The following is a 288,358-nucleotide window of genomic DNA, read 5'->3' as shown; positions in this document are numbered from 1 at the left end:
TCAACAGAAGCCTAAATTAGGCCTCATCTGTACCAGCTTCTATACCAACGGGACAGTGGAACGATTACAAGCTGATAAGGTAACAAGTCCGCTTCTGGAATGTCTACACTAGCAATTTCTTATTCAAGTTTCCATACTGTTGCAAACCCCAGAGGGAAATTTTAGTAACGTTAGTATAGACAAAGCCATATGGTCAACTATTAGAGGGATGCAACATTACCCTGCACAGGAAAAGGTGAGCTGAGAAGAAATGTGCACCTGATGATCTCTTCCTCTTTACTAAGCCCTGGTCTCCCTTCTCACAGACTTCCTTAGGTCCTCTGAACTGCAGTGGGGCAACCAACACCAGAGAACTTCCTGTGGCTTGGACAAAGCATGGAGACACCAGTAGAAAGAAGAGTTACCTACGCTTCCATTACTTCCCTCTCCAACAGCTTTTCTAAGGCTATTCTTACGCAAATGGCAAAAGACACAACCCCAGAATTCCATGCAGCTGCAGCAGTGGTGGAGTTGCTAGCTCAGAGAGCCCTCGGGCATTTTTACCACTTCTCTAGGGACGCTTCACTTGTAGTCCTACCGTAATGTAATTGGTTCGTGTAGACACCCAAGCACAGTGCTGTAGACCTGCCAACCTCAAATTGGACATAGTTCCTACAGTTTGGTTTAGCCACTGTCTGATGTATGCACTCGCACATAAGAAAGATGAGGAGTTGTTGGGGAGCCTCAAGCTCTGAGGACAGTAGTTTTAGAAGAGCCTCTCACAGCCCCTTAGCCAGCTGCCTGTCAGGAGACAGCATGGAAGGGAAGGAAATCATCCCTACTAGAACCTGAACAGAGCTCTGCACACTTCATAGGAAAGAGCAGGTTCTAAGCTCAAAGGAGGCTTTTTCTGGACTAGATTGTTGTGGGTCAGGGCTGCTCTGGGGCATAGGTTGGACACTAGGAGCTAGGCCCAGATAGGGGCTTAAGTGTTGCAATTCTCAATGTTGCAGCACTGAAAGTTTAGGTCTCCTGCCACCAAGTGGTATCCCTAAGTCCTGGAGCAGGTACCCAGGCTCCCTGTACAATGGATAGGGATTCCTTAGGAGCCTCTCTCTATTGTAAGGATCCACAAAAGCAGCAGGGCTGAGCAGGGCACCATTTAAGCTAGCCAATGGGAAATGCTGAGGAGAGGGGTGTGGCCTAAACCTCACCCTTCTCAGGGAGTAAGGCACCCAGCCTGGGCCTGGGAGGGAAGCACCTTTCTCTGCTAGGGATCCTCAGATGTGGGGTCAGGTGCCAAAGATGCTTTTTGGAAGAAACTGGGCAGGGGCGGAGGGACGTTTGTGGCAGCTGCCCCCTTATAAGCTTTAGCCCAGTGGTTAGAGCACTCACCCAGGATGTGGGGAAGACAGGTTCAAGTCCCCCCTCTGCCTGAAGAGGTGTTCAAACTGGGGTCTCCCACCTCTCAGGTGAGTGCTCTAACCACTGAGCTGTGGGATATTCTGATGTCCGGGCTCCCTCAGTCTCTCCTGTTGAAGCTGTTCCACTGGGTGTGAAATAAGTATTAGACCGGAGAGGGAGTGCCCTAACCACTTGCCCTGAAAGGTGGGAAACCCTCGTTCAATTCCCTGCTCCACCTTAGGCAGAGGGGGGAATTAAACATGGGTCTCCCATATTGCCGGTGAGTGCTCTAACCACTGGGCTAACAGTTATAAGAGAAGCTACTTCCTCTCCACCAGCCACGGTGAGTTTAAGGGTGCTCTGAGCACAGCCACTGGGTCAGGTCTGCAGGGGAATGCCTAGTTTGAGGATCTTGGCGTGTCTGAGATAGGCACCTAGACTGAGGTGGCTGGATGCACACTCTCTAGCAGAAACATAGGCAACTTGGAGACTTTAAAGCTGAAAATTCAGGCTCTTGGGTTCCTAAAGGCCCAATAGGGTTAGGCAGCAGCTGAGCAAGGGGGTTGAGGATTTCAGTGGTGTCTAAATGTGGGTGTAAAGTGCTTAAGTCCTCATGTGGAACTAGCCCCAGGTTATTGCAGACCAGCCAGTTATTTGAGGAATCTTACTTAGGATGTGTCCTCCCAGCCACACCCTCATTCTCCCCCCCTCCCTGTGAGCTAAATTCCTTCTGCAAACTTTGGATATGCTGCATGTTCTCAGAGCCTCCTCTGTTGGCCAGATCCTGCCTACCCCAAGCCTGCTACTACTGTGTGCCCACATGCCCAAGAGAGAAGGTCCAGGACTTCTACAGAAAGGAAGGGTCAGCTTTCCAAATACCTGCTTTTGGGAGGAGGGATTGGCCAGGTGGATATAGTCATCTAATACATCACCATCCATGTGCCAGTTGCCTAATGACAGATTCCTAGTAACATGGTAGAGCCACCAGCTCTTTACTAGGGAACATGAAATTACAAGGAGAGTAAAGGCTGAATAGAATGAAGTAAATGCAGAGACAAAGAAGGGAGAGAACCTTTACAAGAAGGTCTTATGATAACAGTAACATGGGGCAGAATTATGCAGTGCATAGAGCACCAGTAGGAGTCAGAAAGCCCTGAGTTCTATGCCCAAGTCCACCACCATCTCCTTGTGTGACACCAAGAAAGTTACTTCCTCAGTTTCCCCATGTTAAAGATGGGAAATAGTACTCCCCTACCTTTGAAGAATGCCTAGTGGAGACTGAAAACCATGCCAGGTGCCATGACAATGGCTGGATCTACTGGGCAACCAAAGAACCTCTCCTCCCAAACAGATGAGCTATGAATGTCCTGGGACTTCACACGTCTCAAATCAGCCCATTCTAAACACCTCAGAGCAGGGATGTGTTACAAATGAGAGCAACTAGCACAGCACTTGCTACATTAATGCATCTGCAGAGGCAGGAGAAGAAATCTTACATGTTAGCCTTGGTTGAATTGCACATGTATAAGTGTAGGGAACACCTCAAATCTACATGATCTAGAATAGTAGGAGGACCTTCTCCTCCCATACCTGACAAAGAGATGGGTGCCAGCAACTCCTGTCTGTCTTTAGTCCAGGCTGTCCAGAGGAGGGGTTAAGTCTTTCATATAAAGCTAGTTTTTGTATTGGTTTCCAACCCAATGCAACTGACCTTCAGTCCAATTGAAAACAGGGGAAAGATAAGGTTTCACATAGGACCAAGTGCTTCATATATTAGGTCTATATGAAACAGAAGGAAAGCCAGGGGTTGGGTTTCCTCCCTCTCAGGGGAAATCTAGACCCTCAGCTTGAATGGAATCATTGTTGTCAGTTAAGTCAAATGATAAACTCTTGCTAGATTTCAGAGTAACCACATCAAGAGTATTACAGTTTAGGTATAACTGTTCAGTAGATACCACTTGCAACCCCTTTACTATCCCCCTTTCCACTCCCCCCCCCCTTCCCTTACACCTTGAGTTTTTTCTCAGCTGTCCCACCAGCCATCTCCAAAATCTGGGCATGACCCAGTTCCTCTCTCTCACTAGAGCATGTGGGACTAGGTAAGTTAGTCAGATTTCAAGTGTTGCAGCATCACTGCTCTTCAGCAAACTATGGGCAGGTCTGCACGCCATAAGCTGACCTAGGCATGGGCTTGGCCTATTCTCCCTCCCCCTACACACAACAGGCTGTGATAGACCCATAAGGCCGGTGGGGGAAGTGGAAAGGATGCACTGAGAACTAAGCCCATTAGTGTTTTGGGTGCCCAAACCAAGCCAGATTTTCAGAGGAACCAAGCAGCCACATCTCTCATCCAGCAGCAGCTCCAGCAAGTCCAGCTCACGACAGTTTTTAGGCCTTCATTATACTTAACACCTGTGTTGGAAGTTGACAACCTGATCTATTCCCCATAAACTTGGCAGTGACATGGATATGGGCACATGTGCTCAGCACTCTGGGCAACTCTAGCTGAACACCAATACTGACTACTACAGAAGAAACTGGCCATAGAGCCTTGCCTTCAGCAAGAGAAAAGTCTTTCATTCTGCAGGTGCTGCCACTTAAGTGGGTGTGTAAAGGGGTGCGTGTCACATCTTTTCTTCTTGCCCCACTCCCAGCTTGGCCATCACATTAGTGCTCCCCTCAGAAGAGCCACTAGGCTAATGTACTACCAGTTCTCTCCTCAGACACACCCCCTCCCAGTTTCCTGGAGCTGTTCATGCATCACATTCTTCAGGAGTGTAGTAAGAGGCTAGAGACAAGGGACCCAGTCGTTTTATTGACGCAATCTCATGCGGGGTTTAACCATCATTTAATCCAAGGTGTCCATTCCAAAAGTGTCAGCAGTGACATTCATTTGAATGACTCTGAATGACATTCAGAGTCATTCATGCACAACCAAACAAACCAAGCCTTTGCAGTAGCAGAAAGGTTCTGTTCACTCACCAGCACAAACCTGCCTTTAATCGGATTAATTTGAGAGGTGCAAGGACCACACACAAAGCCCAGATTACAGAGTATTTCCCTTCCAGTTTTAGAAAAATGTTTTTACTCATGTGAGGATAATGAGAGACTTCAGCCAAATACCAAGGTGTGTCTCTTAAAGCCATATCTTAGCCTAACCAGGGAGGGTTACTGCATTCTGCCTCCTTCATACATTCAAAATAAGAGCTCCACCTTGTCTCTCTAATATCCTGGGACCCACACAGCTACAACACCACTGCATACAAGACTGGGTGAGGCAATATCTTTCATTGGGCCAATTTTTGTTGGTGAGAGAGACAAGCTTACACAGAGCTCTTCTTTCAGGTCAAGAAGAGCTCTATGTAAGCTCAAAGCTTGTCCCACTCACCCACAGAAGCTGTAACGTTTTTATTAGACCCTCACTCCCCTGGTCTCTCTAAATTCCCATTCTGAACAGCTGCTAAAGGGTAATTGAGGGCTGACAGGAGTTGAGACAGGTTTTCATTAGACAAAATGACATTTAGTGGAAAAAGCCTCGAGCAACTTGACCAGTGATCTCCAAAATTTAAGATACTAACTAAAGATGAGGGGAGAGAGATATGATCTTATGGATAAGTTTAGCAACCATATAGAATACTTTAAATGTTGTGGATGAAAAACTCTAGAGGAGCAGAGCATTTTACAAGTGTTGGTTTGCCCATAGTAACCTTGCTGTCTTTGAATGACTGTACATACAACAAGCTCCTCCAATAATTTCACCCACTACTGAAACTCTATCACCTCTGAAATGGAATAGCAGCTTGTTTAACAGCACTCAGACAGAGGTTTAGGAAAGGAAGAGTACCCAGCCAGTTATTTCAGACCACAGTAATAATACAGCCTCACCAAACAAGCCTCAACCAAACTTACTAATTAAGTCTTCTTTAGAGAGAAATTGTTTGCTATGAAAGGATGCTTGTCAGAACACTAGAGTGCCTGTTAAATTATCAGGAGTAATCACCTAGGAAATAAAGTTGGGATGAACAATTGTTTTCTTCCCTCCCTTATTAGCTTTATGGAGCCAAGACAGAAGAGGGGTTTCCCCTGCCTGCTTTCTTCTTTCAGAAGAAGAGTAAATGTAGAGCTCACACTTTAGCTGTGAGCCTTACTTTCTGCCCCCCAGATATGTTGGCAACACATAACTCTCCTTTTTTCTAAATGTTAATATCCCTTCAAGAAGCAAATTAAAGGGATAATACAGAGTAGGCAGCCTGCAGGAAGAAAAGATACTTAATAAGCTCTTGCAGTTAATCACACCCAATTACTAAACACCCACTCACATCTAGTGTTAGAGTACTAAAATAAACCATTAACTATGAAAGCCTCTTTATTTATTGTGTCACACAGCAATAGCTTGAATACCTCATTAAAAGGAATACAGCAATTTACTCACCTTCTTTGTTGTACTGCTATCCCACAGAAACTCAACCACACCTGTAAAGCTAAGCAAGCCCCCTCTCTAGCTCAGCCTGTCTTTAAAGGGCCCTGAGTGCTTGGGAAAAGTGGTTTTGATTGGTGGGGTGTCCCACACATGAGAGGAGCCTGTTTCTAGCCAAACCTGTTCCTGGGTTGGGAAGGGAGCAGAAGGTGTCTCTTTGATTCTCTGATTGTACTGGAATGTGGTTGTACTGAAAATACACACACTAAAGTGTTTCCATTATTATAGTCTATTGGGGTGGACAAGTGACTCACTCCTATGAGATCTCTGAACTTTAGAAAGGATGGGTGAATAAGTACATAAATATGAATATTACTGACTGATGAACTGTTGTTTTAATGACTATTCGGTATGTCCAAAGAAAATGCTCGGACTGGAAAGGAGAGAAGGGTTTTTTAACAAATGTCTTCACATAATCCTGTCCTGAAAAAAGGGCGGCGGGGGAAGAAAGAAAAATCCCATCAAATTTGGCTTGCACCCTGCTCTCTTTCTTTATGGTCCATAAAGAAGGCATGAAAGATAGGTGTGTTTGTTCGATCTTTTTTTACATTAGAAATTCAGGTTTAACCTACCCTAGAAGATTCTAAATGCCAGAAGCTGGGAATGAGCGACAGGGAATGGATCACTTGAGGATTACCTGTTCTGTTCATTCCCTCTGGGGTACCTGGCACTGGCCACTGTCGGAAGACAGGATACTGGGCTAGATGGACCTTTGGTCTGACCCAGTAGGGCCGTTCTTACGTTCTTATGACTCTGTGGATGACTAGAGAACTAGTAGGATTATGACATCACACTTGGGCATTGATTCTGCACTTGCTTAACTTTGCCCATGATGAGTAGTACATAAAGTGCATAAAGTTAAGTATGTGTGGACATAGGTGCAGACTCCATGGGTGCTCTGGGGCTGGAGCACCCATGGGGAAAAATTAGTGGGTGCTCTGCACCCACCGGCAGCCAAGCTCCCCGCCCTACCTCCTCCTCCTCCCCTGAGCATGCTGCGTCCCCACTCCTCCCAGCGCTTGCCGCCGCCAAACAGCTGTAGCAAGCTCCAGGAGGGAGGGGGAGGAGCGGGAAAGTGGCACGCTCAGGGGAGGAGGCAGTGAAAAGGCAGGGCTGGAGTGGGGATTTGGGGAAGGAGTCAGAATAGGGGCAGGGAGAGGGCAGAGATGGGGAGGGACTTTGGGGAAGGGGTTGGAATGGGGGCGGGGCAGGGGTAGAGTCGGGGTGGGGCCAGGGGCAGAGGGGGGTCAAGCATCCACTGGTGCCAGTAGAAGCCGGCGCCTATGTGTGTGGAAGTGTTTGTAGGATCACTGAGGGAGCAAAAGCTGGTTCACTGAGAGGGTCAAGAAGAATTTGAGACAAAGGCTGTCTTTGTTTAAGATTCATAAGCCCCTTCCATTCCACTCCACTCAGTTAGGCTCTGTGAAAGCTCACGATCTACATTTCTGAGATCGCCAGCTACTGGGATGACGGGTCGTACTTGACCTTCTTTATATTTTAATGTTAAAAAACAAACGGGGAAAAAAACCTTGGGGATGGGGGTGCATGGAGTCCCAATCTTTCAGGACCCCTTTATGCATCAAAAAGAGCATCAATGGGCACAAACTAAATTTTTGAAAAAATCCTCAGTAAGTCACCTTTAAAGTGCCTTAAGGAATAAGCAAAAAGAAAAGGAGTACTTGTGGCACCTTAGAGACTAACCAATTTATTTGAGCATAAGCTTTCGTGAGCTACAGCTCACTTCATCGGATGCTTATGCTCAAATAAATTGGTTAGTCTCTGAGGTGCCACAAGTACTCCTTTTCTTTTTGCAAATACAGACTAACACGGCTGCTACTCTGAAACCTGTCATTAAGGAATAAGACTTGTGAAAGGTCTGAAAATTCTGGGGGCCTCCCCTCCAGATATCTAACCAGGGTCTCTAAAGAACCAAAGAAAAGCCCAGCTCCTCAAGAATGTAGGCCAGGTTTTTCACACAGTCCCTTGCATGCTGGACAGGACTTTGATAGTTTAACCTAGGCTCTGTGGATACCCACCTATTGCTGTGAGGAGAGCCACATGAGATTGTCGCAAGGCCAAGTGAAGAAGTAACGAGCTCTTGTGACAAGGGGGAACTGGGGAAAAGAAAGCGTTAGGGAGAAGTGTCTGTCACTTGCCTTGTTAGGGCGGTGAACTTGTGAGGAGATGGGAGTGTTTGGTTGGGATAACGGTCCCCTAGAGGAATGAGGCAAAGTCTGCACTTCGTCAGAGAAAGTTTCCCTGATTAGAGGACACTTTAAGTGTGGCACTGGGGTTTATGCTGTTACCAAAGAATTCATCGCAAGATTTAAAATATTTACGCTCCCTAGAAGCACAGATTCTAAGCCCAGCTGAGTTGATTCATCCACCTGGTTCTTCTGTAGTACTGGAGAGAAAAAGAGTGGCATGCAGTTTTTTGGTCTGCTCTGCTCTACATGAAAGATCCCTGGGTTACGGGCATGCATCTTGGCTTCACAGACCTGCCAGGCTGTATGTGCAGCAGCCGCTCAATGCGGGGGTCCGTCTTTTGGATGCAGCGGTGATAGTTTGCTACAGACCGGGGGGAATGCAGGAGGGACAATAGTGAAGATAGAAGGGAAACGGAAGCCCCGTCTCTTGCCAGAATGAGGCGGAAAGTCTGGCTTGGGAGAGCAGGTGCGGAAAAGGAAAAAGGAGGAGAGGTCAGCATGGTGAAGGGCTGGGGCCAGCCAGTCAGAAGCATGAAGAGAAGCTCTCAAGAAAGTGCTGGTGAGTGTTTGTTGCTTGACATAATCCCCAGTCAAGGGCTCGCAGACAGGCTTTAACGTTAATCCCATCTTGAGTTAGAAATGGGGGGAGAGATGGAATTCAGTCCATTGCTGTCACTGTTGTTTGTCTAGTGACAACTTTCTGCCAAACTGGCTTAGCAGGCTGACAGGGGGATGGTTGGGGCAGATCAAGAAAGAATTTTGGTGTCCAAAGGGGGAGCAACAGAACCCTGCTTTTAAAAGCAAAGCTCAGGTTTGTGCGTGCACACGAGCACAGACACAGGCATGTACATACAAACACATACACCCAGGTGGGTACACACAGAAATACATGCGCCTGCCTACACACATGCAGCCCCCCCCCCCGTGCACACAGCCGCTCAGATCCAGCCATCCACACGTGTGCGTGTTCACACACACACCCAGAGCCACACACACGCATGGCACATGGACAGAGACACACCCCCATAGGTAGGTGCACACACAGGCATGCGCAGCTGCATGGACTAGTACATGTGCGGGGTAAAAGTGTGTTGCAGGTTCCCTGCGGTGCCTGGTGCACAGAGGATATGGGTCTGTCCCAGTGCCAGCTAGGTCACGATGGCTCTTTAGCTCAAGCTGCAGCTGCTTGTGTTCTTTAGCATGGGAGGTCCCTAATTCAGCCCCTGGCGTGCGGACCAAAAAGGCAGCAGTCACATGTGCAATGCACACACTGCAGTATTCATAGGCACATAAACACACTGACCTTCCAGCTGGGAAATCTGCAGTTGACTGAGCCCCAGATTGCTCAATGTCCCAGCTCAGTCCTTTGGAGCCACTTTAACCACCTTGTAGCCAATGATTTGAGTTGATTGTTCATTTATTGTGTGATGTGATTTAAATGATAGGGTTATAGAAGTGTAAGACTGGTGAGTAGTTAGAAGGGATAATTATTTATGTATTAGGTATGTAAGTAAACTGGGCTGAGCTGCAAGGCCTGCAGGCTGAGGCCTGTAAGATTTCAGCTTAGCCCAGGGTTGAAAATGAGCCGGTTTGGGCCGGCACGGCGTACCATTAAGAACCCAGTATCAGCCCGTACGCAGCCCATGTTAAAGCGCTGCCCCAGCAAAGGACCCTCCCCTTCCCTTACTGCCCCTTCCCCCCACCCCCCCGACCCCTGCCCCCAGCCCCGACGGGGGAGGCAAAAGGGGCAATGACATTGAAGGGCTGCTGCAGTGCTTTAACATCGTTGCCTCCCCTGGGCCGCCGACCGGGCGGAGCAAAAGGGCAGCTGCCCCGGGGCTGGTGATTTAAAAGGGCCCGGGGCTCCCGGCTACCGCGGCTGGAGCCCCGGGCCCTTTTAAATCGCTGCCACGGCCCCGGGCAGCCGTGACCAGGCAGCACGGATGGGCTAGCTGGGGGAGGGTGACCCTCCCCCCAGCCCCGCCCCTTCCACCCGAGGCCCCACCCCGTCCGGGGGACGGAGCCGCCCCCATACCGGTAAGAATTTATTATTACTTTCACCCCTGGCTTAGCCATACTAGGCCATAGGCTTAAGAAACGCTTGACATAAGTAAGGACCAAAGAATGACCCTATGCCACAAGATTATGGGAAAAGATGTACCGATCGGTGATATTACAAAAAATTAACACCAGGAGTAATTGCTTGCTTACAAGCATGGGCAGCAGGTATAAGAGGCTTGGGGAGGCTAAGTTTCCCGAAATGGGGCAAGAAATGCTGGCTGCAGCGCACTTCCCTTTGGAGGCATGCCAGCCCGCCACCTTGGGAGCGCTGCTGGCGGAAGATCCCGAGCAGTGGGAGGCCCACTAGTGCCCGGACTGTGGCCCCGACACTCCTGCTCCACTCTGAGGCCCTGCCCCCACGCACCCTCTTCCCACCCCCACTCCGCCTCTCCCCTCGAGGCCCCCCCCCACCTGCCGCCACCCCCTCCTTTCCACTGCCTCCCCCGAGACCCTCCTCCCCCACTGACTCCAGCAACACGTGAACATTTTCAAGGCGGGCGGACGCGCAGCGGTTCGGTGCAGGGTGTGGAGGCGTGAGGTTGGGCTGAGCAATGCTTGCTGAAAAAGGAAGAAAAATTGCGAAACATTTTGAAATTGTTTTCTTTTTGCAGGGTTTGAAATGGACCGATTTTTCTTTTCTTTTCTTCTTTTTTCCAGTATTTCCCCCCATTTTTGAAAATTTTCCATTTTCGAAAAAAGACAGGAAAAGAAAATAGGAGGTCAGTCATTTCTGAAAGGAAAAAGTCAAAGGAAAAAATGCAAAAAATAAAAGAACGGAAAAGGAAAAACAGGAGAAGAAGAAAAAAGGATAAGATGAGGGGGGGAATGAAAATCTAAAATCTCCAAAAAAAAGGAAAAAAATTACTAACAGTCTAGATATTTTAATTTCTGATTTGCATCTAAAAAAATTAAAAGGTTACAAAATATCAAACATTTCTCACAAAAAAGTCATTAGAAAAAAGCCATTTATCAAACAATAACAACAAAACCAAACAGAGAAGCACCCCAAACCTTTTTGTAGGAAAAATTTCAACCAGCTCTATTACCTAAGGGTTTGTGCCCGGGACATGCTTCTTTATTGGGTGGAAGCAGAAGGAAGTGCCTTGTGAAAGTGAAGTCTGTCACCGAGAGAGGAAACGTACTGTGTGGGCAACAGGATACTGTTAAGAGATACCCCATAACTCGGCCTGCTTTTTAAAATTTGCTTGGGGAAGGGGGGATATCAGAAGATGTCATAAACTGAATATCCAGCCAGACTGTCACCTTGCTACAGATCAACCCAGGCGGGACTCGATCTGCAAGGAGGCTGTGTCCCTTTGGGATGTGTCATGATGCTGATGCTGATGACTTATAATACTTAGTCCTGCCTTGAGTGTAGGGGACTGCACGAGATGACCTCTCGAGGTCCCTTCCAGTTCTATGATTCTATGACATAGGCGCCAACTCCATGGGTGCTTCAGGGCTGGAGTACTCATGGGAAAAAAATTAGTGGGTGCTTAGCACCCACCAGCAGCCAAGATCCCCTTCCTCCCTTCTCCCTCAGTGCCTCCCACCCACCAGTGACCCTGCTGATCAGCTCCTCGCCCTCCCTTTGAGTCCCTCCCACCTGCCGTGGATCAGCTGTTCTGTGGTGAGAAGGAGGCACTGGGAGGGAGCAAGAGGAGCGGGGACGGGGCATGCTATGGGGAGGGGGCGGAACTGGATGGGAAGAGGTGGGGAATAGGCGGAGTGGGGGCAGGAAGAGGTGGGGTAGGGGAAGAGGCAGAATGGGGGCAAGGCCTGGGCAGAGCAGGGACAGAAAGCAGCGGGGCAGGGGTTTGGGGGAAGGAGTGGAGTGGGGGTGGGACCTTGGGCAGAGTGGGGGTTGAGCACCCCCTGGGCAAACTTGGAAGCTGGCGCCTGTGGATGATGATCTGCAGCAGAATGAAGATTACAAACAAATCCCATTAGACCGCATGGGTAGTATCAACGAGTCTGCCTTGCTATTGAGCTATGGAGAGATGGACCCTTCCTTATCCTCCTGCTGCCTTTGCTTCCATGCCATGCAGTGGCTTAACATCCAGAGAGTGTGACCTCACAGCAGGATAATGGAAGCCACTGGCCCAATGAACAAGACCTCATGAGTCTGCCTCAATTCCATGTTAAGAAGAGATGATGAACCACCACCTCTCCTCCATGGTATGGGTTACATTTGCAGCTCTGCATGGGAAGATAATAAGGATGATCAGTTCTCATGCTTTAGAGCATCAGCTGGTCACATGTGGAATCAGGAAGGACCTCCTTAGCCCAAACCCCTCACACAATGGGCCAGGTACATTATCGGTTTTTCTTCAACTGCTGAAGCCTTAGGTATTGGGTAACTCAGAGGCAGAATAGGAGACTTGATGGACAAATGGTCTGATAGGGTACAGGAAATCCTATGTTCCTAGGTGTGTAACTGTAGTGATTACTGACCACTTACACAGGTTAAACTGGGCATCATGGCTGAGTTTTCCTGGGGCTGGGGGGAGGTGCTTTTTTGCTTTCCTCTGGGGCACTGAACAGAAGTCACCGGTTAGGGTCACCTGATGCTCCAACTAATATCCACTAGGGAAGATTATGAATTGAGCTGTATTCTCTCTATAGAGCCTTCTCATCCTCTGAGACTAAGGCTTCCCTACAATGCTCTAGCAGGGTAAAGGACTTTAGCACATCCAGGGAATAAGGCCAACTGTCTGGATCATCATGTCACCTAATCGTGTTCTGAAAGATCTGAGAGCTGCAGACTTTGCCAGCAGAGTTAACATTTTATTAAGTATTTCAGTCACCTTCTCCAAAAGGTGGCATTACAAGAGATCCCCAAATTCAAATTCCTTCTCCTCAAATGGCTCCGGCTCCCTGCTCACATTCCTAGGAGCACTGAAGCTGCGTTCAGCCCAGTGCTCACCCTTCCTCCTCTAACCCAATTTCACTTTGAGGCTGCATCTCATGCCTGTCCTGCTTACTCCATCCAAGTGTCATGGCCGTGTGCCAGTTCTTTCCAGAGAAGAGGGGAATTTGTCACAGCTGCCTCTGCCTCTCTCATTGCATATGTGTGTCGAAGGTGAGGATGTGGGTTTTTCTGAGACAGATGCTTACGGAACCACCTCGAATTCAAACTCTCCCTGACCTGGCTCCAGATCATCCTCTAAGCTCATATCCACTCATTCCACTTGTCCTATCCTGGTTTTCTCTCTGGCCTCCTCCCCAAGGCTCTCCGTAGTGGGCAGGGTCTTACTTTCACTTGAGCTGCCCCTTCTTTTGGAAAGATCACCACTTCTGTACCTTCTAGCACTGGAGGCATAGAACTAACTGTAGTGCATGGATGATATATGAATGAACACCGCCCACGGAGATCAGGGGAACACGACTCTGTCCCTAAAATGTTTACCAAACACTACTGAGTGCAGAGAGACAAATAGCATGCTATTAGCAGTAACTATGAAGCTAATTATACTGAACTGGAATAACCCACTGGATGTATTTCAGTTTGCAAAAATACATTCTGAAAAGCAGAATTGTATGCAAATATTTAGAATAATATGGAATGCAGTTAATTAGTTCCAAGATCTCAGATACCCTCGTGAGGAGGGCTGTATGAAGCTTAGATAAATACGCCTTGGTGATTCCACATATACTGGTATTTTGGACTTGGAGACAGAAAATCCCTCCTGGATGTGGCATTACATCTTCATTCCTCAGCAGAGCTGAATAATGGAGACTGTCAAGGTTTTGTTTTCTCTCAAAAAAATTAAAAACTTATTTTATGAACTTGTATCGGGATGGTTTCACAGATGGACAATACAGTTGTGCTCATAAATATGATGGGTTTTCAGGGTTGCCAATGCTCACAATATTTGGTGTTCTTCTGAAAGCCTCAGCTCCTGGAGTCATGTTATTAAACAAGAATCTCAGGTGTTGTTCAAAAACTGGAAAATAAACATTTTCCGAAAAATAGTTCAGTTTCTAACCCTGAGGGTTGCAGAGGAACATTTGAAAAAAGGAATCCTAAAGCCTCCAAAAACAAAAATAAAAAGAGCCCAAAATGTATTCTGATTATTTTAAACCAATCTCATAATTTTGGGGGGCTTGGCTCATAATTGTTGAGTGCTTGGGATTGGCAATACTCAATTTTACTTTTATTCATTATTTTAAATTTTTTCCTTTGCCTGCCTCATATTTCCATAAATAATTGTGGCAGTGTGTGTTACTTTTGTTAATATGAAATTTCCTGCATTCTAGATATCATTTTTTTAAAATTCAGAGCCCAAAAAGCCATAGATAGGGATACCTCAGCAGCAGACCTGAAAATTAAGGGTTTGATCCTGCTCCATTAAAATAAATGGGGTATTTTCCTTTGACTTGAATGGGAGCAGGATCAAGCCTTAAGTCCTGTATTATTATTAACTTAGCAACCAAATCTGCACTATAAGGCATAAAAATAAAGAGGAGAAATAAATGGAATACATCTTCCTCTAATTAAATCTCACCTTCAGCCATCTTTTGTTTAGCTAATGAACACTGCTTTGGATGAAGGAGACTGTAGGAAACTAGAAATGTATTTTATTAGTTGAATGGACTACACAGTCGTGTCAGTTTCCAAGGACCTCCTTTTACTGGGAGTTGAGCAGCGTCAGTTACCAGTAAAAGGTAACTGGTATGTTTGATTACAAAGTGCTTTGAGATGAACTGCACTAATATTAATCAGTGCTCAGAACTCACCCTGTCAGACTTAAACTGGTGCATATTAACAGAAATTAGCTGCAAGGACTGTGGCTCAAAGGTGTTGGGAGATCCATAGTGCACAGCAAGTGGATGCAACCAGAGTAAGTGCTTCCCTTCTATTGAACAGGGCAGACAGGATCTGTTTGTGCAGTTTCCCCTTAGCTCCATTATAATGCAGCTAGACAGTCAAGAGGTATTGGGGTAGGCACTGTGGCTGGTGTCCCTCTCTATGTGATGTCATGGAATGATCTGGAGGGACAAGCTGAGATGCTCTGTGTTGTAAATTGGAAGCAGAATAAAGGTGAGTTTGAAGTATGTTCACAGGGTTCTGGCATTCCTAAGAAATAAGGCAGTCAGGAGCGCACTGGGGAACCTGGATGATACTGGCTCTAAAAGACATTAAAGAGGAAAGGATTGATCCTTGATAAACATGGACCAAAGTGGAGACCCCAGAGGGTCTCAGACAAAGTCTAAGTCCAAGGAACCCCTTAAGGAAGCCTTGACAAGCAGCCATTCCCTGAAGCATCCAAGAGAACATGCTTGTCCGAAGACTGGCTAGGAGCAGATCTCCTGGAAAACAGGTTAGTTTCCTGTGAATGGGAACCAGACCAAAGGGAAAAGTTAATGGATGATTAGACGGTGGCTAAGTGTGTCTCAGTGATACACAGCATGATTGCAACAACTCACCCATGCCATCCTGTTTCTTTTCCTGTAAAGATAACTAACACCCCTTTGATTAAGAATTTCTCCTTTCCAAACATACATTGGGATGCAGCAAAGCATTACCAGATATGATGAAACCACAGAGCAAGGAAAGTGGGTGTCCAGGAGACAGAGCTCTTGTGCCCATGCCTTAGACAGTCCATTTCAAAGGGTGGCCTTGGATCCAGTAGAGCTGCTGAAAGGTATCTCAGATAGTCTGTACTACAAATTATTGTGAAACTCTGGCCTTGTGGCCTGCAGGGTCTGAAAGGATTGCAGGTGCCTTGGTGGGCCAGCCAGTCAGGGTGTGGTTCCAGCGCTCAAATGGCCCTGGAGCTGGAGAGTGTTCCAGCTCTGATATTCCAGATTAGGTCCAAGGACTGTGGATATTTGGATCTAGCAATGGCCCTGCTATAGCACACATACACACAAAAATCTGTTCACAAAAACGACCAATGTGTTGCCCATGCAGCACTGTCCAGAACCATCATGTTGAAAACTGGACTTCTGTTGTGTCACCTCTGGCTCTGGCTCTGGCTCTGGCAGGAACAAAGGGATTTCTTATTCATGTGAATGGTTACAACCAATTCTCTTGATGTTACATGGGGGAAAAGACCACTGTAACGGGTGTGACTAGCTCCTAGTGCATGTTAGCTATTGCACGTTAACGCCCCGTGTGGACACTCTTCCTGTGCACTAAGAATGACTTTGTGCGCATTAGCTTAATGCACTTTGGAAGTGTATTAAGCTAAACCACCTGAGGGCCTGCTTAGTGCACAGTAAGAATGGCCATAGGGGGAAAGAGTGCAGAGTAGCCAATGTGCTTTAAATTCACACCCTCGCTTACTGTGCATTGACGTGACAAGCTCTGTGCAACTACACATTTGAAGGTTATTTGGGGATACCTAGTTCCCTCAGACCCTTCCGGTTTGCCTCCCTTAGCATTGGGTGCTTCTCTTCCAGAAAGATGGGCCAGAATGGAAGGGGCCCCTTGCCAGCTACATATGGTTGCCTGTCCTCATCCAATTTCAGATGCACTTACAGGAAGCCAAATGTAACAGGTATCTCTCTAATCTATCTTGGTGCCTATACCATGCTCTTCCCCACAAGATCTGAGCAGTGCCAGTAATACTGAGCATAACCAGACGGTTGCAGAATGAGAGGCCTGAGGAAATGAATGGGACCTGTGTCGGCTTGAGCAGAAAGTGGAGCTCTGAGCATTGTGACAATCTGTAAGATGAAAAATGGGTCTGATTGGGACAAATGCCTCTATGACCCCTTCCACATTGGCGAGGGGGTGGTTGGAATCCCATCTCCACACTGTCATTAGCCAGAGGTTGGGGGGCTGTCCAAAATACTTTTCATGACACTCCAGAGCAGGTGAAACAGCCTCATTTTAGGAGTTTGATAACCAATCTGAAACTCAGCCCAAGTTCCCTGAGAAATTAATGAGGTTCGTAAACCTTGGAGTAAGCCTGAAGCCAGGTTTTGGGCAAGCTGAATGTATTGTTCTGGTTCCAGGTGGATGACATATGGAACTGCAGTTTGGCCTGCAAGGCCCGGAACATATTCATTGCATTCCTATTCATAGCCATGCTGCGGTGCAACTGGATTCAGAGCCAAGCTCACTGCTTGCTTTCACAATCTGAAGAAATCGCTGTAAATATGTACTGCCCCCTAGTGGACCCATATGGAAATAGCAGAAGTTCCACCTGTTAGCCTTTGTGGACGGTTTTTAAAAACACCTGACATACACTGTGTCCCTCTGTAAAGACACAGTTGAGCTTTCACCATCACAACCTTCTCATGTATGGTGCCAAATTCACACCAGCAATATGTTATCCGTGCAGGGGTTCCCAAACTTCATTGCACTGCGATCCCCTTCTAACAACAAAAATTACAACACGACCCCAGGAGGGGGGACTGAAGTCTGATCCCACCTCCCTGGGTGGGTGGGGGGCAAAGCTGAAGCCCAAGGGCTTTAGTCCCAGGCAGGGGGCCTGTTACTTGAGCCCCGCCACCCAGTAACCCTCCCCTGGGGTTGGGCCCTGTTCCCTCTGGAGCCACAAATGCTGGAGGAACAGATAGCTGGTGTGAGGTCCCCACCTTCCTGGGGGGCTCAGGCATCTGGCTTGAGCCCTGGGGTGGCAGATGGCAGGCTCTGGCAGTGCAGTGGCTGGCTCCGGCCAGACGCTCTGACCATGAGGCTTCAGGCTCTGGGCTTTGGCTGCATAGCACCGGGCTCCATCCCCCATTCACAAGGCCTAGCGGGCTGCGTCCCCCAGCCACAGGGCTCTGTCCCCCAGCACCGGGCTCACCACCACCCTCATCTCCTCCAGCCCCTGCTGCCTCCCCCAGGCTCACCACTCCCCTTATCACCCCTGCTTCCTCCTCACCCACCTCCCCATCCAAGGCTCCATTTGTCCCCCAGCTTGCCAGGGCTGAGTAAGTCTGCTGTGAAAAGTGATATTTGTATGTTTGTTAATATCGCTTTTCATTGCCTCTCAACTAGCTAACAAGTCTCCTGCTGTGAAAAGTGCTATTAACAAACATAGAAATAACACTTTTTTACAGAAGCAGACTTACTAGCTAGCAAGTCTAAAAAAAAGTAACCAAAAAAGCAAAAGAAACAATAACAAAAAAAGACAAGCATGTGCAAAGCACCTTATTTGTGTTTCTATTCTGTTTAGATCCAGTAAAAAACAGAGACAACTAGGTGTTATTTTTATTATTAAGTCTGCAATAAAACCTACATAAATAAATTACAATGATTTGGACATGTAGATGTGCATATTTATTTGTTTTTCCTAAAGTTAAGTATTTTAGGAAAAATTGTCAGCGTGGGGTGTGTGTGTGGGGGGTGCCTTCCTCTGAATCACCTAGCAGAGGCCACTGCCAGAGACAGAATCCCGAACACAGTGGGCCACAGGTGTCACTTGGACAGTAGAATAGGTCTAATAGGCTGCATGTTCCTATTGCATATACCGTTTGTCTAGCCCTGGAAGTGTGTCTGGGACTCCTCTGGTACTGAAGACCCCTGTCCACTCTTCAGTCCCTTTTTGAAAACCCATGGCTGCCATGCTGCTGACAGGGAACGCCATTGGTTTGTATTTAAAAAATCCCTTTGTATTATTCGCATGCCCTAACCTCTGTCTACCTGTCTGCCTGTCCTGAGACTGTGAGCTCTTCAGGGCAGGGACTATCCTTGAAGTATGGAAACATCTAGCACTATGTGAATGTTACCAGCACCAAAAAAAAAAAACCAATGCTAATAATTTCCATGTGCTCCTCTATCTGTCTGTATCCAGCTGGATCTCTTGTTTTATATTTAGATCATAAGCTCTCTGGGGCAGCTTTTGTTTTTGTGTTCTGTGTTTGTGCAGCATAGAGCATAGTGGGGCTCTACTCCCTAACCAGGCCCTCTGGGACTGACTGTAATACAGTTAACAACATTCGTAATAATTCGGAGTGTCTCAGCCCCACTCCTTAATTGCCCAGAAGAGCTGCTACTGACTGTTGCAGAGCCTAAGGCTATGGCTACACTGGGCACCTTACAACGGTGTGGCTGGGCCGTAGCAGCTGTGCAGTTGTAAGGTGCGCAGTGTAGCCGCTCTTCGTTGCTGGGTGAGAGCTCTCCCGGTGACAAAATACCCACCCCCCACCCCCATGAGGGGCGGTAGCTTCGTCGACGGGAGCGCGGCTTCTGCCCACACAGTCCTGTTCACACCAGCGTTTTTCGTTGTTAAAACTTCTGTCGTTCATGGGGGTGTTTTTCATACCCCAGAGTGACAAAAGTTTTAACGATGAAAGTGCCAGTGTAGACAAAGCCTTAGTGTGTTGGCTCTACATCTCCCATCTCCTGCTGCCTTGAGGAATGAGTGATTAGGAGCAGGAAATTAATTTAGGTCTTGCCAGAGGCAGTGCAGGGCCGCAAAATGTTTGATTCTTCCCTGGTGTAATTCCACTGCTGCTAATGAAATTACACCAGTAATTACTCTGCCCTTGTATGTTCTGCATTTCCAACTTACTTAGCTTAGCCCAGCCTCTCCTGGATCCTGGCTGGAAGTGCCACTGAAGTAGCCTTCTTAGCTCTTGAAGGACAATAAGTGCCTTACATTAGTCACTGGCAATCCCTCCAGCTGGAGAAGTAGGGTACTAGGTGCTCTGAACATAATCACGACCAGTTCTTAGTGGGATGAATGAGAGCAGCTATCTGTCCGTTTATTCATCAAAAATATTTCAGGTGCACCCGTCATTGCACAGTCTGCAATCAGTTTCAGATTCAAAATGAAGAATGCATTGAAACTGCTCATAAAAGGCTCTCCTTTCTTATTCCTCGTGCTCTGTCCACAGGTCTATCTTCAGCCTTCGTTACTGAGAGAAGGAGTGATGGATATGGCAATTTCCTGCAATATCTTGGGGGAAATCTTATGGAATTAAGGTTAAGCATCTTTAGAGTCCATTGTATTAAATGCAAAGGGTATGTATTATTGTGGGTCTGGATACTCAAAGGACTATATTGAACAACGTAGCAGATAAAAATCAACTTTTGGGATAATACATGCAAAGTGGATTTCCTGTGAAATAGCTAGGGGGAGGTGAATGCAAATTCTTCGCCCCGGCCCCCGCCCCGGCTCCTCCCTCCAGTTATGCAAAAACCCAGCCTTTGAAGCTATGCCCTGAGGAGATTGTCTGCTGATAATCTGTTCTAGAGTCCTAAGATCAAAGGCTCAAACTGTATAAAAGAGGGATTCACAGATTCATGGGGATGCTCGTTCTGAGCTAACACCTCCCATGAACTTGTAACTACAGAACAACCTCTTGGGATATGAAGGACTGCTCCCTTGCTGGAGCCCTTGTTGGAGTTGGGGTGATCTCTGGTAAACTTAGTAGCCTGTGTGTAGGTTTGGCTATTGTGTTAATATGTTTTCTCTGGAATGCTTTCACCTTAGAAATGAATGTGCTTGCTTAGAAAGGGGGGTGTGGTAACTTCTAACCATGGGCAATTTCACTGTTTATAGCCACTGGAGAGAAAGCAAAGGGCAGCCACTGGCCTGCTTAGGCAATCTGGCTTGGCTGGGGAACTCACAGTATAAGTGGGGAACTGTGCAGCCTGGAAGAACCCTGCTCAGGAGGGAAAGAGACGTGGGTCTCTGCCCAAGAGAGGTGATGGCTGAGGGGCCAAGAGCCTAGAGTGGGTGCCCTGGCTGCACCATGTGGGAGGAAAACAGGTGCAGTTGCCTTAAATTGTGACAGAAGGCTTTTGAGAAAAGCTGGGCCTTGCAGCTTTCTCTGAAAATGGTCCAGACAGGGCTCATTCTTGCTTTGCACCCAGGTTAAAATGAAGGTGTAAAAGGGAAAACCATGTGCCTAAAGGAGCTCAGCAGCATTATGGATGGGATATGAACCCACTGACCTGCTATATTTTCATTGTAAGCTAACATGCTCTGACTCCACTCCCAATAGGGAATACCCACCAAACTTACTCTCTTTACTTAAATTTGACTTTAATATTAACTTAAATAGCAAGGTAACACAGAACTCAGCTAAAGCATTCTCCGAGGCTTGGCTGTTGCCAGGGTTTTTTCACGCAGGACTCCTCTGTCCCTGCTTTCAGTTCCTTCTGTTTCAAATGCATTCCTGCTCCGGAGTTGGCACAAATAGGACACCACTGATCCGATAACAGAATAAGACCATGTCTATGCTACCACTTTTGTCAGTATAACATATGTCGCTCAGGGGTGTGAAAAAACACATCCCTGAGTGACATAAGTTACACTGACTGTTACCAGATATGCCTGTTACTTTGGGGTGTGCTCATTTATTAGGGTTACTCTTCTGGGGGTGGGGGGTGTTCTGTAATTCTATTAATGTACTGCTTGTGTCACTTGTGTGTTCATACAGAGCTCTACTCCTCCCTTCTGCAAGTCCCCTCCCGATGGAGCTATCCTGCAGGACCTAGGTTCCCCAGGTCTGAGTTCCTCCAGCCCTAGGACTAGACGAACACACCCACACACTAACAGAGCAAGTCTGAGCGGACCGGGTCAATCAGCACTCTCAAGCTGATCCCCTTATTTGTCCCTGTACTCAATGGGCTGGGTCAAGCAGCACCTTCAAACTGTCACCCTTATGTGCCCCTGGTCTCAATAGGCTGGGCCAAGCAGCACTTTCAGCTGCCCTCCGACCCCCTTATATGCCACAGGTTTAACACGTCCCTATCCCCACTTTCACGTCACAATTGTACTGGTAGTAACCCACTTGATGAGCAAACCCCACAGGATTTTTGGGCGCTACAGGGATCTTTAGCTTAGGTAAAAGAAGTGTTGCTGCAGAGTAAATGGGGGAAATTCAGAGAGAGAGAGAGAAGCAACCAGCTTAACCACAAAAGTTATTTATTGAATAATAGGGATAACTACACAAGGAGAGCCTAAACCAACATAACAGTTACATTATTAACGGTTAACACCTGAGGTAGAAAAGAAAAGAGAGAGAGAGAGTGAGAGGGAGGGATCTCACCCACTCCAGGAGGCTTGAACTGGTCAGGGTTCCCAGGTGATGGTGGAGGCTCAGGATCCTGAGTGATGGAGACAGGCAGAGCCCCCAGAACAATCAGTCAGAAAATGGAGTCCCAGTGGAACTGATGTAGAGTTTGGATCCATGCATCAGATCACTGACTGGAGGGTGAGTAGGGATTTTTGTAGGGAAAATACAATGGTTCAAGGGAGAACACTAGATTTATTTATGTGTAAACTGATGCCTTAAGGGTTTTCTTTAGGCTAGACAATAGGAGCTGATCACTCTTGGCTATGGGTGATGTTTTCTTCCCGGGAGCTCACAATGCAACTAGGCTGCTTCAGTATTTTGGATCTCAATCAAGGATTTATTATTAGAATTGGTCTGATAATTGCTGAGCTGGGTGTGTGCAGGCATAGGTTCATTAACATCTGGAGCAGAGATTCCCATGATGCAGTGCTTTCCTGCTTTTCTGGTCCCAGAGTTAAGTGCGGTTCTCTGTTCTTCATTCTTTATGCTAATCCCTGTCCATCTTTCATGCAGATGAGGCAAGGGGAGTTGTCTCTGTTCTTCATTCTGTATGCTAATTAAGATGTCTTTATCTTGTCACTCTTGTCAGGAGGGGTTTAGGTGTGTCTCCCATCTGCCCTTTACTGCTTTCTGCAAGTTTTTTTCTCTGATGGGTTTTGTTTTAAGGAGAGGCTGGTACGGGGTGTCTGTCATGAGTCAGACAGGCTGGATACTGTGCCCTGGTTCCCCAAGAACACAGAGCTGACTGGTATCACAATAGAAGCGCTGGTGTGGACAGTGCCATGTCAGCAAGAGAGCTTCTCCTGCTGACACGGCTACTGCCGTGGAGATAGTTTTATTATGTTGATGGGAGAGCTCTCTCCTGTTGGCACAGAGCGGCTACATGAGCGATCTTATAGCAGCGCAGCTGCATTGGTACAGCTGTGTTGCTGTAAGCTTTCTAGTGTAGACATGGCCTGAAAGTCAGCATAAATAATCTGTCCCCAGGGTTCTAGCATCTGACATCAGGGTGATCCAGCAGAAGAGCTCTGCACAGTCTTATAACATGCCAACCTACCAAACACCTCTATTACCTTTCCATGATGTCACTGTTATGTGTATGCACAGACACACACTTTCCCACTTAATGGCTTGAACCTGCAGCCTATACCATGTTCAGACCTGTGATGGGGTGTACCCCCCACCTGCCCTGCAAGAGCTGAATTAGGCCAAATGGGCCCAATCAGTGAATTAAGCTGCCTAGGTTGTGTGGAGGGGGCTAATTAGAAGGAAGCTCATCTGTGAGGGAACAGGCGAGGCGTCTATAAAACCAGGAGTCCAGCAACAGTGTAGGGAGCAGCACGGAGGAAGCCTGTGGACCCTCTCCCTGAGGAGGAGAGGCATAGGAAGGATGGTAGGAAGGAGTCTGGACGTGCGAGCGATAAGGTTGTGTAGATGCAGACCTTAATTGTTCACTACAGAGCTCTGGACTGTTCAGAGCAGAGGGTGGGCCTGGGTTCCCCTACCAACCACTGCAGAGTGGTATTGCTAAGGGCAGTAACTAGGAAGACTGCTATAGTCACTTCAGGAGTGACACAGTCAGGGCAGTGGGTGTGAGGACTGCCTGTAGAAAGAGACTCTGAAAGACATCCTGGAAGGGGAAATCAAGTGGTGACCTGGCTGAGTCACAGAGATGAAGCTGCAGTCCCTGGTGAGACAGAAGGGATGCAGAGTGAGAAAGAGACAGTGCTGGAGTGCAACTGCAGGAAGAGGTCTTGGCCTGTCAGAGCTAATCCCCAGAACAGCCAGGAACAGGTGCCAACCAGCAGTGAATAGAGTGCTCTGTCACAAGACCCTAAGAGTACTGTTCATGTGTGCAAGGGCTACTGAACAAGGCACTAACTTTGTCCCCCAAAGACTAGAGACCTGATTCACCACTGACTAACCAAAGTTTGTTACCTGTGTAACAACTTTGAAATCAATGGAGTTACACCAGCTTTAAGAAGTGTCATGCAGTGATTATTCCATCCCAATGAGTCTTTATCAAGCAGTAATGCACCATGCCATAAGCAGCTGGCCATTGAAGAGAGAGCCCGTCTATACATTCTGTCTGATGTAAAAAGCACAGCAGCCAATTAAGCTGCCTAGGCTGATCTTTGGAAAAGAACTTTAATCAACAGAGATATAACATTTCTATGCACACGATCAGAGGCTGTACTCAGACAACACTTTCATCTTGTTGGGGAGTCTGGCTCATTTTAAGACCCATGCAGAGATGTTGCAAAAAAAATCTGTTCTTGGCCTTAGATCTAACCGATCAATTTGGAGGCCGATATGATTTCTTTGTGGGCAGTCCCTACAAGTTCAGCTCATGGGGGCCATCCTTCTATCATTAGCAAGGATCCACGGAGCAGCCACTCCTATGACCAGGAGAAGCTGAGGGAACTGGGATTGTTTAGTCTGCAGAAGAGAAGAATGAGGGGGGATTTGATAGCTGCTTTCAACTACCTGAAAGGGGGTTCCAAAGAGGATGGATCTAGACTGTTCTCAGTGGTAGCTGATGACAGAACAAGGAGTAATGCTCTCAAGTTGCCATGGGGGAGGTTTAGGATGGATATTAGGAAAAACTTTTTCACTAGGAGTGTGGTGAAACACTGGAATGCATTACCTAGGGAGGTGGTGGAATCTCCTTCCTTAGAAGTTTTTAAGATCAGGCTTGACAAAGCCCTGGCTGGGATGATTTAGTTGGGGATTGGTCCTGCTTTGAGCAGGGGGTTGGACTAGATGACGACCTGAGGTCCCTTCCAACCCTGATATTCTATGAGGCCCACAGCTCTGTATCATGCCAGTGCTGAGTGTCATGCCTGTGTATGTCAGTCAATGGACCTCTCTGCAACAAAGATAAATCTCATCTGTGCAGATGACAGAGCTTTCTCGGATGCTGGTCCTTGACAGTGGCATGAACTACCCCAGGAGATAAGGACCATTGCAACCTCACCACCTTCCGCCCCAAGTGCAGAGGAGTGTGTACATTAATAAAACAAAACCAAAAAACCCCTAACCAAACAAGACACTCCATTACACACACTTCTCTCATTCTCTCCGCAGGGGGAGAACTCACAACCAGACATGCCAAACCCGCAAAAAACCCACAAATTGGGCTTGTTTTTGGCTTAATTGGCTTGTGAGTTGCTTGTTGGCTAGTTTTTGGCTTGTAGCTTCTTTTATTTAGATCGGCTCCTGGCAAGCAGGGGCAATGGGGGGTGGGCAAGGGGCAAGCAGGAACACGGTGGGGGGAAGAGAGTAAGGGGTTCACAGCGGGCCCACCACAGTCCCAGATGGCACGCTGGAGGGATCTAGTCACATAGAGTGTTGGGGTTCTTAGAGATTGGCTTGTTTTGGCCTTGTTTTAAAATGGGATGAGCTTGATTTTTGGCTTATTGTGAAAGTCGGTGTGCTTATCTACCACGCAAAAGTTGGCAACTGTGCTAACAATGTGTGACAGATGTTAGTCACGTTGCTTAATACACCACTGGAAATCACTCAGGTACTACGGTGATGAGCACAGTTTAAGAACCTATATAGAATAGTCAGATTTGTATATGAAATAGTCTGTGGGATGGTACCATGTCCCACAGTGAACTGAGAGTTCCTTCAGAGCATTGAAGACAACAAGAAGTTTGCCAGCTGCTACTAGAGATAGTTGTGCCATGCTGTATCTACTTATCAACAGGGAAGCATGGCGTAGGGGGAAACGTTACAGAATAGGGACAGCCCTTCCAAAGGTAAGACTGCAACTAAGTTTCCTTTTTAAACTCTGATTTGCTTCCTCTTCCCCTTGACAGAACTCCCCCACACCCCGCAAGGCATACCACCCTCAAAATTATCTGGTTATATCTGGGGCTGAGGTAGATTTTTTTTTTTCTAAGTTGAAGCAAATCAGACAAGGGGGTTCTGATTTATGACATCCTAAATAGAGATGTCCAGGGTTCCACATAATTCTTCTGATAGAAAGGACAGTGATAAAATCTACTTTACTGGACTCCCTTAGCTGAGATACCCAGGTCCAAAATGTAGTGTTTAAAATTTGATTTTAAGAGTTATTTAAATTTCATTCTGTAATGTTGCCAGGAAGGTCAGCTCTGGCAATCTGAATACAAGACATCACATGATTGCTGGAGACCTTAGCTTTCATTTTTTAAAAAAATGTAAGCCTCCAGCCCTTTTCCTTGCAGAGATAGAGCTAAAAGTGTAATGTGGTCAACTCGGAAGGCTCATCAAAGGGGACAAAAGAGATTTTTCCATTGGAAGGTTCACAAGTAGGTCTCCCTATTTCTGTGGGCTGCAGGAAGTTCAGGGGAATGGGTAATGGCTGCCCCCATCAAAGTGCTGTTCTCAGCCAGTCCTTTCTCCTAGTGGACCTCCTGAGGAACAAGAGTGAGATTTTTCTTAGTTCTACAGTCCTCACCCCAATTCTCTTGCCAACCATAGGCAGCCAGCTCCAGTCCTTCAAACATCATGCAGTTGAAAGGAATGGAGCTGTATTCCTGTGCACCTCCTGGTCCCTGCAGGAGAGGAGCCTTGTTCCTATGGACCTACAGAAATTTGCAGGAGTTCAGCTCCCTTTATGTGCACCCATGGGAAGCCTCCCCTCCAAGAATGGGTGGAGATGTTAGTAGCAGGAGTTGATGCGATCAGCAGACCACAGAGGTATTCTTTCCCCTGGACCGCCTAAGGACTGCCAGTTTGAGCCTCCCCTCTTGCAAAACTCATAGGATTTGTGGGAACAGGCCAGGGCTCCTCTCCAGCCAACCTCAGAGCTATTTAAAAGAAACTGAGGAAATTCCCCCCACAAAAAACTTCAGTAATGTGATGTTATGGCTGCAGGCACAACACATGGCCTTTCAGGAATGTTAGAAATTAAAAAACAAACAACAAAACACGATACTTAAATGTTAGAAACCCAGTCAATTCATTAAAGTTAAAGTTGCATTTTTTAAGCCAGGCACCCAGGCATTTTAACTCTGTTTCACAGCAATATTCTGACAAAAAAATCAGAAAGACACACTAACTTATCCATCTCAAATAAAGTTTCCTTTGATAGGTGGCCACAAAAAGCTAGAAAGCCTCAGTCTTAATCATACAGTAATGCTGCTGCTTTCCAGCCTTCCTAACAATCAGACCCAGTGCACATCAAAGGGTTTTACAAAAAGTCTTGGTTAGACAAATACCACCAGGTTGAAAACAAACATTCCCCCATATTTCATTAAGGGTCCAATTCTCTCAGGTGTTGAGGGCACTCAGGGCCAGATAGGCACCTAATGGGAATGTCAAAAATGCCTAAGTGATTCAATAGGAGTTAAGTACCTAACCTGCTAAAGCGGCAAAGAGTCCTATATGGTGCCACAGGACTCTTTGACAGGTTTCAGAGTAGCAGCCGTGTTAGTCTGTATCCGCAAAAAGAACAGGAATACTTGTGGCACCTTAGAGACTAACAAATTTATTTGAGCGCTCAAATAAATTTGTTAGTCTCTAAGGTGCCACAAGTATTCCTGTTCTTTTTGCGGATACAGACTAACACGGCTGCTACTCTGAAACCTGTCAAAGAGTCCTGTGGCACCATATAGACTAATAGACGTATTGGAGCATAAGCTTTCGTGGGTGAATATCCACTTCGTCGGATGCATATAGTGGAAATTTCCAGAGGCAGGTATAAATATGCAAGCAAGAATCTGGCTGGGATAACGAGGTTAGTTCAATCAGGGAGGATGAGGCCCTCTTCTAGCAGCTGAGGTGTGAACCCCAAGGGAGGAGAAACTGCTTTTGTAGTTGGCTAGCCATTCACAGTCTTTGTTTAATCCTGAGCTGATGGTGTCAAATTTGCAAATGAACTGCTGTGCAGTATGTAGGTAGCAATGGATTTTTCATCTTCAGTCCATTTGGTATGATGTCCATCCATTTGCATTTGGAAAGGAAGATGATATCTGTCTGTACTTGTGCAAGTTTCTTCATGAGGTTGATGGATTTCCACTTCATACGGCTAAATGTAGTGCCTTGCACGGTGTCAAGTATCAGAGGGGTAGCCATGTTAGTCTGGATCTGTAAAAGCTTTTACAGACCCAGACTAACACGGCTACCCCTCTGATACTTAACCTGCTAAGGACACTTAAAAAACCCACGACATGCTTATTAGCATCTTTAGACACCTAAAGATCTGTAAAAATCTGGCCCTCCATGCCTTACAGGATCATGCTCTATTTGTAAAAGAAAGATGGTACTCACGTGCCTCTAAAATGGAATACAGTAGATTAACTAATAGTTTTGAGTGCTTCGAGATCCTTGAGTGGAAAGGACCGGCATTAGGTAACTATTCAAATGGCATTAGATACAGAGCTAGCATGTGACTATATACAAACCTCAAAGACCTAGATCATGCAATTAAAGCAGTTACCTAAAAAGAACAAAGGTCAGCGTGGTGCCAAAACAGCACACTAAGTACTGGAGATAGGTATGCACGAAATCAATTGTAAAGCTAGTGTTCTACAGTTCATATTTTCTATATCATCTTTCTTTGTCTCCAGTATAGGCAGACATTTCTAAGGGGGCAGAGATAGGCACTCAGATACTATGGTGATGAGGAACATATAAGTAGGGTGACCATATGTCCTCTTTTGGCCAGGACAGTGCCTTTTTTAAGCCCGGTCCCGGCCATCCTGATTTTTTTGGAAAAAGTAGGCATTTGTCTTGTTTGGTCTTGCCAATTTGATCAGTTGGCAAGAACAAACGCGACAAATGCCCACTTGTGTCAAAAAAGTGGGGTGTGGAGGAATGTGTGTGTGGGGGCAAGTGGCGATGCTAGCCTGGTGCAGGGGGTGGGAAGCAGGGCGCTACCGGGGGGCAGGCAGGGCTCAAGCAAGCAGTGACACCAGCCCCATATGGGTAGTGGGAGGGCAGGGCTTGGGTGAATGGCTCAGGCCCCGTGGGCAGTGGAGGGAAGCTCGGGTGAGTGGCTCCAGCCAGCCCCTTGGTGGGGAGGGGTGGGGGGGTGCTTGGGCCACCCCTGCACGGTGTCCTGTTTTCCTTTTGGACGTATAAGTAACTTGAATGACAGATAGATAGATAGAAAGAAAGATAAACGGTAATTTGAGTTACTTGTTTGAGAAGTACCCTTTAACTCTAAATTTCCTGGGTTTCTAACAGTTGTTTTTGTTTTTTATTCAACTAGTATTTTTAAGAGGTGATATGCTCTGAAGCCACACATATGTCCCTGCAACCTTAACTTCACCTTCTAGTTGTGTGGTATAGGAATTGTACATGCCATGGCAGAGAGAAGAATACAAAAGGACAGAGTGATCTGAACTCAGCAGGGATAGCTGAGGGGGAAACCGCCCCTTCCAGTGTGGGACAAGGGGGTTCTGGGAGGGAGAGGGACAGAGACAGCCCCTCCCAGTGTGGACACTGGAGTTCCAAACTGTTATATAGTGGATTGCTATATGACAGTTTAGGACAGACCACCCACAAAAACAGAACAGAGACGGTAGAAACGTGTGTAAGTGTTCAAGGGTGGTTGGATCTATAGCCATTAAGTCTGGTTGCTGTGGGTTTGTGCTGTTGTCTGTGTATATGTGTGATCAGAGCTGTAGAGTCTGTGTTCACAGAAAAGTAGCCTCTGTGCGTACAAGCTGTGTGGTGGGTTCGGCAGGAATGTTCAGAGGCGTGTGTGTGTGTGTGTGTTTCTTAGGAGGTTTGTGTATCGATAACATGCAATTGCATAACTTACAAGCAATTGGAAGCACAGCACCCAGAACAAGAGAAGCCAGGAAGCTCAGTTACCATCAGACCTGTTCAAAACCATTTCTACCAAGCGTGCAAGTGCAATGTTAGCCAGAGGCCCTGTGCTAACAACCATGTTGCCAAGGTCACTGGTAGCCACCAGGAAAGTTCTCTGCTGTGTAGAAGCTGTCACCGCCCAGCTCCTCCTCCTCCTCCTCCATTTCCAGCTGCTTGTTCATCATGGACTGCACCTGGGGAGGAGAAGAAAATGGTCAAGTCACTCTCCAATGTCATAATACTGGAGCCCAGAGATAGCACCACAACTGCTTCTGCCAGCTCTGAAAACTGAAGTACAGGACAAGGCTTGGGTCCCCTTCAAAACCAGTGGAGACTGTCTCCCTGGGAGAGGGGAGTGATGAAAGGGATCCTCTTTCTGCCCTTACTTCTCTTCTGTCTTTACTATAATCCCCTCCTATACCCAGTTGTGCGCCCCCCCATTCCCTCCCCATCCCCACTGTCTCTCACTCCACAAGCTTTTAGTTTTCTGTATTTTAAAACCCTCCCATTGCTGATAGATCTTTCTCTGTCCATGATCCTCCTTTCATAATTCCAGACACTGTATTGAAGGACCTATATACCACACTGTCTCCTTCCCTTCCACACACTGACCCTACTCTCCAGCCTTGTTTCCCCAACCTGCCGTGTCCTGCCCCTTTAAAACACACTCAGACCCTGTCATCCAGGGCATTCTTCCCCTGTCCTATCCTCCTCCTTCCAAGTGCCAAGACTCATAGCAACAGGAATATTCATGGCTTCACTGCGGCTCTAGCCTGCTCAGCCACAATTGGATTCTGCTGCAGACCTAGAAGACTCCATACCTGCAGCAACATGAACTGCAAGGGGTCATCGGGCTTCTCGTACACCAAGTTTTCAGTGATCTCCTGAGAAAGAAAGTGAGAGCATTTTTAGATTTCCCTCTGAAGGCGGGTAATAGATTCAAGGATGCAGACAGTTCTGCTGAGGGCAGGGATGCCCAGTCTTTTGGGATGAGATTACTGAGTATTTGGGATGTGGTACTGGATGTATGAAAAAATAAAGAGGTGTGAGCAAGTAACAGAGAACTTGTAAATACTGGTATTGATAGAAACAGGTACAAGAACATTTGGAAAATGCGAACAAATACAAATGAGCTAGACTGGACAATATGTCATGGGAATTGGATGCTAAGTTTACTCAACCACTGGCAATTATGGTTCAGAACCCATGGAAAATGCTGGAGGCACTAAGGACTGGAATAAAGCTACTAGGTTACTGGTCTGCTGAAAAGGAAAGAAGAGTGATCCAGGCAATTACCACCCCGTAAGTCTAACTTCTGTTCCTGGATTTTAATATTCTATTATTTTTAGCTGTAAACAATTTGGAGCACAACAGGACCATGAGCAATAATGCAGGACCTGGGCTGATAAAGACAAGAAAAAAAAATCAGCTTCCCTTCCTCTGCAGGTAGCCAAAGGAGATGAAGAACCCACCCACTCCCCTCTCAAAAACACTCACTACTTTCCCTCCCAGGAGCCAGGGGAAGAAGGATACTCTCCCTCCTGGTTCAGTGGGGGCTGGGTGCACCAAAGAAAGAAAGGCTAGACTTGTGGCTAAGGCTCTGGACTGTGACTTAGGAGACTTCAATTCAATTTGTGCTTCTTCCCCTGTGACCCTGGGCATGTCACATAGACTTGTTGTACCTCAGTTCCCCATCTGTAACATGGATTTAATAGATTTCAGAGTAGCAGCCGTGTTAGTCTGTATCCACATAAAGACATCAGACAGACAGCCCTCCAACCTGAAGCAAATACTCTCCAGCAACCACACACTACACAACAAAAACACTAACCCAGGAACCTATCCTTGCAACAAAGCCCGATGCCAACTCTGTCCACATATTTATTCAAGTGACACCATCATAGACCCTAATCGCATTAGCCATGCCATCAGGGGCTCGTTCACCTGCACATCTACCAGCGTGATATATGCCATCATGTGCCAGCAATGCCCCTCTGCCATGTACATTGGCCAAACCGGACAGTGTCTATGCAAAAGAATAAATGGACACAAATCTGACTTCAGGAATTATAACATTCAAAAACCAGAAGGAGAACACTTCAACCTCTCTGGCCACTCAGTAAAAGACTTAAGGGTGGCAATTCTGCAACAGAAAAGCTTCAAAAACAGACTCCAAGGAGAAACTGCTGAGCTTGAATTAATATGCAAACTAGATACCATTAACTTGGGTTTGACTGGGAGTGGCTGGGTCATTACATATATTGAATCTATTTCCCCGTGTTCAGTATTCTCACACTTTCTTGTCAACTGTCTAAATGGGCCATCTTGATTATCACTACAAAAGGTTTTTTTTCTCCTGCTGATAATAGCTCATCTTAATTAATTAGCCTCTTACAGTTTGCATGGCAACTTCCACTTTCTGTGCATGTGTATATATATATATATATCTTCTTACTATATGTTCCATTCTATGCATCGGATGAAGTGGGCTGTAGCCCACGAAAGCTTTGTGCTCTAATAAATGTGTTAGTCTCTAAGGTGCCACAAGTACTCCTGTTCTTTTTATGGATTTAATAATACTTTATTTTTCCTACCCTTTGACAGTCCCTGCCCTAAATCTAGATAGACAATCACAGGACAAGGCCTGATCTTGTCTTGGCCCTCCAGGTACTACTGGAGTAATAAATAATAGATTCTCCATAAAAGTACTTTCAAATGGCTTCAGTACAGGGATTTTTGGGGGGAAGGAGAAAGGAAGATGGAGAAACAGAATCCTCCTTTCCTCTCATTTGTGTTGTCACATCAATATAGTCTCCATCCTGGTCAATTGTACATAAGCCATTTGCAGGAATGGAAATGGAGAGCACCAAGGATGTGCTGCCCCCAGCTCCACTAACTGCATACAGCATATATCCCCCCCGCCCGCCCTTCCTCCCTCCACACTTTGCTTGGATATGGCCCTGCTGCTTGGGGATGGGAATGCCTGTCAGATACATTTCTTCTTTTGTCCCCATTCTCTTCCCCTTCCTGCATGCAGTCACCAGAAGATGATGTAATGAGGCATCACCAAATAGGATCATGACCTGGGGTGACAGCCACTTGGCTGGTCAAGTTCCCTCCCTTATTTAGATCTGCTTTAACCACTGGAAATGATAAGCCTTCCAATTTCCATGGTTTGGCCATGAGCCAATATGAGGCAAGGAGCGGAGGGAGCCTGTGGACAGACATTTGACTCAGTACAATATTGACAAACTAACTTTAGGTTCTGTTTCTCAAATGAGTCACTGGGAGAAGAAGAGGAGATGGAAAGGAAAAATTCACCTGAAATATCTGCAGAATGTTATGTTTCTCCATGTACATAAGGGAAACTTCAAAGGGGTCTTCATACACCATAGGCTTTTCAACTTCTGGTGATTCGACCACTGCTGCTGATTCAGCCGCAGGTGCTTTGACTACAGTCTCTGCTGGTTCAGCCACAGGTGCTTTGACCACAGTTGTTGGCAATTCAGCCACAGATGATTCGGCCACAGACCCTGGCAATTCATCTGTAGGTAACTGGTCCACTGATGTTGGCAATTCGACTATAGGTGACTCGTCCCCAGGTGACTCAATCACTGCTGTTGGTGATTCAACAGGCTCCTGCACTTCAGTCATTCCTACTTCTTCAGGCTCAGGCTAAAACATTTAACACATTTAAAAAAATATTTTAAATGCATAGACTTGTGCACTAGACACATTGCGTTACTACACCCTTTTATATGAGAGTGGGATGAGGTCCAGGATTCCTTTGTAGCTATAGCTCCTACAGCAAGGGCTCCTCCACCATTTGCTCTAGCACATATTTCTGGGACAGGCTGGCACTGGCGTAGGCTTCATCTCTTTCTAGTATGACTGAAAAGGGGAATATGAATTTTCTATTCCTCATATAAGAGATGCTACTTTCTGGGTGAGATCCTGGCTTCATAGAAGTCAATGAATGACAAAACTCTCATTAACTTCCATAGGGCCAGGATTTCAGTCTCTTTCTTTCCCATCTCAGAAAGAAGTTGAAGCAACACATGGTTCTGCAATCCTACCTCCTCTAAGAGGCATCTATTTTTAAAACTCAACAGCAAATAAGAATATCCAGAGCTGAGAGCTTATACAAAACAGTGCTTTTCATCCTTAGATGGCAGTGTGCTTCAGCGGGGGCTAGAGTCCTGGGGCAGGACTCAGGAGACCCAAGTTCTGCTCACTACTCTGGGTGACTGGAGGCAAGTCACTTGACCTTTCCCTGTCTCAGTTACCCTACTGGTAAAATGGGGATGATGATATTGACCTGCCTTGTTCAGTACTTTCAGCTCTATGGACAATAAGGGCTAGGTATTATGACAATGAGTGAATACCACTCTGCCCATTTGACAGCGGGGGGGGAAACAAATGAACAGAAAGCAATGATGTGTCCAAATTACGCACAGCCAGTCAGTGTGACAGGCTGATAGCTGGTAGCTTGGTTCCGTGGTGCAGTTTTGGGATTTGCATTTTATCAGACACACATTGTGCGGGGTGAGAGTCAGTGTTGTATAAAGGGGGCAGTGGGTGTGTGTGTGTGTGTGTGTGTGAGGAAGGGGGGGTGATAGGTTGGGCAATGCGGGGGGGGGCAGTGTGTGCATGTGTGGGGAGATGTAGAGAGGGCAGCAGGTGTGTGTGTGTCTGGGGCGGGTGATAGGTTGGGCAATGTGGGGGGGGCAGTGTGTGCGTGTGTGAGGAGATGTAGAGGGGGCAGCAGGTGTGTGTGTGTCGGGGTGTGTATGTCTGGGTATGTGTGTGAGGGGTGATAGGTTGGGCAATGCGGGGGGGAGCAGTGTGTGAGGAGATGTAGAGGCGGCAGAGGTGTGTGTGTCTGGGACGGGTGATAGGTTGGGCAATGTGGGGGGCAGTGTGTGCGTGTGTGGGGAGATGTAGACGGGGCAACAGGTGTGTGTGTGTCTGTGTGTGTGTGTGTCTGGGGGGGTGATAGGTTGGGCAATGCGGGAGGGGGCAGTGTGGGGAGATGTAGAGGGGGCAGCAGGTGTGTGTGTGTCTGGGGGTGTGTGTGTCTGGAGGGGTGATAGGTTGGGCAATGCAGCGGGGGCAGTGTGTGGGGAGATGTAGAGGGAGCAGCAGGGGTGTGTGTGTCGGGGGTGATAGGTGGGGCAATGCGGGGGGGCAGTGTGTGGGGAGATGTAGAGGGGGCAGCAGGGGTGTGTGTGTCGGGGGTGTGTGTGTCTGGGTGTGTGTGTGAGGGGTGATAGGTGGGGCAATGCGGGGGGGCAGTGTGTGGGGAGATGTAGAGGGGGCAGCAGGGGTGTGTGTGTCGGGGGTGTGTGTGTCTGGGTGTGTGTGTGAGGGGTGATAGGTGGGGCAATGCGGGGGGGCAGTGTGTGGGGAGATGTAGAGGGGGCAGCAGGGGTGTGTGTGTCGGGGGTGTGTGTGTCTGGGTGTGTGTGTGAGGGGTGATAGGTGGGGCAATGCGGGGGGGCAGTGTGTGGGGAGATGTAGAGGGGGCAGCAGGGGTGTGTGTGTCGGGGGTGATAGGTGGGGCAATGCGGGGGGGCCGTGTGTGCGTGTGTGGGGAGATGTAGAGGGGGCACTGGGGGGCAATGCCAGGGTACACGGTGTGAGTTGCGGGGCGGCATGGGGGGGGGCGCAGGGGCTGCGGGAGGGCGTTATATGGCGGGGGAGGCGTAACCCGGCGGGGTCTCACCTGCCCCGGCCCCTCCATCCCGGAGCAGAAGCGCGTTTCATCGCCCAGCCGCCCCGGCCTATTCTGTCTCCCGGCGCCCACCGTATGGTGGGGGCGGGGGGAGAGAGGGGAGGGACGCTAGCAGCGATCGCCATGGGAACAGCAGACCTCTAGCTCCGCCCCCTTTGTCCGCGGGGAGCTGGGGCGGGGCCGAAGCCCGGAGAGGTCACGTGGTTGCCCGGCTTTACGGCTCCTGCCGGCCATCTCGGCATCGGGCGGAAGGGACCTGCGTTCTAGGGCTGGGCGGACACGTGCTGGGCTCGTGCCGTCGCCGGGCGTGGGCAGCCCTGCGCGGCCGGCGGCTGCAGCGTTCCCCCCCGCAGGGGGCGGGGCCCTGCCATGGGTGTGGAGCGCGCTGGCTGCGGGAGAGGAGTTGGGGCGTGGCGGGAGGCCGGCGGGCGCGTGGGGGTTTGGCCGTCAGCGCCCTCGAGACCAGGCGGCGGCCAGGGGCTGTGCACGCGCGCCGGGCGCCTGGGGGCAGGGGCCTGGGGTGGTTCTGGTGTGCACGGGCCTCCTGCAGGGGGTGGGCAGCGAGAGAGCTGGGGCAGCGCTGCGGGGCTGGCTGGCTCAGGCACCGAGCCCGGCCGTATCCAGGGCGCTGTGGGTGTAGAGTTGCTGTCTGGGGTGCTCCCTGGCCCCTGAGGCTCCGCTGGCTGTGCGGGTGGTACTTTCCTGCACGAGACGCGCCCGCCGGTGAGAGCGAGAGCACCCTACAGTGATGCTGTTGTGTGTACACCTTCACTGTGGCCCTGGGGCTCCTGCGAGGCTGAGCATATTTCCCGAAAGTGAAAACAGTGACGATGCAAGGTGACTTGGGCCGGTCCCGTGCAGGGCTGGCCCGAGCTGCCCGTTGTCGCCGCTGGACGAGTTGCTCGGCGTCCCTGCTTGTCACTTACCCTGCTCCGTAGGACAGACGATGGCCCAAGCCGCCTGGCGTCCTCACTCGCCCGAGCCGTCTCACATCGCCCGAGACCTGCTTCAAGCCCAGGCCCTGCCGCGTGGGGCTCGAGCCACCATCAAAGACATCACAACTTTTTAGGCAAAACTGGGCGTTCGTCCCGTTTGCTCTTGCCGAACGTTCCTCCGCGTCACCATAGGGCAAGAGCAAACGGGACAAATGCCCAGTTTGGCCAAAAAAGTTGCGCCGTCTGGGACAGAGCTCAAAAAGGAGACTGTCCTGGCCAAAATGGGAGGAGGTGTGGGCACCCTAGTTCCTGCCAAAGTGCCCCTTTGTTTGCTCACACATCTCATGCACTTCTTTGAGAATTTCAAGCAATTTAGCGGGTTGAGACCTCTCACCACCTTTGTGCTTCAGTACTGTTTTCCCCCTCAATTCTATTGCAAAACTGTAGGGGCAGCTCTCTGTATCCTGTGGGTTATTAACTGGGATAGCCCTGCTCTGATCCGCATCTCAGGTAATACTGCCTGGAGAACAGCTTCATTTAGTGAATCAGATATGCCTGCATAAATCCAAAGCAACTCCACTGCCTCCTGATTCATAGTATTGTGTCCAAGAGCACAACTTGGCTCACTATCTTCACTGTGAATAATTCTCTAGATATTTTTAATTTTATTTTGGACACTAGAGGGCAACGCAAAACCAAAATACTTTACAGTGCAACCCTCAAGGAAATGGTAGAGCCATCTTTTAGGACTAAATTCTATCTGTTAATCCAACCGGGTTCCTATAATAGTACCCCTCATCTTAGTATCTGAGCACCTCTGAGTAGTAAAAAAACATGATGATCTCTTTTTCCACCCCTTCTTTGCCAGCGAGTGAAAGTTTGGATTCCTTTATTTTTTGTAGTATTAGTTCTTTATTAATATTTTTGTCTAAGAACAGTGGGAGTATTGGTGTGGCTGAGGGATCTATTATGGAAGAGCTTGGGTAAAGGGCTGGGCTTTGTATTTAGTGCTGACTGTGGTGATCATTCTTTTTTCATCTGGCAGTGTGTTTGGTAGTCTTGATCTAGCGTCTGTGAAGGTTCAATCTCCTGCATTTATGAGCCTTCCCCATTGTTGGCATTCTTGTTGTTTCAGACGCAGTCCCTGCCCTGAAAAGTTCCTGTGAAGAAGTAGAAAACATACAATCAATGTTTTTCTTTTAAATTGACTATCGACATCATTAGATGCATGCATCACAGTGACAATGGGTCTTGAGGAGAGAGTTGAAGGGGCAGAATGTGGGGGCTCTTACAGATCAAGATAGGGGATTGTTCTCTGTGTACGGCAGTGTGGAAGAAAGCACAAAGGTGTTTGTAGGAGAATTGGGCAAATGAGAGGTTGAGGTTAGCATCACTAGTGGAGAGGGTAGGGGATGCAAAGCAATATGATATATATACAGGTATATATAATATAGTGCACATTTATGTGAAAGAGAGAGTGTCTCTCATATATCTCTTCCCCTGCTATACAATCCGTGACAGTTGGCTCATTGCTCTATGAACCTCTTCAGATTGCCAATTTCTCCCAAAGAACAGATGAAATGAATGGAGATAAAAGCTGTGCTGTGTTACCACAGTAAACAGCCTTCTGAAGTAGTTCAGTTCGTACTCCAGTGTGACAGAGGTGGGATTGGAATATAAGAGGCTGAAGTAGTAGCTGCTGGGAGAAAGGGAAAGACCCAGGACTTATAAAGCATGTTTAACTGAGAAACAGAAGTTAAATTCCATGCAGTGATGTTTATGTGTGTTTTCATATGAGACTGTTGCCTTTTTATTTTTTTTTAAGCTGTAATTGTTTCAGAATATTGCTGCACATCTGCTCAGCACTGCAGACCACCGAGAGTCTGTCACCACACAGCTCTGCTGTCTGCACTGGCTCCATGGGGAATACTAGTTCAAATTCCAGGTTTTGATCCTCCTCTCCAAAATTCTTCCAGGCAATGGTCTAGGTTACATAAGGGACTCTTACACTGTGTGATCATGACTGCCATGTTCCACTGAAACAATGGCACTGTGTCCAGGAGATAAAGCATTTTCGATAACAGGCCCATGAATCTGAAACTCGCTCCTGGAAGACATCAGGGTGAGCATGAACCTAAGCACCTTCAGAGCAAAAGCAAACCCCGCACCTTCAGCTGAGCCTTCTCTCAATAAACCCACCAAAGTCACATTTAAAAAGCAAACAAGCAAGTCAAGGTCCTTACAGAATGGGGGGAACAGACACAGAACAAGCTTCTTGATTTTAGTTTAATAAATTTATAAGACACTTTGGCTGGAATTGCCAAGTGATTTAGGTGCCCAGCTTGTATTCAATTTGGGTGCCTAACTTCTTTAGTCTTCTTTGAAAATCCCATCCTCAGATACTGTGGTAAAGGGTACAGTATAAGAATCTACACAGATAGGTAATCTTAAAATCCAAGGTCTCACTTGCTCTACATAGATGTTACAGATCCATTTGTGCTTTTATTTTTTAAAAAAAGTTTCTAACCCTTTTGGTTGCAAAGGAAACCTGACAAATGCAATTTGCTGCCTTGCTTTCAGTCTGCAGAGGAGGAAAGAGACTGAAACCACAGAGTTGTGAGAGGTGTGAAATGTTTGCCTTTGTTGCAATAGGACATTCACTCTGAAACCTAAAGCTGACAACGTAGAGTATGTTTACTCTACAACAACAAATAAAAAAGAAACCAAAACTAGTGCCCCAACTCTCAGGTAAAGTCTACATTAGAAAAGCTACAGCAGGAGAGTTCAGTGCAGACACTGCAGCAATGAAAGGTGTTCTTCTGTCATTGTAGTAAGTCCACTTCTCTGAGAGGTGATAGTTAGGTCGATGGAAGAAATCTTCTGTTGACTTAGTGCTGTTTACATGGTTGGCTTAACTATGTCTTTCAGGGGTGTGAATATTTCACACTCGTGAGTGACCTACCTGGCTTGACCTAACTTTCTAGTATAGACCAGCACTCAGAGTCCAGGTCTTCAGGCTCATGGGGCTTGTGCTACGGTGCTGAAAATAGCAGTGTGTAGACATTCCTGCTCAGGCTCGGAAACCCGGTGAATGGTGTGGTTTTCAGAACCTGAGCTTCAGTCTGAGCTGGAAGGTCTACACAGCTATTTATAGCACCATAGCTTGAGCCCTGCGAGCCTAAGTCTGTCAGTCTGTCAGCCCAGGCTTTGAGACTCACTGCTGCGGGTTTTCTTTTGCAGTGTAGATGTACTCATAGTTGCCCTCATTGTTAACTATTTCTATGATCATTTTTGTAATAAAAATGAAGATAATATCTGGGTCACATGGCATGGGGTAGTATCTACAGCAGTTAGTACCATTACCGTTTTAGCTGAAATATGCAGCTACTCTGGATTTGTGGGTGGATTGGCAATTGTGGGTGGAGCATACCAGCACTATTTCCTCCACAATACGACTCCAGTGTCGGACTCATTGGGTGCAATTTCACCCTCCACCCTCTGTTGCGCAGTCCTGAGCAGAACTCTACCACCTGTTGGCCTCAAGCAGAGCCCAGACTCTGGTAAATCCTGAGCCCCATGTGACACTTTTAGCATGTCTCTTCAACTCAACCTCATTGGTAAATAACAGATCTCTCCATTTGCAGTGTTATGTCTCCTGCAGAGATCTGGCTGCTGGGTGTGGAAAGCTAGGATTTTGTACAAGGAAGCACGATGAATTACTCCATTAAATATACATCACTGCTCTGTTAATTCTTTCAAGAGAACAGATTACAAAAAACAGAAGATGCATTTTAAATGCATTAAAATTCTAAGTAAAATAACGTCTTAAATACAGTGGTCATGTTACATAAATCATATGGCTTTTCTACTCAGGCACTCAGAAAGCAAAACTGTATTATTATACTATTATTTATATCATACCATATGCTAGGTCTGGAACTTAAACACTTTGAAATAGATAAGAAAACACCAGCTGCAGATCAGCAACACTCTCCTTTATTGTGTCCCTGCGGAGTCACGGTGTAGCCATGCCCATCCTTCCCACTATTAAGTTGAAACTTAAATAGATTGTCAAATAAATCAGATAACCTGTCTCAGGGAACACTTCTTTAACAGTTGCACTATAGATCTGCTGCTGGTTTTGTCCTCTCTGAATACTAAGTCACTGCTGGCATTTGTCCTTGTGTGATCACACAGTTGTTATTTAGACAAGTTGGTTGATTTATTTATTATGATCATACTGGCTACCAAATTAGCCCCCTTTCTGGCGAGCAAATTATGAACAAACTGCTCCCTAGTTGCTTTGAAAGTATTTCTTACTTGTAAGTATTCAATGAAGAATTTGAACAAATAATTTTCACAAATTGTTTTCTTTGAGTCTCCCTTATTTTTGTTGATTTAGTGAGATGTACACAACACAAACACAAGACATGCCCATCCCAAACTCCAGATACCCTTTACAAAACTGAACATTCATAATATTGACTTTTAAAAATGACATTAAATCACGTATATCCACTTACAGTACTACACAATCTGAGTCAGATCCAGCCTGAAAACATTCTGAGCCCAGGGGGGCATTAAAACCATATCCAGCCCTGATTCCAGCCCTTCTCAAATACTGGATTACGAATGAGTGACTTTGCAGTGTGTCTCCAGAGAGTCAGTGAGAAAAGTAAGAGGAAGGATAGTCCAATGGGCACTAGCTTAGGACTTGCGAGACCTGTCTTCAAATCCTGGCTCTACCCCAGACTTCTTGTGTGACTTAGGCCCAGATTCTCAAAGTTCTTTGGGTCCCTCTGTCCCATTGGACTCATAAGCATAGGGCTGGGTCTGATGGTGTATTCTCCCATACCTTTTGTAGTATGTTTGCCCACAAAACACACCCCTAAGGTTGCAAGCACATATCATTTGGGTACCTAGCTCCATTGAGTTTAATGGGAGTGAGGTGCCTAAATGCCTTTGTGGATCTGAGCCTTAATTCCTCTGTTTCCCAACTTCCTGACCTCACAGGGGTGTTGGGAGGATACAAATGTTACACTCTGTGATGTGCTTAGATACTGTGGTGGTGCTTCAATATAAAGTACTATAGACAGATACCGATGCTGAGCTCCTGAAAGGAGAAAGAGACTGCCCTTGGGTTAGAGATGGGGGAAATTCAAGGGGGAAGAGAATACAGCTGAAGCCAGGGAGAGGGGAAGGGAAGATTTAGGTCAGGGATGTTACCACATGTGAGATCCCCTAGTAGGCTGGTTCTGAACAGTGTTCGTGAGGCATGCTGCACCCTTGAGCTTTTGAAAGGCTGTAACGTGATAAGAACACGATTAAAACAATATTGTCATGGGGGCTGGGGCAGAGGGTTGCACTGAATTGTTAAGTTTTCATACATTGGTGTGACTATTTATTTGTTGGGGGCAGATGGGGCCTGAGCATGAGTGTGGGGAGAAACCCAACTGTTCCGTCTGGCAGAAAAATATCTGCTTGCAGTGTCCATTCCAACTCTTCCCACAAGAGAGCAGCAGAGGCTCAGAACTGCAGGGTTGGGTCTGACAATGTAGCATCACATAGTTTTTATAGTGAGATTACGCCACAAAAAATCTTTGCTAGGGTTGCAAGCAGATATTGTTCCTTTCAAGAACATTGGTGTGAACAAATAAGCAGAAAACACACACTAGAAAGAAAGTCAGGAAATGCATACCTAAACTGGACAAAAACACCCCAACCTTCCAAGTGTAGGAATGTGCAGAAGAGGCACCCAAACTACCTGAGCTCTGACCTTTGAGCAGTGCCAGCCTCCCAGTTACCCCACTTTGCATGTAGAGTATCAAAAATGGGTGCCTCCAAATATGGCTTCTGCAGCCAAAGAAACTCCTCCAGCCCACGGCATTGGGAATGTTTTTTGATGAATTCCATGAACTTTGTTGGATGGAGAAGGTTGGGAAGCCCTAATAGTTCCCCTTGCCCTCTCCTTCTGCACCCCTGAGCAACTCTTGAGCATCCCCTCACTCCACAAAAAGGTCTGTGTTGTGGTACAGTATTGTGTGACATATGTGCATCATCACCCTTTGATTCCCTTCTGCCTTAGTCCTGCAATACCCAGTCTGTGCTTGGGAGTGCAGATTCCATTGATCTCACGATAGCTAACCAGAGCCAATGTTCCCTAGCAACATTACTAAAGAAGATGTTAATAACTTTTGTGTTTTCAGATTAATTAAGTAAATGTTGGTCCTGGGAACTAGGTCTCAGCTAGAGGAGGCCAGTAAAAGTAGGTTTTATCTTCTTTCTTTCTTTCTTTCTTTCTTTCTCTACAAAGTGGGGATGGGGAAATTAGACTTTTAACAGCTCCTCACCCCCCAAGATGATAAAACTAATGAGCCCTACGGTTCATTCACTTCAAATTTTCTGGAAAAATTCAACCTTGGCCTCAGACTTAACTTACCAGTTTTGAGGCCCCTCTGACTTTTACTGTGGATTTTATGGGGGGGGAGTCATAACTGGTTTATACTGGAAACGCAGCTGCAACTTAACTATGGAGCAACTGCTGTCATTCCATATATTTTCCACTCTTGTTTTCAAAGTCCAAAGCAATGAGGCTTTTATGTTTTCCTTCATGAGACTGCCATGGACCCAAACACATGTCAGATGGTGTGATGTAGAGGGTCTTGAAGGGACAATTTACTCAGTTGCCACCACAACTCTTCCCACCCATTCTTTACAGCAACCGAAGGAACAGGATGGGGCCTTTGCAGTGTTCTCCCTTGTTGCCTTTGGTGGCGCCATAAACTCACCATCAGTTCCTGGTGTTTGAATTAAAATAACAATGGGAAGAAGAGCCTAATTTGAAATCTCTGAAGAACAAAGAACCCTGATGGAGTTCAGGAGTGTTTTAATCTCAGTGAGGGGACATTTGGGGTGCTGTGCTGGGGATCAGAAAGGGTTTTCAGTAGCTGGATGGTAGGACAAATCCTGACCTACCCTCCTAACCCACTGCTGGGAATGCTCCGTTATCCCTGCACTCCACACCTACCATGAAGTACCTCAGTGTAGTCAGACACAGAACAGGCGAGGCCCATGGGGGCAGGTGGACATGGAGTGTGAGGAACACAGGCAGACAGAGCACGGAGGGGGGTATGGGGACAGGCAGACAGGAAAGGCCCCTGGCATCCCTTGTCTTTTAAGGTTACATTTTGCTTTCTGCATTGCTTAGAAGCCTCAGAAGCCCTGCACCTGTAGGCCCCACCCAGCACCTGGCAGCTGGCATATATGCCAACCCTATTTTAACACATGATCTCTAACAGATCAGCCTCAGGGCCACTGGGCTAGCCTACAAAGTATCACATCACTCACTCCAGGAGGGATCTGTGCTCTAAGGATGCGAATGATGCTTCATCTCTGAATTGCTGTTGTACATGCGAAGGATGCAATTAGCTGCTGCAGGCTGGGCCTGTCTCATGCCTTGCCTTGTTTAACAGAGGCTTTAATTAAAGACCCCCTGATGTTAGAAAGCCACATTAATTATTCATCTGAAAACATTTACATAGAATCCCCCGATTCCCTTCTTCAATAAATTATCAACTTCACTTCTCCATAATTTATTGAAATGACTAAAAATACATTGTCTCAGCCTCCACCATCACCCTCCTTGCTCTGGCTTTGTCTCTTCAAAATGTGATGGGTTTGCTTTCTTAATGGTAAGTTATCCTAGTGCCCAGGAAAGAAGGAGGGAGGGAAGGAAGGAGTGAAAGACAGAAAGAATTGTCTCTATGCAGGGGTTGTGGAGATGGCTGTTATTTTTCTTTCTTACATATTTCTCATGAGTTGTGGTTTAAAGCAGCTCAGTGACCATGTTTGATGAGGTTAGTGTCTGGGGCCCTAGCCTTAGGCCCCAACTAAGAAGATGCATGTTCAATTCCTTGGTCAGCCACACTTGCTGTGTGACCTTGGTCAAGTCATTTAATCTATCCCGTCTTTCAGTTTCCCCTGTGTGAAATGGGGATAATACTACTTTGATGGTAAGGATAAAATCCATTAATAACTGTGAGGTACTAAGAGGAAGACCACATAAGTGCCTAATTAGATAGAACGTTAGAACCAGCTTTATGTCAAACCACAGGGAAAGTATTGCCATGGCAACATCCAAGTGAGTGATTCACAGGAAGTAGTTAATTCAATACATTTCATTTTGTGACAGAATGTACTGTCATATGGGTAGGAGAAAAAGACTTCTGAGAAGCAGGAAATTAGAACTAGGGTGTAGGTCAGCTAACCCTAATTAACAACTAAGCCTTGCAGAAGCTGCTAGACGTGGGAGGAGTCAGGGGCCCATATAATTTGTCCAGATTGCTTCAGGGTTAGAGTCAATTTCAGGATATAGGGGTGATTGTGCAGGGATGGGTTGATGTAAACTGGGAGTGTGGAGACTGACAAGTAACCCAGGAAGGCTAAAGTGGAGCCCAGGAGCAGGGTAGAATAGAGCATTGAAGACCAGGACAAACCCTTGGAGAGGAAGGGAGAGTTTGGATGAGGTCTTTCTTCTTTAGAGATTTGAACTTTGGGTTCCTGAAAGAGGGGGAAAAGGCTGTAATTGATCCTGAGAAGCATGGAGCATTCAGAACTTATAGCATTTGGATCCAAAAGTAAAACGGATGTAAAACTCTGGTAAAATAATTTTACACTTTTGTTGTAAGAACTGCTATGTTATCTGGCTTCTTTTCTTCTCTTCCCCGTCTCGCCTCATTTCTGTGGTACTTAGTTCATCTTGACTTACCAGGGACTATTCCTGTGCAGGCTGGGCCTTAGGAAAAATGGCACTTGGGTGAACTTGTATTTTTGACTCCCCTAACCCCCATAGGCACAGTGCCCCTCCCATTGCCCCTGGGCTCTGTGGGTACCCCCTATTGCCCTTGGTCCCTGTGGGCTCCCCAGGCTCCCCACCCCCCTTTGTCCCTAACCCCTGTACCCCCTTATCCCATCCCCTGCACCCCCCTCCTGCATTCTCCTCCTGCAGCCCCAACCCCTGCACTGTGACTCCTACACCCCTAAACCCTGCCCTCTCTGCCTCCTAACCCCTGCATGGTGCCCTCCCACATGGCCCTCCTCTGCCAGCCGGGAGCAGTTTTGCGCTGCTGCACCTTGACCACTAGGGCTCTGGGTAGACGCCCGGGTGGCCCACCCCTAAGGCCGGCCCTGGATCCTGTGTACAAACTGGCCATGAACAAATTTCCAAAATTCTCAGTTTTGTTCAAAATTATTGACAGTGGTGCTCAATGATTAATTCATGGTCTGTAAGTTGTTTGAAGTGTGCATGTCAGAGTTAAATGTGCAAACAGCTACTTGTCCTGTCACTCTTGTAACTAGTATGTGTAACTGTAATTTACGTTGGTTACGCAAATTACCTAAATTGTACGGTTACTAAGCTGGGCCTGTATGGGGAGACCTTTGTTACACCTACAGCCCAAATTACCATAATGAAGGGCTTGTCTACACTTACAGTGGTGTAGTGGCACAACTGCACTAGTGAAGATGCTACCTGTGCCGATGGGAGAGCTTTCCCCTTCAGCGTAGGTACTCCGGCATAGGGGTGTGTGGATTTTCCATGGCCCTGAGCGATGTTGTTATACTGACATAAGTTTGCAGTGTAGACTAAGTCTCAGGCTATGATTTTGTAATGGAGATCATGCAAATTGCTAATTTGAATAAAGTCCATGAAATATTAGAAATAGTTGTAAAAACACATTTGATTGGGCCCCCAAACTGAGTGGCATCAGGATGTGGCATTTAGGGTTGCAGGTTGGCCCATCTCTATCTATGAAGGTGTGGATGGGCCAACCCCCTGAGGGGCTTTGCACCATGTCCCAGCACCTGGAGTGGAGAGTTGTGGGACAGGAGCTGACCTTGCAGGGTGAGTGTGGGGTGAGCTCACTCTCCAACCCTCCCTTCTTTTTCCCCCCCTGCATGTCTGCTGTGGAATTTGATAAAAATTTCCATGTCAAAACCATAACATTAACCATAACAGTGATGTGTGTTACAAATCAAATTTTATATTTGGTTGTAATATTTCCAACTTTGGGTGGGCGAGTGGGTGCAGAACTGGAGGGTTAATGCAGGTATGCCTATTGGGATTTACTGTATAGGTAAAAAACTTGCTTAATAAAAATTAGATGTCAAGGAAGCAGTGCGCATCTGCCATGATGCATTAGCCCATCATATCACTGCCTATGCTGTCTCTTACAGAGGGATTTTAGGGCCACTGGTAAACTGGAGAGGGAGGGTGTGACATACCAGGGTACAATCCAGACCAATAAGCAGCTGTGTCAGCCCTGCTCTGCACCTTTGGGTGCATTACAATGCCTTGTTGAAGGAACTCCCACTAGGGCCACTCACAAACAGCCTTCTAGCATTCAAGCCACACCCTGAGTGTCTGTATGTAACTGCAGCCTGTTAGTCAGACTTAGGTTACACTCTGGCTCTCACCAGCCTGAGTTATGCTGCAGGGTGACCCCAACGCACCCCCAGTGTTCGATTTCCCGCCAGAAATGTATGTCCTGTACTCTCCTGGACAATACAAGCTATACTAAATCTGTTATTTGTTTAATAGAAATAATATGCTTACAACTTGCCACACCAAATGGAGTTTCCAAGACACTTCAATTTAAACACACTGGATTAGAGAAAACAATAAAACAAGTTTATTAACTACAAAGAGAGAGATTTTAAGTGAGTACAAGTAATGAGGTATAAAAGTCAGAAATGGCTACAAGGAAAATAAAGATAAAACTCTACGGGTGCCGAACTTAACAAACTAGGTTAAATTCAAAGCAAAGTTTTCTCACCACATGCTTTCAGCAGTCTAATTGACTAAACTTCTTAGGTCAGGACCCCTTATCCCAGAGTCCAAGGAAGGCTTCCTTTGTTGCTTCAGGTGCAGTGAATGCTATGGACAGGGAGAGAAAGAGGCGTATCTTGGGGTGTTTGTCCCTTCTTTTTATAGTTTTAGTCCCCCTCTTGAAAAACATCTTCCACTGAGGATCAGGAGACAAAAAGTCTATGGGAGGGATGTTCCCTGTTGCCTTTTCTCACCTATTTGAGCATCCTTTTGTCTTCCCACTCTGCTTAATGACTCTGTTTACTGCTTAAATGCAAATTAAGCAGATCACACATTCCTTTGTGTAGGACAGACTTCAGTTTGGAACATATGTTAATGACACCATACAGTGGAATCTTATAACTTGCCACACCTAATTTATCAGGATGATACTGATCAGCAAATTATGAGTTTTCAAATTATATTTTACAAAGCATACTTTGAACAAATATTATTACAGTAGTGTGTAGGGTGTGAATACAGGGGTGCATTCTGTCACAGAGGGTAAAGTGGAAGATTAGGGAAGCAAAATCTTCAATCTTTAAAAAATGTAGCAGGAGTTCTTGCATCAACTAACTTAGACTGCTTCCGTTTGCAAAACATCAGTTTTAGTTATTAAATTAAGAGTGGGTAAATTAACTCCATATGTTGGTGGCCCTTGGAATAGTCCTTGCTCATTGAACTTTTGGGGTTTCTCTCCATTTCCATGAGAAAGAACAACAGTAAAAGCCTTTCACTCCCTGTTAACCTGAAGAACTAATTGCCATAATATAGCATGGAGTTCAAGAGCTTCGTAGTATATTTTTTAAAAATTATATAGTTATATGGCTAACAGGCTCTCTGTAGAGAGAGAAGGGGAGTGAGCTAATATCTTGTATTGGACCAACTTCTGATGGTGAGAGAGACAAGCTTTTGGACTCTCAGAAATTGGTGCAATGAAAGATATCACCTCACCTTGTCTCTCTAATATCCTGGGACCATCATGGCTACAGCTACAACTACACTGCATAGGATCTCCTCAATTACATTAGCTAGGATATAGATATTTATTATATGTTAACACATAAATTATAGTATATTCTTCTGTTAATATAATATATGATAAGGGATCTCAACCTTCATGCTTGAGGCCATATGTCAAACACTAACTTCTAGGCATTACAAAGACACCATCTCCGATGGGCAGATTGTTCCATATGCATCCTCAACAAAGTTTCTTATACCTTCTTCTGAAGCAGCTGATACTGGTTGCTATTGGAAATGGGATACCCAACTAGCTGAACTGCTGGTCTGATCCAGAATGGCAGTTCTCATGTTCCTATCTCTATTATTATTTCCCAGAGAAAGAACATTCTTAGGTGCTATAATCCATTACAAGAACTTCATACCAAAGATGTTGTGGAGGCTAGATGATAAATATTAAGGTACAGAATGGATCAGGTAAGGTAATGTACAGAAAGAACTGACCACCCTTAAAGTACATACACACTCTTTAAAAATCTAGATGCTCTATCATCCCACCACTTGCAAATGTGTGATACCTACTGAAGATGGATGAAGTGTCACATCTGACTTCCCAGTGAGTCAGAAATGCTCATGGTTAAAGCTTTCCTTTGCCAAACTAGCTTGCACATAAAGTTTATCTTCCCCAAACTGGTCATATTTAAAGCTTAGAAACACCCATGCTTTGTCATTCAAAATGTTACACCTTAGTGTCAATGATGAATAAGCAAGCAATAATGACAAAGAATGTTGATGAGCTTAATTTGTTTCCAGAATGGTAAAACCAAGCTCTTTTTGAGGGTGCAGGATCAACCTGGATAGCACACATCCTACACTGTATCTTTTCTGACTGAGCCAGATGGTTCACAGCACTACAAAAAGTAATTTTCCCTTGGTTGATATTCACCCCTTCTTTTCAACTGTTGGGAATGGGCTAGTTCCACCCTAATTGAATTGGCCTCATTAGCACTGACCCCCCACCTGGTAAGGCAACTCCCATCTTTTCATGTGCTGTATATTTTTACCTCCTTACTGTTTTTTCTACTTCATGCATCTGATGAAGAGGGTTATATCCCATGAAAGCTTATGCCCAAATAAATTTGTCAGTCTCTGAGGTACCACAAAGACTCCTAGTTGTTTTTACTAATACAGACTAACATGGCTACCCCTCTGAAACCTGTCACCCAGCTTCTATGATTCCCACAATAATGTCACAGAAATGGCTATGACCAGCAGTACAAGTGAGACCTGGGGCTGCTCTCACCCATTTTGTGTGCTGCAAAGTGTACAAGTATCCTGATCCTGTGTAACACTATTGAAATCAAAATAGGTTTCCTCTAATTTCTGCAACAGAATGTGCTCTCTATCGGACAAAAATTTAGCTGATCACGGAGTGATCAAACGGAGGCAAAAACAGCTTACATTAAAAGCCCTCTGTTCCAAATGGGAAGGCTTCACCAATGGACCTCACTGTTTGCAAAGCTCATGAGAAATTAGCCAAGAGAAGAGCGTCTAATGTATTCATTGTTTATGGAAAGTAACTCAGTCACCTCCAAGCTGATAATGTCATGTGGGGATGGGGGAAATCTGTTCACATAATTCAACATCAGGCATGAGATCAACCCTTAGAAAATGAGTTGTGACACCCAGCTCTCCTTGGCACCAGTGGGGTACTGTTGCTGCCTTCCAAAGGGACATAGCAACCTAACGCTATCTCTGTATGAATTGGTGGTTCAGCCGATTGCACCCAAACTGACCCGGGGTAAAAAGTTTACTTACACCCAGGTGCCATTTGCAAAAGTGATTTAGGAGCCTAAAGCTCCTGGACTTTCAATGAGACTTGGGCTCCTAAGTGCCCAAGTCACATTTGAAAATGGCACTTAGGCATTAGTAAAAACTTGACCCAAGGTCTGTGTTTTTGCCAACTCTAATTCTGAAGCAAGGTGGCCAGGTGTTACTTTTCTTGGGAACATCTGAGCCTGAAGAACACTGTGAAAATGGAATTTTGGGTGCTATAGAGGCAGCTGTTATATCATTCCATGTACATAAGGAACACGCTATGCTTCATTCAATCTAGATTATTTTTATCTTTGTCATAAATATAAAGGGAAAGGTAAACCCCTTTAAAATCCCTCCTGGCCAGAGGAAAAATTCTCTCACCTGTAAAGGGTTAAGAAGCTAAAGGTAACCTCGCTGGCACCTGACCAAAAGGACCAATGAGGAGACAAGATACTTTCAAAAGCTGGGAGGAGGGAGAGAAACAAAGGGTCTGTGTGGCTGCCTATATGCTGCTTTTGTAGGGGATAGACCAGGAATGGAGTCTTAGAACTTTTAGTAAGTAATCTAGCTAGGTATGTGTTAGATTATGATTTCTTTAAATGGCTGAGAAAAGAATTGTGCTGAATAGAATAACTATTTCTGTCTGTGTATCTTTTTTGTAACTTAAGGTTTTGCCTAGAGGGATTCTCTATGTTTTGAATCTAATAAGCCTGTAAGGTATCTACCATCCTGATTTTACAGATGGGATTTCTTTACTTCTATTTACTCCTCTTTCTATTAAAAGTCTTCTTGTAAGAAAACTGAATGCTTTTTCATTGTTCTCAGATCCAAGGGTTTGGGTCTGTGGTCACCTATGCAAATTGGTGAGGCTTTTTATCCAACATTTCCCAGGAAAGCGGGGGGGTGCAAGTGCTGGGAGGATTGTTCATTGTTCTTAAGATCCAAGGGTCTGGGTCTGTAGTCACCTAGGCAAATTGGTGAGGCTTTTTACCAAACCTTGTCCAGGAAGTGGGGTGCAAGGTTTTGGGAAGTATTTGGGGGGAAAGACGTTTCCAAACAGCTCTTCCCCAGTAACCAGTATTAGTTTGGTGGTGGTAGCGGCCAATCCAAGGACAAAGGGTGGAATATTTTGTACCTTGGGGAAGTTTTGACCTAAGCTGGTAAAGATAAGCTTAGGAGGTTTTCGTGCAGGTCCCCACATCTGTACCCTAGTGTTCAGAGTGGGGGAGGAACCTTGACAATCTTGGACTAAGAAGACTAGCAAACAAAATAACATGAGAGAGATCACACACCGGGCCTGCTCAACACGTACTATTCCTCGTCCAGACTTGAACCCAAAACGGCAGCTGCCTCCAGCAGCCCCTGCATATAGACACTTCTATAGTTAAAGGTACAGTACACAGGAGACAGACTATCTCTAAAGGTACACAGTGTGAGGATGGGCATACAAACCCCACACTGGACAACAAGGGGTTGAGGAGCTGCTCGGGGCTCAGGCAGCTCCACCCTGCCACACGTGGAAGTCATGCGCTGGCTGGAGGAGGAGCTTTAAACGGGGAGCAGAGCGGCTCCCTTGTTGGCAGGGCAGGGGAGAGAACAGACCATCAACCCTCAGTTCCTGATGAAAGGCGGGAGCTTCCCTGAGGGAAGGGAGGGCCAGATTCTGACATGCCTTGAGAGGGAATAATGTCCCTCTATTTCCTATGGACTCTGTTTGTTTGTGTTACTTCCCCTTGCTTTTTCTTCGTGGACTACCCTGGAAGGGGAGAGACTTTAAAGTGATCTGTTCAGAAGGCCAAGTTTCAGGAAGAGGCAGACCATCACAGGGGAGGAGCGACCATTGGCAGGAGGGACCTGATGGGAAGCGAGCTGCTACGCCATCTCTGCCCACAAGGAGGCACGAATGGTGAGTCAACCCAGTCACAACAACTACCTGCTACATCAGCCATCCTGGGGGTAAATATGGGTGGGTGCTGTGAATCACATCAGGAGCAAAGAAGGGAAGTTTAACAAACCCTAGAGGAAGTAATGTCTTATGGAAATTAAAAAACATATGCAACCAAACTTGAAAGAGGCAGAGAGCAGGTTTTAGTGTCTGGCACATAGATCACAGCTCACTTGGCAGTCAGCAGTTCCAGGCACAAGGTGGTCTCGTTTATTTCAGGACTTGATCAGCTTTGTGCGCTGAGTCCATACCTCAGGAATCTGCTGCATTTCAATTTCCCCAGATGATAGATGTGTGATGGTTTGAACCTTCTTTTGATCTTCTGAACAGCATTCTCCACTCCGGGCATGCTCTTGTCACATACTTTGAATCCTCCTCTGAGCAGCAGTCAAAGGGAAATCTTATGTATCTAAACTTCAGCTAATGCATATTACACCAGGCACACACAGTATGTGTTCACAAGCCTCCAAAAGCAACTGCAGAAGCATGACCTAACACTTGAGACCATGTCAGAACATGCTGCTTTTACAGTCCTTGCTTTGAGGGGGAGAATCGCTTCCTGGGGGATGGAAGAACGTTAAACAGATGAACAGGAGAAAATGGGGACATTCAACAAAGGGAGCAATAGCCTCTCTATGTCCCTGTCAGCTGTGAGAGAGGAAGTCAAGCAGAGTTCCAAAACAATATTTTTCAGTTGGCAAACTTGTCTCTGAAACTATACAATTGTTCATTAAACGTGGATCCTGACATGGACATGTTCATCAGCAGTGGGCAAGCAAGGGCTCAGATTTGGACTCAGTCTTGAATGCCACGAACTGTTTGCAAACAGCTCTCTGATCCACGGTGGCTTTACTGAGAATAGTTATTTACATAATAACCATGCCATAGAATGAAAGCCACGGCTCATGCGATTGTGACAATGCCATGCTGAGAATTAAAATAAAGATCCATAAGTGTCTGTATAATCTGCTGAAAACTTCTCTGTGAAGTGCCTATTTGATCACATCTCCTCATCTGCTTCAGGCCCCCCAGTTGGACTGATTGACTGGAGTCCCAAGAATGCTGTTGCAAAACAGGTTTCAGAGTGGTAGCCGTGTGTACTGGGGCGGTTGCCACCCTCCTGGAAAACAAGGGTTAAAAGCAGCTCTAGAGAGGGCTGTGGCTGTGAAAGGCTAGGCTGATTGGGGAAGCAGCCACAGCTGTGGCCAGCTCAATCAGGGCCCAGCTGGCCCTTATAAGAGGGCTGGGGGCCAGAAGTTGGAGGAGTTTCACTCTAGCCCTGGAGTGGGAAGGGCTAGCTGCCTGGAAGCAAGGTACTTAAAGCTCAGCAAGACCAAAAGGGAGCTGGGGAGCTATAGCCTGGTAAACCCCCAGGCTGCAGGCCTTGTTGATGGTCTATGAAAGGTACTGGGGCTCCAGCGGGGTAGCCCAGGGATAGGCAGAGACAGCTAGTCCTAACCCCTTGCCAGTGATGAATGGCTATTACAGACTGCAGTCTGTCCTAGTGAGCGGGGGCTAGATGATGACTGGCAGTAGCCACTGAGGCAAGGTGGGTTTAGAGGGTTGGGGGAGACCCAGAGTTTGGGGGTACTGCTGGGGCAGAACCCCAGGGTAAAGGGCACTGGGGTCTGGGAGGGACATGGTGTCAGCGGCAGGTGAGACACCAGCCTGCAGAGGGTGCTCTGTAAGCTGGAAAAGAGCTAATTCCCAGATGACTAGCAGGAGGTGCTGCACTAGTGAGTTGTTGCTTTGCCACACCCTGTTAGTCTGTATCAGTAAAAACAACAAGAAGTTGTTGTGGCACATTTGTTAGTCTCCAAGGTGCCACAAGGACTCCTCGTTGTTTTTGTTGCAAAACAGTTCAGCAGTCAAAGCTTCCACAAGGAGAAGAGAAGGAAGCCAGAAAGCAGCCATACTTCTGCTTGCTACCCACTGGGGCATTTTCTTTGTGATTTAAGAAGACAGACTATGACAAAGGCAGCAAATAAGATTCAAGCAATTAACACCATGCTTCATACCTTCTGTACACTCCAGGCTATGGCTTTTTGTGGTAATATTGGTACACAGCAGAGATGTATGGATTATTCAGTATGAACGTTATTCTTTGCAAATTAACTCCCCTTTCTGTTCATTAATTGTTTGGGACCCAGTCATGATTTCTTTGAATGCATCTGTTCATAAGAATTGCATCAAACAGTTATGACTGTTTTCACACTGTACCAGTAGGTTGTTTGCAAATGGTATCAACCCATTTAGTGCTTGTTTGTTTGTGATGTGTGATTTGGCCTCCTAAGTGGAATTTCTGCTTTCCGACTGGATGATAAGAACTTTTAAAACAGGAAAATAACAAATCAATTCTGATACTCTTTCTGGACAAATAGTTATGAATGCTAAAATTCAGAATGTTCTCATGATTATCCACCCTGTGATTGTCCGAACACCAGCCGATACCAATAAGAAATCATGACTAAAGCAACTCAAATGCAGAGCTCTTATTCTTGAGGCAGGGCTTCTGCTATTCAACCAATACCAGTAATACTAACTTTTTTTTTGGAGGGGGTAATCTCTGCAGGATGTAGTGACTGAAATGTGCCTACAGAAGTGGTTCTCAAAGCCAGTCCACCGCTTGTTCAGGGAAAGCCCCTGGCAGGCCGGGCAAGTTTGTTTTCCTGCCGTGTTCGCAGGTTGGGTCGATCATGGCTCCCACTGGCCGCGGTTCGCCGCTCCAGGCCAATGGGGGCTGCAGGAAGGGCGGCCAGCACATCCCTCAGCCCGTGCCGCTTCCTGCAGCCCCCATTGGCCTGGAGCAGTGAACCACGGCCAGTGGGAGCCGCCATCGGCCAAACCTGTGAACGTGGTAGGTAAACAAACTGGCCCGGCCCGCCAGGGGCTTTACCTGAACAAGCGGTGGACTGGCTTTGAGAACCACTGGCCTGTAGTATACTGGTTGCCCATTCTTAAGACAATTTTTCCCAACAGAACACACCTCCCTTACCTTGAAATATTACCACATGATTTCACACAATTGTTCTATATCCCAGATACAGGGCCAGAATCTGCCTCTGTGAAAGTGAACATAACCCCAGTGATGTCACTAGAAGTGCGCACACTTATCTCAGTGCTGAATTTAAGCTACAGATGAGAACACTTCTGCTTTTATATGGTGGTTTCTGTGACTGCTCAGAGAGTAGTTTAGGCAGAAGTATTGACAATAAAGGAAATGGGGTGTATTTTTTTTTTTTGTCACTGATTAAAACACAGCTTTGAAAACACTGACATTCTTGAAAATACTGTGAGCCTACTTCAGCCTCTGTTCAAGCAGGTGCAAATACTTTGGCTTACATGGAGTCCCACCTACTTACACTATCTGTGAATGTGGCTCTGTGCTAGTGTATAGCTGACACTTGTCTGGTTTCTGCAACCATGTGTTCAAGTCCAGAGATAAAGGGCTAGATTCAGTGCTGCAGTGTGTGAACCTGGGATAATCAACGATGGGAGGATCATCTAGCATATGTGGATCTTTACGTAGCATAGAGCCTGTGCCTATAAATTCTTATCTCTCCTCCCTCCCCCTGCAGCTGTTGGCATGGGGAATATGGCTGGGGAAAAGCTAGAACATCCCAACACTTCAAGACCTGCAGCTGTCATATTGGCTGCTAGAACAGCCTATAAGCCAGCTAGTAAGTTACACCTGGGGACTGGCCTGGTGCACAGACGGCCCAGCATTGGAAGAATGATGAGGCAACGCTTGTGCTTTTCTTACAGAGTTATGCTTTGCACTCCTGCCACAGGTCATGATCTAGGTCATTATGTTAATAAGAATCATTATAACCTTAAAAAATATCCAAATCCCAGATTTTCCCAAGCACAGGGGCTCTTTACCTTAAAAGACCATTTTGTGTCACTAACAACACTTCAGAGGGAAACTCCGCTGTACTTTTCTCTGTTATCAATCTGCAGGGGAGACCGTAACTGTCTGCAGCACCCCCTAGCCATGCATTAATTGCATTATAAATCACTGTTTAGGTTGATCTGACCATTTAAATAAAACAACACCACAATCCTAGCTGTCTGATTTCATTGCCATAGCGTCTCTACCAGTTTGGGGCTGTTCACTGTCCTCCTTCCCCAGGAAGTCACGCCACCATTCTCCCTCCTTCCCTTCTCTTCTCCCCCCTCCCCCCAGTCAGGGAAAGGCTCCCTGCTTTTTAAGTGGGAGCAGATCATGGCAGATGTATGTTCTCCTCTGGGACTCGACCACCATTTGGTTTAATTACTCCTGACATGTTGCTGTTGCTATTATGGAAGAAATGTCAGGAGAAATTAGACCAAGCGGTTGCGTGAGAAGCAGAGAGAATCCAGTACAGTGTTTCACTTTCCTGAAGTTCTCATTGCTAAGCACTGCTGCTTTTCCAGCAGAGAGGTGGAAGGGAACGGAAAGAACATGAAAGTGAGAGGCTGATCTGTATTGACCACCCTTACCATTGTACTGAGAGAGCTGGAAAGCATTTTTGGGTGGTTCTGTTGTTGAAACTAACATGTCAGGCGAGCTTTACAATGGACATTGGCTCCTATGAAATCCTAGCCAGTCTATCGTGTAGTGGAAACAGCGGGTAACTTTGAGATTCAATGTTTGGAACATTAGAATCCTGCTCTAAAATATTTTGGAGTCTGGAGCAGAGATTTTGGCTCAGCTCCTTATAGAGGAAGGAGTCACTTGCATGTTTTGTTTCCAGATCTGAACTTCATTAAAGTTTAGCAAAGGAATTGGGCTCTAGGGTTTTGTTTCAGGCCACTTCTCTACTTAAAACAGAGAATCATGGAGCAATCCAGCCACTTGATGATAATGCTCACTAAGTTCTGTTTATAAGTGTTTAGTCACAGGTTTTAGCTGCTTAGCCACACTACATTTCCTTAGACCAAAACATCTTTGAAAAGGCAGGGAAAAATGTTTTGTGTGAGTGCAATATTTAACACACTCACCCGAGCCATCCCTTCCTTTTATAGTTCATTTTAACATGCTTGAGTTAGTGTCAGCTTTAGGACCCTGCAGGAGCCCAGAATTTGCAGCAACTTTCAAGAAACTGAAAAGAGTAGCTAGAATGGGGCAAATACTGATTTTTTTTTAATGAATATTTATTTAAATTTTCAGGTGACGTCTTTTGGAACATGCTTGCACCCCTTTCCTGTTTTAAGTTCTGCAAATATGTGAGCAACTGAGTTTTAGTGACACAAATATTTGTAGAGAATGAATTTCAAGTGTGTGCCTGCAGGGGTTTTCAGAGAAACTAGATTTAAAATTTGCATGCAGAAGTCACACATGAGTTTGCATGCTCACCTGTCAAGTGAGAACACAAAAAATATCTGACTGTGACAGAGTAGCAGGTGCTTGGGCGCTAAACAGAGATGCGGAGCGATTCTACTGACTCATTCTGGAAATCCAATGAGATGGATCATATTAATTCCAACTCAAGAGTTTTTCCAAGGCAGAAGGAGCTAGCAGGATCCTGCAGGGATTAACCAGTGTCAGAAAGAAGTTCGGGCTGAGATGTGTGTGTTTGTTTTTAGCAAATGAAACTCCAGGAAGTGGGTAAGTTTGGACATTACATACTGCATGTAGGATCAAGATAGGAATGCCATCTGCTTACAGTGACTCTTCACCAGCTAACAGCTTGTCTGCACGCACGCTTGCTCCGCTTTAGTTAAACTGACGCAAATCTCTGCATGGGGTTTGAGTTTTTGTTCCCTCGATCATCTTTGATCAGCCTTGTGATCACCCTCCCCCTGTATGATTAACGAGGGGGTAGGGCTGACCCGGGAGAGAAGGGCTTAAAAGCCAGAGGCTAAGCGACCCGGGGCGCTAGCAAATGGGACAGCAAACCGGGGGAGTTTGAGAGGAAATTTGTAGAAGGGTGCCATCCGTATGGTTAGGAAAGGCTGTACCGCTAGTGCCAATACTGTTCCTGTCTCCTCCGCTTGAACCTGTATCCAGACACTGGCCATAGATCATATAATAGAATCCTAGGACTGGAAAGGACCTTGAGAGGTCGTCTAGTCCAGTTAGTCCTGCCATGAGTGCAGGGAACTAAGTATTCTCTAGACCAATGCTTCTCAAGCTATCTGACTGGGGGGGGATGGGGGGGACGGGCAATTTTTTTTTCCAGTGTGCGCGCAGACTGGCAGCTGACGGCGCGCATACCGGTACCAGTCTGCGGACCACCACTTTGAGTAGCCCTGATCTAGACCATCCCCGACACATGTTTGTCCAACCTGCTCTTAAAAATCTCCAATGATGGAGATTCCACAACCTCCCTAGGCAATTTATTCCAGTGCTTAACCACCCTGACAGTTAGGAAGTTCTTCCTAATGTCCAGCCTAAACCTTCCTTGCTGCAATTTTAGCCCACTGCTTCTTGTCCTATCCTCTGAGGTTAAGAAAAACAATTTTTCTCCCTCCTCCTTGTAACAATCTTTTACGTACTGGATAGATGCCTCTATCCAGATCCTGGTGTGGATTTGCAGAGACTGTAGCCTGCATTTCCCTTTCATAGAAAGCCAGACTGCGGAGACTGTGCAGTGTGAAAAGTGTCTGCTGGTGGAAGCTCTCAAGAAGCAGGTGGTAGATCTACAGGAGAAGGTGGCTAGGCTGAGGAGCATCTGTGCCCATGAGGAATTCATTGAGAATATTCAGATGGAGATCTCCAAGGCTGAGGAAGCTATTCATCTAGGGAAGATTGCTGTCAGACCACCAGGAGAAGCAGACATGACTCTGTCACTGGAAGGACACTGGCTGCTGGCTACTTTGGGCAGCAGGCAGTACTCTACTCCTGCTCTCAACCCACTGACCTTAGTGATGAAGAACCATTGCTGCGCTGGCAACAAGGGATGAGGAATTGTCCTCCAAAGGTGGAGGAGGAGAAGCTCTTTACCCCAAGGCTGGGAGTATTGTGGCCACCATCCCAAGAGAAAACGTAGGGTAGTGGTGGTTGATGATCCTTTTCTGAAGGGGATGGAGGCTCCCAGGGGTCAACCTCACATGGTATCCCGGGAGGTGTACTGCCTGCCACGGGCCTGTATCCAAGATGTTACGGAGGGATTGTTGGGGATCATTGGGCCCTCTGTCTACTTCTCCATGCCACTCATTCATGTGGGCACTAATGATACTGCGAGGTCTGACCCTCAGCAGATCAGAAGTGACTATAAGGCTCTGGGAGTAAGGGTGAGGGAGTTCTGAGTGCAAGTGGTGGTCTCTTTGATCCTTCTGGTCAAAAGTAGGGGCCCAGGCAGAGACAGATGTATCCTGGAGGTGAAGGCCTGGCTGTGAGGATGGTGTCGCAGGAAGGCTTCTGCTTCCTTGACCATGGGATGCTGTTCCAGGAAGGACTGCTGAGCTGTGATAGGGTCCAACTATTGAGGAAGGCAAAGAGTATCTTTGGATACAGACTAGCTAACCGAGTAAGGTTAAAAGTAGGTTTAAACTAGGTTTGATGGAGGCAGGAGTCAAAAACCCACAGGTAAGTCAAGAACTTGGAGACCTGGGTGAAGGGTTGGATTCTGCGGGGGGGGGGGCCATGGGCCATTATAGCAGGAATAAAAGAGACAAGAGGGAACATAGAAGGGTAATCATATCAGTATCTTAGATGTCTGTGTACTAATGCAAGAAGTATGGGGAATAAACAGTAAGAACTAGAAATACCAGTGAGTAATCACAATTATGACATAATTGGCATGACAGATAATTCACATGGCCGGAATATTGGTATAGAAGGGTACAGCTTGCTCAGGAAGGACAGGCAGGGAAAAATGGGAGGAGGTATTGCCATGTATACCAAAGATGTATTCACTTGCAGTGAGATTGAGATGGAAATAGGAGACAGACTTGTTGAAAGTCTGAGTAAGGATAAAAGGGATTAAAAAAAAACAAACCAGGGTGATGTCATGGGTAGGGGGTCTACTATAGACCACCTAACCAGGAAGAAGAGGTGGATGAGGTTTTTTGTAAAAAACTAACAAAACCATACAAAGCACAGGACTTGGTGGTGATGGGGGACTTCAACTACCTCCATCTGTTGGGAAAGTAATTCAGCAGGGCACAGATTAGCCAACAAGTTGTTGGAATGCATGTGGATGACGGGGGGAAGTGGTAGATGTGGCTTTAGTAAGTCTTTTGATACTGTCTCGCATGACCACCTTATAAACAAACTAGGGAAATACAGCTTGGATGGAGCTACTATAAGGAGAGTGCATAACTGGTTGGAACACCGTTCCCAACTAATAATCAGTGGTTCACAATTAAGCTGGAAGGGCATATTGAGTGGGGTCCTACAGGGATCAGTACTGGGTCCAGTTCTGTTTGATATCTTCATAAATGGTTTAGATAATGGCACAGAGAGTACACTTATCAAGTTTGCAGACAATACCAAGCTGGGAGGAGTTGCAAGTGCTTTGGAGGATAGAATTAAAATTCAAAATGGTCTGGACAAACTGTAGAAATGTTCTGAAATAAATAGGATGAAATTTAATAAGGACAAATGCAAAGTACTCCACTTAGGAAGGAACAATCAGCTGTACACATACAAAATGGGAAATGACTGCCTAGGAAGGAGTACTGTGGAAAGGGATTGTGGGGTCAGAGTTGATCACAGGCTAAATATGAGTCAACAATGTGTAAGCAGAGTCTGAATGAGCTCTCCCCTGATGTCTAGTGGTGAGCTGTGGAAAAGGACTTCAGGAGCTGATCTCATTTGCATGGACACACCCACCCTGCCTAGGTGCTCAGAATGATGGGATTGCTTGCCCAAATGATCACTTGTGGTTGTTGTTGGATCCCCAGTTTCCTTGTTAATGGGGCAGGAATAATAAAGGGTTGTTATATTTTGTGTAAAATGAGAGCAGCAGTACTGTACCTGGTATACCCAAATGGAGGGACTCACCCTCAACTGAATGGCACTCGCTAGGCAGGGGACATGGGTTTCAACGCCCAATGAGTGGAGAGAGGCTGGGGATAGGTATCCAAACCTGGTGGTGTGGGCCCCATTTAAGGGTTCTAGATGTTGTTTGACCTGTCTTCTTGCCATGGTATAATAAAAGAGCTAATTTAGACTCAATTAAGACTCTTGTTATATGCTGCAGAGCAGAAATCACTGATACCTAGGTTTAAGTATTAGGCCTACTTTGGGACAGTGTTTCTGTTGTAAGAGACTGCCTGGTGTTTACCAGCAGTGAGGCTCCCCCGCTAACAGCTGAAATCACTGAGAGCTGTGTTACGTGTGGGGACCCTGAAGATATCTTGGCGAGTGGTCAGGCTGGTGGAGAGGTGTGGTGAATCGCCAGAAGGGTGGCTGGTGAAGAGGCCTAGAGAAGAGCCCCACAGAGAGGCATGGCAATTGGCCGTTGGGGTGATGAGCGAGTGCCTGAGCAGTGGAGCGTGTAAGGTGCCTCCTTGGGGGGCCCTCACCTCCCACTCAGGGTGGGAGGTGAACTCTGTGGATGAATCTCTGAACTCTGGGGCTACACTGGCTAAGGGCAGCAACTGTGAGTAGGGTTCAGAGAAGGGACAGGCACGTTAAAGGGACTCTTGGGTTGCTGGACTTAAGAACCTGAGGGGAAAAGGACACTGCCCAACTTACTTGGGGGTGGGTTTTTTGCTCATGCTTTATGTTTATGAACCCTAGTTGTGGTGGTTTCCGAATTAATGCTGAGTTACTTCCGTTCTTTTAATAATTTTTTTTTGCTACACTCAGACTCTGTGTGCTTGCGAGAGGGGAAATATTGCCTCTTAGAGGTGCCCAAGGGTGGTGTATAATTGTCCCTGGTCACTGGGTGGGGGCTCGAGCCTGTTGTAGGTGTTGTATTGTTGAAAAGGAACCCCTAGATACTGAACCCACCCCTTGTTGCTGCTGGCTTCACCTAGCAGAAGAGTTACAAGTGTAACACTATTGCAAAAAAAAAAAAAACCCAACAAAACTCTGCGACGTATTAGCAGGAGTGTTGTAAGCAAAGCACGAGAAATAATTGTTCTGCTCTACTCTATGCTGATTAGGCCTCAGCTGGAGTCCTGTGTCCTGTTCTGGGCACCACATTTCAGGAAAGAGGTGGGCAAATTGGAGAAAGTCCAGAAGAGAGCAACAAAAATATTAAAGTTCTAGAAAACACGACCTATGAGGAAAGACTGAAAAAAATTGGGTTTGTTCAGTCGGAGAAAAGCCTGAGAGGGGACATTATACCAGTTTTCAGGTAGATAAATGATTGTTACAAGGAAGAGGGAGCTATATTGTTAACCTCTGAGGATAGGACAAGAAGCAATGGGCTTAAATTGCAGCAAGGGCGGTTTAGGTTGGACATTAGAAAAAACTTCCTAACTGTCAGGGTGGTTAAGCACTGGAACAAATTGCCTAGGGAGGTTGTGGAATCTTCATCATTAGAAGTTTTTAAGAACAGGTTAGACAAACACCTGTCTGGAATTGTCTAGTTATTACTTAGTCCTGCCTTGAGTGCTGGGGACTGGACTAGATGACCTACTGAAATCCCTTCCAGTCCTACATTTCTATGATTCTATGGGCACTCTTAAATCAGTTTAGAAGTGGCTTAGACCAATTTAGCTTAAATTAGTTCCCTACTAACTTAAATCCAGTTAGTTTAAGTCATTTCTTCACTGATTTGAGAGCATCGTTATGAAGGAAACTGAAAAAAATAGGAAGGGCAAGAATGGAGGAGACCAAAAAAATTAGGTTTTTTCCCACATTTTCCTGATTGATACTAAATTAGTAAACATATTTGCTCAGATAGGTCATGGTCTCCATTGGGCAGGAGACCAAATGCTAGTGGAAGTGCCATATAGGAACCCTATGGGATGTGCATCTTTGCCAGTGAAGAATACCACAGGGATTTTATTATGCCATGGTACCTTATTGAGGGAATGAAGTGCTCCTCCCATGCGCTGTGGGAGAACAGGACAAAAGAGGGAGGAGTGAGCTGGAACAGAGCTTGTCTGAGTTGGAGGATGGAGCCCTCCTATATATACCGTGGGGATTCTGAATGTATGAATGGGCAGATGCAGATACCTTTCTGACTTATGAAATAAAGGTGGGTCCAGATGCCAGTGGCATGATCAGTGCCCTTACAGTTGATGGATGACCTTGATGGCACAAGGTGTTGGTGATCTCCATTCACAGAGATGAGGAATCTCAAAGGATACTCAGGCACCCAACTCCCACTGAATTTTAATGATATATGGGTGTCCAACTCCTAAGTTCCTTCGAAAAACCCTGCCTTAGCATACACCCTCCAAGAACCCTTCACGGTGTTTGTGTATTTGCTGCAATTTTATTAATTTACAAGGATAACTTCAATTAGAAGAGCTCGTTAATTTGTAAAATTTTACTTATTTACATTGCTTCTTAGACAGGGACTTCACTGAGCATGATGCTAACAAGCTTAGGCATTACAAACCCCCTAGCTGCTGCTGTTAATGTGCAGGCTGAGAGCAGTAATTGGAGGGAGACACTTCCACCTGGGAGCTGCACTCTAGTTTCTAGCCACTGGGCCCAGTTCTGCAAGGCATGGATCTCCCACTGAAGTCAATGGGAGTTCTGCATGGAGAGAGCTTTCAGGACTAGATCTCTTGCTTTCTGCTGTAGAAGCCCATTTGAAATAACAATGGCGAAACAAGTGGTTCTTCATTAATCACTGTGTAAATAACAGACACGAGGGACACAGTGTTTGCCTTAAAATGCAGGATGATGCCTAAAATGTGCACCTCAGCTGCAGACTCTTTATCTGCGCAGTGTGTTCGTTTTCAGTGGGAGGTATGGTAATGCACATGGATAGGTTAGTACACGCTGAGCACATCCCATCTAGGAATCTCAAACATCTTTGCAAGCTAATTAAGGTTCAGATCACCCCAAATGGGAGAGGAGTATGAGCCTCACTTTTGAGATGGGAAAACTGAGGCACATAGTGGGAAGGTGATTTGTAAAAGCATGCAACAAGTCAGTCACAGAGCCAGAAAGATCCGAGGTCTTGTGTCATGCAGGCCTGTGCTTTAACAAGACCATCCCTGCTCTCATCTGCTGCTCATTCATATAGGAGCATCCAGATTAATTCATTGCTAGTGAATTTTACTTGCAGTGTTTTATTAGCATATGCTATTAACAGGGCTAGTGTGGGAGGTAGCGAGAGAAAAGCACCACTGATGTGCCCAGCATGGTAGGTGCTAGCTGATTCTTCTTGAGGGAATAAACTAGAGATGTGCTGAATGAGTCGATTTTCCTCCCCTGCTGACGCTTTATCAATACATCACCATCAGTACTGACTCTTCATGGGGAAACGTTTCTCATTCATTCTGGTTACTGAGTGTTTTCTCAGGGCTCTTGGTGAAACTTCTCTCCCTGCTGTGCAGACACTCTCAGTACATGGACAGCAGGGTTCATGCTGGAACACTGACAGCTCCTGCCAGCTGGATTCAGCTGGGCAATAGTGGTGAGGCTGGGGTGGGAGTGGTTAAAATAGCAGCAGGTTCCCTTACTGGTATGGGCCACATAGGGAATGCCTCTGCCTGCAGTATACAAGAGAAGCGACAGGTAAGAGAGATGAAGGAGTTTTCATATAATGTTTCCATTTTTGGTTCGCAAAAAGAAAAGGAGTACTTGTGGCACCTTAGAGACTAACCAATTTATTTGAGCATAAGCATCCGATGAAGTGAGCTACAGCTCACTTCAAGCTTATGCTCAGATAAATTGGTTAGTCTCTAAGGTGCCACAAGTACTCCTGTTCTTTTTGCGGATACAGACTAAGACGGCTGTTACTCTGAAACCTGTCATTTTTGGTTTGGTTTGTCTGTGGTTTTTCTCCGTGGTTGGCTGCCTGCAATACTGCATCCAGTGCATTCTCCCCCCACCCCCCCCCCCACCCAGCTGCCCCCTGGGATGCTGTGTCTAACAGGATACCTTCCCCCCCATAGGCTGCTCTTTGCTCCCTGGAATGTTGCATACAACTGGGGCCCCTCAGGTGGCTCTCAGCTCTGGGGATTCTGAGCCCAACAGGGCCCCCTGGGCAGCTCTCTGGTTCCTTAAACTGTTCAACATGGGCGCACAAATTTGAAGTATTGTCTCTTTGCTGTATTGGGCACCAGCTCCCTAGAGAGCCAACAGCCATGGGGGCAGCCTACAGACATGGAGTGATCCTGGAAACCACATTTTCAATTTCCTTCCAGGGCAAGAGAAAGAGGTTGTTGGGTGGGCAGACAGGGAGAGGGTGGGACAACGTTTTTGCACAGGGAGGAAGCCCACTCAATGACATTCCAAAATATAACCTCTTGCAAAATATGACATTATTGCAGATTCTTCCTTCACCAAGAGTCATTAGGGGACCACAAATGTCTTTGTACCCACTGGTGCAGGGAAGGGATTTGTTTCTTTACCAAGCCAACTCCCCAAAATCTAACTCTGAAGCGCAGATTTTGCAGATTTCACCCTGGACGGTCAGGCCACAGGTAACTGCTAGAAGGTGTTAATGTGCATGCAAGGAGGTTGCTAGGAAACTTGTGTGAGCTAAAGGAAGATATGCCTCTAATAGGGACAGTGACAGGACTTAAAGTAAGTGTTTGCAGCTCTTATAAGGTTATTGTACATGTGGAATTTAGTGACGGAAGGGAATGGGGTATGGGGAAGACCATCTGGGATCAGAGTTTGGTCCTCTGATGTTAGCCTGCCCTGCTTAAATATGGGCATCCACAAATCATGTGATCTATGTTTCTGCCCCCCTCAATCTTCCCTAATAAGATTCTGCTGAAGTTTCATCCCAGATGGCATTCCCCAGAGACCATTAGCCCACACCGCTAACTTCAGGAAGGGGTAAGTAAACCCCTGCATTCTGGACTGGATTGCAGGCACTGAACTCCTCCATTCCACTGGAAACTGGGCACCTGCTGGCTGGTAGCTGGAGGCTGGGTCCTGTCTCAAGCCTGGATCTAAAAGGTGATTTTGTTCCTCCCCTCCCTACTATGACAATATTCTGAGCAGCTGGTGGTAGCGAGGGAGGCGGTGGTGCCAAACCCCTCTCATTCGTGACTCCAGTGTACTTCTTGGGCCTTACTTCACATTCACCAGAGATAGTGATTTGCAGGTTGGAGACCCTCCTTCTTGAGGGGCAATGGAGAGCAAAGATTGCCTGGGGTGGTGTAATGTGGCTATCTTCATCACTTCTTGCAAGCTAGAGGGACAAGCCTGACTAATACTAAGATGAGAGACCTCTGAGGACAACCTAGGATGCTGCATTTTCCAAACATTTGAAAGGTAAGGTCTCCTTTGGCAACCCAAAAGCCTTAATGTAATCTTCCATGCCCTTCCACCCCAGCTAAACCTTCATGTCTCCCCTCACAAAGGGGCATACTTCATACTTTGGGAAACGCTGCAATAGGTAGTGTCATAAACATAGCTAAGGGTAGTATAAAATCCCTCCTTTACCTGTAAAGGGTTAAGAAGATCAGATAACCTGGTTGGTACCAAACCAAAAGGACCAATAAGGGGAGAAGATACTTTCAAATCTGTGGGGGGAAGGTTTTTGCTTTGTCTCTTTGTGTGTGTTCTCTCGGAGACAAACAGAGACCAAGCAAGTAATCTAGCTCTTACTGAATGATACATCTAACTTACAGAAATAGTAATAGCAAGGAAATACATTGGAGTATCTTTTGTTTTAGCTTGTGAATTTTCCTTGTGCTAAGAGGGAGGTTTATCCCTGTTTTCTGTAACTTTAAAGTTTTCCCTAGAAGGGAATCCTTTGATTACCCTGTAAAGTTACCTTCCATCCTGATTTTACAGAGGTGCTTCTTTTACTTTATTATGAACTTCTTCTATTTTTGAAGAATCTGGTTTACCTATTTGGTATATTATTCTCAAGCTTCCCCAGGAAAGGGGGTGAAGGGACTTGGGGGGGGGGGAATAGTTTAGGGAAACAGGAAAGCCAAGTGGTCCTTTTCCTGAATCTTTGTCTAACTCACTTGGTGGTGGCAGCAGTACCCATCCAAGGACAAGGAAGGATTTGTGCCTTGGGGAAGCTTTTAACCTAAGCTGGTAGAAATAAGCTTAGGGGGTCTTTCATGTGGGTCCCCACATCTGTACCCTAGAGTTCAGAATGGGGAGGGAACCTTGACAGGTGGTTGTGACATGCAGGGTGCAATTGGGGCCAGTGAAGGGCTGTCACCCTTGCCCTGCAACGTGGGGTTCCTCACAGTTCTTTGCTGCTGTAATTCCCATGCTAAGCCCCTCACAAACACGATGAAGGTCAGACCCTGAGTGTTTGTGTAAAGCCATAGCCCTGGTCCAGCAGCTCTGACCCCAGCAGCATGTCTGCAAACACCAGCCACACTCTGGCTTCCAGCAGCCTTGCTTACTGCTTGCAGGGCAGGGCCATCCCTAGGCAGGTGTGGGGCCTGGGGAAAATCAGCCTGTATGGGCCCCCCCTTAACATTTTTATACAGGTGAAATCTGGCTACCATGAACTTCAAGGGCAGCTGCTGGCCACAGGTTAAATATTGATAGTGCCCTGTATAATTATAATGTATTATATTGTAGTTCTTTTATAATTATAATGAGGTTCATATAATTAAAAAAACAAAACAAACCACTGGTCACGATTAGCATCGCACCGCTTACATTCTGAAATCCACTTTCCTGGACTTTCTTGCAGCAAACTCACTTACCAAATGTATATGGTCTCACTACCCACAGTGGATTTTTTAAAAATATAATTACACGTTTGCAACACTGAGAGCCCCTGTCTCAGGACCTGGGGTGGCTCTTAGAGGACCTAGATGTGCCCTGGTGCTGGGGAACCCCAGCACCCTCCAGCATGGAGGAGGGGGCTCTAAGATCTGTTTTTTCTCTGGGAGCTGGGAGGGGAGGCAGAAAAGCAGATGGGATGGAGGACCCCAGTCCCAGTGGGTGGTGGTGAGAGCAGAGTTGTGAGACCCCAGGTCCTGGTACTGCAGGGAGGGGGACCCCCAAGACTGGAGAGCTGAAAGGCAAGGAGGACCCTGATGTAGGAGTATTAGAGGCTGGCCCTGGCCTGCAGTTGGCATTGGAGGACCCCAACCAGTGCTGGGAGAAGGGAGAAAGCACAGTGGACAGGGGAGGTGTTGGGTACTGGGGGGACACGAATGCTGGGCAAGGGACAATGGAGACTACTGGCTGGCCCTCACCTGTGTTAGGGATGAGGGGACCCCCTGTGCTGGTGGAGGGTCCTGCCGGAAAAGGGAAGGGTCCATCCAAGGTGGAAAGGCAGGGTCAGCCTGCCCTGCCACTAGTGGTTGGGGGCACTAGGACCCTGCGGTGGCAGGCAACACCAGCAGTGTTGGCTGGGGCTGGGTCGCTTGCTGCTGCAGAGACTGAGTCCGAGCCTAGGGGGCTGCGGGCAAGAAAAAGAAATAAACACCTGGGCCGGTGAGTGCAGGGCACAGGCCCAACCACTGCTGCCGGGTGCCAGGCCCCCTACTCGTCCCTTGGGTTCCAATGGCCCCCTGCATCTCCCTGAAGCGCGGGGCCTGGGGCAGTTGCTCCAGTCTGTCCTATAGACAGGATGGCTCTGTTGCAGGGTGACCCCCAACACGCTCCCACTCCTGGATTTTCCCCAAATGTGTGTTCTGCACTGTCCAGCCCTCTCCTGGACAGCCCAGATATATTAGGTCTGATGTCCCTCTGAGAAGATCAACATACAACAGTCTGCTCCCTTAAATGGAGTTCCCCAAACCATTCACGACACTGGATTAGTTTTAATTAAAGAATAGAACAAGTTTATTAAAATCTCTCTGCTTGTAGATAAAGTGAGTACAAGTAACGCGGCATTAAAGTCAGAAATGGTTACAAGAAAAATAAAGATAAATGCTTTCTAAACTTAACAAGCTGGATTTGGTTCAAGGTGAAGTTCTTATCCAGGTTCCCAGTATCGTTGCTGACCAAGTTTCATGTCAGACTCTCCTCCCAAAGTCAAAAGAAACAGCCTATGTTCTTCTTAGGTGAGAGAGAGAGAGAGAGAGACAGGGACAGATAAGTTGGGTGGTTTTCCCCCCTCACTTTTATAGTTCAGTTGCCCTTTGAAATGCATTTTCCAGAGGGTTACCTGTAGTTAAAATTCATTTGAACAGAAAAGAAGGCACCATGTTGTCTGATGGTGAAAGAGGTTCCATGCTGTTTCTTCTCACTGGTTTGCTGAAATGCAGATTCTCCTGTCTTCCCTCCTCTTGCTGTTTACACCTCATATATACATTGAGGTAAACACACACTCTTTGTTTAAGACCTGTTTGACCAATTCTGCCCTAGAGCTACACGGGTTTGAATGTGTACCACCAACATCATTCAGGGGGAATTCATAACTTTACATATAATGTTGCTATACACATTCCCTTCTATTTGACGTTGGTGAGGCCTCATCTGGAGTACTGTGTCCAGTTTTGGGCCCCACACTACAAGAAGGATCTAAAAAAATTGGAAAGCATCCAGTGGAGGGCAACAAAAATGATTAGGGGACTGGAACACATGATTTATGAGGAGAAGCTGAGGGAACTGGGATTGTTTAGTCTGCAGAAGAGAAGAATGAGGGGGGATTTGATAGCTGCTTTCAACTACCTGAAAGGGGTTTCCAAAGAGGATGGAGCTAGACTGTTCTCAGTGGTAGCAGATGACAGAACAAGGAGTAATGGTCTCAAGTTGCAGTGGGGGAGGTTTAAGTTGGATATTAGGAAAAAATTTTTCACTAGGAGGGTGGTGAAGCACTGGGATGCGTTACCTAGGGAAGTGGTGGAATCTCCTTCCTTAGAAGTTTTTAAGGTCAGGCTTGACAAAGCCCTGGCTGGGATGATTTAGTTGGGGATTGGTCCTGCTCTGAGCAGGGGGTTGGACTAGATAACCTCCTGAGGCCCTTCCAACCCTGATGTTCTATGATTCTACCAAGATATTGTTGACCAGTGAGTTATTAGTTTTCCAGTGAGACTTCACAAGACATATATTGCACCAAGATTACTACAATGGTGTGTAGGGTGTGAATACGGGGTGCATTCTGTCACAGTGGTGCTCTTCCCTCTGCCAGGGTATGAGTCAAAGTCCTGCAGCATGGAACGTGTGGCACTGGGCAGCTGGAATTGCCACCTTTTGGATGAAACGTTGATTCATTAAAATTCCCCCACTCTATAAGAGATGGTGTGTTAACTTTGGGATCCTGGCCAACTTCCACTCTGCCTTCCTAAAATTCCCCCAGCATTTTCAATTGGATACAATATCCTTCTTCACTTTTTGCCATAGCCTGCTATGCCATGGCTAATGATGGCAAGAAAAATGTCAACAAAAAGTTGTACTGGAATATTCCGTTGTCGTTTCCCACCAGCTCTACTGTGCCCTGTTCAATGCCTGATGTGTTCCACCCCAGAGGTGGCGGTGCTGCCACTTGGATGAAGTGATTCCATTGTGTGAGTGGGTGGGGTGGCAGGGTATAAAGTTCTGATGGGTGGGAGTTTGGGATGGTCACATTGCTCATGCATGGCAAGGCTATGGATCAGTTATGCAGCTTGTCCTGAATGAGTGCTGATAAACCTTTACCCCAGCTAATCTGGATGGGCCACATGTTACCCCCAACATTTAACAATGTTTTGGCAAGCTTAAAACAAATGTTTATTGGGATTACATTTTGCATTGCCCTGCCTGTGAGCCCAGGTGCCTTCGTTTCTGTGAGTCCACCTGTGCAGGGCTCAGAGGCAGGAGCCTCATTTGCTAGGGGCTAGAGGGGCAGTTGCTCCCTCAGACCTTGGTTTGTGCCCCCCACCAGACTTTTCATTGGTCTGTTTACTCCATTATGTCTTCCATTGTTACCCTCTCCCTCTAACTTTGCAGGATATAAGATGATCTTTGTGTAACTCCTCAGAAGATAGTGATCTTGTTGTCTTGGACTCTCGGACATGGTCATTAGGGAAGCAATAGAGCTCAGGTCAATCGGAATGGGAATTCCTCTGAGAAATGAGAGAAGCAGATTGAAAGCAGTGAGGAGAGCAACACAAGGATGAATAGTCACTAATGCTCCTGATGACAGTAAACTCCCTCCATGCCACTTGCGTGACTGGGTTTTCTAGATGCTGATGGTTTTGCTCATGAGAAATATCCTAGTTCCTTCTACCTAGTGAACCTGAACTGGAATCATGGTAATATGGGTTAGTGAGTGAACCTACCTGTAAAGGAAACTGCCTTGCTCAAACAGACTAACATCCCTGACTAAGGTGGTATGTCAACACTGACGCCATCACTCTGCAGCTCTTTACGATATTTTACGATACACTTTTAGCTGCAACATTTTGCAGGTATACTTCTTCCATGGGTCCACTAGGATCTCCATATTTCACCTCTGGGTGTGTGGGCTGTTGTTCACTGAACAGCTTGTGCTCCCAGTGTTAGATACTTAGGAAGTCTCACTGCATAAATCAGTACAACTTTGTGCCTCTGTCAGGTGTTTGTTTTCCTGTTGGCTTCCCTTCTATTTCAGACCAGATTGCTTCTGAATGCAGAAGGCCACGGTGTTTTGTGTGTAAATGGGATGCTGGCTTCCTAAAGGGTTGTTATATAGAGCTTGCAAACCAGGGCAGGCATTTGCCCATTGTGTCTGCATCCCAGTCAGAGCATCTACTCAACCCAGCTGTGAAGTCCTGGAGCTTAATTTCTGACATTATATTCACAGCAGGCTTCTGCCTGATCCTGCATGCAGGATTATGATTTGACTACAGGATAAAGTAGATAAGAAACAAGGTTGGGAGGGAGAGAGTTGACAAGTAAATGTTTGTCTGACTAGGGCCAGAGTCTGCTCTGTTAGTTTGGGCTTTGACTGGTGGGACTGAGATCAGGCCTATGATCTCTTTCCTGTGTCAAAGTTTTTCTTTGTAAGATACCTTTTGAAAAGCTTGTTTCATACTTCATTGAAGTTGCCCATCTAGAGAAACCAATTTGTTCTGTGATTCAGCTCACAAGTTGCTAGCACTAGTGAGGGGGAGGGATAGCTCAGTGGTTTGAGCATTGGCCTGCTAGACCCAGGGTTGTGAGGTCAATCCTTGAGGGGGTCATTTAGGGATCTGGGGGAAAAATTGGGATCGGTCCTGCTTTGAGCAGCAGGTTGGACTAGATGACCTCCTGAGGTCCCTTCCAACCCTGATATTCTAGGATTCTATGAAGGATCTGTTCTTGGAGATCACACCTCCCTGAAGCTGTTACATGCTGTAGTGTGTCTGGTGGAACTATAATTGACTACATTCCTATACTTAAAAGAAGGAGTCTGTGATATTTTAAATTAGGAGTTGAAAGGGAGGGGAGTATTGCTGTTGGGAAAACAGGACACTGAGCTTCACCCCAGTGGATAGAATGTGTGTGTGAACTTTAGACCTCGATTCTTATATATTTCAGCTTAAGTCTTTGCAGAATCAAGGTCCTATTTACCACATAGCAATGCCTGCATTATACCATAATTCTCTCTTATTCACTAGAATTCTGCTGACAATATTACAGAAGTGTTGTTGTAGCCATGTTGGTCCCAGGAGATGAGAGAGAGAGACAAAGTGGGTGAGGTAACAGCTTTTATTGGACTGAGCTGAGCTGAGGAGCTCTGTGGAACTCAAAAGCTTGTCTTTTTCACTAGCAGAAGTTGGTCCAATAAAATAAATTACCTCACAGTTAGAGAAGTTATTTAGACTTTGTCCGCGCACACAGAATACCGATTTAACTGAACTGGTCCAACTCCCTAGTGTAAGGACTTTTAAGTTGATTTAAAAGTGATTTAGTTTGTCAATTCTTTATTGACTTAAATTAACAATATAAGGCACCCGTGAAATGATTTAAGAGAGTCTATACCACGCATTGTCTTAATTTAACTAAATCACTTTATGAACGAATTTAGTTAAACTGGTGCAACTTTTGTGTGTAGACAAAGCTTCAGTGGAACTGATCAAATACAATTTTAAAAATTTCTCCATTTTTTAAGAAAATGTTATAACTGTTCAAAAAAATTTCATTTTTGAAACAAGAAATATTTTTTAAATTAATCTTTTGGTCTGCTTAGTTACATGGTGGGATATTTTAAAAATATATATTTTTGGAAAATACATTTTCAGAAATTTCTTATTTCAAAAACACTAAACATTTTTTCTATGAAAATTTTCAGTAACAAAAAACACCCTCTTCCCCCAAAAAATCAATTGAAAATTTTGACTGGTTCCATTTCTAAGTAACATCTCATATTTTAGAGCTGTTTTGGGGGCAGCTGATTGTTGTATTTGGGGAATAATTAAGAGTTCTGAGCTGAATTAGAAAGAATAATATTTATTATTTAATATCTAGTGATAGTGTGATAGCCCTACATGGGACTGAAAGGGTTAAGGTGGCCAGGCAGGGCAATGAACTCCACAGGCTGCACCTGGAGAAAGAGCCAGCGAGCAGGGAACTAACCGGAAGCAGGTTCACCCGCTCAAGAACAGGCGGGACCTGTATAAAGCCAGGTAGCTGGCAACAGATGGGCACTGCTAGGAAAGCCTGCAGGAAAGTAGGCAGAAGTCACTCCCTGGGAAGAGGAAGGAGGGTTTTGGAGCTGTTACGCCCAGAGACAGAAGGGGAAGCAGGCCAGGGAAGGAGCAGTGGGGGCTAAGAGAGGAAAGCTCAGAACTTCTGCGCTGAGGTTCCCTGGACTGGAACCTGGAGTAGAGGGTGGGCCTGGGTTCCCCTACCAGCCACTGAGGGAGTGGCACTGAGTCAGTGGAAGGGAAAACTGCCTAGAGCTGCTAGGGAGGAGGAACTTTGGTACCCAGAATGAGAGAACACTGAGTGACCAGCCGGAGGGCTGAGTCACAAAGAGGACACTACGGTTCCTGGAGCGAGAGAGGGGCTGCAGACCAGGAGAGACTGAGTGATGGAGTGCAAACTGCTGGAAAGGAGGTGTCGACCTCAGGAGCTAATCCCCAGAGAGACCAGGAGGAGGTGCCACAACAGCGGTGAATGGCACGCCCCTTGACAGACAGACATGCCCAGAGGCCCCAGTGGAGATCAGGGTCCCATTTGCTATTCATTGTAAAAACTTATAGGAAGAGCTTACAATCTAAGCCCTTGTCTACGCTACAGAGTCTTGTCAACAAAAGGCAATTTTTGTCGTCAAAACAGTGGATGCGTACACACTACAATGCAACTTTTGGTGGCAAAAATGCCCTGTTTTGGCGACAAAATAAAACCACCCCCACGAGAGAGACAAGGCTTTTTGCACAAAAGTTTTGTCAAGAAAATGCCAGTGTAGACACTGCACTTAATTTTATTGCTTTAATTGGCCTCCAGGAGGTGTCCCATAATGCCTATCCTGCCCGCTCTGGTCAGCAGTTTGAACTCCACTGCCCTGCAGCCAGGTAAACAATCCTCCACTTCTCCCCCTTTAAAGCCCTGGGAAGTTTTGAAATTCCATTTCCTGTTTGCTCAGCATGGAGAGGTCTCATCACATCTTTCCTGGTGACCATGGCAGGGTATTGCAGCAAAAGCTCTCCCACTCGGACCTCTGCGGAGCTGCTGGATCTGCTCCGTATTTGGGGAGTTGGGGCTGTGCAGTCACAATTGCACTTCAGCCATAGGAATTGTGATACCTATGGACAGATTTCTGGAGGGTTGTGCAAAAAGGTGTATGACCGGGCCGCAGTGCAGTGCAGACCGAAGATAAAGGAGGTGAGGTAGGCATACCATAAGACAAGGGAGGGAAACCATCGCTCCGATGCTGCACCCAACATCGGCTGGTTCTATAAGGAGCTGGATGCTGTCCTCAGCGGCAACCCCATCTCGACCACCAAAAGCCCCGTGGATACTTCGGTGGGCCTGGAGATGGAGGAAAGAGGACTTAATCTGGAGGCTAAAGTCACTGATGAAGAGGTGGAGCCCAGTCACCCAGTGGGGCAGGCAGGAACTGTTCACCACTCTGGAGTTGTCTCAGCAGTTGCTCTCTGGTGAGCAAGAAGCAGGATAGAAGACACTTGGTAAGTGGCTGTGGTTTGTGTAGTGCAGTGCAAAGGTGTGTGAAAGTAGAATGAATTATATTGAAATTATAATTCATTAAAGAAATGCTACTTGAAGGGTTTGTTGAAATATAGTTGTCAGGAAGAGAAACATTAAGGAGTGTGAGACAATGGGTGCTCAAACTAATTAACTTAGAGCTCCTACTGAGCTAGGAGATTGGTAAACGTTAGTATGCAAATAAGATATGTATGTATATTTGTCAGTTTCTGCTTTCTTTTGTCTCTTACGTTAAATTGGCTTTGGCTTAGCTGTAAAAATAAGTTATCTTGGGCCTCAGAGAGGGGCTCACATCTGGGTGCATTAGCAAAGCGCTTCGCGAATAAACAGAGTGGTCTGACAAATTATGTGAGTCCTGAATCTGACTTTGACAATTTGGAGGTTCCACCGAGATGGCAACCGTCTTCACTGGGGCCATGTGACTCCTGACCGTTCTTAGGACGGCCGTGGCAAGCCGGCACCTGGGCATTTGGCCCGAGCGGTCCTCCGCCAGAACGGAAGGGTGCATGACCACAGTGAAGTCTACACTATCGAACCTATTGGTTCCCACTCTGTTCTGGTAGGGATCCCGGGATCTGACATCAGGAATCTGGTCAGGTGGTAATTTCTGTGTTTTGTCCAGACTGAGGACTGTCTTGTCTCTGTGTCTATCCGTCCTCCCTGTGGTGTGTTTGAGTCTGGGCGCCGTCTCTGTCCGGGGATTGGCTGGCCAAAGGGTTTCTGTCCCCATGGTCTGAGTGAGTGAAATCTGCACAATCGCAGCCGCACCGCGCCTTGGGTAAAACCCTTAGCGTGAAAGCAAGGGCGATTGAGGTAATAGCCTGTGGGCTCCTTTTGTGTGTTGCACCGGGCATTGCTCTGACGAACCCGACTTTCCTTCTTGTGTGATTGGCATGTAAAGCCCTCCTGTATGGGTAACCAGACGTCTGAGTCGGGACAGTTCCCTAAAGGAACGCCGGCTCATTTTATGTATTTTAGGAAGGGTCCGGACTCCTGTAAATTTCTGGAAAAATGGTCTAGGCTAGAATCAAAACTTGCCTCTCTCAAGGATTCAAATGATAAGTTAAAAGCTTTATTAGAAGCCTCCTCTCCCACTGCCAGATCGAGCTCTCCCCTTTATCCCATTCTCCGAGAAGATCAGGATCGATCCCATCCCCGTTCATACTCCCATCTCATTGTGGGAAAGGACGAAGAAAACCCCTTGTTAAATTCTGGGGATGACGATGAGGAAGATGCGTTAATCGGCCTGGCATCCTTGCATCAGATCAATAGGCAGTCACAACAACTCCTAGGGGTCTCCAGTTCAGACCAGTCCAGATCGTCCAATACCGCCCAGGCCCATTCCTCTGGTACCACTCAGACCCATAAAGAAAAAAACCCCGTTCCCCCGAAACCCTCCAGTCTGCCTGACTCCTCTGTTTTTCCCCATACATACGAAGATAGCCTGGACACTGATTGGGCCCAACGCTTACGCTCTGACTCTAAACCTATCCCGGCTCCCCTCCGAATTCTGCATACTGGGGGCCAACAAGAGGTTCCCACTTGGAGCTATAAACCCTGGACTCGTACAGAGCTCCTTTCAATTGTAAAAGGCTTTCCAAAGCCCCTGAAAAATCCTACCACATTTGCAGAGGAGTTTTTGTTAGTGTGCGACACCTATGAACCCTCTGAGGCAGACCTCCTGCAGGTGTGCAAGCTACTTGTAACCCCTAGCGAGCATGAAAAATGGCTCACAGCAGCCATTTGGCCCATCAGTGAGCGCCATTCAACTTTACCAGACACCGGTCCTGACGCTGAATACCAGAAAAAGTATAAAGACCGAGCTAAAAACCTACATGAGGCCATCCCTCGAGTATGGACTCCAAAAACAAACTGGACAGCCATACATTGCTGTAAACAGCGACAGGGAGAAAGTCCAGGTGACGATCGCACCTGACTGACTGATGTTTTTCTGCAACATTCTGGTATACAGCAACCGGGTGAAAATGGGAAGGGCTCCCTGGCTCATGCGTTTGTTAATGGCCTCCTACCTGCTATTGGCAGTGTGCTGAAGCGAATAAGTGTTGGGTGGGAAACTGAAACCATGGATAAATTACAATCAGGGGCAGAACACTGCCGTCGCACTCTAAAGGGAAAGGAGGAACAATCTTCTCAAAAGTTAATGGTCCTGCAAATACAGCATTATTCAGGGCAAGGTACACAGTACTGGGGAGGGGGACGTGGTCACAGGAGGGGCCGTGGAACTGGATTTTTGGGTTTTGGGGGTGTTTACAGTAATTACAGACAACCCGGACGTTGGAAAAACGAGTGTCCGTGCCGGCCTAATAGCTCTGTAAACAACCAGCTAGACCCCCCGTCGGCACAGCCCGACAGTCCCCAGACTTACTTTGTCCCACAGCAATGACAGAACACCAGGGAACCTCAGGAAATTTTAGCTCCTTTACTACCTCTCACTCCCACGGGTGAATGTGTTTTGACTATTAATGATCTTTCTCTCCCTTTCCTTGTTGATACGGGAGCTTCGCTCTCTGCAGTTCGTACTGCCGACCTGCCTGAGGTTCCCCTCTCCGAAAAAACCATATCCGCTGTGGGCATTACGGGAGTCCCAACCCCTTATCCCCTTTCAAAACCTCTACCAGTCCAGGTTGGTCCCCTTTCCGCGGACCATGCATTCCTCCTCTCGGATTCCACTCCGGTGAACCTTTTGGGTCGGGACCTGTTATGTAAACTCGGCTGTACCATCTACTGTTTCCCGGATGGTGTCTACTTACAAATCCCCCAGTCCTCTCTGAGCGATTCTGTAGCCTCCCTGCTGTCTGAAACTCCCCTTTCCATTCCGGTCCCCTGCTGCCCATTGATCCCGTCCCTTGAACACCTAGTTTCACAGGTCCCATCCTCTTTGTGGCCAACCCACCCATCTGAAATGGGCCGTTTACATACTGACCCCGTCTGTATTATTGTTGATTCCTCCAAACCTCTGCCTCGCCTGTCTCAATACCCTTTAAACCCCGAAGCAGGGGCTGGAATTGCTCCAGTCATGACCGCCCTGCAGGAACAAGGCATTATTATCCCCTGCTCCAGCCCCTGTAACGCCCCTATCCTCCAAGTTCAAAAAGCTGATGGTAAATCGTGGCGGTTTCTTCAGGATCTTCGGGCCATTAACCGCATTGTCATACCTGCCTTTCCCGTTGTCCCTAATCCAGTGACAATTCTGGCTTCTATTCCGCCAGATGCAACTCATTTTACTGTTGTCGATTTGTGCTCTGCTTTCTTGTCTGTTCCAGTTCACCCTGACTCCCAGTTCCTGTTTGCCTTTTCTTACAAGGGGTAACAGTACACATGGACCACACTGCCCCAGGGGTATACTGAAAGCCTGTCATATTTTTCCCAAGCATTAGCCTGAGACCTTGCTGACCTTGTTTTCCCATCCAGGTCCACACTAGTCCAATATGTAGATCTACTCCTCTGTTCCCCTTCATTGTCTGCCTCTGAAACTGACTCTTTAGTGCTCCTTACTGCCCTAGCAAATAAGGGTCACAAAGCTTCTCGCTCTAAATTATAACTCTGTCAAGCTTCTGTCACATACCTTGGCTTTCTCCCCTCCCAGGGTTCCCGTGCACTTTCTCCCAGCCACGTCCAAGCTATCCTTAGCTTTCCCCGACCCCGCTCCCCACGCCAGGTCCGGAAGTTTTTAGGCATGGCTGGATTTTGCAGACAGTGGATTCCCCAGTATGCCTCCCTTGCAAAACCTCTCCAGGAACTCACTCGATTCTCTGTGCCTGACCCCACGCCGTGGCCCCCTGAGGCCAATTCTGCCTTTGTTTCCCTCAAACAGGATTTGGCTTCTGCCCCTGCCTTAGGGCTGCCTGACTATTCTAAGCCTTTTACCCTTTTCTGCCACGAACAATCTGGGTGTGCGCTCGGAGTTCTCACTCAGATGCACGGAGAAAAGAACCGCCCAGTGGCTTATTTCTCTGCCACTTTAGACCCTGTTGCCCGAGGCTTACCCCCCTGCCTGCGTGCTGTGGCTGCTGCAGCACGCCTAGTCGAAATGTCTGATTCCCTTGTTCTCCGCTCTCCTCTTACCCTCCTGGTCCCTCCCTCTGTAGAAACTCTCCTGCTACAACGTAACACAGGCCACCTCTCCTCTGCCCGCCTTACCAGGTACGAACTTTTACTACTATCAGCTTCATATATCACCATAAAGCGTTGTTCTCAGTTAAACCCTGCCACTCTCCTTCCTTTGTCTAATGACTGTGATCCCCACGACTGCCTTGCAACTGTCTCTGCTGTCACTGTCCCGCGCTCTGACCTTTATGATGTCTCTCTCCCTAACTCTGACCTTGTTTTAGTTACTGATGGTTCCTGTTTTTGAGATGACCAAGGTCGTCTTCTTGCAAGATACGCTGTAGTTTCGCTCTCTGAAACCCTGGAAGCTGCGCCTTTACCTTCTGTAACCTCAGCACTAGTCACTGAATTAGTTGCCCTCACCCGTGCCTGCTTTTTGGTGGAGGGATGCTCCGCCACCATTTACACTGACTCCCGCTATGCTTTTGGGGTTGTACATGACTTTGGTACCCTCTGGCAAACTCGGGGTTTCCTTTCCTCTGCCGGTATCCCTATTAAAAATGGGCCCTACATCGCTGCCCTTCTGTATGCAGTTTTACTTCTGTCTGCCCTAGCTATTGTTAAGTGCCCTGGCCACTCAATGGCGGATACTGATGTTGCTAAGGGGAACGCATTTGCTGACGCCTCTGCTAAACATGCTGCTGCCATAGAACCTTCCCCAGATGCATTTCTAGGTTCCCTTTCTGTTTCTATACCGCCGCCATCCCTCACTGACCTCACCCTGCTCCAAGACTCTGCCCTAGAAACCGAGAGAGAATCCTGGGTTGCCCAAGGTTGCTCTCTACATCCCGATTCTCTTTGGCGCTCGCCTACTGGCGCCTTTGTAGCCCCCTTTTCGCTCTACCCGTCTCTGGCCACCCTGCTACACGGTGTTTCGCATGTCGGAAAGGAGGGGATGGTCTCTGCTGTAACTAAGACAGGATGGTGGGCCCCCCATTTTAGCTCTTTTGCAGCCTGCCACTGTGCAGCCTGTACCATTTGCCAAAGCCATAATATTGGTAAACCTGAAAAAGTGGCTCAGGGGTTCCGGGGCCTGCCTCAAGCACCGTTCTTGCATTGGCAACTTGATTTTGTACAAATGCCTAAGTGTCAGCAATATGAATTTATATTGGTTATGGTATGTTTATTCTCTGGTTGGACTGAAGCCTTTTTTATTGTCGCAAGGCTGACTCACTGTCTGTTGCCAAATGTTTGTTAAATCATATTATGCCTGCCAAGGGAATTCCTGCTACCCTGTCCAGTGATCGGGGAATACATTTTACTGGACAACTTGTTCAACACCTGGACCATATTATTGCATATCAAACACCTGTTGCACTGTCCCTACCACCCACAGAGTGCAGGTGCAGTTGAAAGATGAAATGGTGTACTTAAGAATAAGCTTGCTAAAATTTGTAACTCTACAGGATTAAGCTGGCCACTACCTTACCATTAGCCCTTATGGACATGAGCTCCACTCCATCCCAAAGGCATAAATTAAGTCCCTTTGAAATTGTTATGGGATGCCCTATGCGAGCTATGACTACTATTACTCCCGTTCCAGATTTGAACTTGACTCACAGCGCGCTCCTTCAGTATTGCAAGGGACTAATGCAAGCTGTAAGTCACTTCCATTCACAGGTTTGAGCCGCCTGGCCCATGAAACCCACCTCCGACGCTTGCCACAACCTGGAGCCAGGTGACTGGGTCTACGTACGGCGCCATCATTGAAAGCACGCCTTGGAGCCCCGCTGGAAGGGTCCTCATCAGGTACTGCTTACTACACAGACAGCTGTTAAACTATCTGGCATCGCAGCGTGGATACATGCTTCACAGTATAAGAAGGCACCATCCCCAGAGAACCAATCATCACCTCAGGACAATGCAGAGTCAATTTTGACTCCAGAAGAAGACGTAGAGGAACAGCCTGCAATACCTTACAATCTACGCTCTCGTAAGGGTTACCAGAAGCAGACGACAAACAAAAAAAAAAAAAGCAGTAGCGAGCCTAGCGCCTACTGCCTGGTGGGCTTAAAACCGTGACTACGGTTCCCTCAGTTGAGGTTGTCAGAACCAGAAGAGCCTTGCCTCCAACACGCGCCTCTGCCTGTTCCTCAGCTGCTGATATCTTAGGGTCTGGGGAGACCACGATGACAATTCTTTTATCCAGCAGCAGGTGTGGATAGCTCAGACCCTTAATATTTCTAATGGCTAGGTCTGCAGCCACATCCCAGCCCACTCTCAAACCGGTGTTCCTGTCCTGGCTATCCCACTCAAGTCCCCAGACCTCAGTGGAGGGCCTCGTCCATTTAACAAAATATAGAACAGCAATGACACTTGGGAAGCGGTGGGAATAAATGCATCTAAATGGATAAGTGTGGTGGAGGGAAAAGGTCATTGGTGTTGGGCGTGTAATGGGACAGGGCTGGATCTGGGGAAAAGCCGTTGCCTTCAGCATATTGTGGCCAATGGTGTATGGAATTATTCAAACAAAACTAAAAAATGGCGGGCCGGGTATGGAGATATGAATTTTTTCTCAACCTAGGATCAAACAGAGAGATCAATCTCATGTTCCCCCTACAGTAACATTAGTGAAAACAATACAATCTTTCAATGTCGTGCAAATAACACCACTCCTCGTAAGGAGAATTACCCTGTACCCTTTGGGGGATATTACTCCTCCTTTGCAAACACCTATATGACAAATGGGTGCAACCGACCCTTCCCGGCCTTAATAGGCCATCACTGGGTGTGTGGGACCAGAGCTTATACCACACTACCAGCTAATTGGTCAGGAATCTGTTATCCCGCCCGACTCTTCCCACAATTCCAAGTGCTAGGAACCTTCCCTCGAGAACGTCTCCGCAATTTCAGGTGAAAAAGAAGGGGCTTAACAGATGCCCAATGGTATGTAAATAACATAAGCCCCTTAACCTGGGAAGAGGCCATTGGCGGTTCCTTAATACCATTAGGGGGAGTAATACACCATGCAAAAAGGCTCCTAAGGTTACAAGCAGTAGTTGAAATAATGGCAAATGAAACCGGAGAAAGTTTGAGAGCCCTGGCCAAAGAAACAAGGGCGATCCGACAGATGGCCCTTCAAAACTGTCAGGCATTGGACATAGTGCTGGCAGCAAAAGGAGGGACTTGTGCTCTCATTGGAAAAGACTGCTGTGTTTATATATCAGACAACACCAATGAGGTAATAGATCGTGCTAGCCACTTAGAACAAATCGCATATCTTCCCCACGAAGAGCCAAGTTCTTTATGGAAGTGGCTAAGTAACCTTTTCAATTTCTCTGGCATAGGAAACTGGTTGTTTCAGGGAGCCCTAACTCTCCTGTTTGGAATCCTAATAATTTTTGTATGGTTTCAGTTACTTTCCTGTTGTATCCAAAATTGTGTAAGGCATGCTACACAGATAGCTGCCCCAAACCAGAGTGCTAATTTGGTGATTTTAAATATCACTGATGAACAAAGTGATAAAGAACTCTTGATATGTGGAACCCAGTCATTGTTGGTCATTGCGTAGCTTGACCAAAAGGAGGGATTGTGAAAGTAGAATGAATTATATTGAAATTATAATTCATTAAAGAAATGCTACTTGAAGGGTTTGTTGAAATATAGTTGTCAGGAAGAGAAACATTAAGGAGTGTGAGACAATGGGTCCTCAAACTAATTAACTTAGAGCTCCTACTGAGCTAGGAGATTGGTAAACGTTAGTATGCAAATAAGATATGTATGTATATTTGTCAGTTTCTTCTTTCTTCTGTCTCTTATGTTAAATTGGCTTTGGCTTAGCTGTATAAATAAGTTATCTTGGGCCTCAGAGGGGGGGCTCACATCTGGGTACATTAGCAAAGCGCTTTGCTAATAAACAGAGTGGTCTGACAAATTATGTGAGTCCTGAATCTGACTTTGACAGGTGGGTTCAGGGTATAGAAATGTAGAAGGCTGGCTGCATTTCTGTGTGCTGGACATTTCCCTGTGCAGCTAATCTGTACAGTGGAACAGGGCGTTGATGCACGCTGAGATCTCACGGGAATCCTCCAGAGAGATCTCTAGGAAACTTTCCTGGAGGTTCTTGGCAATCCTCTGCTGAAAGCAATCCTCTGCTGAAGCTGCTTTGTTCTTCCCCCATTGTAGGAAACTTTCCCACACCATTCGGCAATCACTTGTGCAGGGACCAAAGCGGCACACAGGCGAGCAGCATAGGGACCAGAGCGAAAGCCACAAGCATGTAGTAATGTACCCTCGCTTCCCTGCTTACCCTCAAGAGTGAGATCTGCTACAATGACCCCCCACCTGTGGAAAAGTGTGGGAGAATTTAGTATTTTTCCCTAGTTTGCTGCATTGAGTGCTCTTTTCCCCATGTAGAGCACCCTGCTCCCCAACCAATATTCACCATACTTTGGGTGTTTTCTGAGATGTATGTTTGCTAAGAGTCAGTGAGAAAGTGATTGGGGGGAGGGATAGCTCAGAGGTTTGAGCATTGGCCTGCTAAACCCAGGGTTGTGAGTTCAATCCTTGAAGGGGCCATTTAGGGATCTGGGCCAAAAATTAGGGATTGGTCTTGCTTTGAGCAGGGGGTTGGACTAGATGACCTCCTGAGGTTCCTTCTAACCCTGATATTCTATGATTGTTGTTACCAGAGGTGTATTTTACTGAAATGTTTCAATGCTGTGCGTGAACTTAACAATCATGCTTCTGTGCATTGTTTCTTGTGCTTCTGCAGATGTGGCCTTGAGGGTTAACTCCCACTCCCATCCCCACTGGCAGAGCGTCTCCCCAGATAAGAAAATGTCCAAGACAGAGCAAAGAAGACATATTCCAGGAGGTACTGCAGTTCTCCAACTCAGAGAAAAGGGGACATAGGGAGTGGAGGGAAGCTGAAAGACAGTGAAGAAAAGAAAATCAGGAATTTGTTAAGGATTATGCAGATGATTAAAGTCATGATGGAACAAACTCAGATGCTGAAGTCCTTCATAATGCTGCAGACTGAGTAGATGCATGCCTTCCCTCCCTTTCAGCACATTCAAAACTCTCTTCCATGCCCCAGCCCCACAAACTCCGCCCGCACAGTCCTTTCAGCTTTCCAGGACTTCTCAGTTTCCCCTTCACTACTCCCCCTCAGACAACATTCAAAATGATAGCTGGACCTACACACAGCTCTGAAAATCTGCCCTTCCTTGGTACCTCCTTTCCCACCAAGCATCTTTGTGTGTGTGGTGGTTCTTGTGCAATAGAAGCAAAGTTTAAACATCTTTATTTGTTTCCTATAAATTGAGGTTGCAGACACTACCAATACATACACAGGCCATTTAATCATTTGCTTACTTGAATGTAAGGCCCCACATTTCATCACTGCCTCCTAGGAAAACTACATGTAATGTAACCTTGCAGCACCAATCACAGATATACACTACTGGTTCTCATTTTCCAAGTGTTACCTCAAAGCCTCCCTGATTCGAATTGCCCCCCTCTCGGCCCCTCTGATAGCCCTGGTATCTGGCTGCTCAAAATTAGCAGTCAGGCGGTCTGCCTCAGCACTCCACCCCTGAGCAAACTTTTCACCCGTAGCTTCACAGATATTATGCAACGTAAAACGTGTGACTATGACCATGGGAATATATCCTCACTGAGGTCTAACCTGCCATAAAGGCATTGCCAGCGCACCTTTAATCTGGCAAAGGCATGTTGCATAGTCACCTGGCTCCTACGCAGTCTGTTGTGGAACAGCCCCATACTGCTATCCAGGTTTCCTGTGTAAGCAGAGCCGTCCCTTAGGTAGGGCAAATCGGGGCTACTGCTCCAGGCTTTGTGCTTTGCTGGGCCCTGTGGGCCGGTGCAACTGGCCAGCATGGTCAGCCCCAGAAGAGATGAATCCAATTGGGCCACGGGCCTGTGCGAATCCATCACTTCCGCCTCAGGCCCTGCACCCCCCTAGGGATGGCCCTGCATGTAAGGTTTCATGAGCCATGGCTGTAAGGGGTACACCGGGTCTCCCAGGGTCACTATGGGCATTTCAACAATGTGCTGTAATTCTCTTCTGGAAGGACCATCCCTGAGGATGAGAAAGGACTTGTGTCTCTGTGGACCATTTGGCCCTTGAGCTTTCTGCTGAGACTGACAGGAAAGATGCCCATTGCAGTGGTAGATTTTGTAGTGTGGACACTTGTGTGCTAGATCAGGGGTTTCAACCGTTTTTCATTTGTGGACCCTTAAAAATGTTCAAATGGAAGTGCAGACCCCTTTGGAAATCTATTGTCTGTATATATAGTTGAATTCTGTTCAGTCAGTTTTCAGTCTTTTGTGGACCCCTTAGACATAGTCTGCAGACTCCCAGGGGTCCGCAGACCACAGATTGAAAACCACTGTGCTAGATACTGCACTGAGTTCACCCCACTCATTTCCCATAGAGTAATCATACTGTTGGAAACATTTGTTGTCTTTTCACTTCTAGGAGTTTATCTTATATCATTAATTTTCTAGCACTGCTTTAGAATTGGCTGGTCTGAACTTTCCAGTTTAAAATATGTCTTACTGTGCTTTCAAACATGCAGATAAAGCTGTTAGATAGAACAAGATGTTCTTATTGCGTTACCATAGAGACATCCATGGTCTGTGAACGTTTCGTGTTCAAAATCTGATTTTTAACGGGGGTTGTGACTTGGCTCTAAAAGCTTGAGAGAGAAGGGCTTAAGTCTTGAACAAGTATTGGTATAAACCAGTTTGGTCTAAGTGGCCATCTCCATCCAGATCCTAGTAGAGAGGTGTTCACAACACATAACTTGCTATTCCCTAAAAAGGCCAAGGACTGAATGGGCCAGTGAGCCTGAAGAGACTTGAAACATTAAAAAAAAAAAAAAAAAAAAGAGTTAAAAAAACCAGTTCAAGATTTTCCTTAAATTTTAGTACTGATTTTTAAAATGGAAGATTTCCATTTGCACTCAGATGACTGAACTTTGCTTTTTAAGTGTATGCATTTTTAAGCAGCACTAAATGAAGTTAGTGGCGGTGAAAGGTGCTGGACTGACAGCTCTGCTCTGGAGATTGAAATCTTAAATTCATCAGCAGAGGCATGATAGTGGCAGCCATAGCTATCTTTCAAACCTGACCTGAAGAAGCCACCCTTAGGAGTAAGAGGTTGGTACAGTCTCTGGGTCTATTGACTGCCAACACTAGCGGTAGGTTTTGTGAAGTGGAGAAAAAGGCAGTTCGCTGCAGCTATGGGAAGTGAAAATAAAGGAAAACAAAGTAACAGTTAGTTGACAATCTCAGTTCAGCAACATAATCCTCTGAGAGGGATAAAGCTGTCTTTGCTTTAGACTAGAGGCTCTGAGCTGCCTATACTTGGAAAAAAGGTGTATTCTTAAATCATGCCATGGACCAGCCAGTCCTTTGAGGCAAGCTGGTCTCAGCCTTGCCCATGACTTAACCGCTTTCCTCAACCTCACTGATGAGCTGGCAACATAAGGACTAATCAGTGACCACAGCTGGATGTAAGGGGACTTAATTAGAAAGATTGCCCCTCCCCCTCCAGCGGTGGTGGTGATGGTGCAGTAAGGAGGGTACTACCTGAACAGAGCTGGGAAGGAAGGAAGATCCTGGAAAGAGGAACAAGGGGAGTTCCTTTCTGGGAAAAACTTAAGGGAGTGAGGCTGATTAATCTACAGAGAGTGGGAGCCCTGAAATATGGCCTATATACAGAGCAGAGAGATCCTCAGAGGTAAACTGCTGGAGTCCCTGGTGAAGGGAAGCAGTGAGGAAATCCTTCTAGGGAAGAAGCAATTCAAGAGAATCTCTGCAAGGGCCAGGAAGCAGGAGACTTCAGTCAAGCCTGAGAGGGGCAGAAGAATTGTAAGTTTGGACATTGTTTATGAACTTTAAGTTGGCCCTTCATTTCCCCTGGAAGGGAAATGAACTGTTGTTTGACCTGGCCAAAGAGCAGAGCTACAGAAGACCTGGAGAGGGAGTCAGGAGAAGATGCTAGCTGGGACTGGTCATTGTGAGGCCAAAGAAGTGGCCATCTGGAGGGGTGTGAGGCCAAGACCCCAGCAACACTGCATCTGGGCATGAGAGGGCACTTGAGAGGTGAGGAAGTGTGCTGGCCTGTTTGCTAACCCATTTTAAAACTAAAGGAGTACTTGTGGCACCTTAGAGACTAACCAATTTATTTGAGCATAAGCTTTCGTGAGCTACAGCTCACTTCAGCTGTAGCTCACGAAAGCTTATGCTCAAATAAATTGGTTAGTCTCTAAGGTGCCACAAGTACTCCTTTTCTTTTTGCGAATATAGACTAACACGGCTGTTACTCTGAAACCTGTCATTTTAAAACTGTAGCATGGAAAGGGGAAGTTTGTGCTTTAACACCTTAGTTGGCTGACGGGAGCTCCAGGCTCCCTGTAGGATTCACAGTGACTAGACAACGTGTTACAATCCAACTTGTCATCCCTATACTGGGGCTTAAAAAGGTCTTAGCTACCGTGTTCTGAAAATCCTTCTTTTATCCTGTTGTGGGCCAGCCCTCTGATTCAGCTCCACCCGCTAGAGAGGATACAACTCTCTCTCTCCTCCCGGAGTGAAATGTGTAAACACAGAGCAAAGGAGTTCTTGTTTCAGCCCCTTCAGTCTCCCCGTTCCAAATCAGTCCTAGGAGTCTTCCCCAGGCTGGGTAGAGGAGGAAACAAACACTTCCTCCTTCTCTGACCAGCCCATATAATTTCCTCTTCAGTTAAGTATCTGCCTTGATGAATTTAGGAGTAAACTCTATGCTTGGCAAGCACAATATAGTTCTCTAGGGCAAGGCTGGTCTTGTGCCTTTCTCCCTTTGCAGGAATTATCCCCTTTCCTCCTAATCATATGTGGAACATGTATATCCCATCACAAGACCATGGATATGAACCTATGGTATTCTGCTTTATGAATTAACAGCCAACAGGCTATTGCTTGTCACTATGTCTTTGTGTTTTATTGTAGTGTTAACTGAGGTGAGGTACCTGGGTACAAAAGTTGATGTCACTAAGTGGATCTGGATTGTCGAATATCCAAAATGCTACTAACTCAGTGGACTTTATCATCTCGGGCAGATCCCATGTGGCCTGTGGTATCAATAAACAACTGGCATGATGTCAGTTATAACCTAAGGATTAACAGTCCTTGTTTATTTTGATACATGTGCTGGATTGTACTAATGCCAGAGTGTGTGGAAAGACCTGTGAGACTCAGAGCAGTTTCTTACACCCAGAGCCAAATCTGAATGCACAATTTAGGGGCAGGTTTGAACATTTGGCCCCCAGTTTTAAGAGGAACATGTGCCTCCTGATATTTTAGCTAAGACTTAATTTAGGATTAAAGCTCTTGTTTTTTTTAAATGAATTCCTAGAATTAAAGGCTTAGTTTGTTCCTAGTGTAACTCCATTTAATGGGGTTACACCAAGAATGAATGTGGACCTAGGTTTATATGCATCACATCAAGTTGTACATGGCAGAAAGGCACAGAGAGATGGTTTGAGATTCTGAACACTAGTCACACATGAACTGGACTGGCACAGTTGGATTAGGTGCTGGGAAGCAGGCTAAACTAAAAACTTTTTTTTTAAATGCACGGTCACTTTCTCTCCATGTATACAGCACCTAACATAGTGGGTACCAATACGATAGGCCTTGAGACCAGGAATATTTTTCAAAATTAATAACTCCCCACCCCCCAACATAATCAAGATATTTCAATGGATACAATCATTACAATATCAAGATAAAAGAATCCAAATATAAGCCCGTTGCTTTACATTTTTAGCTTCTATTTCAGTCCATGTATTTGTTTTGTTTTTAATTTTGACTCAGAAAAGGGCCAGTGCATGATCATAAAACTAGTGTATACTTGTTGCCAATGCAGTTTAAAAAATATTATGACATCATGTAACAGCCATGCTATGTTGTGCATCCACATGATAAATGTTAGTGCCTTTCCCCATTTTGTCAGTAATGTATTTTATCAATCAGAGCTATGTGTATTAAATTCTTGCAGCTGTCATGAATAAATTAGATTTCCATTCTCTGAGCAGTCTGGGTTAAGACATGTTGTTGCCACCATTGGTTGGTGTTTGCTGGAAAACATAATTCTGTAATTCCAGTATTATGGACTCTTGGAGAGGGACAGATCTTTGTATTAAGAGTTATAGAAAGACCTTTGAATATGTTGCTCCAATATTTTTGTAAATCTTGGCAAGGAAAAAAACTATATGGGACAGATTCATAATTGATGGGTAGTGGCATCTCCAGCATTTGCTGTGGTTAGCTCAATCTATCTTGTATAGATGTTTGTTCAGAAAAAGCTGTTCAAGTTTTTTTTTCCTTGGAAAAATTGTAAAGATAATTAAGTGGATGTATTTTTGATGTTCTGTCACATTTCTTCCAAAACAGAATTAAAACAGAGCAAGCTGCCAACTTCATTTCCTCAATAACACTGAGAGAACCAAGTTTCAGTAGACTTTGAAGTTATTAATGATCAATTCAGTAAATTTTGTCATTATCTTTATAAGCCAGAAGAAAGCTGATTTTGTTCAATTATTGAGCAATGGCACCTTTAATAAATTGGTGGATAGTAATGGATAGCCCAATAACAGTTCAGGAGACAGAAGAAGCAATTCATGACTTGGCATCTGACAGAGTTCCTGGAACTGGTGGCTTCCCACCTAATTTTTATAAACCATTTGAAAAATACGTAGCACCTATTCTGGAAAGGTTCTTCACTGAACTGTCCCAGAAAAGTATAATTCCCTGATATATGAGAACTACCTTACTTACAGTAATTCTTTAAAAGGATAAGGCAGCTAATAATTGTGGATTCTTTTGCCTAATGTCTTTGCCAAGATCTTACATGCTATGTTTGGCAAAGATATTAGCCACTAAATTCATGCAGTACCTGACAGGAAGACTTATAGTAGTCAGCTGCTGATGCCTGGAGAATTTGTATGCGTAACTCTCCTCCACTCACAGGAGTGTGCTGTTCCATCAGTGTCAGTGGGGAGTCACAGGCACTCCCGATGTGCAAATGGACCCAAGGGAGCAGTAAATACATACCTCACAGTCACTTGCTCCTAGGGATCTAGTTGCAGATGTATTGACTTTTTTGGTACTTTGTCATCTTCAAACAAGGAGCTGGAGCATACTAAGTATTGGGGAAGACTAAATTTCGTTCCCAATAATCCACTAGAGTTCCAAGAACAAGGGGACACCTCTAAAGTCCTTCCTGAGCAATTTGAAAACTGCTTTGGAGGTGGTGGTGTGTTGTGGAATGAGGGTTATTTCTAAATATCTAGCCATTTGTTCCCTGTGCCTGTCATTCCACCTTTCTGCATAGCCACAGATTGATTGATTTTGTCAACCACTGAAATAACTAATTAAAGCCGCCTTTGTTGGTATGACATGATACATTGTGGGGGTCAGATGCTAGAAGGTGATTACTGATAGGCACAGCGCCTACCCACCTGACCAGGAGGAATTGGGGGATGTGCTGCCTGCTGCCCACTAGGATCCTGATTACAGTCATGCTTATGGGTACTCTGCAGGAAATGAAGCCAATCAGCCACTGCATAGGGACCTGCTCATTGATTGGACTGATTCTAGTGGTCTACCTCTCGGCAAGCAGATGACATGGCACGAGTGAAATTGCCGTGTGCTAAATGCAGTGAGACTGGTTTTAATCAAACACTTATTTGTCAAGAGGCTAAGGTAGCTCCCAGGTCTCAGCTCTCAGCAGAGGAAAAGGACACTTCAGCACTACCATCAAGTAACGGAAACTGTTTCTCTTTGCTCAGTTTGTCTATCCATTTCTAATGGCCGCATCCCTGTAATACCTAGGTGCCAGCTTCATGAGTAAGAGCAGTGTCAGTCTCCCCTGCCCAGGGCTGTGGCATCTCTACCCTGCTTGATGTTTTTTGGTGTTTCTCAGGTTACACAGCATTGCTGGCTCAGCAATCCAATTCACTTTATTTTCAGTAAAAAGAAAAGGAGTACTTGTGGCACCTTAGAGACTAACCAGTTTATTTGAGCATGAGCTTTCGTGAGCTACAGCTCACTTCATCAGATGATGTATCTGATGAAGTGAGCTGTAGCTCACGAAAGCTCATGCTCAAATAAACTGGTTAGTCTCTAAGGTGCCACAAGTACTCCTTTTCTTTTTGCGAATACAGACTAACACGGCTGTTACTCTGAAACCTGTCATTATGCAAGGCACTTTATTTTCAGTTGATTGGTTGATTCTCTGAGGTCCGTGACACCTGTATCTCCCCTTGACTTGACTTGGAATTGTTTGTGCACAATACCTCGGAAAATTAGGCCCATGGCATTGATGCCACTTGAAGTTGGGTAGTGCAGAGACTACTGGTCCAGACAAGTCCAGTGTGGCCTATCCAAGCCACTAATACAGAGGTGCAAGCCTTGGAGGCAGTAAGTCCCCCAATACAGTCTTCCTTCCAGAACTGCACAGACCCTAAGAGGGAAATAGCACAGGGGCTAGCTAAGAGCGTCATCGCCACAAGCCACAGCCTCTGCTCAGGTCGGGCTGGCACATCACAAGCTGGGCCCTGTTGTTCCACAGGAGGCCATATGCCTGCTGGGATTAAAAAAATTGAGAATTGCAAGGAGGGACAAGGCAGGACTAGTTGTGAGGAGCTGCATCTTAGCTTGGACCGAAATGGAGCATCACAGGTTGGAATGCCTGGTCTCTATGCACGAAAACAAGGTGTGGGCATGTGCCTTCTGATGTTATGGGCCTGATGCTCCCTCTTGAACCGAGCCAGGCAGGGCGATGACTTGGAGGAAGATGGAGTATCACCTGCAGGGAGGGACCTTTGCTGGGCCTTGGGCTGGCAACAAGGCATGGCACAGTTGTCGCTGCAGTGCCCGGATTTCAGTGTCATAAAGCTGGCACATCTCTGACTAAGTCACTGGAGGGTGCTGTCTCCAGGGGCCACCCTATCTTAGACCAGCTTGAGGTGGTGCAGCCGGAGCAGGGCTGAAACCTGCAGGCTCAGAGCGGCCCTTTGGGCTTCTGGCAAGTGCACGGCCGAAGTTGGGGCAGCCAGTGTTTTCGGGCTAGGGAAAAGCAGCCTTTGGCTTTCTAGGAGCCAGCTGTGCTGGGCAGCGGGTGGGTGGCGGGATGAGGGGGATAGAGCAGCGTGCAGCTCCAAAGAAGCCCGCCTCTTGGGGGAAGGGCGGGGGGGATGCGCCCTGCAGTTTTATTGCGCTTTTGGTTTGTGCGGTTCTCCGGCTTCTGGGGCGGCAGCTCGGCGCCCCGGCCGAGCCGCAGCAGCAGCAGCAGAGCCCCCGGCGGTGTGAGGCAGGCGCTCGGGCGGAGCGGAGCCCGGGCTACCTGCGGTGCGGGGCTGGGTGGCATCCCGGAGGCGGGCTGCTGCAGCTCGGCGGGGCCGCCAGGCTGCGCTCTCGGGCCGGTTCGGAGCCTGGCGGCGTCCCCGGGCTGCCGGGGCTCCGGAGCTCCAGAGCCTCCCGGGGAGCGGGCGGTGCAGGCGGGCGGTCCCGGGACAGCGGCTGCAGCGGGAGCAGCCCAGGCTGGGAGCTCCGGGCGGCTGAGCGCACCTGGGGCCGGGGCAGCCGCCGCCTGCGCCCCCCCGGGGGCTTCGGCTGGACTTGGGGGGCTGGCAGCCGGGCGCGGAGCCGCCGCTGCTCGGGGAGGGGGCGCGAGATGCCGGCTGAGCCCGTCTCCCTGCCCGGCATGACTCCGAGGGGCTCCGGCGGCTGGGGGCTGTGGGTCGGCCCCTTGGCTGCGCTCCTGTCTCTGCGAGGTGAGTGCCGCCCTGGGCGGGGAGGGCGGCGCGGGGGCACCGGCCCTCCGACTTCGCTCCGAGCCCGGGCGGGACTTGAACTCCCAACTTTCTCGGGGCCCGGGCCGGGCGAGGGGGAAGCGGTCGCCCACTAGGCGCAGGGTGCTGGGCTCGGGAGGGTGGCATCGCTGAGCGGGGCACCCAGGCGCTGTCCGCTTCCCCACTGCAGGGGTGAGCTAAGCAAGTTGGCTGGAAGTCCCAGCGAGGGGCTGATCCGCCGCCCTCCCCACCCGGGCTTCCCGAGCCCCGGGCTGTTCCGCCAGGGGAAGGGGGGGGCCCTTGTCAGAGGGACGGAGACGTTCTGATTTGTGCCCGGTCGGCTGCCCAGCCTTGGCTCATTTATAGGGAACGGGAAGTGTGCGAGTGCTCCTGTGGTCGTTTGTAACGCAGGTGGGTCTGATGGAGTTATTATATCGCAACCAGACATGGAGAGGAGTGTGGTCCGTTTCCTCTCTCTCCGCTGTGTTCCCAGGAGCGTTTTCTGTTGGGCTCTTGAACTTGCTTTAAAGTATTTCGCTTCATGCTCAATGGCCTGGCCCCAGCCTAGCTCAAAGATTGCTTAAAGCTCCAGGATGAAGATCGTGATTTACAACTTTTCTCCCCAGGCAACTTTCTACCAGTAGGGGTAAAGCTTGTCTGTGAGGGAGAAAGAGCTTTCTCAGGGGCTTGGTCCAAGACCGTGGTAGGAACTCCCACATGAGGCTAAAGATCATCACAACCCCCACCAGTACCTTCAGCTGCAGGTGTATTTCTCCACCTGCCTTCTCTCACATAAACACAGAGCAGCATGTACAGTTAACAAGACAACCCTAACCCATACCCCTACCAAAACGAAATGCTATCTACTTTGCATTCGCAGCTCTCCTCTAGAGTAGGGGGAGAGAGAGCTCAAACTACGCACAAGATGTTAGTTACATCACTTAATGCACCACTGGAAAGTGCTCAGATACCAAGGTGATGGGAACAATATAAGAGTCTGTCAAGAAAGAAATTTCCACACTCATCCCTTGATCAGTTAGTTATGCCCTCTTTTCAGCAGCAGGCAGACTGGAGAGCCTGAATTGTCTCTGATAAGCAATGGTCCTTTCCCTCTCCATAGTTTAGGACCTGTTAAGGTATAGTTCCTCTCGGATACTGGGTACAGTTTTCAAACCTGGTGAAGTGACTTAAATCCCAAAGTCCAATTTTCAAAAGTGATTTAGGAGCCTAAATTAGGTTGTATTGAACATTTTTTCCTGTCAGCTTAAAAAAGAGAGTTTGTTTACAATATATTTTCTTACCCATTTTACTAAAAACGTTTTAGATTAAATAGGGCAGGGATAGTCAATAGACTGCAGGACAAATCTGGACCATCATATGCTTTTGAAGGGACTCTGAGATCTTTTTATTTACTTATTATTACCATTATTATTTTTGTATTTTCTCTGGAGTCTGGACATTGACTATTCTTTGAAGAAATTTGGACCTTGACAAAAAATAATTGATTACCCCTGAAAAGGAAGTACTATTCATGTTGTTTGTTTACTTTTTCAATTTTTCTTAGCTTGGATAATGATGAAAGTGAAAACAACTTCACGGATTAGTTTCTCAATGCTGCAGTGTTTGGGCTACAAACAAAACAACAGTATGATTGTTTAAATAGAACCTTTCTTCCCGTCCCCCAAATTACTGGGGAGGGGGAATAATGAAAACATTTCTATTAATGTGAGATCTTTGTATAAGTTTATTACAAACTCTAATTTTGGGGACAAATTTGAGTTGCACTTCACTATCTCTTTACATGGTAAAGGATCTAACCAATATTTATTCTGGGGCTTTCATTTTACTGTACAATGTTGATAGATACTACTTGACATAACAAATTTACCTTTAAATAAAAGATTTTATTTACAGAACAGGGAGATTGGCCCACATTCAAGCCACACGTGGTAAATAAGCACCCTGGTTTTCACAATAAGCCAAAAATCAAGCTAATCCCATTTCAAAACAAGGCAATCCCTGGGAACCCCAACACTCTGTGTCTAGATTTCCACCTGGCCTGCCATCTGGGACTGTGGTGGGCCTGCTGTGCACCCCTGACTCTCTCCCCTCCTTGCCCCTGCTTGCTGGGAGCCAATTATTTTTTTTTAAAAGCTACAAGCCAAACAAGCTACAAGCCAAAAACTAGGCGACAAGCAACTCACAAGCCAATTAAGCCAAAAACAAGCCCAATTTCTGTGCTTTTTTCATGGGTTTGGCATGTTTGATTCAAGGTGATATTTGGACTGAGGCTGGAACCTCCAAGGGTCTCCTTGCACCCAATCACTTTACACCTATGACATGGTATGGTCAAACTTTTTAGGGAATTGCCTGATGAGAACCCGGTGTCATAGCCCCTTTAATTTATATTGTTTTGTGGAAGAGTGGTGATTCCGTTTCATGAGAGCTAGTGTGCAGCTTTGTTTAGGCTTATAATATTCTCCCTGCCCTGAGGAGCATGCAGTATGGGTATCTTTAGTTTCCCTGTAAAGCATTAAGGGGGATTTATACAAATGTTACTGGACATTCAGCCCCCCTAGTGGAGTATATGAAAAGTAATGAGGGAATTCTGTTTAAAGCTTAAACAAAACCTATGCTTGCAAAGCAATCCCGCTATGTTGCCAGTAATAGCTTATTGCAAATTTTCAAATGTGTTAGAAATCACACATTGGGAACAGCTAAATTGAAGATTCATTTTTAACAAAATGAGGTTTCAATCATGTGATGTTGTGTTGCAACAGGTGAACGTGTTTAACTGTGCACGTGCAGTGCGGGCTCTCAAGACGGAGGGACTGACAGCACCGCATAGAGTCTGCCAGAGTCCCAGCAACTGCTCTGCAGCTTCTCACACACTTCTACACCATTTGTCTTGATCTGCAGTACCTTGTGCTCTTTTAGTCCAGTCTTGGACTCCTTTTACGCAGCTCTGGTAGCGCACTTTAGCCCTGCCATACAGCACCTGCTTCTATTGCAGGCCTGCTCCCTCTCACTCCTGGCTCTGCTACAGCTCCTGAGTTGTGGTCCGAGGACAGTGCCCCTTGCTCGTCTATCCTTGCGTATCATGTGAACAGACTGCTGTTTGTGTCAAACTGTATGGCTTCCTGACTGTGTAGATATATTATTTCGCTTGTGACCTGACCTGTTTTCTAGAGGTAAACCCAAATGCATTAACCCACTCTTGGTCTTCTCCAAAAGGCTTCCTCCCCTCTTTTGGAAAATGGGCATAACTGACTTTTCATCTCTTTTCTCTCAGTACTCTTGTCATAAATATAAAGGGAAGGGTAACCAGCTTTCTGTATACAGTGCTATAAAATCCCTCCTGGCCAGAGGCAAAACCCTTTCACCTGTAAAGGGTTAAGAAGCTAAGATAACCTCACTGGCACCTGACCAAAATGACCAATGAGGAGACAAGATACTTTCAAATCAGGATGCGGGGGTGGGGGGGTGAAACAAAGGGACTGTCTCTCTGTGTGATGCTTTTGCCAGGAACAGATCAGGAAGGCAGACTCAGAACTTCTGTAAAGTTAGTAAGTAATCTAGCTAGAAATGCGTTAGATTTCCTTTTGTTTAATGGCTGGTAAAATATGCTGTGCTGAATGGAATGTATATTCCTGTTTTTGTGTCTTTTTGTAACTTAAGATTTTGCCTAGAGGGATTCTCTATGTTTTGAATCTGATTACCCTGTAAGGTAATTACCATCCTGATTTTACAGAGGTGATTCTTTTACCTTTTCTTTAATTAAAATTCTTCTTTTAAGAACCTGATTGCTTTTTTTCATTGTTCTTAAGATCCAAGGGTTTGGGTCTGTGGTCACCTGTACAAATTGGTGAGGATTTTTATCAAGCCTTCCCCAGGAAAGGGGGTGTAGGGTTTGGGGGGATATTTTGCGGGAAGACGTCTCCAAGTGGGATCTTTCCCTGTTCTTTGTTTAACACGCTTGGTGGTGGCAGCATAGGGTTCAAGGACAAGGCAAAGTTTGTACCTTGGGGAAGTTTTTAACCTAAGCTGGTAAGAATAAGCTTAGGGGGTCTTTCATGCAGGTCCCCACATCTGTACCCTAGAGTTCAGAGTGGGGAAGGAACCTTGACAACTCTTCAAACAGTTTTTCATTTATAGGATGTCTGTCATTGTGGGATCTCAAAGCACTTCAAGACCAACTATATATAGCTTTTCTGTAACAGTTTGAATATTCCAAATATTGCATAAACGTCTTAAGAAACTTGCAAATTATTTCTCCGCTCCCTTCTGAGATGTGAGTGAGTAGCACTATGCCAATATTACAGATGGCAATATTGAGGCGCAAAGGGGTTTTAAGGTCTTGCTCAAGGTCAGTGGCTGAGCCATGAATAGAGGCAAATAGTCCTGGCTCCTTGGTCCAAGTTCTAACCACTAGAGAATGTTAAATGCATGTGGCAGGATAAGCAATATTTCTAATGGTATTCTTAACTACTAAATTGTGGTGACTCATCTATATTTAGCAGGATGCTACTATCATTGTGCTTTTTTAAAAAAACAGTAAAGTGCTTTTAACACAATGTATTTCAAGGAGAAATGCACACACTGAGAATCTATTCTTTGTAGTTTTCTTCTTGTTGAGCAATAATTCTGCTTTCCTTTTATAACAGTCCAGAGTGAAATTTAGCCTCCGGATGTTAACAGACAGAGGTGTAATGAAGAAAATTCCCTTCTTGTAAATCCTAGTTAGTATTAACATGGTAATTTACAAATATTATCCAATGAGTTCTCCCGACACTTTTGTTTGATAAGGGAGGGCATGATCATTATACTCATTTTACAGATGGGGAAACTGATGCACAGAGTAGGGAAGTGACTTGCTCAGTATCACATAGGGCCTCCTCCCAGCTCTGCTTCTTAGAACTCAGGAGTACCTGATTCCCAATCAAGTGTTAATAAAGTAGTAATAATATAATAGTAATAATAATACCCTGCTCTTCATTAGTGGATCTCAAAGCACTTTACAAAGGGGGTCAGTATCATTATCCCCATTTTTGATATGGGGAAACTGGGGCAGAGATGGGTGAAGTGATTGTCCGAGGTCACCCACCCAGCAGGCCAGTGGCAGAACTGGGCATAGGCCCAAGGTTTCCTGAGTATCTGTTCAGTGTTGTATCCCCTGGCCCATACTGCCTTCAGACCACTTCTCCCTTGTGGAAGTTTCATGCTTCTAAAGACCATGCTAAGAATGTACCATTATTAGTTATGTACAGTGAACTGATTACTCTACATAACTGATTTATCTGCTTGGTTTTGGTGGTCACTGTTATGTCCATTCCGGCTCTAGAGTTTACTTAAGTTATTTCTTTTGATTTTTTTTTAAGGCAGGTGCAGTTTAAAAATACCCCAAGAAACCTGCCCTCCCCTCATGACTGGTGATATTTGGAAGCAGTTATCTTGCTATTTTTAGTATTGATTGGTCCAGCATTCCTCATCCTCCTTCCCTTCCTCTATTCGGACTCAGGCATGCAAACACTTCTTACATGCATGCCATGTTGCATGTCCTTCATTATTCATATCTACGTAGAGTCCAGCTCCCCACAAAACGGGTGAATGGTGTAGTCTGAAGTCTCTTAATTTTGCATTTTAAACCCCCCCACACCCCCTGTTTTTTGCCTTCTGGAACAGTTGGAAGAGAATCAGAACAGAACTAGTAGATTTGACACAGCAATTTATTACTCATGTACATGTAGAGTCATATCTCCCTGCTGCGCACACACTCATTTGCGTGCGGATAAATCAAAGTGCACTTTTGCTCTGAAAAATTACTATGTAAAAATGTCCCATCCTGTCTATTTGAGCCCTGTGTGTATCAGAGGAGTCAGATCGCTCACTGAAGGATAGAAAGTAGTATCATGGTGTCTTTTTTTTTTTTTTTGTCTGTCTCTAGTTAGTCTTTTTGAGACAATAATGACAAGAGTGTGAGTTGGATTCTACATCTTCTTTTGCATCATCAGTGGAAAGTTGATGTCTATGTTCTGGTCAGTTACATTCATGCACTGGTTTTCTTCAAAACACAAGAGCTGGAAGTGTAACTTTAAAGAGATGGAAGTGTGGGTTTGGAGGCACAATTCTGCAGCAGTGAGCATAAGAACTATCATACAGGATCACAGCAATGGTCCACAGAGGCCAGTCTCCTGTCTCTAACAGTGGCCAATACCAGACACTTCGAGGGACGGTGCAAGAAACCTCACAATGGGCAGTTTAGTTAATAATGTGCATTAAGTCAAGAGGTTCCCTGGTGCTGACTTATTGCTGAGGGCAGCCCCGTCACTGGGCCGTGAATGTAAACAACACTCCAGGTGTAGCTCCTAAAATCTTCTTCTGCCTTGTCAAGGCCACATCCTTTTCCTTCAACCCTCTGTTACTTTAAGAAGGGCTTTTGAGACAAGCAGGCAAGCCACATTTTGAAGTTCTCATGTCTCAAAATAAAGTAAATTACATATTCCCTTTAACAGCAGAAAGGGACCAAGGAGTCCAAAATCTGTTCTTCTCTCAGGGAAGCCCTTTCCATCCAGAAAACAACAAGCACAAAGGTCCCTCTTGTTCAAAAGCAAGATTGTTACCGCAACTGAAAACAAACTTGCAGACTCCTCAATTATCTCGACTGTTGGAGTGAAATACCTTCCCCTCACTCACACACCCCTCCCAGGTCAGAGGGCTGGCATGCCATATCAGAATGGCACATGGGAGATTTCTTCCTGACCCCCATTAGTTAGAGGTTGGCTTACTAAGCTCTCAAGCAGGGAGATTTATTGTGAGTGTGTGTGTATAGTATTCTACCTAACACGACTGTTGTTGTTCTCATTATCCTTATAAATGTGTAATCCACTGTGGATCCTGCTAAGCTCTTGGCCTTAGTGATAACTTGTGGTAATAAATTCCATAGGTTCATTATGTGCTGTGCAAAAAATAAACTAATAATAATGAAGTGTTTCATTGAACATCCCCTTATCCTTCAGTTATGAGAGTAAATAGAAGCACCACTCAGTTTGTGTTTTCTGTACCACTCAGTATCTTATCTGTCTCTAGCTTATCCTTTTCTTCTATAGCTCCTCTCTAAATTGAACAGTCCCAATCTTAACATCATAAGGAAGTTTCTCCTGACCTATAAACATTTTTGTTGCCCGTTTTTGAAACTCTTCAGTTTCTGCTATATTTTTTAGATAAAGCATCCAGAAGTAAATACAGTATTCTCTTTGAGGGGATGCAATCAATTTTCATAATGGCATTTCTATTTTCAGTATATTCCATCTCATTATTTAGACATCCTAACATTTTGTTTGACTGCTGCTGTGCACTGAACAACATGTTTGCCCTGAGCTGTCCACAATGACACCAAGGTAATTTCCCCAAGGGATTACAGTTAAATTAAATATGTACGAGTAGTTCAAATGATTCCTTTAAGTTTGTATTACCTTGCATTTGCTAACATTGAATTTCATCCTCCATCACCATGCTGCCTGTTTGCCTAGCTTTATTAGATCCCTCTGAAATTCCTCACAGCCTTCTTTTGTCTCAACTAACCTAAATCATTTTATCGCTTGCAAATTTTGCCACCTCACTGCTCGTCCCCCTTTCCCAGGTCATTCATGAACGTATTGAATTACGCCAATCCTGGTATGGGGCCTTATGGCACCCCTGTGAAGATCATTTACATTACTGAACATTGACTGTTAGCCCAACTCTGTTTTTTTGTCTCTTTAGTACATTCCTAATGTGCAAAACACTACCTTTCACCTCATTGCTGAGGGACTTTGTCCCCTTTATCCACTGTTTTGTTGACATTTTCAAAGAATTCTAGTAGACTGGAGATGTATGGTTTCCTTTTACAGACACTGTGCTGGTTTGTCCCTATAATGTTCATCTGGGTGCTTTATAATTCTGGCTTTCACTATCATTTCAGCCAATTTGCTTGATACTAAAATAAGGCCAATGGGGCTGTAACTCCTGGAATAACCCCGGCACCTTCTTTAAAGATAGGTACACCATTTACTATCTTCCTCTAGCAGCTGACTTTAGCAATAGATTGCATAATTTTCTTCAGCCCTTTTGGATCAGACTGTCTAGTCCAGGTGACTTGTTGCTCATCAGTTTAGCAGTTTGTTCCATCACCTCCTCTTCTTACATCTCAGTCTCTAACACTGTCTCATCTTATTTTCTGAAAAGAGCAGTTTTGCGGTAGGAATTTTCCCCAGAATCCTGTGTAATAAAGACCAATGCAAAAATCATTTAGCTTCTCTGCAATGTCCTTACCCCCCTTAATTGTTCTTTTTACTACCTGATAAGTCTATCAGTGTCTTTGTTCATAATGCAGGCTTCCTGCTTCTGATATATTTAAAGGATTATTGTTTTCAGTTTTGCTCTTAGTTCTACTAGTTAGCATCTTATAAAGGATACCTCACTGGCTCAAATAACTTCCTGTACCTTACCATTTAATTGCACAGTGTATTTGCTTGCCTTTCTTAGGGGCATATGTACCTTCTGTGATTGTGTTATGGTTGCTTAAGTAGTCTTCATGCCGAGTGTAAGGACTTTAATTTCTCTACTTTGAAGCTGGGTTCTTTTGAACCTGCTTCCTCATTGCTTTTAAAATATCCCTTTTTAAAGTTTTTAAAGGGGCCGCGAGGCCCCTGTGTAACTTAGTAATAAGTCAAAAGTAGCCTCTATTCTTAGTGGCCCTAGAACTAGTTGTTCCAAGAAGCATTGTTTAAGATGTTGAGAAAATGTTTCTCTAACCCTTGTCCTGTTGTGATATTGAACCAGTTTACATGTGGGTAGCTGAAGTCACCCACTATTGCTCTTTTGTTAGGCTTTGTTGGTTTTTTGATCTCTCAATACTGTACAGTCTATACCTTTTTCCTGATCAGGGGGTCACTAATAGGGCCTTATTAGTATACTTACGGTTTTGGTGGATTGGGCTTTGTGTCCATAAAACTTCTACTCTGTTTCTCGAGGGAAGTGATTATTCCCCTTTATTTGTCACTGGTGAGGCCACATCTGGAGTATTGCTTCCAGTTTTGGTCTCCCCACTACAGAAAGGATGTGGACAAATTGTGGAGTCCAGCGGAGGGCAACAAAAATGATTAGGGGGCTGGGGCACATGGCTTATGAGGAGAGGCTGAGGGAACTGGGCTTGTTTAGTCTGCAGAAGAGAAGGGGGGGGATTTGGTAGCTGATTTCAACTATCTGAAGGGGGGTTCCAGAGAGGATGGAGCTCGGCTCTTCTCAGCGGTGGCAGATGACAGAACGAGGAACAACGGTCTCAAGTTGCAGTGGGGGTGGTCTAGGTTGGATATTAGGAAACACTATTTCACTAGGAGGGTGGTGAAGCACTGAAATGGATTACCTAGGGAAGTCGTGGAATCTCCATCCTTAGAGGTTTTTAAGGCCTGGCTTGACAAAGCCCTGGCTGGGATGATTTAGTTGGTGTTGGTCCTGCTTTGAACAAGGGGTTGGACTAGATGACCTCCTGAGGTCTCTTCCAACCCTAATCTTCTATGATTTATTGTTGGTTTTTTTATTATTTTTGTCATCCCACCACCTCTCCAGTAATATCTATTAAGTCAAAGTTCTCTTCAGCTAGCAGGCATTCTAATTCATTCAGTTTTGGTTTTGAGTTTCTTGCATTGGTATCTTATATTAGTATGGCTATTATTTTAATAAGCCCTGTGCCTGTTTAGATTTAACATATCACTTATTACTTCTTACAGAATTTAACTCTGTGCTGTTGAGCTGTTCGTCAGTTAATCCTTCACTGCATACAGCAGTAGTTCTGTATTACTGGCATCCCTAGACGATGTCTTAGTCAGAGTTGAATGCCTCTCCGCACCTGTTGGCTTTCCAGAGATGGCTGTGTTCTGTAGCAAATTCAGCAGCCACAGGACCCTAAACTGTGTGAAACCCTGGTCATATGCACTCTCATGCTCTGTGACTTATTTATTCAGCTGTACAATACTCTGCTCTGTGGAAGTCAGCAGTTATATCATGCCAGAGGGGATGGTTTAGAATAGATCCTAAGCATCAAATGTTAAATACTCCGACTCCCTAGAACCATGGGTTCTGACTCCAGGGCACTCTCTACAGTTCTTCAGCCTTGTGAAGGAGATAAACTGAGTTCCATGCAGTGTACTGTTTGTTGGTCTTTGGGCTGAAGTCTTAAAAACCAAGGTCCTGACTTCTGTATGATTGCTTGGATGTAAAAGGTTCCAGGGCTTTACCTTGGTGTTCTTGGCCAAAATGTCTCCTCCTGCCACGTGCAGCGTGCTCTCTGCTGGGCTGCTGTTCTCTACCCAGACATGCTGCATCTTCATGGTATTATGTGTATATGATGTCTGATGCATTTTGGGAAGAGCGTAATTTTTTTTATTTTTATTTTTTACCACAGAAAAGCCTGCAATATGTTGTTTTAATGAAGCCACTTGTGAGCGACTATGCCAAGGGCTTCAGGGCAACTCAGGCTGCCTGAATAATCTGAGTTTCCTTTGCCTCACTAGCTGCATTAGCCTCTTTGTTAGTTATGGAGCAATGAGAAGGTAGTTCAGAGGGGCTGCAGTTGACCTTCTAGCTAGCTGTCAGGAGCTGGTAGCCAGGACAGACCACAGAGAGCTTGGCTACTTGGCAGAGGGACAGAATAGCCTCAATCCCTGTGCAAATCATCCTGTTTTTGGTTTGGTTTGTCAAGGGCAACCCTTCCCTTTGCCCCTGAAACAGCTGGTGTACCTGGGGCCCCTACGGCTGGGCTCATCCACAGTCAGGGCCTTCCATTTCCAGGCTGCTGATGTCCATGGGACAAGCCATAAGTGTGTCTTTTTCTGCGGGATGGTGTGGCAGTAATGCTGTATTGATAGGGCTTTTGCTAGTACTCTTGGGCACACTTTGTCTCTGTCTTTTGTAAGTCCTCTATCTATTCTCTACTTTTTTCTTCCATCCTGCTTTCTCGTCACTATTCCCAGTCACAATTTAAAACCATATTTTAAGTCTCTATCATGCCAGATTGTCAGCAATTCTCTGTTTATCCACAGAACAGGAACAGCATGGGCAGCAGCCAAGTGGACTCTTTCCTGCCCCCCCCGTCCCCCCTCCGGCGCCACAGTACTGCCCTGCCAATTTGCTGCAGCCCTGCTCTGGAGGGGTTACCTCTCTGGGCAAGAGGGGAGTTCAGTCTCCATATAATCCTGCTGCATCCTAGTTGAAATAGCCCTTCCAGAATCAGCAGTTTCTTGAAGTAATTGACAAGAGGCACTGGCTTCTTGCTGAATCAGAGAGATGTGTGCTTGCCAAGTGACTGCAGCAGAAGGAGGCGGTGGCCAGCCTCAGATAAAGGGAAGCCAGTGTGCTGTGGGCTCCTTAGCTGCTTTTGGGCCCTCTTACTCTGCTTATGCAGAAACTGAGCTGTAGCAGCAATGATACTGGGCGTGAGGGGACAAGGAGTCTGCTGGCTAATGCACAGGACTGGGAATCAGGCAGCCTGGGCTGTATTCTTAACTGCCACTGCTCACTTATTGTGCTACCTCTTCTACACTCCGAGCCCAATTTCGTACTGGCAGAAAGCCTGCTGTAAACTACATATTGGGTATAGCTGGCAAATGAGTGTGTCTGGCAACAATGTGGCATGCAGTGGGCTTGAAAAATGAATGTGTCACCCTAAGGTGGGGAGGGAGTGTGGAAAGCAACAGGAGGATACTTTCCCTTACCCTTCCTGAGATTCAGAATGTGCTGTAGGTGCTTTGCACAGACAGATCCTTCTTCCATCTTCTGACCAGCTTACAGCTAGCTCCTGCGCACTCACTGAAGATCTTGGGGGGTTTGCCACTTACTTCAATGGGTGCAGGGTGTGTGATTAACAACAGGGTTTATATCACTGTTGAGTGTGACCCAGAGACTTCCCTGGGAGATGCAGCTGCTCACACTAGCCTTGCTGCAAATTGAATTTGGCCCTCTGTCTCCCTGCCTATACCACAGGGTAATACCTTCCTGTCTCACACAGAGGTACAGAAGTATTTGTACAGCACTCAAAAACATCAAGTAGGATCCTCCGTCAATAAGGCCTGGGGTCCTGCTCCCCAATAGATTTTGGAGGTGGGTGCCTGTTGCATTCGTGTCAAGAGCGTACATACTGTCTGTTGCTGTTAACAACTTTGGTGTAGGAGATGAAGAGCACCAGGAAAGAAGCCCCCACAGGGTTTTTGAAAACTACCCCACAGTGGTGTACTAAACCACACAGGTTTTTTAAAAGCCACGGATTAAATAGAACAGATCCTTTCAACCCACTGTGTTAGGTACCAGCTAAGTAGAGAGCATCACTACTGTGTCAATGGCTGGCTAACTACACAGGTAGGCTCCCAAGGACACTGCGTGCCATTTGAAAGTGGATGCATCTGTGATGTCCTGTTGTATCCATGCAGCCCAACACACTCTGGTGTCCTGGGGCTTTCAGCTGTAACTTTAAGGCCAGGCTGAATTAACTAGAAACTTTAGTTTTATATTTACAGATATTTAATGCTACTAATACTTTGGACCTCTCTAGTTCCTTCCATTTGAGGGTTTCAAAATACTTCACACATGTCAATCAAATATTCCTTTGGCTACCCGGGTGAGGCCATCAATTATTGTCATCCCAGTTCTGTAGCTGGGGAAACTGAGGCAGAGAGGGGGAGGAACTGACTTGCCCAGGGTCACACAGGATGAGGGTGGCAGAGCCAAGACTAGATCTTGCATCTCCTGACTCCCAGTCCTGTGCTTTAATCACAACTTCCCATTGATTTGCTTAAGCAGTGAACACCTAATTCTTTCCCTCTTGAGTTTTAATGGCAACGGCTAGTAGATAGTTATTGATTTTTGGTATTTATAGAAAACCTGCAATTGCTAAATCAAATCTTGGTATTTTCTTTCTATCAGCCATACCTTTGTCACCTCCAGGCTGGATTACAGCAGTGACCCTTTTTCAGAGTATCCTGTGAGGCTGCCTTCTGAATGGGGAGCTGTAAGTGTATGACAGTTAAAAGAAAAGGAGTACTTGTGGCACTTTAGAGACTAATTTTATTTGAGCATAAGCCTTCGTGAGCTACAGCTCAGTGCTCCGTGCCCTCTGCTGACTTCTTTTGCCTTCTGAGGACAATTCAAGGTGCTAAAGCAATGTGTAATGCCCTACTTGGCATGAGACGCGTATTTTAGAAAGAGACGCTTTCCTTATGTTCTGCTGAGACATTTGAGATCTGCTCGAGTATCTTGGCTGTCAGAACCTGGTGCTCAGCTTCTGCGGGTCATAGTGCCCTGGCTTTGGAAGTCTGTCCCCATTGCTGACCATCAGAATGTTTTTAGACTTTAGAGCACACCAGGAGGTTCTCTGTGCCCTCAGGTTGATGATATTATTTTGTTTTTTTCTGTTTGAATGTTGTGCAGGTTAGTTGGATGTCTTAGGCCAGCGCACTGATACAAAGGATGGGGGCTCCTCTGTTTTAAGTCTGCTCTCTTGAAAAGCCAATGACTATTGTACAAGAGGGTCTCCTCCCTAGCCCTGTGTTCCATCAAACCTTCCACTCCTCTTCCAAACCCCATTTTAAGGCTTTTTCAGTGAACCTTCCAGGGCTGACCCCCCCCGCCTCAACCCAAGCCTTTCCATGCTATCCACTCCCCAGCCCTGCCATCAAAAAGTATCTGTAAAGTCTAGTAAAGCTGGGATTTTCAAAGGCTCCTTCGGGAAATGAGCTCCTAGCTCCCTCAGTCTCCTTTGAAAAATTGAGTTTAGATTAATTTAAAAATAAATGAAAAGCAGAGGCACCAACAAGTGTCAACACCACAAAGCCCAGATCCTATTTTTTTTCACTCTGGCACGGCTATAACTCTCCTCTCCTTCATCCCTCCCTGTGTTTAATGTAATTTCTTGCTGGGATAAATCTGATTTAGATTATAAACTCTTTGGGCTGGGGGCTGGGAATGGAATTTTCAAAAGAGCTCATGGGTAAAATCTTCAAAATCATGTAAGTGGCTTTGGTTCCTAAAGTCTCATTTTCAAAAGTGACTTGGGCAGTGAAAGTCAATGAGAAATAGGCTCCTAAACCACTTAGGCTGCTTAGAGACATTCACCTGTATCTTTTGTTTGTAAAAACCCAGCAAACCTTAAGTACTCTAGAAGTATCACAGGATCATAATACAGTGCCTAGTTATTCTTGGTATGTGTACATGACACCTTTTTGTCCAAGGACTATGCCTACTAACCAGGGTGAATCAGAGCTCTGTGTAGCTTGAAAGCTTGTCTTTCACCAATAGAAGTTGGTCCAATAAAGGTATTACCTCACCTACCATGTCTCTCTACTAGCTAGGGCGACAGGCATGTGAGACAAGGCCTACTGCCATTTCAAAAGAAGTCAAACAGTCGTGCGTTTATTGTGTATGGTGTTTAATTGTAAAGTTGTCCCGTTAGTGGGGTATTCATTCAAGTCACATTTGGGAGGTTATTTTTCACAACTATAAGGGCCAGAATCTTCTTTTTTCTTCTTCTTTTTTTTAAAGGGAAGCTTAGGATGTGCAGATATTGAGGACACTTGCCAGTGAAAGGTTCCTACATGCCCTGTGTGAATGGCCAGGTGGATTTCTTAAGCCCTGATAGGTGCAATGGCAGACCAGGTGGCATATTCAAATGCTTTCAGTGTCAGTCTGACTTTGCTGTCATTCAAATCAGTCAAGAAACAACCATTCACTTCAATGGGCACAGAGTCAGGCCAATGCTGAGTGCTTCTCTCTCCCTCTCCCCCAGTAAATAAATAGTACATGGTGTTGTTTTTCTGAAACTACAAAAATTCAGTAATTACTGTAATTTTTCATTAAAGGTGAACAAAAATGCTTTAAAAAAAAAAAAGAAAGAAAAAAAGCACAAAACTGTTGAGAGGCCGGACAAGTCACATTGTGTTTATAAATTAGAAATACATTTTAAAACAAAAGAATTGAAAAACTGTTTCCATCTTTGGTTATATGTGAATATCCCAGTTCACAATTCTGTTTCCTTACCAGGTGGTGGGGGGGGGTGGGGGGGGAAGGGAAGAGAAGGGAGCTAGTGTTTTACATTTCACTTCTATAATGCCTTTCCTTTGGCTGTCAATATAGATTACAAAACGTTCATGGTTTTAAGCCCTGCTTCTCTCCATGTAAAATAAATACATTTTCTTAATTTAGTGATCTAAAAGGCTACATGTAAACATATCTGTCTGGGAACCAAGAATGTACCCATATTTACAGGATGGGGGACTTCATGTTGGAGAGCAGTGACTCTGAAAAAGATTGTCCACCACGACCCCACAATCAGCTGAACATGAGCTCCCAATGTGATGCGGTGGCCAAAAGAGCTAATGTGATCCTGAGATGCACAAACAGGGGGATCTTGAGTAGGAGGAGTGAGGTCATTTTATTGCTATATTTGGTACTGGTGCCACTGCTCCTGGAGTACCCTGTCCATTTCTTTTGCCAACAATTCAAGAGTGATGTTGATAAATTGGGGAGAGTTCAGAGAATTGCCACGAGAATGATTAAAGGATTAGAAAACATGGCTTCTAGCGATAGACTCAAGGAGCTCAATCTATTTCACTTAACAAAGAGAAGGTTAAGGGGTAACTTGATTACAGTCTGTAAGTATTTACATGGGGAGCAAATCTTTAATGATGGACCATTCAGTCTAACAGGGAAAGGTATAACATGATCCAATGGTTGGAAGTTGAAGCTAGACAAATTCGGACTGCCAATAAGGCATAATTTTTTTAACAGTGAGGGTAATTAACCATTAGAACAATTTATCAAGGATCATGGTGGATTCTCCATCCCTGACCATCTTTCAATCAAGATTGGTTTTCTAAAAGATCTGCTGTGGGAATTATTTTGGGGAAGTTCTCTGGCCTGTGTTATACAGAAGGTCAGACTAGATCACAGTGGTATGTTCTGGCCTTGGCGTCTATGAATCTGTGAACTCCCTTTTATAGATAAGAAAACTGAGGCACAGAGAGGGGAAGTGACTTGTCCAGGGCGAGTCGCAGCAGGGCTAGGAATAGAATCCAGGTCTTTGAGGCCTGCTGTTATCCACTATGCAGTGTTCCCTTTCTTGAGGGCACAACTAACATCTGCTGCTGTTACCCGTTTTGAAATGCGTGGTAGAACAATTCTGATTTTCACTACTTTGACTTGTGCCCTGCACATCCAACTAGTCAGACAATTAAAAAGCCCTTTGAATTCCCTCTTGGTCTGCAGTATTACTGTCACCATGTGGCAATGAAGGCATGATGAAACCCTCTTGTTGCTGGGTTGAGACACGAATTTTGTCCTGAAGGATAGTTGCAAGAAGGCAACACCTAATGATATCCCAGGCAGTGAGAGGACAGCAATTCCCCAGCTCTGCTTAGTCATCGGTGGTGGTCTCCACTATTGCAAATGAAACATATTAGAACATAAGACTGGCCATACTGGGTCAGACCAAAGATCCATCTATCCCAGTATCCTGTCTTCTGACAGTGGCCAATGCCAGGTGCCCCAGAGGGAATGAACATAACAGGTAATCATCAAGCGATGCATCCCCTGTTGCTCATTCCCAGGTTCTGGCAGAGGCTAGGGACCTTGAAGTTGGCTAATGAGACTCGGCACATCCAGTACCTAGCATCCAGATTCCTTAAAGTTTCATGGAGGATGGACTTGAATACCTGGGTATTAGCCAAAACCAGAAGGGGAGCATTTTCTCATTTGTAGGTGGCTATAATCTTGTGGAAATCTCATTATGTCAGCCAGTTGCACAAGATTTCCATTATTTTTGGTCTTAAATCTCATGTGAATGACTTGTGATATCTCAGTCATGTTAAATCTGAGCTGGTATTCACCCCGGGATCGCCAAGCCAAACCAGTGCAGATCTGAACATCCTCTCCTCATCCCCCACCCTTTGAAAGCAAAAAGTTTAAAATTTAAAACAGGAAAAACTGTTAATGCAGTTTTATGGCTGGATGGTAAAAATCAAGAAGTACTGGGAAATGCATAAGATAACAATGCTGGAAACTTATCTCAGTTGCATTGTATATCCTATATATTTTATGGCATAAATGGTGGTAGGATTGGAAGTGGGTGAATAATTCATAGCAAATAATTTATTTCATGCATTTCACCTCTATTTCTGTTTGTGAGCAGTTTCTGGCTTCTTCATGTTGAATTATTTGGAATTATTCGCCATATCATTTCTGCAAATAATGTTTGAACTGCAGCTTGTTCATGGGTGGTTTGTTGCAAATGTTAAAAATTCAAGATGGGTTGGTCAGCGGTGATTTGGACACAGAGGTCACATGGGAGTGTTTTATGTTCCCTGACTGCATGAATGTAATCCTTTGAAAGGCTCCCTGGGACAGTGACCATCCCTTTTTGTATATCTGGAAAGCACCTAACAGTTCAAGCACACCGTCAGAAATTATTACCACTGCTACTTATAAGTATTCAGGTTATTAGTGTGGATACTCAAAATTACAAGTTCAAAATTCACTTTCTGCAAATGTTCCTGAACATAAATATACTGTTTCCATGAACATGCCTGCTGCTAAACTAGGATATTTGAAGAAGTGAACAAAAAGGGAGCTAAGACCCATTCAGCAGCCCATCCCTGCTCAGCAAAGCTCTTCTGCACATACTTATAGTTGAGTATGTGCTTTGGTGCTATGCTGCACAGAGATGGATTTAAGCATGCATTGCTGAAATGGGGACTAAGAATACAGGTCAGCAAGTATATATCTCTTTTTATCCAAGGGTGTACTTGTGGAAATAGTTTGAATGTATTTTTCCATCTCTAGTTTTGGGGGCTGCTTGTGCACCCAGAGTTAAGGGTGAAGCTAGCTATATGATATTCCTGTTACAAGAGTGATTCACAACGCCCTATAATTTCACAAAAACCAAGCAATCCACCCGAAACTTTACTTGCGACATCGCATCCCTAGGTGGATATTTTTTTTTCTTGGCAGTTGGGGGCAAATAACACAAGGAATTCAAGGTAGATGTGTGTGTTGTTTTTATACCTATCTGTTGGAGGCTAAACACTGTGTTGTGGAAAATGAGTTACACCATTTGTTTGGTTCAAACAGTCTGAGGTCCTTTTATTGAATAGAAGCATGCAGGGAGAGGGAGATAGAGATGGTCACACGCAGGTGCCACCCTGGTCTCTCTCTGTCCTGCTCCTATAATACCAGTTTTATATAGTTATTTTACATCCAAGTCAAATGATACATTTCCTTAATTTTTTTCATCACTCCAGCATTGTTGTTAAAGCCTTATAAGGAGCTAAAATAAACAGTTTTATAATTAGCACGGTGCTGACGCACTTCGTTATTATCAAGATCTGCGGTTTGCTTGTGGCAACGTTTTGTCAAGGGGCTTTTGCAGGTTTGTGGGCGGTTGCATATAATGGACAGCTAGGGACTTGAACTAGGCTAGAGGTTGGCCTAGTTCGTTATCTGGGTCAAAATACCACGGCCCAGCATATGCAAATGCTCTTAGCTTAAGCAAAGTCTTACAGGATGCAGGCCTGTAGGTCTCTTGCGTTACCGCTCTTGCCTAGGCTACATATAGTGCATAGATCTTGTCACAGAATGGGATGGGGTCAGGTCAACAATACTTTTCCCCCACAATTCCCCCCTTTGGCGCTTCTAGCGCAACTCCAAGCCTAAAAGTCCTGCAACATATGCACCCCTGTTTTTTTGCAGGGGGGTGGGGGGCTGGAGGGCTGCATGGTTGCCTTTTGGCGGCATCCGAGGGGATACATGGGGGAGAGTTGCATAGTTACCTTTTTCTGGTACCTGATGGGCTGCATAGGTTCCCTGCTCTGGTGCTCAGAGGGTCACATACTTACCCTTTGGTGGCCCTAAGAGGGCGTCATAGACTAACATGTGCATTATGATTTCCTCATTCTGGTAGTTGTGTTCTTGGGGTATAGAGTGCAGTGACTCTGAAGCATTTTTGAGTACAAGGGAGCAACAGCACTTGCCGCAGGCAAAGATAATATAGACAGCAGTGAGGAGGCCATGATCAGTAGGAGGCCCTTTAAGATTTGATGTCCGATCGAACCCAAGGGGCTTGTAAGCCAGGACCACAAATCCGAATCTGGAGTTGTTTTTTCCTCTGCTACGCTACGGAACAATTTTACCTTCTGTTGGATGGTATGTATATTACTTAGGACCTGTTGGCTTTTATCCACGTAGGCACAGCAGGTGGAGTTTACCAAGACACAGACACCTCCCTGACTGGCCAGGAGTAGATCTAAGGCCATGCGATTCTGCAGGGAAATTTGGGAAATGCTGCAGATTTCGGTCTGCAAGTTGGCAATAGCATCCACTGTAGCATTCCCCATTAGTTCCATAGTGGCAGAAATGTTGACAATGGCCTTTTTCAACTCACTGACTTCCAGCCAAGGGATTAGCGCTCTGATATCCTGGTGCAATTTAGTAGGGCGTAGGATCAAGGGGTTCGGGGAACTGTGTCTTACCCTGGTGTAGGCCCAGATTGCGGGTTTGAGTGTGGTAAAGGTGGACCCTTTTTTTTCCCACAAAACCCTGGAAAAAGGTACCTGAGGGTGCAAATCCCTTTTCAGTCCCAGGGCAGAGTTTTATATGCCCATTTCCCGCTGAGCCAAAACAGGCCGCGAATGGTGAGGGTTGGGTATATGAGCTTGGTCCCTTCGTTACACCTAGAATGGAAGGCATCGTTTATGTTTTGACCTGTTTTATTTTGCCTACACCATTTGGATAAAAATAAAAGATAGGAGGGGGTGGAGGTCAAAACAAGGGTGGAGTTTGGGGTGCAGGCTGGGGTATTTTGAGGAAAGAATACTCCCAAGCTTTGCATCGTCCAATTTCCCAGAAGAATATAATCCAGCCTTCACTTACTGTTATTATGACGCAGTAACATTCTCCCCTAGGAGTTGGCCATAATTGCTGTTAGGGAAATAGGCAAGCGTGTGTTGACAGTGAGGGTATGATCCCACAGAATGCTCCTTTGCGGTATCTGTGTAAGCAAAATTGTAGCAGAGTGGGGCAAAAAGCTGGGGGGAATAACTTATGCGTTTAACGAATAGCAGGGGCCTTTTGCCCTGATTTTTTTCCTGCATAGACATATAACCAGCTTGTTCGGTCATTCCCCATTCTGATATATCTGCAGGTAGCCCTACCACTGGGATTCCCTGTGCCTGGTGGTGTTCTGGCATATGTGAACAGATTCAGCAATTTGTTGGCGGCCTGAGCCACTTGTCGGGTGAGACTGAGGTAAAGGTTTTTATCCCAGCCTCCCTGCAAACCTGAGACGGTGTTCCCAAGTTTCCCATGGGAGAGGGACCTTTTTGTTCCTCCCCAGGCAGATAGGGCAACTTTTATTTTTTTCCAGGAATCTTAGGGGAGGGGTGGCAGGGGTGTTAGCGATGTTGGGTGTCCAAAAGAACGTAATGGTGTCATGCAAATTCAGCAATAACAGAAATAGCATGGTTACACACACGAACCGGATAGAAGGCATAAGCCACTTGCACACCATGGCCGATTCTTTTATTCTGGCAGCTGGCTCAGTCATGGTGGCAATGAGCCAGTGGGCACTAGGCTTACCACTGGGCTTGGAAGGAGTTATTATGGCCTTATGTTTCCTGTGCTCCTTTATCAGTGGGCCAAATTTCCAACTGGCTGTGAAGGCAGTTGACGGGAAGTTAGAGGTTAATTGTCTGAAAATCGATGACCTCGCTGTTGGAAGCGAGGCACTATTTCCTCTTCCGCAGGCAATACCGAGGCTTCTTTGGGTAGTGTTTTAGGGTTGGGCTCTCGGTTTCCGGCCGAGGTTTCGCAGCGTCTGGGCCCAAAGGAGGGGCATTTTTCTTGCAGTGGGAGGTGTGGATCCAACTGGTGAGTCCCTGGCACTTGACCGCAGTATGGGTGGTCAGCAGGACCTGGTAGGGGCCTTTCCAGTGAGGCTCCCGGGAAGTTTTTCTTTGGTGCACCTTAATGTGGACCCAGTCTCTGGGCTGTAACGGGTGGCACGGAATGTCAGCTGGTTCTGGTAGGGCACTGTGTATCTGTGAGTGGATAGACCTGGCACAACGAATTAGCTTCCTCCAGTATGCCAGAACAGTATCGTCGTTTAGCTGCAGATCCAGCTGATGAGAGAATGGGGGAGGGGTTACTGGCATTTTCATGGGTCGGGCCATAAGAATTTCATGTGGGGAAACCCATGCGCAAACATGGCCTATGCTCCTCATGTGCATGAGGGCAAGGGGCAAGGCATCAGGCCATTTCAGGTTAGTTTCAGCACAGATTTTGGAGATTTTGTTTTTCAGGTCACCATTTTTGTGTTTGACCGCCCCCACACTTTGGGGTGGGCACAATGAAAACGTTGGGTAACGTTCAGGGCCTTAAACACATGTTGCATAACTTGGCCTGTAAAATGAGTGCCTCAGTCACTATTAATAAAGACAGGTAAACCAAACTGAGGGATAAAATCTTTTAACAGTCTTTTGGCCACTGTGATGGTATCGGCCTTGGCACATGGGTAGGCCTCGATCCATCCAGAATACATGGAGACAAACAAGGACATATTCATAAGAACAACATTTTGGCATATTGATGAAATCAATCTGAATATTGACAAAGGGACCCTATGGTGTAGGGTGAGCAGCTGGTTTTGCCTTTACTGGCTTGCGACTGTTGTGGGCTAGGCAGATGGGGCAGGTATTACAGTATTGCCGCGCTATACTGGAAAAATTTGCGGCAAACCAATGTTGCAAAACTGATGCAGTCATTCCCCCTTTGCCCACATGTGCCTGGCCATGGGACACGCAGGCAAGGTAGGGAAGCAGAACCTTGGGCACCACCAAGCAGCCGTCTGGGGAGCGCCACAAGGCATCCGGGTGCAATAAGCATCTGGCCCGCCCCCACTTGTCCTTCTCCTGGCCCAGGGCCGAATCTTGCATGAGAGCTAAATCCCGGAGAGAAATTAGGTACAAGGGGGAAAGGGAGCCAGAGACTTGGAAATGGCTGCCTGCTTGGCAGCAGAGTCTGCCAAGGCATTTTCTTCTGTAACATCATCATAGGGCTTTTGGTGCGCAACACATTTTACGATTGCTACTGTGGAAGGAAGTTGGAGGGCAGAGAGAAGAACATCGACAAAAGGCCCATTACGGATTTGGTTTTCTCCCGACATGAGGAACCCCCAATATTTCCAGAGCTGTCCATAGTTATGGACTCCACTCCAAAAGCATATTGGGAATCTGTATAGATGGTAATAGACTTTCTCTTGGCCAGGAAGCAGGCCCGAGTAAGGGCAACAATTTATGCAACCTGGGCCGAATGTGCATTGGGGGGGGAGTGGGTTTCAACTGTCTGATATTGAGAACAGACAGCATAGCCAGCCACAAGCTGGCTGGAAGGATTTCTAAGGCAAGACTCATCTACGCAGAACAGCAGATCTGGATTTTGGAGTGGGGTATCCTTTAGATTAACCCTAGGACAAGTAAGTTGGGTGGTTACAGCGAGGCAATCATGGGGTTTGCCATTTGTTGCAGTAGGGAGCAGAGAAGTTGGGTTGAGGACGGGACAACGGGTAAGAGTTACATTTGAGGCATTTAATAGCAGCAATTCATATTTTGTCAGTCTTGAGTTGGAAAGGTGTTGGGTTTTGCTTTTTGTGAGTAGTGTAGTTACAGCATGGGGAACAGCAACACACTAGGGGGATCCTAGGACGAGAGTGGCAGAAATTTGTACAAGTGAAGTCGCAGCTGCCACCGCACAGAGGCAGGGAGGGAGTCCACCGGCCATGGGGTTGAGAGGTGAACTATAATAAGCAACAGGCCGCGCTTATCACCGTGTGCCTGGGTAAGGACTCCCAAAGCAATGCCGTCTTGCTCATGACAGAAAAGTGTAAAGGGTTTCTGATTATCTGGCAAGCCCAATGCAGCGGCCCTGGTAAGGGCCTGTTTAAGCTGCGTGAAAGCCTTTATTGCTTTAGGGGACCATGGGAGCGTTTTGGGGACTTTATTAAGGGTTTAACTGCTGCAGGGGTTTGACAATAGCTGCATACCCAAGGACCCACTGTAGCCGGCCATGCCCAGGAAGCCACGCATTTGTTTCCTGGGAGTAGGTTTGGGGACCTGCAGGATGGTCTGTATCCTTGAAGAGGATAGGTGCCGTTCTCCAGCTGAAATATCATGTCCTAGATAGCAGACCCTGGGTAGGCAGAGCTGAAGTTTGGATTTAGACGCTTTATGCCACTTGTAGGCTAAAGCCTGTAACAGCACGAGGGAATCGGCCAGGGAGGCAACTAAAGAAGGTGATGCCAGAAGCAGGTCATTCACATACTGGATTAGGGTGGAGCCCGTAGGGAATTTGATATTGTCCAGGTCCTTTTTAAGGATCTGGGAGAACAGAGTGGGAGACTCGGTGTAACCTTGGGGTAGTCGAGTTTAGGTGTATTGGCGGCCTTCATAGGTAAAGGCAAATAGAAATTGGCTATCGGTGTGAAATGGGGATGGAGAAAAAAGCTGAACACAAGTCGACCACAGTGAAATAGGTGGCAGACGAAGGAATATGAGATGGATAGTAGCAGGGTTTTGCACGACAGGGAAGGTAGGGAGGACAGCGGCATTAACAGCGTGGAGATCCTGGACAAAGTGCCAGGTTTGTTTGTTAGGTTTTTTTATGGGTAGGATGGGGGTATTGGATTGGCTGAATGTAGGGACCACAGTGCCCTGTTGGACCAAGATGCAATTACTGGTCGGATCCCTTAATCAGCCTGTCTAGAAAGAGGATATTGCTGTATCCTGGGAAGCGGTTTTGCTGGGTTTAAACGAATTTTAACAGGTTGGGCAGTCGCAATACACCCAACCTTGTTAGCATGATCTGACCACAAGGAGGGAGGGACATTTGCCAGCAGTTCCCGCTGCAGTAAGGAAGGGCCGGGTTTAAGTACCTCCTCTGGGACGTCGGTTTGTAAGACCGCCAGAACCTCATTGCGGCTGGGATCAGGAACATCAGGGGTACAATAGATTGTACAGCCTAATTCGCACAGCAAATCCACTCCCAGGAGATTAACAGGTGAACACGGGCTGAGGAGGAAAGCGTGTTGATCAGTCAGAGGACTGACGGAGATAGTGAGGGGTGCAGATATGGGATGAGGAATAGGAGTATTACTCATGCCTACAGTGCTCACTATTTGAGAAGAAATAGGGGCGGAGGGAAAATCACTGGCGCGAAGGGTGGATCGCGATGCCCCAGTGTCTATCAAGCAAGAAATAGGCGTACCGTTGATAATACAAGTTACGTGTGGGCCAGACTGATTCAAAGGGATGAGTGAAGCGATGATGTTACTAATCTCCTGGCAATCCTAGTATTCCCGGGGAGGCACAGGAGGTAGGGGATGGACAGTCTGGACGGGGACCTGAGAGTAAGTCGGTCAATCAGGGCGAAAGGGACAGTCGCTTTTCCAGTACCCCATACGGTTGCAGTAATAACAAGCGCCATTAGGCGGGCTCCGGGAAGGCGAACGGGGGTGCCCTGGGTAGGGCTTTCCCCCTTTTCTGCGGAATGGACGATTTTTCCGAGACCTCTGACGGTTTGAATTTGGAAGGTCAACAATTTTTGCTCGGTTTCATCCTTCTTTTTGCTGATTGGCGATAAAAATGCTGGGCAACCAAGAAGATGTCATCGGGAGGTTTTGTTTCCCATCTGGTGATGCCTAATTTGGGCAGGAGTTCCTGAACAAAGGCTGCCACTAGGGCTTGTGTTATGCCTTGGTCCACATTCTCTATGCCAGAGTGTCTTTCAAAGATCTGCTGTAGGCGCTGCAAATAGTCAGCAGGGATTTTCTCCTTTAGTTTGTTTACAAGTGTTGATTTTTGTCCAGTCCGTGCTTTTGGGGCAGACCGAGAGGACCTGCGTCCACCAACTTTTGCCTATGTTTTTTTTAAAGAGGCCATTTCTTCCAGGCTTTGGTGGCCTGGGTCAGTGTTAGGCCGGTCAGCCTTCATGTGAGGGTGGGTTAATGTCGTCGTGGGCAGGGCACCCTGGAGGAGTACTCCCCAGAGGAGTTGGTTTAGGTCTGCCCAAGTGGGGTTATAACAATTTATAATAGTTTTGTAGTTCTTCCTGAAGTTTTACAGGGTCTTCCCTAATTTTTGGAAAATTACTGGTGATGGTATACAAATCCGAGAGAGACCAAGGTGCATGTACAGTCACCAAGCCCCCCCCCCCCCATTTTGGGATGTTGGCGTAAGGGGTTAAGATTTGTTGTGAATGGGTGGGTTTTGCTACGTAAAATCATTTGGCCACCCGGTTCCATAAGGTCAGCAAGAACGTCTCCTATGTGAGACACCTCAGCAGAGAGTTGGTGGAATTTGTTTAGGAAGGAGGCTGCCGAATCCTCTGGGGACCGTTGGCTGTTTAGGGACTCAATAAATGATGAAGGGGTAGCCCCTGGGGATGGGCTGTCGGAGGAGATCTCTGGTGTATGGTGGGAACTATCCACAGGAGAGTTGGGGTTAAAAGGAGGTGTCACTGATCCTTGACTTTGTGACCCCTGGCCAGGGTTTCCTGGCACATATGGTGGCGGGGCAGTAGGTTGTTTTTGTTTTTAGAAACAGATTAATAAGATTATCGGATGGACCTGATGGGGTAGGGGCGGATGGGGAGAGCCCGGCCCCGCCAGATGAGAGGAAGTGGGGCCCTGGGGCATTGGGGGCGGTTCTCGGAAGGGAGAGGTAGAGAGGGATTTGCTGGCCATCAGGGGTCTGGGATAGGTTTTGGGACTTTGTCAATTTTTCTTTTGCCTTTTGCAATTGGGTCTTAAGGTGTTCTTTACGTTTTTTATTGGAGTCCTTTAGACTCCTTTCCTGAGACTTTCGGCACCGTTTTTCCATTTCCCCATACCAACTAAAATATGCATTAAATTGGCCTTGGCCCACCTTATAAGTCAATAGTGCTCCTCTAAGGTGCAGTATTTTAGCAAGGTCAAAATTCCCCTCCAAGGGAAATTGTAAGTCCGGATTATCCCTGGTATACCAATTCCATTTCTCCAGATACTTGCAAGTGCTAGGACTATAATTCTTGTACATATAAAATGCAGGCGTGCCTTTTGGCAGGACAGGGATTGTTTTTAACCCACCGCCTCCCATTTCTTCCCCTTTTGGGTCCTATTCAGAGGGTGGACTTATTTAGGGTGTCCATGACCTTCCTACAGCCCCCTTTCAGCAAAGAGCGTTGGCTAGTCTCAGAGAGAGCGGCGTTGCATACTTTGTCGCTTTAGGTGAGGTGATCGGTTTGGTCAGTGGCTCATTAGACCCCTTTTTAGGCAATAAAGGGGAAACCAGAGGAAAGAAGTTGAGGGAAACACACTTGTACAAGGAAGATTTACAGAAGATGTCCACGACCCTCTCACAACCCCCTTCGGCGAAGAGCGTCGGCTAGTGCTGCATGCTCTATCGCATCAGGTGAGATGTAGGATCAGTCAATGGCCAAAGAATTAGGGTCGTCCAAGGATGGAGAATAGGAACATGCACGCTTTCCTTGCCTTAGACAGGGTCCATTTTGCCGGTCAAGCCATGCAGAAACGGCCCATCTCGGCCAGGGCTTTTACCACCATTCTCCATTGGGGTCACAGAGCTTGCTTTAGAGATACCTCTGGTCACAAGCAAAGCTTTGCAGAGGGCTCTGGGCATCTTTCTGTGACCCTTACTTTCACACTGGCACACACACACAGAAAGACTAAGTCCTAGACAGCCACCTTTGTGACTTTTCCTGCCTACTTGAAGGCGTTAGAACTGTTTGAAAATAAAGTTCAGATCCGGCTCACAACTTACCCAATTTCAGAGGCTACAGTTAGTTTTCCACCGAAAACCCAATATAGAGATTTTAAAAGGTCTCTTACCTTTTACATGGCACCTTGGGTTTGGAGGGAAATGGCCTGCGGTCCTCTAGTCATGGATGGTATACGGTGGATCCCGGACGAGCCCCAAATTGTTGTGGAAAACAAATCACACCATCTGTTTGGCTCAAACAGTCTGAGGTCCTTTTATTGAATACAAGCATGCAGGGAGAGGGAGATAAAGATGGTCACATGCAGGTGCCACCCTGGTCTCTCTCTGTCCTGCCCCTATAATACCAGTCTTATATAGTTTTTTTTACATCCAAGTCAAATGATACATTTCCTTATTTTTTTTCATCGCTCAAGCATTGTTGTTAAAGCCTTATAAGGAGCTAAAATAAACAGTTTTATAATTAGCACAGTGCTGACGCACTTCGTTATTATCAAGATCTGCGGTTTGCTTGTGGCAGTGTTTTGTCTAGGGGCTTTTGCAGGTTTGGGTGTGGGGGGGTTGCATATAATGGACAGCTAGGGACTTGAACTAGGCTAGAGGTTGGCCTAGTTCATTATCTGGGTCAAAATACCAGGGCCCAGCATATGCAAATACTCTTAGCTTAAGCGAAGTCTTACAGGATGCAGGCCTCTGTAGGCCTCTTGCGTTACCGCTCTTGCCTATGCTGCATATAGTGCATAGATCTTGTCACAGAATGGGATGGGGTCAGGTCAACAATACTTTCCCCCCACAATTGTATAAATATATAGCTTGAATTGTATATAGTATATCAGTTTAATAAGCCCTGTATTATTTTGATGTATGTATTGCAAAGTGGGTCTAGCTCTAAGGCACATTTTAAAACCTGTGTATGGAGTGGATGCAGATGGGCAGGATGGGGTGTATGTGATTGGCAGGGAACCACACTGGGTGCAGATCACTATGGTCTGGAAGGATCAGGACAAGTAAAGCCACAGGTGGGTCCAGTGGAAAGGGAGGAAAGAAGCAAGCCGCATGTGAAAGAAGGTGACTTTTTAGGAGGGACTGGGGCCTGTTTCTGCTTGGCTAGCCAGGTTTAAAATGAGTCCCTGTGCTGCTTGAGATGTCCTGTCACTGAGCAGTTCTTAAACATTCTTTGAAATGGACTCAAGGGGCTTTGGATAAGGCTCATAGTTCCTACATGTGTGCACCAAGAAGCTGATTCTGCACAACTGAGGTTAGTAGGAGTTCTGCTGTTGACTTCTGAGTGTGTAGGTTTGGGATCTGAGTGACCAACCCCAAAAATGGTGATCAGTTAAACCTTGAGCAGGTGGGCAAGACCCACCAGCCAGACACCTGAGAAAGGATTCTCTGTAGTAACTCAGAGCCCTCCCCATTCGTGTCCCATCACCGGCTGTTGGAGATACTTGCTTCTTGTAGTTTCAGCAGACCACCTACATGTAGGCAGTCTCATCAGACCACCCCCTTCATAAATTTATCAAGTTTAGTCTTGCAGCCAGTAGGTTTTCTGCCTCCATTGCTCCCCTCAGAAGGCTATTCCAGAACTTCACTCCTCTGATGGTCAGAAACCTTCATCTCATATCAAACCTAAACTTGTTGATGGCCAGTTTATATCCATTTGTTCTTGTGGGCTACACAGGGACTTAAATAACTTGTCTCCCTCCCTGGTATTTATCCCTCTGATGTATTTATAGAGAGCAATCATATCTCCCCTCAGCCTTCTTTTGTTTATGCTAAACAAGCCAAGCTCTTTGAGTCTCCTCTCATAAGGTAGGTTTTCCATTCCTCGAATCATCCTAGTAGCCCTTCTTTGCACCTGTTCCAGTTTGAATTCATCCTTCTTAAACATGGGAGACCAGAACTGTGACAGTATTCCAGATGAGGTCTCACCAGTGTCTTGAATAATGGTACAAACACTTCCCTGTCTCTACTGGAAATATCTCACCTGATGCATCCTAGGACTGAGTTAGTCTTTTTCAGGGCTGCATCATACTGGCAGCTCATAGTCATCCTGTGATCAACCAATACACCGGGATTTTTCTCCTCCTCTGTCACCTCCAACTGATTTGTCCCCAGTTTATAGCATAAATTCTTGTTGTTAGTCCCTAAGGGCATGACTTTGCACTATTAGTTGTCATCCCATTTCTATGACTCCAGTTTACAAGGTCATCCAGATCTTCTTGTATGATAGTCCAGTCCTCCTCCATATTGGCAATAACTCCCTACTTTGTGTCATCTGCAAATGTTATTGGCTTATTCCTTCTTTTTGTACCAAGGTCATTAATTAAAAACATTAAATAAGACTGGTTCCAAGACTGATCCCTGAGGAACTCCACTAGTAACCTCCCTTCAACCTTTCAGTATGACCCATTGTAGTCTCCCCTTTTACTAATTCTTTATCCACCTTTCAATTCTTATATTAATCCCCATCTTCTCCAACTTAATTAATAATTTCCAGGTAGGAAAATGCCTTCCTGAAATCCAGGTAGATTAGATCTACTGTGTTTCTCTTTGTCTAAAAAATCAGTTATTTTCTCAAAGAAGGAGATCAGGGTTGGTTAGGCATGATACACCTTTTGCAAAACCATGTTGTATTTTATCCCAATTACCATGTACCTCTATGTCCTTAACTACTTTCTCTTTCAAAATCGGTTCCAAGACCTTGCATACAATTCAAATCAAACTAACAGGCCTGTAGTTTCCTGGATCACTTTTTTCCCTTTCTTAACAATAAGGACTACATTAACAATTCTCCAGTCATAGGGTAAGACCCCCGAGTTTACAGATTCCTTAAAAATCCTTGCTATTGGGCTTCAATTTCATCTGCCAGTTCCTTTAATATCCTTGGATGAAGATTATCCAGGCCCCCAGATTTAGTCCCATTAAACAGTTTTGAGTTCGACTTCCACCTCAGATGTGGTAATTTCTACCTCCATAGCCTCATTGCCATTAGCCTCATTAAAAACTCAGGCAAATTAATTTAGATGTTGAGCTATGCCTAGATTATTTTTAATCTCCACCCCTCCTCAGTGTTTAGCTGCCCCACTTCTTTCCTTGTTTTCTTTTTATTTATAGGCTATAGAACCTTTTACTGTTTTAATTTCCTTTGCAAAGTCCAACTCTGTTTGGCTTTTAGCAGTTCTCACTTACTTTCTGACCTCCAAAAGGTAGTTTCCCTTGCTGATCCATGCCCTCTTCCATGCCTTGTAAGCTTTCTGCCTTATCTTAATCACCTATTTGAGGTGCTTGCTCATCCAGCTTGGTCTGCAACTCTTTCCTATGAATTTTCCCCCCTTGCTTGAGATACAAACTTCAAATAGTTTCTACAACTTTGATTTAAAGTAATTCCAAGCCTCATCCACATTCAGATCCTTGAGATCTTCAGTGCAGTCACTTCCCTAAGTAAAAGGAGTACTTGTGGCACCTTAGAGACTAACAAATTTATTTGAGCATAAGCTTTTGAGAGCTACAGCTCACTTCATAGGATGCATATAGTGGAAAATACAGTGGGGAGATTTTATATACACAGAGAACATGAAACAATGGGTGTTACCATACACACTGTAATGAGAGTGATCAGGAAAGGTGAGCTATTACCAGCAGGAGAGCGGGTGGGGGGGACCTTTTGTTGTGATAATCAAGGTGGGCCATTTCCAGCAGTTGACAAGAATATGTGAGGAACAGTGGGGGGGGGGGGGAATAAACAAGGGGAAATAGTTTTACTTTGTGTAATGACACATCCACTCCCAGTCTTTATTCAAGCCTAAGTTAATTGTATCCAGTCTGCAAATTAATTCCAATTCAGCAGTCTCTCCTTGGAGTCTGTTTTTGAAGTTTTTTTTTGTTGAAGTATTGCCACTTTTAGGTCTGTAATCGCGTGACCAGAGAGATTGAAGTGTTCTCCGACTGGGTTTTTGAATGTTATAATTCTTGACGTCTGATTTGTGTCCATTTATTCTTTTACGTAGCGACTGTCCAGTTTGGCCAATGTACATGGCAGAGGGGCATTGCTGGCACATGATGGCATGTATCATATTGGTAGATGCGCAGGTGAACAAGCCTTTGATAGTGTGGCTGATGTGATTAGGCCCTATGATGGTGTCCCCTGAATAGATATGTGGACACAGTTGGCAACGGGCTTTGTTGCAAGGATAGGTTCCTGGGTTAGTGTTTTTGTTGTGTGGGTTGCTGGTGAGTATTTGCTTCAGGTTGGGGGCTGTCTATAATCAAGGACTGGCCTGTCTCCCAAGATCTGTGAGAGTGATGGGTCATCCTTCAGGATAGGTTGTAGATCCTTGATGCTGCGTTGGAGAGGTTTTAGTTGGGGGCTGAAGGTGATGGCTAGTGGCGTTCTGTTATTTTCTTTGTTGGGCCTGTCCTGTAGTAGGTGACTTCTGGCTCTGTCAATCTGTTTCTTCACTTCAGCAGGTGGGTATTGTAGTTGTAAGAATGCTTGATAGAGATCTTGTAGGTGTTTGTCTCTGTCTGAGGGGTTGGAGCAAATGTGGTTGTATCGTAGAGCATGGCTGTAGACAATGGATCGTGTGGTGTGGTCTGGATGAAAGCTGGAGGCATGTAGGCAAGTACAGCGGTCAGTAGGTTTCTGGTATAGGATGGTGTTTATGTGACCATCGCTTATTAGCACCGTAGTGTCCAGGAAGTGGATCTCTTGTGTGGACTGGTCCAGGCTGAGGTTGACGGTGGAATGGAAATTGTTGAAATCATCGTGGAATTCCTCAAGGGCTTCTTTTCCATGGGGCCAGATGATGAAGGTGTCATCAATGTAGCGCAAGCAGAGTAGGGGCGTTAGGGGACGAGAGCTGAGGAAGCGTTGTTCTAAGTCAGCCATAAAAATGTTGGCATTCTGTGGGGCCATGCAGGTACCCATAGCAGTTCCGCTGATTTGAAGGTATATATTGTCCCCAAATGTGAAATAGTTATGGGTGAGGACAAAGTCACAAAGTTCAGCCACCAGGTTTGCCATGGCATTATCGGGGATACTGTTCCTGACGGCTTGTAGTCCATCTGTGTGTGGAATGTTGTTGTAGAGGGCTTCTACATGCATAGTGGCTAGGATGGTGTTTTTAGGAAGGTCACCGATGGATTGTAGTTTCCTCAGGAAGTCAGTGGTGTCTTGAAGATAGCTGGGAGTGCTGGTCGCGTAGGGCCTGAGGAGGGAGTCTACATAGCCAGACAATCCTGCTGTCAGGGTGCCAATGCCTGAGATGATGGGGCGTCCAGGATTTCCAGGTTTATGGATCTTGGGTAGCAGATAGAATACCCCTGGTCGGAGTTCTAGGGGTGTGTCTGTGCGGATGTGTTCTTGCGCTTTTTCAGGGAGTTTCTTGAGTAGATGGTGTAGTTTCTTTTGGAAACCCTCAGTGGGATCAGACGGTAATGGCTTGTAGAAAGTGGTGTTGGAGAGCTGCCTAGCAACCTCTTGTTCATATTCTGACCTATTCATGAAGACGACATCACCTCCTTTGTCAGCCTTTTTGATTATGATGTCAGAGTTGTTTCTGAGGCTGTGGATGGCATTGTATTCTGCACGGCTGAGGTTATGGGGCAAGTGATGCTGCTTTTCCACAATTTCAGCCCATGCACGTCGACGGAAGCACTCTATTTAGAATTCTAGTCTGTTGTTTCGACCTTCAGGAGGAGTCCACCCAGAATCCTTCTTTTTTGTAGTGTTGGTAGGAAGGTCTCTGTGGGAAATCTATCAACTTCAAGAAAAAACTCATACAGATACAGACAGACATCATTTTCCTTTCCAAATGCAAACAGATGGACATCGTACCAAAAGGACTGAAGGTAAAAAATCCATTACAATCTACATACCACACAGACTATGCTGACAGCTTGTGCCACACACTCTCAAAGAAACTGTGGAACCACCTGATCAACATCCTCTACAGCAAACAGGGAAAGATTAAGAATGAGCTCTCAAAACTGGATAGTCTCATAAAAAAACAACCTTCCACACAAAATTTCTCATGGCTGGACTTTACAAAAACTAGACAAGCCATTTACAACACACACTTTGCTTCTCTACAAAAGAAAAAGGACACTAAACTATCTAAACTACTACATGCCACAAGGGGCCATAACAGTGGTTCCCTTAACCCGCCCAGCAATATTGTTAACCTACCCAACTATATTCTTAGCCCAGCAGAAGAATCTGTCTTATCTTGGGGCCTCTCCTTCTGCCCCTCCACCCCCACGAACATGATACAGTTCTGTGGTGACCTAGAATCCTATTTTCGACGTCTCTGACTCAAGGAATATTTCCAACACACCTCTGAACAACATACTAACCCACAGAGACCTTCTTACCAACACTACAAAAAGAAGGATTCTGGGTGGACTCCTCCTGAAGGTAGAAACAACAGACTGGACTTCTACATAGAGTGCTTCCCTAAATAATTCCTTTAATTTTTCAAACTTTGCCCTTTTGAAATAAAGGACCCTAGTTGCAGATCTATTTTTGTTAATCCTTCCATTTAGTTTAAACTGAATTAGCTCATGATCACTTGAAGCAAGGTTGTCCCAAAACCCTGTTCTTCTATGAGGTCCTTACTACTCACCAACACCAAATCTAAAATGGCATCACCTCTTGTTGGTTCGGTGACTATTTTGCTGAAGAAATCTGTCCGCTATGACATCCAGGGAAATCTGGGCTCTCCTATATCTGGGAAGGTAAAGTTTCCCATAATCATACAATTCCCAGTAGTATTTATTTCATTAAAAACATTAAAGAGGTGATGCCATATCCATATCCAGAGCAGACCCTGGGGATCTTTAGCATACCCCAAGCACTATCACAGGGGAGCCTCTAGTAGCTTTCTTTCCCAAAGTGATTTTGACCCAAACAGCCTCTGTTTTAGCCATTCCATCACTTCTAATTTCTTTATAGTCTAGCTCATCATTAGTATGCAATGCTACTCCACCACCTTTGCCTTTATTTCTGTCTTTCCTGAACAGCACATGCCCTTCAATCTCTGTATTCCAGTCATGACCACTATTCCACCATGTTTCTGTTTTCCCTATAATATCTGGTTTCCCTTCTGGCACCAGTAGCTCTAGTTCCTCCATTCTGTTACCCAGGCTCCTTGTATTGGTGTACAGACATCTTAGTTGTTGCTGCTTGGCTTGGCCCAGATTCCTCATCTGATTAGGTACAGTCATTCTGCTGCCAGTATCACCCTCCTGACTGTTACGCCAGTACCAATGAAGCTATCTTTCCCCTTGATATCCATTCTCCTAGTCACTGCTGTTCCTTTCTCCATTGCTGTATTGTCTTTCTTGATTTTCCTCCCAGTCAATGTTAGAATCAGGCGTGGAGATTACATGAGCAACTTCTAGTTTAAAGCTCTTTTAATCAGTTGTGCCAACCTCCATCCCAGAAGTCTGTTTCCCTCCCTGCTCAGGTGGAGTCCATCTCATGAGAACAGCCCTCTCTCCATGAATGCCTCCCAGTGGTCAAACATCCCAAAGCCCTCCTTACAGCACCACTGCCTGAGCCATCTGTTGGTCGTCATAATCTTGTCTCACCTTCATTCTCCTCCTCTAGGGGCAGGTCGATAGATGGCTTTCTTTTGCAGGCTTGTTCTTGTAATACAATTATTTTTTTCTGTTCTGCTTTTTGTTGCAGAATGTGTATTTCTCATTTTGACCCATCAGATCACTAAGAATAACACTTCCCTTCTACAGAGCCTTTAATTCAAGGGCCTCAGCGGTGCCATTGCTTCTATTTTACAAATGGGGAAACTGAGGCACAGAGCGGCAAAGTGGCTTTCAGTGAATTGATGGCAGAAGTGGAAATAGAACCCAGGTCTTCTAATTCTGAGTCTCCTGCTCTCATCACTAGATCTGCCCATTGCCCTTGGTGACATTTTGCTGTATGCAGTACACAGGGTGAGCTCCGCTGTATGGTATGGATCCAAGCGGCAGTAAACAGGCTTGTAATTGTTTCTCAAATCAAGCTCCACAGAGATGTTGTGCTTGTGCGAAATCTCTGCTTACACGATGTACTTTTTATTAGGAGGGCTTCACTGCACATTTGTTCTGTGTGTTTTTTTTTTTTTTCCACATCACCCCTCAAACTGGGGGCATCTTATTGTTCATGAAAGTGACAGCAGTGACGAGAGTCAGGAGCAGTGCAGGCAGGCACTGTACAAGCTTTTCCCTTCACCGCTCTGCTAAATCACCTTCATCTGACCTGCGACTCACCCTGCTGTTCCAAGCCTGAGACCCACTCCTCTTCCCTTGGGCTGCCTTTGTCCTACAGTCCCGCTCTGCAGCATTCCCAGTTCTTCACCTTCCTGATGGCCTCTGAAGAACAGGCTTGCAGTGGTGCCAGATTGCATGGTTATTTTGTGATCTTCTAGCCCTCGTGGGAGTAGATGAATGATACCAAGCTCATTTCACTTGGGTCTGCTTAAAATAAGCAGGCAGTGCACCCAGAGCGGATAGGTTTGCTGCTCCTCTGTGTCTGATTTATATTTTTGCCTCAAGGTGAGATGTTCTGTTGTCCACTCTCCTGCTTGCTGTACAGTTCCGGCTTCTAGTCCACCGCACCTGAGTTCTGTATTAGGTCTATACGACAAGAAAGAAGGGACTTCTCCTGATAAGCTAGGAGCACAAGGGGCTGAGGTTCCCCCATGTCCCTTTTCCGCACTTGCAGGGCAACCATACGCTTTTGTACTGAACAGTTAGTTTTCAGATTTCAGGAAAACAAGAAAGAGAAAGAAAGAACAAAAGTCAAGTTTCTGTGTGAGTGAGAGAGAGAGTGCATGGCAGAAGTAAGCCAGTGTCTTAAACTGCCTCCGCACCCTCCCAACAGACAGGCAAGAAAACTCCTTATTTTAAAGGTACCTTCTACAGTAAACCGTCATATTTCCTCCTTTCCGAGAGATGGAAGGTTGTATCAGTCTGATCACATTGTGCTTCTCCAGTTACACTTGGGTAAGACACAGCTCTCAAAAGATCCAGAGTATTTCTCCTTGTAACTCCCAACTCCCAGTCTCCTCCAGAGGCTGCTTCATTCCCTCCTGTTGGGAGGTGTGGACTACTCAGAGAAACACAATAACCTCACGTTTTATCACAAAAGACAGGACTGGAATAGCAGGGGAAGTGGGGAAACTGCAGGGCAGGAGTGAGGGGCACTGGCAAAGCTGTGTGGGGAGCCCAGGGACTGGAAGAGCAGGGGGGCTGCAGGTCAGGAGGAGTGAGGAGCCCTGGCCAGACCCATTGCCTTTAATATGTATGTGCAACTCCATTTGACCTCCCCAAGGGGTTCTCCAAGAATCCCCACTCAAGGCTATGAAAAGGGGACCTGTAAAAGAGTTTTGTAGTTGTTCCCACTTCCTTGAAAATTTGTATCCAACATCTCCCTTCCCCTCTCCATCTGGAGCATTTGGCACATTAATTATTAAAATTTGCCCAGGCTCACTGCTGGATAACTGGCTCCTTTTTAACCCCAGTACTGCATGTTGTCGAACTATACATACTCACATACAAGAAGAATAAACAGAAAATGGTCCAAGGACTCTGTCCTGTGCCCTTGCACTTTACACAACAGTGTCTGCTGGGGAGTAGGAAGCACTGCAGTGAGGTGCCCTGTAGGCAGTGACTTTCCCCCAAAATGCACAGTTTTGGAGACCGCAGGACCAAGAGGAAATGGCATCCTCATAGCGTCGGCATCTGAAACTCTCTAACTCGGTGGAGTCAGGCTGTGGCCCTATGACTGTGTTCTGGGTAGTCAGAACCAGGTTTCTTTTCCTCTTGCCCATAGACCAGAGGGTTTGTTTGCTTTTAAAATAAATGTAGTGATGTCTCCATCTACCAGCAGGAGCCACAGTTAAGTTTGTGAGTTCTGCAGAAATGCTACTACCTCCAGAAGGGATTCTGATAAGAGGAATAGCATCCTCAATCAGGGGAGAGGAGGGTTTCTAAAAATGGGATGGGGGGGGTTGGGGGAGGAGACAAGAATTCTCTTTTCCCTGAATGCAAAGCCTGGAAGAAGAGGTATTCAATACAGGTTAACATACTGACTGCCCTACCTGGTTGCCCTCCCTGGGCCAGCGTTGGAAACATGGATTGTTTGAAACCCTGGGAAAATCCCTGTTGTGACACAGGCTAATTTATTTGGTCTTGAGTCCTGTGGGATTATGGACCTTTTCAGACCTGAATTGCTGCTACTGTACATCAAGCTCACTGGGCCTCTGTCGTAGTCAAACAGGACAAGGGGAAGAAAAAATACACAAATTTCTGCATCCACAGCAGCTGGAGAGAACGTCAAACAGATGGGCTCTTCCACCTCGATTATCCTAACCTCCTAAATATAGAAAGACTGGCTTTTTTTTTAATATAAATTTAAATTACCCGAGGGGGTGGTGTTAGCACACGCTAGGGCAGTGCTAACGAGTGCAAATAGAAGTCATCTGCTGACAGTCGGATCCTGGCTCCTGCTGCTGACTCCCGCTCTCTCTCTCTCTCTCTCTCTCTCCTACACGCTCCTTCTTTCCACTAGAGAGTGTATATACCAAGCATTAGCTGAAGCTGTCTCCCCTCCAGATGGGTAAAACATGTAAGAGCGGGCTTTCATATTGCATCATGTCTATGGCTACACACACACACACACTATGAAAATTGGTAGAAGATTTTTATGTTCTTGCCTCTCCCAGCAGGAGGTGCTGAAGGGAATGGGGCAGGAGTGCTGGCTGTGGGCAGCTCACAGTGACTCCAGGTGTGGCCACTCCCAGGAGGGGGCACTGTAAGGAATAGCACAGGAGCCCTGGTTGTGAGTGGGGCTCACAGCTACTCCATTACCAGCCTCTCCCAGCAGGAGGTGCTGCAGACAATGGTATAGGAGCTGTTTTACAGTCTCTTCAGTCCCAGATTGTCTTATAATACAACGGCAAAGTGATCGAGAGAAACAGTGCCAGTGGTTGAGTGACTAATGCAGCTTTGCCTGAGCCCCCTTGTCCTCTTTGTCCTGGAGTGTGTGACACCAGTGAAGAGGCTGTTGTGTGTGTGTGTGTGGTTTTTGGAATTTTCTCCTGATCTGCTGTGGCTGAGAGCTTAGTTAGGGAAACACTGACTGGGAAGTGGAATCTTCCTAGCTGGAATGCAGCTTTTTGTTCTTCGCTTCATTTGGAACGCGACATTTCTTATCATTTTATTGCATTCGGACTGATCTTAATAAATGTTTTCATCTTTGTGGTCACCCAGGTGTGGGACCAGGAAGGCAGGAAAGGGAAGAGCGAGGTGCCAAATGCAGGGAGTTGTGGACTGAGCACAGGACTGGGGTTCTAATCCCCGCTCTGTTGTTCACACTTTCTGTGGCATGCCACTCAGCCCCTAAGGGTATGTCTACATTGCAACGTAAGCCCAGGGTGAGTGGGACTCGAATCAGTTGACCCGCGTTAGAGAACCCTGGGCTTGAGCATCTACGCTTAACACTATGGTAAGACTTTTCTTATCTGGGGCTCTGGTGTTGACAATGAAGCACGGAGAACCAAGTCAGGCCAACTGTATCCCAGACTTCTGAGCACCCTCTCCAAATGTGGTCGTGTTAGCGGTTTGACTGTGGTGCACTGTGGAAAACGTAACTGCCTGCCCTGCACGTTACAGGAAGTTTGAACAGTCTGCCAACACAACCTGCTGGATGGTCTTTTTGGTCTGTGCGCTCCCAGCTGCTGAAGCCAGTAACATGAAGGAGCCTTTTGAAGAACTTCTCTTGCTTGAGTTTTCGCTCCAGTGTCATGAGGTGAGCAGAGCTTCTGTGAAGCGCTGGTGAACATCTTAGCGTTTTCTCACCACCGAAGGCACCTGACAGCGCTTCAGATGGAGGAGGAGGCAGCAGTGGTGGAGGAGGAGGCAGCCATGGCAGACTAACATTGGCTGATGCTGTTTGGTACACTTGATATAGCCACGGATGCCCCCGGTGTAGAGCGGCGCTTCTGCACAGACTTGGGGGACCACTTCGTCATGCGGAGCTGGGATGACCAGCAATGGGTCCAGAACTTTCATGTGAAGAAAGCCACATTTCTGGAGCTTTATGAGCAGCTTGCCCTGATCCTCCATTGTAAAGACACATGCCTGAGGACACCCTTGCTGGTCCAGAAGCAAGTCACCGTAACTGTCTGGAAACTGGCTGCCTCAGACAGCTACAGGTCTATTGCTAGCCAGTTTGGGGTTGGAAAGTTGACTGTGGGTAAAGTGGTGGTGGAGGTTTCTGAGGCAATCGGGTGTGGGTTTACCCCAAGGTGGTGGGCATAAGAAATATTCTTAAGGTAAAAAGAAAAGGAGTACTTGTGGCACCTTAGAGACTAACCAATTTATTTGAGCATGAGCTTTCGTGAACTACAGCTCATTTCATCGGATGCATGCACAAGTACTCCTTTTCTTTTTTCAGAGAATGGGGGTTCCAAACTGCTCCAGAGCCATTGATGTGACTGATATGCCCACAGTTTGTCCTCCTCAAGGAGCACGTAGGTACATAAACCGCAAAGGGGACTACTCCATTGTTATGCAGGCCCTCATGGATCACAGAGGCCAATTTATGGATGCCAACATGGGCTGCACTCATGAGGTTCATGATGCTAGGGTTTTTCACCAATTGGGAGCCTACATTTGCAGACAGGCTGAGATACTATTCCCACCACATGACATTATCATAAATGTAGTGCCTGTATCTACCATTATTCTGGGGGCCCCCATGTACCTCCTTTTGCCTTGGCTTATGAAACCATACTCCCATTTGACAGGTTTCAGAGTAACAGCCGTGTTAGTCTGTATTCGCAAAAAGAAAAGGAGGACTTGTGGCACCTTAGAGACTAACCAATTTATTTGACCATAAGCTTTCGTGAGCTACAGCTCACTTAAACCCATTTGAGAGGCCCTGGCAAAAAACACGTTAATTATCCTCTCAGCAGGTGCAGAACTGCTGTTGAATGTGCTTTTGGCCGATTGAAATCATGTTGGAGATCTCTACAGGTGCATTTGCATGCCGGTGTCATCAATGTTGTGCATTTTACTGTGTCTTGCTATGCTCTTCACAACCTTTGTGAAGCCAGAGGCGAGCCATTTCCCCCTGAATGGGCCTATGACAGCGAGGGGCCACTGTATCAGTACACTCAGCCAGAGAGTGCACTGACCACAGCTGGGGCTGGGTGCACCCGGGAAACGGATGTCAGGGATGCTGTGAGCTCCCACATTATGGACTTGCATTGGCCCAGTGGAGGAGGGGGAATAGTACCTCTATGAATGTGCTTGTGAAGGGGAGGGGCTAATTGATTGCGGGTGGGAGTTGGTGAGTGGAGGAGGGCTTGATTGCCATGCAATGTATTTATAATTGACACTATGACTTATGGAATGGGGAGGGGGGAGAGAATTCACAGTATGGATTCATATAAGAAAGTGATTGAAGTGGGGATTGCTGTACCTAACTATAGAGGAGTAGTGTTTGCTTCCTAATTTTTCCTGATCATGTGTTTAGCTTTATTATTTCATATATTGATTTATGATGCAATTCAGTAGATAGGGGTGTTGTAATGGCAATGTAATTTCAATGGGTAATATCAATGTTTATTTTAAGCATTTTTTATTGATTTAAATTTTGACAATTGTGGGAAATTATGGGTGGTGGGTCAGACAGTAATTATTTAATGACAGTAGATGTTGAGATTAAAAAAATTAAAGCTTTATAACTGTTGAAACACAGTCAACACCACATGTCAAAGTAAATATCTTTAAATCAAGATCTCAAGCAGCATTTTTTTCTTTGCTGACCTGTAAATTTTGGTTATCGATAGAAGTATTTTTTGTTGCGTTGTGATTATGATGAAATTGATGTTTATCGAAACTGATAAAAACCGAATCCCTCCAAGCCTATTTAACAGTGACAGTGGAATGCTCTATGGCTGTGTTCCTATGAAGGAGACATCTTTACTCAATGACTGACCATTGTCAATATGTGGATGCTTTGCTTACAAACCACCCCTGCCAAAACATGCTGCATAAACAGTACAGTTTAAAAAGGAAACGAATTAAATAATTATTAAATAAATAAAAATCTAATAGGTTTAAATCTCAGCAGGGTAGATTCAACCCTTCCTCCTTCCAATGCAAATAAATGAAGTTCCAAAATTTCACCTATTTCCACTCCTGTCCCTACCACTTTTCTGCCTATGGCAGAATGCCAGATTGCGATTGTGTTACTTGGAAGTGACTACATATCACAGGTACAGAATGAATATTTATTGGTGTAGCAGTTAAGATGGATGGGGGCAGGGACTCTCTTTTTTTGTTTGTACGTTTGTACAATACCTAGCAAAATGGAGTCCTGGTCTGTGACTGGGGCTCCTAGTTGCTACCCTAGTACAAGTAATTGATAATTATCGTTAGCCAATCCAGGATTGCATCCATTTTATTTAAAAAAAAAAAAAGTGGTGGGGAGGGAAGGAAGGGAAAGGGGAGATAAAAGTCAGGTGTGGAAAAGGAATCTACCCTTAAAAATGTGGATGTGAAAGAGGAGTGGGGAGAAAGCTTCAGTACAAACACCATGGTACTGAGCAGCATTATGTATATTGCAGAATGCAAGGGGATCTCTCTCAGGGACGGCAATGCTAGGTGCCAAAAGCACTTAGTGTGGTTACACATTTTATGTTACCTGCATTGTTAATCTGTTCTCATTACACTCAATCCTCAAGTACTGACGTGTAATTGGGATATGGCTTTTATTGGCAGTGACTGAAATATGCTGCTTGGGCTCATTGTTCCTTCACGCTTTTTTTTGTTTTTATTCTGAATAGTAAAAAGTAAGGACAAAATCACCTCTAGCTTTGCTGTGGTCTATATTATGGCTGCTGCCATCCTGTCCAGGGACCTTGCAAAGCCGTTCAGTGGGACTCCTCCCCAAGCAGTTGGGCCAGATATTTCATACTTGGGTGCCTATCGTTGGACACCTAAATCCATATTTAGGCGTCTTAAATAGGAAAGCCACCTGTTGTGAATGCAGCTGAGCATTGAATTCAGTGGGAGTTGTAGGTGCTGAGCCCTGGTGAAAACCAGACGGTTTTTACTTAGGTGCCTAAACATGGATTTAGGTGCCTAATTTTATGCACCTGAGATTGCAAGCGTTGTCTTATTAACAAGAAAATCTGCCTCACTGCTTGAAGCCTGGCTCCCCTGCATGTGGCAGGTTAGCAGGCTTTCTATCAGAAATAGTTTCTCACATGCATGTATATGCAAAGTGAGTGTATTATTCTCCAGGGCTTGGGAGCATAGCAGTTTGTACAGGCCGAGCGAGAGTGTGTGAGGGAGAACAGAGTTCCCAGAGAGTATTCTCCTATTAATCACTTGCCTTGTTTAGTATTTTGCAACTCCGCAGCAGGTTGATTTTGAAATGAATTGGAAGCTGTTTCAACACAGCGCTGATAAGTCTGTCTCAGTCTCTGGCCTTGTGTTTTTCTTCATCCCTCTCTCTGCTTCCATTCTGTGGACAAATTCTGTTATGAAAGGAAGAAACAAATATGTGATGTGTGGTGCCTTATTCCTTCCCCCTACTAGAGCTGGTCCAATTCTGCAAATAGTGTTCCGTAATTTCTTGTTGGTTTTCTAAAAGGCTGTTCTGTTTAACTCTCCTTGTGCCCCTTGTTGTTGTTTACAAACATTTGTGAAAATGGATTTTGTTACACCTGTGTTTGGGGATTGGCTGCTCACTGTAGTAGCATTGACATGTACACGAGGGTGTTTGTGTGCAAATGAGAGAATTTCCTATTTGACTTTTGTGGCTCCTTAGTCTCTGGATGGAACAGAAACAATACCACATGACCTGGATTATCAACTATTAGTTGTATGCAGTTGGAACAGTTTGTGAATATCACATACATTGAAATTTTCTTGCATAAACCATTTGTCAAAGAGTTGTGAATAGTGAATAGATTAATAAAACTCAAACTCTGAATGAATCACAAGCAGGGGAAAGGGTTAAAACTGACAACACATATTCACAATGAATGATTCAAGCAGTGCCTTCTACCAAGCTGTGGCCCTGAGAAAGAGTGCTCTCAAGCACCTCGAGCTTGTTGTTCAAAGCATTAATGGCGTTATTGTGAGAGAGAAACCCATGAACAGTGCAAATAATTCATGGTGGTGGCCACACACCCAGAAAGTGGCTTCAGTGCTCCACACAACACATTCATCTCTTGAAATGTGCAAGTTAAGCTTTACAATCAAAGCCTCCCTTTCCCACCACCATAAGCCTTGAAGAGATACAAGCAGGCTGTCTGTTTGTGCCCCTCCGTACTTTATCCTCATGGTCTCTAGAGTGAGACTTTCTCACCTACAAGGGGGAGTCGAATGGGTAACGGCCGAGTTTCTGGCCAAGTAAAAGACTTTTCATAGTGGCTGGCTCGCTCTTCCTACCCCCCCCACCCCCCAGTTTCAGATATGTTTGCCATTGTCTCTTGGGCAGCTGTGAAACTGAGCCAAACAGAAATGTCAGGAAAAGCTGCTTTCAAGAGTGAGGGGTGGAGCTGGGTAGTGGGGCCAGCCCATCATTAACCTCATTTTCTGTGCTTGCTTTCCCTGCTCACCACCCTTTGCGTGCATAACAATGTGGATTCACAGCAAACTCAAGCAGAGGGCAGAGTTCACTATCAATTTTTTTTCTCATGGCCTGTGCTCATGTCCTGTGGTGACTGAGCTTTTGGAATATGTCCCAGAAGATTACTCCGAAATTTGCCACTCTATAATCCCCTGCCCAATCTCAAACCAAAACCCTTCTCTCCCTGCCCTAACTCAGGAGAGAACATGTGGATTGAACTCCAGATAGTTTTTAACCTTGTCTTCTTTCAGTCTCCTGATCAGGAACAGGTGAGGTTCTTGCAGCAGGAAGTTGCGTCTCTCCCTTTTGGCTGTCTGTTTTGGTTGGGAGCCCAGTTTTAACATCACTTCGTGGTTCCAGTCCCACCGTTCATAGCATCCACCTTGTTTGCGGTCTCTGGTCACCAAGATAAGCATGAGACGTTATCCATCAAGCAGAGGCTGCTTCTGAACTGCCCATGTGGGGTAGAGTAGATGAAGAATAGGACAGGTAGAGGTCTGTCTCTGCTTCTCTTCCTCTTGTGTCTGTCTCCTGGCCTTCACACATAACCATTCTGCAGGGCACGTATTCACCCCAAGACCAGTGGGAGAGTACTTAGGTTACTTAAGATAGATAATGCCACATGGCAGCACAAGGCAAAGCTGTGAAACCAAAGCCTTCAGTTTGGCTTGTAAAATTACCCATGAATGAAGTCTTGATATCTTGTCTTACTTTATTTAATTTGATGTATTTAATTAGGTCTTATAATTTATTCTGTGGCCATCTTGCCTGGTGCTGCGAATGCTCCTGTCTGAACTGCCCATGTGTAAAGCACTGCATTTTCACAGGCTGGCAACCCTTCTTGTCATTGATCACAAGTGCCAAAGCTCTACCTACAATTACACAAAGATGAATTGAATTCATAAGCCATCCTGTTTGGGGGGTGACAAAGAGATTTCTTGAGATTCGGTAAGAATGGATGTGGCACAAGATTAACAGCCCATCTCTGCCACTGACAGGCAGTGCCACCTTGAGCAAGTCATGTCACTGCCCCGTCCCTCAGTTTCCCCATTTGTAAAATGGAGCTAATGATGGTCACCTGCATTTGCTATCTGCTTTGAGATCTATGGATAAGAACATATTGTTAAGTGCAGATTATTACTTTATTATGAAACAGGAAAGCCAAGTTTATGTTAGTTGCATGGGCTTTAACCTTCACTGGAGGGTCTTTAGTTCCTCCACCTCCCAAAAGCTTTTAAGACCCTTTCTCCAACTTTGGATGTATACATCCAGTCCTGGAATGTGCATGCTTGAATGTGTCCCTTCCTCCTCCATCTCATTTGTGCCCCCCCCCCCTCATTTTTCTCTTTGAAACCTCCCAGTACCACTAGGAGGAATTGGTGCTTGTCCTTTCTCAGTGCAGGGCCCTGATTTCCATTTGAATAACAGGCTTTCTGCTAAAACTTCCCTGCGGTCCAGGCCAGCACACAAGGAGCCCACTGTTCGCAGACTGAATGTTCAGCCAGCCCTGACGTACCCACCATTATCAATGGAGCTTATTCAATACTATTTGTGTGTGTGTTGTGCCGGCCAGGGTGAGGGGCTTGCTGAGGGGAGGGGGACTTTGCCACTGTTAAACAGACTCCCCACTCTATGCAAACACTCCAGTAATGTTATGCAACCCCCTCTGTCTCCACTTAGGACTTTATGGTTCATCGCAGGGTGTTTTTAGAGGCTTGTTTCACTTGCAGCTGGTTTTCATGTGGTGCATTGGTTCCTTTCAGCTTTATCCTCTACATTTGTCAATGTTCATTTTCAAGCTGCAAAGTGTGTGAGGAAATGGCAATGAATCTTTAGCGGGATTGGTTTTTATTTCACCCTGTTTGCTTTCCCTTTCATTGTTTCTCTTTCCCTTTCAATGTTTCTCATGCTCTTTCTCCCTTCTTTCTCATTCTTTTTTCATCTCTTTATTACTCTTTCTGCACCTCTTTTTCTCTCATCTTTTCATTCTTCCCTTTCATCTGCCTCCCATCTCTCTCTCTCTCTCATGCATGCATGTGCATACATACTTTTCACCTGCCCCACTTTCTTTCTCTCTCGCACACACCCCTCTACCTCAGAGGACTAGCAGGGCGACTTGTCAGCAGCTAGGTAATAAAATAGAAGGCAGGGGTCAAAGGAAAGGCAATAAGGGGTTGTTTGCCAAAGGCTTGAATGCAGTTTGAGCGTGTGTACCGGGGAGCGCATACAGCACCCAAGATGTGTCCCCCTTGTGGACTTGCAGTGATGCCCTCAGGTTAGACACGGACCTGCACTGAATGCCTCATGTTTTCTTCTAAAAAATGTATTTGTACCGCCTGTCACCCAGTGTCTGGATCAGAAGCAGCTTTTTCTATTTGCTCTTGTTGTCAGCCACACAGCTGCGTCTCTAGTGTTTCAGTGATAGAGGCAGGGCAAAGGAGGAACATCCCTGTCCCCGGTGTCCTCGGAGGCTGACAGACCAGAGGCCTGGCTGTGCCTTTCCATTGGCGGGGGAAGGGTTGTGTGTGAGCTGGGAGGGAGAGGGCTGTGAGGTTAAGACACCCTGGCGACCCCATGAGTCCTGCTATGTCATGCTAAGCGCTCTGTCACACAACGACCTGGGAGTTGGCTGGCTGGCTGGGCTTGAAGTGCTGGAATCTCATTATCACAGCCAGATGTGGATGAGGGCTGACAGGCCCTCTAGTAATTTTTTGAGTTTTGTCCTTCAGACGAGGCTGGCTTGGGTGTCGTGACGGATTCTTCCGCCACACTGAAATCGCCTCTCCCAACGAGGCACAGGAGGACATGGCTACTTCTTCAACTGTGATTAGCATCCAGGATGTTTCAGTTGATTCTGGAGTCCCAAAGGGGCTCCCAGCATTGCTCTAGCTGCTGCTTTTTGGTATCGTTTTTCTTTATGGGGACTAGTGAGAGAATCCACTTCTTTTTAAATGGTGTCACATTAATGGCACCGAAATCCTGTGCCTATCAGAGTGTGGGCGGCTGCAGAGCAAGCATCTCTCCATGCTGCCGTGGAAAGGGTCGCTGGTAGCACAGGAAGGAGGAGAAAGTTGGCCATTCTCAGGACCTATTCAATCCTCTCTCCCCAGACTGCTCACTGTGATGTGGTTAAGTCTCCTGTGTTACTGAGAAACTACTCACTCATTACACGTAAGCCACCAGTCTGCTAATGGATTGTACCCACTTTGGGTCAATTCTGACCTAGGCTGGCATTAAAGTGGTAACCTATCAAACCCTTCAGCCAGTCCTCCATTCCACTCTCCGAACAGCGGACAGTGGCATTCTATTCCAGTTAATATCTACCTGTAAAACCTTGACATGGAAAAACCGAACCAACAGCAGCCTGAGCTTTGAGCCCCAACTTCCCCATGTGTCTCTGCCACCAGCCAATCCCTGAGCAGAGAGCACCTCAGGACTGATAGCCTGGTGGATGAACCTGAAGGCTGGAGTGATAGCTGGGCACAACCGGACCAGGAGTGGAGGCTTGAATATACCCACGGCCCCTCCCCTGCCTACTAACGTGTTTTAAAAGGCCCCTCTTTGCAAGGCTGTGTGCGGTGGAGCTCTGTGTGTTTGTCTTTGGTTATAGCCACACCGCAGAATTCACTCGGGTGACTTCCCTAGAGTCAGCTGAGCACGAGAGAGGGTAGACTGGCTGCCAGCATTTTAACCGCTGTGTCTTCAGACCCTATTCATTTCAAATCTAGGTGACGTGGTAATTAAAATGCTGGTGGCCTCTTGCACCTTGTCCACACTAGCGCTTGCTTCCACCAGTGGAGCTGAGCTGGGGGTTTGCAATGGGGGGGAATTTTAGAGCCGGGGGGGGGAGGAAAGCCTAGTGTAGCCAAGGCTTGTGACACATGAGAAGCCATATCCCAGCTCCAAACTGCATAATTCCCCTTTGTACTATCACTGCTTCTGTATTTCTTGCCACTCAGCAATGAATCCTATATGCAGCTTCAGTCATATTCTTATCCCACTCCAATCAGGCCTGTACATCTACTTATCTTGTGAGCTCTTTGAGTCAGGCATCATCTTTTTGTTCTGTGTTTGTCCAGCACTTGGTCCACGACTGGGGCTCCTAGGCGCTACGGTGCTAGAAACAATCTCCTTCCTCACCTCTCTGTAAGTGTATAATTTATTTAATTGACTTTTCTATGAGGAGCCTCACAAACGTTAATGGGTTTATTCTCACAACCTCCCCTCCACCCCTCCTTTGAGGTAGGCTGGTGTCCTGATCCCCTATTAACAGATGGAGAGTAAACAATTTGCATAAGATCCCTCAGCAAATTGGTGTCAGAGTCAGGGATCTGTCCCAGATCATCTTACTGTCAGTCCAATACTTTAACTGCAAGACCTTTCTTCCTCTCTCTAGCAGCTCCTTGCCAGCTCCTGCTGTAGTTGGGAACTTCATTAGGCTTTAGTTTGCACCCACCTGTAACTTACAGAAATATTCTCCTTATGGGATGGCATTTCCCATGGTTGATCTCAGCCTAGAGGAGAATTGATTCTTTGGAAAAGTTTTGAGCAAAACCCCTTCAGCCTTTGTGACAGTTATGTGACAGTGAAGAAGCAAACTTTTCCCATGGTAAGGAATTTTGAAGCTCTATTTTTTTTTTAATCATCAGCCACTTTTGCATTACAGAACTTTGACACTGGAAATGTTCGAGTTGGCTCCTCCTTTCTGTGGGCAAGGCCTTCCCATTATTTGCCAGGTGAGTGGGTGCAGAGAATAGAAACGTTTCAGTTAAGTGTTTAAAAATCACTTTTGGCACATTCATGCTGGTTTCTTTTGCTAATGTTGGGAGCCATAATACTAACTGGGGCACCCAGGGGCTGATCCTGTGAAGTACTCAGCACCTCCAATACCCACTGAAGACACTGGGGCAGATCCTCAGTGGGTATAACTTGTCACTAAAGTCAGTGGAGTTTTGACAATGTACGCCCACTAAGGATCTGCCCCAGGGGGAGTTGAGGGTACTCGGCACCTTTCAGGAACAGGCCCTAAATTAGTATTGTAGGCTGGACTTTTCAGAGGGTCCTGAGGGAGCTAGATGTCCCAATCCTGCTGGAATTCAATGAGTTGGGCTCCTCTGAAAAACTCACCTGTAGCTAATATCTATGGGGAAATATCTTCCATATAAAAACATTATCTTTAGCCAGGTTGCTGCACACAAACAGATTCTCTATTGAAATCTTTATGGTGCTGTGGAGTTTATAATCTCCTCCAGAGGAGGGAGTCTTCCTCTTGGCTGTTTTATGAACTCTGTAGGTTCCTTCCTTCCTGTGGAATTTCTGAGTTAAATTAGAGGAGCTGGGTTGCTCTACAAGCCAAGTAGCTCCAGTTATAAATTCCTTGAGCCCAATAGCTCTTGATTTCTATGTTTTATTTGTTTGTTTTTGTCGTGGGGGAAGAGGGTGGGGGGAAGCCAAGGAAATTAAAATACAGATGCTTGTGTTACTATAACATTAAAGTCACAAACGGAAATGCTTCTAACGCAGAAAATGAAATAGCGGAGGTGACATGTTCAAGTTAACGTTACACTCAGAATGGATTGTGTTTCTTATGCATGTTTTTCTTTGGAAGTGTGTATTTTAGTAGAGTGTGGTGTTAGCTGCAGAGTGCGTACCGTGGCTGAGTTAATGTTCCTATGAGAACCTTCATCTTTTCATTTCCTGAACAGGAGTCTTTAAATTTAAACATCATAATGTTACTTCAGCTCACTGCATTTCATTTGTATTGACCAATCTGTACATAGAACCCATTTGCTCATTACCGGCATGCCTCAGGTTTAATTAAAAATAACTGCAAAATTCACAAATGGGCTATAAAGGTTATACAAACACCTCTATATCCTGCCCATAAAATAGTCCTGAGATCAATTGATATTTACTCAAACAGGTCTGATGTACACTTTGGATCTTTGAAATTCCAATTCCTTCTGAAAGGTAGCATCATTTAAACAGCATCTCCATGTTATTCAGTGAATGCATCCTGTGGGGCAGAAAACCCCAGCCGGGGTGTTTGGGGTTATAAGGCTCCACAAGGGTACATTGGTAATTGAACTCAGAATCTAGTGGGCCACATTTCTCTCTCTTTTACGCTTTTGTGCCATCTCCATGCATCTCTAGGTAGCTCCATCCCGTGTCCATTCCTCACCCAAGGAACATTCAAGGAGACTTCCTCACATTCACTTTTGGACATTATTCTATCCCAAATGGCCACAGCTCTGATAGGGATAATGGGCCCTGTAGCTCAAAGGCTAGAGATCTAGGTGGGTGGGTGGTTGAGTGAGTGAGAGAGTGCGCGTGCGTGCGTTCAGATCTGGGGTTTTGGCTCAGTGGAATTTAGGGATGGAGGAGGAAGAGGGTGAGTGGCAGAATCTGGATCCAAATCTGAGCTTTGCGAGCTGCTCTGAAGTTTTGGTTCAGGCCCAGTCTTTCACTTTGATATGGATAAAGAATGATAAGAGTGAATTCTCAGGGCCTGTGAGGCTGATGGGGCAGAGTCAGTGAGGTTCACCACTTACTTCTCAAAAGTTGTCGCTCATCTGAGTGCATGGCAGCCTGGGCAGTGTAACTCGGGTTTCATCCCCACAAGCACAGCAGGCCTGTTTACATATTAAACCCAGAACCCTAGCGGGAGCTGCAGCAGAGAAGCTCCTTGTTCATACTGCCTGCCATGCTGGAAGGGGACAGGAATCTCCAATGTATTGGCACTTACAAGAATTCAGCAATGCAGTAAATTATTCTGGTCAGAGCCATTTCTCCGAGGCGCTTTCCCATCTGACTCGCAGAGACAATGCTGGCAGGGACAGGATCCGGCAGCCACTGCAGCATCTCAACAAGTGAGGGCTGTGAAGATAATTTGCATCCAGTCCCAGATTAAATGTTTTCCTTCTGCAGGGGTTTAATTAGACTGTGAATCACATTAGCAGAGAGGGCATAGTTACTGTGCCATACCGTGGCTATCACTCAAGCCTGGCCCTGCCGGGTGTGCAGCAGAGGAAACGCGAGCCTGACTGTGCGGACTCCAGAGCTGTGGAAGAGGGACTGCACTCAGAGTCTCAGGAGTGCTGAATGAAGCACAAAGCTTTGAGCTGGTAAGCTTGCTTCCAGCTTGATCGCAGGAGACTCTGCTAGAATAAAGTGGGACCTCCTGGAAGCTGTTCCTCTGGCAGAGTAAAACCCATGGGTAAGACCAAAGCTTTAGCATAACTAGGAACACAGTTTGGTCCCCCGGTTCTGCAAGATGGAGCCATGTTTTAACCATGTATAGGCAAAAACAGTGGTACAAATGATAGGTAAGCAGCCCTCACCTGGCTGCTTCTACAGTGTGAAGAGGGCCCGTCTAGTCCCCAGTCCCCACATCAAAGAACCCCTGCATATTGGAAATAGCTGCAGTCTGTTGTTAAATAGGCCCAGGGCTAGCATGGCAGGAGATGCTGTACGTCAGGAGTGAGGGACATTGGCAGAGCTGGGTGGAGTGCAGGACTGGAATAGCTTGGGGGCAGAGAGCAGGCCCTGCAGGTCAGGAAAGAAAGGCATAGGCAGGATTGTGCATGAGTATCCCAGTACTGAAACAGTAGGGCATGCTGCTGATCAGGATTAAGAAACATAAGCAGAGCTATGTAAGAGAGCACCTCCCTGCACTCTGCCTAGCTAATTTTCATGTGCCAGGGTAAATGATCCCACAACAGAAGGCCATCCCTTAGGAAAGTAGTAGGGATACAGGATAGAGTATGCACAAAGTCATAGTGCCCAGGGAAGGAGTGGATTGGTTTAACTCATTCATGAAGCCTTGGCAAACAGCTGTTTGAGTGAAATCTGCGTGCACACATGTGCACAAACACCACACACGCACAACTTCTGAGCTGTTGAGCAGACCAGCAAGCATGGTATCTACATATAGAAGAATGCTTCTGTGCTAAAGTAACACTGGCAAGGTGGACACCACACTTTTAATGACTGCAGAGTGGGAATTCATTGACAGATGCTGCTGTAGCGTCAGAGGTGGCAGAAGCTAAAGTAACTGCTCTGTTTAGGTTTCTTTTTTAAAATTTTATTTATTAAAATTCTCTAGAGGCAGGGGAACTCTGCTCAGTATTTATAAGTTTCTCTGCTGCCTTGAAATGGGATCTTTCATCAAAGACACTTTGATAAATGTGGTGGAAACTTGTCTGGTTTCACTGCCACTTCTCTAAAGTGCTTCCTGTATCCTCTGCCGAAATTCTGTTGTGTAAGTTTATATAGCAAGACTCAGGGCAGGTCTACAGTACCGCTGCCGGTTGATCTAAACTACACTATTTGAGTTACATTAGTAGCGTAACTCAAGTTGACGTAGCTTAGATCTACTTACTGCAAGATCCACACTACGTCCACACAATGCTCTCCCGCGACATTGCTTCCGCCTCTTGAGGTGGAGTACAGAAATCGAAGGGAGAGTGCTCTCCATCAATTGAGTTTGTCTTCACTAGACCTGCTAAATTAATTGAAGTGCAAAACCAGCTTTTAACGGCAGTAGTGTCTTCTGCAGGCGTAACGAGAATAGTTTGTTTTTTTAATTACAATTTATTCTACTGGTTCAGTTGAATGACTAGTTCATTCAAAGTTAAGAAACCAATTGGGAGATGGGGGGGAAATTTTTTTTTCTTTCCAAACTATGAATAAGAATAAGGTGTGAGAGGATGAGCTCTATTAGTTCTAAAATCTTGAAGGATATGGTGACCAAAACCAATCAGTTAAATTCTCTAACTACAGATAATACTTCCTTTGTTTAATAAATCAGTTAGTTTTAAAGGCAAAACATGTCTTGATCAACTTATTTTTAATGTATCCAGCACAGATACTTTTTATTTATTAAAAAAATGCTTATTTTGTGGATTTTAATGGAATTTAAATTTGCACTAAAATAGAGCTTGACACAAATTGCACGCAAAAAATTAATCCTCTAGTAAGTCATGTGATATAATTTCTTAAATAAATGTGTTTAAATACACTATATCCTGCTGGTTAGTAAAAAGGCACACCATTTTTTGTGTAAAGGTATATTTAGTTGCAAATCAGTATGTTTTAATGGTATCTACCAATGAGTTTTAACCTTTCCTTAGGAAATAGCTTAAAAGGAAAAATGCAAAAATATTATTAAAATTGATTATTTGAATCAGTTTTTCTGCTTGCTGGTTTAAATCATGATTTTAAATTGGTGATTTAAATAATTTTGATTTAAATCTGTCCATCCTGGTCCACAAGGAAAGACAAAACAGTCAAATCAAAACATAAATGGAGATGTTTTGTGAAAAATCTTCTCTCTTCTCCTTTGGCAATTGGAAGGCTTCTCTACATTCTGGTTTTTGTTTCAGTAGTGCGTTCAGCTGCTCAGTAGCTGACAGCCATTTACTAGCTAAGAGGGCAATGGTACAAAACTATTTTCAGCCACATGACTCCGTCTCAGCCAGTTGGATTGTGGTTGGGAATCCAATTTGGTTGAGACAGGGTCACACAACCTGAAATAGTTTGTGCTGCTGCCCTCACTGGTTCACACAGACATGCATGTACAATTAAGGACTCTTGACTAAATGCTTTGGTACTTGACCTCCTGTACTGAATGGTGCTGTGTGGAATTTCCTCTCTGATTCCTGCTCCTCATTCACCAGTGTTCGGTGAGAAAGTTGCCACCTTTTTCCAGTTTGTCCTGCAGAGAAAACTCATTGTGTCACCAATTTATTTTGCAACCTGATCTCATAGTGCCAGCCGCAAATATTTTTTGCTCTGAGCACTAGTCTGCCGGCCCTGTTTATAGGATGCATAGGCACCCCATTGAAATTCATATGATTCTGTGAAATGGTACTGCCAGACTGATAGTGTGGAAATTAGCAGCAGTTTTAAGAATTTGCATTGTGGGCTCTCCAAAGCGCCTATGTATTTTAAGAACATAAAATGGCCATACTGGGTCAGACCAATGATCCATCTATCCCAGTATCCTGTCTTCCGACAGTGGCCAATGCCAGGTGCCCCAGAAGGAATGAACAGAACAGGTAATCATCAAGTGATCCATCCCCTGTCGCCCATTCCCAGCTTCTGGCAAACAGAGGCGAGGGACACCATCCCTGCCCATCCTGGCTAATGGACCTATCCTCCATGAACTTTCTTTGAACCCGGTTATAGTTTTGGCCTTCACAACATCCTCTGGCAAGGAGTTCTACAGGTTGACTGTGCATCGTGTGAAAAAATACTTCCTTTTGTTTGTTTTAAACCTGCTGCCTGTTAATTTCATTTGGTGACCCCTGGTTCTTGTGTTATGAGACCTAGACCTGCTGTGAGAAGGGTGAGGTGAAAAGGTAGTAAGGTCTACATTAGGGCACCTACCGTTGCTGCCACAGCTGGATCTGCACCTATAGTACCAGTGTCTGGGTTTTATTGCTGCTGGTTGAACTTCCTGGTTCCTAGTAAAGGCTTCTGTTCTCTTCTTAACTTGACCCCCTGCTGTGCTGTGGGATTGCATTTATGTATTCAGAGACCTGGCCGGTATTCCAAAAGAGTGAAGTAAGGCTGGAGAAACCATCCTCAGCTGCTTTGGCCATACTTTGTGGTGGGTGTTTTGGCTTATTGTGGGGGCTTAAGTATATTAGCATGTGTGTGTCTCTCTCTCTCTCTAATATTCATATGGATAAGCTATGGTTCCAGTTTACTACTGGAATGTTATTCACGCTCTGTGTGCTGCATCCAGAGCCCTCCCTCTCCAGCATGGTTCTTTTGAAAAGGCAGCATCGGAGGCCTGTACTTGGCAAGCAGCTGGAAATGAGAGAGTGAGTAATGTTTCGATGTCTCTGTGACCCTGTTGGGGGCTGCCTAGATAGATGGTTTAGAAATGCTTCGACAGATCAAGGGGGTTAGGCTTAAAAAATGACATGGTGGCACTTGACCCATACTGATGACTCCTGTTCTTCAGTGCAGGTGAGTGGAGGGTTTCTACTCGCTTAGCTGATTCAAGCTCCTGTCAGCAAGGAGAAGAGGTGGCACTCTAGGCCTTGGCTAAACCATGGTGTGGCCGCCTCTCATGACTTTCATGGTGAGCACTCAGACTTTGGCTCCTGGGGAAGCCAGTCTGGCCATGCTGTGAGAGGCTACAGTGAATTTCAGCCCTGCTTGGGGGAAAACCTGCCTCTCTCACCTCCTGGAGAAGAGCACCCAATCAAAGCTGCTGCAGGAAGCAGGCAGAGCTCTGCCCCCTCCCTTCAGTAGCTGAGAGGAGTTTTTGAGTGCGGGGTGTGGGAGAGGGAGCCATTCATACCTCCGGAGGATTCAGGGGTTCTTTATCCCCTCTACCCCTTCCCAGGCCTGGTGTTGCAGGGATGAAGAGGAGAGGGGCGAGTCTGCCCCCTCAACCTCCACTCTCCATTCCTGCAACACTAAGCTGGGAATGGAGGGCAGGGATAAATCCCTTTGGAGCTGCAGGAGGAGCAGATGTGGGGCTGGGGAAAGCAGAATTGATGTAGGGGTAGAGGGTGAATAATTAATGGTTGGGCTGATACGGGGTGGTGCGGAGGGAGGGGGAGAGGCGGAATTCACTAGAATTGTTGGGTGCGGGGAGAAGCTGGCAGCCCTGTCCCATCAGCAGCCCTGAGAGCCCCTGCATTAGGGGCCTTGCTCTCTACAGCTGGGAGAGCTGTGTCACTGTACAGCCACCCATGCAGAGCGGGGGGCAGGGTGTCAAACAGCCAAAAACAGACCAGACACCACTCTATAGACACTTGGGGTCAGTCTTGTGACTTTTGGGTTCATGCTCGTTGTTTTTGAACTATTGGGGTTGGCAACCCAGAAACTGGCCTTGCAACGCTTGGGCAGGTACAGTGGGTATTTTTGTTTTGAAGGGGTCTGTGGATGTGCTTTGCTTTCCTCAGGAGAGAATTAAACTTCACTTCCATCCCCACACCAATCCCTTGCTCCGTAATCCTTAATAAAAGGGGAGAAAAATGAGATGAAGCGATTGCTAGACGGCCATATGGACACAGTTGCTGCGGCCTCCTATCTGGCCGTGCTGCTGTCACTGAGCTGTTTTATTTCCAGGCTCTACGCCATCCCCCCATACCTTACTCCTCTGGGGGTAAGACCTGTTGTAGGTCTGTGTCACTGGGGGGGTTAGGACTAATCTGTTCTGGTTCTTTGGGTTTGCCCCATTGGGATCTGTGCTCCCTGCATTTTGCGTTTGAGTGTCTTGTTCAAACAAACCTGACAATTCAAATCAGCCAAACCCACCAAGGTTTACCTGATTTAGCATCTCATAGTGTCCAATTGGGGCATAACTCGGCCCCAGGTTGACTCAGTGCTGGGCTTACGGGTTCACAGTTTTTTGGATGGAGCTGTCCCTAGTTTCAAATTGGTAACAAAACTCCAAACCAATTGAGTTTTACCAGGTTTTGTAGCTAATGATTGGTTCGGTTCGGACCAAGCACCTTCCAGCCTCTTCTGCTGTGTCCACTCTTTCCTTTGATTGACAAATGGCTGCCAGTGCACAGATGCAGGTTCCATATGGCTGTCTCACTCTCTCATCATTTGCAAACAGCTGTTGGTTAATCCTCAGGGCAGCCCCTGAGGCAGAGGGAAATTATCTGCTCTCCTTTAAGGGGTGACATGAGATCCTCACTTTGACCTGCAGCAGAGGTCCTCCAGGTGCAGGCAAGCCCCCACCATGGGACAAGAATGACCCTGCTGCTGACGCCTCTCGGGTCTGCTGTTTATTTTAAGGAGTGAACTTTACACAGCAACAGCATGTTTCCCAGGGGACCTCAGGAGTAGCAGGCCCTTGGCGTGGGGTTCTCCCTGATAGAACAAGAGTCTCTCAGCTTCCTCGGTAAAATCCAAACCTGACTGCCATTTGAAATGACCATCAACGCCAGCCACAAATCTGACTCCAAACCCATGTCCACTCACCGGAGCATGGTTGCCCTGTGAGCCTACGTTGTGTAGGGATGTGCCTCATTCACGTTTTATGTGCGATAAGCCTTTGCCCCCCTGTCGCTGGCCACTATTAATAAAAATGTGCCATTTTTATAACTCTAGAGACTTTTCTGAAAGGATGTTACTAACCTGAACAAGCTAAGCCTTGCAACAAACCCACGAGGTCAGTCAATATGGTACAGAATGGGGAACTGAGGCGCAGAACTGAAGTCACGCGTACCTAAGGTCACAGAGTGAGGCCATAGCAGAGCACATAATAAAACCTAGGAGTCCTGCCGCCTCCTGCTGTAACCCCCAGGTCACACTCACTTCGGAGCTGGAAATAGAATCCAGTAGAATCCAGTCTCTGCTCTGACCACAAGACCACTCTTCTCCCTTCCCTACCCTGCTCCTACAAGGATGAGTAAATCCAATGTGTTAATGGGTCTCAGGTGGGTTTGTTGCCTCTTAAATTCTGCCTGAGTAAAAAGCAGTTAGTCCCCGAGTGTTTTGTGCGGCCTCGATTGTTGTGTACTCTGTGTGTATGGAGAGTGACATCCTCCCGTATAGACACCCGCACTACAGAGTCCCTTACTTTACAACTCTATGGATAGCCACTAGAGAGAAGTCATAATAAAGGAAGCAGAAGCTGAATCACTACTGATTTTGTGTGTGCACATGCACACCCCACAGCAGCAGTGATGACTGGCAGGAGGTCAGGTTCAGTGGGAACTTTACCGGCTCGCCCCTTTACCTGGAATGTATGCAGGGGGAGGGGAAGGGGTTCTCTTCCCTCTTTAGAGCATTCACACTTCCTGAGTGGGCATCAGGGATTTGTCAACTCTTCTATTTTGTGCTGCCTTTTTGTCGTTCAGCCCCCTTCTCATCTGCCTCCATGGCATGTGCAGCAGCTGCACGGGAAGGAGTAATTCCCCTGTCACACTGATAGCCATCCCCCCAAGATAAGACTGCAGCCCATGTCTGTCACTCAGCCACGTATCCTCGCTCCTCTGAGTGGGAGTAGATTTTTTTTTTTTCCCAGAGAAACTCAGAAGTGGCATCTGATTTAGACAGGTTTCAGAGTAGCAGCCATGTTAGTCTGTATTCGCAAAAAGAAAAGGAGGACTTGTGGCACCTTAGAGACTAACCATTTATTTGAGCATAAGCTTTCGTGAGCTACACAATGCATGCATCCGATGAAGAGAGCTGTAGCTCACAAAAGCTTATGCTCAAATAAATTGGTTAGTCTCTAAGGTGCCACAAGTACTCCTTTTCTATCTGATTTAGAGTGACTTCTTTTTTACTGTTATCTAGCTGAGTGCAACCATTGTCTGGTTTCAGTGATGGGAACATTAGGGCGTTGGGTTTGGATATTGCATGCGACGCAGAGACGAACTGCCAGCAAAATCTTGTGTAAATTTGGAATAAATAATACATCCAATTCATCCTGTCATGTCACTTACTGTAGGTATCTCTGGAAACTGGATACTCTGGGAACTCATTTAGGCAGGGCAGAAGTCAAAACCTGTTAGAGACAAAGGGATCTTTCCAGCATAAGGGAATTCCCTTAGCAGATTTCAACATTCTCATTTCACCTGGGCATCGTGCATTCTAAACCCATCCAATACATGCTGACTTGAGTCCTAGACTGCACTGGAGATGCTGTGGCTGGATTATGTATTAGGAGGTCTGAAGGTACATCTATACTGTGTGTGTGTCCATCCATCCTAGTGCTAGTCAGACTTAAGCACCTCTTTCCCTCCCACCCCATTCAATTCCTTTTATTCACTGCATTTAGTTCTGAATTGCAGCAGCCATGGTATTAAAAAAAGAAATCAATAATCTGGGTTTAGAAACAAGCTTCTAGGACAGGTATAGTCAATAGGCCGACTGCAGGACAAATCTGGACTGTCAGATTCTTTTTGAACTGACCCTGAAATCTTTTTATTTACTTTTTTTATCATTGTTGTTATTATTTTTGTATTTTCTCTGGAGTCTGGACCTTGGCTATACCTTGATGAAGAGATTAGGACCTTGACAAAAATAATTGATTACCCCGTTCTAGAATGTTTGTTTAAACCCAGCTCAGTGGACACAACCAGGAAGAGCCCCACATTGTGTGTGTGTGTCTCTGTGTGTGTGTATTGCTGGCTGTAGTGGAATCGAGAGAGGACAAGTGTGTGTGTGTGTGTGTGAGAGAGAGAGAGAGAGCACGAGATCTGGTTAAACAGATCCTTTATATCCCTGTTCCAAATATAATGTTCTTAAATGTGTAACCCACAGGAAAACAGCAATCCCGTTATGAAATATTGAGAGATGATCTGGAGGCTGGTGGCTGGAAAAGGTCAGCAGCCCAGCTTCACATGGGCAGCATGGCGACAGAGCTGGGAGAGAGACTGCTTCTGTGGCCCATGGAAGTACCTCAGACCTCTGAGGGGGGAATGTTTCTTTCTGGTGACACACTGTAAAGCTGAAGAATCTCAGCTATCTGAAAATAGGACTAACATGCTGTGATTGAGGAACCTGCGGGAGAGTTTCCAGAGGCTATCGCGAGGGGGAGAAAAGTGTGTTTCTGGTGTGTGCATGCCTCTTTGGGTGTGGTTCGGGGGAAAACTGTTCCTATGCCTATGTGTGGTAGGGAGGGTGATCTGTGCCCATAGGAGCAGAGCAATTGCCATATCCAACATCATGCCTCTGATAGTGGCCAGCACTAAATGTTCAGAGGAAGATGCAAGAAATACAGAGATTATGGGATAACCTGCCTCCAGGGAAATTCCCTGATAACCCATGCTAATAAATGATTGGTTTAAGCCCTGAAATGTAAGGGTTTATATGATCATCTCCAAAACTCTTGTGGGCTTGTTGTTTAGCTCTATCTGTGTAACTCTGAATAGTCATAGAAATGTATAATCCTTTACTGAGTCTTACTAAGCTCCTGGCTTCTATATAATGTAGCATTGAGTTCCACAGGTTTATAGTGCACCGTGTGTGTGTGTGTGTGTGTGTGTGTGTGTGTGTGTGTGTGTGTGGCGGGGAGGAGGCAGGGGGAGTCTTTCCTTTATTCAGTTTTAAATTTGCTGCCGTTCAGTTTCATTGAATGCTTCCTTGTTAACTGCAGCATTATGAAACAGAGTGAGTAGACATGGCTTTCTGTGCCACATGTTGTTTTGCATTTGTTCACACCCGGGTGTGTCTGGGGAAGGGCAGCATGTGCCCTCCTGCCTGTGCGTGAGCCATGGCCTGATTCAAACATGTGATGTTGATGTGATCTGTAGGGAGGAGAGAAGTGGTGAGAAGTGCACTGGAAGCATCCGATGAAGTGAGCTGTAGCTCACGAAAGCTCATGCTCAAATAAATTGGTTAGTCTCTAAGGTGCCACTAGTACTCCTTTTCTTTTTGAAAGCAGTTAGGCTCTGTGAATTTCATCTTTGAGCCTCCCTGCCGGGCCCTGACACCTGTATCCACCACACCTTTTACTCATGCAGCAATTGCTAGTTTGATTTGACAGGGAACTGATTTTATTTTTTCTTCATTTTTGAGGGGAGGGAGGTGGAGGTGCAGAGGTGAATAATTTAGCACGAGCGGAAGTGGCTTTCATCTTCCTCACATCTTGGCCAGTTTTTCTGACTCCTCTTTTCCTAAAAATAGCCTGGGGTTCCCTTTCCTCATTTCTGAAGGGGTCTCTCCTGCCTCCCACTTGGTTCCAGACACTGGAATCCCCAGTTTCATGACCTCTCCTTTCTTTCCCAGGCCAGCAGCCAGGAGCCATCAAAGACACTCCCTCCCTCAGGGCAGCTGGGGGTTGAGTCCTGTGAAGCTAAGTACCAGTCCCACTAGTAGCTGTAGTAACTGGAGGCTTCCCTGCTGCATTTTGTACATTGTCCTTGTATTATAGCTGCTTGCAAAGCCTGTGTAATTCTCGCGTGTGTTTTCCACAAACTTTTTCCCCCCTGCTCTTGTTTTCTGACTGAAAGAGTCAGTATCTACAAGTCACAAGCAGCCATTCCCAGGATAAAACAAACCATTGTATACAACTCTCTAATAACAGGCCAGTGTGCTCACATCACCGCTTCTGTCAGCTAAGAAACAACTTCTCTCCTCAATGTCCTGTTGACAGTGAGAAGACTAGGGAGAGGGGAAGAGGTTAATAGTGACATTTGTTTATACATTTTATATTTAGCTATTTGTAATACAGTAGATACAGTGGTTGCAGTTACAGATTTCAGTTGCAATAGATAACTAAATAGCATTTGCAGTATTCGCGATATTCAGCATAAAGAATATTGCAAATACTGAGGGTTATGTTATCTGAGACAGAAATGGAAAGTTTTTAAGGGTGAGCGAGGTATGAGTTATAAACTATCCCCCACTTGCAATCCTACACCTTTCCATGGAATATAACTTTCATATGTAGTGTTATATTCAGCTACATGTTCCCATAAAATGTGGCAGTCTAACAACTTTACTTGCAATCAGGAAAATTTGGATGACTTTAGTTTCTGTGGGGTTGTTGTATGTATAGTGGAATCAGGTTATAAGAACTGGTCTTGACAGAACTCCTGGTTTGATTGTTCTGTCCGAGCCATTGCTACCTCCAGAACTCTAAAACAGTTAGCTTCTACAGAAATAAAATCCCCACTTTGCAGGGACAAGAGCAAGTCATGGCATTTCAGTGCCGCAGCAGGTCATTCAGGTTATAATTGGCTCTAATTAGCACTCCCAGAAGCTGTGACATTCTGTACCTACAGCCAAGTGGCCCACAAAGGTGTGAATCTAGTTTGTAAATATCAAAGAAATGCTTTCCAATCTGCTACTCAGATTCAAAGGCTGAGTGCTAATGTAATGATTAGTACCAAGGGGAAATGTCTTCTGACAACTGGCTTTTGGATCCATATCCAGTGCAAGTGGTGGTCACACAAAGCACAGTCATTAAAGAATGTTACAGTCTCAGGCTCCTCTAATAACAGTGAAGGACAATCTGATGATGAGCTCAGGAAAACCCCCCTGGTGAATTAACGTGGAGCGCTGATATTTAAGTGCTTTTTCAGCTTCTTGTTGCCAGGAATAAGTCTCAGTTCTAGGGAGGGTTAGATCAAGTGTCTCTTCTCAATCAGATTTAATTCCACTCCATCTGTTGTCTGCATCTTGTGTTGTTCCTTGCTCAGTTAGGGCATCTTGCTTGGGTTCAGAGAGCGGTTATTGGGGTTTGGAGTAGACTAAGGCACTGCAGTGCTCTACAGAAGGATTGGGGAAAACCCTGGTTATCTACAGTAGCTGCATGTTGGTCCTCAAGTTCATTCTTCGTGACACCAGAACTGAATGTTGATTCCCTTGTGCCGTGGGGGTTGCTGATGGAAAGTGACTAACTGACTGAGTGGTGAAGGTTTTATATATCCCAGCTGACTTTACCTTTAGCACCACCTCCTAAAGGGTGAAGTGACATCAGGAATGTGCTTCCCTGGTCCTCAGCCCCCTTTGAGTGGTGGAGAAAGGTGAAGGTGATGGCATCGAGGGTTTGCATTGGTATATGAATAGGGAAGTACACTGTTCACTCTGCTTTCCTTTCTTGAGCACAGCCATAATGTGGAAGTGGGGTAGAACCCTGCATCAGCTGACCCCTTGCTGGCTTAAAGGAGCCACCTGTGATGGCCATTACAATTCTGCGCCCCCCCCCCCTTTTCATTTTGTTCAGTCCCCACCCAAATGCTAGCACAGCAAGAGGGCACCAGGAGCCTTGGCAAGGTGTCTTTCTGGACAGGATGAAACCATCCATGTGGGTGCAGGTTGGAGCAGAGGACAAAAGAGAAGCTATTCCCATTGCTGCTTGGAATAATAGGAATAATGGCCTCATTATTCCTAAAGCAGCCGCAGTTCGAGAATAGCTGGTGTGTAACAATGTCTCTTTTGTAAATAGTGCTCTGGGCACCGTTTTTGGAAGCAGGGACAGAGACCCAAAGCACTGTCCGCCCCAGCACTTCACGCTCAGTCTTACTCCCTTTGATGTTGGTCTGCTGGGTTTTTTTTTTCCACCCCTTTAGATAGTCCTGTTACTTAGTGCTTTTCGGCTATAGCTCTCAGAGCAGTTTGCCTAAATGCAGCTAAGCGCAGTATCCCCATTTTGCAGCTGGTGAAACTGAAGCACAGAGAAGGAAAGCGATTTGCCCAAGATCACACAGCAAGTTAATTGGAGACCAGGAGAAGAACGGGGAGCCCTGATTCCCAGGCCTCTGTTCTCTCCACACTGCCTCTTTTCTTTCTTTCTTTCTTTCTTTCTTTTTTTTTCATTGCCCTCCACAAGAGAAAACCATGCAGCTCTGTGGGGCAGGGAGTGTCTTTGTGTTCTGTGTTTGTACAGTGCCTACCACAATGGGGTCCCGGTCCATGACTATGGCTCTTAAGTGCTACCAAAAAGCAAATAATGTATAACAATACTACGAATACAAATAGGCTTGGAAGGCTGTTTGGTTTGGTTTCTGTTTACACTGGAACTATCAGAGGTTAATCTTTCCCAGTTTTTGTTGGAGGTTTCCTTGGAGGACTGGAGAACTGAAGCAGGAACTTACTCAACCCTCATTGGAAGGGGGGGAAAGCCTTAAATCTTTGTCAAAGAGGACATTTCTCTCAAGTGTTTTGTCAGGCGAATGAGCTGAATAAATATTGCCACTAACCCAAAAGCTCGTTTCAATCAGTCTGACTACAAACCCCTCCCCCTCCATTAGTTGCTCAGGTTTAATTTCATCAGACACCATTGCTAGTTCACCAGATAAATTGGTGTTTTTGCCAGAGAAGTCAAGAGCTGATATTTTTAATGTACTTGCAAAAGAGGGAGATTTAAAAACAAACAAACAAAAAAAAAACCCAAACCCTTCAAGGCCACACCTGTCACAAAGAAGCAAAACTGGGTATAAACTGCATTTGATTATTTTTAATTGCAGGTCATCTTTAAGGCTTCTTTTGCTAGAAGGCTCCCGTGCCTCAAATGAGCTGTGGAGCGAGAAGGGGCTGGAGGGGACTTGCTGGCATTCACTGAAGGAAGCCAAATGGTTGGTCAGAATGTGTGAAGTTGGGAGTTCTATTCCTGGCTGTGCCACTGACTCACTCTGTAGAGCCTTGGGCAAATGTCCCTCTCTGTGCCTCAATTTCCCCATCAATAAAATGGGAACAGTGATAATTATCTACCATACTGGGAGATGGTGTGAGGGTTAATTAGTGAATGTATAGAGCTTGTCATATGTAAAGTGCTGTACAAATGCTAAGCATCCATCTCCTCCATGTAGCCGCCACCAAAAATCCTGGGAGGGAAGAAGGAAAACTCACCCTCCTCACAGCACAGCTGCAAACAGTTCAAACACACCCTCTGCTGTTCCTCCCTGAGCCTCCATCTCGATGACACTTAGAGATTGTCTGACTCCCTGACCCCCACCTCCTTGATGAGCAAGGGCTTAAAAGGGAAGAGCTCTCTGAAATCCCAGCCATAACCTCAGGAAGTGCAGGCTACAGCCAAGCAATAAGACGTCTCTGTCTTTGCAACACCATCTGTCTCTTCTAACTTTCTGTAATCCTCCTGCTGCTGGATTAGAAGTTACCAGTGGACAGGGCTGGATTGAGTCCAGGGCAGGGTATCTTCTTAGGGCTGAGTTGGAAGGAGAAAGTCTCGTTGAAACACCCATCCTCATCAGAGTTAAAAAACGGATAAATTGTCTGGATAGGTGTGAAGGAGTTTCTGCCACCCATTCCAGACACTCCTTTCCTAAGGCTCTGTTCAGATGCAGTGGGGCAGAAGGGAGGTGTGGGAATACATGGAAGTCTCCCTCTTGTTTCTCCTTTGTTTTGATAAGCACAGACAGGCTGCTTGTTGCTTCACAGGACAGAAGACCAGGACCCTGCCCTAAGTTGTCGATGGTCTGACTTCCTGGAAAAGAAGCAGGATTTGATCTCCACCTTTGGTGCAGTGATGGGAAATTGGAACCAGTATATCTGTCTCTTTATAAGACAAATATTTTGAGCAGGAAAGAAATGACTAATTACTCCTTCCTCTAACGTCCTACCTTTCCCCCCCAAAATTCATGCTATTCCTGTAATAGTGAGATGCCTAATGCTGTTCTGTGTTTCCTTGCCTTTCAAATAGCCTTCCTGCCTTCTCCTTCTGGCACCCAAGGTGTTTAAAGCATGGGTGCTGACTCCGTGGGTGCTCCAGGGCTGGAGCACGCAGCGGGAAAAATTAGTGGGTGCTTTGTATACACTGGCAGCCAAGTTCCCCTCACCCCCCGCCCCACCTCCTCCTCCCTGAGCGCATCGCGTCCCCGCTCCTCTGCCTACCCTGCAGCGCTTCCTGCCTGGCCGCTGCCAAACAGTTGTTTGGTGGGGTTAGCACGCCCTGGGAAGGAGGGGAATGTGGTGCACTCAGGGGAAGAGGCGGGGCCGGGCGGGCATTTGGGGAAGGAGTTGGACCAGGGAGGGGGAGGAGTTGGGGCGGGGACTTGGGGGAAGGGGTTGGAATGGGGGTGGGGCAGGGCCGCATTGAAAGGGTGGAGTGGGGGCGGGGCTGGGGGCAAAGCAGGCGTTGAGCATCCACAGGAAAGAGGTGAAGTAAGTGTCTATGGTTTAAAGTGTGTTTTTTGTTTACCGGCTCCCCTGACCAATGACTGTAAAACTGCACTGTGGGCTCCATGATTGTGTGTCAATGATTCCAGAGCAACCTCAGCCAATTCACAATTAAAAGATATTTTCTAACTTCCTGGGCCACAGACCCTGGGATCTGAGAATCAAGCTGGGTTCTTTCCTTCTGAGGCATCGTTGCCAGTTATAAAGACTCTTCAGGTCAAAGTCTGCCCGTTTCCTTCATAGGGGTTACGTAGAGGTAAGTAAAGGCAGATTTGAGGCCTGCAATTGAAACTTAATTTCCCTGTAAGCAAAATTAGGATAATACTTGCCCAATTGTGTAAAGAGCTTTCAAATTTTTTTTAATGTGAAAAGTGCTGTATAAGCACTAGCTGCTGCTGCTATTTTATTATCATTATTTTATTGTAGTTTGGTTTTTTATTCTTCTTCTAATGATTCTGTTGATCCATGAGCTAGAATAGAATCCAGCTCGCTGCTATTTAGCTGACTGGTTCTGTAGTGCTAACAGGACTAAGAAGCAGTTAAAATACATTGTAGACCATAGAGAGAGCAGATCTTACAGTGAGCTCTGTCAGAGGGGGTAAGCCTATTCAGTGAGAATCGGCCCTCTTTTTAAAATTAGTCCCTTTTCCGTCCAGAGCTGTATATTATTGTTGGTCTTGTGGGGTGAAGCAGTGAGTGAGCGCTTGAAAGAATGGAGGGTTATGAAAGATGAAAACTTATTCTTCAGCCTAACAGGGAAGCGGGTGCCACCTTTGTGAACCCTCCTTCTCTGTGTGCGTTGATGGTGACGTGGCATCTTGGACAATTCAATGTCACTATATCACATCTATTTTTCCTCCCCATGATTCTGCCTTTTAGGACGGGATCGAGAAAAAGGGGCAAATAAGGAACTGAATTTTGTAATGTGCGTTTCAGATAGAAACTTGCAGGCAGGGTTAATGTGGTTTCATTGACTTGATCCCCTTATTCTAGCCCCTTCTCTTTCCAAATCAGTGCTCATTCCGAGAAATGGATGTTTTGGGGAATGAACCGAGCCCTGAATTTAAGTAGATGTGCCACCCAAATTGAAATTTGTGATGGCCCTGGTTTGTACAGGTCAGTCCTCACGCCCAGAATGATGAAATACATGTATGGCCTTTCATTTTGGGTTTTTATTTTATTTTCCCTGGGAATGTATCAGTGTTTATTACTACAACAACAAAAAAAAAAACAGCTGAAAATTGGTGCAAAAAACTATTATATTATATTTCTGGGTAAATATTGGGGTTTGTTTTGGTGGATGAAAGGACAGCACTTCATTTTCTACCCATTTTAGTGTGTCAAATCTTTAGACTGCTATCTGCTAACAGCTTGAAAAATGGGTACGTGGTGGGCATGAGATTCATCAGTACATTCAGATTTTTCATGCACTTTAGTACTTGCATGTGTGCCTGTGTGTTTATTGTGTGTATCTTCTAGACTAATACATAGCCTTACTTCAACAGGCAGCTTTGCATATACACGCAGACTAACGTATTATCGTAATACATCTATCTCATGCAATGTACTGTATTTTCCTAATAAAACCAAGTTATTTTTTTTATATTTGAATGATACAAAAGTAGGGTGAAAATCAGAAAAAAATGAAAATACCTTTTGTAAAACCTGGGATTTTTTTCAGTAAAAATTGGTTTAAAGTGAAAATGAAGAGGCGCTTATACATATGATATTGTGATGTGAAGTTGCAGATCAGTGTCAGGATGACAACTTGGCAGGTTTGCATTGTAACACTGCACCATGATGTAAAGCTGCAGTGACACATGCATCACAGTGCAGCATTCCAGCCTTGTGACACAATTATTTGTCTGGCAACAGAAATAAGAGGTGTGCCTCGTTCCAGATGGCCCCAGATTTCTGTTCCACTATGTAGATCAGAAGGTCTCAAACTATGATCTGCAGAGCCCTGCTTGGTGGTCTTCAGAATGAAATAGTTTGGGAATGTAGTAGTGAGAGGACTGGGAGGCTGAGTCATGGGGAGGGGGTGTCTTTGCCTTATGAAATGGTACCCAAAATAGAAAGATTCTATTGACCCTGTTCACCACTGGACTATGTCAATCCTAATGAGCTAAAAGCAGGTTACATGAATCCCAGAGAGGCTCCTCCAGCTAGTCAGCGGATCTCCCCATTTCCCTGTTTTATATTGAGAAGTAGTAAGATTATTGGCAATAACACTTCACTTCTTCATTCCCTTCCATGTGAGGATCTCAAAACACTTCACAACAATCTAAGCTTCTCAACCCTCCAGCACAGCATGGAAAGAATTATTTTATAGGTAGAGAAATGGAGACAAAGTGACTTGCTTATGGTCATTCAGTGAGTCAGTGACAGAACTGGGAATAGATTCCAGGAGCCCTCATTTGTAGTCCCGTGCTCTAACCCCAAGATCCTCTTTTCCTCCCCTATCACCTGGACTACACATCCCACACTGCAGTTTTGTTGTGAGATTTCAGTGGTTAATTACATTAGGAGAGAGCATGGTAGCCTCTGTGTGTGCTTAACCACCTTATAGGCAAAGACGCGCTGTGTTTAATGCTTCTTACTGATATAATATCCCCTTTGATTGCATGTAAGCAATTTGCTTAACATCCCCATTTAAAATCAACCTTCATTTCCTGTGTATGATTCACAACCCACCACCCCTGTGTTAGCACGTCTGTGCATGATTACATGCTCTGGACTGAACTCAAACTTTTGCCTGGCATTCCCTTTAGCTCATCTCCTCGTGGCTCTGTGTTTCCCTTTCTGTATTTCCTTGCCAGGAATGGTGTGGGGAGGAACAGATCAGAGTGGGAAGCGAAGGACCTGGAGTGCCAGCCATATTCAGGCAGGGTCTAGTCCTGTGCAATGTTGGATGAGAGAGAATGCTGCACTGTCACTGTTCCTGTCCCCTGCAGGGAGCTGACCATCTGTTTACATTAATGGGCTAAAGCTTAGTAGAAGGGTTAACTCATCACCATAATTAGCCTAGATCTCTCCTCTAGGGCTGCGGCGTTATTTTTTATTTTGCCTTTTCCTTCCTCCTTCCTGCCCAGATGAAAAGAATCCCAGTGCTGTGAAATTCGGAGGGTTCTCTGCATGAACATTGGAACTGCAGCTAGTGGAGGGAAAATGTTTTTAAAAGTTTGAAATAATCCAGAGCCCTTAAAGTATAGATCGTGAAAGATCACGAGGGGATGATGTGTCCAGAAATGAGGGCTGGAGATTTCCTGTTAAATGGGGAAAAAAAAAAAAGGGGGCCAGGCTGCCATGCGGCCCAGGCAGGAGTGTGCCAAAAGATAGCTGTCCCGATCCGTCAGGAGGCACGCGGTATTATCCCCACAGGGCTCCCCGTTGGTGGCCCCAGAGCACAAAGAATAAGCATTGTGCTGGCATTCCATTCCATCCTGTTGCTGGTGGAGTTCATTCACTGAGGCAAAAGGATTGGCATCATTGTCTGAACCAGCCTGGGCTACATTTCCTTCATACGCCAATGAATATGTCATGCAGAACTGAGGGGCAGAGACTGGAGGGAGAGTGGGGGGGGGAGTTGCAGAAAGTTGTAGGGGAAAGGTAAACGTGCTAGTGATGTTCAAAACTGGAAACCAAACGGTCCTTGCAGTTACTATCCAGAAAGCTTGAACTTGAGCCCCTCCTTGAGTAAAGGCACAGATAGTCATGGCAAGAGGAATCCACAGTCATCTTGAGGAAAACGGAACCATGAATAATAAGATGCATGAGTTAAGAAAGCACCATTCTTGCTCGATAGACCTGATCCTGTTTATAATTAAATTAGTACACGGTGTTGGGAAGGCCATACCCAGCCTACTGCATTGAGCTCTAGGCATTTCACTGTCACAAAGAGATTGACAAACTGGAAGGAGTTTCAAAGAACAAAAATGATTAAGGAGTTGGAGGTAGGAGGAAAGGTTAAAAGAACTAAATATGTGCATGTTGCTTAAACAGCGAGTAAAGGGAGAACATAGCTGTCTACAAGTAATTTGAATGGTGTGAACACCAGTGAGTGAGAGGAGTTGCTTAGGATGGGATCAGGGGGTATAAGTAGGATTGAAGGGATGAAATTAAGAAAGAGAAATGTAGGCTGAATATAAAGAAATATGTCTAATGGTGAGATTTCTTGGAATAGCTTCTGAAAGAAAGTGGTAGAAGCCCCATTGTTTGGGGCATTCAAAAACAGATGGGGCAGAACACTGGAGAGACCAACTTTGCACAGCCAGAAGATGGGCTACATATGCCCAAATAAGTCTTTTTATGTGCAACCCCCCCCCCCCAATCTGTGTGTGTGTATAAAGAAAACAAGGTGGAGTCGGGTAAAGGGATAACTGACAGCACTGTTCATGTTGAAAGAAATTTCTGGATAACACTTTGCCCCTGAAATGTCTCCAAAAATTAATTTACTTTTACATTTTACTATCATGTAAGTCTTAATGTCAGTCTAGCAAGGTTTATAGAAGAGTTGAGAGATCAGGCTGCAGCTACCCCACCTTGGGCTCTGCTCTTGCCATGACTTTTAAATTAAGCTGGGTGAGAGGCTGGGCCAGTAAGAGGATGGGAGACAGTGCTGTACTGAGGGTGTTCTGGGACCGGTTCAAAGACTCAAATATGGCTTCCTCCCCCACTGCAAAAATCCCCAGAGTCACCACTAAGTAGTTTTACAAAGGTTTCAGAGTAGCAGCCATGTTAGTCTGTATTCGCAAAAAGAAAAGGAGTACTTGTGGCACCTTAGAGACTAACAAATTTATTTGAGCATAAGCTTTCGTGAGCTATAGCTCACTTCATTGGATGCATACAAAGGGACCTTCCTAGCTTTCTATGAAGCAATTTCATAAATTAGCTCATCCCAGCCTATCCAACTTGCTTCCGAGTTTTCTATAGAAATAACTCCAGATCACATAACCTTTCCTGCCTCATGGACGTCCTTAGATAGATTGTGAATAACTTTTATCTTGCTGCAACTCCTTTCATTAACAGCTAGGGTTACAGGAAGACAGCAAAAAAATGAGCAGTGCTGTTTCCGTGTTAGAGAAACTCCCATCTAAAGACCATTTTGTAAATGTAGCTAAGGAGATCAGTGGGCACCTTCATTTGTAAGCCATTCTTTAGATTTGCCTGCAAAAACTTACACAAGAGCTCAATCTCCTATGCAAAACTCTGAGCTTAAATCCTAAGGATGGCTGCTTGTTAAGTTTTGAGTGTGCCTCCTTAAGTCTTTGCTGCTGAAACTTTTCTGTTTCTTGCCCATGAAAAAAGCAGACATTTCTCTGACACCATTGTACTTACACATCCTATTGTCGAGGTATGTCAATGTTTTGTCTAACATGGGGTTGAAAACCTCACATTCAAAAACATTTTTAGGATCTGTTGACCTTTCATCCGTTTGCCGATTTGCCTGACGTCACATTCCTCCTTTGAGAGAGTTTTTTTCTTTGAACTGCATGTATATTCTTAATGTTTCAGGCTGTGACGCAACAGCTTCCTTACATGTAATGAACCAGAAGACTATAATTCCCATAAAGCATCTCAAAGGCTATCAAATAAATTGTGAGCCATTTGAATGTCAAGCCTGAATGGACTCTGCAATTCTGTGCTCACAACATTAACTGTTGATATGCTAGGACATCATATCATGGCCAAAACAAGAAACAAAAACTCTGAAATGTTCATTTGCAAGCCATCAGTTTCCAGCTTAAGTTCTGGCATAAAACCGTGTGAAGCCCTGATCTCATCTAAAGTATCAAGAGGACCATCCTCAACCTGAGTTCATGGCAGATGGATTGCCTCTATCCTTGCTGTCCCTCTTGTCATGCTATGGCATTTTAATGTAATGCTAGTATGCTTTTTCAACATATCCAACTGACCTGTAGAAGCGGAAAACAGGATATATGATCTTTTAGCAATTCCAGAAAATAGAACAGAATGGGAAACAGCAATTGCAGCAGCTTCTCCAACAAGATTCACTGAGTGGGCAGTGCATTGAACGAAATATGCATACCGATTAGATTTTGTACACCTTTGTATGATGCAGCCATGTTAGCTCCATGGACATAGCTTTGTCCCCTGCAATCAGCCATTTCTAGACCTTTTTTCCGCCTCTCTAAAATAACCTCTGTAATACCCTCCCTTGTTTTGGTATGGATATCAGTGAAATCTATAAAGTGCTAAATGGGGCCCTTAATGGTCCATAAGGGGAACTAAATGGATCCCCAAATACACCATTTTGGGGTCTAAATGGAGAAGACTTGGGTCCCCCAACAAAAGAAAAGAGTGAGAAGTAAAAACCAAAATCCCTACATGAGGCCCTTCTATGGGCCCAGGTCAGGTCCCACTGGAACTGTTTGAACCCTCTTCGCACAGCCCTGATGCGAGAACTCCAAGGAAAATCCAATTGGTGGTGGTCTTCCCTCAGAAGCAGTGTTGAGCCAATACCCAGCAGATTGTGAGGACACTGTGTTGCTGTAGGTGCTGTCTTTCAAATAAAGTTTAAAAATTGCAGTCTTGTGGTTATTGAAGACCACATTGCCACACTCAGCAATGTTTCATAGACCCTATGGTGCTCTCTGAAGGAGATTCTCCTTTAGCTCAAGTGGTCAGCATCTGTGCTTTTGGAGGAGGGTCTAAATTCAATCTCTGCTGTCTCAGTGAAGTTCTGAATAGCCAGAATATGCAGTATAATGACAGCTAGGAAGCTTGTCGTGGCTATGTACATGTCACCATACCATTACTCTTATTGTTCCTATGAATCAAAGTAAAACATCCACTGTTCTGACAGGTGGACGAATTGTCTGCCTTGAATCCCTCCAATGATGGCCATTTTGAATCCTTTCTTTGCACCTTCTTCCATTGCCTACAAATGTATTTTTCCCTCTAAATATTTCATCTCTGTATTCCTCGCCGTGGTCTAAATCCAGTCCCCCTACCTCTCCCTCCTTTTTGTTTATTTGCCAGAGAGCGTGCAGAGTGCTGGCTGACGGAAAGCACTGTCTGGAAGGGTTCCCATGTGGGAATCTCACCTCATTAATCCCTAAAGACTAATGCATTTAACACTGTCCTTGGACGTGTATATATACAACTTTCTCATTTTGTACCTTATCCTTTCTCTCTCTCCTGTTCCCTTCTCTTTCTAAACTTCCCTATTCTTCTCTCTCTGTCCCTCCCCCGCAAAGGCTGTAACAGGTTCCTGTTTTGTACATCAGGTGTCTGAAGGCCATGGCATGGGGTACCAGCCTTGCTAACACTGTGACACAGTGGCTGTGCTCTGCCAGTTCTCTTACCTGGGGCAGCCATCCCCATCAACTTAATAGAGAATGACTCTGCTCTGAAGCCCCTGCAAGAACCTACCTTACTGTAAACTGGAGACATTTACAGCTAAAGATTTGCCTTTAACTTCATTTTCTTTCTTGCACAGAAATGTGCATTGTGGGTTTTATTTCTGATGCTGTCATGCTTAATAGGCCCCAATATGAACTTACCCTAAAAATAACTATTTATATAACTAACAAAGCTCCTATTAAATCTGATAGTGGGGTGGAAGTTTCACAGTCTGGGGACATTTCAGTGTCCATGTAGGTACCTCATCTGGCAAAATAGCCCAAGGTCTCTTGCCCATCGTGGTGACCATGGGCTTCTCTGAGATTGTCTCTTAACCCATTCATGTAGGCAGATACACTCTGGACCTCTTCTTTGGCTTGGGATTAGACCTCTTTTTGAAAGGCCACTTCCACCTCAAAAACAGATGTTAAAGGGGTGCTGCCTTGCTTATTCAGTGAACCAACAACACTAATTCATCTCCAGAAGCGCTTGTCCTGGAAAATTTTCTAGAAATTCCTGGAGCAGAAACCACCCATCTGAAAGACCACGGCACCAGCTAGCAGAACATTGCAGCCAGCTGCCGGTTGAAACCACTGATGAATTAGCCACAAATGACCATTGACCCTGCACTGTCCCCTCGCAGGCAACTGTGGCTCATTGACAAAGTGCACAAAGTGAAGCACCAGAAGGCAGGAAACTAAAGCATCCATGGTGCAAAACCCACGAATCCACAGTCCTTGAACAGTTCAAGGCCCATATGCTTCAGCCATAAAGGAAGTTAAAAAAATCTTCCTCTCTGATAGAACTACATCAGGTAATTCCCAGTTTGCAGAGCGGCTCTATGGAATCTACTAGCTAGTCATCGTGGAGTTAGTTGGTTAATTGGCCTGGAATGCCTACACCTGTCCCTGGACCAAGGCCCTCCTGCTGCAAAGAGCCTACTTCAGAGAGGAAAAGTAATGGGAAATCGAGGGAGCCACTCCACAGCCAGAATGACACCCATTCCATCTGTCTTTACGGAGTGCGAATGGGTCATCTCATTCTAAGACCTACAAGCTGTTGAGGAATGCCCGAGCTGCCATTTGTAGGATGACCCTTTGCCCATTACCGCTGGTGAAGTCTAGTGAAAAATGGCGTGTATGAGAACACTTTGGCGTGTATGATATCAGCTTTGCCTCCTTCAGAGAAGTCAGGCTACCAGATAACCAAGGGAACAAAGAGACCTGAAAAGGTCTATGCTTAATACTAATGACCTTACCAATTTCCAACATTCCCTTTGTTGGCAAAGAAGGTGGTGTCTAAACTCCAGGAAGTCCTCTCTTCTGATCCCCTGGGGTTCTTTGCATTCAGGTTTCTGGCCAGGTCAGAGAATAAGAACGTTTTCTTGGCCTGACACAGGAAATGAACCTCCTCCCTCTGTGGCTTTTGACGCTATCGGTCATAAGGTGATAATGACACACGTACAAGGTCTTGCAGGACTAAATGGAGCAGCAGTTTGCATGATCCACTCATTCCCGCCTGAAAGATCACATGGAGATATGATAGGCTCTCTGTGACCCAGATCCCTGCTGTGCAGAGTTCCACCAAGCTCTAGACTCTTTGCCTTGAGGTCATTCAGTGGTTATGAGATGCCAAGGCCTCATGCCATCAGTACTTGGATGACATTCAACTGCACATTTCCTTCTCCCCTCTCAAGGAATGGTCTTGTGTGCTCCAAGGTCTTTACTCATCCCCCCCAACACACATGCCCTCCCAGGAAGTGGGGCAACTCCCAATCAGCAACATGTCCCTATCATCATTGTCTTAATAAGAACGGCCATATTGGGTCAGACCAAAGGTCCATCTAGACCAGTATCCTGTCTTCCAACGGTGGCCAATGCCAGGTGCCCCAGAGGGAATGAAAAGAACAGGTAATCATCATGTGATCTATCCCCTACCACCCACTCCCAACCTCTGGCAAACAGAGGCTAGGGACACCATCCCTGCCCATCCTGGCTAATAGCCATTGATGGACCTATTCTCCATGAACTTATCTAGTTCTTTTTTGAATCCTGTTATAGTCTTGGCCTTCACAACATCCTCTGGCAAAGAGTTCCACAGATTGACTGTGCATTGTGTGAAAAAATACTTCCTTTTGTTTGTTTTAAACCTGCTGCCTATTAATTTCATTTGGTGACCCCTGGTTCTTGTGTTGTGAGAAGGAGTAAATAACACTTCCTTATTCATTTGTTCCACACCAGTCATGATTTTATAGACCTCTATCATATTCCTCCCTCTGTCATCATTTCTTTTCCAAGTTGAAAAGTCCCAGTCTTATTAATCTCTCCTCATACGGAAGCCGTTCCATACGCCTAATCATTTTTGTTTCCTTTTCTGAACCTTTTCCAATTCCAGTATATCTTTTTTTGAAATGGGGTGACAACATCTGCACACAGTATTCAAGATGTGGGCATACCATGGATTTTTTTATAGAGGCAATATGATATTTTCTATCTTATTATCTATCCCTTTCTTAATGATTCCCAAAAATCTGTTCCCTTTTTTGACTGCCACTGCACATTGAGTGGATGTTTTCAGAGAACTATCCACAATGACTCCAAGATCTTTTCTTGAGTGGTAACAGCTAACTTAGACCCCATCATTTTATATGTAGAGTTGGGATTATGTTTTCCAATGTGCATTACTTTGCATATATCCACACTGAATTTCATGTGCCATTTTGTTGCCCAGTCACCCAGTTCTGTGAGCTCCTTTTGTAGCTTTTCGCAGTCTTCCCCTCAGTGCTCCTGCTTTCTCTCCATTCCAGCCAATTTCCAAAATGGGGTGGGGGAGGGGGAAGGGAAATTTTGTATGTGTAGGTAGATCGCTAGGAATGTTAATGGAGGGGAGGTGGATAGGCAGGGTGAGTTGCTTGTGAGAAGTTGCTGCTATTGGGGCAGCTGCTGTCAGTCTGCTGCCATCTCTGATTTGCTTCTCTGCAGTGTAAACAGTATGGAGTAACCTTATTGGAAAGAAAGCAAGAGTGAGGAAATTGAAACTTCTGAAGGTGTACTAGTGAGTGAAGTCTCCTCATAAGATAGCCTGAGGCCAGATCAGAATTTTTTCCTGCTTGCCTTTCAGGGAAGAGACACTGCAGATCTTGATGAGTGTTGTTGGGCGTGTAAAACGCTGTGTTGCACAGATGGACTGGATGCTGGCTCAGGGAAATACTAGGCTCATGTGAGCTTTGGCTTGAATGCGTGTCTTCTGAAAAGCAAGGGTTTGGCTTTTTGGAGCAGATTTGTGTTGTGCAAGCTTCTCTTTACTAGGCTGGCACAGCCCAAATCCTCACCTGCAACACTCACTCTTGTTCTGGACCTGGGGGTGTTGCTGTTGCACCTCAATCTTAACTAGTAGCACCACTTGCTATTGTTGTTCTGGGCCCCTGAACAGCTCTGCCAGTGCACTTCACTGCTGGAGACCTGCAGTCTTCACTGCTGTTCCAGTCCTGAGCTTTGCCTCACTCCCCAGCTCTGCCAACGCACCTCACTCCTGACCTGCAGCACTCCCTGCTATTCCGGTGCTGCCCCCTGCCCCTCCAAGCTTTGCTGACGCACCTTAATCCTTGCCTGCAACACCCTCCTCTCTTTTCCAAATTGTGGAATTATTTTGTGATGCGGATTAATATCCCCTAGTGACTAGGCTGCAATCACCAAACTCATTTCCAGTTTTGCTCCAAGCGAGAACCTGAACGTAGACCTTAAAAAGTGAAAGGCTACTATTATTTATTTATGTATTTATTACACACTGAGCATCAGCTTTGTGCGTGGCACTCTACTAATATAGAGAAGGATATGGTCCGAACCCAAGCAGCTTCCAACCGACACTAACTATAATGCAGATGAAACAACATAAGTCGGAAGCTCATCACGAAAACCGTGCAGGTTTTTAAGATATAAATATGTAGGCAATACCTTGGAAAGGGGGGAGAAGGGGGAGGGTAAAAATGATCAGGTGCAGGGTAGCAGTGAGATCTGAGGAGAGTTTTTGGAAGTGGAGAGGGTTGGGATACAGGTGCCTTCTCCATGCTCCTTCATAGTGATTATGGCTGATTTTTCCATTGGAGCAACTTGGTTTCACTGGTATAGGAGTGCCTGTTTTGACTGAATAGCCGAGATGTGGCAGAAACATGGTGCCTGTTGCAGTGTTACTCCGGAGGCTTCTTAAGCCCTGGATCTACCCTGGAAGTGGAAGGGCTTTGCTCCAGAGGGAACTCTTCAGAGATACAGCGCACTGAATAACTGAAGATTGGGCCCTGTCTAGCCACTTATCATTAATCTATGTCCTATGGCTGTGAATCTGAGAAATGCTGATTATACCCATCCCCCTACACCAAAGAGATAAAGCACATGCTCCCGAGCAATCCTGCGGTATTCCCTGGGGGGTGTACAAGCTCTAGATCAAACAGGGCTCTAAAGTCTATGATTCTACACTCATGGGTACTTTCTCTCTTTCATGCATGCTCTCTGGGTCTGTCTATCCTGTGGGGGGTCTCATGTGTTTGCTCTACCATATGGTTGCTTCAGAAAGGAGTCTAGAGAAGACAGTCCATTACAATAAAACTGATAAACTACTAAGGAGAGAAATGCAGTCTCAATAACTGGAAGGGAAGTGAATCTGCTGACCAAGCACCAGGAGGCATGAGGGAAAGGGCAGTGTATTAATTATTTCACTGACGTATTGTTGAACAGATCCTGATTTTTCTTAGCTGTGCTTCAGTTACTTGACTTGTGATGACAACTTTCCAATTTTAATAAGCTTGAGGAAATATAGCCCTATTCATTAAAGCACAGGGTTGGGAGTCAGGATTCCTAGATTCAGCTTTCAGAGTAGCAGCCGTGTTAGTCTGTATCCACAAAAAGAACAGGAGGACTTGTGGCACCTTAGAGAATAACACATTTATTGCCGTAGCCCACGAAAGCTCATGCTCCAATAAATGTGTTAGTCTCTAAGGTGCCACAAGTACTCCGATTCCTAGGTTCTATTTCTTGCTGTTCCACTGACTCACTGTGAGAATTTGGGTGGGGCACTGCATTGCTCTGTGCCTCAGTTTGTCCAGCTTCAAAGTAGGAATAATGCTTACCTCCCTCATCCAGAGGTGTACAAAGATTTGTCACTGTTTTTGTAATGTTCCTGGCTGGAAGGCACTAACGGAAGGGCAAAGTAATAGTAATTTTCTTTTACTTTTTAAACTTTATCCATTTTTCTAATTGACTGCCCAAATTATATAGGGCTCTTGTTTCACATCACTGAAATGCAGCTACCTCTGATGCATCCGATGAAGTGAGCTGTAGCTCACGAAAGCTTGTGCTCAAATAAATGTGTTCGTCTCTAAGGTGCCACAAGTCCTCCTGTTCTTTTTGCGGATACCGACTAACACGGCTGCAACTCTGATACCTCTGGAGAGTCACAGCGGCGTTTGAACAGCCACACAGCAGCAGTTCAGGTCAGGAAGTGAAGTACTCCTACCTGTGGCTGAAGCCACTGCAATCAGAGTTTACGGACCGCTGTCATCAGGGCCAGCTCTACAGTTTTTGCCGCCCCAAGCAGTGAGAAAAACTGCCACCGCGGACGGCAAAAGGAAGAAGTTGCCGCCGGGGACGGCAAATGGGAGAAGCTGCCACCGAATTGAGAAGCTGCTGCCAAATTGCCGCCGCGGCCGGAGGAACTGCCGCCCCTTTCAAACTGCTGCCCCAAGCACCTGCTTGGAACGCTGGTGCCTGGAGCCGGCCCTGGCTGTCATGTAAAGGGGATGTAGCCCTTTGGTAACCCTGCCCCATGCAAGAGGCCAGGAAATGAACAGCAGTCTCTTCCTTGCACTCCTGTGTGTCACACCTCTATTACAGGGTGTCGGAAGAAAACTTAATCTTGGGAAAAATGGAGGATTTAGATCCTCAGTCTAGATCCTGACACAGAATTGGAGGGGGCAGTTGCTGGGCTTCCGAATTTCCGTGGAAACAAGTGCTGCCCCAGAGAAGTGGGAGAGGATGAAATCCTCCACTCGGCTCCATGTGGCAGGCTCAGCGGCAAAGAGGAGTGCAAACTGCTGAAACAGTCATTGAAAATTTCAAGTGTGCCATGATCCAATCAAGAATGTGACGTGGGAAAAACACTTTCTTTAAAGGAAACATGCTGTCACATGAGATCACTGACAGTTACTTTACAGACCTTTGCCATCAAAGTGAATCATGTGAATTTGAATGAAGATGGATTAATCAGCAATCATGTTCTTTGTGGTGTAACTGATAACCAGGTCACCACAAGGTTACCAAGAGAAATAGACTTGATTTTGCAACGTACAGTGGATATTTGCAGGGAGAGTGAAAACTGTGCTTCCCAAATGAAAGTGTTAGCAGGCAGTGAAAGAAGAGAAGTGCATCTAATTAAAAATGTATGTCAAGGAATAAAGATGGAATCAAAGGGTAAACGAATGGTAGAAACCAGATTTGTTCACAATAAATGCGGAGGCAATCACAACACAATGCAAAGGTGTCCAGCACAACAGCACAACGCTGTGTCATGCATGCAATGAAAGCAACCATTTCGTTTCTTGTGCGCAACCATTTAATTTCTTGTGCAATTGCAAAGAAATAGAAAAGCAAAATACATTCATGGTCATACAGCTGGAGGATAAAACTCTGATGATGGCACAGATACATCAGTAACTGTCTGAGATATTTTTAAAAAAATCTCTCTGCCATCTTGTCAAGTTCACCTTTTACTTTATTTCTGATGCTTGTAGTGAATGCATTATATGGTAGCATGGTGGCATTGATGTCCATGTGATGTATGATAATATATCCTCAAATGAATCGCAGTCTGTTAAACTTCTGTCTCATCAAATTCCTTAAGAATATCTTTGTGTTCTGCTCTGCAGGCAAATAATGCACCATTGGAGCATCTGCATTTGCAGAGGCCTCTTGAGTCTGAGCACATGTGGGAATTCCTGTTCTACTATTTCAAATGTTTCTGAGTGATATCTCTACTTATACACACATGGCAGTATAGCTTTGCTAGATGGGTTTATTTTGTGCCGGTTACATGAAACAAACTTAGGTTATTGAGCAAATACACACAATTGAATTCTCAGTATGGGCACCAAGCCAGTTAAAGATTTGTATAAATCCACAACATTTAAGTCAGGCCCTCAAGTGTGAGTGCTACTGCTACCCCATGAGAACGGTTGAGGAGATTGTGCTTGGACTTAAAAATGCTTAAATATTTTCAGTTTTGTGCACAAGCCAGGGGTTTTGGCAGGTTCAACTCAGTTAGAGACCTCAAATTCTCTGTGCCTTCAAGTCCCCTTTTGATAGACATAGGTTTAAGTGACTTTCTTTCAGGATTGCTTCAGTACCCGAGGTCTGCCAAAGATCTTTCTCCCAGAACTTTGAGGATTTAGGGGATGCCAGATGCATTAATAACAGGTAAAAAACTGCACTCTGTAAGTTGGGCAGTTTTGTTCAGAGATTTTCAGGAAGAAGAACAAAGAACATAGTGACAACTTCCAGCAAGCTTCTTGAGCCAAAGACAATTAAGCCTTAAATAATTACAAAAGAGTTATACACCAGGAAACGAGAATAGAAGAAATCCTACCACAAGAATGCCAAAAAGTTACCCCTCTTGGAAGTAGGAGAGAATGTTAGATTTCAGACAAAGTGGTTGGGAATCGGTTAAAGGTAAGAGCTATATAATCCACACCAAAGTCATGACCATTTCTGAGTGTCTGTCCTATAGGAAGAACAGAAGACAACTAAACAAATGCAAGGAGGACAACGCCTCTCTGTTCCTTGAGGAGGACATCCAGAATATTTCAGACAGAACTAACCTGCACACACAGTGGAAAACACCAGGAGCAGCAAACAGAGGCTACAAGTGGCCAATTCATCTCAGTGGCTGAATGGATCCTTGCAAAAGGAATTGTTTTGAGACCAGTGACTATGTGAACAGAAAGCCATTAGACTCTAGAGATGGTAGTTACTGACAGATGTCTAATACTATGATCTCTGTCCTCAAAGTCTGTATTTGCGTGTCTTATTAATTATGGGTGTTATTTTTAGGTTATGATGCTTTATTTGCATTTGATTTTTAAGAGAACTTGTAGCTACTGGAGAGAGTGGCTAATATGAACGTCTGCTGTGTGACGGGGGCATTAACCTTTTGTAACCCATGTCATGTGACTGAGGCTAGTACTTTAAGGTTAGTCTCATAGCGGCTTTCATGTGTATCCCACCTGTGTTACTCTGTCCAGTCAGAACTGCAGGGGGGATTTAGATAGGGAAAATGTGATCATCTGAGTTGGAATGCAGCCAGGAGATGGACTTTAACACCTCTAATCTTATAAAAGGTACCATGGGATCTTGAACAATCACAAGTGATCAGGGCCAGAGTTTTGCCTCTCATCTGAAAGGCAGCAGCTCTCGCAGCCCAGCGCTCCTGGACACCTGTCGGTTAGGCTGTTGGCTCAGTATTGACTTGGGGAAGAGTGCCACCTGCTGAATCACTTCCTGCAGCATGTCCTTCCCCTCCACCCCCTTCGAAAGCTGAGTACTGACCGGGCCCTACCAGCTAATTGTAGGCCTGATCCAAAGACCAGAAGAGTCTGTCCGTCGATTTCAGTGAGCAAGCTCTGTATAAGGTCTAAGTGTATCAAGGCTTGAGGTAGGGTGGTAGCAGGTTTTTGGTGTTTATAGCCAATTGAAAACCCCTCTTTTGGGATCTTTCTGTTTTAGGGAGGGATGAGGAGAGACCGAGTGATAGAGGAGGGAGAGATGTTGCAAGGCGTAGTGGGAGCATGAAGGGTAGTGGTGGAGATGGGAAGCCTCCCAAAGGTAAAGAATTAATCGTCTTGATAATATCTTTTGGCAGTGGGAGGGCAGAGCATTGCAAGAATTCAACCATAATGGCTGGGTATCTTCTTGCGAGGCCCGGTGGTGGAGACTACATTTCCCTAACTCAGTCTGAACTCTCTGGGCTCCAGTAAACAGGGACATGGGATTGGGATACGCAATATGGGATGCTGTAGGCAGTTTGTGTGGTTTTGATTCAAACTGACGGTTGGCCACTGGCATGTCGCTGTTGTCCTACGTGAAGGAAGCTGTGAGATCTGGCACCAAGTTTTGTGTCTAGCCTTCAGCAATTCGCCCCTCCCTCCCTCCCCCCAACACACACATGCACCTGAGCCAGGCAGTTTGCTTTCAGCCACCCTGTGACCTGCTGGGATAGTGCTAGTGAAGCCGCTTCACCAAGGATCACTTCCCAGAGCAACGTGGTGGAAACCCTGCTGACTATGCACCCAGGAGATGAGATCCTGGAGGAAGATGAGCTAATGGCTTTAGTTGACAATGCATTCTTAATACCTGTGCAGCTCCATAGGCAGAGTTGCCTGAGGAAAGGTGAAAAATTAATAGGGAGATTTTCACCCTAGCTGGCTCACATGCCATTTTAATCCTGCTGCCATCATGATGGGCATTTTCTGCCTGAGAAGAAGTACCACAGCTAAATCCAAGTTGCTAGGGTTACTGACTAGTGATGGTGTCTGAATCAACACTCCAGATACAACACACCTCTACTTTGGGGGAGTCTGAAGCCAAGCTTTGTCCCTATAATGGCCTGAACCAACCCCTCCAGCATATCTGGATCCCAGCTTTGCTGTCGGAGCCCATCTCTAAAACAAACTACCATGTGGGAGAGGTGGAGGGGGAAAAGGTGTCATGGGGAAAGTGTATTTTATTTCAGATAGTCAAGACCTGGTTGTACTGATTTAAATCAAGGCATGATTTGCTTAAACCCGGAAAACTTTGTCAACACCCGTAAAATGGTTTAAACTAGGATTTTATGAGTTTAGTTTGCACCTGTGAAGGCTGATCTGATCCACACAAGAAAGTGGCAGTGATTTACCTACAAGTGATTTTAAAAAAATCAATGTAGTCAAACTGGTGCAAAAGTCTGTGTGGATGCTCTTATTTCCATTTAAACCAATATTATTTTGGTTTAGTGTAAATCATTTAGGCACAGATTTAAGCTAAATCTCTGTGAGCTCCTCTTAGGTGTGGTTGACAGACTGAGTTGCACTGGTTCAACCAAAGGTGTGATGTTAAACCCCTGCAACTGAGTGCATCTTCTGTTCTTACCTCATGTCAGCTAACACATGGCATCTCTCTTGGGCTAATATCCTTAGGAAGACAGGATGAGGTAATAGCTTTGATTGGACCAGCTTCTGCTGGTGAAAGAGACAAACTTACACAGAGCTCTCCTTCACTGCAAACTGCTTCTGAAGATAAGGCAGTTTGTAGTTTTCACATTAGGTATTAGGTGGTTAAGGTTAGACTAGGGGGGAGCCCTGCCTGCCCTTTTCCTCATCACCCTTCATTGAAATTTGAGCAGAATTGACTTAGTGCTTAATTTTCGGGTGATGTTGGCACTTTGTCTACACTTGCCATGCTGGGTGTTGTGCAGGGAGGCAGTATCCCATCAGCTGCATCTCCAGCTATCTGGAGGAAAAGGAAAGAGGTTAAAATTACAAGTCCGAAGTCTTTTTGAAGGCTAGTAAATCTTTTGCCTTCCTTTACCGCCTACAACCCAACCTTTTGCAGGCCCTCAAGATTCTTACAGCTACTAGGAAAAATAACTCGGGGTAGGAGCTGTTTACTCCACCAGCATCTCCAAATTTTTATGGTATTCCAGGGCCTGAATTTCTATTGTGCGTGCACTATTCTAACATGGGGCGCTAACATGTACTGAACATTGCTGAAAATCAGGACTGCGGAGTTTAGGGCTAGGAGCAGGGGATGAGTCTGTGGTCTAAAGGTTGGCTATGCATCAAGGTCAGCTATTTCTAGGGAGAGGAATGAGCGAGCTGGATGCAACCAAAGCTTAAAGAGTAATGGGGAAACAAAACAATATTCAAGATAAACCCAAGTTGTAACCTTCAGGTTCAACCCAAAGTGAAGCTCAGTGGGATCTTCAGTGGGAACAACGCACCAACATGCCTGTATGCTCAGAATATTAAACAAGGTATCGCACTGCACAGTCTTCAAACATTCCAACTTTATTGCAACAGGTTTTTGGTAAGCAAGGCAAACTAGCTCTTTCTCTTTCCAGACATATCAGGCTTTTAAAACAGTCACTTTTGGGTTAAAGATTAAACCTAAGATGATTAAATGATTTCTATTTAAAGCAAAATATATTACTTTTCCCGGGTTATGTAACTCACAAGCAGATGAATGCAGAGTCTGCAAAATTATTGCAAATACAATATCACCTAGGGGGCTGCCAAGCAAGCATGCTACATATCAGAATTATGAATAGCTGGAAACTATGCAGGGGGTTGAAACAGAACCTCCACCCCAGACTTCATTACAGCATCAGTGCCATTATGTTGCAGGACACTTGTGCAGATCTGCTCAGTTAGGCAATGTTCCTTGGAATGCCACGTCCTTACCATTTTCCCAGTCTTTGTGAGAGAGGGTGGATAGCTGGAGCATTTTGTATCTTTTTAGAGGAAACTGGAAAGGGAAGAGAGGTTAAGTGCCCCCTATATCTGTCTACATATGCAGTGTAACACAAACTGCAGTGTTGCATGGCCAGTGGATAGTAAAAGCAGAGCAGGATGTAGCTGCAAAAAGCTTTAGAGAAATCTGGTTCAAATCAATATCCAGAAAGCTCTTGCAGTGGAAGACTTTGTAGAGGGAAAGAGGTGAAGCGGGGCTACCCACCTTGACTGCTTTCCTAAAAGAAAAATCAAAAACAAACTCCTCCATGTTGCAAAAACTTCTGAACTTTTAGTTAAAATCAGAAATAAACACAACCTCCTTATCATAGAGTTTAAGGCCAGAAGGGACCATCAGATCATCTAGACTGACCTCCTGTATAGCACAAGTCACAAACATCACCCGGCATGTGCACACTAAGCCCAGCAACCAAAATTAGAACAGAGTATTACAGTGCTCAGGAGACTAAGCTGTTGCATGCGGCAGGCAGAGAATAGGAGGGACCAATGTGTTACCAGTGCCTGAGGCCCCTGCAATGACAGGGAATTGATTAAGTGAGATATACCCAGATGATCCTGGCAAGTGACCCACGCCACATTCTACAGAGGAAGATGTAAATCCTCCAGTGTCTCTGCCAATCTGACCTGGGCGAAAATTCCTTCCTTACCCCAAATATGGTGACTGTTTAGATTCTGGGCATGTGAGCAAGCACCAGCCAGCTGAGCATGTCAAGGAGAGAATTTTCTGTACCACTTCAGACCACCAGAGCACTCTGTCCAGTGACCCATTCCCAGCCGTGGCGATCTCTGATAATTCAAAGGAAAAAGATAAACCTACCCAAGAATACACTGGGGGTAGAAATAATCCTTCCTGACCCCTGCAGGAGGGGAGGAGGAGCCTTTTGGACATTAGGGGAATGTAGGAAATGGCCTAACTTTGCTCCCATTGACTCAATAGGAGGTTTGCTCAGGAACTTGGCTGCAAATCTGCTCAGCAGCTGATACATCAGGTGACTTCTCAGGGATCTTTGTCCTCATTGTTCCTCTATTAGGAGGCTGACAGGCCATGAGTTGGAGGTTAATTCTGCACCAGTGACCCACTTCTTCTTGGGACACTCTTACCCACAATCCTTCCAGCCCACTTGTCATTACTATGTTCATCTAGGCAGCTTCTCGTCAGGACCATTGTCTGACAGTATCTTTTCTCCTACACCCCCCTTTGCTGCTTAACCTCAGCCCTTAAAGGAACCTGAAGCTTCTGTGTTGCATGGTTGGGATAGTGCTGAACACCTGGTCCAGCTCACTGTGGAATAGGCATATTTTTGCTGAAATACTGAACTGGGAGTTGTGGTCTTTGCTTTTCCTGTATGTGGTCTTGAGATCTTTGATTTTCTCTCTCTGTGCTGAGATTCCATCTGGACAATCCCTACCTCTGCCAGCTTCTTGGGGCCATGCTCCTGGAACTACTGATTTTGGGTACACCTCCACCAGATTTTGCATCTTGCTGTCCTCATACCAGAGGTTCACCAGAACTTTGGTGTCAGCATCTGGCCAGCTGGCAGCATGCTGGGTGGAGGATTTCCCAGACAGGATTTCTGTTCGAGTGCCGTGAAAGCGCAATAGAAATGTAGCAGGCTGCATGCAATGTGGGGTTTAAATGCTGACCCAGTGTGTATAAACTGGTGGGTGACTTCTGGTGCAGAAGAAGGGAATAGGTTGAAGGCAAGACAATACAACCCAAGAGGAATTGTGGGAAGGCACTGAAAGACTATCAGCATCCAAGCTGATTAGTCTGCATCCACACTGCAAAGTGAGCAGGTTACGAACCCAAGTGAAAGTGGCACCTGGGCTCACACCCATACCCCCAACCAGGCCAGCTTAAAACATCTCCTAGCCCAAGCCAGAGATTTTTGTGTGTGGACAGTAGTCTGGTGAGAGGTGATACCTGACTCAGCAGGGCAGACATATCCTTGCTGGGGAGGAAAGGAAACAAACTGTGTCCTTGCTACAGTGAGTGTGTCTCACATTTCTGCTAGTAACATGTGCTAAGTGGGGAGATTGGATGTGGGGAACTCATGAAGTTTTACTCTCCAAGCTATAAGTTACAGGGACCTATTTTTTTAAAAAGCAAATGGCTGCCGCTCAGGCCCCTAATGCACTGAAACTGAAAACGGAGTTCAATTTACAGCTGCACGATGCTGTTGGGTTGCATGTCTCTGCTCATAAGAGCTCCCAGCCCTGTGAATGTTAGACACGGGCTCAATGGAGACGAAGGGAGCGAAGGCTGAGGCTTCAGTCTGTGCGTGGCAGGCAGGGAGATGGAGCGTAGGCTGCTGGGCTCCATCAGTCCTGATGTGGGCTACTCTTGGGGAGCATCCCTCCAGGAGACCCACCACTCAGCTGTTGCCTTGCATGGCCCCCTCCTTGCAGGCCAGAGAGAGACAGCCAGCTCTTTTCTGTCTTTGCCTCATGCCAAGGCTGTTTGTCTCACTCATGGGTGGAAATTCCCAGGAAGGCTACTATTGTTGTGGTTTAGGGAGAGTTGGGGTCATAACCTGAATAGAAACATTGATTTGCCATATTGGATGAAACCACTGGGTCATCTATTTCAGCATCCTGCCTCCTGCAAAGTGACTAATACGAGCCACTAATGAGCCATGTAACTTGTTTTGCAGGAGGGCTTCCTTTCCATCCCATAATACACCTGCTTAGCTGTGCACGGGAGAGGAATGTTTCTTCATAAGCCCTGCAGTGATTTTTGGAGCAATTTGAGAGACTCAGGTGTAGTGCTATTAAATCACCCCTCCATATCCCCCAGGCCACAAAAATATCCTTCCTGTACTCAACCCTACCAACCCGTGCTGCAAAGCCAGTCTGCTGCCCCTTTCTTTTCTTAGATTGCTGTATCAGTGGGTTAAAGGTGGGCAGGAGTTTATTGCTGGAGTTGAGGAAGTTTGGGTGATTGACCAGCACTACACATGACTCTCCCAAACTGCTGCACAGATCTAAAGGGTAAACACATTCCTCCTTAGGGACTTCGGTTGCTGTCAATATCCCACAATGCTGACCTCTGATGGATGTGCCCTTGGAGAATAAAACTGGATTGTTAGAGTAAACACTCACACACACTGTTTGTGCGGCATGTCTTTCTCACTTGTACCCAAGTGGATCTACAGTTTCACGTGTACAGGATGACTGCATATCCAAACTCAAAACCAGGACCCATCGTCCTGTTCTGCCCACATATCGTCTTGTCTCAGCACACCAAATCTCCTCTCTTTCCCCACCCTCCCCGTCTAGGTATCCTCTCCCCCTTATTCTTCCGTCTCTCCTTTTCCTTTTTCAGACCTCTTCTTTCATACCCGCCTGCTTGGGTTCAGGTTGTCCTGGCATTCCTGCTTGCTGCCAAAGCCCCAAAGATCCTACTCTGTTCCAAAATCTCTGCATTCGTTCAAAAAAAAAAAAAGTTTCTCTCCCTTGTGTTCGAAAAGAATGCTTCAGAAATGTGACCTGAACATTAGCGATGCAGTGCAGGCAGTCTGAAACAATAATTCAGGGAAGCGTGAGCTGCCCCATTCACCTCAAACCAAGAATGTAATTGTCAGCATTGTTAACTGTTTCAGTGCTGATCATTTGAGCTATTGTGATGATTCCTTACTTCTTATTTGCCTCCCACATCTCACCAAGGGGCCAAAAGCCCCAACTGTCCCACATTCAGCTGCCAAAATCTCCAACTGTCCCCCCCCCCCAACAACTCCTACGATGCAGATGTGTGTTGTCCATACACAAATCTGTGGCAGGGTAGAAACTGAAAATGGGGCGTATGAGTATAAAATACATTGGATTTAACCTAAATAACTAACAGGGATGCCGCCGTCCAGAGTGTATGATTCATGTTCTTATTTAATTCACTAAAAAGCTCCATTTTTCAATTTAACTTGTGCTGCTGCAGCATCCCCAGCAGAGTTGCACAGAATCCAGGCACTTTGCTGCAGAATTTAGCCCCCACTTGCTGTGCAGTACATGGGAATTTACTGATCAGATTTAGTGCCTCTTGGCTGTGAGATTGCTGAAATGCTGGAAGGAGTTGTGTGTAGGCACTATTTCAGGACTATAATGTTCTGGGACCTTGAAACGTGGGCCATCATTCTCCTGAGTTCAATAAAAACCATCTGGGACATAGGCTCTTTTCCTCCAAACCAGGACAATCCTGGGCAACTGAAATTCCTGCTCCACCTTGGAATGCAGTTAAAGAATCCTGCATTATTGATCTGGATTTTTTATGTCCCTGTTTCTCTTGTCATCACTTTACCCTTTTTATTTCAGCTGCATCGCTTAGCTGGCATAGTTTATGCACTTCTCCAGTGATAGTGTGATGGGAGGTGCACCACATTCGCAAAACTTTTTTAAATAAAGCCTTTACATACAGTTGAGTGTTTCTCCACTGACTCATGCACATTTCGCTCTCCCTTGCTCAGATGTGCACGAGCTATACCTTGAACATGGTGTTTGAAGTAGCCTCTCTCTCTCTGGTTTCAAGGCTTTTTACTTGCCCTTCAGTCTTCCGTTTCGCCACTTTTCTCATATTTCCTGGTCACCATGTACTCATAAGGATATTGCCCTCTGTACCAAACCTGCCCTGGCCACTGCAGTTTGCAGCAGCTATGCTTCCCTGCTGCGGTGACTCGATCTAGAATTGTCTCTTCTTTGTAGGTCCCAGAGCAAACTTTTCTAAAATTCAGCTGTTGGCAGTGATTTCCCCAGGAATTGAAATTAAGGGGGTGTGTTCAAATTTACAGGGGGGGGTCAGGGCCAATGAGGGGTAAGATCGTGAGGGTGAAGGTGGCTCTATGGCACCACAGTAAAAACTGAAAAATGTTTCATGACCATTTAATTAGATTTAACTCATGTTTTAAAATCATCACAAAAATTAAAGTTGGCTACTCAAGTCTTCTGTGAAGCACTACATCTACATTCTTCTTGGTTTCTTGTTATAATTTTGCATAACTCTGTTAATTAACTTTTTGAATGCAATGCGTTCATCTTTGGTGGCTTCTCGTGTGTCCGGTACTTCCATTCGTTCAATTGATATGCTCATTAATTCATTCACATGATCAGGCAGAAGGCGACTTCTTTCAGAACACAAAATTCTATTCAATGAGGCAAAAGAATGCTCAGCTGTAGCTGTTGTGACTGGGAGTAGCAAGAGATGAATTCCTACTTCTTTCAGCAGAGGAAACATAGCATAAAGATCGGGTCGACCCACTAGTGATGATAAAAAAGAAGTTGAAGTCAAATCTTCATTCATTCATCATATGATATTCCACTCTGTGTTCAAATGCTCTATTCTGTCCTGAGCACATGGCAGCCCCATTGCTGGTAGTGCCTCACTCCACTCAACTGTTGGTGTTCTATAGGACAGGCATCTGTAAAAGCTATATAGAGATTGAGTAGAATCTATAAGTCGCTGTTGTAGATTTTTAAGAATCAAGTCTGTGTACTTTTTCAGTTGTCTTAACAAACACTTTTTGTCCTCTTCACTTAAGGATTCAATATAAATGCCTTCATTACTCAACTTCTGGACTGAAGTCTTTGCTTTTCCCAATAGTTTTTCAATGGATAGCTCTCTGATTGTCCAGCAATAGAAGCTACATTTGGATCAAAGATCTACTACTGTTGTAGCAGATGCCTGGATGGCATTGTTTAATGACCCAAGTGGTTTCAACAGTAGACTTACAAGAGAGAGAATGGCAATAGTCTTCTCTGAACATAGTAGCAAAAGTAATCCACCAGCCTCGCTATGTAGATCCATCTCATTTTGGTAGATACTTTCCAAAGCCAGTAATAATGGCTGGCGTAATTTTAAGACAACAGCCAAGGATCGCTCATGAGAAAGCCAGAGGGTTTTCCCAGGTTGGACTAATTTGAACTTCAGTCCCAGTGTATGTTCTATATTTTCCAAGATATTCAGTCTTTTTGGACTCTTGCTGAAAAAAGAATATAATGAAGACATTACGTTTATAACTTTTTTTAATGTCTTTTGAAGAGTCTGCAGCTCGTACTAGCCCTAGTTGGAGTAGATGGCCTCTGCAGGGTGTATAGGAGAGATTAGGGTTACACTTTTCTCTGAGCAAAGCTTGTGCTCTACCATGTCTTCCAGAGAAGTTTGCAGCTCCATCAAATGCACAAGCAACCATCTGTTTGGGGTCCAATTGACAAGCATTTAACTCTTCTAAAATGTGGGTTGTCACAGATGCAGCCGATGTGTCTTCTATAACGTGAACATCTAGAAATGCATCTACTGGCCTACCACTGACAACAAGATAAAGTACACAATGACTTAATACTTGATGCCGATTTGCACTGGTGCATTCATCAGCCATTTATGCAAATTTTTTTTGTGGTGAGAGAGTTCTTCACTTTTTCAACTGTTGAGTCTTTCACTGTTGTACCACATGCGTCTAGCCAGTCAGTTGAGTTTCTTGCTGAAAGATAGTGAGCCTTTGTTGGTCTTGTTCGGAACCAGTGTTCAACTTCACGATGAACAAGTGACAATGCACTTAACATTGGCCTCCAGTTTGTAGTGTGTGGTAACTCTTGCTTAAATAGAAAGTATGATACCACAGCCATGTTTGTTCGCACGAACTGTGTTGCATCTCCAGCATTCTTAACGGCCTCATAAAGACTCACCGGTGTTGTCCTTGGTCAGTGGAGACTCAGAGTTCAGAGGTGCTTTCACTTGAGTTCACCAGTGATTTCAGCTGAGCTCCCAGTGGGGGAATCTCGCTGCTAGTGCAGGCTGGGCCGTCTCTTCCACAGAAACACTGTCCCACAGCCGGTCTAAGCACTTAGACCTGATTTCAGCTGTAGTGGTCACTTAACAAAACAAAAGACTATCTATGGAGCCTCATCAGCTTTGTCTTTAAACAGTGGAGAGGGGCAGGTCAAATAGTACTTGTGACTCAGGCAGACCATCAAGCAAAACACCTGTCCCCACCCCCTCTCTTGATGCCCTCAATCAGCACAGGCTAAGTACAGTTCTACTGCCCTTTACTCATACAATAAGAATAACAACATCTCATTACCCTCCGCATTCAAGTGATTTGTAACCCAACCCCAGCCAAAATCTATCACTTGGGCAACACAGCTCTGTTTGCTGGATACCTAGGTAGACTAGGTGTGAATGTAAATACGATCTGGTCCTGAAGCCTTTCCCTCCCAACCCCCAGCTCATTAATAGCTGTCAGGGAGAGCTCATTTAGACTTTGCTTACAAATCATAATTTGAAATTATTAGGTTGGCCAACATCACCAAAATGAATGCACTGACATTGTCATAAAAAACAACAGCTGTATAAGGAAGCTAGTCTATGTTTATACTTTATACTTTTTCAGATACATGTATTTTATCATACACTGTATATGCTTTTAAAGTGTGTATTAATGTTTCAATTTCAATTCACATTTCCAAACAATCACTAAATAGGCAACACTGCATGTAACTAGTTCACAAAACTGGGGGGGGGGTGCTGGGGAAACTGGGGGTGTGTGTACATCCCCCCTAGGAAGGGGGGTGGGGAAATGCCTGGCTGTTGGTGTCTCACTAAGTTTCTATCCCAATGAGACATTCAGCCAGTTCACGGCACTGTTGGACCAAGAGATTTCACAGTTTGGATGAGACCCATCGCTAGTGAAAAGATTAAACACTGACCCCAGGTCAGAACTTTATATAGGGGGCCTGACCATAATCCCAGATCCAAACACCCCTTCAATGTAAGGCTCAAAATCTAGTTCTGAATCGAGCCTTTCCTGAAGTCTGGGGTGTCTGGATTCAATATTCTAACTGGATAGATTTCTGCCCCGTGGCCATTCATCCACCTTTCCTAACCCTCCCGGAATGTCCGTGGTCTGTCTCCCTTTTGTGTCATGCAGCCTGCACCCCACCCTTGCTTTGTGACCTGTTCTTCATGGCAGAGTGGAGCATTGTGAGAGATTTATGTTAATCACCGTGTATTTTATTCTCCTGTGGTCTGAACGAGAAATGCCTTGTCTGCTGAAGCTGTTTTTTAAAGTGTAAATTTGGGCTCACAAAGACTAAGTGACTTATCTCAGTGATACAGAACAATGGACGCTGCATTTCCCCCCTGCCCCATTTGGTATCTCTGTCTACCTCTTTTCTCGCCCCCTTTTAGCCCCTCCCCCATCTCTCTCCCACTCCAGAGCATTCAGAGGTAGGGCTAGTGTCCTGATCATTCATTCTTCCCATAGCTCTCCACCCTGTTCTGCTTTGTAGCCACCTGCAGCCCCACCTTTTGCTCTACTCAGAGAGTTTCACACTTTGTCCAACACTGGGAGCTCTAGGAGCGTAGTGACTCTGTTTTCCAATGGCCTGGAGACCAAGAGTAGCACTTCCCAGAAACCTGATCTCCAGCGGCTGAGGCCATGGACATGCTGAAGACAGAGTATGAAGCGGGCAAATCCAGTGCCGATCCACACGCACGCTGCCACCTGCAAATGCTTTTAAAGGGCTTCTGACAGAACTCAGGCTGCCTTTTAAAAAAAAGTCCTGTTTCACCCTCCTTCCACTTTGGGAAGTATGAGGTGAAATCTGGATAGTGTCTGTTAACGGTGATGTCTCTAAACCCTAGCTGCCCTCTTTGCTCATGGTGGGGACACACGACCCATGTGTTTTTTATCTCTGCTTGCTGAATTGCCTGTCTTTATAGGGCTCTCTGTTTTCATCCTTATGAGGGTCTCGTCTAGTCACTCCCTCCCACTGTACCTGTTTATGTTCAGCACTTCGGCATGGATTTATAGATGCTTCCAAGTGTGGGTTGCCCCCAATTTCCACCTGTCGTGAAGATTCCTCCTCTCCTGGGAGAAGGGCTCATTTAACAGTTTGCTGAGGTACAGAGTTAATCCCTGGAGTCTTGAGCTGCGCTTGTTTTAAAGATCTGCCTGGTTTTCTGCCCCCAGACCTTGTCTCAGGGGGATAGAATTACCGAAGATGGCAAGAGGGGGTGGGGAATGTGTCTATTCAGAGGAGCAGTGTTTGGTTACCATCTCCTGCTTAGTCTGAATCCTTAGCATTCCAAAGACACGCTGGTAATATTAGATCTAGGAGGGACCCCCCACCCTTCCCACCTCCCACTCAGTGTGGCTAGTGAAAGAGCTGTGAAGAGATGAGGGAGAAAGGACCTACAATGCTGGATTAGCATTCATTTGTTTCAGACAAGGATCATGGGGACCATCATCGGGCATGAAGGGAAATGACTCCCTGGTTCACTTGAACGCTGAGGTCTTCTGATCTCCTCCATGCACTCCAGAGGTGCTTTCTGGGCACTCATGACCGTGCACAAAGAACCCAGCCTTAATGTGGGCAACAAGCCCTGGGGCAGTGGCCCTCCATCAGTAGGCTTTTGCAGGCTTGAATTTTACAACAGCTGCTCTTTATTGTGCTAACTGGTGAGAAATAGAGGTGGGACATCAAGGAGAGAGAGAGTGAGTGTGTGTGTGTGTGTGTGTGTGTGTGTGTGTGGTGGTGGTGGGGGGGTATATAAAGCTTTTCATCCATACACCTTCTTTTGCTTTCTTAACTCAAAAGACCTGTTGGCCTATGGGAATGTACACAGATCCATTTTCCAGATAGATCATTGAGGTTCAGCACATTTAAGTGACTTGCCAAAGGATATATAAGAAGTTTGTGGCAGAGCAAGGAAGAGGACCTTGATTTTTGATGACAAGATAGACCCACTAGACCATGGTATATCTTACATAGATTGGTTCAGAGCTACATACCCAGGCAAGATGTAAAGTTGTACTTATCTGGTGCTGTAAAGTGCTTTGATGTGTATAGATGATAAAGCACTAGATAAGTGCAGTGTGTTATTCAACATACTCCTCCACTCCCCCTAGTAACGTCCAAGATTCGGTCTTTTCTCTGCGACTTCAGGTCTATAAGACCCTCATCTGGACTACTGCAACTTCCTCCTCTTGGGCTTTCTTGATGCCCGTCTCATTCCCCGTTCAAAAATGGATCATCTTTCCAACCGTGTCAGCCTACTCTTTGAGTTCCTCCATTGCATCGAACTTCTGTCCTTACCTTTTAAACTTTTCACAAGCTAGCCTCTCCCAGCTCATTTGCTCTTATATCTTCTGGTATTTTCCTCCTCTCTCCACTACTCTGCCTATGAGCAGCTCCATGAGCTATTTGTCTGACCTACAGGCACCTCCACTGTTTCTTCTATGCTGTCCTGGAGCCATCTTGCTGTGTGCATATCTGCCCTTCTTTTCTGTTTCTATAGAACTGTTTAGCCTCATCCTCCCTCCCCCATCTCCTTCTGTCATTTGCTACACCCTTTTGTCGCGTCCTGTCTTAAATTAGATTGTAAGATCTACTGGGCACAGATTGTCTTTCACGCTCTACGGTGCCCACACAATGATGCCCTGATCTCAGCTGAGGCCTATAAGCACTATTGTAATACAATATGTCATCATCATCATCATCATCATCATTTTTGGGGCTGTGTAAGATTCCTGATGTCCTAAACTAGCAATTTCCTTGCTTTCCTGTGCGTGGGTTTTATAAGTGATGTGATAGGTAAGTATATTGTAGTCACTTAGCAACCAGAACTGGCTTTTGAAACCATTTTTGTTCATGTTTGTTTTAAAATTAACTTCTACATGCTCAATAAATCATTTTAAGAGCATGCAGGGTTGTAGTTTAAAGCTGCCCTATTGGCTTTTGCATATACTCTGTGTGGACCTGACTTTTAGAAGTGCTGCAACTTTGATTATAGTCAGTGGGACCTACTGGGACTCAGCACCCCTGAAAAATCAGCTCCCCTATAGTCCATACAAACACAAACTGCCTCCCATGCATCCCCAGGAGCTAGAAGTTCCAACCGCCTCTTAACTCAACAGCCAAAACTTCCAGATTTGTCTCTGGCAACTTTTGTAATGCAGTCCTGAGTGCAAAAATCTTTGGCATGTGCAAACTAAAAGTGTGAGGACAGCATAAAATAAATTGAATTGTAAAATAACACAGAGGCAATTCTACTGATTGCCTTATTCAGCTTCACATTTATTTAATTAAAAAAACCTACATTTTATAATTAAAGTGCAGCTCTTGCAGAATTTTCAGGCTGCAGCAGCAGCATGTCAAAGAAACTAGGACTCGTGCCCTCTACCTGCTTGCTGTAGCAGACACAGGGCTTGGGCACTGGGTCCCAACCTGAGAACATGTGCTAGCATGCTCTTACTGCCCACAGGAGTGCCACTGAAGGACAACCAGGATCAGGAAGTCAGTGGGACTCACCCTAGACAGCATTTGGCCCATGGGAATGATATTCACTTCCAACATTGATTCCTGTACAGTCCATCAGTGAGATTAGGGTGGCTGAGAGACAGAGCATGATTAGATTTTGAAAAGCAGAACAGTGCCCCCGAATGCTATTTGGTGCTGCTGGTGGGTGGAAAGCATCCAGAATACAAAAGGCAGCTGCACAGCATCCCCTGAAGCCCTGATGTGCTCTTGAGAAATGACAGAACACTGGGAAGAAAGGGGCCTTTTTTGTCTTTTTTAGACCTGAAGTACCAAGAGGAATAGAAAGTGTCTTGGTGAACTGAGCCACTGTGACTCAGCTGATCAAGAAGCTGTGGTGTGTGAGACTCACATTGCATTCTGACCCCACGCTGTTCGACAGATATTTCTGATCAAATATGTGGTTTTGCCTCTCTGCTACTTGGATGCGCCTTATACGGTGAACCTTTAGTGCACACACTGCCGTGTTACTTTTCAAGTTGCTGAGCTGGTAGGAAGAGCCCTACGAATAGGCCTTGTACATCTGGGTGACTTACACCATCCTGACTGGAAGAAAACCTTTCCTGAAGTTTGCAGTAATTGAGTTTGGGGCCAAAAATCATACCCCAGCCCTTCCCTTTAGCTGCACTCTGTCCTGCATGATCCAGTAGTTTGGGATGCTGCGTTGTCAATATTGTCCTTTCCACCACCTCCTGCCATGCTTTAGAAGCAGGTGACCAAATTGAACATCATATTGATTTCAAGGGTGTCCAAAATACCCCATGTTGGCAGCTTGCTAGGAGCCCTGTCTTTCATCTTAATTTCTATCCATGTTTTACAAAATTAAATTAACGTTAAGTAATGATTCAATACTGACTGGTATTTGTATTAGAGATGAGCCTGAACCTCTTAGCTATAAAGGGAGGATTAGAAATCAGGACCTGGATCTGAATTCTGTGGCTTGAGTCCATTTCTTGCCAGAGGAAGAAGATTTGCTAGTTGTTTGGTTCTTCACCATTAACTACCTGGAGTTTGATGACCTCTGTGGTCACACGGAAAACTTTTGGGCTGCAGTTTAAGGCTCTGCAGGCCCCATTTTTGGCACAACTATTTAACTGGAACTCAGCTGCTCTTTTTTCCACACCAGGGAACTACCTCGACAGAGCAGTATTGCTCTTCCCCTCTAAGGTATGCCTGTGAGTTTTGTTGCTGAGATCTGGGCTGCAGTGCAGAAAGCGGGTGTCTTAAAAACTCACTTCATTGCCTTGCATTGCTGCTAGTGGTTGTTTAAAGTTGAGGTGGGTGCGGGGTGCCCTCTAGCTTGGGAGGGGGATGTGGATGCTGGAAGTCTCTCTGCCTTTCTCTTGTGTGGGATGACCTCTCCGTGGTCCAGGAAGGAGATTGGTGTAGGCAGGGCAGCTGGTTTCAGCTAATGGAGTTCTCTATGTTCCTGACCTGAGGGCAGTTGGGTAGGAAGCTTGGCTGGGAATGGCTCATCATAAGACTGTCATCAGTCTGTTAAAGTCAATACCAATTACAAGGCTATTAATTAAAAAAATGTGACTGATGCCTACAATGAGTGTAACCCTCTATTTTCCATGTAAGCACGTTGCACACATCCGGTAAGACTTAGGGAACTCTGCATGCACTGATTGTTAAAGGGGCAGCATAGTCTTTGAAGTATTAAGGCTAGTTTTGTTCTGTCCTGGCTCCTCCATCCACTCAAACCTCCACAGGCACCCACACAGACTCAAGCCACTTTGAGATTCCTTATTTCCTAATCTCCTGCTGGTTGGGAAGATCTCAGACTTGGGGTTGCCTTTTGTCTCGCCCATCATGAAAGAGTGAAAGGCATGAATGGCTATTCCATTGATGTCACATCTCATTCTCTGGAAGGCTTGTCTCTTATTCAGCCCTCAATGTTCCCATGCTTAATCTGAGGGAAAATGGAGATTATGATACTTACCTTCCTTTTAAAGCATTTTAAGATCTATGGATGAAAAGCAACTAGCTAAGGCTATGTATATCAGTATCATTGTGTGTGAACACTAGCCTGGAGCTAATTTCCCGACTGACTGTTCCACTGTATCTATTCCGAAGAGGGAATTCCGGTCTGAGTGGCTTCCATGGAAATATATGGAAGTGGGTTCTGGAGTGACTGCTTTGTTGGCACAACACCGTAAAGGGATTTCCAGGCTGATTGATGGTTGCTTCTCCACTTTCCTGGAGAGGGTGTGGGTGTGGATGGGAGGAAGAGAGGGAATGCATGTGTAAATGTGACATAATTTTCCTGCCAAGGGTTATCTTTACCTGAGGCGAGGCACCCAGTTCTGTCTGCATTAGCTTGTTTCCCTTCCTCATTTTGGGAATCTGGAAAGAGCTGCCTGGTTTTGCTTTGTGATTTACCAGCCAGACTTGCTGCACTGCTCCCAAGAGAGTCCACCCCATCCGTGCATACATATGCTCTTTGCCTCTCTAACAAACCCAGGTAACCTTGGAGTGCCATGTAAACGTGGCAAAGAAGAGCATGATTCCCCTATGTTAGCTGGCAACTTGGATAGCGTTGGGGGCATGAATCCTTCTCAGAGATGCACATAGACTCAGTTCCATCACTGCCAGGCAGGACAGATGTGACTCAACATGCACCAGTGACGCAGACAATCTGTATCTGGCCAGATGCCGGTTCTTTGAATGTTCATAGGGGGTGGGGGGGGGAGAGAGAGGCTCTGCCTTCTCCTTGCCTCTGGTGTTGGGGGGAAATGAAGTGGCGGGGGGGTGTGTGTGCTGTGATGGAGAAGCCTGTTTGTCGGTAGGTTCTTGCCCTGTTTGATGGCAGAGAGGGAACAGAATGGGACTGATGCACAGAGGCCCTGCTGGAGCTGTCCTTTTGCTGCATCCGTTGGATTTTTGCGTGTTGTTTTGTTTTTCCATCCTGTGTGTGGTTTTTTGGTAATAATCCCCTCCAAGGTTACAGCGATATCATTTGTCAGGAAAGCCGACAGAGCTCTTTCTCACTATGGGATTACATAAGAGAAGACAGGCTTTATTACCATTTTAGGGAGTATTAGCATTGTGGATTATTTCCACAGAGACTCAGCAGCAGCCTTCACTCCTCACTCACTCTTCCTTCCTCCCCCACCACTTAAAAATAATATTTATCTATTAAACAAACACTAGAAGTGACCTGTGACCCAGAAACTGGCTGACGAACGGCACATGTGGAGGAGCGGAATCTAGGCAGCGTGTCTCACAAACCCATGAAGGGAAGGAGAGGCTGTAAAGGGAGAATGCGGAACAGCAAAAACAATAGCATCTCTTCTAATCCTGCTTTTTGGATCTAGGAGAAAACAGTGAGGATTGGGAATTTGAGATTCTGGGGTCTAATCCTGTCTCTGCCACTGGGTGATCTTGTGCAAGTTGAGTGACCGCTCAGTGCCTCAGTTTCCCCTTCTTTAAAATGGGGATAATAGTTATCGCCCAGCTTCTTTGTGTTATGCATCCCACTTGACCAAAATTAGGATGCTCAGATTGTGGCAAAGCAGAGCAGCAAGCCCCCTGTCACCATCCCACTGCCCCCATGAGGCGCATCTGCCTAACTGACCATCTGCATAGGCAAAGGTATAGGGTGTTCATAAACTAGGCACCTGAAATTGTACATGCCTCACTTTGAAAAACTAGTCCTGCCTTTCTGACTGCTATTGCAAACTCCTCAGGCAGGGACCTAGTTCAGGAATGAACTTGGTGGGGCCTATTATGTCTTTCCCATTTCCAGCTTATCTGGTTATGCAGGTGAACCTGGATGGGGGAATAACTGCACCCTGTAAAGTAGCTCTGTATTCTGAATGGCAGAGACATTCTCCTTGGCATGTGATGAGCACGATGAGGTAGTTTCTGCTTATCACAGCTTTGAATCGATAAAGTCTGGAAGATGTTAACTTTGCTGCTGCTGCAGCACAGCGTGACCACATTCTGCCTGGAGCATCAACACCTCAGTGCAGTGCACTGGTTGAAAAGGCAGCTCTCGCTGCATGTCTTTGCCCCATCAGCTTGCTAGGTAAGGCAGTCCTCAAGAGTCCCCATCCATGATTGTCTTCCAAATCCATTCACATCACTGTGCTCAGCTAAGAATGGAATTGATATTTGTGATTGATGAGATAGATGATATCATGTGTCTTTGGACTGGGATTGGGATCAGAGCAATGGGACTAGGCAAGGGAAGTGCCCCGCCTCTGTGTCTGGGGCTGTCTTGTGTTGCCTGACACTGGATGTTGTGCCTTTTGGGGACTGAGAGTTATGCAATTAGAACTTCTTCACTTAATGTATATCTGTTTGTAAATTTAGTCCAATACCTACAGCAGGAATACTATGTTTTATTTTGTTTATTTGGACCTACTTATAGGCCCTTGCCTAGGTAACAGCTATGCCATGTGCCCCACAGTCATTTGTCATGGCCAGACTGGAGGAACAGCAGACCTCTAAACTAATCCATGGAGGAGACTGCCTTTCAGCTTCTTGAAGGCATTCACTATCTAGGGCCATGGACAGTGCATGTGTGCTGAGGGAAGTAGCATATGCCCACTCAGTCACCAATAATGGAAACCACCAGGAGCAGCTTCAGGTGGCATCCACCTCAGTGGCTGAACAGACCCTTGTAGAAGAAACTGTTCCTGGAGGAGGAACAAGAAGTGGCCATGTGATCAGAAAGCCACTGAGGTTCAATCATTCACAGATGACATGTAAGAGCTAGAATAGGATGTTGCGGTGATTGTGAGGGGGATGCTGCTCAGTTCTGGGATTAGGGGTTGGGAGTGGCTGAACAGTCTTCTCTTGTGGTAGAAACCATTAGAGATCGTTGTTTCTAGCTACAGTTTTATTTTGTTTTTTATTGAGAAGAACGTGTTTTCGTGTTTGTTTGAGACATTGGCCTCTTGGGGCGGGGAGGGGAACGGCAGCACCTAACTTGCTTACCAGGAGATGATGGTCCTCTTGATGCACTCCTAGCTATTAAGGTACATGTATGATTTATAAATGTAGTGTCAGGTGGCTAATAGCCACACTTCTGACAATTGGAAATTGTAAAATTTGAGCTTTACTTGTAGGCTGAACCCATCCCAGGTCTGGGTTCCCTGCTGCCATTTGAAAAATAAGTATCAATATATTTAATTTTTCTTGTGCATCAGGAAAATAATCTTTGTTGCTGCAGATGAGTGAATCCAGACAAAAGTGGTTCTCAAGGACTCAAAACTGTTGTCTTTGTGGCCTGCCTTGACTTTCTGTTCCCTCTCTAGTCTCTTATGTGTGATCTTCACGCTGCATCTCACTAACAAACCTGAGAGAATGGGCATGGTTGTGAGGGCCTATGAAATCTTGCAAAACCTGAGTTTCAGACCAAACATTTGAGGTTATTGATCTGAGGTTATGCAGGTACCTGGTGCAGGTACACCAGGCTACAAGTTGCACAAAGGTTTCAGCTGGGTTCCTGGAAATGTTAGCCAAGAACATGGGCCAAAACCCCTAAAGTGCCATAGGATTTCTAGGATTCTTCTCTAAATGGAGATCGGCCCATGGTTTTAAAGGCTAAACCCAAAAGCCCTGCTGATGCTAAGCATCTTGTATGAGCCCTCAGTAAAGGGGTACGTCTCCTCCTGATGGAAGTGTTCTAGTCTGTCTGCCTGTAGCAATGCTGAAACCACTCCTGGGGAGTACCTAGTGGGAAGTGGTTCAGGAGGGAGTGAAAGTCAATATGTGATCGGACTAATGAGATCCATGTGAATAGCAACAGCAAATTCAGTTACCGTCCACACATTGTACACTGCTGATCTTCTACCTTGGAAAGATGAAAGGCTGAGTTGATGCTGCAAGGATTCAGACCTGTTGGAATACTAAGCCATCGCTCCTGGTGGAAGAAAACCCTGCCCAGCAATCTGAGATCTCTATATCACCAGGGCGAAAATAGAGGGAGTTGGGGCAGATTTTTTTTTAAGAGTAAAGACTGTGATGTTGTAGGTCAAGTTAGTCATGCATGGGGAAGGCTTGCTCACGTTCCTCACTTCAGGACTCTGCAACAACTAGGGAATCCCTCCCGCGTCTCACACTAGACTCAGGGCAGGGAGGGGCTGTGAGCATTTTAGTGTCAGGTAGATACAATAAAGCTACTGTCCTTTAATACACGTGCTTGGTTCATCATTAAAGGCCCTTGATGACTTGGGACATGATCGTAAGCATTCCTACCTTATCCCCATGGATTTAAAAAAACCCTCCAGCCATCTGTAGGCAGTAACCAGAAAAACAAACTATATTTCTCATCTAAACACACCCACGTGTGCTCTAACAGGCCCCTCAGGGAAGGACACACAGCTGCATGCTGGAACTTCTGTGATCAGTATCTATTAATCACAGCTATTATTAAAGTGTGGTTACAGTCAAAAACAGCGACTGTGGAAATGGGACCTTCTTCCTCAACAGATCTGTTCTCTCCATGTCTACACTACAGCCTATGTCAGTAAAACGTATGTCACTCAGGTATGAACTTTCCACCCCTTGAGCAACATACGTTTTGGTGGCATAAGTGGTCGTGTTCACAGTGCTATGCTGGCGGGAGAGCTTCTCCTGCCGACATAGCTTCTACTGCTTATGGAAGTGTCTTTCTTATGGCGATGGGTGAGCGTCCTCTCCCACAGGCACCGAGCATCTTCACCAGGTACAGTACCAGCCACTGCAGCACTGTACGTATAGACGGGGTCTTAGTGTCTTCGAATCAGACCTGTTCACTGATACAAGCAATACAGCTGTTGGAAGGTGAGCTGGAATCTTTTCTGTCTCATACATCCTAGCACAACTGTTAGCTAAACTCTGACTGCAGGCGCGTTAATATCAGTCGTGGTGGAAGAGGCAGAAAGAATGCAACTTGGCTTTCAAATAAATCTTGAGTACTTTATAGCTTCAGAGAGCTTTGCAAATGCAGTGAACCGCGATTCGTTACTAGATAGGTGCAGAGATAATGGTCGCTATTGGAGATTGAACTCAGGGCCTTTGGTACCAAAAGCAGAAGCTACTGTCACTTGAGCTAAAGATTTGCCTTGGGCCTTGCTGCTAAATTCTGTATCTGTAAGCATGCAGAACAAAATGCCACTTGAATGCCTGTGCACCTCAGCGTTTAAGCCACTAGCATAATGCTTGTCTCTTTCTCATAGCTGGCCCTAGAGGCTACACCAGCCACTGAAGAACTGTAACTCCTTTAACACACCTGTCAGAGGGATTGTGCTTTTGAAACTGTAGGTCCCATGTTTGAATCCTATTGACGACCCTGGTGTCTGTGTGCCTCTCGTAGGCACTTCTATGCCCCAGTATCTGAGCACCTCACCATCATTAATGGATTTATCTCCACAACACCCCTGTGAGGTAGAGCAGTGCTATTACCTGCATTGTACAGGTGGGGAACTAAGGCACAGAAAGGCGAAGGGACTTGCCCAAGGTCATCCAGGAAGTGCATGGTAGAAAAGACTAGTGAACCCAGCTGTAAGTGCCAACCCAGCACCCTAACCAGTAGACTGTCCCTTCTTTCATTAACCTTTGATTCTGCAGTGCCTTACAGAAATATTAATGTTCTCAGATCCCAGTTTGTCTCCACTTTTGATCAGTGAATCAAGCAAATTTGATTGGGAACTGTGCAGAAAGAATAATTAATAACAATTATTTGTGTTGTAACAGGCGTTCATCCAATGATCTCTCAGAGCTGGACAAACAGGAATTGATTCAGCTATACAGTTTCTCCTTGGGAGGAAGCAAAGTATTATTATCCACATTAAGAGTCTCTCTGTATGATTATGATAAGTCTAGTACAACACTTAGGTGTTCTTCTAGGCACTTTATATGATGGTAAATACTTAATATTTGACAGCTAGAAACAAAGGAATTTCCATTACAGATCACACTAGTCGTCCAACTAGGCCAGTATTCTGTCTCCCACAAAGCATGGCGCCAGATGTTTCAGAGGAAGAGGCAAGACATGCAGACAATTAATGAATAACCTGCCCAGAGCCACAGAGAGGTGAAGCGACTGGCCCAAGGTCACCCAGTGAGCTTCTGAGAGAGCTGGATGTATACAGTGATGTAGGGTGCCTGTCCTGTGACTTAACAGAAAAGACCTTTGTCCATTCCCTACACAATCACTCTTCTGATGTTTAAAGCCCCAGATGTACATTCCCAGAAAGGTTTTGTTGCCAGAGTCTGAGATCACTTTGAATCAAGACACTGAGACTTGCCACTGAGGCACCAAACCATCGGCTTTACTGCTTCTACCTGCACTACATGGATATCCACAGACCACACACCGAGCTCCCCAAATCCTGTCTATCATGGATTGGATTTGGTTTAGAACCTAGGATGGATTTTCTGAGTCAGGCTTTTCTTTCTTTGTCTCAAGGCCTGGTCAGAAATGTGGAGGGGAGGCCCCCCAGATATTATACAGGGGGTGGCACTTCCTGCCTCCTGTGATGCTCCATGATCCCGCGAGATCTCCTTTTCTGCCACTCTATGTTCCCTAAGAGACCAGAACACAAGGACAGGTCACAGATTCTGAGCTGCATTATTAGTACAGCCTAAGCAGTTAGTGGCTTTGTTCTGTGTGCCTTGGGAAAAGGGTTACAGCCCAGATGAATTGGCTAGGTTAAGTTGGTTGGTACTGAAGAGCTATATCTGGACAAATTTGGGGTTGCCCTGGATCCTGGCATCTGAGACCTCCAGCAGGGTTTTTCCCACCCCAACTCCTCAGATACACTCATGGAATAAAGCAATGTTTGGCTTTTCTGAGGACAACTGGCTGGGCATGGCAGTGTCTGAAATAAATATAGTTTTGGACGAGAATTCATTTCCCCTGAATTAATGCAGCCTGACACAGAGCACAGGAGCATGTGCCATCTGGTCAGATCTGACTTGATTTTCTGAACAGGGGGGGAGGGTAAGTGATACTTTTATGAAGTGGAGTTGCAGCACAAGCAGAAGCAGTAATCCCTTGGTACGGAAAATGCGAGATGCTAATCTGAAATTAAAATGGGTAAACGCTCACGGGCCCAGGAAGGTCAAGAAGGTCAAAATGTTGATCTCTGAGGAAATGAACTTTTTTTTTTTTTTTTAAATCTCTAGAAGTCCTGGCATAACTATCTAGTCCATCAGTTTAATAGGCAGCAGTGTGTAGCGAGCTGTTCTTTTATTTCAGAACCAGCTTGTTCACTGTATGCATAGAGTGTAATGTCATGTCCCCGCTTCTACTCCAAAGACTTGTGTTTTCTCTGCAGAGGATCCCCTTATTTATATACCATCCCGCCCCCACACACATATGCCTTCCGCCTCAAGCCCTGTGCTGAGGTTGCCATCTGATTGAGGACCAGAGGATGTCCCTTTCATTCAGCAGCACTAGTAGCCCACAGAGCAAGAAATCAGGAATCTAATTTGGTTCTCCTATGTAGTCATACAGAGAGTGTAATGAAATGGCCAAATTCCTCCAACCCTTTCCACGTGTGTGTGGGGTGGAATCAAAATTCTGCAGCTTGGTGCTGTAACATAAGCCCTAATACTGCTCAAGCTGAAGGCGATTCTCATTTAGCTCCGGCAGTAGGGACTTATTTTTTTGAAGCTGAAGGATCTGAGTTATATTCCCACTTCTGCTGCGGTGAAGTTCCTAATGGCCGTGTTGTGCGTCGAAATGACAGACGTGAAATCCTGGTTGGCCATGATTTTGTTATAAACACAGATCACAGCTACTGAAGATTTAGTGGATAATGGTTTAGTGACCAGAGCCTACATAAGAAAGGGACAGAAAGAGGCGGTCCCTCTTTCCTAGGAAAATAACTGGTGGAATGGCCCAGCTACTAGCAACTGTGCACCCATTGCCCTGGAGCACTGAACAGCTGCCATCAAGTTGAAATGTTTAGGGTGAGGAGGCAATAAATAACACATCTGACCTGCAGGACCATGACTAGAGAAGAGGTGAGTTGGAGAGGTGGTCAAAAGCATCCGTCATGTGCAGTAAAATAGTTGCTTATACAGGTGATTCCCTCATAATGGTGGATGTAATACAGAAACCCCCTACCTCCGTTACCCTCCAAGAGGCTAGCAGAGGAGAGTTGCCCAGGAATAAAACCTGGCTGGATCCCTAAAGTTAAGCTTGGAATGAAAAGTGTAACAAAACCTTTTGCTGTCACGAGAAGTCCGTCTTTTATTCTCTATATGGGCCCAGCCACTATAATGGGCAATATGACTCCTTCATACACATAAAACCAGTACATTACAATAGCTGTCATTTGACATCAGTGGTTCAAGGTGAGTTGGGTCTGTAGAAGGAATAAGCTGAAGGGTGCTTGTTTTTTACAATTGCTTTTTAAAGTTAGCAGTGAACATTGCTGCTCTTCTGCACCGGGCGGAGAGGGAGCGGGGATTCCCCACCCCCCCCAATAACTGTTCGTTTGTCACTAACCACAATGACCCTGGTGTAAAGCAAGGACAGAATCTCACCATGTTATGTGTCTTAGGTTGCTCCGCTCATTCTTGGGTGAGGTAAATCTTACCTCCCCCGACTCCCCGCGGGGAGAGGAGAGTGGCTTGTGAGGCTTGAATGACTGTAAGGAGTGTTGTTGTAGCTGTGTCGGTCCCAGGACATGAGAGAGACAAGGTGGGTGAGGTAATATCTTTCATTGAACCCACTGCTGTTGGTGAGAGAGAGAAACTTTCAAGCTTACACAGAGCACTTCTTCAGGTCTGGGAAATGACCTCAGAGTGTCACAGCTAAATCCAAGGTGGAACTGATTGTTCAGCATATGTAGTTAACACATTACAAACCTTGGATGAAGGATGCTATAGAAGAGCAAAATGTTATAAAGATGTGCCCTGAAGCCATGGTTTGGGCTCAGCTCATTACTGAGAGATTCCAGCTGTGAACTCTGGCTCTGCACCCCTCCACAGTCCAGCGGCGCTAGGCTTTGGGGATTTGGTTCGGCTGTGTTTCTACAGAGCCTCAATCCCCACCTCATGCCCTTTGCCCCAGGTCCCCTCTCATAAATTCACGACACTTCCCATAAATGGGAGAAATCAACCACTCATTCTCTTCCTCTACTCCACCTCCTTTACTAGCAGCCTCATTTGCAAATCTGGAGCAGAACATTTGATAAAATCGTGCAAAGGTCTTTTATTAATGTTCGGTTAGGAGCTGACCAGATGCCCCAGCCCGTAAAATAATCACCATCTGTTGATAGCAATTGTAATTGCAAGGCAAAAGCCAAAAGCCTGGAAGGTTTTTTCAGTGATGTAGTCAAAGAACTGCTGCTTGACTTTTCTGAATTAAAACAAAAGCCTCCTTTTCTGACCTGCTTTGGGTCAAGGCTTTAAAAAGCACACGATACCCTCTGATGGCTGTGAATAGCTTTCCGGTTTTTTACCTCCTCCTGGAATTGCTTAGTTTGCACCAGCCTCTCTTTCCTTTTGTTGTGTTGTGGATAGAGTGTAGTATCACTGTGTGCCGTGAAAGAGCCAATGCGTTTCACCCTTGCGCTGGCTGTACTTTAGTGGAAACCGAGTTTCTCTCTGCAGTCATGCTCACTGTATAGGTTTCTTCCATCTCTAACATCTGTAGTTCTGTAAACCTCCGTGGTAAAAACTGGAGGTGCAGGGTCGGGTTGCTTTGGCTTTTTAAAGAAAAGAACAAGGAGTCCTTGTGGAACCTTAGAGACTAACAAATTTATTAGGGCATAAGCTTTCGTAGGCTAAAACCCACTTCATTGGATGCATGCAGTGGAAAATACAGTAGGAAGGCAAAGGATCTTTCTCAACAGATAATTAATAAGAGTGTAGGACAAAGTTTGGGCCTATTTAAACTGTATGAAGAGAGCATGATGCACCATAGGGGATCTAATCTGGTGTCCTGCCTCCGTTTGATTCTTAGGAGAACAGTGACATGGCCAGTTTGTGCAGTGTTATAGCTACTGGGGCAAGATTCAGAGATTCCTTTCTGCCTTCCCATCCCACACATGTAATCAGTGGACAGCTGAAAGCATGAGCTGTCTGGGGGTAGGGACTGTTATTACTGTATGTTTGTATAGTGCCAAGCACAATGGGTCCCCGACCTTGTTGGCCTCTAGGCACTACCATAATATTAATGTTTATAATAATCATCATACTGAAAAATGGTGCTTGATGATCCTTAATATCTTCTCTTAATTCAATACACGTCTCTTAATGGTCATAAGATTATCCAGAGCTACTGAAAAATCCAGCCTCGCTGTTTGCCTCTGCAGCAGTATGAATTCCACAGGGGGGACTACATGCTCCGTGAAGTGTCTGCTTTTCTTAAAAACAAGGAACAAATCGAACAAACAAACAAAAAAACCCTACTGCTAAGCCTTTTTTGGTGTACGAAAGAATTAGATAAATTGGAGAGACGTAGATGACCTAGTTCCTGTTTGTGATCTCACTCATATCAATTTTATACGAGTGTAGCCCCATTGACTTCAGGGGAGTTACTGCTAATTTACACTGATGTAAGAGCAGAATCAGGGCCAACATATTGCAGTCTGATTTTCCTGTCTTAGTTTAATCCTATTACGCCTAGTTCTTACCCAGCTACCACTCTAAACAATCCCTCCCACTCCATAATATTGACATTCTTCAAATAGCTTTGTATAGTTATTATGCCTGCTCCCTCAGAGCCCTTCCTTAGTAAAATGATGCACATTTAACCTTTTTTGTCTTTCCTCATAAATCTCTCCAGTTCCCTGATCAATTTTGCTGCTCTTCTGTGAATTCCCTCCAATTTGCCATTCATTGTGGGTACCGGGATGAGCAAAACTGAATTCCTAGGGCGGTTGCACCAGAGGGGTGCAGAAACGGTCTATTATCTCCCTATGCCATGATGTGATCCTTCTGTGTACACAGCCCCAGATTGCATGAGCTTCTTTTGCTTCAATGTCACAAGCTCATTTCTTATTTGCTGCTCTCTATTCACCGTGATCTCTTTTAACATGATTGCTTTCCTGTTTTCTCCCTCCCATTCAGTATCTGTGTTCTGGATTATTGTTCTCCAGAGGTATCAGCTGCATTTTTCCAAAATGAATCTCATTTTGTTGTGTTCAGTCCATGTTTCTAGTGTGTCTAGTTTCCTTTGCATTATGGCCCCTCTCCTGCAAAGATTTATGTATGTGCTTAATTTTCAATTTATTGCGTTTACTCATATGCTCACATTATTCACACACTTAAAGTTGTGGATCTACATTTGCACTTGCTAACAGGTAAAGATGTCTTTGTAGCACAAGGACCTGTTTCTCTGTTCATCCTGGCATTTTAATGTCATCTTCAAATTCACTGACATGCTGTTGAAAGTCAAAAGTCCATCCTTCCACTGGTTTAATAGACTGGACCTGAGAACAATCCCTGTGGTAGCCTATTAGACACCTCTCCCCCCAAAAGATACTTTATTTATAGTCCTTCCACCACTTTTCAATCCACTGGATGGTGTTCTGTCCAAGAGGATGCAGCATTATGTGTTTCACTAAAATCGCCAAACTGCCTATTACCACTTTCCCTTCATATGCTAACTATATTATTGTACCAAAAATAAGGTTCTCTTCTCTAGATGCTTAATTTATCTTTTTTCTCTTTAATATGTGTTCTATTATTTTACTAGGAATAAAAGCTAGACTTACAGTAAAATAATTGCCAGGATCACTTTTCTTTGAAAATCAGTATTACATTTGCTACCTTCAGTCTTCTGGAACGTCCCTACCTCTCTGTGGTTTTTCAGATTTATTTGTCAGATATACAGTAAGTTTGTTAGCTAGTTCCCTTAACAACAGTCTAGGACCCCAATCCTGCAGATACTTAAACAGGTGCCTAACTTTACACATTGTGAGTAGTGCATCAAAGTGAAAGAGGCTGTTCATAGTGCAGTTAAGCAGGTGCATCCATCGTTGCAAGATCAGGTCCTGGGATGTTATGTACTGTATCTGGACTAGCTGATTTGTAAATGTTCCAAGTGTTTCCTTACTTGCTGTTTTTCAGTAGCGATGTCTGACAAGCTTTTCTTCCCTTCCTTTCTAGTCCAAATTTCTTCTTCCTTTTTTTTTCTTCCAAAGACAGATTTAAAAAAGCTGCTCAGCCATTTTTGAATAATTAATTTCATCCCCATCCTCATGTATTAATGAACCTACCTTCTTTCAGGCACATCTTTCCCCCCCTAATGAATTTGTAAATCCCTTCTTATTTCCTTTAGCGCCTTAGGCAGTATAAACTCATTTGCTTTTTTTTCCTTTTCCTGCCCTTATCTTTTCACTGCAGCCTTAACTGACTTGGTGTATTCTTGTGTGGTCACATTCTCCCTTTCAATTTCCCTTTCCAGTAAGGATTTTTTAAAAAATGACAAGGTGTTGGTTAGAACTCATGGCCGTACAGCACAATGAAGTATAAGTGGGTTATTCAAAAGTCTTGTGCGGTGGTGTCTCCTCAGGGACAATTTATATTGGCAACAGTCATCTATCTGGCTGCAATGCTAGAGTAGCTCCACTCCTAGAGTGACCTCTCCATTGACAAAGCTCAGCCCATTGTCTGGGTAGATGGAATACCAGTGATCTCAGACAGGGGAAACACTTGAGTACATTAGTGCTCCTCTTCTTTCTCTTTTGTTTCTGAATCACTTCATCCTCTACCTTACGAGATGTGTTAGCAGTTTATGCTAGATTGAACTGTGAAAGCTTCGCTTCTTTCCTTCGTATGTACTTTAAAACCCGGCTAGTTTTGAAGCTAGAGTAGGAGATCAGTAGTATCCTTCCTGTTTAAGAGGAGGCCATTGAATCCAAACAAAGAATAACTAGCCAATGAGTGTTTCAGCCGGTTGTTGTTCAGAGGAAGGTTGAATGTTGGGAGGAACAGTGTGGGAGAGGCCCAGGACTGAATGAATGAATTCCCTTAATACAGGGTCGGTGTGTGAGAATAGTTCCTTCTCCTAGTGATTTTCTCCTTGTAGACTTTCTTTAGGTACAGATTCACCATGTTGTCACACTGTGTGACACAAGCATGGCATTAGTACCCCACCGGTGTGCCAGGAAGCTGTGATCAGCACATTTAACATCAGGACAGGTGGCAAATCCTCATAGACCTTAAGGACAGAAGGGCCCATTGTGATCATCTAGTCTGACCTCCTGCACATTGCAGGCCACAGAACCTCCCCCATCTCCTCCTGTAATAGACCCCTAACCTCTGGCTGAGTTACTGAAGTCCTCAAACCATGATTTAAAGACTTCAAGTTACAGACAATCCACCATTTACCCTAGTTCAAACTAGCAGGTGACCCATGCTACAGAGGAAGGCAACCCCCACCACACACCTCCCCAGGGTATCTGCCAATATGACCAAGGGGAAAATTCCTTCCTAGCACCAAATACGGCAATCAGTTAGACCCTGAGCATGTTGGTGACACCCACCAGCCGGACACCTGGGAAAAGATTCTCTGTCGTAGCTGAGAGCCTTATGCATCTAGTGTCCTCTCTCCAGTCATTGGAGATATTTACTGCTAGAAGTCGCAGGTGGGCCAAATGCCCTTGTAGGCAGTTTCATCATACCATCCCCTCCAAAAATGTATCAAGCTCAGTCTTAAAACTAGTTAGGTTTTTTGCTCCCACTGGAAGGCAGTTCCGGGACTTCACTCATCTTTCCACAGCATATTTGGGGGAGAAAGGTTGAGAAGGGTCTGTAAGAGGATTTGCCTCGTGAAGTCCAGATATGAATAAAATATGGAGATTGAATTCTGAGTGCTCATCAGAAGAGGGTGATATTCGGCCATTAAATACAGGATGGTCTTGTAGCCAAAGCACATGCCTGTGACTTACACTATCTGGGGTCTGTTCTCAGCTTTGTCATTGACCTGCTGAGAGACCTCGGGTGAGTCACTTCTCCTCTTTCCTTTGCCATCTCTAAAATACAGATAATGATGCTCACCGAGGGGCTGCAAGGTTTGGCTCCTGAATGGCAGTGAAGGGCTCTGAGGCCCTGGAATAGAATGACACTATGTACCTTTATTACAGGAATTCCTTAGGAGCACTTTGCTGGAGCAGGGCGAGAGAAGGCAAGGCCTAATGTTCAGCAATTCATTATTTCCTGTTGAGTCTGTTGTTTCAGTGATTCTCTAATGGGTTGTTTTAACCCGCCTTCTCCCTCCCCTGTCACTATGTTGTAGCTGTTGCTATGCAGAGGGTTAAGGATAAGTAAAGCATAATGAGGTCACAAATTCTCATGCTAATCGGAGACCAAAATAATACCACCCACCGCTACCCTCTTCTCCTTGAATCTTTCTCCTCCCGAAAGTGGACAACCCCAAACAGGCTCATGCAACCTGCAGAGCAGTGACAGGGGGTCCCAAAGCTATGTGAGGTTTTTTTTTTAAAGCATCTAGTAAGTCATGCTGCCCTCTCATATTCTCAGGTGTCTGGCATGGGAAAACATTGGGCCTGATCCATGCTGTGGGTATTCACTCATGGAAATGTATTTCTGTGGGGCTTTTGTTTACATGGGGGAGAGAGAAGCTTAGAGGAGAGACATGGCACAGAGCAGTTGGGATTCGGTTAATCTGCTTACAAATACATTAATCGGAGGATCAGATGCTGTCAACAATACTCCTTTTCCCCCTTGCTCTCTTTCCCTCCCTCTGTGTCATCGTCCCCCCTCTGTCTGTTCCTACTCCTCACTCCCTGACCCTGAAAGTCAGTGGGTAATGAAGCATAAGGAGATTAAAACAAAATTAACAACTAAAATATAAATCCTGGATCTAAATGAAAATTAAAAATAGGTCTTTGGCTGTTTATTAAAGATTCTAAAAATAGCGCCAAGTCTCAGCCAAATTGAAGGTAGCAAGACTTTCCCTGGAAATCACTAGGATAATGGGGAGTTCACAGCAGATAATCATATAACTGCTGTCCACTCTGTTCCCCCACTGAGCGTGGCACTGCAGAATAGACTTGTTGGGTCACTGCATTGGGTCGTAGCACCATCCTGGCACAATGTTGTGATGCAGCTACATTGTGTCTTTACTAGAGAAGGGTCCACGCAAAACCCACAGCTCCTGTTGAATGAAACTGGAATTCTGGGTGGTCAGCATCTCAGAAAATCAGGCCCTAGAGGTTTAAAGTTAGGCACCCACAATTTGAGGAAAATTTAGTAGATGTTTTTGGAAAAATTGGGCATTAGCCTCTTGGTACTTCAGTTTCTATATCTGTACAGCGGAGGTAATGGTACTGATTTAGCACACAGGAATGTTGCTTCTGTGGAGAATGAGCTACCTGGCTGTTTCAGTGGTGTATTATTAACAGCAGATTCCATGGCGTCTCACTACCTCTCTAGGGGGCCTCATGCAGATTGGAAGAGGAGGGGGGACAGGGTGGATTCCTGTGGCAACATGTAGTTGCGGTTTTTGGAGGAAAAGAATCAGTTGCTCATCACCACTTTTGGAGAAAAATGATTGGAGTCATGGTAGTAGTGTCTGTATGCCCCAGCCATGTGAGAGAAGTGGGACAATAATCATTGTGGTTCTCTTTGTGGGATGCTGCAGAGGGGTTTAGAAGCAGGAGAATTGTGGCCTCTACCATCTCCAGAAAGAGGTGGTGCATTCGTGTTTCTTGGGCTGTCCTCATTCCATGCCCAGTTGGGAAGCGAACTGCATGTTGGCTGACATTGCACATCACTGAAGCTTGCCTGTCACTGCTTTGTCAATGATTTTGTCTAGGAATGGGAGGTTGGAGATGGTTAAAAGATCGGAGAGGTTTTCTGCATCAAAGGCTGGTTTTGTGTAGATCAGGCAATGATTTTCATGGAGGTGGGCACGTTTATGTCTCTGAAGAAGGTATTGATTATTCCTGTTAGCAGTGGGTACAGTTGTTCTTTATTGGCTTTCACCAGCCAGGAGAGGCACAGATCTATTTTGTAGGCGGTGGCTTGAATATTTATCAGGGCTTTTAGAGTTTCATCACATGTGATAAGGCCAAACTCCACCAGGAGTAGTGGGTGATTAATTTCACCTGGTCTGGTTTAGAGTTTTCTGCCCCAATTTGTTCCCTTCATATTAGGTTACTCTTTTCTGCAAAGTATGATGAGAGCTCTCCGCATACTCTGGTCCAGTGTTTGGATTGTGCAGCCTAGGCTGATGAGCTGGTTTGCTTTTGGAATAGCTGTGATTTTGTGGCTGTGATGATGGAGAAGAAGAGTCCCTTTGCTGTGCTACTGTGATGGCCCAGTACTCTGGGATTTCTTTGTGCTGTTGACAGTTGGATTTGGCGCATTGACATCCTAGTCTTCTGTCTATGTACTATGACAGATATAGTTTGGCATTAAATCATGGTGATCATCTCAGTTCATGCAGAGGAAGGAAGGCAAATTGGGGACAAGACCTTAATGATTGTGGCCAGGAAACCGTACTACTCTGCCAGCTTGGTGGTACATTGATGTTGTAAATGAGTATTTCCCTGTTTTTCTAAGGCATGCAGAAAGCTGCATAGATTCAGGAGCAAGCCAGTTTGTCATTTCACTTCTCCAGTGGGATGGAGAGAAGGCCTGGATGAGGTGGTGTTAGGGCCAGGAGAGTAGAAGATTCGTTATGTTCTCAAAGTCCATGTGTGGGCTGAAGATGAGATCTAGTGTGTGTCCAGACAAGTGTGTGGGCTTGGAGAAGGCCTGCAAAACATCCCCGTTACCATGGTGCACAGGAGATCAAACACAGGGTATCCTTGGAAGTTGCTAAATTGAATAGATGCTGGAAGACACCTGGGAAAGAGGAAAAGGAGAAATTCCCCCAAGGAACCATTTGTTCCTTCCGCTCCCCTGAGCTCTGAGAAAAATAATGATCTCAATCTCCGGAGTGCTCACTCACAAATAACTATATCCTGGGCTAATGAGTCATGTGCTGGAAACCGCGGGGCCTTGGGACACAGCAGTGGCAGGGTGCGCAGTTACTGCCTACTTAGTACCTAGGGAATGAGAAGCCCCCTCCAGGTCCCATTGTAATATTATTCAGGCAGCCCCCTGGGTGGGGAACAGGCTCCCCTGAGCCCTCATCGCAGATCCCTGGGTTCAAATCTGGAGCTCAGCACCAGGCCAGGCAGGCAAGCTGAGCAGCCTCTTCAGTGGGGCACCCATCACAGAGCCTTTTACCAAAGCAGGAGTCTGAAGCCAGACCCAGCTCTTTGCCTTGTGGGGAGAGGGGAAGAGATGAATGAGAGAGAGAGAAGGGCAGAGCATGAGCAAAGGAAAGGTCAGGTTCCAGGACCCAGTGTATGATCCCAGCACTATGCTGGGCAGCAGGTCTGTTAGTTTGGCAAGGTCTTCATCTGGAAGCCATTAGAATCGTAGGTTCCTTCTGCTCCTCATCTCACAGGTTTGCTGCTGCAGATATCAGGAGCTCTGCAAGATCTGAGCTTCACTGAGACCTTGGTGTGTGGGTGGGAGTGGATATCATAGTGGCCCTGAAGCTAACCAAGACCTTTGGTTCATTTGTGTTTGAATAGTTGAGATTTGATTGTTGGTTCATGGAAATTACAATGGCCTGCAGAACTTGTAAGCTTGTATCAGCCAAATAGGTCTAAATTTGTCCTCTGATTTTTAATTTAGTTCTGTTTTTTTAAAAGCACAGACAAACTGAATTTTTGAAATTATGATTAATGCAACGGTAAGGTTGCAAAATCAAGTGCTCAAAACTCAAGAAATCCCAAGAGAGAAAAGCTCCTTCCATAATGTTAATTTGGCCATGTGGTACACATGCAGCATTATCTTCTTCTTAAATATTTTTCTTTATTAATTTATCACAAAAAAACAACACAGCAAAATCCATTGCAGTGAGCAAGATATTACTAAAGACATCCAGACAAAGAAATGCATGTGTATGTATCTATTGCTTTCTGCTTTTAATTGTTGTTTTTCTTTAAACAGATGGTATTTTGAAGTCGTGTTTTCTATATTTAAACATACAGTTCCATGTTTCATTCTCAGCTATTGATGCATAATTATAAACAGTACAGGATGTACAGTGTGGCTGAGTTAATGTTGCAGGGGAACACTTAACCTTAAGAATCTCCTGAACCTTGATGTAATGTTAAAGTTGCATTCATGTTAGTTCCCTGCAGTCACACATTAAACATATTTGCCTATTTAAGGCTCAGTCCAAATCCCAGTGAAGTCAACAGAAAGACCCCCACTGGCTTCATTTGGAGTTCCATTGTGTCATAAACTTTACATTGTGTTGGGGGAGGGCAGGTGCTAGAGTAAGGGGCACCGTGCTCCCATAGCTTCCCCTTTCTCCTTAAATCAGAGAGAGAACTCACCCTCCTCTTCCTTTCCTCAAATCCCTCCATGTCTTCACTGGGTGGTGAAGTTTACAGGGACCAAAGCTTCCTGCCAATTGGAGTAGCAGCACCCCCTCCTGGAATACCTGCATCTTCATTCTTTCTTTTCTAGGAAGATATGTCCCTTTTTTGGTTCTCCATCTTCTTCTCACTCCAGCTGTCCCAACCCTGCAGGGGAAATGGGAGACCCTGCCACCAGCGTCCTCCATCGTGGTCAGAATTAATGAAAACAGAACAGTTCAACATTGCATGTACACACTCCCCCCTCCGACTCTCCACTCCGCCCCCACGTACGTCTGGCTGGCCATGTACCTGCGTGGGGACATGGACTCTTTACAGACAGATGTATTCTTTGGTCTCCATTCAAGACCCCATGCCATCTCCCCCCAGACAAGATGATGCATTGTCAGTTCACCACATGACATCGATACCCATGACAACATAATAACTACCAGAATGGGTGAGATTGCCCTCCTGCACTGGTCTGCTTTAACCACTGATGTTCTGATCTAGTACCTTCAGAGGCCTCATCATCCCATCAAGCTAGAGGTGCTGATCCAATGACCTCCCATAGGCCTGCTCCTTAACATAAGTCCAGAAATCTAGAGGTGCTGAGGTAATAACTTCACAAAGTCCTATGCCTTGGCTTTAGCCCAGCAAGCAACAAGTGCTGAGCAAAAGACCTCACAGGAGCTGTGTGCAGACATTCCATCTAGGTTGAGATGCTGAGCTAGCAAATTTACAAATTCCTGCCTCTTGGCTTCAGCCCAGCAAGCTAGAGGGACTGACCCAATAAACCCCACGGGCATGTGCCTTGGTATCAGCCCAGCATACTAAACTGCTCTGCCACTGACCTCACAGAACAGAGCTTGACATAAGATCAGCAAGCGAGCGGTGCTGAATCAGTGAGCTCACAAAGGCCTATGACTTGCCAATATCGCAAATGGTACATTTGCTGAGTAGATCTGGTCCAAATTTTTCATTCAAAAATATCTGTTTATGAAAATTGGCCTTTTTTACTAATCAAAAATTGTCAGACATTTTTGTTTCAGAGTTTTTCAATTTTTCTATGAAAAACTGAAAAATGTTCAGGTTTGAGGGTTTGGTTTTTTTGGTGTTTTCTCCCATTTATTTTCTTTATTTCCATTTTCATTTTTCCATTTGGGCACCAGAAAAATGGCAGGGGGTGGGTGGCAAAGTGGTAAATTAGGAGAGAAAGGGGAAACAAGATGGAAGCCAAAACATTTTTGTTTTTTCATCAAAATTTTTTCGCAGAAAACTTGTTCGCTTTTCTTTTCAATTCCCTTTTCCCCCCTTCCCTTTGTTCTTCCTCTCTATTTACCTGTATCCCTCTTTTCCATTCTCTCGCTTTCCTTCCTTCATAGAGGTCACTTGCTCCTTTCACGGAGAGATAAATGACTCCTCAGCCACCTGAGGACTTACCTGCAAAATGTTTTTTGAGAAAACAAAGCAATTCCCCTGTTTCAACCAGTTCTAGTGCTGAGCCTGCAGCCGTCATGTAGACTTCTGCCCCACTCTCATTCCTGTAAGCTACAGATGCTATGCTGGTGACCTCATTGAGGCCTGAGCCTTGACATCCACCAGCAAGAGGAAACTCCTGAGTGAGAGAACTCACGGAGGCCTGTGATATGTCATCAGCCCAGCAAGCTAGAGCTACTGAGCGGGGGGTAAAGCACAGCTCCCCCTCCTCTTTTCCTCCTGGGCTTGTGGGAACTTCCCCTCTTCCTGCCTCTTCACTAGCTGGAGAGACAAGAACACATCAAGAGGAAGATCTGAAGTAGGAGCAGCAGGAGGGGATGAAGTCTGGCTGGGGAGGCTAAGGGACTCCAAGCCTTCTTGTCAGTAACTGGAAATGGGAGGAAAAAAATTGTCCAGGCTCGGAGTCCCTTATTTGCCTCCTTTTTCTAGAGGAAAAACTGCCCCCTGTTGCCTTCCACTCTCTCCCAGTGGGTAGAGGGAGAAAGAAGAAGAACCTGTTGCCCCCAACTCCCTCTCCCCTCCAGGGGAAAAGGAAACTTTGCCACTCGGGTCCCTGCTCCTAGTCAGACTCCGAAGGCAAACAGAACTGCCCTGGCGAGTTCCCTCTCCCTGCCCAGCATGCCGTTGTGGGGTGGATGGTGAGCTGAAACAGGCAGTTGGGAGCACAAGGGATATTCCCCTACATGGTTCCAGGCTGCACACGCACTTGTGTATGACTGGCTATGGGCCTGTCTGGGGGCATGGACTTATTTCAGACACATTTATTCCCTAGCCTCTATTATTGTCCCCTCAAGCAAGCTAAGGCAGTGCTAATTCACTGTGTGACATCAACATCCATGGCGCTTTCTCTATTTACCTGTATAGCACTTATTTCATTCTCTCTTTCCTTCCTCCTTAGTGGTCACTTTCTCGCTTCACAGGGAAACAAATGCTCATCAGTCTCCTGAGGACTTACCTGCCACATCTTGTGGTCTCCATTTCCCCTTCCATACCCCATGTGCCCCCTCTTTTTGAAAGGCCCCTCCCCTCATTGTTCCTTAGCTGCTGGTTTAATGGCTCACCAGTAGCCGGCTTCAACTGAGTCAAGTGGACTCTTGGTTAACCCATCCTTTTGGAGTGTTTGCTGGCCAAACAGAGCATGCATCTCCAGGCCCCGGCCACCTTGTTTCTAACCTGAAACAGCTTGTGGCTCAGATACTGACATTTTCACTTGTGTTCTAGCGTGCCGAAGCCTGGGGCTTACAGAAATGTTCATTAATTAATCCCTTAAGCCTTAGTGGCCACAGGCTGTGTTGTGTGTATACATCCATCCAGCAGAGAGAGAGAGACACGTCTGACACTAGAGCATATGCTACACATCCTGCCGTTTCTAACACTCATTTAGACAAGGGGTCATACATTAAGGGCTCAGCCCCCTGTGTAACCCAGGAGGGGGTGAGATGTCCTGAGGGGGCTAAGAGATGCAATAGGGCGTGCAGCGTTTGCACCATAAATTAAATCTTGAATGTTAACATTTGACACTAAAGCTCGATGCAGCTTTTGGGAAGCCCCTTGCAGAGAAATCTGTCACAAATCCGAGCAACTGAAAAGCAGGGGGAAAGCCACCTTGCCACCCCAGGTGTTTTGCATCTTGAAGAATGTAAAACATTGAATCAGAGTTATGTGGCCTTGTTGGTTTCACTGAGCACTGCTCCTCTATCACCCGAGGAGGGATGTGTACCTGGCAGGGAACTGAGCACTGCCAGGTTGCCATTTTCCCTTCTCCACCCCTCGCTTGGGATAGATTCACCCCCAGCCTTTGACTCACTGCACCTTAGACAAATTCAGGTAAGTGCTCCATTTCCTGCAGAATAATACTCCCTTAGCTCACACAGGTGTTGGAAGGGGGTCAGATACTTATGGGGAAAGGAGGCAGCATATCAGTACCTTGAAAAGATAGGTTTATGTTAAAGATGGACTTGTACACTAGATTGCATGTCAATTTCTAATTGCCACTATTTTAATTTTCTTCAGTTTGCACTTATAGTGGGTATTTGAAGATTTTGTTTTCTCCTTCCTGTTTTCTCTCCGATTTGATCACACAGTGAAGCTGTCACAGCCTTCCATCTGGGGCCTCTCCTATGGGTGTCTGAGCTGGGTGAGACGTGATATCACGAACTCAGCCCTATGACTTCACTGCATGATGAAGCAGCGGAGGAGAAAAGCTGGGAAAGGAGCCAGGCTTTGATTTCACTACCAAGATAATTATTACCACCATTAGCAAATACAGTAGGAAAAGTTATGATAAACAAGGGAGATACAAGAGGGATTTGTGTGTGTGTGTTTAATCTCTTCTATTTCTTTCTCCCAGTCTGAAAGGACCTCTTTTAAACGAGGGACAGATTGCATTGTTTTCTTTGAAAGTTCAATAAAATTAGGGTTATGCATTGTGCAACGGAGGCCAGACTACAGTAGAATTTATTTTATATTCTAGGCATCACAAAGCACTTTGCAAAGCAACCAGACCAGATTCTCCTCTGTACCCCAGACCCTTTGCAGTGCTTTGACAGCACAAAAGGGAAAAGAAAGCCATTGGATCTCCTCAGCCGGGGACTCCATGGGAGAAGGTGTAACTGACTTCTGTGTGTCTTCCTCATCCACCATCCCGACAGTGCCCAGAACAGAGGTATTGTAGAGCATGGGCACAGCGCTACTGTGCCATGGCTGTTCAGGTTACAGCAGCCTGGAGGTGACAGTTTCAGGGGAAAATTTTGGAAAGCAATGAACATGTGTGAATGAGAAAGGGCTGGATAGAAACTGTTTAGTGATGGCTACTGGGCCTCATATAAAGTATCTTTATACATTTCCCATGGAACATTTAGAAAGAACCACCCTCTTCTCCCAGTTCCTGATGCAGTCACAGTGCCACAGTCTGGTTACAGAAACCCTCCCTGTTCTGCCGTCACAAGGCTGCAGCCTATTGTAATAGCTCAGCCGATTGCGGGAGGCTCCCCACTTGTTGCTGCTGCTCAGCGTGCTTTGGTCATAGACTCCCCTCTGTGCTTTTTAATGTCAGCTAAATTTCTTTCTTCCTGGGACCAACAAACTCAACATCAGAAAGGGGGCTGAGCTTTGGAGTTTGGCTACAAGCTTCCGCAAGCTTTGCGGGAGATGCAGCACGTTGGTTTGGGCCTATATGTTTTCAATGTGCATGGACAGTGGGGCTCAAATGGGATTGTTTCCCAAAGGCATGAGTTACGACAGAGAATTCTTTCCCAGGTGGCTGGCTGGTGTGTCTTGCTCACCTACTCAGGTCTAACTGATCGCCATATTTGGGGTCGGGAAGGAATTTCCACCCGGATCAGATTGTCAAGAGACTCTGGGGAGTTTTCACCTTCCTCTGAACCATGGGGCATGGGTCGCTTGCTGGTCTGAAGCAGTGTAAATAGAGAATTCTCTGTAACTTGAAGTCTTTAAACCATCATGTGAGGACTTCAGTAACTCAGCCAGAGGTTAGGGGTCTATTACAGGAGCAGGTGGGTGAGGTGCTGTGGCCTGCACTGTGCAGGTCAAACTAGATGATCACAATGGTCCCTTCTGACCTTAAAGTCTATGAGCCTGTGATTCACACTGTGTGACAGATTGGGTCAACCAGTCATCTAGGACCTACGCTCCACCTCTGCTAAACATGTGTGCATAGCAGCATAGGGGTTTTGTTTTGTATGTGCCACTTGTTCCAATCAGGGCAGCCTGTGCTTTGCTTCAGGAATCACTTCCCATGGACTTCTGATGCTTCTGACAGCTACTCTGAGTGTGGGATGGGCTCTGTTTGAATTTGGAGACACAAGGATCTCAAACAGGGAGGCCTAGAGATCTGGACTTTTCCAATTCTATGGAGGCAGTGGCATGACTTGTATTTTTGTTCCCTTTCTTCGAGTTGATGATGATGGTGAGCACATGCCATTGGCCACAGAAGGAGGAAAGGGGTTGGGAGAGACTTGAGCTTGCAGAGTGCCGCCGATCTGAGTTTTTAACAATGCATTTCACTTGTAAATATTCCAAACTGTAAGATTTTTTTAATTAATTTTTAATCCAAAATTTAACATTAAAGTTTAACGTGTGTGTCTTGAATTTCAAAAGGGAATTTACCCCCAAAAGGCACAGGGGGGGTTAGGTCTGCTTCAGTGGGCTTCTCACTTTTTTGTTTTTTGTCATGTGTAAAAGGGAAAGCAAAACAAAGAAAAACATAGTACCCAGACCGTACGTGAGGGATTTTCAGGCTGTTGTTAAACCCCCATCTGATCTGCCTCATTTATATTAATGTTGCTCTGTATCTGCTTGGGGTCTGCAGGGGTGATTACATCTGAAAAGCTACTCCAACTGTACAGAAAAATATCCCTTCCCAGAGGTGCAGAGCTTCCCTGTCCTTTATTACATGGGCATAAGCAGCTACTCAAGTGTATCATGTAGGGGAAATTTACAATGCTCACCCAGATATAAAAGACAAGGAAGGAACCTCTTCAGTTTAGCCTGTAGAAGATTGAATTTTATAGCTTTAGCATCTCCTGTAAAAGGGAATTCTAATGTGTCCAGAAAGGGAGAAGGAGAGGGCAGGTTTCCAATCCGACAGCATTGGCAGGTTTGGTTAGCCTGGGTCAACTCCCAGGAAAGGGGAGAGTAAAGAGGGAGACATATGCTTTGTGTATTAGTGACAGTCTCTGGCAGCGATAATGTTGCCACAACTCAGGCAGACTGTAACAATGCTGCATGTTTTCCCAAAACCCCACTGAAAGGTTCCGAGCCTCTTGTGAGGGTTTGCAACTTTCCCCCCATCTGCACTCCAGAATCCCTCCCCGTCAATGAATCCATCCCAGGGATTACATGATGCTCAGTAGGTTTTGGAGCTGAGTCATTTCGGGGAGTTTGTTTTGGTGTTATAGTGTGTAGATCTCCAGTAAAGCGGAACATAGTGAAGCTGCTGGTTTACATTGAAAATAAATTTGTACATTAATTGCAAACCATTACCCATAAGACATTGCACTCTCTAGGAGGGGTGGTGAGTAGATGGGACATGAAACTGGCACTCGAGTGAGCGGGTTCTATTCCCCTCTCTGCTAGTGGCTCCTCTGCTGTGTGATGTTAAAAAAGATATTTTGTCTCTGCCAAGATTTTCTCCCTCTGCAAATTGGAGCACTGATGCATACCTGATACCCAGCTTAAGAAAGGGTTTTGTGATCTTCAGGGAAAACCCTATACAGATTAAATTTTTCAGAAATGGCCACTGACTTAGGGTGCCCAACTTGGGCTGGGTTTTCGGAGGTGCTGAGCACCTACAGGTCAGTTGGAGTTGGGGGTGCTCAGCATCTCTGAAAACCAAGCCCAAGGTGCTTCAGGTTAGGCAACCCAAAACAGACACTCCAAATCAGCTGTCTCTTTTGACAGTTATAGCCTAAGACCCTTGGAATCCAGTTCACCATTTGCCCTACAACTTGTGCTATCATTTGCACCAGTACAAATTGGGTGTAAAACACGACCATTGTGATCTGGAGGTGTTTTACATGCACTTTGAATTCACTCTGCAGTAGTATAAACACCTACACAAAATACGGGGCAACAGAGAATGGAGGTTCTTAATATATCATCAAGAAAGGCCCATCTGGGCTTTTAAGTAAGGAATCTTAATCTTCCCTACTTCCTATCTTGCTGAAGGAACAGAATGTGAGGAGACACTATCATCGAGCTGAAAGAGAAGAACAGTGTATAAAAAGATATATATTTCTATTGCGTGTTTGTGGATGTGTGCATGTGTATTATGGTTGGAGCGCTAGCAACGTCTGCAGTTAAGTTTGCCTAAATGTTTCCATTCTAATCTCTCATAACCAGAGCAGGTCATAAACGGCAGTTTCTGTTCCGTGGGAAATTATAGCATTTCAAAAGAATGTTTCATTCCAAATTGGTACAAAAAAGTAAAATATTGAAATTTCCCACAGAACACACATTCTGAAAAAATTCTGTTCAGAGCCATCAAAACATTTTGTTTCAATAAGATAAACATGTTTTGATAATTTCAAAACATAATACAACATAAAATATTAAATATGATCTGCATAATATTTTAACAATATTTGTTATAAAGTCTAAAAGAAATTAATCAAAACATTAAAGTCCAAACTAAATGCTTATACCTTCTCAGAAAAAGATGTTTGACGTTATCAAAATGAATGAACATCAAAATGATTCATTTTGACTTTTTCCTATCAAAAATTTCATCGAAGTGAACGTGTTCCTACAAAACATTTTGATTTTGATGAAACTGTGTTTCTGATGGAAAACTGTTTTTTGACAATTTTTCAACCAGCCCTACTCAGAATCTTCTGAAACATCCCTTTACTGAATTGACATTCTCCAGGTCTAGTCTGTCTGATGGGAACTTTATTTTTTTCTTTATTTTTAATGTAAGGTTTAATTTTAAGGTTTTTTATTTTTTTAATTTTAAGTTGTGGGGGGGTTTAAAATTTCAGCAAAAATGGTAGAGTGCACTCTTGGACAGTGTTAGATCCAAATCAGCTGGCAATAAAAAGAGGAATAAAAAATATGTTTACATTGCTTACCACAAAGTTATGCCTTTGAGTATCCTGGTGAAAACTGGTTTTGGTTTGGTTGCATTCGGAGCCTTTGAAAACTGCTCCTTGTGATTGCACAATCATTTGTTAACAGCATTAGCAGTTTTTCAGCAAAGGACAGAAGGCTGTGCCATGCATACATGTGAGGGCTCCATCCTGACCATTCAAATCAATGGGACTTTTGTAACTGAAATGTATGGGAGCAGAGTCAGACTCTTAGACCCCAATTCAGCAAGCTAGAGCACATACTTTAACTTTTCACATGAGAAATAGTCCCATTGACTTTGTTGCCTTCAATGGGACTAGCACAGCACAGAAAGTTAGCCACGTGCTTAAGTACCTTTCGGCATAAGGTCCTGTGTAGGCAACAAGAACATCTTGTAAGGTGCAGATTAAGTGAAGCAGAACTGCTTTCTGAATTGCTGTGCAATAAGATGCTTCGATTGCTGTGGGAGCTGGATGAGCAAGCATCTCAAACAGGTGAATAAGAGAAAGCAGAAAGCCTCCAAGGAATGGAAGATGGGATGGATCAGGAAGAAAAACTACCTGTTGGAGATCAGAAAGTGTAGGGATAAAGTGAGAACTGCCAAAAGCCAAGCGGAGTTGGACCTTGCAAAGGTTCTATAGCCATACAAATAAAAAGAAAACAAGGATAGAAGTGGGATGGCTAAGCACTGAGGATGGGGTGGCAATTAAAGATAATGCAGGCATGGCCCAACACCTAAACAAATACTTTGCCTAATTTTTAATGAGGCTAATGAAGAGCTTAGGAATAGTGGCAGGGTGGCTAACAGCAATGAGGCTATGGAGGTAGAAATTACCACATCTGAGGTGGAAGTCAAACTCAAACAGCTTAATGGGACTAAATCAGGGGGCCTGGATAATCTTCATCCAAGGATATTAAAGAAACTGGCAGATGAAATTGAAGCTCAATAGCAAGGAATTTTAAGGAATCTGTAAACTCGGGGGTTGTACCCTATGACTGGAGAATTGCTAATATAGTTGCTATTTTTAAGAAAGGGAAAAAACATGATCTGGGAAACTACAGGCCTGTTAGTTTGACTTGAATTGTATGCAAGGTCTTGGAACCAATTTTGAAAGAGAAAGTAGTTAAGGACATAGAGGTACATGGTAATTGGGATAAAATACAACATGGTTTTTCAAAAGGTAGATCGTACCAGACCAACCTGATCTCCTTCTTTGGGAAGATAGCTGTTTTTTTTTTTTTAAACAAAGAGAAATGCAGTAAATCTAATCTACCTGTATTTCAGTAAGGCATTTGATAGTTCCACATGGGAAATTGTTAGTTAAATTGGAGAGGATGGGGATTAATATGAGAACTGAAAGGTGGATAAAGAACTGTCTAAAGGGGAGACACTGAAAAGTGAACGGTCAGGCTGGAGGGAGATTACTACTGAAATTCCTCAGGGATCCGACTTGAGACCAATCTTATTTAACCTTTTTATTACTGACCTTGACACAAATAGTGAGATTGTGCTAATAAAATTTGTGGGTGACATAAAGTTGGGAGGTATTGCCAGGAATATCATAAAAGAAGATCTGTGTGACCTTGTAAACTGGAGTAATAGAAATGAAATTTAATAGTGCAAAGTGCAAGGTTATGCATTTAGGGACTAATACGAATTTTTGCTATAAACTGGGGATGTCAGTTGGAAGTCGTGGAGGAGGAGAAAGACCTGAGTTTATTGGTTGATCACAGGCTCACTGTGAGCCACCAATATTATGTGGCCATGGAAAAGGCTAATGCAATCCTAGGATGCATCAGGTGAAGTATTTCTAGTAGAGACAGGGAAGTGTTAGTACCATTATACAAGGCAGTGGTGAGACCTCACCTGCAATACTGTGTGCAGTTCTGGTCTCCCATGTTTAAGAAGGATGAATTAAAACTGGAACAGGTGCAGAGAAGGGCTACTAGGATTATTCGAGGAATGGAAAACCTGCCTTATGAGAGGAGACTCAAAGAGCTTGGCTTGTTTAGCTTAACCAAACAAAGGCTGAGGGAAGATATGATTGCTGTCTATAAGTGCACATAAGAGGGATAAATATCTGGGTGGAGAGGAGTTATCTGAGTTAAGTACCAATGTTGACAAAGAACAAATGGATATAAACTGGCCATCAACAAGTTTAGGCTTTAAATTAGAGGAAGGTTTTCTAACCATTCGAGGAGTGATGTTATGGAACAGCCTACAGAGGGGAGCAGTGGGGGCACAAAACCTACTGGCTTCAAGACTGAGCGTGATCCATTTGTGGAGGGGCTGGTATGACGAGGTTGCCTACACTGGCATGTTGCTGGTCTTTGACTGCTAGCAGCAAATATCCCCAATGACTGGAGATGGGACACTAATGGGGAGGGCTCTGAGTTACTACAGATAATTCTTTCCCAGGTGTTTGGCTGGTGGATCCTGCCCACATATCTAACTGATTGCCATATTTGGGGTTGGGAAAAAATTTTCCTCCATGTCAGATTGGCAGAGACTCTGGAGGAAGCAGGGGGTTCACCTTGCTCTGCAGCATGGGGCATGGGTCATTTGTGGGTTTAAACTAGTGTAAATGGTGGATTATCTGTAACATGAAGTCTTTAAACCATGATTTGAGGACTTCAGTAACTCAGCCAGAGGTTAGGGGTCTATTACAGGAGCGGGTGGGTGAGGTTCTGTGGCCTGCGATGTGCAGGAGGTCAGATTAGATGATCACAATGATCCCTTCTGATCTTACAGTCTATGAATCTGAGCTCAGGACCTGTGCAGAAGAGCAGGACAAGGTATTTCCTGTCCCACAGGGCTCCAGAATGCTACAGGAAAAGGGAATTTCAGATAGGAGCCATTGAACTGGGGCAAAGAGCAGGAGGAGGGAGACAGCTTGGGATTTTTTATCATCATCATTATTAGTTGGAGGTTGAGGGAGGCCCAGGCAGCCTGCTAAGGTGTGTATTAAGGGCCTGATCCAACTGCCATTGAAATAAATGGAAAGATCCCCACTAACTTTGAAGGGAGTTGTCCCAGCCCCCTAACTTTGAAGGAGATCCTTTAGAGTGGTGCATTGTAAGCAGCGTGATCCCTGTGGCGGTGACACAGCTCCTGTAGCAGACCCCTAGGTTGACATAGCACAGCCCCTGGGGTGGGGTGCCAGAGCCCTAGGCTGGGGTGACACGGCCATTGGAGGGGAGCCAGAGCCCTAGGCTGGGGTGGCACGGCCCCTGTGTGGGTGGGGTATCAGCCCATTCGTTATCAAATACACTTAACCCTAAAAATCTGAAAGCATGAGGATATTTCCTTTTTTGGCATTACAAGGAGGACCTAAACCCATCTTCTCGCAGGACTGTGGTTCCCACTATAACTCTGGAAAGGCCCCCCACCTCTCCTCATTCAAACAGCACGCAGCTGTAGAGCCGAGACTGGCCCCTGGCCCCACAGCTCCAGAAACACTGGCCTCTATCGACCATTTGAGCTACAGGAAGCTGTCTCTGGGGAACGTCCCGACTCCAGAGAGCTTGATTTCTCAAACCAAGCCTTCCATTAATGTTAATTGTCGTGCTGTCTATCCACAGGCCTGCACCCCGCTGCATGCAGTCTGTGTGCCTGTGTGTGAGAGAATACCTAACCTTTGGGGCGGGCAAATGTTGTGTGTTTCAATTGGCTTGTTGCCTTGTTATTTCTGCAACATGCATCTGCATCAGCACAAACACAGCCTGGGCTTTGCTGCCAGGTCTGGCAAATTGTCCCTGGCATAGAGCAGCACCACCTGAGGCCTGCTGCAGATCCCCTTGGGGGCCACCTTGGTGTCTAGGGTGGGGGGTGGGCTGGATTGTTTTGAGATTTAGAAAAGTGGGGGTGTCTCTCTTTTACATATGTCTGGGGGAGTGCGTGTGTGCCTCATACACAACTTGTGTTTAATCGTTCCAGGCCTTGTGTTGCCGTCTCTACTCCCGACAGAAAAAGAGTGACCCTCCCCTTTACTCCCCCTTGGATTCTTGGCAGGGCGAGGGAGAGATCTCTCTGCTTTGGGTACAAATAATTCAGTCCTAGGTCCCGAGCATTTGTGTTGAAGGTGTACTACAGATTCTTTGCGACAGGCTGGTTTAAAAGGCAGTGGCACCCTGCTCTGGTCTCGGTGAGTCCCCAGGGAGAACAGAGGGTGCAGGAGATGAAAGCATTTTTATTTTGGGAGTGGCAGGGGGCCTTCCCTGAAGCTGTGTCTGGTCCCAGGGTCTCTGTTCCTGCAGGCTTTTCAGGGCCTCTGCAGCATTAAAGATTCCAGCAGCGAGAGGCGAGGATCCAATCTCTGCCTTTCATAAAGGTGTGTGTGGGGTTGGGGATGGGAGTGAGGTTGGAGCAATACATTCATACTCTGTGCCCGATCTTTGGCGCATTTTCTAGCAGTGTTAAAAAATGCTGATGATCCCGTCGCCCCGCCCACCTGCTTTCCTACCCATCTGCCCCAGTGTGCCTTTCCCCAACATGCATAATACCCCAGGCCATATGGTCCAACATGCCCAGCCATTTATTCTACACCCCTAACCCCACAGATGTGCACTCCCCCTCCCGCAGCACCCATTCCTTGTGCCTGCTGGCCCCTTTCCTTCCCACCCTGATATATTATTGATCAGGTTTGAGCTTTGCGTTGTTTTCCCTTATTAAGCAGTTTATCATCGTGTCGCCTTTTTCAGGGGAGGAGGAAGAAATTTATTCTTTTGACCATAAATCATTTACAAGGCTGCTGGGCCGTTAATGTATTTTTCATGGCTTGGCAAACAGCAAATAGAAACAAGCGCTGTGGCAGAGCCTCACTGACCTGTTTCAATTCCCCGTTCCTAACTCCGACCCCTCTTCCCTGATCCCGGGAGCGGATGTGTTCTACTGCAGAGATACTGGTGGATTTCTTCCCCCCCGGAGGGGCCACTCTGCTGTGTCAGCAATGGCACACGCTGCTGACTGCACTTGGCACCAAGCCACAGCGCGGTACGTCTCTGCTGACTTGGCTTTGTCGAGAGAATTTTAACAGGGAAATTGCGGGGGGAAAACGAAGTGGCAGCTACTGTACCTTCAGATTCCAAGCGGAGCATGAATTAGGCTCCTGTTCTGTGTCCTGCATTCTTACACAGGTCTCGTGTAGGAGGATCTCGGGATACTTGACGCACTGTGGCCTAGACTGTATCTGCAAAGGGGCAAAGCTAGCTGTGTGGGATGAGGCCCACCTATGAATGGGGATGCTCACAGGGGTGATGTCTATCCAAACCAGGGTTTCCCAAACTTTTGACAACTGAGTCCCCCTTCAGAAAAATGAAACCAATTACATTGCTGGTGCTCCCCACCCTGTGTTGTTAAGGGTCTGCACATCTTAATATATACAGCTTCCATTCTGCTGAACCCCCAGGCTAGTCCTTCATGCTCCTCTCCACTTCAGGAAACACTGATATACATCTGGGAGTGGGGAAAGGCGTCACCAACTGAAGCAAAACCCCTATGTCCTGCAGCTCCTCTGCAGAGGCAGATGACAGTTAGATACAAAGAAAAGGTACGTTCTGAGGTGGAGTGTAGCTGTTGCTACACGGTACAACATTAAGGACAGTGCATGAAGGCAATTGAAACTGCAGGGTGGATCTATATAGTCAGCCTCTACTTTCCCAAGCTGAGCTTTGGGTCACGAGATTGACACCCTTAGGTGTGAAATGCAATGGGGTCTGTAACAGATACATGTACTTGACTTGTGATTCAGGAGACTTCGCTTCCAGCAACGGAGCCTCCCTGTCACCATACTGGGGCAGTTGTTCAGCGCTAGCCCAGGAGGGAAGAGCGCCCCCTACTGAATCACCAGCAGTACTTCCTGCCGCAGCTAGACATTTCCTGGGAGCGAGGCCTCCCATCCAAGTGCCAGTCGTGTCCTCTTCACAGAGCTGAGGGGATCACTTACTGAGGTATTACGGCTGCCTTGTGTGTCTCTTTTGCCCTGTCATTATTTGACCCTGCCAGGGGAGGGGATGGGATGCAACAGTGACCTCAAAGGTTGACACACTGGGATCACGGGCCTTGTTGTCTTCCCAGTCGGCAGAAGAAGCAAACTATTGAGCACTTGAACGGGTTCCTGATCCCACAGGGGCTCCCTCTGCCCTTGCTTAGCAAACACGATAAAGAACCCCCCAAACCTGTCAGTACAGCTGCTACCAAATTTCTCTGCAGCCAGATGCAAGCGCTGGGAATTCAAGGACTGTCAGATCAGAACAGAGCAGTCTCTGACATCGGCCAATGCCGCATGTATCAGAGGGAAGCATTAAACCTCCCATGATATACCTAACTGTGCAACACTATACCATGGAGAGGGGATTAACGTATGCCCCAGAGCATGAAGATTGATTAGTTTTATCCTAGCTAATGTCATTGTAGCTGCTATTTTTATTCCTGTCAATATCCCTTCCTATTTTTGTAATCTCGCTATATAATACAATGCGACTTTATTTGTGTCACCCGTTTGCATACAAAGAGCATCCTAACTGGAGAGGCACACGGAGACCTGCTCCAGGTGGCATGTGCTGCAAAGGAGAAGGCTCTTGTGGCAGCCGTAGCCAAATTGCATGGAGAGGCAGAAAGGAAGACAGTCCTATGGAGTGGGGAAGGGAGCAGAGAGAGAGGATGGAGGTTCACAAGGCTGGCTGGAGAGCGCTGACAAACAAGGAACACGATGTCATGTCTGGAACCCATTTCTAGTTCGCATATTGCTGAAAATAAGACAAAAATATTCACCCCCTGTTGTCCCTAGTCAGAAGCTTCTATTAGGATTTTTTTCAAGTCAGGTAAGATCATTGAGCAAGTACAATTGCTCTGGCAAGGAACTGGGATGGAAAGAAAGCCATCTGGCAAGAGCTGACTCTTGAAATCTTGCCTTAAACTCTGATTCCCATCCCTTATGTCCGCTGCAGGGGAAAGGAGATGTGCTCCACGTTATCGTGGTAAGGTAGCTGGTTCCAAGCCTCCTCCCAGCAGTGGTGGAGAAACTTACTTCTTTCTATAGGGGGAGAAGGCAGGCATGCTGGCTTATCATTGTTCACGAGGCCAGAAGCTGAGTACAGGGCAGGGTGGGTTTTTCATCAGCAAGTTCCTCTGTTGTCTGTCTGTCTAGTCCAGATGTGGGCTATAAATGATGTTAGAGAAGGATCAGATGGGATCAGCACAGATGTGCGGGTAATAGATGTCTCTGAACAGTCGGCGGAGCAATCAGCAAGGAATACCATAGGCCAAGGCTCAAGACCTCAAACCGCTGATTGCTCTATGTGAATTAGTGTGTTCATTGTCCTGCCTTCTTATTTAATGGGATGGGGGGATGCTCTCTGCTGGAGCAGGTGAGTGTTTATTCAATGGGGTGTATGACTCCTCCTGCTGGGACGGATGAGTCTGTTTATTCCATTGGCTAAATGCCAAAGGGATGGATTTCTGACCATTTCTCTAGGTGTGAAGGTGCTTACAAGTTAACTCTGGTTCTTACCTATGTTTAACTGAAGGGGGGGCATTGAATGAAGATTTAGTCTATTAAGATCTATATACGTTCTGAACACACATGTCACTGAGATCTTGCATTTCTGAGATCAGTATTAAGTTTTTCCTGCTCTTTACTCCCATTAGCCCTGCAGAGCCAGCCCAGTCAATGGAGAGGGAGCTGGAGTCTATGCCTTCTTGTCCATCATTGACGGTATTGTTAGCTACAGTATTGCTGGGGTCAGAAAGAATGGAGCTGCGGCCCTGATACAGAACAGCATCCCTGTTCAGGAAATGGGGATGCACAAAGGTGTTTTCCTGTGTTGGGATCTTGATTCCCAGATCTGAGGGTGGGCTTGTCGTGTGTGACTCAATCACAAGTTTCTCCGAGAGCAAAGGGGATGAAGCCAACCTGGCTTATTTCTGCCCTGGTTTGTAGACCTGGGTGATGAACTGTCATCAGGGAATTCCCAGCTGCGAGTGGGGATACTGGAGGGGTTTGAGGAGGCTCTGTGAGTGGGAGTGGGGAAGGGGCTGCGTCAGCAGTGTGACTGGCACTTAGGTACACATGCCCAGACACTACAGGGATTGGAGCCCTGCAAATGCGATGGGTGAGACTGACAGGTAGATGCTTTTCTTGGATGTACCCAGTTGGGTCAGCAGAGTTCCTGACAGGGTTCCCTATGGCACCTGCCTACATTGTGTGCCCCTGATAATGCATCAAATATGGTGTAAGCGGGTGCAACACCCATGGATGTCTCTGGGCCGAAACCTGCCTTGTTCTTGCCTTACACTCTCAGAACCGTGTTTGTGTGCCCTGGGCCTTCTCTCATTTTACTAGTAATCCCTGGTCTCGGTGGTTGTCTCCACTGGAAGTTCTCTGGGCAGCCTTCCCATTTGTGTCTGTGCCTGTGAGTATGATGTGCCGGTCACTGGCGTGTTCCATCATGACCAAATGTGGGCCTCTCCCCGACTCCCCTGCCTTGCTGAGCAATGACTTCACAGGCTGTGGTCCTCGTTTGGTCACCCCAATGGACTGGGGTATGCTGGACTAGTCAGATATTAGATCCAATCCACACTCCATTGCACTTCCTCGCCAATCTGGACTCACAAAGGGGCCATGGCCACTCACGAGCTGCCACGGTTTGCCATGCTGGGCAAGTACTGCTTTTGGTTTGGCCATCACTGAGCTGGCAGTCTACACACCACCAATGAGAATGGGCGAGATCAATATTCTATCCAATCAGTACCCAGCCTCTTCAATGGCAAGTCTGATCTTTCGTGTGGCTACAGCAGTTCTTTTGGATGCTGTGACTGTTCTGGGCACATGGCAACCAGCCTTCTCCTAGCCTCTCATTATTCTGAGTATACTAGCCACCCTTGCTCTCAGGAACAGCTATTTCCCCCCCCTACCAACTGGATTGCTGCATGGCAATGCAGTTGCTCCTTCACAGGCCAGAAGGGATTATCGGCAGGGACAACATCCCTCTTGTGTCTTGGACGTCCTTTCTGTATCAATGTCATTAGTACTTGGGACTGCGAGTCTCCTCTAGTGGCTTCTTAAATGGATGCTGTGCTAGCAGGTCCTGCAGCCAAAGTGCTCATTGCATATATCACTCTCTCCTATACGTGTGATTCTCCCATTCTAGGAGAGGGACCTACTGTTGCTCTGGCACCATATCCGCCTGCTATGTCCGCTCACCTGGGGTGGATAGCATGGTGAGACCATGCCTCTGGAGCAGTAGAAGCATTCTCTTTTAATCTCTCTTCTTTAGTACTGGAGACAGTTTTGTCCAGGTCATTTCGCCTATCGTGGGGTCAAACTCACAGCGACTTGTTTTTACTTTAATCTCAGTAAAAGACAGTTCTGTCATTTCTCCCTCTGGCTAGGATCCCAGAATTTATCCCACTTGAGCACCACATTTCTACATGGGTTACAGAATTTTCTGAACACACTTTGTATGTGTTCTCTGGGCCCTCATTCCTAGTGCAACCAAAACCTTCAAAGTGTCTTCTGCACCTTTTCTGGGGCTTTTCTGCTGCTCCAGGTAGAGCTTCAAGCTTTGCTCCCACCATCTCTGCTTTAGGTAGAGGTGGTGGTGTTGGATTGATTCAGTTTCTCTGTTACTTCCTTCCTTTCCTGTCCCCTCTCTGATCCCTCCTCCTTTCCCCACTGAAGGAGGCACAGGAGCACTTCTCTGATAGTATTTCATATCCCTGGTTTGGTCTTGAGCATGGAGGCAACGCCAGAGTATCAAGGTCCTAGAAGTACAAGGTCCCAGAAATATGAATACTTAATAATGAGGGGCACAGGCAAAGCTGTGTGGGGAGCCCAGGACTGGGATAGTGGAGGGGCGGGGGAGGCTGCAGGGCAGGAGTGAGGGGCATTGGCAGAGCTGTGTGGGGAGCCCAGGACTGGGATAGTGGGAGGGAGAGGGAGACTGCAGGGCAGGAGTGAGGGGCATTGGCAGAGCTGGGTGGGGAGCCCAGGACTGGCGGGGGCTGCAGGGTAGGAGTGAGGAACACTGGCTGAGCTTTGTGGGATAACCAAGGCCAGGGATAACAAGGAGCCCCATCCCTCCTTCAGAGCAGGTTTCTGTTCATTGGTTGCTTTGATAACTCAGGGTGTGTCTACACTGCAAAAACAAGCATATTCTTAACTCAGGTTAGCTAACCCACGTTAGTTAACGTGGGTTATCTCTGTAATTGATGGTGAAAGCTGATTATGGCCTGCCCTACAAACACATAGAAACTTTAGCTCAACGTCTCTCCTCCCCTCCCTAGCAAACATTATAGATCTTCATTCAACTGCTGCATTTTTGTACTCCACACAAGGTTCCAATAAACGGACCTTGATAGCAGCTTACTCGGAAATCACTTTGCCTGCACCACACCCTGTTCCAGCCAGCTGCAGGTCCTGGTGGGAGTATCTGCCAGGTTTCTTAAAGACACGCTCTACTACAGCCTCTGAGATGTGTGCAGGTACTCACGTGTCTATCTGGCCTTATTTGCACCTGATTGTTTCTGAGCCCAACCAGTCTTGACTAGAGATCCATGGGTGGGAGCTAATAGACTAGTAGTATCTGTCTCTTTCTTACTTCAGGACAAGCAGGGAGCCTGAGGCCAGCTGTGGGGCTAGATCCCACAGGTGTGAGTATGAACCATGTGGCATGAATGTTGTACAGTGGCCCCATAACTGATAAAGAAGGTAGCTGAGGGAATCCCATCAAAGATAAAATCAAAATGATCCAATGCCAACAATTACTTTGTTAACCAGGTCCTAGAAATACAAGTGCTTAATAATACCCGAATGGTCATTTCTAAAGCTCCCCGTGTAGCCAAAACATCAATCTGCCAGCTGGTTCCCCAAGAAGTTGGTGACACAGTAATGGAACATTTATTTTATGTAGCTGCTGCGCCCCGGTGCTTCAGGACCAAAATGTAAAGCAAAGCTCAGTCTCTTGTGCACAGGCTGTGGGCTGGGTTCACCTCTCACTTGCACAGATTCGTATCAGTCTAACTCCACTGACACCAGTGTATGTCAGGAGACCCTTGTGAATATCCAGTGTGCACCTATGGACATTGAAGTCCAAAGCTAGGAGAGGCTACTGTAGCTGGAATCAATTCCAGGTGATTATTGCTTACAGGGGAGAGGCGGTTCCTTCTGACAGGCAGTTTAAGCTTGTTGAATGCTTGGGGCTGCTCATTTTAATAAAAGGGGGGCCTTTAACACAACTTTCACCGAGTTGTCTGTTGCTTTATGTTCTGGTGTGTAATCTGATATATTAGCCTGGGATTTTTAAGGAGTCTAAGGGGTTTAGCTGCCCAAATGGGGCACCTAATTCCTTTAGGTTGCTTTGAAAATCCAAACCTTAATATTCATATTAAGTGCAAAATCTACATCCCCCTGGTTAGGTAATGGGCCGAGTTTGTTTCAATGTGGAAACGAGACACTTGCAACTCCTGGTTTTTTAACATTTAAACTTGTAACCCTTCACATTGTAGTAATGGGAGGGCATCTGCATGCATGTCTATGTTTGTGTCTGCATATATGTGTGTCAGCCCACGCATCTGGCTGTGCTGGGGCATGTGTATTATTGTGTCTGCATGTGTCTTTGTGTTGGTGTGTCTGTGCGTGTCTGCCAATGGGGTATGCGTGTCTTTGTGTGTAGATATTTATTATAATCATTTTTATTTGTCTGAGATATAAACAAAAAGGACTTATGCTAAAATGAGGAGCCTGTAAAGAGCATTTGATCTTTGCTGTTTCCACTCGGCATTAGACTGTCTCCCTGGCAGAGGAGTCACTTTGTAGTACTGACCCCCTGGTGCTGTGTGTGTGCTGGTCTCTCTGTTTACATTGGTGCAGGATAACTCTGCACACGCACAGTCTCCCGCTCCCCTGTCACCTTTGTTAAGTTTGCTTGTCAGAAGCTGTTGCGTGTGTTTTCCCCAGCTGGAGCCCTGCAGGTGCCACTTAGCTTAGCAACATGAATCTTTGTCTTTTATCTGCTTCCTGCATCCTGGGCACTCGGGGCCAAAGAGCAGCTGACAGCATTGGAACACTCCGGGCGACGGCAGCGCCTGAAATGTGGGGCAAGGTGGCCAAGTGAGAGTGGAGCAGCTCAGCAAGGAGGGAAGGTATCGAGCAGTGCACTGAATTCGTATAGTGCACGTCCAGGTTCAGATGTACCCTAGGCAAGAGAAATGTGTTTGGGTCTCCGCTATCCCCTAGTGCCCTCTTCTAAAACCACACCACACAGTTTAGCAGCACTGATTGACTGTGTCCTGGAATAGCTGGGAGTGTTGCACTTCAGCATTGCAGTTGTTTGGAAGAGTGGTCGGGGACTGGGATCCCAGAGGGTTGGGGGCTGCAGGGTAGGAGTGAGGGGCATTGGCAGAGCTGTGCGTGGGGAGCCCAGGGCTGGAATAGTAGGAAAGACTGCAGATCAAGAGTGAGGGGCATTGGCAGAGCTGTGTGGGATAACCAATGCCAGGAATAACAAGGAGCCCCATTCCTCCTACAGAGCAGGTACCTGTTCCACGGTTGCTTTGGTAACTCAGGGTGTGTCTACACTGCCAAAACAGGCATATTCGTAACTTGGGTTAGCTAACCCACGTTAGTTAACTGGAGTTAAAAGAGTAGTGAAGTCACAGCACCTCAGCTTTTAACTCAGCTTAGCAGCTTGAGTTAAAGGCTCTAGGGCAGCCTGGGGTTGAACTCATGCTGCCAGTCTGAGTTAAAAGCCAAGTTGCCGTGGCTTTGCTGCTACTTTACCCTGGGTTAGCACACCTTTTTGCAGTGTAGACGTTGGAGTGCGGTGCTTGCTTTGCTTCCTATTTGGGTGGTCATTATTCCAAGTCAGGCGTGCATTCAGAGCTGGATAAATAATCCCCATTTTCTTTCTTTTTGTGACTTGTTCACAAAGTGATTGGGAAATTCTTAAATGTGTTCTTCATTCAAAATTATTTTCACATTTTGAAAGGAAATAATGATGCATGTTGTTGTCAGAATTATTTTAGTATTTTTATTATTCTGCAGTTTGTTGCAAGTATTAGCAATTGTGCCATGCTAGTTGGTTACATAAACCACATGATGCTATTTCATTTCCCTGATTGGATGCCTTATGTAACAATCCTGCACCACAAACTGGAACAGTTTTTGTTGGCGAATACACAGGTGTAAAATTCCCTTTTCCTGAGTAGTGTCATCAGCAAGTTTGAGCACTTGCGAGTCTGCAGACAGTGAACGTGGAAGAGTCATGAACACGACTGAATCCACATTTTTTTTCAAATCAGATGAATATTTGTGGACAGCCTTTTCCCTCTATTTGCTAGGCTCATAAGGATTACTTCATTAGACTACAGTGGGCATCACTGAAGACCCTGGCTCCCCATGTTAGGATGAGAACATACATCAGTCAATGGCTGGGTTCTTAAGATACTTTATTAGGGCAAAGATATATTTCTCCTCTTTAGCAGGTGGTGTGTTGGCCCAGTTGAAACTTCATAGTAGCCTTTGGGTTTAGCCCTAGATAAATTGCATCACAATAGTCCAGTCTTGGTGACACAGAGTGTGGAACACGTTAGGGTAACATCAACGGATGCAATCTCCTGACCTGCCTAAGTTGAAGGGACCATTTCTGGCATTTTGGCTTCTAGTGCTGTGTGGCCATCCCTGAGCAAGTCAGGAGTCCATAAGGATCCTAAGTTTGCCTTTTGCCTTAGTGGTTGTAAGGCAGAGGCCATGTCCTGAGGGGAGGTCATGCCTGCTAGCTCTTACTATTTCCGCTTACTGCCAACATCCCCTGATAGTAGCTTGCTGGCTTGAACTTAAGCCAGCTGTTTCTTCCCACAGCTCCAAGTTCTCTCCGATAGTAGGACAAGAGCTGGCTGAAATGTTTCAGCAGGAAATTCTGAAATTCAAAATAAAAAACAGAATTCTGAAACAGGGCAGACAAATAATGTTTTTACATTTCCCGCAGAAGGGGAATTCCAAAATGTCACTCTGACCTTTTCAAAAACATTTCTGAGGCTCCCAGAGCTGCCTGGAGCCCCAGGAGTTGGACAGTTTGGGGAACCAGGGAGTGCCAAGGAACTGAAAGGCGACTTTGACTTCCAAGCTTCTTGTTCCCCATTAGCTTGCCAGCCAGGCTGCCAAGGAGGCTGAGTGGGCAAGATGGCACAAAATGAGGCAGGTGTCGAAATCTGTTTTCCATTGATATTTTGTAGAAATCAACACTTTTCCCCAGAACATTTTGATTTCAACCCACATGGGCACCTCCCAACAGAAAAATGTTCCATTGGAAAATTTCTGACCCCCTTTCATTAGGACAGAAGGTGGCAGGGCTGTCCGTAGTCAGGAGTCGTACAGCTGGGTGTTATCAGCATCCTGATAAGATCTGATAGCTGGTAATATCTTACTGTGCCCCATAGAGGCCTCACGTATAGGTTAAACGTGAGAAGGACTGATTGGCATTTAAAGTGATGCGAGTTGGTGGCTTGAACCCAATATTTAGATTTTGTGGGAGGGGAAAAAACCTTTTTAAAAAAACCTAATGTTAATAGAAATCTTTGCAGAGTTTTCTTGTTAATTTTCATATGGACAGAGTTTGGCTGTATGGATTTAAATCTCTCCCTGCATGGTTTGCAACCCAAACATTGAAGCCCTGAGCCAGTGCATGAGAGCTGGAAACTGAAAACGACTGGGAGTCAAAGTGAGGCCGATCAGGCTACTTGCATTATCCAGCCTGAATAAAATGCAAAAAAAGTGAATTCTGTAAAGTCATTTTGCTTCAATCTGTTCTTTCAGCGTCAGGAGCCATTATAATCACACAGGAAGAAATTGGGATTTAAAAACAGATATTATTTTTAACCCTTTTAAATGTAAAACAATCAAGAAAACTTTCCTGTTCATACTGGATTTTGTTGGAGAAAAAATGGAGAGCTAATTGCATGTCTCCTTTAACATGAGTTTTTTCTCTCTCATCTCACTACCCTGTTGTTAAAACCCTTGTACCTGGTTTCCCTTCTTGGGCAACTTCAGAAGTGCCCGCTTTCTCGATGTTGGGTGGGTTTTCAAATGCCGTTCATTATCTCTAGGACAGCTTAGCTTCTCTTGCAGATTTTTTCCTGTCTTCAAAATGGACCCTGTTATTTTTAAAGGGACTGAAGCCAGAATGTCCTCAGTTAAGATGGCCGCCATTTCACCTTTGCCTTTTGCAATGGCTCTGGGGAAAATAGCTCCATTTTGCAAAGCACTGGGGGACGAGGTCGCCCTTTTTGGCCTGTGGTGGTTGGAAAGGGACTGCTGTCCCTGGCTCAATGCTGGTGCCATGCCGCACTCATGAATAGTGCTGCGTGAAAAGGGTGGCATTGCAAGACTGCAGGGAAGGGGCTGGATGTTTGAACTTTGTGTCCCTTTCTTTACAGGTCTGGTGAGCCCCCTGGAGGTGTCAGTGAGCTCAGGAAGTATCCAGGTTGCTCGGGGACAGACAGCAATCCTGCCCTGTACCTTCACCACTAGCGCTGCCCTCACTAATCTTAATGTCATCTGGATGGTCATCCCCCTCTCCAACGCCAACCAGCCGGAACAGGTACCAGTCTTCATTGGAACGTGGAGCTCTCTGTGTCTTTGTCTTCCCTGGTCCCATCAACACCACTTGGGCAGGGATGCGTGTGTTGGGTGTGGGCTGTCTGATCACCCGTCTGGATTCTAGTGCAGAAAACCTGTGCAATAGCTGGACTTCTGCATTAGCATCACCAGCTCCTGACTCAGGATAGGGCGTCCCAGAAGACAAAGCATTCCTGGGCAGTGGAGCAGTAGGGTGATGAAGGTCAGGACTGAGGTTCTTTGGCAGAATTTATAGTGCCTCAATCGTCATCCCATCTAGCTCTGCTGCCCTTTTATAACCAATATTGCCTCTGTGCTTTTACATCTTTCTGTGTCTCCAATTGTCACCCTGTGTCCTAGCATTTCTTCCCATGTTGCTGTATGTGCCCTGTGTTCCTTACTCTTGCCTCGTGTTTCTAATTCTTTCCCCACTACCTTATTTGGCACCTAACTTGTATCCTGTCTCCTCAGTTGTTCTGGTTTGACTTACACACTGGGCAGGTGTCCAGTGTAGCGTGAGCTGCTCTGGATTCCAGATATTCTGTGGGTAGAATGGGGCACTTGGAGAATGGCCCAGCTTGGGGCACTCTGTGGTGTGGGATCGGAGGTGGCTCTGGAGGATCTGGAAGCAGTTGAGGCTGAAGCTGAAAGGATGATGGATCCCTTTGTACTGGGGTTCTGTAGTACTTCCATTCTGCAGAACACTGTTTAAGAGACAGATGTTCTCATGGACCCACCAGTCCTCCTAACACCCCACTGCTTGTTGCTTGTGAGGTTTCATTCTGAAGGACATCAGGAGGGACTCAATATCTCTGTGGTGGCCCAAGGACCATAGTTTGAGCACCACTGGGCCTTATGCTCAGACGGCTAGAAAACATTAGAAAACCTTGTTCTGAAATTCACTTGTCCCAGGCCAGCTCACCTCCCTCGGCATTTGAGGTTCCGTTGTGAATTCTGGAATCCACCAGTGAAGCGCGGTTGGTTTTCAGCAGCTCATGTTGTTGTTCCAGCTGTGTTAGCAATCGGTGACTAATGACTGTACCCCTTTGTTATTTCCTGGGGCCTGGCTGCCTGGTGGTGAGGATCATTGCAATGAACTGAACGGGCAGTTTCAAATCATTTTAGGGCAGCTCCACCAAGGGGAGAACTAAAGTGACCCTGGCTGCTCACCCACCAGTGCCTGTCTCCAACAAAACACTCAGGGCTGCAGCTCAGGAAGCCACGGAGATTCATTCTCTCAGAGTCCATCCCACCTGGTGGATACTGACATCGCATGGAGGAGAAGGAGGAGGCAGACATCCCAGATCCAGTCAGAGAAATACACTTGGGAACCTGGCACATTGCCTCTGAGAAGAGAGCCCGTTGCAGTGTGTTACTGACACACACACACTCTGCCTCTGAGGCCACTGCTGAGTTCCCGTGCTATCATCCCTTAGAGGAAATCCGCTATCACGGTGCATCCGCATGGGAGCTACTGTCAATTGGTATTCGGTTTCACTGAGGTCCATAAGGAGCTGGCCCTTTCTGATTTGCCCCTCATTGTAATACACACTTTGCTTCTTCACAGCAGCCAGTACAGAGAGATGTCCAATCCTTCTTTCTTTTCTAGGTTATTCTCTACCAAGGGGGGCAGATCTTTGGTGGTGCACCCCAGTTCCATGGGCGAGTGGGGTTTGCAGGGACAATGCCAACCACCAGTGCCTCCATCTTCATCAACAACACCCAGCTTTCGGACACTGGCACGTACCAGTGTTTGGTCAACAACCTTCCAGACCGAGGTGGCAGGAACATTGGAGTCATTGGTCTCACCGTCTTGGGTGTGTGTATTGGGAGTGGGGAGACAAGGGAGTTCTCTATGTGTGTGGTTGGATATGCACTGAGGAACAAGACAGTATGGGTGTTTGTTGGGGGTGACCTGGAAACACTGGGTGTAGGTTGTGAGGTGGGGCTGATGACTGTACTCGGGGGTATGGGAAGGTATCTTGTGCATGTGTACATATTGGAGGGACAAAGGGCTCTTGGGGCTAGGATGTGAGGTGCTTTGGGGAATGTATTGAGGGGATGAGGGTATCTTGCAGGTAGGTATATTAAAGAGGCCATGACAGTTTCCTACATAACAACAAGAGAATGGAACAGACCTGTGGTTCTTGACTCTGGTTTCTCTCCCCTAAAAGTGGCCTGTACTGAGTGCTTCAGAGAAGGTTGTAGATCCCCCAGTAATTCACTTGGCCAATGTGCCATTACTGTTTCATGGGGGCAAACATTTTCCCGTCCTCAGCCCGTAACCAGCATATGCTATGGAGCAGGAGGATTTAATGAAGGAAGGATTTATCATGTGATCCCAGCGAGGGAACTGCAGATGCTCTTCTTCCCAGGCATGGGTCAAATGCAAAGTGGCCAGGACAAAGTTACACTTTCCTTTTTCGTGCCAGAGTCTTAGTGGGGCTCCTGTGTCTGTGACTTCCCTGTCAGTCTCCCCCCTTCCCCATTCTGCCCTTTCACTGCCTTTCAGCTGCACGCTGTTGCTCACATCCATGACACTGTTTTCTTGGACCTGGGGGCACACTCATAGGCAGCGGGTGAGCAACAAGAACCCAGGACCTTTGTTGGATATGCCTCCTGACATGCTGTTGCTTTCCCCTCTGCTCTCATTGTAGTTCCTCCTTCCGCTCCGCTCTGCAGAATTCAGGGGTCCCTGGATGTTGGCAGTGATATCACCCTGACCTGCAACTCAGAAGAAGGCATCCCTCGGCCGACATACCTCTGGGAGAAGTTGGACAATGCCCCCAGGCTACCCCCGACTGCCACGCAAGGTGCTCGCTCTATTATCTTCCTCTTCCCCAAGTGGCTAATTTGCTTGGTTTTGTCTGTGCTGCCAGTGATGACATGACTTATCAAGACTCCCCTGAGTCACTGCACAGTCACTTATTCGTAAAGAAGGTACCATGTGGGGAATAAAAGGGTGACTTGACAGCCGTAGTGTCTTGGGTGCCCTCTAGTGGCCATTCTCACTATAGTATTTCTTCATATGGGAAATGCCTCTTGGGCTACAACTGTTCAACAACAACAACAAAAAAATGTGGCCAAAATGTTCACAGGTTACTACTGATTTTGGGGGCCTCACAGATTAAAATGCATTTCAAAGTAAACTCAAATAGCCAAGGACTGGAAATTATGGAAACGTAGCCTTAGGATCACCCAAAGAATTTTGCAATTTGTTGAATCTGAGGATTTACCCCTATTCCCCAGTGTTGTGCCGAGGGGTGCTGTGCTTCTGGATCAGCTGTCCTCCAGATGTGAAATAAAGCTAGGGCCCTGATCACTTTTGGTTCTGAAAAAAATCCCATGGTACCAATTGTGAGACATAGAAGTTTGTCTTGGTATACTGGCCAAACGGCAACCCGCCTATTTCTAGTCTTCTACCTTAACTTACTCCAGACTTTCAGTTGGTATGGGATCCTTTCATTTTTGTATAAAACAGGAATGAGGGGCATTGGCAAAGCTGTATGGAGAGCCCAGGACGGGACTAGCAGAGGGGACTGCAGGGCAGGATTGAATTTTATGGGAAGAGCTGTGTGGTGAAGGTTACACATTCCTTGCTTGTATTTTGCCTGGCTCTCTTCTCCTGCACAATATCAGCCCCAAGCTTTCATGTAGAAAAATTCATCTATAAAAAGAAAAAGAAACATCTACTGTAAGCTCCTTAAGATCTAATCTCTCTGTGTGTGTGTGTGTGTGTGTGTGTGTGTGTGTGAGATGCTTCCATCTGAAAGTTATTTCCTAATTTATTTATCTCTTAAGAGTCTCACACCAGAATTCCCTATTTGCTGGATTTGCCTTTTCATGGTTTTCTGGAGAGGTTATGTATAAATCCTTCTTTTTCTTCTTGCTTGTGTAGACCAAGTCCAGGGCACGGTCACCCTCCGGAATATCAGCACTGTGTCGTCAGGTCTTTACCAGTGCGTGGCTTCTAATGCCATTGGAACCAGCACCTGCCTTCTGGACCTGCAAGTCATTGCACGTAAGTACATTCCAATGGGAGGTTTGACCATGCTGTTGAGCTCTGCTCTGGTGACCAGTGTAACCATGTATACCCCGAGCCATCACACCTCTACGGGGTAGGATCTTAGTGCCCACGACTGTGGGGATGGAGACCCATCTGGGCCACCATGTTATTCCCTAGCTCCAACCAGTAGAGCTCCAGCTTGCACCCTAACCCTGATTTCTTCCTTTCCTTTTTGTTCCATGTCCCCCACAGCTCATCCCCGGAGTGTTGGCCTGATTGCTGGAGCCGTTGCCACGGGTGCAGTTGTGCTCATTGTTTGCATTGTCTTGGTGGCTGTGGCACTGGTTTACTGGAAGAACAAACACAAGGAGGAAGAAGAGGAGGAGATTCCCAATGAGATAAGGTTGGACTCAGGGCAGACAGATGGCAATGAACCTTGGGTCAGGGCTGGCTCTGAGTGATCTTCACTTCCCCCTGCTAATCCCACTGATGTTCACTGGGGCTGCCAAGAGCACCTGCATCCAGAAAATGGAGGCAAATGATAGAGATAGCAAATTTTTGGATGAGCAGAGGAGGTCTGAATTCTTGTAGGTGAGGCGGCGGGGGTGGGAGATTTTTGCATACCCTGTCTTTACACAAGGGGGATGGAGGCTGACAGCAGTGGCTATGTGGGGAGAGAGATTTCAAAACCGAAGGGATGAATGTGGGTGTAAGATGAGTGAGGCATCCTATGCCATGGTACCAAAGAGCAGTGGGGGAGGGCTCTGGGGAGAGAGAAGAGACTTTGTCCAAGGTTACAGCCCTGTCCCTGGTTAGCGTCCTCGCCCCGCAAACACACAGCTGCTTCCCATGGGATCTTTGCCTCAGTGGCACAATGCTAGCAGGTGGGATAATTAATAAGAACTAAGATGAGAGTCATGACGGATGAGGTGTGATCAGGCCCTTGGTTACTGCATCCATCACCTGCCACCTTTGATCACCGCTGCCAGTAGAGCTGGGTGAGTAACAGATTTTTTGGTTTGTTAGCAATTATGAAAAATACCCACCTTGTTTCAGGCCCCCTGCCCACAAAACTGTTTGAAATTTTTAGCAAATTTAAAAAATATCATTTTGGGTCAAACAAATTGTTTCATTTTGATTTTGAGCATTTTTACAAGTTTTAAAAATAAAATTAAAGGACATTTTGAAATAAGAATTCCTTTAGAACTCTGATAATGGAACCATTAATTTACCTGAATTTTCTTTTGATGTCCCCCCCCCAAACAAAACAAAACAAAACAGACAGTTCAATGAAATCAACATGAATTCTCACAATGTTTCGGTGTCACCAAATCAGTATTTGTTGCCAAATATTTTTTGTGTGAAAAACTGCGCCCTGCTCTGTGGAAGGAGGTCAGGGGCATGAAGGGGTTACAGACAGGACTCTGATCTCCTGCCCTCTGTTTCTAGGGAGGACGACCTGCCACCCAAATGCTCTTCGGCCATGAAAGCGTTCCATGGTGATGCATCATCCTCAGAGAATGACACCCTTACCTCCTCCAACACTTACAACAGCCGCTACTGGAATGACCCCAAAGCCAATCATGCCACCAACTCCTTCACCCGCTTCAGCAATAACAACGACGTGCGCCAGCCCTTCTCCCGCTCTGGGAGCACCAACACTCGCCCTGTCTATGCTAATGGAGGCCACCCGTCCCCAGCTCCACCCAAGACGCTGGTGGTGACAGCCAGCACGGCACCTTCCCCACAGGAGGTAGCCAGGAGCAATGGCTCAGTCAGCCGCAAGCCAAGGCCTCAGCACACACGCTCCTATGCCGTGAGCCAGGCGACGTTGGAGCGGATAGGGGCTGTGCCTGTCATGGTGCCAGCCCAGAGCCGGGCGGGCTCTCTGGTGTAGGAAGTGAGAGCAGGTGTAAGGAAAGCAAGAAGCTATCGTACCAGATGGGGTGGAGATCTGGCCAAGAGACCCTCCTCTTTCTCCCTGAAACAGGATGAAGGGGGAGACATGCTTCTCCCTAGTGCCCGCCCCCCTTCACTAGACTTTAACCTACCAATGCGATGGTCCTTTCTTCGCCACGCCGCCCTCAGAATCTCAGGGGGCTCCGCCACATCAGCTGGATCTCACAGATGTGCCAAGGCCAAGGGAGGGGCCCCAAGGGTGCCAGGCCCTTGCAGGGGATGCGCGTTTGTTTCTAATCTCCACCTGATGTGGAGTTTGGCGTTTTTTGATTTCCAAGGGGTGGGCGAGTTGGGTGGGGTTCATGAGGAGAGCCGGAAGGGGCAGGGGAAGGAGGACATCAGCTCTGCTGCTCACGCGCCCACTGCCAGCCCAAGAACGGGCGATGGAATCAGAGAGGTGAGCGAGGAGATGCTGGCCATGCCAGGCCGATTTCAAAGGGCCAACGCAGAGACAGACCCACCAGCCAGAGCAGATGGGGTGGGGGATGGGCTTGGAAGTTCTATTTATTTATTTCTGTTTCCGTCTCTCTCTCCACACCGGACGATTTCCTGCACTAGTTCTGGATGCTTCCGGAGCCCCATTTGCCTCATTGGAAACTGCTGCCATCGGGGCCTCGTTCCCCAAAAAGCCGCTTGGAAGGAGGCTGTGCGGCTGCTGCAGCGGGAGTTTTCTCAGAGGCGTAAAGGAGTCGCGTGGGGTAGGAAGCTGCAAGCAGCTCCTGCCGGGCTGGCCAAAAGTCTCCGTGGCTGAAGAGCCGCGCTGTTTCTGGGCTTGTGGCTTAAATTCCCAATGAGCTGGGCTTAGCTTTGGCCTTTGCATGGCAGGGTCTCCCTACCGGGCTGTTTTGGGGCTGTCCTGCATGGTCCTAGCACGGTGCTTGTCGAACCGGGGGGTGGGGTGGGGCGGGAGGCGGGAGGGGCCCTGGCACTGAGGCACCATATTTATTCCTCCCATGCTGGATGCTGGGGTTGTCGGGGTTTGGTTTTTAAATACTGCTCTTTAGAAAGAGTGAAAGCAGGGGGCTTGTGGAGGTGCCAGGCCCATGCGGCGGGTGTTCTAGCTATCTGCTCCGTTCCCTCCATGCCATGTGGACAGGTCTCTGGGGCGCCTCACACTGGCAGATGTGCATGGTGCTCTGTTGCCTCCAGGCCACACCTCACATACAGACAAGTTTTTCTCTTGTGACTAAATAGCCTTAATCAAAGCTGAGGGTCTAAACCATTTGAGGGTCCTGCTGTTACAAGGGGGCTGGAGCCTAAGGGGGCTGAAGCCTGCTGCCTCAAGGAGGGTGGAGCCACATCCTGACATCCACAGGTACCTCCTTCATAATGCTGACACTGACATATTTAAAGGGACCCCCCCACACACACTAAAGCACCAGAGGCTCCCCCTTTGGCCCTAGGAAAGGGAGGCTGCTGTCCTTATCCCTGACCCTACATTGGAAGAGGAAGCTGTATAAATTTACCACTATCATCCTCTTCCTCCTCCCCTGCTTTCCCTTCTATATGGCACAGATGCTGCAGGGGCCATCTCTTTCATGATCACACAGACACTGTTGGGAGGCTCCTGGACTCCATGTGAGCACAGCCATTGCACTGAGGGCTGCATGGGTTTGAAGCTTGGCTGAGATTTTGTGCCTTCTTTGCTTAAAGAAAAACAAAAACCAATCACCCCATTTGCAACCACCGCCCCCCAACTCTGTCCACAGATATTGCAAAGCTCCCAGGCAGACGGCTGCTTGGTTTACACACCTTTCACAGAGAGCAATCTCTTTCCTACTGTGCTGTCTGTCTCTCCCTTGACTGCCTGGAGGGGGAGAGCAGCTTTCAAAATCCTAATGTGAAAAAAATCCCAACAGATTCTCTCTGCTTTTGCAACAACTCCTCTGTGACATTTAAAGGGATGCTGCCCCTTGGCAGCCCTGCTTCAGGGGTTGGGAAAACTCTTTGGGTTCTACCCTTCATGAGACTGTTCACTCCTCTTTCTTTATTCTTTCTAATTGTCTAAAATTCAATAAAATTTTATTCATATAAAAAGGGAACTTTTTTTGCTGGCTTCTTTCTTTCACCCTAGTTCTTTACATTTCTATCTGCTATTGTTGAAATTCTCCCCTGAAGGTGACCTGCCATGACCACATGACAATTCTTGCCCCTTATTAGTGCATTCATTGGTAACAAACACTTTAGTTAAGGTTGCAGAATGGCTTCAGTTATAGCCTCCTGGTTTTGCTTGCTCATAGCTCTCTGACACATTCTCCCTGGGGATGTAATTTACCAAGCCTGTGCACTCCCTCTCTTGGCCCAAAGGTGAGTTTTATTTTCTTGCTAGTCAGAGGGAAATTGCTTGTGCTGAGTTGTGTTAATGGGAAAAAGGGTTTTAAAAATCATCACATCTTTTCTCACACGTATTGCCGCACAGCTGATCTTCATAACCTGAAACGTGGCATGTTCCTAGTCCTCACTGAGACTGACTAAGGACCCGAGCCAGAAACTTCCACTGACTTCAAAGGGCTTTAGATCAGGCCTCAGGTTTGATGTTGGGGGAAAACCTGTTCAGAAATTAACTAAAGTTCAGACCATGTGAACCAGGCATGGGAAATATTCACTGCCATAGAGTATGAGGTTTTCTGCTTTCAATACATGCGGATTGTAGCCAACTGGTACTTGTTAACTTGCTCAGTGCAGGGTGTAGCTATCTCAGCATTGTTGCTCTGCTACATTCTGTTTTGGCTTCCCTATTTTTTTCCTTAAAAAAACAATTCATAAAACTGAATTCAGTAGAGTAAGAGTAAGGCCAGATGGCTACAGAAGAGTGATTTTTTTTTTTTGGAAGCAAAAAAGGTATTTTTTTATTTGCATAACACACTTACACATTGTATATGCTGTTGTTTTGTTTTGTAACACAGCAACCAATCACAATTGTTTTCTCATTAGCTTCAGGGGAGGGAAGTGTTCAAGCTTGCCTGGGCCCAGAGCTGGGGGGCTTCCTTGACTCTCGTGGTCTTCCACCCTTCCGAGTTACCTGGTGGTCCAGAGTGAGGGGGCTTCATCGACTCTCAAGGTCTGCCACCCCCTCGAGTTACCTGGTGCCACGCCCGAGTGTCACCAACAATTCCCTCCTCTGAAAGCACCCAACAAAAGGGGCAGACTGTGGGGTGAACAACCGGGGGGGGGGCACGTGCACCCATGTGTGAAAGGACTCCTCTAAGGTGGTGGTGTCCGCAGCAGCAATGGCTGGGGCTGGGGTCCCTTAACTCTCTCCCCCAATCAAAGGGTCAAAACAAAGGGAGCCGGATGGGGACACTGAGCAGAGAGCCTCAGACAGCGCCCACCGCTCCTCAAAAGCATCAAGGGAGTCAGTGGACGCCGCCCAGAGGAACTCCACCCAGATACGTGAATGGACCGAGGATCAGAAAACGGCCCCACAGTCACAGGAAACTCCATCGGCCAACCTCCTCTCTCTGGTTTTATAGATGGCTGTTTTAGCCAGGGCCAGGAGGACGTTAACTGGGAGATCCTGCGACTTTGTGACGCCCCGGATGAGGAGTGCATAAATAAAAAGGTGAGGGGAAAAATGCAACCAAAAACGTAATAAAAGATTTGTGAGGAGCCGGAACAGGGGCTGCAGCCTGGCGCACTCCAAATATATGTGCGCCAGGGTTTCCCTCACACCGCAAAAGGGACAAGTATCTGGGATGGGGGTGAACCATGCCAAGTACGTGCCCGTGCTCACAGCTCCATGAAGGAGCCATCCACTGATGTCCCCAATGGGCCTCGGAAACAAGGTGGAATATAGGCTGGCCCACCAGGGCTGCTCACCCTCCAAACTTGGCAGAAGGTCTCGTCACTTTGTGCTGGGGCGGGACACTAGGGTGAGTGCGTGAAGGGTGTGGAGCACGTGCGTTTATAGATGTTTCCTTGGCACGGTTTGGAAGCATACCGGCTGCAGTTCATGCAGCCGGCTTGCCGTAAAGGGGTGAGGGGGTCGATTGGGTCTACGGGGCAGGGGTCCAATTAAATGGTCCGGTGGGCCTGGGGTAGAGGGTGAGCGGGGCATGCCCTCGAGCAGGACCCAATCGAGGTAAGCTCTAGCAGCGGGCAGCAAAGAGGCCTTCACCTCCTGAAGTACGCGCCGGGGGGTACGAGATCTGGAGAGCCCCATGCGCCGAGCGAGCGTCAGGGGATCCAGCCAGTCTCCCCGGTTATAGTCCAGGAGGTCTCCGACTCTCGTGACTTCTGCCAGGATCAAACTCTGGCGCACCGAGCAGGACTCTGCCACCTGCACACAGAGCTGGGGGTTGTGTAGCAGGGGCTTCGCGAGGAGATCTGCCCCCTCGGTGGCCGCCACGGACCTGGTCATTAAAAACAGTTTCCAAGTCCGGAGAAGGTCCTGGTAGAAGACCAGCAGCCTGGAGAGGGCTCACGGAAGACCTCCCGGACAGAGATAAAAGAGCTGCCGGTCATATCGGAGCCCTCGGAAGTGGCACAGGATGGAGTGCACCAGTATGCTCCACGCCGAACTGCCTGCACCATAGAGGAGCCTCTGTAGGGCCTGGAGGCGAAAGACACGGACCTGAGTGTGTAGACACTTCAGGCCCTGTCCTCCTTCCTTCAGGGGTAGATGAAGAACCCCTACAGGGGGCCAGTGTGTTGCTGACCAAAAGAACCCCAGAATCAATGTCCGGAGGTTGGTCAGGAAACCCGGGGCCGGGACCAGGGTGTTGAGCCGGTACCAGAGCGTGGACAGGACTAGCTGATTAAGCACCAGCGCTCTCCCTTGGAGGGAGAGACATTGGAGTAGTCCCGTCCATTTCCGGAGCTGCTCTATCACCCCACCCTCTAAGTTTTCCCAGTTCTCCAGCGGAGAAGGGTGCATGGCAGAAAGATAAACACCGAGGTAGAGCAGCAGACCCGCGCTCCACCAGATGGTCTGAAGCGCGGGTGGGAGGGAGCTCGCCTGCCGCCAGTCTCCTACTGCCAAGCCAGAGCTCTTGACCCAGTTGACCTGGGCGAAGGAGGCTGCCGAACAGATGGCCTGGCAAGCCTCCACCCGCGCCAAGTCGCCCGGGTCCTGGACCATGAGGAGCACGTCATCGGCGTACGCCGACAGGACCAGCAGCAGCTCCGGCTCCCGCAGCACCAACCCTGTCAACCTCCTGCGGAGGAGACAGAGGAAGGGCTCGATCACCAGAGTGTACAGCTGGCCCGAGAGGGGGCACCCCTGCCGTACTCCTCACCCGAAGTTGACCGGTTCGGTCACGGTCCAGTTGAGCTTAACCAGACACGCTGCAGAAGCGTACAGCACCCGGAGAAAACCCACAAACTGGGGTCCGAAGCCAAACCCTGCAGAGTGCTCAGGAGGTACCCATGGTCCACTCTATTGAAAGCCTTCTCCTGATCTAGGGACAGGAGGACGAACGACAGACCGTCTCTATGCCCGAGTTCCAAAAGGTCCCGAACCAGAAATAAGTTATCAAAGATACTGCGGTCCGGGACGGTGTAGGTCTGGTCTGGGTGGATCACATCCGCCAGCACAGACCCTAGTCACAGCGAGATTGCTTTCGCTACGATTTTGTAGTCCGTGCTGAGGAGCAAGACGGGACGCCAATTTCGTAAATCGTGGAGGTCCCCCTTCTTCGGCAGTAAGGTGAGCACAGCTCACCTGCACGAAAGAGGGAGGACCCCACGAGATTCGGCCCAGACGGTGACTAGGTCTGGGCCGAGGACGTCCCAAAACACGCGGTAGAACTCCACGGTCAGCCCGTCCATACCTGGAGACTTATTAGTGGGCATACGACGGAGGGCTTCTGAGAACTCGGCCAGAGTGAGAGGCAACTCTAGCCGGTCTCGGTCGCTCGCGCTGACCGCAGGGAGCTCCTCCCAGAGCACTCTGCAAGTGCCAGGGTCGGTCGGATCCGGGGAGAAAAGTCTTGTGTAGAAGGCTCGGGCCCTTCTGCACATCTCCACTGGTTCCGTGAGGGGGGTGCCATCTTCAGCCAGGAGGCAGGTGACATGTTTCTTGGCCCCCCTCGTTTTCTCCAGGGCATAGAAGAAGTGGAAGCCGCGATCCATCTCCTGAAGGAGGCGGATGCGGGATCGAACAAAGGCGCCCCGGGCCCGATGGTCCTCGGGGGCCTGGAGCTCCTCTCGCTTCTCCCGGCACGCTCCGCAGAGGAGCGGGTCCTCAGGTCTGGCGGCCAGACGCCTCTCCAGCTCTAAGACCTCCCGTTCCAACTGCTCTATCGCCGTATTTCTCCGTCGGCTGGTGCCCCGGGTGTAGTCGCAGCAGAAAAGCCTGGTGCGCACCTTCCCCAGGTCCCACCATCGCCGTGCCGAGGGAAAGGCACACCGTTGCCCTCGCCAGGCCAGCCAGAATTCCTGGAAGGATGTCACGAAGCCCTCATCCTCCAACAGGCTGTTGTTAAAATGCCAGTAGGCCGGCCCTGGCCTCTCCGCACAGAGGGAGGCTGTCACAGTGGCTAGATGATGGTCAGAAAATGGGGCCAGCCGAATGCTGGAGGAGTGGGCTCGTGAGAGATGGAAGCGTGATAAATAAATGCGGTCCAACTGGGAGTGGCTCAACCGATGGGCTTCCACCTGGACAAAGGTGAACGTGGAAGTGTCATCCGGGTGGTGGTCGTGCCAGATGTCCACTAGGGAGTGATGTTCGACTATCTCCCGAGCGGTCCTGTTCCTCGAGGGTGGTATTAAAGTCCCCTCCCAGGACCAGGCACTCGTGAGAATCTAAGGTGCCGAGGAAGGTGGACGCCCGCTGGTAGAATTGCAGCCACTCCGGGCCGGATGTTGGGGCATAGACGTTAACGAGATTAACCACGAGCCCCTCCATACGGAGCCGGAGATGCAGCAGGCGACCCGGCACGGCCTCGGCAACTCCTAGCACCTTGGGCCGTAGGTCGGGGGAGAACAGGGTCGCCACTCCAGCCTGTCAAACCGTGGCATGGCTAAAGTAGACCCTGTCCCCCCACTCCAGCCATCAACTGCCTTCGGCAGTCGGGTCCGTATGGGTCTCCTGCAGGAAAACCACAGAGTACCCTCCCTCCCGAAGGAAGGAGAGCACCTGGGACCTGCGGAGAGTCATCCTACAACCCCGCATCAACGTTGTGATGGTGAACAGTATCATGGGGAGGGTCGGGGGGGGGGGTCCTCACTGGCAGGGATGCTCGCATCTCCCAGCGGGCCGCGCAGCAGTCCATGACCCATCCCGTAGGTGAGTAATTGGTCATGGAAGACGCGGACCCACCAGTAGGCTGCGGCATCCTGCTTCCCCATCCCTTTACCTTCCCCCATGAGGGCCCTTGTGGCCCGGAGGATTTGAGAAAAGTCCCCCCATCACTGGAGAGCAAGTTGTACCTGTTGCGGGAGCCACGGACATCCTCTAAAAACTTGCGCAGCTCTCCTCGCAGCTCATGGAGGGGTAGGGTTACGGTTTCCCGGTTGTTCCCCGGTGGGGCCCTTGGTGCAGCCCCGTGGTCCACTAAAATAGATAAGCAGGGTGCGAACCCCCGACGGAGTGCCTGATGGGCTGGAGGCCCGCCTCAAGCTCTGGGGCGATAGGGGTGGTGGAGGGAAAACAGCAGCTCCTAATGGGTCGGGGCAGGAGAACACAAAGGCCGCTCCCTGGGGGTCATCAGTTGGGAAAGGGAAGGAGACAGCCCCGGGGGCGGCAATGACATTGCAGGAGGTAAATTGGATAGGGGTAGGGGCAGGGACAGAGGCAAGGTTCTGCGTTTCGGGAGGCAGGCAGCTGGATGGTGGCGCCTCCCGATCAGGCTCAAGGGTTAAGGGGGTGGGGAGGGAGCTCTCAGTGACACTGGGCATGCGCTCTGTGGTGGATTTAGCAGCTACAGCATCAGGAGGTGGATTATCTTCTGTCGGGCCCCCGCCTGGGAAGGAAGTCGATTGCTCCTCACCAATGGGGGGTGCCCCTGGCGACTCGTGTCCCGGCCACGTGGCGCCGGCTGCCACCTGAGCAGGCTCTGTGGTCATCAGCAGGGTGCCATCAGCGGCCTCTTTTCCCCATGCTCCCTCCCCTTAAATGCTGCTTCCGCTCCCAACTCCGAGGAGGTGGGAGCGGAAGCAGCAGTTAAGGGGAGGGAGCATGGGGAAAAGAGGGGTGGAGTGAGGTCGCCCAGATCGAGATTTGCTGGCAAAAGGTTGTCCTCCCCCTGGGCGACCAGGGTCAGATCTAAGGCCTCGATCTCCTCAAACATGGAGGAGAGGACACTTTCCGCCACCCCGGGGTTCTCCCCACCAGCACCTGCCACGATGGTTGCCTCAGGGTTCACGGGGGCTTTGGGCAATGTCAGGACAGAAGGGGCTTCCTCGAGGGTCTCGGAGGGGAGGGTCTCCCGTGGAAGGGAGACACTACCTTCCGGTGCTACCACATCTTTCCTGGCTGACACCGGTGGATGGGACGCACTTGTGGGCAAAGTGGAAGGTTCGGCATCGGTGCCCCCCTTCCTGGTCTTCCGGGGGGCCTCCGCCTCGGGTAGATGAGGTGGAGCTCGAGCCTTCCACTTGCCTCGCTTCCCCTGGACTAGAGCCCAGCCCTCCATGGCATCATCTGGGGGCTGGTTAGCAGGGGTCGTGTCAGGGGGTAAAGGCGATGGCTCAGGGACTGGGGGGGGGGGAACGGGACGGTGGGGCAGCATAAGGAAGGGAGGATTCTCCCTGGGGCAGGCTCTCTCCCATGCCTGGTGGTATCTCTGCCACACCCTCCGCCATAGACCCCACCAGATTGGCAGCAGCGAGGGCGGGGCTCTCCCCTTGTCTGGGCATTGTAGGGGAGGTGCCCCTTGGGCCTGAGCAGGAGTAGCGGTGGGCCAAAGAGGAGGGGGGGGCGGGTTCGGGTACCGGGCGGCCAGGGGCATCGGCGATGATGGGGCCGATGTCCTGCTGGGTCGCGGGGATCCCAGGTGCCCCTCCTTGCCGGGCTAACGGGCAGTCCCTCCGGCCATGCCCTGATGCCTGGCAGAGGTAGCACCAGGCTTCCCCCGTGGAGAAGTACACCTGGTAATGGGCCCCCTGGTGGGGGACAAGGAAGGACCCTTCGAGCGCCACTCCATCACGTGCCGCCGATGGCAGTAAAAGTTGCACTTGCCAGCGGAAGGAAAAAATGTGACGGAGGGTGGGGTCCTTGCAGCCCAACGGGAGAGGGCTGATGACAGAAACAGGTTTCCCCAGGGTGGAAAGGGCGGGTAACAGGGCAGCACTGGGGAGAAAAGGAGGGACAGAGGTCAGGACCAGGCAGACGCCCAGGTCCTCTAGCGGCTCTAGGGGGACAAACACCCCCCCACACCACCAGGCCCCTCTCCACCGCTTCCTGGGCAGCAGCCTCTGATGCTAAGAAGAAAACGACCTTTCTGTACATTTTGGAGGCCGCCACAATGGCCAAGGGCCCCACCACCGTCGCCAACGCCCGCACGTAGGTCTCCATGTGGGGCGAGGTGGGCACCAGGAGGCATCGGATACCGTGCTTCCTTGTCATGGTGGGAAAGGACCCCCGGCCGCTATTGATGATGGTGGAGGCGGTGGGCAGGAGAGATGACGAGGCAGCAGGCAGGGGGGCTGCCGCTGCCCGGGCATACGTCCTGGGGCCTGAGGGAGGGACATCCGCAGAGGTGGTGGAGGAGACAGCGGGGGAGGACATCGTGGTCGGTGGCGGGGCCGCAGCAGTAGGGGTGGCCCCTGCCATGGAGGGCCTGGTGGTTTTAGTGGGGTCCTTCCCCTTCTTCTTGCCCTGGCCTTTCCCGCCGGCTGGGGGGGCTTCCCTAGAGTCTGGGGTGGCAATGAGCATGGCAGCGGCGGAGGACCCCGGTGCCCTGCATTGCCGATGCCCCACCGGGGGCAGTGGGAGGTGATTAACAGGAGCTGGGGTCAGGTAGAAAGGGACAAGCTGTGGGGTGGACAATTTGGGGGGGGGGGGCATGAACCACTGTACGCTTGTCCAGAGAGTCCTGTTTGGTTGGCTGGTGCTTCTGGCCCACGTGGTGGAATCAGGGCGAGTACCTGAGTCCAGAGGTAGATGTTAGACAGCCAGCAAAGATGGTGGAGTGGGAGGGTGAAGATCGTAGTGTGGGGGTTGGGAGGACACAGATGGATCCGGGGGCAGCTCTGTGCCACACCCCCTGTGTCCCTACAAACACAGTTAAGGCCTCCCCCAACACAAGAGCACAGTTCAAAAGTTACTTAGTCTTAGGCCCCCCTCCACGGAGATTTGTAGATTCCCCGGGCAGTGTTCCTCTGGTAGACGGCTTTTTCTCTGTCTGTTCCGGGCTTTCTTTTTCGCATTCCAGAAATGCTGTAGCAAGTGATAAGAGTCTCTCAACCAGAGAGGGGTCCGCAAATACACAGCAAGCAGCTGGGTCCTTCCACTCCCCCGCTCCAGGGAAGCAGGCCGGCAGGCCCCCCCTCTCTTGGGTGGGGGGGTTCAGCTGGAGCGGCAGCAGCGTCCGAAGGTGGGCCGGGGGGGGTGCTAACAGCCAGCCGGCAGCTGGCCAGCACTCTAGCAACAGCAGCGAAAGAAAAAAAAAGAAAAGAAGGGGCGGGGGAGCATCTGGCCCTGTTGGGGGGGGGGTGGGGGTGGGAAGTCGATAGCAGGGGCAAAAAGCAAGGAAAGCCCAGGCCAGAGGGTAGCAGCAGGAGAGCAGGCTAAGGAGGTCCCTTTTCCCTGCGTAAGGTAACAGAGAAGGTTCCAGAACAATCAGGAACTTTCTGAAACCAAATAAGGCAGACAGGCTGATTAGAACACCTGCAGCTAATCAAGAAGCTGCTAGAATCAATTAAGGCAGGCTAATCAGGGCACCTGGGTTTAAAAATGCTCTCACTCCAGTTAGTGAGGGGTGCATAAGGAGCTGGGAGTGAGAGGATGCGCTGCTGGAGGACTGAGGAGTGCAAGCGTTAACAGACACCAGGGGGAAGGTCCTGTGGTGAGGACAAAGAAGGTGTTGGGAGGAGGCCATGGGGAAGTAGCCGTCGCACAGCTGTTCCAGAAGGCACTCTACACAGCTGCAGTCCACAGGGCCCTGGGCTGGAACCCAGGGTAGAGGGTGGGCCCGGGTTCCCCCGAAACCTACCAACTCCTGAGCCAACACAGGTGGTTTCCACCAGCAGGGAAGGTCTCTAGGCTGTTCTCCGACCCACATAGTGGATCACCAGAGACTGCTGGGATCGTTCTTCCTCTTTTTCCCCCATGCTGGCCAGTGATGAGGTTATCTGAGTGAATGGCAGATTTGAGCCACGAAAGTGGCCAAACTGAGGGCTCCTGTGAAGCTCTGAAGTGAGCAAAATCCACCAATCAGCACAGGACCCACCAAGGCAGAGGAGGAACTTTATCACAGGGTCCAAAAGCACTATTAACTCCACCATGCTGACTGGTCTCTTCTGGACTTTGTTTCAATGCCCATCTTAAAATATTTGTGTTTGTGTTGTTAGCTACAGCCCCAATATCATATAAGATGTATGCATTACACTTGCTCTAGGAACCTTAACTTTTGTGTTTACTGACTTAATTATGCAACTCCGGTGTTATGTTAATCCAGGAGTTTTTTCATTTTATTCCTTTGATAGCCCTTTAAGTATTATGCTGTATTAGCCATTCCCCACCATCAGCTCACTCTGGGTCAAATTCTCTAGCTGACACTGAGCCCCCAGCATAACTCCTTGTATTGTCTGGACTTGAATTGCCGTAGTATAAGGATATGCTGCTTAAGTAAAGAGAGCAAAGGACTACAGAAAGCACAGACAGACCTCTCAGTTGCTCTCCATAATCTCAGCTTTCATTTTAAATTAAATATCTGGTTATAGTTGCAGAGAAAACCTTGAAAACATGACTTGCGTATAACTCATGCAGCACTAGCTGCCTGAGTTTGCAGAGACCCTGAAACAATAGCTCGGAGGTGGGAACTGCCTCTTTTCATTAAGTCAGATACCACTAATGATACTTTAAATGGCAACATGGTGACCTATATCACTGCTCATCACCGCATGTAAGAGCGTCCAGTGTTTGCCACATGGGGAACAGCACCTGAGACTAGCTGTAGAGGAGAGAGGTATGGAAGATGTAAACATTAAGATGTTCAAACCTTTAATGAAACATGGCAGCATGGTTTCATTTTCCTGAATGGGGGCTCAGTTCCAAAAGTTTAGGAAACACTGGGGTCTGCATATCATCTTCTCCGGTTACTTCCTTTATGCACCAGAATCGTGACAGACTTCCACAGGTGGGAGTGTGGCTGCAGAAGCAGCAGGGGGAGTGCTCACACGGGGTTGTAAGGGGGGGCTGCGAAAATGATGGCATTTTAACAAAATATTTATTTAAAAAAAAAAAAGACTGGGATGAGCTGACGAGACTTAGGGCTGGAGCCCCTATTTTCATATTGACTAACAACATACCGCACACACGGTCCCATACTTGATTTCACCACACTATTGCAGGAGGAAAGGCCTCTCCGTTGTGACCCAATCTGGTCAGTAGGAGTTGATGGGACATCCCTCACCTGCCAACAACATTTTCATGGAAGGTGACCTTTGATGCTTTAAGTGACTTGAGCGGGTCTAATTTTTCAGGAGTTTTCCACTGAATGAGCCTGTAGAGTGGCATAGGAAATGGCTGTCCTCTCTCATTAAGCTGGAGATTTTGGGAATTTCTCATCCTATATGGAGATGAAAAATAAAAAGCCCACAAAAGGTTCATGAACTGAAACTCTGAAGGAAAAAGATTCAGGTCAATTGCACTTGGTTTGATCATTTCTATTGTTTAAATTTTAACCATTTTTTAAAATAGTTTGTTAAAATAAGCTTAGATTTCAAACTGAAAAGTAATTTCAAACCCGGAAACAAAGCTTTCGTTTAGGAAAAAAGTAAAAATTGGACATTTTGACTATTTCCAAACTTGAATCAAATGTGTCAAAACTGATCCTTTATCGAAACCACAATGCTTTGCTGGAATCAGCATTTCTTTGATGGAAAAGAACATTTTGTTGAAGAGTGCCCAACCAGCTGGACATGCCACACACACAATTAGCCAGCCACCAGAAAAATTAGAGTGAGGACAAACCAGAAGGTGTGAGGGTTTTCCATTACTGCAACGCTCTTGCCTTGAGGGTCATCGGTGCCTCCACTGAGTCTGATACGGTGTTTGTTAATGCAGAGTTGTGCCCAGGCTAGGATGGAGATCAGGGCAAAAGAGAGGAAATGTAAATAACTGAGCCAGCACTTAAGTGCTGAAGAGATGGGGTGGAAAGCTGAAGCCCTGGCATTCTAGCGTCATTTTCAAATGGCATCTTCCCCTGCAGTGATGAGTCTGGTGGCAGGCACTTGTCTGGGGGGAGGACACTGAAGGGCTATGTGCTATGTGCCTTACCCTGTTCTCCTAAGGCAGGCCCAGGCAGTCACTCCTCACAAGGGAAGCTCTTACAAGGAGAGAGCTCACTGGCATTGCAATCACCCAGAGCTGCTGCCTAATTCTTGCTGTCATCCAGCCTGGGGAAAGGTTTCTCTAGGAGGTCACACTGCACAGCAGTGGCTAGGAGTGGGAAAAAAGATGCTTTCAAGCAGGGCATAGGACACATTGCTAAGGCTGCTGGTGGGCTCGAAGAGAAGTCTCTTTGGAATGCTGACACATCCTGCTAGTGATAATGAAAAGTCCTCATCTTCTTTAATATTAGATCCTGGTCCTGCAAGCAGCGCTTGCTCCTGTGACTAGAATCCCTGATAGGTACAGGACCTCCTATGAGTGTCAGGATCGGGCCCATGTTAAGGTGGCTAACCAAAACAGTACATGTGTTTTTAATTCCCCCCCGCCCCGGCCCCAATAATGAGCTTGAATGAGAACATGGGTTGGCAGGATTTTAATCTACCCTGAAAAAAAACAGAGCATTGAGGAGAGGAGATTAAGACATGGCTTGTATGGAGAGCTGGCAGAGGATTCTTTGGGATTTTATACAGGCAGGTCAGCTTCTGGATTTGGATTTAACAACTCATGCTTAAGAAGGGACAAGAGCAACATTTACTCACAACCAGTTTCTAACTGATACAGTCTTATGGGAGAGCTGTTGTCGCATAGCCTGTGACACATGACCCAAAGGGCCTGCCTGCCTGCCACATTAAAGCCAAGGGCCCCTGCTGTTTAGTTTGATTGTATGTATTTCAGTTGTTACATTTCACAGAGCTGGGCCTGAGATGCTGAGTCTGGAGCCAGACTTCCCCTTATAGTAACAAGGACAACATACACTTGCCCTTATATAGCACTTTGCCTTGGAGTATCTCAAAGCACTGTGCCAAGTTGGGTAACCATCCTAATTTCACAAATGGGGAAACAGGCACAGAGAGCTAGTGTTACTTGGGTCACTGGCTTTTCAGTGGCATCACTTGAACTTACAGAGTCCAGAATGCCCCCTTTCAGGGCCATGCACCGTGGGCGCACCCACTCCCACTATTGGCATGCCCCCCTATGCAGGGACTTCCGAGGGAAGGCAACATAGGACCACTTATGCCTGGCTATATTTGGGCCCATGCAAAGCCATCTATACTAATGCAGCGGTGATTGAAGTCATGGCTAGAAGTGGCCGCATAGAAAGGCCAGTGCAGTATTAGACAAAGCCACAGAATTAGGAATAGAAAGCATCACAGAAATATGCTAAGAGAATTGTTGGGACTTGATTCTTTCACCCATGATGTAACACTGAGGACAGAGACAAGACTGTCATGTAACACACAGCACAATACAAATGTGTATTCTTGGCCAGTGAAATGCTGATCTGGCCACCGGAAGGAACTTTGTCAGGCACACACGGAAAAAATCCCAAAGTGCTTTGGGATGAAAAGCCTTCTAGAAATGCAAGACATTATAGCATTTCAGAGATGTGTTGCTTGCAGGCCTGAATGTAAGTCAGGACTTCTTGGTCCTATTACTGCCTAAGGCATTGACTCACTGTCACTGGATGACCCTGGGCAAGCAACATCACTTCTGTGCCTCAGTTTCTCCACCACTAACATATGATTAATGGGCTCTAGAAGTGAATAATCACACAGGGGTTATGAGGACTAATTCTACAGCCTTCATAAAAGGGCTTGGAGTATGAGCGATGCTCACATTCGATGTGGATCTGAGCTGCCCACAGATTGGGGATGTCTGGATGTAGGTGTTAGGTTAGCTCATAGTGATTAGGTTTCCTTCCCAGAAATAGCGAGGAGGATGAAATCATATGAAGGACAAAGCTGGCAGAGAGCACTTAATGCAGGGTTGGTGGGGCTAAGGCATGAAAAGGGCAGCAGACAAAGAGAAGCGACAGTCTGCTTTCTGTATCCGTTCATTGGAGGAGAGGGGTGAGTATGTACTGTACGTACACAGTCACGAGAGAGATCAGGAAGAAAGCAGGCAAACCTGTGACTCACATGCGTTTGAGGCATTTGCCAAGTCCAATCAGCTATAGTGGGTTATTTTCCAAATCTATTGTATGTTACTGCAGAGTAGTGATATGGATGAAAGACAGGTGTGCTTGTCTGGGACAGGTGGTTCCTTCTTGGTTACTAGGAAGTTGTGTGCGCACTGTGGTCCAAGGAAGATTGTGTCATTAAGGTTTATTTTCCTTCTTTCTGGATTTGGGGCACAGATCTAGCCTTTTCAGCAGCTCTATGACGACACCTGCTGGAAGTATGAGGAATTGTATCAGATGCAGGTTCCTCACCAAGCCAGTGTTTCTGTACCAGTAGTAGGCTTGCTCATTGCCATTACCAGCTTTCCTCATCATTTGTCAAAGGATGCAGAGTGTTGCTCAGTTTCACTTCCTATCCTAGCTATTCCCACTGGGCATGGTAAGCGGAGACGAGACTGAAGTCCAAATCTGAACGCCCCAAACTTTTACACGGATTATTTTTTAACACCTGCACATAGTGCTATGGTCCCTGGTTATTTACACAGGGGATTGAGTATGTGGTTCCCCCCACACCCAGAGCAAACAATGGCCAGGTCTCAGCTTCACAGCTGGTCCCTTTCTCTGTAATGGGCTAAATGAAAGCCTCGGTCCAAACATCCCCAACCCTTATTGATGATCAGGCCTGGAGCAGATGCTGAATGTTGCAGCTTGGGGCTGATAGATACCAATGTCTAAGAGGCAGGATAAAGAAAACCTAGCTGGCCCAGATACCCGCCTCCAGTCTGTGTGGCTCAGCTGCCATGTATCAATCCATGGCTGGGAAACTAAGGTGGGAAAAGAGCACACAGTGGGTATGGCTGTGGACTGCCTGTTCTAGAAGTAAAGGACAGGGACCAGCCACCTTACAATACACAGCTGCTAAACCCCCCAGTGCTGGCAGGAGATTCCTGGTTTTAGGTGCAATGTAGGGAGGCAGTGTGACCTAGTGGATGGAGCACTGGACTGGGACTCAGGAGAACACTGGTCATTGGCCTTCTGGGTGACCTTGGGCAAATCATGTCCCCTCTCTGTGCCTCAGTGTCCCTATCTGTAAAATTGGGGTGATGACACTCAACTCCTTTGTTAAGCACTTTGAATATCTACTGATGAAAAGCACTATATAAGAACTAGGTATTGTTACTAACCAGTGTTTCTGGCTTCAAGGGAACTGATTTTTTTCTACTTCTGCCCTACCCCTTTAGTTTGGGAGAGCAGAGAAAGGACCTGCATCCCTACTCTGCCTGAATCTTCCACATCTGCCATGGAAGATGTGTACAGGACTCAGAGCAAATGAAGAGGCTAACCTGCTTGCCTGCCCAGCTGCTCTAGGTCAGGGTGGCTTCCCCTTTATAACTCTTAAGAGACTTGGTGAGGAGGCTGTGTCCAGAGCTGGATCCAGATCAACTGGAAACCAGAACAGGACTGGAGTTCTGGTTCAGATTTGACAGTCAGACTCCTAAACTCTCTTTATGAAATGCTGTCCCCAAAGGCAGAAATCTTACAGTCAATTGATCTTATAAAATTTTATCTGCATTTGAACTGGAATCAGAAAATACATTTTAGGTTTTGAATCAGACCAGGAATCAATATTGTACATCTTTCTCTTGTATCCAGAGCCTGCTAGGTTTGATCTCAAATGTTTATGGATCAATTTCCTAATAGATAAAACACAAGATGGAGTACTAGTTGGTTTCTGCTACAGACCATCAAGTCACACTAGGGAACAGGATGATTATGCATCTATCTACAATGTGTAGGGAAAAAAGCTGGGTGATCATGGGGGACTTCAATCTGAGTGACATATGCAGCAGTCTCATGCTGCCAGTACTAAAACATCTTTGAATTTCTATTCATAATAGATGACAATTTCCTAACTCAAAAAATGTTGGAACCAACATAAGGGAATTCTATATCAGACCTTGTCCTAAGATAAAGAGGAACTGATCAGAGAACTAAAAATTAAGGGTAGCTTAGGTACAAGAGATCATGACTTGATCACATTTATAACGTACAAGTAGAATAAAATCCAGATCAGTAATCTCACACACACAGCGCGCTTTAAGAGGGCCAGTTGCACAAAGCTGAAAACAATTATGAACCAAATCAGCTGGGAGGAAGAATTTAATCAGAAAAATGTGAATGATCATTGGGAATCCTTTAAGAACACTTTACTAGATGCTCAAAAAGTCACAATCAAGGAAGAAGGTTGTGCTGTTTTTTTTGTGTTTTGTTTTTTTAAATTGCTTGGTTTAGAGGAAAGTGAAAGCAGCTATAAAAAATACAAATGGAAGAAGGGCAAGTTGATAGTAATGAATATAAATCTGAAGTTAGGAATTGTAGAAAATTGATAAGGGCAGCAAAGAGACAAGGAGAAATATATGGTCAGCAGAGTTAAGAACACTAAGGAGGATATTTTAAAATTTATTAGGAACAAAAAGAATCCTGAGAATGTTAACTGGTCCATTACTAGATGGAAATGGTAGAATCATGACCAATAATGCAGAAAAGGCAGAAGGGTTCAATAAATTTCTGTTCTGTATTTGTGGAAAAACAGATGTTATAGTCTCATCATATGGTGCTGATAGCACTCTTTCTATTCCAAGAATATCTCAAGAAGATGTTAAACAGAAGCTACTAAAGACATTTTTAAATTAGCAGATCCAGATAAAACTCTTGGATGTGAGTTAAAGAACAGTCTGAACAGCTTACTGGACCATTAATGTTGATTTTCACTTAGTCTTGGAGCACTGAGGAAGTTCCAGAAGCCTGGAAGAAAGCTAATGTGTCAATTTTTAAAAAGGGTAAATGGGACGACACGAATAATTATAGGCCTGTCAGTCTAACATTGATCCTAGGCAAGATAATGGAGCAGCTGATACAGGACTTGATTAATTAAGAACTAAAGGAGGGCAATGTAATTAATGCAAATCAACAAGGGTTTATGGAAAATAAATCCTGTCAAGCTAACTTGATTTTTTTTCCCTTTTTTAGGCTGAGATTACAAGTTCAGTTGATAAATGTAATTGTGTTGATGTAATATTCTTAGACTTCTGTAAGGTGTTTGACCTGATACCACACAACATTTTGATTTAAAAAACCCTAGAATATAAAATTAACATGACATTAAATGGATTAAAGTGGCTAACTGATAGGTCTCAAAAGGTAACTGTAAACAGGGAATTGGGTGCATTCCACAGAGATTGGTTCTCATCCCTACACTATTTAACATTTTTAATAAAAAGACTAGGAAGACAACATAAAATCACCACTTAAAGTGGTCAGATGAGACAAAAATTGGGGGAGGGGTAAATAAGAGGACAGGTCACTGATGCAGAGTGATCTGGATCATTTGTAAGCTGGGCACAGGCAACCATTATGTTTTTTAATAGGGCTAAATGTAAAGGTATGCATCCAGGAACAAAGAATGTAGACCATACTTCCAGGATGGTGACTATGTCCTGGGAACTCCAAAGTTTTGGTGGGTCATGGTGCATAATCAGCTGACCATGAGCTTCCAGTGTGATGCTGTGGCCAAAAGAACTAATACAATCCTGGGACGCACAAACAGGTGAATCTTGAGTAGAATTAAAGATTTTACCTTTATGTTTGGCACTGGTACAACCACTTCTGGTGCCCACAATTCAAGAAAGATGTTGGTAAATTGGAGAGGGTTCAGAGAAGAGCCAGAAGAATGATTAAAGGATTAGAAAACATGGCTTCTAGCGATAGACTCAGGGAATTTAATCTATTTTGCTTAACAAAGAAGATTAAGGGGTGATGACTGTAGTTTAAGTAATTATATGGGGAACAAATATTTAAATGATGAGCTCCTCAGTCCAGCAGAAAAGGGTCTAACATGATCCAATGGCTGAATGTTGAAGCTAGACAAAGTCAGACTGGAAATAAGGTGTAAATTTTGAGTGGTGAGTAATTAACCATTGGAACAACTTACCAAGAGTTGTGGTGGGTTCTCCATCACTGACAATTTTTAAATCAAGATTGGATGTTTTTCTACAAGATCTGCTCCTATTTTGGAGAAGTTCTATGGTCTGTGTTATACATGATCAAAATGGTCCCTTCCGGCCTTGGAATCTATGAATACAGGCTCAACCCAAGCTCCAACCTGTGAACACCCTGTGCTTGAGGGGTATTTGAAATCTGAGCTTGATTCTAGATCTGAATTTACAAATAGCCCCAATCTTAATAATGGCCCAAACCAAAAAAAACCCCGACCCAAATGGTGTGTTTGAAACTTTGTGATCTGAATTTAGGCCCCAGCATCATCTCTGTTCATGCCAGTGAAGCCAGAGGCATATGACAGACATGCTCTCAGTGGTGGTCTGACAGTTAGGCTATGTAGCGCACAGCCTGAGTGACTTACCAAAGCCACAGTTTGTGTATCTAACTGACCTTCTCTATGAATGGACTTGTTAGCCACATGACCCCCACCACTGTGTAGCGTTACAATGCCTATCAGTTATGCTGTATGCCTGAGAATTAGCACCAAGGCCTGGATTTAATAAAACTGAGCATTGGAATTGGAGCTGGATATATTGTCTTTCACCTAGATTTTTTTTCCCCAAAGAAGTTTTGCTGAATTATTCATGAATTATTAAAAAATCATGAATTATTCACCAACAGGCCACACACTACTAAGTCATTTGTTTTCTGCAAGGGTTCAACGAAGAGTTTGAGAACACAGGTGAGTGGCTGGATTGTTTGGAAAATGGGGACTAAGAGAGGGCAGGGCAACAGCAGCTGAACGAGCACTCTGGTCACTGAAGCCCCAGTTAGTTGCCTGGGAGTAAACCTGACTATGAAAGCTGTGCCTAATTCATAGACTGGGGATGGGCTGGAGAGAGCTCCAAGGCTAATTAGCCCATTTTCCCAGAAATTAGGAAAGGCACAGTAAAGAAGTGCTGGGAGTTGGTCCTAAGCAAGTTCTATAAGGGAGAGATCTCCTACTGCTCCTATCCTTAGTCCCAAACCCAGTTGGACTATAAAATACCAAACTCAGCTGTTCACATAGCTTACACAGGAACAAATCATAGAATATCAGGGTTGGAAGAGACCGCAGGAGGTCATCTAGTCCAACCCCCTGCTCAAAGCAGGACCAATCCCCAATTAAATCATCCCAGCCGGGGCTTTGTCAAGCCTGACCTTAAAAACTTCTAAGGAAGGAGATTCTACCACCTCCCTAGGTAACACATTCCAGTGTTTCACCACCCTCCTAGTGAAAAAGTTTTTCCTAATAGCCAACCTAATTAGACCCACTGAGTCAAATACTCCCTGGGAGCCCTGCTCTCACCCCCTAGGATACAGGTAACTTCCAGTAAAATCAATAGTAGCTACTCACATCCTGCGAGAGGCAAAATTAGGTCCCAGGCAGCTGGTTCCTAACCAAAGAGGAGCAATGTGTGTTCTCCATGGCCACAGTTGGACTTTGTAGTAAAACGCACCCTAAGCTAACCCACCCTCTCTCTCCTTAGACTTAAAAGGAGATTGCAGCTTTCTTCTCTGAAGTAGAAGGGTGAAATAACACTTATGTTCTTGGGGAAGCAGGCTAGAAAGGAGCTATATTTTCATATACAAGTTCCACATGCATTGATCTAGGGCGAGAATATAGACCCTCCCCGCCAGAGGCTCATGGATTAACAATCATACTTAACACTGCTTTTCAGCTCCAGAGCTGAAAATTGTTTTATAATTCCTCCCCCTTTCCATTTTGTTGGTGGGGGAAACTGAGGCACTAAGATGAAGTGCTTGTGCAAGGTCACCTAGCAAGTCAGGAATTAAAACTGCACCAGTGTCACATGAGCTAAGTCCACCAGCTCTCCACAGGCGGAAGCAGAGCCCCAACATGTGGGGCCATAGCTCACGTGTTACCGGGGGCTTGCAGGGTTGGAAGTTAAAATGGACTTCTGACATGCCCAGTCACTAGGGCTAAAGGAGAATGGCTGTTTCATGCAGCAGAACCAGGACGGCTATTGATTCTGCGTCAGCCACAGTGTATACCGATCTGATGAAATCGCATGCATGCAGACGTCAGTCTTTACCAGGGATACAAGCTAAGCCCACTCCATTGCCCAGACCCCTGCCAATTGAGCTAAACAAGACCCTCCCTTAGTAGCTTTCCTAGGTGCTGGCCATGTAGCACCAAAGAACTCTGAGTGGAGTTTGGAGACATCTTAGGGGAGATTCTCGAAGTGGTTTAGTTCCAACAGATGGTACCAGCCTAAACACCCCTCTCCACAGAACAGCTCCGGCCCCCACAGTGCTGTCTCCACTCACATGCCTCATCCCTACAGTGACTGTCTTTTCAAAACAAATCCCTATGGCACAGCACCCCTTGTCCTATGCGCCTCCATCCTGAATGGATGGCTCTTACCCTCTCCTGCCTTGGCACCTCTGCCTTTCTTCTCCAGCCCTCCCCCACCACGGTATCCCCCTCTGCCCCATTAGGTCTTTTTCTCTGTTTGTCTCTCCCCCTGCCTGTGTCCCTCCCCTTTTGGGAGTTCTTTTCTCTTGCTTCTCACTTGCACTAGCTCTCTTCAGCCTAGTGCTAATGGGCTCCCCTCTTGCTTTCTTCCTCTCCCACTCTCTCCCCTTCCTCTGCCAATTTCCTGTGCCTTTCTCCAGGCTCCTCCGCCCAATCTTCTGTGCCTCATTCCCTGCATTTCTTCTCTTTACTTCCCTCAAACTCCTCCCTGTGTGCAGAGGTAGATTTGGGGTTTGTGGGGCCCTGAGCCACAGCAAGTGCACCCCCCCAGTGCCCCTGCCAGGGAAATGGGGTCAGGGCACAGAGGCCTCCCCGACTCCCCAGCAGGAGCACCGGGCACAGCAGGTCAGGGCATGGGAGTGCCCATTTTTCCAGGGGCTCCCAGGCACAGGCCCCATTGCCCCAGTGGCTAATCCGCCACTGCCTGTGTGCTTCCTCTCCCCCCCCACCCCCCAACTTCCTTGTTCTTCCCTGCCCCAGTTCTCTCTGACACCTGGTTTTTGCCAGTTCCCCTTTGCCTCCCCCAGTTCTCTTATTTTTGTGCTGAGCCCAGAGTAGCCCAAAGATCCCTCTCACCAATACCAGTCCCTAGGGCAAGCTGATGCTGGGAATGAGAGCCTTGTAGATGGCAGGAGCTATTCCTGGTGGTAGCCTACGGAGGTAGCTTGAGGGTTAGAGTGGCCCCCCCATGAGAACTATGTATGATTCCCCATACCCCAAAACACCAAGGACAAGATTGCCAGCCCCAAAAAATCTGAAAAATCCTCCCCTAAAAGCAGTCAATCAGTTTCATCCCCCAATAAATCAGTTCCACCCTTGATCAATAAAGCAACCATTTCTTGCCCCCTAAAATAAATTCATTATAACTGCCACTTCCTCAGCACATCACGTGCACTTCGTGGGGCTCTGCTACTACTGCCTTTTGCCTGAGTACCAGGACACCTTAACCTCCTGTTATGCTCCTTGCTTGTTCTCACCCCCCCCCAACCCCGTGCAAGCCCCAGCTCTCTGCTCCCTCACCTTCGTCATTCATCTCTTGAAGGTCAAGGAGTAGTATGAGACAGGGTCCAGTCACTACACTGGACCCTCCTGTTGTCCATCCTGGGATGGAGTTCTACCAGTTGGTGTACCTTCTTCAGGTGGTGCTTCTCCTATTGTCCCCTCGCTCTGCAGGCCTGCCACACACCAGGAGCCACAGCATCCTCTTCATGACTCAGCCCTCCAGCCAGGTCACCAGCCCTGGTTCCCCTGCCAGGGTTACTCCAAAATATCTTTTTATGAAAACAGTCCCAGGCAGCCTTCGCCCAGGCTGCCCTGATAATGCCACTGCCCCAATGTCCAGTAGGGGAACCCAGGCCCACCCTCTACTCTAGGTGCCAGTCCAGGAGCTCTACCCTCTCAGCCCTCCCTGCTCCCTATTCTGTCTGCCCCCTCTGGGAGTACCAAATCAACTTCCTTCTCTCGCAGAATGGCTGCATCCTTTCCTAGCAGCCCCTAAATACACTTCCCTCTTCTACAGTGACTGTTCTTTCCCCATAGGCCTGTCTATGCTCAGCTCCTGGGCTTTATAGGCTCTGCCTATTTCTGCCCAGCTGAGCCTCCTTTAATCAACTCCCTGCTCCCCGGCTGCTCCTCCAGGTGCAGCATGAGCAGTTAATTGGCCTACCTGGCCACCTTAACCCCTTCCAGTCTGGTCCTGTTGGGTGAATACCCTGTCACACAGTGGCTCAGAGACCATTCGGCTATCTGACTCGGAACCCCCTCCTGTTAAAGGAGCAGTGCCCCATTCCCTGGCTCTGGCCTAGTGGTGCGGTGACCAGGTGTCTTGGAGATCTAAGGAAACTGGGGCAAAACCCTAGAACCAATCAGAAGGCTGAGTCTATCCCTCCAAACTGTGACCAGCTCGGGGAACTGGGTCATTTAGTTTCACCACTCCTGAAAGGACGCCTTCAATAGCCAGGGAAGGGTTTACTCTCCCTGGCCCAATCAGTCCTTGACCTCTTGGCTTAGACTGTAGTAAGGGGCCTAATTAGCGGCAGTACTTTCTAGGGTACAAATGCAAGCTCCCAGAACTGAAACCATCAGCTCAATTCGCACAGGCTGTGAACAGCTATCTGCCTGTGACAGTGTTCAATCATCGAACACACAAGGTGAAAGGCTCCTTAACCCATTACTAGCTATATTAGCTGCCTAGCTAAAGTACTTAGATGGCTCTTGTGCCTCGTAATTAAGAGACGGCTCTTCACAAGGCCCCTCTGAGGTAGGGATGTGCCATTGTACAGAGGGGGAACTGAGTTCCAGACTAAGTGACTGGCCTTCAGTCACACAGAGAGTCTGTGGAAGTGCAAGGATTAAAGCCAGGTTTCAAGAGCCCCTCTCCACAACCGTAACTATAAGGCCTCTCGAGCGAGGCAAAACAATATATTCTATTTTCCGTGCAAAATGACAAAGAAAATAAATGCTTTGTTTTCATCACTATTTTTCATGGAATTCTTCTGGTTTTCATCAAACCTCCCAAAACTGAACCTTTTGTTTTGGTAGTATATTGTTGAAAGCTGACAACTTTCAGGTTTCGGTTGCCAAAGGTTTTCAGTTTATCGACAAAATATGCATCTAGAATCAGTTATGTGCCTCTTAGGCCACTAGGGTGACCAGATGTCCCAATTTTATAGGGACAGTCCCGATATATGGGACTTTTTCTTATATAGGACCCTATTACCCCTCACCTCCTGTCCCAATTTTTCACACTTGCTATCTGGTCACCCTATAGGCCACACATATATGCTACCTTACGTGCTTGCAGGTGCTTGATTCTTGCAGACGCTAGGAAGGAAGCCAACCATGAACAGACACTTCTGAGAGCGATTCCCTCTTTATTTCCAGGATTCCCTGCCTCAGGAGGGACTCTGTGTAGAAGCTGAATCCCTCTACCCAGCCACTGTGGAGGATGGGGGCTCTTATTTCAGAATGGAGGATTCCTAGATGATCTTCCCCCATTCAATGTCTGATAGTCCCATCTATCAGGGAACTGCTTTCCCATAGGCTTTAGTCCTGGGCATTTTGTCCCATTCCCCAGCAGGCAGGCTTCAGGACAGGCTAAGACTTCTGAGTCCCAATCACTTGCAGTAGGACTTTTAGTGAAGTCTTTGAAGGAGTGTAGGGGGCGATTATGCCTGGTTCTAGCTATCTCTCCTTAAAATGGGAGTTAATGGGATTTTTGATCAGCTTTCATCTTATGCACCATCCGTGGAGGATGGTAACAAATCATGAAAATAGCCAGCTGACTCTAAGTGCCCCTCCCACCAGCTGGCAGACTCAGCAAAGAGGCCAAGGACTGAATGGGCCATGAAAATCAAATTACCCGCTGAGCCCTACAGGGGTCCCTGCGGCCAAGAGGGAGGCACACAGGCAGGGGCAGGTGTGGTGGAAGCTAGCTATGATACTGTGCCTCTCCTGTGGATAGAAGTCTTCAGTCTCCAGGGCTGTCAGAGCAGCAGCTTCCATGACCAGCACGTTCGCTTATTAAAAGGACTAAAACCCACAGCTTTATGTTCAGCTGCCAGATGGAGCCTGCAGTGGCAGCAGCTAGGAAAAATCTTCTTTGGATGGAGAATAAATCTCTGTGACAGGGAATAAATAGAGAGCACCAAGTTGTCATTTTAATAGACTTTTCCTCCAGACCATTACCGCACTTTAAACCTTGAAAATCACCATTTCTTTCATGGTCACCTAGACACACCTTTTATCACGGTGGCCACTGTGACTCTCCGGGGCCTCCTGCTCCTGGCTCTGCTGTTCGGTCCTGTGTTGCACCAGGCTATGATTAATACTTTTCCTCCTCAGGTTACTTCTCCAAGCAAAAAACAAAGGCTAGAAACTGCCACCGGGGGGCAGCCTTGTCAAGCAGTTTGACACCCTGTGCCAAGCAGCAGCCAGAGCTACCTTCCAACCTACTCCTGACTGACAGCATTTTGCACCTAATCTTCAGGACCTGGCTCCGTTCCAAATCCCAGTCACATTGGGCCGCGTGGTGGTGACATTTTAACATGCAGCATATGCAGCTCATTTCCCTATTCACCGGGCTATTTGTAAACCTAATTTAAGCTAAATCTCTCCTGACTCTTATCATTTTGAAAAGCTCAGAAGAAAAAGTGTTGCCAGCAACACACCTTTTTCTTCCGTTCCAGTACAATGGCTTGGCAATCATTCCCTTAACCCTGTGTCGTAAAGTGCGGCACACCTCCCTGCTCTCACACCACCTTGGGTTGTGACCTTCAGATCGCACAAGGTCACAAGGGGGGAAAAAAAAACCAGGGTGCTACTGGAAGTGGTGATGGAGGTTCAGAAGGGGGCGGTGCTCTGCCTGAGATGGCCTGGAATGCAACAGCCCAGTGTGGGGAGTCGTGAGGCAGAAAAGGGCTACTGGTGATCCAATATGTGGTATTCCTCTGAGTTAGCACTGCTCCCCCACCCCACACTGTGATGCTAGGGGGTGCTGTGCTGGTCACAGTGCTGTCTTTTACAATGGGGTGTAAAGTTTGCTCTGGATCTGGCTATAAAAATCCCATCATGCTTTTCACAAGAATAGGGCCATGACCCCAGATGGCCTGGCAAAAAGAAAACTGCAGTTAGAATAATTATTCTGCCTCCATAAACACCCTCTTGCATTGTTAACTAGTTACAGGAGTCTCCCTCACTTCCTGCCCTACACTGTTGTGTAGCGTTGCGGTACACTGTTAACCAGCTACTGCATTCCACCCCGGAGGAGGCTGCATTTCAGGACTGGGTGAAGTTATTATTCTTTTTGTAGTGCCCAAAAGTGTTGTTGGGGAGTTTATGTATGGATGAAGACCAGGTTACTGCTTCAGGGAGCGTGCAGCCTCAATAAAAAATGGGCAGATAAAGGGTGTGGGAAAGAGACAATGGGAAGTATTGTCACCAAGCAGACCAGTCAGGCACGTGCCTTGCTGGTTCCGTGTTTTGGGGTAGGAGGTGTTTGCTTTTGTTACTGCTCTTTTGAAGAGAGGGCTTGGGGAAGGAGTATGACAGACTTTGTGGAAGGTGTATGTTTTCAGGAGACACTTGAAGGACGAAAGGATGGAGGCCATCTGGCCTGACAGATGGAGTCAAGGAGGCAGTTTCAGGGACAGGGAAGCTCTTGGAGAGGGATGATGGGTCAAAGGATGCTTGGCTGTAAGGCTCAAGCGGAGCAGAGGGGCTCTGAGGGAGAGTAAGTGAAAAGAGATGAGAACAGAGAGGTAGGTGGGTGATAGGTGCTCAAGGTAGGGACAAGACTCTTGAATTAGATGTGGAAGCAGAAGGAGAACCACTGAAAGGATCTGATGGGGTCAGGACAGCCGGTGATGGGGTCAAGTTGTCAAGTCATCAGATGATGGGGCCTGGATGAGGGTTTTAGCAGTGGCCAGGAAGAGCAGTGGCTGGGCTTGGCAGATATTGTTGAGACCCCTCTCTTGTCCATAGGCCATAAGCAATTTGGGATAGCTGTCTGAAAGGGATCGTTTCATTATTACAAGGGCTGCTCAATTGCTGGGCATATTATTTATTATTAATAATAATATTCAGTGGAAAATTGGGTTTTTGACTAAACAAAAATTTTCATGGAAACTGTCTGTTTTGCTTGGGAAAAATAATTTTTCAGTCGAAAACTTCTTTGTGTGTGTGGCAGTTTTCAGCTGAATGTATTTATTTATTGGTTTGTTTTTGACTGCCTTCTGTTTAGTTTTCTTCTCTTTTGGGGGGGTTTGGGTTTTCCATCAAAAAAGTCAAAATTGTCTATGTTAAAACCTCCATTTTCTGACCAGCTATTATCATTGTCACCTCAATGTCCATGAGTTTGTCTGAATACTACAGCTCAGCAGGTCTTTATAATGTTTACAAGGAAGATCCCCTAGGACTTTCACCTCCTTAGTGAAGCTGCTATATGGAGCAATTAACATACACACTGACAAGGAGGGAGGGCTGAGGTACTACGCCCAGGCCCTCAGAAGCCGGGTGTCACAGCTGCCTGTGAAAGCTATCACCCTGGCCAAAGCAGCTCTGTTATGAGAGACACACAACTCTTTTCAATGCCGCAACTAGGTTTTCAGGGTGCTGCCACCTTGGCATGCTGCAGAGTGAACGCTGGAAGGAGAAGAGCAGCAGGTGTGACTCTGCTGTTCGGAGCCACAGTGTGAGGAGCAGCTGTATTCAGCAATAGTGGCAGCAGCGGGGACCGCAACACGGTGAACTGATGTGAAGAACATCTGCTGGAGACAGATAACGGGAAGAAAGAAGCCTGCAGGCTTGTTCAACAGTAGCTCAAACTTCCAAACTGGTGTTTACAACGTGTTATGTTCTTCTTCATCTACTTTTGCTATAGAGAGGGAACTCCCCCCATGATGCTGGATATTTAACCCCCTGAAGCCAATCCTGAAAGAGGAAGCTAGTCCAGACAACAGCTGGAAGCTCAACCCTGTTTCTTCTTCATGGAGGATCTGAGACGTGACCCTACGAGAGGAAACAGAACTACCTTGGATTGGGATTGATCACAGCAGCTTTGATGGCTTGGTCTGGGTGAGGGCTTGGATGGGACACTGCCATGGCACACCCAGGTTGCTGTAGAAAGTGGTGCTAGTGATTCAATAGGCAGCCCTCTTCCCTGAGCCACTACTGAATAAATACCCCTGCACCGTGTTACAGGGTGCCATACTGACAGAGATGCTGCCATCCAACCACTGGGACATCCCCCCACACTGCTTGCAAGAGTCAGAATGTTAACTTTGGTGTCTTGCTCCAGTCCCATTGGGTATTTCCATCCTGTCTCCTATATTGCCCCTGGATATGCTGTACTTTGCTTTCTGCCCTATGGTGTGGCTGAGAACCTGTTTAGCCAACACAGCTGGGTGGAATGTTCCAAATCCTACCAGGGTTGAGTGAAGAGAAGAAGAAATTCACTGTGAATATTATTTCACATTTGAAAGCCAATTTCCATCCAGAGCGGAGGCAAGCACACAAGACAGCTGCAGTTAAGCCAACCAAGCATTGAATTGAAGCTATTCAGAACAAACTGTCCATGGAGGGCAAGAGGAAATTCATGGACAATTTTGACTAATGAACAAATTCTGGAATTTGGCTTTCTGTTTCCAGACAGTTCACAAATAGAAAAACAGATGAAACTTATTGAATAAATGATATTGTGTGAATTATTTGCTCACCTCTAATCCCTGTAACATGGATAGTTTATGGTGTTGGAAAGCACTTTAGGATTAGCAGTGGGTGCTATAAATCAGTGAATAGCCTGTGGAACAACATTCCTTTCTGGACAGCTACACAGAGAAATGTCTACTCCTGGTCACAGGGGGATCTGATAAAGCACCTCAGTTTGGAGCAGAGGCTTTGAGTTCCAGCTCTGCTTCCTGGCATCTGGGTTCAGAAATATAGGCTTGTACGCTTGGTGGGCTGAGACTGTCTCATTCATGAAAGCAGTGACAGCAGAAGCAGGCAAATGCCAGTATCTACTGGCATTGGAAGCGAGCTGGAGGAATTGTTTCACTTTGCAGATTATTTTTACTGAGTGTTTTTATGTTCACTTTCCACCACGACTGTAAGAAATAAAACTCAGTGTAGAGCTCCCCAGTGTCAGAGCATCAGCTGGAAAGGAAAGAGGGACTCTCTAGAAAAGCAGCTAGGGCAAATCTTCCTGCAAAGACTGGCATGTTATTCTGTCCCAGTATGGGGCAGAGGAAACTTGGGGGAGGGTACAGAGACAGCCCCTCCCGGTGTGGATAGAGGGGACTGTAAGGCTGGGAGGAGGTACAGAGACAGCCCCACTGAGGGTAGGACTCAGATGTCCTTCCTAACCCCTTTTTCAATGTGTATTCATTTCCTAGTTTGCTGAAGACTCTGGATCCCAACTGAAAAAAATCAATGACCATTCAAAGGATTCTGCTTCCTGTAGCTGTCCAAGGCTGCATAGTCCGAGCAGAGGCCATTAAGCATGGTTCACTTGCATCCCTTAAGTGCTGAGACCAGACCGTTTTACTCTGACAGCACTCAGCAAGGGATTAGTGGTTTGCAGAGCGATGGGAGTAGACAAGGCCCTTGCTCACCATCTCTGGTTAGTGAACACATTGCAACCCCCTCTCCTCACATCAGCTTTTGCTGCAAGGGTCTCAGCTTTTGGTGAACCGAGCTGGCAGATGGTGAAGTGGGGGAGGACCCTTTACCGGCAACCAGAATACTAGAAGGACATGTATTTTCAGAGGCCACCAACTTAACACTCCATTGCGGCACGAGTACTGTAGTTATATAGCTTCTGAATGTTACCCCTGTCCAGCTCGTGGAGAAGGTACCATTTTGTGAGGCATGGTAGATGCAGGTCATTATGGGGAAAGCACACACTGCGCTCCCTTGTGAAGAAGACTTTGGTCCTTGCTTGGTTGTTTACCTCAATTTAAAATAACATGGAGGCAGGCTGCAAGTCTATGGTCCCTTTTTGTGTACGGTGTAATGGCACCTTTGGATGTGTTATTGAAGGGACTGAGCCTGGGCCCTCTGGGTCTAAAAGTGTGAACCTCTACTATTAGCTAAAGGACCAGCTCCTTCAGCTCAGAGGCAGTAGTGGATTCAGAAATCGCTTTATGTGGCCTAGCCACTAGGGGAGAGACCAAAAAGCACATGGTGTCAGTGTAGGCAAACAGACCAGCCATGGCCTCTCTTGTTTCAGTTGTGGGAGAAATGAGAAGGCAGGGTAAAAGGATACCAACAACAGACCTCTATTACCTTCGCCCAAGCCAGGGGAGTGCCGCTAGTCCTTTGAAAGGAGGATCCCATTAAAATTCTTCCCCTTACCGCATCACAAGCCCTGATGCCCCAGGGTATCCGAGCTGCTAAGTTAAGGTGTGATGCAGTCTGCAGACTTACCATTTGTTTTTTCATTTAAACAAAGATGCTTTCTTGTCACCACAAAGAAGGCAGAAGGCAGCATCACTTGGCAAACAAACGTCCATTAAGAGCATTTGCTGGAAATGCTTACACTTCGCTCCTGAAGAACACGCAGAGTATATTGATAGTACAGCCCGGGGCGTGTTAGTCCCACACAGGGATCCACTTGTGTGATTTGAAGTGGGGGAAAGGTGAAGAATTTGTAGAGGATCTTCTGGGCCTCCTCCCCCTGGGAGGTTTTATTTCTTAAACACGCTCATTGTTTGGTGTCATCTGGTCCAATCCAAAGACAGAAAATTTGCATTTCCAAAGTAGGAGTGGGAGCCCTGGAATAGGTCATCTGCAGCATGGGTGGCTTAGCAGCATCCAGAGAAGGAGTGACTCCACTCGGAAATCACCCCCAGCCCTCCCATGAATTCAGGAGCAGATTTTTTCGGAGGAAACCTGGAAGCACATGACTGCCCTGTGCTCATGTGATGAGGGGAATAGCAACCATAAACTCAAGCTCACGATAGGTTGTGGAGTCTCCATCTTTGGAGATTTTTAAGAGCAGATTAGACAAACACCGGTCAGGGATGATCTAGATAATACTTAGTCCTGCCATGAGTGCAGGGGACTGTACTAGATGACCTATCAAGGTCCCTTCCAGTCCTATGATTCTATGACTAGTCAGATTTTTCTCCTCAGGTGCAAAGGAACTGTCTACCACAAAGGTGAAGCTCGTCTGTGCAGGAGACACGGGGGCTGGTCAAAGACTGTGGCATGAATGCCCACAGAAGCTGAGGGCCATCGCAAACCTCACCACCTTCAGCTCCAAGTGCAAGGCACATTTCTCCAACCTGCCCTCTCTAACCTACACACATATCAGCATGTACAGTTAACAAACAAATGCAAAAGCAAATTCCTACCAGAACAAAATGCTACACTGTACACTCAGTTCTTCCGCTGTGGAGAGGAAGAGAGAGAACAAATCACACATGAGATATTAGTCATATCACTTGATGCACCACCAGAAAGCTCTCAGATACTATGGTGATGAGATCAATATAAGAACCTGTATAAAAGATTGTATTGAAAGACAATACAATCAGCATCATCCATAATCCGACTGTAAGCCAAAGCACCCCATCTTGTTTTATCACAGAGATTTAACTGGATAATGTTGTTGGACCAACTTGATTGGTTTGCTGGTGATTCACAAGTACACAAAGATGTGGAGAAAAGGAGTCTCTCTGCATCCGACCTTTTGATGCAGGTGAGACTTCATGCCAAACATGGACTTGATTGAGTGGACCCCTAGAGAGTGCAAGTTCCAGGACAAAGTCAATGTTAGAAAGCAAATGACAGAGTCCTGCTGGCTTCTTGAGAAGCTGGAGGATCTGGTTGCAAGGCTGCCCATGAGCTACCATGTTGGTTATGGTAGCCATAAGATCCTGGACAAAATGCTCACCATCAGAAAAAAAGCAGACTAATTCCAAAATCTTGCCATTTGTAAGGAGAGGGAAAGGCTGTCATCTTTACCCGGTTGTTTCTCATTAACTGTGTCACCTCTAACAAGTCACTTTTGGAAATTAGCTGCTGGAGCTGACCTCTTTAAGAGAGTAGCTGAAATGTAAGGTTTGGGAGAGTTATGCATTATAAAAGGATAATGGTTTAGCAAGGGGTCATCAAACGGCAACATATTTAAAATTTGTACAAGCAAATCCTTTTCTTACACATGGTGTCATTAACCTGTGGAACTCATTGCCACATGATACCACTGAGGTCAAGAGCTTTGCAGAATTCAAAAGAGGACTAGACATTTAAATAGATAATAACATCCACAATTACGTTAGAAAAGATAAAAATTTATGAGGGATATAAACCCTCATGCTTCAGGGCATCACTCAATTACTAACTAATGGGATTTCGGATGAAATTTCCCTTACAGGCAGGTTATTAATTGCATAATTGTCCATTACAGGGATTTTACACCTTCCTCTGAAGCATCTGGCACTGATCTTAGTTGGAGATGGGCTACTGGACTAGATGGACCATCGGCCTGATTTTCAGTCTGGCAATTCTTAATGGTATCTCTTCGTTTTGAGAGAAATGCACTAGAAATACAATAAGTAGGGTGGCTGCAATTTAGCAGTGGGTGAAATTATTCATATCTAGAGAGATGTGTGAATCATACAGACACACGTCTATAATGTATAAAGCCGTTCAGGATCCTTAGGGAAGAAAGATGTGACATAAATTTGTAAATAGGGTCGTTTCTTTAGAGTTCCATTGCTCCTGCTGCTTATTTCCCACCAGAAACCATCCTCTGGCCTTTACGATACTTAGGAATTTGTAAAGTGTTTTAAACTCTACGTCCAGGTTTGGGGTTCAGCTACACACCTCCAACTCCGCTGACTTTGCAGATTTGTGCTGATGGAACTGAAGATCGAATTTGTCCTTCTGTTCATAGCTTTGACACCAAAGATTGCAAAGGCCCAGATCTACAAAGGTACTTAAGTGCCTACACCCCAGACTTCGTGCCTAAGTCTGGGATTTAGGCACCTAAGTCCAAAATTTTGGCTCCACCATGATCCACAAAACTCCTGTTGAACCCTGTAGGCACCTGAAACCACTCAGTGGCTAAGTTTTCAAGGTAAAAATTCCCTCTGTGCCTATGTTTCTGCCTCTGAGCATGAGTACTGATGCCTCCTTCTAGGCATCTGCAAGCCTATCTCCTATGTCAGCGATGGTGGATTAGCAATGGGGCCCGTGCCTAGGGGCCCTGGCCAATTGGGGCACCCCTGCACCCAAACCACTCCACCCAGTGCTCCTGCCAGGAAACGGGGCTGGAGTGCGGGGGTTTGCCCTGCTCTGCCTGCCTGGTGCTCCTGACAGGGAGTGTAGTTGGGGTATGGGGGATTGCCCCTCTCCTCCCAGCTGCCTGGTGCTCCTGCCAGGGAGCAGGGAAAGCCCTTGTGCCCCGACCCCACTCCCCAGTGGGTACGCCGCGGGGGAGGAGGGGGTTGAGACGGGGGGGACTGCAGGCAGAAGGCGGAGGAGGGCCCCCTTCTTGCTCTGGCCCAGGGCCCCACAAGCCCCTAATCCTTCTATGCACGTAAGCCTTGGAGCAATCCATGAATCAGGGGAAGACAGGTATTTGGCTGCCCAAGTTGCGTGCAGAGCCCAATCCAGGAAGTGTCCTCTGAGCATGCCTATGAGTTTGGGTCCCATTCAAAATCTAGAGGTGGGGGTGGTGCCCACCTTATAATTTTTAGCCCAGTGGTTAGAGCACTTGCCTGGGATGGGGAAAGACCCAGATTTTTCCAGATGGGGAAAAAAGGATTCGAACAAAGGGCTCTCCCTCCTCTCAGGAGAGGGCTTTAACCACTGAGCTGTAGCATACTCTAATATAAGACCCCCACACTGTTTTGTGTTGAAGCTGTTCCAGTGTGGATTAAACAATTAATAGTTATGGGGCCAGAGAGAGAATACACAAGAAAGAGAAACTCTTTAGTCCAGTAGTTAGGACATCTGCCTAGGAAGTGGAAGACCAATGGTCCAGTCCTCCTGCTCCAGTCACTGTATCATGTTGCTCAGTGTGGCAACACCTAATTTCTTTTGTAGATCCCACCTCCTTCCTCAGTGTTTATGTGAGGTAGCGCAGTGTTCTCCTCATTTTAGAAAGGGAAAAATAGAACACAGAGAAGTGCAGTGGCTTGCCCAAGGTCACAGAATGGAGTCAGTGTCAGAGCTGGGAATAGAATTTAGGAGCTCCAGGTTCCTGGACATGTGCACTAACCACTAGCTGACACTGCTGGATTGCCATGGGGATTGCTGCATACAATGGGTGACAATGATTTGCCATCACAAATGCTGCTTTTCAAAGTTTTCCATGAGGTATCAGCAGCTCCTAAAAGGGACGGCTAGTGCTGTAATTTTTCTGGCCCAGTCTTTTGATGCAGAACTGGGCTGTCCCCATCCCTCCCCATCTAGTCTTTGTATTGTATTCACATAGCACAGCATGACTCCAATGGGACACGAAGAAGGAAAGTAGAACTTGCCCTAAAAGCGTCACCCCTAATTAATATCCTCCGAGGCAGCTCCCTTATTGGTATGCAGGCCTGGTGGCAGCTCAGTTCGTTAATAGGCTCATTCCTTCGAGAGTGGTAATTAGGTGTGACACTGATGGTGCTGTTCTGTTATAGGAACCTGCCACCATGCTGGACCCCGGGGACAGGTAAGTGGCAGAGATGGGATCTGCCACTTCAGGAGACCAGGCCGTGCTCAGGCAACTGAGCAAACGAGGTTAGGAAAGAAAGTCCCGTCAGCCGGAGGAAAAAATAGGCGTCACCGGAATCTTAGCCTGCTGGCAGCGTGAGCTAGGGCCAGGAGAACAGCATTGCAAACTCCTCTTCCCCATCCAAAACTATGCCAATGCCCCACAGTCCAGATCTGCAGCACTCACTGCTGTTCTAGTGCTAGGCTCCCCACACAGCTCTGCCAATGTCCCTCAGTCTTGCCCTGCAGCACTCCCCCCCCGCACTACTCCAGTGCTGGGCTCCGCACACAGCTCTGCCAATGCCCCACACTCCTGCCCTGCAGCCCCCACTGCTGTTCCCGTCCTTCCACCTGTGATGCTCTATGATTAGGGCTCCATCAAATTCACAGTCCATTTTGGTCCATTTCACGGCTCTAGGAGTTTAAAAATTGTAAATTTCGTGATTTCAGCGATTTCACTCTGAAATGTCATGGTGTTGGAATTGTCGGGGTCCTGACCCAAAAAGGAGTTGGGGGAGGATCGCAAAAGGTTATTGCAGAGGGGTTGCGGTACTGCTGCCCTTACTTCTGAGCTGCTGCTGCTGGCGGCAGCGCTGCCTTCAGAGCTGGGCAGCGGGAGAGCGGCAGCTGCTGCCCAGGAGTCCAGCTCTGAAGGCAGAGATGCTGCGAGCAGCGGCACAGAAGTAAGGATGGCCTGGGATGGTATAGAATTGCCACCCTGACTTCTGCGCTGCTGCCTGCAGAGCCGGGCCCTCAGTCAGCAGCTGCCGCTCTCCGGCCCCCCAGCTCTGAAGGCAGCAGCGCAGAAGTAAGGGTGGCAATACCACAGCGCCCCTAAAATAACTTTGCAATCTCCCTGCAGCTCCCTTTTGGGTCAGGACTCCCAATTTGAGAAACGCTGGTGTCCCCTGTGACATCTGAATAGTACAGGGTAAAAGCACACAAAAGACCAGATTTCATGGGGGGAAGACCAGATTTCATGGTCCGTGATGCATTTTTCATGACTGAAATTGGTAGGGCCCTAGCTATGATTGAATATGACCACTGATATTGAAATTGCCACTGTTATACAATTGCAACAAATCTTGTACAAAGTATGTCATGTAAGGCATCAGTGGAAAAGTTATGATTTGCTAAGTATGATTATCCTGTTTATACACATGTAACATTCTTGTAAGTATGAATATTGGCTATGTACTGGCATCATACATATGTGCTGTATTCCTGGGTAACTCCCACCAAATAAAATTTACAGCAGGAGTGGATGAACTCTGCAGAAACCAAAAGTTCAGTTTCCATAAAAATGTTCCTCATGCAAATAACAGAAGTGGGGGAAGTACAGAGTGCCTCCCACTGGGTCCTCTACTGCCTGCACTGCATCTGGAATGATGGAGCTAGAAGTATAAGGACAATCTATGCAAAATCTCCAAGGGGATGACACAGCACTGGACTCACTGAGTGGAAGTGAGGAAAGAGATTTTGCAGGTGACCCTGTCTTTATCACAGGCCAGAACCAAAACCCTGGATCCAAATGCCCCTGAACTCTAGAGTATTTGAATTCAAGATGTCTGCTTGAACATGTGATTGTGACTTAAGTCAGCACTGACCTACATAGATCTTTCTATTCAGTGGTTGCGTGGAGGCGGAGGGGCAGCTACTTACCACCTTTATTCTTGTGGTAAGAAACTGCCACTCTTCCAAATGATCCCTTGCAGCAGATCTTTAGGGCTGCACTGAGCCATGAGAGGCTCAGGGTTCCATCCTACAAGACCGCTAAAATGATGTTGAGGTGTGCACCCCATTCTGACTCTGAAAGAGTTAACTGGAGTGAGAGAGGCCAATAACCCACCTGGTTACATCTGGAGGGTGAGCCAGGCACAATTAAGGATAAGTCTCCGCTTGGAGAGGAGCTGAGTGGTTAGTATAAAGAGAGGAAGTCTGAGCAGAAAAGGGTAATAGGGAAAAACTTTATAGCTGCTCTCTGAGGCTAGACTGTGGTGGAATAGGGATGCCCTAGGGGGAGAGTTAGCCCTGAGATCTTCTCCTAAATAGAAAAGTCTGGCAGGAGGCTAGGGAAGATATGAAGCAGGCTCTAGTGGTGAGGACCCTGATTAAAAGGGCAGAATCCTGACTTCCAGGGAGAGAGCTATGGGAGGTGTCCTGTAGGGCATTTAGGAACCATGGAAGGAAGGTTAAGTCAGAGGAGAGCAGAAACTAGTTTAAATTTATACTTCTGGTTTGGGATGTACTGTGAGGAGCCCTGCCCCTGAAAGAAGGCTGAATTTTGAGAGGCTATGGAAGAGGCTTGCTGACAGGATTCATAGGAAGAAGACTAAGGAGCAAGAAATCTTGTGGTGTAAACCATGACTACTTGTCCATGGTTCCTTGACTGGAACCTCGTGTAGAGAGTGAGCCTGGGTTCCCCTACCAGCCCCTGGGAAGGTGGTGTAAAGCCTCTGAGAGGGGGATATGAATTACTAGAAGCCCTGAGAAGAGGGTGTATGGACCACTGGGTCCAGAACTGAAGGTGGCAGACTGGATGGAGGGATCTGGCATTTGTTTTTGTTGGCTTTTCAACAAGCTCTGAATGTAACCTGGCTGGAGAACTGAGTCACAAGATGGAGGCTGACCACTGCAGGGCTGTCGGCAAGGGGTGCTAGATGAGGAAAGTCTACTATGCCCATGAAGTGGTGCCTCAGAGGTGAGTCAACTTTTCTCTGAGACTATTCTATACACCAGTGCTGTCTTTCTCCTTTCCCTGGGGATGCTCAGCCCCAGGCCCTACCCTCACTCCACCCCCACCTTGCCTCTTCCTGCCAAGTTCCTCCCCTGAGTGTGCCCTGCCCCTGCTCCTCCCCGCAATGACTCCTGCATGCTGCGGAACAGCTGATTGTGGTAGGCGGGAGGCAGTGGGAGGGAGGGGGAGAAGTTGAGCTGTGGGGCTGCTGCCAGATAGGAAGTGCAGGGGATTGGTTGGGGGGAGATGGCTGCTGGTGTGTGCTAAGCACCCACTAATTTTTTTCTATGGGTGCTCCAGCCCTGGAGTGATACTACAAGTTTCCTGTAGCTCTAGAGAATGCTGCCTCTTTCTCCTCTGCCTGTGCCGACCTCTGCCAAGGCCGTAGAGCTTCTGCTTCTACCTCACCGCAAACCCACAGAGCAAATGCTAGTTACAGTAGACAGGATTTGTAGTATTGTCTTTGTGTTTTACCTTGCCATGCCATGGTACTTTCACACTTCCAGGAATACCTAGTGGTTGGGGATCCACTGGCTGCATGACTCTCATCAGAGAGGTGGGGAGCTGGGTGGGCAACAAAGTGGCAGATGAAATTCAGTGCTGATAAATGCAAAGTAATGCACACTGGAAAACATAATCTCAACTATACATATAAAATAGTGGGGTCTAAATTAGCTGTGACCACTCGGAGATCTTGGAGTCATTGTAGATAGCTCTCTGAAAACAGCTGCTCAATAGGCGTGGCAGTTAAAAAAGCGAACCATGTTAGCAATGGGCTAGATAATGACAGAAAATATCAGAATGCCACTGTATAAATCCATGGTACGCCCATACCTTGAATGCTACATGCAGTTCTGGTTGCCCAATGTCAAAAATATGTATATTCAAATTGGAAAAGGCACAGAGAAGGGCAACAAAAATTAAGGGTCTGGAACTGCTTCCATATGAGAGATTTTAAAAAAGAGACTCTTCAGGTTGGAAAAGAGAATACTGGGGGGATATGATTGAGGGCTATAAAATTATGACTGGTGTGGAGCAAGAGAATAAGGAAGCGTTTGAAGGGGTAAATAGCAACACCACAACCATGGGGTCACCCAGTGAAATTAATAGGCAGCAGGTTTAAAACAAATAAAAGGAGGTACTTCTTCACACAATGCAGTCAACCCGTGGAACTCATTGCCAGGGGATCTTTGGAGGCCAGAAGTATAACTGGGCTCAAAAGAATGAGATGTTCCTGGAGGATAGGTCCATCAATGGCTGTTAGCCAACATAGATGACTTGTGCCCCCTAATAATGGAGGGGCGCAATCTAAAGGAGAGGACACATGGCTGCCTCATGTGTCTCTTCTGCCCACCAACCCCCTCCCTGCCCTGTGCCAAGCCCCGAGCCACCGTGCTCTCCCCATCCCACCAGAGTCCGCTGCTGGTAGGGGATCTGTTCTGCTGCTTCCGTGCCTCCCTCTCACCTGGCATGTTCAGCTGCTCTCCCTGGTAGCTGGGCCTGGGTGGGGCACGGAAGGGAGACGCTTCTCACGCTAGCCGAAGCTGGCCACTCTGGGTCGCTGACTCTGTGCAGTGCAGCAGCTGCCTGAGGGAGAGTCTGGCTGGGGGAGGCAGAGGTGGCAGCCCAGGCCCAGCTGCCAGTGATGGGGTGGAGGTGGAGGGCTGAGCGAGCCAGAAATGTGCCGGGGTGGGGGAAGGAGGTGACTTTGGCTCACGTGGCTCCTGTCCCTGTCAGCTGGGCCCAGGCAGGGGCACCCCGCCACTGGCGCCTCCCCAGCCAGGCTCTCTCTTAGGCAGCTGCTGTGCTGCACAGAGCAGTGACCCGGAGTGGCCAGCACAAGAAGCAGTTGGTTCCACCCCCTTCAGTTCCCCGGGCAGGCTTGGCTACCAGGAACGGGGGCTGAACGTGCCAGGGGGCAGGCACAGCAGGAGAAGGACAGAGCCCCTTTCCCTCCCTCCCCCGGCAGGCCAAGCATAAATCTGGGAGGGCACTTGACTCCATATGCCCCCACTACACGGGGGAGGGATAGCTCAGTGGTGTGAGCATTGGCCTGCTAAACCCAGGGTTGTGAGTTCAGCCCTTGAGGGGGCCATTTAGGGATCTGGGGCAAAAACTGGGGATTGGTCCTGCTTTGAGCAGGGGATTGGACTAGATGACCTCCTGAGGTCCCTTCCAACCCTGATATTCTATGCTTCTATGATAGCCAAGATGGTCAGGAGTGCAACCCATGCTCTGGGTGTCTTAAGCCCCTAGCTGGGAGTGGAGGGCAGGATGGATCCCTTGATACTTGCCCTGTTCTGCTCATTCCCTCTGAAGCATCTGGCATTGGCCACTGTTGGAAGACCAGGTACTGGGCTAGAGGGACCATTGGTCTGGCCCAGTATGGCCGTTCTTATTAACAGAGCTTTAGAAAGAATAAAATCAACACGACTAAGGCTTAAGAAAGCTAGAAATCCAAAAGTGCCCTAATCACCCTTAAATAAGGAGCTTTAAAATGTTTAGAGTCAAGATAGGACAAGGTCACACAGAGTGTAACTGGGGATATGAAATTCCCAAAAGCTGGAGGGGTTAACACTCATGTTTTGGTTTGGGACTACTTTGTCTTTAAAAGTGGCCTGTAAAGGATTTTTTTTAAAAACTTGGATTTGAGCCCTCTCATTTTTTACACTGACACATCTGTCAGGGATAGTCTAGATCAGTGGTTCTCAACCAGAGGTCCAGGGACCCCTGGAAGGGCTGCAAGCAGGTTTCAGGGGTCTGCCAAAATCAAGCTGAGAGCAGGGCTGGTGTTAGATACACTGGATCCCAGAGCAGAAAGCTGAAGCCTGAGTCCTGTCACCTGGGGCTCATGCCAAAGCCCAAGTAACTTAGCTTCATGGGACCCCCTGTGGCGTGGGGCCCCAGGCAATGGCCCTGCTTGCTACCCCCTAATGCCAGCCTTGGCTTTTTATCTACTGGATATGCAGAAAAGCAGTTGTGGCTCAGGTGGGTGGTGGAGTTTCTATAGCATGCTTGGGGCAGGGGGGTTGCTCAGGGGGAAAAGGTTGAGAACCCCTGGTCTAGATAATACTTAGGTCATCTAGTTCCCTGCACTGAGAGAAGACTATCTAGACTAGATGACCTATCAAGGTCCCTTCCAGTCCTACATTTCTATGATTCTATAGCAAAATTCTGATAGATTGAAGGATTCCTCTCTAGTCCCACCACTTGGATTTTGTTTTTTTGTTTTTTTTGTTTAGGGTTTTTTAGTTTGGAAATATCCAGAATATCAAGTCAGGTCTTCCTGGAAGACTCTTTGATGGTCTCATTAGATGTGTGGTGAGTTCTTGCACCTTAATTGAAGGGGCTCATGTTTTGGCTCTTTAACAAGACTTCCTTTTGCCCAAGCTTTACTTCCAATGCCTAGTGATGTAGCTAGCAAAAAACAAATGCTAGAACTTTCAAATGTGAGTGCCTCCAGTTAGACACCTGAATCCATGTTGAGGTGCTGAAATGAGTTGCCTGGCTATATATCTATATACTTTTTTTTCCCCAGAACCTCTGAGCATTCTTCAATCTCCCAGTGAAGTCCAGAAAAGCTTTGCAGCAAAAGATATTTGGGAAAGTGATCAGGTTTGTGCTTTTTTTGGTCTGTTGTATGCTGGTGAAAAGGACTAGACTGATAACTCAAGGCTGACCAAAAGTGAATCTGGCTAAGGCTTGATGCTGCAATTTTATGCATGGTGGCACACAGCAAAGTTGTTGCACTCACTGCACATGGAAGCAGCACCTAACAAAGTAAGGTTGCAAGCAGGGTTAAATGCTAGTAGTAATATGCTTCCAACTTCTCCTGAAAGGAGACTAAACTCCCCCATAGGCATTCCATTCAATCTTTGGCCTCCTGGAGATAAACAACCAACAGGGGCTAACTGATGCTAAATGCAAAGGTGGATTTGGTGACATGGGCACCTCTTCTCTGAGAACTGGACTGAAATACCAACCCATTTCACACAGGATGCCCAGCAGCCATCAGATGGCAACAGCTTTTGGTCCCTGCCCATCTGAGTTGGACTGGAACAGGCAACTTGTTGGCATCCCATGAAAGCCACACAGTCCTCCCCAATGTCTTTCAAAATGTAGCTGGTTCATGTTTAAGGAGTTTGGAACACTAGCCTGACCTTTCATTCCCTCGACACGTCGTCCTGAGACAATTTGGTGGGGGAGAACTTTTTTGTTGCCCTTGGATATTTCATAATTGTAAATATTTTATAACAAGTTAAATGTTAATTGTGTGCTGTCGTGGGAGAAGATCCATTGTCGTAGTCAATTAACATTTAATTTATTAGCCATCAAATATTTAAATAGTTGTTATCCAATGAACCTTTTCACTCTCCATTTGTCAGAATGGATCCTTCCAACTCAGCCATCCAGAGAACTTTTCATGGGGACACTACAGAAGAATAGCTTAGAAAAGACTATTTTGTCCCCGTTTTCTTTTCTAGGTTTGCCAATACAGTATAAAAACTCTGAACAGTAGCAGAATGAATAGGCAAAGGGATGACCGTACCTGCAGTCTTCTGGTATCTCATTCTGACTCAAGTAGTGCCATCTTGGAGGATTTGCCTATAGCTCTCAATGACATAAGTGCCCCCTTATGTCACTTCACTGCATTTGGGCTGCATCTCATTCAATCTCTTGTCCTTCAAGTCCCTACGTCTCAGTCCCCGCATACGTTTCTGATCTGGTGTCCTTTCGCATTTCCCACCCCCGTGACTTTCCCTCAGTGCTCACCCACCTCTTTCAACTTCTTCCTTCAGACATCTCTCTGCCTTCTAGGCTAGCCTCCTCTTGCCTGTTTGCCTCACTTCATTCAGTTCAGTCTCCCAGCAGCAACTGCCCCTCGCCCCCCCTCCTCCCCCCCAAAAAAATTAAGACCTCAAGATGAATGTCTGGAAGAAAACCATCATTGCTGGCAAAGTTTTCTGATGGCCACAAACTGGTGGCATGGCAAATAATAACTGGGACAGGGCAGTTACATAGCACAACTGGGATTGCTTGGTAAAAATGTTTGTGGGTTTTTTTAAATACAGCTGAATGCAAGGTCAAACATCTAGCAATGAAGAACATAGGGCACTTTTACAGACTGGAGTTGGGGGGACCATATCCTGGAAAGTAGAGACTCAGCAAAGGACATAGGGTTCATGATAGATATAACCAACCAAACATGAGCTCCTGGTGCAGTGCTGTGGCTAATAGGCGTGAGATCTTTGGGTGGGGAGCGGGGAATATCAGGAGTAGGAAGGTGGTATTATATTACCTCTGTATGCAGCATTAGTGAGACCCTTGCAAAAATACTGTGGCCAGTTCTGGTGTCGGTACATAAAAAGGATGTTAGAAAAATTTGGAAAGGATTCAGAATAAGCTAGAAGAATGAATCAAGGTCTAGAAAACCTGCCTTAAAGTGAGAAACTTGAGAAACTGTCTATTTAGCTTATCAAAGAGAAGGTTGAGAGATGACTTGATCAGCACAAGTACCTACATAGGGAGAAGATGGCTGATGAATCTAACAGACAAAGGTATAATGAGATCCAATGGTTGGAAGCTGAAGCTAGATGAATTCAGGCTGGAAACAAGGCACAGTGAGATCTGAAGCTCTCCTTTGTTAACACACTATACATGATCAGAATCTTGGTACAAAATATACCTTGCAAGGTATCATTTGGAAATTAATAACTTGTCAATATCATGGTGAAATGTGTATAGCAACATTATATGTAAAGCTATTAAATCCCCCTGGATGATTGATGATAGCACATGTTCAAAACCAGGCAAGCCAAAAATTGTTCAGGATTGACCTATTTAACAACTGTTCCCTAAATTTACATGTAAGTGGTAAACCGGACCCCAAAACAGTACGGGGAGGAGATGGCAGGAAAACAAACAACTTGCATTTTAACAAACCCAAGTTGGGGTGGGGGCGAGGGGAGAAAGAGCATGGAGCCTCCTTCACTGCCAGACTCCATGTCACCACCTTTCCTGCTTGGATGAACATTTTATTTGGAGGGGTAACCTTCAGAATAATCCTCTTCAAAGGTCCACTGGACTATAAAAAGGGGCAGAGAACCCCAAGCGATTTCCCTTTCACCTGAGAAGACAAAGGCACCAGCACCTTTGGGCCTCTGGAGGAGATCCTGCCTGAGGAGAGAAGGTCAGTAACTGTCTCCGGCTGGAAGACTGTAGGTGAGAGAGGCCATTTTAAACAAAGCCTTGAGCTCAAACTTGCTAGATTAAGTTTAGACTTTTAAATGAGTGTTCACTCTTATTTGCTGGTAACCATTCCAAACTTACCTTGTACTTGAATTCACTTAAAATCCTGTCTCCTTTTTGTTTTTAATCTAAACCAACCCAGTGTGGTTTTAACTGGAGTTACCAAACAGTTCAGTTTAAAGTAGCAAACTATTGAATAGTGAGTTTTTACAGGAGCCACAAACGCTAAGATCTGAGTTGTCCAGGAAAGGGCTGGACAGTGCACGATTTTGGAGAAAATCCAGGCATGGGAGTGTGTTGGAGTTACTACTTGCAGGGTGACCAAGCCTGGTGAAAGCCAGAATGGGGCTGTAGACAGGCTGCTGGGGTCAGAACTGCTGACCCAGGACATTCTAATACACAAATAACTAAGGGTGTGACCTGCATGCTAGTAGGCTGGTTATGAACGACCCAGGTTGAGTGCTACCTCAGCAAAGGCACCTGAGGTCATGGGACAGGCGGTGATCCAACCCCTCACTTGTCCAGACTGCACCCAAGAATGTGACAGAGCAATTAACTATTGCAACAACTTATTGAAGGACGTGGTGGGTTCTCCATCACTTGGAGTCTTTATTTAAAGACTCCGAATCTTTCTTAAATGATCTAGCTCTTCCACAAGTTTTTAGCTCGATGTGGGGAATCACTGGATGAGGTTCTCTGGCCTGCATTATGCAAGTCAGACAAGCTGATGATCAGAATGAGCCCTGCTGGCCTTGGAATCTAGGAATCTTTGTCTACACTGAATAACTGTGTAATCACTCCTGGAACCTGTCTCCCCTTGTACCCTTCATGGTATGTTCTATCCAGGGCACCATGGCTTTCATGGAGCTGCAGCCAGTGGCTTGACACATTTTCTGTCTCCCTGCTCTGCTGGGACCGGTCTGCAGCTGCCTCTGCTTTCCTCACAAGAAGGAGTTAATTGGGTTACTGTGCTTGCTCCCTGCACTGTGCCTTGGAGCCAAGCAACAGAAGGTTGGGGAACCAGAGTTGGAGAACCGTCTGCAGCCAGGGAGGGGAGGTGGAGGCATAGACTGGCAAGCTGGGCTTCCTGGAGAGCAGCACAGCATGGAGGCTCAAGGTATGGAGCCAGGGGGACCAAACTGGCTACAAGCTTTCTCCAGCCCCTGGCATATGTGGTGGGGAAGGAGGTTCTGAGCCTGGTTGTCTAGGTAATGTTATGGAAACAAAAGCCTGGGAAATAAAGCCAGGCTGCCTGGACAGCATAGCAAGAATCCCATCCTCAAAAATAATCATTGAACAATCACTGGTGAATTTCACATTAATGAGCCGTAGGCGTGGTGGTGTATTAATTTAGATGAAATATATGGGCACAAAGAGTCAAAGGCATTAACATGACTCTGAAACTGTGAAACATTAAACACACAAAGGTTTGGGGTTTGGTATCCAGAGACCTCAGCTTGCTTTGTACTATAGCAAATACCTCCGTTAATGAAATGTTAAAAGGAATGTTTAAAGACACAGAAAATGGGGGGAGGGATAAACCATTTGACATGTAAAGTATTAAGTAAAATAAGCCTTAACAACATCCCTTGTTCCCTTTTCCTTTTATCTGTAAAGAGTCTTTGAAGACAGTTGTGTGTGTGGGGGGGGGGAGAGCCCTTGTTTGACAGTCTTGTAGAGGGTATTAAAGATTATAACAGTCTTTTCCCCGCCCCCAAAAAGAAACAATGCAAACCTATACAAAAGGGTAGAGGAGAGAAAAACCAAGATAGAAAATGCAGTTTCTCTCTCTGGTGTTGACTCTCGCTTTCAACCTCACTGCTGGAGAAACCTGGACACAACATGTGGCCTTATCAGTCACTCTGAGACCTAGTGAACTTGTGCCAGCATCAGGTGCTTTAGGGCACTGCATTAGCAAGTATTTCTGGTAACAGGCTTACAGCAGTGTTGAAAAACATGCAGTCTTGGCTAGCTAAGCCACACTCCTTTTAGACAGAAGAAAGGAGAGAGGCAGGAAAGAAAACAAATAAGATGAGAGAGAGAAACCTCTCATTGCAGACAGCGATTAGGATTTAGCTGGGGCTGTTGGAGGTGCTGATGTCATCTGGGTCAGGACATCTCTCAGGATTAGGACAGAGGAGGTCTGGAGTTCCAGGCAACAGTGGAGATGGCAGCCATGATGGTGAAGCTTGCACCTCTCAATTTGTCTTTGAGTCAGCCCATGTTGCAGAAGCCTTCTCTCGTCTTTTAACTAGTCAGCACTTTGGTAGCCACTGCCTTATTTTCTTCCAACAGTCTCTTTTAGGACTCCGAAAGGGAGTGATGTTTGGAAAAGCCCACCCCTCTGTGTGGTGTCCATCAATTAAGCCTAGCTTCAAACACCAATTTTAGTGTAATTTCTGGCCCCACGTGCCAATTGTTTTGTTTATGTGCTTTTAACAATGAGTTATTAATCTTTAGGGGGGCTTTTGCACTTCTGTAAGCCCAGTTACAACAGTGGGGGAGAAGCATGAAGAGCACTTCATGGCAACAGAATGAACTAACATTGCTGTGGAACATAGTTTGTTTCAACAGAATTTAGCCCAGTAGTGCTGTGGAGTATCTGGGGGGCCTTTGGCATATCCTAATTTATCTATTTCCATCACTAAGACTGCAGGAAGCAATTTGGGTCAGGGCTTGTTTTCTCTGTGAAACACTTAACACTTGTGGGTGCTATACAATAACAAACAGAAGTGTATAGTTTGGATGAGTTAATTTAGACCAGGATTAGAAGGTTGAAGTTACTTGAACATTTTCTTTTTCTTTTTGAGAGCTAACCCAAATTGTTCATTCCCCATCAGAATTCTGGAGGCGCTGGTGTCAGTGAGGGTGCTACAAACTCCTCCTATCAGGTTGTTCCATTCTCCTATTTCAGTCCCCTCTGGTCCATCTAGAATGCAGCAGCCCCAGTCACTTTCCTCACCTATCCTACCAGCCCCTCCAGTTGCCTCCCAAATCAAATTTGGGATTCTTGTCCTCACCTTGAAGGTTCTGTACAACTTCACCCTGCCAACATCTCTGCTCTTGTTTCTTCTCATGTCCCACATCAGCATGCCTCATTGCATTTGTCTTTCTCCCACTATTACCACTGTGCTGCCTTCTATGCCAGCTCTGTGCTTGAAATAGCACCCCTATGGGCCAGGCACCCACCTTCTCTTGATTTTTAGCCACCTCCAGGAAACCCACTACTTCTGCAAGGTCTAAAGAAGTCCTAACCCTCACATAGCCCCATCACCAGTCCTCTCTCTAAATACACAACCCAACATTCTAACTCTGCACCATGCTCTGAGCTGCCCAGTGTGTCATCTGAGCTTTGTCGTTTAGATTGTGGCCTTCTCTGGAAAGGGAATGTCAGTGCACCAGATGCTGCACAAGATGCAAAGACAGTCCTGGCACTGTCAGTACTTTATTTTATTATTTAATTTCTGTTAAGACACAGATTAGAAACTTGGTCAGGTTCCACTTGGCAACAATGACATTTACTGCATCTGGTGGTAGGAAAGGGGTGAAGAAACATAATCTACAAATGTTTAAAGTGTATAAACACCAAGTAGAGAGGACTTCACAGGGGCTAGAGCAGGGGTTCTCAAACTGGGGATCAGGGGGTCACAAAGTTATTACATGGGGGGGGGGTCACAAGCTGGCAGCCTCCACCCCAAACCCCACTTTGCATCCAGCATTTATAATGGTGTTAACTATATAAAAGTGTGCTTAACTTATCGGGGGGGGGTCACACTCAGAGGCTTGCTATTTGAAAGAGGTCACCAGTACAAAAGTTTGAGAACCACAGGGCTAGAGCTCATGGCTTCTGGGTTTGTTTTTACTGCACCTTTCACTAGGCTGCTGGGCATCATGTAGAAGTTCATTCTCTACTTTTGCTTCCCAAAAATCATGTTGGCTAGAGCTTTCATGTCTTTGTGAGACTGCCAACAGCAGGGTTCCCTAATCGTGTTACTCATGACAAAATTAACAGTTCTTACAATTCCCATGTATGTAATTAGCTTTTGCATTAACACCTATATAATGCATGATCATGTATTGAAAATCCCTCCTACAGGAGATCTCAAGCTGTGTGCTGCAGAACACTCCAGGTGGACCAGCAAAGCTGCTTCTGTCACACCTATAAAATGTTTCAACCGTAACAGCTGGGTTTGATAAGGTTGAAACAAAATATTTGCAGAATATCTTATTTTTCCATACAAATTCTGAGTGACTTTTTTTGGCCCGATTGTGGTTGCAATGAAATTTCAAAATCTTGGAATTTTCTGTAAATATTTTTTCAACCTTATCAAAACACTTTTATATCCTCTTTATTGTTTGGACTTTTGGTGTGTGTGTGTGTGTGTGTGGAAAAAAAGTCAAAACATTTTGAATGTATATATTATAAAAGTCTGTATGACAATGTGGAAACACTTTGTTTTGACCTCTTTTGATTTCCCATCTACATTTTGATTTCATATTCTCTAATTGAAAACTGTCTGGACAATTTTCAACCAGGTCTAATCTAATAAATATAAAACCTTGTGCCTAGGGAGAAATAAAGCAAGGACACAGAATGAGGGGATTTAGCTAGTTGGATAGGTATCCTCATTTTTCTCTTTAATCCTGCCCTAGAATACTGGGTTTTGTTTTTGTTTTTTTTGTCACCAATTGTGTTGGTGGCCAGAGGGCAGGTAGCCATAAGAGACCCTTTAATTTAGTAGACAAAGGCATAACCAGATAAGCACCGGAAGCTGAAGTTAGAAAAATTCAAATTGGAAATAAAAGTCAATTTTTAATAGTAACAAATAACCCTAGAGTGGTTTACCAATGAATGTGGCTGATTCATCTTCACCTGGACTCTTTTAAAATAAAACTTGGATATCTGGCTCAACCTAAAGTTATCAGGCTTGATAGCATTCACTTACATATGGTAGTAGGGAAAAATAATTCCTGCCCCTCAAGGAATTACTGAGTGAAATACTATGGCCTGTGGCATGCAGGATGCTAAACTAGACCATAGTGGTCCCTTCTGGCCCATAAAAAAGTTAGACAAGTGCTCTACTGTATGGCAATGGAGACACATGCTTGGTACAGAAAGACAGCTACTCGAGGAGCCTCATACTTTGAATACCCTGATTGGATTTGGAATTAAAATTCTACTTTTGCAGAGTAGAGTGAGTCCTGTAAGGATAGGCTTGCTGGCCAGATTTCTTCATAGACTGGAAGATGTGTGAAGAGGTATCTCTCTTGCTGTGAGAGTGATGCTTACTGACCTATTTGAACCATTTGGTGCCTTAATCATTACAGCTCAAGAATATAAACCTCTTTGAATTGTGCTATCAAAAGAGGTAGAATGTATTTTCCCCACCCTCTTCTGTAGATGGTCATATAGCTATTTGGCCTCATGTCCTTAGAACAACCTTCCAACTAAAACTGCTTACAGATTCCTGCCGTTATCTTTCCAACAGTTCAAAATTGTTAGTTTCCCACATTAACCAGCTCCCTGCCCTTACCCTGGTTGCTGACAGATTTTTATCATTTAATGAAGCTTGATTAATGTATTTTAAAGTTTTAGCCTTTATTGTTAAATTTTAAACTTCTTTGGACAACACTCATACAATTGCACAGCAAGGCTGTGCTATGCTTACAAACCAGCTAAAAATTTCCAAACAGATTTGCACATCATTGCATCACTAAATCACTCCACTGTGGATTGTGGACACACCACATTGACTCCATGGTCTGGATTTCA

The 288,358-nt window shown here is 46.4% G+C and overlaps 2 protein-coding genes across 5 annotated transcripts in view; one reads left to right on the top strand and one right to left on the bottom strand.

Moving 5' to 3' along the window:
- The window catches only part of UPK1B (uroplakin 1B), a 10,587-nt gene extending 8,997 nt beyond the window's left edge, over positions 1-1,590 (bottom strand). Inside the window, exon 1 of the mRNA XM_077807330.1 lies at positions 1,573-1,590. The gene's annotated coding sequence lies outside the window, so the exon portion shown is untranslated. The remainder of the gene's footprint in view (positions 1-1,572) is intronic.
- Positions 1,591-93,058: 91,468 nt separating this feature from the next.
- Positions 93,059-238,398, top strand: IGSF11 (immunoglobulin superfamily member 11). 4 transcript variants are annotated; one of them, XM_077807326.1, is made up of 7 exons: positions 93,059-93,158; positions 232,315-232,478; positions 234,105-234,312; positions 235,153-235,308; positions 236,394-236,516; positions 236,754-236,904; positions 237,951-238,398. In XM_077807326.1, the coding sequence occupies exons 1-7, from the start codon at positions 93,059-93,061 to the stop codon at positions 238,396-238,398; spliced, it is 1,350 nt and encodes a 449-aa protein (XP_077663452.1). The 4 variants fall into 4 exon arrangements, with proteins under 4 accessions (XP_077663452.1, XP_077663455.1, XP_077663454.1 ...); XM_077807329.1 differs by lacking the exon at positions 93,059-93,158 and having other exon boundaries at positions 232,323-232,478; positions 236,394-236,445; positions 236,839-236,904; XM_077807328.1 differs by lacking the exon at positions 93,059-93,158 and having other exon boundaries at positions 232,323-232,478; positions 236,394-236,517; positions 236,839-236,904.
- The last annotated feature ends 49,960 nt before the right edge of the window (positions 238,399-288,358 follow it).

The sequence above is a fragment of the Eretmochelys imbricata genome, chromosome 1 (genome assembly GCF_965152235.1).
Source record: "Eretmochelys imbricata isolate rEreImb1 chromosome 1, rEreImb1.hap1, whole genome shotgun sequence".
Classification (NCBI taxonomy): Eukaryota; Metazoa; Chordata; order Testudines; family Cheloniidae; genus Eretmochelys; species Eretmochelys imbricata.
The sequence above is the reverse complement of the archived record's forward strand: the minus strand, read 5'-3'. Positions and strand labels throughout refer to the sequence as shown.

Coding starts and splice junctions, on each gene's coding strand:
- IGSF11 (XM_077807326.1), top strand. CDS start 93,059: ATGCCGGCTGAGCCCGTCTCCCTGCCCGGCATGACTCCGAGGGGCTCC. Junction 234,313..235,152: donor CATTGGTCTCACCGTCTTGG/GTGTGTGTATTG, acceptor CTCTCATTGTAG/TTCCTCCTTCCGCTCCGCTC. Junction 235,309..236,393: donor ACCCCCGACTGCCACGCAAG/GTGCTCGCTCTA, acceptor TTGCTTGTGTAG/ACCAAGTCCAGGGCACGGTC.